This window comes from Saimiri boliviensis, chromosome 10 (assembly GCF_048565385.1).
Source record: "Saimiri boliviensis isolate mSaiBol1 chromosome 10, mSaiBol1.pri, whole genome shotgun sequence".
Taxonomy (NCBI): domain Eukaryota; kingdom Metazoa; phylum Chordata; class Mammalia; order Primates; family Cebidae; genus Saimiri; species Saimiri boliviensis.
Window position 1 is genome coordinate 48820653 of NC_133458.1, and position 215688 is coordinate 49036340.

Genomic DNA, 215688 nt, shown 5'->3' on the forward strand with positions numbered 1-215688 from the left:
CATCCTGGGCTAGATTTCTGTTCACACACACCCCTCTCCACCTTCCTCCTCAAACCCGCAGTAGGCATATGACTCGCCCTTTGGCTCCTTGCATTCTACTAATAAGCCACATTTTTTTTTTTTTTTAAGCAGGTCTCACTCTCATTGCCCAGGCTTAAGTACAGTAGTGTGATCACCGCTCGCTGCAGCCTCAACTTCCCAGGCTCAGGTGATTCTCCCACCTCAATCTCCTGAGCTGGTAGCTAGGACTACAGGAGTGTATCACCATTCCTGGCTAATTTTTTGTACTTTTGGTAAAGACTGGGTTTTATCATGTTGCCCAGGCTGGTCTAAAAGTCCTGGACTCAAGCTATCTGCCTGCCTCAGCCTCCCAAAGGAATTCACTTTCAGAGTACATTTTGAGTCACTTGAGTCTCTGCAGGTATTCCATAGTGAATTTTTCATAAAATGGATTAAGGTAGTTGTTATGAAATATGAGTCTTTAATGAGCTCTGAGAGTAAGTATTAAATTTCACTTTGCATTTTACAGAATTCTGTCACAGACACACTAGTACTGGTCTACATAGTAGTAATCCTGATATCGCTATTATTATTATCATTACTTCTAATAATAAAGCATGAAACTGCGGCTTTAATATGATTGAATTGCTGGTCAAAGCTTACAAGTGATTAAGATAGAACTCATATTCAGAATTTCTGATCCCAAGTCCCTCACTCTTTTTATAAAATGACTCTCTGCCTCTAACCATTTTTACGAGATTTGAACCAACACAATTATACTGTTGATCTGTTCAATCAATTGAAAAAAATCTCAATGCCTCTGAAACCCATAGCTGCCTTTTCACTTCCTGTCTCTCTCAAACTGAGACCGAGATAAGAGGAACTGAAGAACTGGAGTGTATCTCTTAAGGCTACTTTCTGCCAGCTTATGAAAGATTTCCTCTTCATGGTCTTTGTTCTCACAGAATTTAAACCCCTTCAGGTAGAAATGGTACTTGAGAGAAAATAAGTTGGAAATACTCTTTACTTGATCTCATTCAATATATTTCATTTAATATTTCCAGTTAAGAAGAAATTAAGAAACAAACGAAACAAGAAATTCAATGACCCAAACACTCAGGACCTGGGAATAAATTCACATTGATGTGGAAAAGTTATTGCCATATCCAAGGATTAATAGAGCATGAAATAATGTAGGAGAAAATTGTTGTGGGGTGTTAGAAAATCTATTGGGCAGAGAGGAACCGAACTTTGCTCTTCACATAACAGGGTATAAAAAGAGACATATGGGCAGGTTTAAGAATGAACTAGATGTGGCCAAGCGTTGCGGTTCATGCCTATAATTCCAGGACTTTGGGAGGCCGAGGTGGGTGGATCATGAGGTCAGGAGTTCAAGACCATCCTGGCCAACATGATGAAACCCTGTCTCTACTCAAAACGCAGAAATTAGCCGGGCATGGTGCTGTGCACCTGTAATCCCAGCTGCTCGAGAGGCTGAGACAGGAGAATTGTTTGAACCCAGGAGGCAGAGGTTGCAGTGAGCTGAGATGGTGCCACTGTACTTTTCGGCCTGGGTGACAGAGCAAGACTCTGTCTCAAAAAAAAAAAAAAAAAAGAACTACATTATATATGAAGATTGGATGCAAGAGCTATAACTACTGTGGAAATGTAGTTATCCCTACCAATACTATTACAGGTGGGTTCTGTGATGTGCTATTACAAAGAGCATAGTTATTATCTGCCACAGATTGGATATTTCTTTGATTCTTGCCCCTAAACCAATAAAGTATTTCTTATTTATTTACTTGAGTCAAGAAGAGAGATGCTCAAAGACGTAATCTCTACATTACTCATTTCTGTATCTCTTAGAGAATTGCACATTTTCCCTTTGCCAACAATGATACACTTTATTATGATTTTTCTGACAAAATGACCTTTACCATGTTAAGTGAAAACATGTTCCCATCTCATTTTCTTCTGGAGGCATATAAAGTCAATTCTTTAAAGTTCATCTTTTAAGTTAATCTTCCCAAGAAGATAAAATTCTATCCCATGGTAGCAATTAATCAACAAATCAGCATGTAGTACCCACAATATGTACAGCACTACACATGCTGCTGTGAAGAATAGAAAAACTCATTGTTCTCTTTTTATTTATTTATTTATTTATTTATTTATTTATTTATTTTCTGAGACAAGAGTCCCGCTCTGTCACCCAGGCTGGAGTCCAGTGGTGCAATCTTGGCTCACTGCATCCTCTGCCTCCTGAGCTCAAGTGATTCTCCTGCCTCAGCCTCCCAAGTAGCTGAGACTACAGGCAGGAACATACCACCATGCCCAGCTAATTTTTGTATTTTGAGTAGAGACAGGGTTTCACCATTTTGACCAGGCTGGTCTTGAACTCCTGACCTCAAGTATTCTGCCTGCCTTGGCCTCCCAAAGAACTGGTATTACAGGCGTGAGCCACCACAACTGACTGTTTTTTTGTTTGTTTGTTTGTTTAGATTTTATGAAAAATTTCAAACATACACAAAACAGACAAAATAGCATAACCAACCTTCATAAATCCATCACTCAGTTTCGACAATGATCATATCATGGCCAGTATCACTTTACTGCTCACTTCCTTTCCATTTTATTTTGAGACAAATCCCAATAGTCATATAATTTTACCTATAAGTAGTTCAATGTGTATCTCTAAAGGCTAGGGACTTTTTTGGATATAAGGATTTTTTTAAAAAAACATAAAATTTCCTAACATTATCAAATGTCCAGTCACTGTTCAAATTTCCATTAAGACTTGTAATTCTTAAGAATAACATGGACAGAGTTCTGTATATACATCAGGCACTGTGCTGAATAATTTGTAAACACTATGCAATTTAATCTTGCGATAACACTGTGAAGAAGTTAACATTATTGTCCTTCATTTTATAGCTGAAGGAACATCTCTGAGCTCAGAGATGTTAAGAAATTTTGTCTGGTCAATGCCCTCAGAAGGTGAAGAAAACCTGCAGAAACAAACCAGGGTCACTTACAGTGGATTGCTGACTTAGAATAATAGGGTTATGTTTAAAGGAAATCTATCTGTCTGTAGTTGAAAACAACAACAAAAATAAAAAACACTCTGGTAGACGTAGGTCTGATAATCCATAATGAACAACTATTACAATTTTTCTCTGCTCTGTAGTAAAAAAGAATTCTAAAGGAAAGTCATATCAAGTTGCAGTTAAGGAAGTATATGCTAGAAATATCAGGGGCTCTCAAACGACCAGCTTCATTTTTTTGTTGTTGTTATGAGGCTGTAATATGTGATACAACCAATAGATGGCGGCAGCATGGCAGCAATATTAAACGTCTCTGATCCTATCTTGCTCTAGCCAGTAACAACCTGCTCTACTCTTGATTGCTCCAACATATTTCGGCAGATGTCTCAGTACTCTAAGTACTCTAAAGGTAATTTTGGGAACACATTAAAAATAAAAGTACATCTGTAGGTTACTGTTGCTCAAAGTATGTCTCATAAACCCTCCACCCCCACACCCATTATCATCAGTTGGAAGCCTTGTTAAAATGATGGGTTTTGATGACTTGGTATAAGAAATGATATAAAACATCTTAATAATCATTTATGTTGATTACATGCTGAAAGAATAATATTTTGGATATATTAGGTTAAATAGAATGTATCATTATATTTAATTTCACCTTTAAAAAAAAAAAAAAAAACCTTTTAAAGTGTGGCTGCCAGAAAATGTAAGATTACATATGTGGCTTATACCTGTGCCTTACATTTATGTTATTTATGGCCCCCCATTATACTTCTTTTGGACATATCTATGCTATAGAGATAGAGAATGTGACTCAAGCCTGGCCAATCAGAGCAACACATTCCCCTGGCCACAGGAATTGATTTAGGGACTTAGGACAGAATAAGAAGGAATGAAACACACCCTTGTTCCCTTGAGATGTCCGTATGAGTGGATATAGAAACTGAAGCCATTGCAACTGTCTCGAGCTGTGCATAGTCCTATGATGAAGCAAACTCAACGGAATTAGAGGTAATCAAGGAGAGAAATGGTATCACAGTGATATTGAGTCCTGGATGGAGCCGTGCCTGTCCTTAGTTCTATTTCTGGACTCCCCAGTTACGTGAGCTGATACATTCTCCTTTTTGCTTAATCTAGTTTTGGTTAGAATTTCTATTGCTTGTAACAGAAAGATGCCTCAATTAGTACACTTTGGCATTAGTGAGTGAGTTTTGTGAACAAATTTCACTTAAAAAGAAGTGCAAGCCATAATTTAAGGGATTGAAAACTGAGCAATAAGAAAATACAGGCAGAAAAAGGTAAATATAATGTTTGGTGGTAAAAGGAAAGATAAGTCAGGGGCTGCTGAAAGGAAGACTGGTTCGAGGGAAGCAGGTTTTCTGTTTGTTGGTTTGGGGAGATCTGGAATATCCTCATTGTCTAGTTTTTCCTGGTTTGGGGTCAAAGAGAACAGGAATGTCTTCTCATCACCCTCTCTGAAGTGTAGCATTAAAGTCCAGGCTTTTCTTATCTTAGAAGAGACTTCTTGAAATAACCCAAGAAACAAGTGATAAATGCCTGAACTATGTTAATAGAAGTGTAGGGAAGAAAAGAAATTGAAGAGGCAATAAAGAATGCACAATTGAAGGGCTAGTGGTTTACTAGATGTAGGGCATAAAAAAGAGAAAGATGGCTGGGCGCAGTGGCTCATGCCTGTAATCTCAGCACTCTCGGAGGCCAAGGCAGGAGGATCACTTGAACCCAAGTGCTCAAGACCAGTCTGGGCAACACAGGGAGACCCACCCCTTCCCACATCCACATCTACAAAATAATTTTTTTTTAAATTAGCTGGGTGTGGTGATGCATCCCTGTGATCCCAGCTACTCAGAAGGCTGAAATGGGGGGATTGATGGAGCCCAGGAGGCCAAGGCTGCAGTGAGCTATGATCACACCACTACACTCCAGCCTAGGTAGCATAACAAGAACCTGTCTCAAAAAAGAAGAGAGAGAGAGAGAGAGAGAGAGAGAGAGAGAGAGAGAGAGAAAGAGACAGAGAGAGAGAGAAAGAGGGAAAGACAAGAATGATGCTCATTTTCCTGACTTAGGATACTTGGCTTCCGGTGCTGCCTTTTACCTACAATGGAGTACAGGAGAGGGAGCAGGTATGATGGAGGTGCGGGGTGTGTACATTGCATCTTATCTCTGTGCTCTCCTCGGGTCACTGAATCTGGCCTGAGGATGCCCCCAACCTTTTCTTCCCTTTTTCTGTACTCAAAGGGCTACTCCAAGAAGCCCTCACCATCTAGAGATCTCCCGACAAGAACTAGACAGTAGTCTCCATGGATATAGAAAATTCCTCAACCTAGGACACACTCATCAAGGTCTCCTAAATATGCTCAGCTAACTTTCCACTCACAGCTACACGTTTGGCTGCCCAGCTAGTATCCAGCCTAGGATCAAGAAACCAGTTTCTCCTTCTTGTAGGATCTCCAGTCTTTGTGAATGATTCCCTCAGAGACCCACAGCACACTGTATGGGTGGGGTGGGGAAGACACTTCCTGGTGGATGAAAGCGCCAGAACTCTCGACTCCTACTCCACCACAAATCACATCCCCTTCCCCAGGCTTCTCCTTATTTAGAGTGTAGGTGGTGTGGGGAGGTAGTAGATGGTAGTAGAGCTGTTTATGGCTACTTCTAAGCATGACCTGGGGGAAGAATCTTACCGTATTTTTTAGTGGTTTTCTTCAGAATGCTGGGAATCAGAGCTTTTTGGTTTTTTGCTTGGGTTCCAATCATCAGAGTGCTAGGAGAAATGAATGAGGCAAACCTGATGGAGCTGGAGAAAGAGGATTCCAGGCAGAAGGACAAACAATGAAAAGACCCCAAGGTAGAAAAAGTCTCAGCATGTCTGAAGATCAGAAGAAGGCACAAATCCCAAGATCCTTAGTACACCTATAAAGATCCTGAGGAAATCGCATACTTCTCTTTGCCCTTGTCCATCAATGCATTTCCCACCGTCTCTTCTGAGTACCAGTTTTCTATTACTACATGGCAGGCTGCACCAAAACACACTGGCTTGCAACGACAATAATTCTCTCTCATGATTCTGGGGTTGATTGGACTCAGCTAGGTGGTTCATGCATGCCATGTGGTTGTTCACATAAGTGTGCAGTCATGCATACAGCTGCATTCATCTGGGAACTTAGCTGAGGCTGAAGGGTCTAAGATGGCTTTATTCACATGCCTGGGGCTTGGTTGTTGACAGCTCTGTTGTCTTGGTGCTTCTGCACATGGCCTTTCTCTCCACAGCCTTTCCTTGGTCAATAATCTGGCCCAAGTTCTTTACATGGCAACTGGCTTCTACAAAGATGATAATTAAATTTGCTAGCCTTGGAAATGTCACAAGATCACTTCCATTGCATTCTACTAATAAGCCAAGTCACATAACCAGCCCAGAGTCAACATCCCAAGTATGGATGGGAAGAATGAGAAAGAATTGTGGCCATACTTTAAACTGCCATACTCTGGTAAAATCAATTTACATTTTTGCTTTTTGAACACCGTGTTGCTTCATTACACGTATCTTTGGACATAGGAGTACTTTTATCTGGACTGGCCTTTTCCTTTCCCCTTCTATTATCTTTATTAGTTACCTCATTAAATTACTTTGCAAGTTTTTTTATGCCTCCACAGTGATCAGTTAGTGGATACTGGCAATGATCTTGGGCATGCCAGCTCTCTTTAGTCTAGGGCAATTTCTGGAGACGGCTAGCAGCCCTGGCAGCTGGAGGAATTAGCATGTTAATTTCGAAGGGGCATCTGGATGATATAGCACAGTGTCCATTATATTTTACTGTCCTTCCCGCATTTTCTCTGTGTTGATAGTCTGTTTTTTGTTTTGTTTTTTTGAGACAGGGAATTACTCTGTCACCCAGGCTGGAGTGCAGTGGTGCAATCATAGCTCACTGCAGCCTTGAACTCTTAGTCTCACGTGATCCTCCCACCTCAGCTTCCTGAGCAGCTGGGACCACAGGTATGTGCCACCACACCTGTTGTTTTGTAGAGATAATTGTTGTGTTTTTGTAGAGACGGGGGCCTCCCTATGTTGCCTAGGCTGATCCAAACTCATGAGCTCAAGTGATCCACCCACCTCGGTCTCCCAAAGTGCTGGGATTACAGGTTTGAGCCACCACGCCCAGCTGATAATCTGTTCTTGACAAGTGTTATTGGGGGCACTGTGCTTCTGAACTCCAACAGGCAGCTGGAACGACCACTCCTGTTTCCATTCGTCCCTGTGTTTACAAGTATTTACTGAACCTTAACTCACTGCTTTAATTTGTCACATATAGTCTCTCCTCCATCCAGTTATCATTTGTTGTGTCTTCTCAAAACTTAACTGGTTCTCAGTGACCCATCACTTGTCAACAGCCCCCAAATCTTGAGCTCTGGCTCTCTGTGAATGCCAGCTTTTGTTCTCCGGCTTTACCCTTCTAGTTTCTCTCCAGTTTAGTGGGCTTGTCTAATTTAATGGCCGTCCCAGTTTGAGTCAGTGAACCTACATATGAAGAGATATTTTTGTTTACTAATAATCACAAAAATGTAAATAAAACAATTATGAGATTTTTTTAATGTGTACGATTATCCAAAATTTAAAAGGCTGACAAAATCTCTGAAAAAATGGCACTACTCCATTTTCTTACCTTGTTGGTGTGGTTAAATTGACATGACCTTTCTGGAGAAGAGTTTTTCAACATGTTTATCATTATGTAAATTACTCAGCAATTGAATTTCCAGTTATTTATACTGACAAGGTATTCTCACAGGTGTGAAAAGATTTATAAATAAGGATATTCATTGCAATATAATAGGAAAATTGGGAAGATAAACTACGTGTCTATCAATTAATAAGTAAAATATGGTATAAGGATACAATTATATGAGACCATTAAGATGAGGAATAGATTTATATTTATCTACATGAAAACATGTTTATGATATTGCTAAATGAAAAAATCAAGTTATAGAAAATCATGCATTCTATGATCCCATTTGTATTAGATTATAAACATACGTTTATAAGTATATATTTATGCACCAAAAGATATTTGAAAGGTTATTTACCAAAGAGCTCTTATAAAAAAAATACCATTTAGGGCCTGACACAATGGCTCACACATACAATCTTTGCACTGTGGGAGGCCAGTGTGGACAGATTACTTGAGGCCAAGAGTCAGAGACCACCTGGGCAACATAGCGTGATCTAATCTCTACAAAAACTTTAAAAAAATTAGCCAAGCATGATTTCAGCATGACAATATTCCTAGATTCTTGGAGGCTGAAGTGGAAGGATCACTTGAGCCCAGGAATTTGAGGCTGCAGTGAGCTTCGATCACATCATTGCACTCTAGTCTGGGTGACAGAGCAACACCCTGTCTCAGAAAAAAAAAAAAAAAAAAAAAAACCCACTATTTGAAGCAAAGATTTAGATAAAATAATGTAGAAAGTATTAGAAAAATGTAGGTGTACATATGTTAAGGTATTTTTATGCCTTGTAAGACTAAACAACTAAAATCATACAGGAGTAGATTGAATACATAAACCTTTGCAATTTCTGTATGGGATAAATGTCATGAACAACACTGAAAAGCAAATGTAAAACTAGGATTTTTTTTTTTTTTTCTTTTTTGAGACAGGATCTCACTCTATCACCCAGGCTACAGTTCAGTGGTGCAATCACAGCTCACTGCAGCCTTGACCTCCCTGACCCAAGCGGTCCTCCCACCTCAGCCTCCTGAGTAGCTGGGACTACATGTGGGCATCACCATGCCAGGCTCTTGCTTATTTGTTTTTACTTCTCTTTTACTTTATCGCCACTAGAATGGAAGCTTTAAGAAAGCAGGAACCTGGTCTTTTTTGCTTTCAGAGCCTAGAATGGTACCTGTCATAGAGTAGATACTTGATAAATATTTACTGAATAAAAAGACAGTGTGAGATAAGAACTAAATATCTTGCATTTCTGGTTTTTTCCCAAAATATCTCTTGAGCTTTTATAGGTTGCTGACTCTTCCCTAATTTCACGGCTTCCTTCCACTTTTCTCCCTTTTCCATTTCTTCCTCTTCTACTTTCATGGAAAAAAAAATTAAATTCAATTAATTTGGAATGGTTCCAGCCAGAATGCAGAAGGAAATGCATGCAGGTAACATCCAGGATGACTTGTACCCCTTTACATCTACGTTTGCCTTTTACTTAGGAAAAAAATTCAAATTCTGCAGAAAGAACAAAAGTTGAGAGTCAGGAAAAGGCCAAAGATTGAAAATTACATAAGGTATAGTATAATGCACATTTATATTTTTTGAAGAGTTCATTTTCTTGAAATAGGATTGATAAACATTCACTCAAAAAGGTAATTCACTTATTACACACTTAAATACACAAACACTTATTATAGAAATGTAATTGTGTTTTCAAAAGAAGCAAGAGTTCTGAATTTATGTACTTCTTCTGAGTCTATCTTGGCAAAGAGTATTCAAAACAAATGAGAAATCTCTGTTCTTCGTCCAGCAAAAGCTCGGGAATGGGCTTGGTTTAGAATACAGGTGAGCAAACAGGTATTCTTTGGGTCAGCCCCCCAGCCCATACAGTTGTTTTGCCAAAAACTCAAACTGGAAATTGTTTTGAAAAATTATTTTCAATCTACATTTCCAACAGCACCAACCAGTTGGAGCTCAGTAAGTACTGACAGTCGCTGATCTTTTACATCTGATGCAATCTCAATAATCTGTATTGTCCTGACCCCCAGCTTCCTTTCCTTGTTTATAGCACTTGCTTGGTCTCTGTAAATTTTCAAGTTGGAAATAGCTATCTTAAAATAGAAATCAAAAAGTATTAATTTAATACCATACTGCAGTCAGGCTGCTTTTTGGCCCATACACAGTGGTGTAGCCACATCTCTTGCTTAAGCTCAATGATAATTCTGATGGGTCAGCACCATATTGTACTGATTGTTAAATATTATGAATATAATTTTTAAGGCTTTTTTTTAAGGATTTTTAAGTTTGTAGCAAAATTAAGGTGAAGGTAAAGAGATTTTCCATATGCTCCCCGCCCCCATGCACACACGGCCTCTCCCATTATCAACATCCCCCACCAGAGTGGTATATGTTTTACAACTGGTGAATCTACGTTGACATTATTATCACTCTAAGTTTACATTAGGCTTCTGGGAGTTGTACATTCTTTGGGCTTGGTGGCTCATGCCTGCAATCCCAGCAATTTGGGAGGCCGAGGCAGGTGGATCACCTAAGGTCAGGAGTTCGAAACCAGCCTGGCCAACATGGTGAAATCCAGTCTCTACTAAAAATACAAAAAATTAGCTGGGCATGGTGGCGTATACTTGTAATCCCAGCTACTCAGGAACCTGAGGCAGGAAAATCACTTGAACCTGGGAGGTGGAGGTTGCAGTGAGCCAAGATCACACCACTGTATTCCAGCCTGGAGCCTGGGCAACAAGAGCAAAAGTTTGTCTCAAAAAAAAAAAAAAAAAAAAAAAAAAAAAAAAAAAAAAAGAGTACAAAAATTAGCTGGATGTGGTGGCACATGTCTGTTGTCCCAGCTATTCAGGAGGCTCAGGTGGGAGGATTGTTTGAGCCCTGGAGGTTGAGGCTGCAGTGAGCCAATATCATGCCATTGCACTCTAATCTGGGTGAGAAAGTGAGACCTGTCTTAAAAAAAAAATGTATAATGACATGTATCCATCATGGTAGTATCATACAAATTATTTTCATTGCCCTACAAATGCTCTGTGCTTTGCCTATTCATCTCACTGCTTCTTCTAGCCCATGAATATAATTCTTGCCTAAAATTCTTCTAGTCATATTCTTAAGTTGACAATTGTTTGAGTTTGTATTATGGATATTCAAATAAATAAAAAAACTTTATTATATAATGAAGGTGAAGAAGCTAGACCAATAAGTAAATAATTTAAACCCTGTTAGATTTAGCCTAAAACAAAGTAAGCTGTAGATGAGTAGAAATGTTTATCAAATGGAAGAAAATCTCCTACAGCATTCTTTAGTAATTCTTTAGGTTAATCCTGTTTACAAGGTACTAAAAGTATTATGGTTTAGGGTATAACTCAGTCTTGAAATTATATATTTAACTACCTATTTAACAACTCCAATGAAATATGCCCAAAACATCTCGATATGACCACAAAATATTTACAGTGGTACAGAGTAGATTCACCTACTTGGCTGGGTTTCATGACTGTGGCAAAACTCTTTCATAATTAATACATGCACGCCTTTGTCCCATGTCTTTACTAAATGAGTTGATGAATGAGTTATAGCCCATGTCTTTGCTGAATTAGTTCATTCTGAAGACACAGGTACTCTCAGCACTGTGAGTGGGATTCACTATGATCACAGAAAAGCCTTAGAGCAAATCCCATAAAACATATTTCAAGTAAAATCACACAAAAGCACATTAAGCACTCCTCTTCCATTTAGTCTTACTTTTGGGAACCACAGCTGGGTAATCTGCTTTTTTACAAAATGGGACTGGTGCTGAGTGACCCCAAAAGTGGTCTTTGTGGTCCCTGGAGTTTAGACCACTGCCTGTTTACTGCCTGGTCCTCAATGGAAATCTGAACTGTCTTTTTACTGTTGCTCTGTCTCATAAAAGGATGTAAACAATGATTCAGCATGAGTGTTTGGAGCCCGTGGTAAATGGGTGGAATAATTGAATCATGGAATATTATAGGTGGTAAGAGTCTTTATAGGTTGTTTAATTTGCTCTATTTCTTTTACAATTGAGGAAATCGAGGCTCAGACACATAAGTGACTTGCTTATGAGATCTTATAGCCAGTGTATTACAGAGTCAGTTAAAGAACTTACCCCAGTTTGGGCGCAGTGGTTCATGCCTTTAGTAATCCCAGCACTTTGGGAGGCTCTGGCAGGCAGATCACTTGAAGTCAAGAATTTGAGACCAGCCTGGCCAACATGGTGAAACCCCGTCTCTACTACAAACACAAAAGAAATTAGCCAGGCATGGTGGTGCATGCCTGTAATACTAACTACTAGGAAGGCTGAGGTGGGAGAATTGCTCGAGCCTGGGAGGTGGAGGTTGCAGCGAGCCGAGATTGCATCACTGCACACTCTGGCCTGGATGACAAAGTGAGGCTCTGTCTCAAAAAAAAAAAAAAAAAAAAAAAGGACTTGCCCTACCATTTCAGATGAGCATATTGGTAGCATTGCTACCTTGAACTGGCGAATCAGCATAGGGAAACTTTACAATGGCAAATATACCGTATCTCCGGAAAGCTCTGTATTTCACCCAAAACTCCATGTGTCACCATCCTGCGAAGTGACTTGAAGGCATTTTCTAAATGACAGGATTCTCTTTAATACCATATTTGACTTTAACATCAAGAGTTGAGACTTTTGGAGAGATTTAGAAGACATGCCAACATGGGCTTCTCACTGTGATGCTGGGAGGAAAAGAGGAGGCTGGTAGTTGGTCGTGGTTGGCATGAGCTAAGCAGGGGTATAGTCAACCAAGGAAACTCACCATGCCCTTCTGTTGAATTCATCATCATGTGCCTGGCATCATGTGTCGCTCTGACCTCTCTCCCAAGCTCCCAGCTCAGATCCTTCATCGCCTGTTGGATGTTTCTATATAGACACATTAAAAAAAACAAAGGCTGAGCAATTCTCTAAGTGTATCTACCACGATTCCTTCAAAATATATTTAACTACAAAATATATTTAACTTCAAACTATATGTACTTAGCAACTCCAACAAAGTGTCCCCAAAATGTCTCAAATATAACTTACACACCCTCATCTTTACCTTGGTCCTCTGTCTCCTCCTGCATATCTTAATCATCTCAGAAAATGGCAATACCCTCCAAGATTGCTTGAACCCAACACCCAGAAGACATTCTCGATCCCTCATTTCCCCTCTACTTTCAGTCCTTCAGAAAGCACTGGTAAATCTAGCTCCAACTGTATTTCAAATCCACCCACTTCTCCCCTTTGCCAGCCCCACCTCAAGCCATACAACCTCACCTCTTACCAGTTGTACTGTAAAAGCTTCCTAAATGCTCTCTCTGCTTTTGTTCCATTCTATGCCCCCCTTCAGTTCATTCACAAACCAGCACCAAGCCTGACTTTCTTCAAACACAAATTACAGCAGGTTATTTCTCTGCATCAAAATCTTTCCCCGGCTTCTCACTATGCTTAGAATAAAGTCAATGTCGGCCGGGCACGGTGGCTCAAGCCTGTAATCCCAGCACTTTGGGAGGCCGAGGCGGGTGGATTACGAGGTCGAGAGATCGAGACCATCCTGGTCAACAAGGTGAAACCCCGTCTCTACTAAAAATACAAAAAACTAGCTGGGCGTGGTGGCGCGTGCCTGTAATCCCAGCTACTTAGGAGGCTGAGGCAGGAGAATTGCCTGAGCTCAGGAGGCGGAGGTTGCGGTGAGCCGAGATTGTGCCATTGCACTCTAGCCTGGGTAAAACAAGAGCAAAACTCCGTCTCAAAAAAAAAAAAAAAAAAAAGAATAAAGTCAATGTCAAACTGTTTACTATAATCCTGAATTCTGTTACCACCAACTCTCCAAACTTAATTCAAGCCTGTCTGTTATTCACTTCCCAACTCTTCACTTTCTCAGCATGCCAAGCTCATTCCAGTCCAGGACATTTGCACAGGCTGAGGCCTCTGCTTGGAACTATTTTTCCCTGCCAGTCTTCCAATGGCCGGCTCCTTCTCATCTGCAGTGTTGACTTAAATGGCACTTTCTCTGGGAGACTTTCCTGACTACCCTTTCTAAAGTATAATGACCCATTACATCCTATCTCAGCACCTTGCTTCCTTTGCAATGTCTGTGACCATTTGTAATTATTTTATTTATAGGTTTCTTATTTTCTCTTTGTCTTGCTCACTAAATTATAAGCCCAAGAAGTTGAGGACCTTGACTTTTTCATCTTTTTATCTTTAACTCCTAGCATGCGGCCTGGCATTTAGAAAGCACTCACTAAATAGGTGCTGCATAGATGAATGAAGGAATACCTGCTTACTCTCTGCACCCCACCCCCGACCCCCACCCCCACCCCCACCCCAGGAGACTGCAAAGTCTGTGTGGGTGGCAGATCTATCTTGCAATCAATACTTCTAACCCCAGAACCTAGAGCTGTCCCTGGCACACAGCGAATATTCCACAGATATTGCTGAATTGAAATAAAATATAGGAGACCAATTATGAGACTATGGCAAAAATCTAGACTGAAGGTAATGGAGACTGAATTAGAAAGATGGAGGGGTGGGCAGTGAGGGAAGGGCAGGAAGAGGAGAGCACCGCCACCGCCAGTTCCTGCTGGGAAGACGCTGCGTTGGTTTTCTCTATCCTAGACACTATTTGGTTATAAGGGCTACATTATAAGCACTCTGGGAAGACACCTGCTAATCTCACCAAAGCATGCTACTAAATGAAAACAGCAAGGCGAAGAAGTGTAGATTTTGCTCCTATTCCTATACCTTAAAAGTTGTATTTATATGTATGTATAGAAAATTTCGGTATAGTCGTGACCTAGTCATGATTGTTTCTCAGAAAAGAAGATGGAGAGTGGAAGGGAAATCTACATTTGAATAAATATTCTCTCATGTTATTTAACTTTCTTTGCCATCAGCTATGTATGAGCTCTTTTTTTAAAAAAACCTGTTGATTGATTAAATTAATAAATGGCTCTTAATGTATCCCCTTATGGATATAGAATTCAATTCTTAGGAAGTTAGAGTAATTAACACAAGTGCTATTCCCTCATGATGAGTTAAAACAATAATTACCATTAATGTAGTACCTTTTCGCTTCCAAAGCACTTCTACATACGTTATCTCATTACAACCTAGTGATGAATATATTAGTAGTAGTAATAATAACCACATTTTATTTTATTTTATTTATTCATTTTTATTTTTATTTTTATTTTTTGAGGCAGAGTTTCCCTCTTGTTGCCCAGGCTGGAGTGCAATGGTGTGATCTCAACTCACTGCAACCTCCCCCTCCCAGGTTGAAGTGATTCTCTTTAGTATGAACTAAGTACATATGTGTTGAAGTTGAATATATTTTGCAGTTATATATATTTTGAAAGGATGATGGTAGATACACTTGGAGAATTCCTCAGCCTTTGTTTTTTTAATGTGTTTATTCACCATGTTGGTCAGGCTGGTCTCGAACTCAGATGATCCACCCGTCTCAGCCTTTCAAAGTGCTGGCATTACAGGCATGAGACACTGTGCCTGGCTGAGTAACCACACTTTATAAAGGTAGAAACACCTTCAAGGTAAACTGTAAATTATGGATTTAGGGCTTAAGTGAGGTCTATGAACATCAAATTCTGGCCTTTCCTCTAAACCCAACTGCTCTTCTGTTCACCAAATCATTTCCAAAATGACCAATTTCTACCTCAACTTCAGATTGTATGCATATGTTGTGTATATTATATAGACTATTGGAGTATATGGTAATTATTGCATACGTGTTATTGGAGTGTTGGTTATCCCTTTAAAACTCTATTATTAAATTTCAGGTTTCTTGCATCCATTGAACATCTTGAATAAAGATTATTCTATTTTTGATTTATGCTAGTCTCAGTTTTACTAGAGAAAATATGAGTAATTTAAGATGTTTTCCCTCTCTAGTATGTATCGATCTGTTTTCAACTTTTGATCTTGTTGGCAGGAACTTTCTGTGAGCTGAGGTGCATGATCCTGATACTGATCCCAGACAATTGCTACTTCTTTTGAGTTTTACCACAGCCCTGCTAGTATCAGAGCAACAAGAATGAACACTGGACAGATTGAATTTCAATCCTAATGATGTAAAATGGAGGTAAGGGGTTCCAGGGTTTTCCTTTCTCATGTTAGTCTAAGTAACCCAATGGAGTTTTTGATTAACAGGATAGACACACCCCTGCCACAACAAATAAGAAAGAGCCATCTTCCTTCCCTCCTCACCAAGGGTTCTCAATCCTGTATGCACATTAAAATCACCTAGAGAGGTTTCTAAAAAAAAAATATTCATGCCTGGGACCAACCCACAGAGATTTTTGAGTCAAATTGTCTGAGCTGGTACCTGGATATTGATATTTTTTCAGACTCTGCAACATTAGCAAGTTCAAACTGTCTGGGGCTGCATAAGGCAACCAACTTCCTTTGGGTCTATGGGATGCAGTTTTTCCCTGAAGCAAATATTACCTCCCACCTTATCAAAGTACCTTCCTGGCCCTCAGTGGTCTTGGCCAGCACCATCTCTCCCACGCTCAGTGATGCTGAACTCAGGGCCTCCAGCTGAGAACTTGCTCAGACATTTGAGCCAGTTCCAGAGATCTTCTTTATAAAACACAACCCCCGCCTCAGGCTTCCTGTTGTGCCCTCTGCATGACGTGAGAAGACTCCAGATCTAGGCAAGAATTCAGGTCTCTATTTTTCACAACAAGGTAAAAACTTTACCTACTGGCATGCCTGGAATTTAAACCAGATGAGTCTATTTTCAATTAATAACAGAATTTCTACATTTCAGGGCCTGCTAAGGAATGCAGCCGGGAACTGTCTGCTCCTCAGTGCCAGATAAAGTGTAATTGAAATCGTAATCAAATTTCAAGGTCCATGAGAATCATCCTCTTGGCTCGATTCCATACGCTTCATCCCTCTGCATGGAGCCAGCCTGATAGTGCCACACCTGTGCTAGTACTTCAGATTTCTGTTTTTATGTCACCACAATGGCAACCTTTAGTATTACGGCTTTGGAATTTTTACAGTGAGTTAGTAAAAGGAGTAGTCACAGAAATACCAGCCCTCCAATGTTAAGTAAAACTATATTTGAAATCACCAGCTTGTATTTTGCTCAATGGACAGTATCAACCATTTCACTCATTTTATTCAATCAGCAATCATTTACTAAACATCTCCTTTGGACAGATAGGTACTGGCCATACATAGATAAATCAGATACATATCTATGTTTCCAAGAATTCACAGACTACAGTAGAAAACTGATAGAAACAAATAGTCACAACACAATGAGCCAGGTGCAATAAAAGGGCTTAGCACAAAGTGCACAGATCAGTGCCAGCTTGGGGCAGGCAGTTGGAGAATGCGGCTGGAAAAAGTAAAAGGGGTTAGACAGGAGGACATGCCTTCTCTATGCAGAAGGTTCACATTGACATTTTAGAAAGGTAATTCTGGAAGCGGCAAAACGGTAGATTTATTGAACAAACGCATGGATAGCACTCACCGTGCCCCAAGCTCTGTTCTAAGTGCTTACACAGAGTAAATCATTTGATCCCAAACAACTCTTTCAGGTAGGAACTATTATCATCCCCAATTTACACATGAGGAAATAGGAACACTGAGATTGTGCAACTTGATTGAGGTTATACAGTAGTTAAGGAGTAAAGCCAAGATTTAGACGCAGGTGGTTTGACTCCAGGGTTCATACACTTTGTCATTGTTATACTGCCTCAGGGAGAGCGGCAGAGTCAAAGAGGAGAGGCAGGTGGATCAGCTGTAAAACTTACGTAATAGTCCAGGAGAGATGGATATGCTATATTTAGAAAATGAAAACAATGAGAAAATTGACTGACATTCACTTCTGACTTGTAGCTTGGAGAGGAAGGTAAATTACTAAGCTTTTAACTGAGTTTACGTGTGCTTAGAGATAGATGTTTCAGGCATATAGACCAAAAGGAAAAGAGAAATAACATTTATAAAGCAACATTTATGTTCTAGGCCTTCTACATAGTTATTTTGCTAAATTCTTACAACTCTAAGAGGTAGATATTGCATATGAGGAAACTGAGGTTCGGCGGTTATGTAAGGTCACACAATACATTGGACATTTGCTGGTTTGGGCTGCCCGGCATCCTAAGCACACCCTGCCTTTCTTTGGGGGAATCCCATCCCTCCCACACAGTCTTGGTGGGAGCGTATTTCCAGGTACCTGCTGCCAACAAGCATTGAGGAGCTGTGCCATTCCTCTTTATGGCTTTTATTATAGTCACGGGGTGGCAAGTCTGGCCAGAACTGCTTTGGGCTACTTGCAACTAAGAAATCGTAACTGAAGCACACAAGCAGCAAAGCCAAAACTCAAACCCCAGCCCATCGAAAGCCCAGCTCCTACTCTTCTGTTCCACCATGCTGCTCCCGGGGTTTCTGCATTCAGAATATGTGTACGTGGAGATTATTCACAAAGGGCCAATATGAGAGCCTTTCTGCAAACCACTTGATGCTTATTCCAGGGTAAGTGAAAAACCTGTTAGTCAATCAAATAAAATGTAGTTTGTGGAGGTCTAACTTGCATGCACACAATTTATCCTCTCTAGCCAACCCATTCTATGATTTTTAACATGAAACTGCCATCAAAAACAAAACATAGAAGGGTTCCTTCATCCAAAAAAGTTCCCTTGTGTCCCTTCATAGTCAGCCCCTAATATCCCAAGCCCCAATTTCTGGTAACTACTGATCTATTGTTTATCCGGATGGTTTTGTCTTTTCCAGAATGCAATGTAGGTGGAATCTGATACTATGTAGTTAAGAGTCATGCATGTGGTTCCCTGATGATTAGTTTATTTATCAGGTAAATTTTACTGAATGTTAAATTTATTGTCAGACAGTCAATAAATATGTATTAGGCTAGGTATTGCTCCAGGTATGGGGGTGGGGACAGGAGTGGGAACAGCAGGGACTGCAAGGAACTGAGTCCTTGTCTTCAATGAGCTCATGTTCTCGTACTGGGCTGGGTTGTGGGTGGAGAGCAAATAAGTAAAAAACACATAAACAGGGCTTTTAAAATAATTTAATTTCTAGCCCTGCTAAGTGCCAGAAGCACTTCTAATAGGATAATGAGAGAGTGGTAGAGGCGGGCAGAGAGTGCTGATTTATCTAGAGCGGTTTGTTGAGAACTCTCTAAAGAGGAGATGTGATTGAGACTCAGATAATGAGAGGGGGCAGCCGTGCAAAGATCCAGGCAAGGGGCAAGCGGCAAAAGGAAGAGCACATGCAAAGGCCCAGAGCAGGGCTGAGCGTGGCGCGCTTGTTCAAGAGACGGAGCCAAAGGGACTGGAGTGCCGAGGACCAGGGGGCAAGCTGTGGGTCACTTGGGAGAGCCAGGTAGGAGGCTGACTGGGGGGGTTGGTAGGCCAAGGCTGGAGGGTAAGTTTTGTTCTAGTTTTAAGAGGAAGCCTGGGAGAGTTGAAAAGCAGAGAGTGTTATAACCTGACTTATACTTGGTAAAGACACCTCTGCCTGCCGCATGGTGGGTGGACTGTGCTTGGCAGAAAGGAGGGTAGGATAAGACTGGAGGCACGAAGATGGCCTGGAGGCTTCGTCACCATTGCAGGGGGAGCTGACGTGACTGGAACCAGGACTGTGGCACTGCAAATGATGAGCTCTGTTGGAACTTACTACTTCCTCGGTATGGTTGAAAAAGAAAGAGAAAAAGAATCCCCAAACCAGTTACATTTTAGTATTTATTTTAAAAGCTGACTTTAAAAATCTCATGAATGCAAATCTGGAGAAATACACAAAAGTTTAAAACTCTCTGTCATACAAAGTAAGTTGGTGACTGATTTGCACAATGCAGGTAAGCTAATCTTGATACTCGAGGTCAAAAATCCTAAACTTGGGGGATTCATTTAGTGTTGCTGCATACACTGATGGAAATAAGCCAGTAGCCCCGCCAGCCTCCATTCCGCTTTGTGTTATGAGAACAGCAGGCAGTGAGCACACATGCACTGACTCACATGACACCCACCTTCAGAGCTTTAATGTGCTGGTTGGATTCCAAAGTAAAAAAATAGACACTCACTCATTGCCATGGTTGTACCTGGTCAAGGTCACACCCCAGCCACACTTCTGAGCCTTTTGGCTTAGAAATAGGAAACATCATAAAGTTGAGTCAGGAATATGACAAACCTCCAACCAGAGTAAACTATAAAAAATTCACATTTTCCTGTGAATCTGGGGAGGATTCAGAGGCCATGAGTCAGTCAACACGTGCCAATGACTCTCCACCAGGTGAAGCAGGGAGGAAAGGATCTAGCGGAGAGGGAACATGACCTGAGGGTCCTGGGGGTGAGACACAGCATAATTCATTTGCAGGATGAGGACAATAATTCACTTTGACTAGAGCATGGAGTATGGGAGAGAGATAATCAAAGAGGAAGCTGGAAAGGTAGAGAGTGTAGACCAAAAGAGAGCCTCAGGTTGTTCTGGACATCCTCTGATCTGTCAAGACATTAAGTCCCAAGGCCCATGCAAAAGACGCTTGGTGCTATGTTCTGAGATTATCATTTTGATCTACCTCTGACTACCATTTTCCCAGCCAAGACCAGCCTCCGTTGCAAATAAAGATCTGTTCAGAGGATATGAAAGAATACATATTCAAGGAGTGCTCTATTCCTTCAGCTGTTCAAAGGATTTGAGGGCCTTGTTTGTTTGGAAACAATAACTGGCCTTCTCTAACCTCAACCTCACAGGACAGCCAGCAGGAAGTTAGAAACGAAGAATAGCCGATGACCTGGGTGCAGTCTCTGGGTGCTGGGTGCAACCTGCTGTTGTCTTATCCCCACCCTTGTCCTGTTTTTCATTTGTCTTGGTGGTGGTGTTTTTTTTTTTTTTTTAGAGATGTTTTGCTCTTGCTGTGTAGGGGTGCAATGGCACAGTCTCGGCTCACCACAACCTCGACCTCGCAGTTCAAGTGATTCTCCTCCCTCAGCCCCCCAAGTAGCTGGGATGGCAGGTACTCGCCACCACATCCAGCTGATTTTTTATAGTTTTAGTAGAGATGGGGTTTCTCCATGTTGGTCAGGCTGGTCTCAAACACCTGACCTAAGGTGATCCGCCCACCTGGGCCTCCCAAAGTGCTGGGATTACAGGCTTGAGACACCATGCCCAGCCTTGTTGTTTTTCAGATAAATTTTTGTCTGCTCTGAGGATCTTCTGCTCACCTCAGTTTTTCTTTCAGGTAATACACATAACAGGTGCTGGACAGAGTTGAAGCAGATTAAGGGTTTGCAGCCATTCACAGATGGCATGCCAATCTGTGTTCACTGAGGCAGGAGGCAGAAACATGCAGGGTGGCAATGGAGAATAAACAGGAGTGGCCATGAACTCCGAATCTCTTCTCTCCATGAGCTCTTCTCGCCATGAGCCTGCTCCGGGGAAGGTGGTTGGCCAAGGCCTGAGGAGCATCTCTGTGAGGCCTAGGAAGACTCCAGAAGAGGACTTTGTTGAGAATAGAGCAGACGAGAAGTCAGGAGCGGGGTGAGAGCAGCTTCTCCCTCTCCTTCACGCTTGTACATAGGCATTCTCCCTCTCTCCCCAGCTCCTGTGCCCAAGCCGTATAAACAAGTAGGGCATACAGTAAAGACTTCATTCCTTCTGAAAACTTTTCACACTGTAAGAAGCTTCTTTTGAAAGACAAGCACAGTCACTAGCAACTAACACTGTAGCCACTGCTATTCATCTTTCTAGGTATTAAATAACATCTAGTTGAGGGCAAGAGTGGAACACAAGAGACATGTCTAGAAGAAGAAAAGAGAATGAAAAGGGAATTAATTGGTGAAGTGGGATGTACCAAATTTTCTTTAGGGTTGTCTGACCCATGGTATTCCAAAATATCCTGTGAGCAACTTTCAGTGTACATTTATTTGTTTATCAAATAAGCATTTTTTTTGTCCCTGACAAATAAGATAAAGTAGCCCTTGGCACATAATAGGTGCTCCATAAAATTTATTGTTATTACTGGTATTGATACTGTTGCTGAAATACTGCATGCCATGTTAACGTACTGGTCTGGGTTATAGGGATAGAGAGGGGCAAAACCTAGTCTGTTTCCTCAAGAACTTACAGTCTAGAAGGGGGACAGGTGAGTTAGTGGCAGGTCCTGACAAAGTGTTAATAAATGCTGTGATTAATGTCAGCATTAATAATGTGACTAATGCTATTAATGTCAGCATAAATGCTGAGCCAGAGTAGACCAGAGTTTTATGGGAGTCTAGAGAGAAACTCTAGCTAGGAGTGGGGCAGGGATGAACACTGTTTCCTGAGAAAATGATCACTGGGAGGCGTCTCAAAATACAAATAGAAACTGGTGGCCAGGTATATTAGAGCCTTTTTTTTTTTTTTTTTTTTTTTTTTTTTTAGATACAGGGTCTTGTACTGCGGCCTTAGGCTCCTGGGCTCAAGTGATCCTCCTGCCTCAGCCTCCCTAGTAGCTGGGACTGCAGGCATACACCACCATGCCCAGCTGTTTTTTTGGTAGAGACGGGATCTGCTATGCTGCCCGGGCTGATCTGGATTTCCTGGTCTCAAGTGATCCTCCCACTTTAGCCTTCCAAGGTTCTGGGATTACAGGCATGAGCCACTGTGCCCAGCCAGTCAGAGCCTTCATTGCATGTGACAGAAACAGACTGGGCATTTTAAGCAAAAAATGTATAGAAAGGCTATCAGATGATCACACAATTTCCAGAAAAGTTGGAGAACAAGATTTGGGGGAGTGGTGCCAGTGAGGTGAGGATGCTGTCGGTGATGTGGCATCACAGACTGGCTGCTGGAACCACATGCTGCTGCCTGTGACTCCCATGAACCACCACGGCCAAAGGGAGTCTTCCTTGCCCTGCTTGTTTGTGTCATTACTTCCAGATTCAATATTGCTAACATGTGCAGCTGCTGGGCCAAGCCAAGGCTACCTGCCCACATCTCAGCTGCCAAGACAGCTGGCAGATTGAGGACTGCGCCTTTTCAACTTCTGTAAAGAAAGACAAGCACTATCTCCCAACAAGGCTCACAAGTGAGGAATGTCCTCACACATCCGGGGAGGATTCGGAGGCCATGAGTCAGTCAACACGTGCCAATGACTCTCCACGAGGTGAAGCAGGGAGGAAAGGATCTAGCGGAGAGGGAATATGACCCAGGAGTCCTGGGGGTGAGACACAGCATAATTCATTTGCAGGATGAGGACAATAACTCACTTTGACTAGAGCATGGAGTATGGGAGAGAGATAACCAAAGAGGAGGCTGGCAAGGTAGAGAGTCTAGACCAAAGGAAAGCCTTGTATATTCTGTGCTTCACCAGGAGTTTGGTCTTTATTTTGTGAATGAAGATATAATAAGATTTTACATTTAGGGGTTTGGAGGGGAATGAGGTGGGATAGGGTTTGTCAAGGAAGATTAGAGTTTTAAAATTTGAGATGTGCTCTCACAAGTCTTCTCAGAGAATCTCTTCTCTGCAGTGCTAGGTCAAGGACATTCATTTAGCTTTTGTCATCATGATGCCAAGCATGGCTTTCCATTCTGCCTTTTTGTGTCATAAGTTAGTTTCACCTTCCTCAGATTGCATCTATCACACAGGCTGTACATTGTTCTTATATTTGAGGGATATGTAGACACAGGTGAAAACTGGCCAGGATCGCAAGTACTGTATTTGTTTAGAGCCAACACAGTTAAACGCTCAGCTACAGCTCTATTTTCACAATGGTATGAACACTGCACTAAGCCACAGAGACAAATTGTGAAAAACAGATCTCCCTCTGTGATTCTAATCCATAGGGGAAAAGTACAATATAGAGATGTCCGCAGGTGTCACAGAGTAAAGTGGAGGCATAACAACAAACCGGTTAGTTGGAGGCTGTGGTTCTGATCGAATCTGTAGGCTAGCATGGGAATTTAGTAGAAAACTAGTTTCCCAGCACCTGGAGAGTCAAAGGTGTCTGGCTTTCAGGCCAGGAGAAAACACGAGGATGAGTAACATCTGGGGAAGCAATGCTCTTGGTGAGGCACTGGGAGGTGGTGTAATCACAGGCATTGCTGTCTGCAGCACTTGTGTGACAAGGCAAAGAGGAAACCCATTTGTCTTCATAGGGAGAAAACGAAAGAAACGAATTCAGACTCAGTTCGACATGTCCTTCCAATTCACCATCTCTCTCCTACCTGCCCCATCACACCTGCCCACAGAAGGAACCGTTACAGCAATCTCTGTAAAATCATCCCCAGCCCTCTGGTTCAGGGAGAGGTGCTGTCTGGGGGTACATGGTTGATGAGTACAAGGCTGGGAGCGCCCCTACAACCCTATGATATCGTTTCAGCGAGCCCCACTCCAGGTGCCTCTACTTCCAAGTTCCTTCATTGCATTTGTTAATTTCTGGAATTCCTTGGTAGGAACAGGCAGCATCACAGTAAGTGAGAGTGATTCTTTGCACGGCAAAGGATGCCAGACATTTAGTGATTTGGAGTCTAGAAAACTCTATAATTTGTTTGTGAGGTCTCACAAAAGTTTACAGTGAAAACGCTTTGGGTAGCTATATCTGTACATGTTTCTATGCAGATTTAGAACTTACGAATTTTAAAGGATTTTTAAAAAATTTAAACTAGGATTTAAAAATAGTGAGTAGAATTTTGCCTGCATTAATAGCTTCAGCTCTGACAGAATTACCTTGTCAGCCAATGAATCTAGCAGAGATTTCAAAAAGTATTTTTAGGCTGGGCGCAGTGGTTCATGGCTGTAATCTCAGCACTTTGGGAGGCTGAGGCGGGTGGATGACTTGAGCTCAGGAGTTTGAGACCAGCCTGAGCAACAGGGAGAAACTCTGTCTATGCAAAAAATACAAAAACTATCCGGGCGTGATGCTGTGCATCTGTAGTCCCAGCTACTCGGGAGGCTAAGATGGAAGGATTGCTTGAGTCTGGGAGCGGGACGTTGCAGTGAGCCGGGACTCACCACTATACCCCAGCCTAGGTAATAGAGTGAGACGCTGTCTCAAAAAAACAAAAGGTATATTGGGGGATCCTGGGAGTCAATCAGTTGGTTTCTTACGTAGACCACATTATTCATTAGATACATATCAGATGTGGACTTACATGTACTTCTTGAGGAGCGCCTTGGAAAACCACCTACGTGAATGGTGAAATGGGCATCTCTGCTCCTCATTATCTTGGAGGTGTGGTAGAGTGGGGCTTATGAAAATTTCAGCCTCACTGTCAAAACACAGCACAATGACCTTGGGGAAAACATGGTCAATGGCATATTTACTCATCTCAGTCACAGTTTTGTAGACACAGCACAGTCACATGAATAGAACTTTTTTGTTGTTGCTGTTCCCTTAGAGTACGAGCCATCCTCTTACCCTCTTACTATGGCTGGAATATTCTGGCTGAACTTGAGTGATATGCTCTGGGTCAGTTTAGAGACCAAGACATTCCTAGCACTTCTCCACATTAGACAATTTCTTAAATGTTTATTTTTAAATTATGTGCTTTACATAGAACATTTCAAGAAAGAAAATGATTACTGCAATCTCTAGACTTAATGAATATTTCTTATAATTATACCCAGTCAATATATAGAAATGTATAAAGATACTAAGTCAGCGAACAAAAATAAGTCAAATAACTGTGTAAACTATAAATCTTAGTGATGGGGAGCATACACTCAAATCACTTATTTATTTTGGTAGAGGCAGGGTCTCAATATGTGTCCAGACTGGTCCTGACCTCAAGCAATCTTTCTGCCTCGACCTCCCAAAGTGCTGGGATTATAGGTGTGAGCCACCATTCCTGGCCCCAATTTGTTTTTTTAAAACATGAGTCACGTGTATTTCAATTCCATATACAACCATTGCAAGAGTTAAACGAGACTACTGATTCTAATGATGTAAACCTGAGTCTCAACACTAATGTGCATAGCAGCATTATTCACAAAACCAAAATGTAGGAACAACCCAGATGTCCATTAATGGATAAATGAAATGTGGAATAAACATACAATGGAATATTACTCAGCCTTGAAAAGGAATCCAGTTCTGACACATGCTACAACATGATTGAACCTTGAAAACATTATGCTGAATAAAATGAGCAAGACACAAAAAGACAAATTTGTGTGATTCCGTCTACCTTGCATAGTCAAATTCACAGAGACAGAAAGTAGAAGAGTGGTTGCCAGGAGCTGGGGAGAGGGAAGACTGTGGAGTTACCATTTAATGGGTGGTTTTTGTTTAGAATAATGAAAAATTTCTGGAGACAGATAGTGGTTCACAATGATGTGAATGTATTTAATGCCACTGAAAGTGTATAATTAATATATACTTAAAAATTATTAAAATGGTAAATATTTTTGTTGCTGTTGTTGTTTTGTTTTGTTTGAGACAGTCTTGCTCTGTCACCCAGGCTGGAGTGCAGTGACATGATCTGGGCTCACTGTAACCTTCGCCACCCAGGCTCAAGCAATTCTTTTGCCTCAGCCTTCCGAGTAGCTGAGATTACAGGCACCCTCCACCACATCTGGCTAATTTTTTGTTTTCTGGTATTTTTAGTAGAGATTGGGTTTCACCATGTTAGCCAGGCTGGTCTCAAACTTCCGATCTTAGGTGGTCTGCCCGCCTCAGCCACCCAAAGTGCTGGGATTACAGGCATGAGCCACCGCACCCACCCTACATCGGTAAATCTTATGTATATTTTACCACAATTTAAAAACAAAACAAAACAAAACAAAACAGAGTCTCAGGTGTAAAGGTTTCCAGTCCACTGGCCCTTTCCTATTGCTGAAGATAACCTAGCTTTCTCTTAGTCCAGGGCCTTTGCTTCCTCTTCTCTCTTTCTGAAATACTCTTTACCAGCACTTTACATAATTGGCTCCTTCTTAACAGGCAGATGTCAGCTTGAGTTTCTTTTTCCAGTCTGAATCACTTTATTCTGTTCATAACACATTTATGCCTCATTGGCTCCCCTCACTAGAACATAAACTTGCAAGGAAGTTTCATCTGTTTCATTTCCTAGTGTGTACAACAGCCTGACCCTAAGTCAGTGTCCAATAAATGGTTGTTGAATGACTGAGATGACTGAGTGACTGGCACCTAAAGCATCAGCACGTGTTTTCTTTTTTTTTTTTTTTTTTTTTTTTTTTGAGACGGAGTTTCGCTCTTGTTACCCAGGCTGGAGTGCAATGGCGCGATCTCGGCTCATCGCAACCTCCGCCTCCTGGGTTCAGGCAATTCTCCTGCCTCAGCCTCCTGAGTAGCTGGGATTACAGGCACGTGCCACCACGCCCAGCTAATTTTTTGTATTTTTAGTAGAGACGGGGTTTCACCATGTTGACCGGGATGGTCTCGATCTCTCGACCTCGTGATCCACCCGCCTCGGCCTCCCAAAGTGCTGGGATTACAGGCTTGAGCCCCCGCGCCCGGCCCAGCACGTGTTTTCTATAAACTGACCTAACTGACGTCCAGTGCAAAAACTCAGGACTGTGCCTCTGTCTTCTTGAGTATAAAGATGCATCCTTATACTGTCTCTCCCTCATCCTCCCCTCTCAATTTTCCCAGCCCTAATCCCAGTTTAACATCATTTAAGTGTGCAATAATAAGCATGTGAGCGCAGACCTCACCCATGTTAAAGTTCATTTTGTCCACACCCGCTATACTGCCCTACCCATACTGGAGAGGTTGGAGTTTTAGAGGGAGGATGTGATTTGAAAGGTGGCAAAGTCAAACTTCCCAGTCCATGGGGCTTCATGGAAAGATTCCAGAGTGGAATGATGAAATGGCAAGTTTTCCTGCATAATTACATTTTATTACAGTCATCAGCTGGAGTAAGGCTCACTTCTAGATGTGATAGGCCCAGGAAGGGAAAACACAAGTAGGAAAAACCAGGAGCCATCTCAGCTGGTCTCCATTCCAGCTTCTGCTCTCACAGCAATGATGCTTTTCCAGGCATCCCCAAACTTTTTACACAGGGGGCCAGTTCACTGTCCCTTGGACCGTTGGAGGGCCGCCACATACTGTGCTCCTCTCACTGACCACCAATGAAAGAGGTGCCCCTTCCTGAAGTGTGGCGGGGGGGGGGCGGATAAATGGCCTCAGGGGGCCGCAGTTTGGGGACGCCTGCCTTTGACGCTGACATGCTCACATCCCCCAGAGCAGTACATTTCCAAGCACGGGCTCCACTGCCCACAGATATACCCAAGATCTGGGGGCTGGCTGTGGAAGACCTGGGTGGTCCAAAAACTGGAAATGTGTTACTGGGAAATGTTTGCGTCAAGTGAGCTATGTCTGGCCCTTCAGATGTTAATGGAAGAAAGTTGCATTTAACTACTGGCAGCAGCTATTAATCCAACAACCACAATCCCCAAGCACCCTATGTAAGGCCAAAGACAGATCTGATCTGCCCTGGGTGATAAATGGTGGGCAAAAGGAGTGCAAAATAACCTGTATTTATTACAGTATACCTTTTTCTGACATGGGGGCTTTACTTGACCTCATTTAATTTACCTGTAATCTTCACGCCATTCTTTAGCTGCAGACTACAAATCCCCTTTGGCCAGCCATGATACAAATACAGGTTGTTTGGCACATGGAGTATTGGGAAAGATACAAATGCATCACTCTTGGAAAAACTATTCAAGGTGCAGATTAGAGAAAGGAGTTGACAATAACACCTTTATTTATTTATTTTGCATAGTAAAGAATGGGTACACAAGGAAAAGAATATACATTTTGGATGATTTTGTCCTAAGAAGTGGGATTCTCAATGCTTTTATTCACATGTGCCCCTTCCCATAACCACCACTTCATTTCCCTTAATCTTTTTTTTCCCCCGTGAATCAGGTTGCTGTGACTATCAAAAGAAATGGGAACTTCTTTGAAGTTTTGATAAAGTAGCTGAAGAGAGAAAAACAGTCTAATATTCAAAAATAAAAGTAGGCCAGGTACGGTGGCTTTCACCTGTGATCCTAGCACTTTCGGAGGCTGAGGTGAGCAGATCCCTTGAGTCTAGTAGTTCAAGGCCAGCCTACGCAACGTGGTGAAACCCCGGTCTCTACAGAAAATTAAAAAATTAGCTGGGCATAGTGATGTGTGGCTGTAGTCTCAACTACTCTGGAGGCTGAGGGGGAAGGATGGCTTGAGCCCAGGAAGTCAAGGCTGTTGTGAGCTGAGATTACACCACTGCACTCCAGCCTGGATGACAGAACGAGACCCTGTCTCAAAAAATAATAAAATTAAATTAAGTTAAATTAAAAAGTGTTGTTTATGCCTCCTCGACAGCTCCAACTGAGCCTTCTCCAGTTCTATCAGCTGGAGGATCATGCTCTCCAGGTACAATTGACCAGGACTCCTCAAGTTCAACTGTGGGAACAGCTCACTCTTATCACAGTTTTGAAAATTAGCACTAGTATGTGCACAGTGAACGATGTGTGCAGAAATTGTATATGTAAGATAGGGTCTCACTCTGATTGCCCAGGCTGAAGTGTAGTGGCATGATCTCAGCTCACTGCAGCCTTGACCTCCCAGGTTCAAGCCATCCTCCCACCTCAGACCCCGCCCCCATCCCCAAGCAGCTGGAACTACAGGTGCACACCACCATGCCTGGCTAAATTTTGTGATCTTGGTAGAGATGTGGTCTCGCCGTGTTGCCCAGGCTGGTCTTGAACTCCAAGACAATAAATTTTTGAGCTTAGTATAGTTTGATTTGAGTAGTCAGTTTGTCTTCCAAGCATAATTTGAAGAGGCTATATAAGTGTTTCAGTGATTGGGTTATTTAAATGGGAAACATAATAAAATCATGCTTAATTGAAATTTCTCTAATAAGAGTTGTTGAGTTTAAAAATGTCAGTTATTTATGGACACTTGGGTATCATTCTCACTTTTGGATTAATACATAGGTATAGATAATGTATCTCTGTGTGTGTGTGTGTGTGTGTGTGCATATATATATATATATATATATATATATATATATATATATGGCCATACGTTGCAAAGAGACTTTCAGATGTGATTATGGTTAAGGACCTTGAGATGAGGAGATAATCTTGGATTACCTAGGCTAGCCCAATTTAATCATATGAGTTCTTAAAAGTAGAAAACAGAAAGAAGTAGGTCAGAGAGAGGCAATGTGACAAGGACCTGATCTGCCATGGTTGGCTTTGAAGATGAAGGAAAAGACCACGAATCAAGAAACGTGAGCAGCTTCTAGATGCTGGAGAGGGCAAGGAAACAGACCATTCCCTAAAGCCTTCAGAGAGGAACACAGCCCAGTCAGCAACCTTGATTTTAGGCTAGTGAGAACTATGTCAAACTTCTGATATGCAAAACTGTAAGATAATAAATCTGGGTTGTTTTAAACCACTAAGTTTGTGTAATTCATACTTCAGAAAGAAATTTGTATTAATTTTCTTTAGCAATTTCAGTAATGACATTCTAAATATCTTCAGCTGTCAAATTGGAGGAACAAGTGGATAATATAAAAGATTTTAATGATCCGAAAGAAGAAATCCTCTGCATCCTTGTCCTCTAAATCAGCCACTTTCGTATTCCCTTCTCCCTATAGCTATGGATTTTTGGAAAAGGCAAAAACTCAAAGGACAGAAAAAAGATCTGTGGTTGCCACAAGCTAGGGGTGAAGGAGAGAGTTTGTAACTACGAAATGGAATTTATCCAGGTGATAGAACCATTCTGTATCTTGATTACGGTGGTAACTACACCACTGTGTATGATTGTCAAAACTCATAGAATTACTTGGGGGTGCCATATCTACAAAAGGAAAAAAGTCCTCATCATAACAGCTCTTGCTTTTACCATGCACTGTACTAAGCACTACAAATCTTGTCACATTTAATCTTCACATTAACTTCCATGAAGAAACTGAGCCTTTAAAAGTAAAGAAAATTACCCAACATGACTAGTAGACACGGGCAGAACCAAGATTGGGATCCAAGTCCCTGTGACTCCAAAGCCTGTGCAGTTAACAATGACCGTAACATTGGTTCATCCAGTTTACCCCAGAGCTTTGTGGATTTCCTCTAGCCCTACCATTGCCATAAAGGTAACAGGACAAGTGGCTCTAGACCTGTTCTGTGGAACAAGCATACACCTTAGATTTTCCAGAATTGTTTTGCTAATTTAAAATAGTCTCTTTGTTTTCAAAAAGTCACCAAAATGTCCCAGAAATTCACATGTTTCCTCAACATGGTAAGTGAATAAACATTGTAATAAAATATACAGAGTCCCTCAAAATCACTTGTCAAATCATATTTCTATAATTGTGATTCAGATAATATGACCCAGATACCACTATATCACTTAGTCCCTTAGACATATCATAGCGATTTGATGTCTATTGTATTCATTAAATTCCACCTTGCCTAGGGAGACTAGTTTGTGTAGCATAAAGTGAAGTGTAGGTTGGGTCATAATCCAGTTCGTGTAATCAGTAGGTCACCTCAAACTTGATGGCAACTTCAGATACACGGTTTAGGAGCTAGTTCCCCAGCACAGGAGATTTCAGTGCACAGGCATTCACGATGTATATTTAAAGCCACACGACTGTCACCCTAGAGGCTCCCAAACAGCATAGCTGAGTCCTCAAGCTGCCAAGATCTGCTCTCCAATTACAGGTATTTATGCAAGGCCCGGGCCACCAAACTCCAGTCTCCTGGGCTGTGCTACTCATCTGTCTTAGTCTGACCCTGAACCCTGTGGCTGAGCAACCTGAGGTACCACCTGCCATGCTTACACCTCACACCTATGGCAAACCAGGCCAGGATGTGGGGATGGCTTGAGGCGGAGGCAGGGGACCTTTGGCTGGTACCATCTGCTTTCCGTTTGAGATCCTGTTTTAATTTCTTCTACTGTTATTCACACCATATGTTGCATTCTCTACCCATCTCCAGAGAGCATAGAATCCAATCCAGAGTGAATGGTGCATTGGATTCTATGCTGTCTGGAGATGGGTACAGAATGTAACATATTGTGTGAATAACAGTAGAAGAAATTAAAACGAGATCACAAACTGAAAGCAGATGGTATGAGCCAAAGCTCCCCTGCTTCTGACAATTCAGAAGTGAATGTTCCAGGCCAGGGGCAGTGGTTCACACCTGTAATCCCAGCACTTTGGGAAGCAGAAGTGGGCAGATCACTTGAGGTCAGGAGTTCCAGACGAGCCTGGCCAACATGGTAAAACCTCGTCTCTACTACGAATACAAAAATTAGCCCAGGGTGGTGGCACATGCCTGTAATCCCAGCTACTTGGGAGGCTGAGGTAGGAGAATCGCTTGAATGAGAGAGGCAGAGGTTGCAGTGAGCCGAGATTGCAGCACTGCACTCCAGCCTGGGCAACAGAGCGAGACTCCATCTCAAAAAAAAGAAAAGAGAGAGAGAAGTGAATGTTGCAAATTTAATAAATGAGAGGTACAGGAGGCCAGGTGCCATGGCTCAAGCCTGTAATCCAGCACTTTGTGAGGTCGAAGCAGGTGGATCACAAGGTCAAGAGTTCAAGACCAGCCTGCTCAAGATGGTGAAATCCTGTCTCTACTAAAAATACAAAAATTAGGCAAGCATGGTGGCGGGCACCTGTAAGCCCAACTACTTGGAAGACTGAGGCAGGGAATTGCTTGAACCTAAGAGGCACCGGTTGGGAGGCACAGGTTGCAGTGAGCCAAGAAGGAGGCACTGCACTCCAGCCTGGGTGACAAAGCAAGACTCCATCTCAAAAAAAAAAAAAAAAAAAAAAAAAAAAGATATGGGAAAGAAAGGAAATCTTAATTACCTATAAAACAAGCCAAACAAAAAATAATTGTGCTAACTGGATTTGTTCCAGTGCTAATTGAACTTTATACATTAATGGTGGGAGTGCAAACTGATACAGCCATTTTGGAAAACAGCTGGGCACGTTTTTATAAAGTTAAATATATGTTACCATATGACCCAGCAATCCACTCCTAAATATTTGGCCTAGGAAAACAAAAATGTATGCACACATACAATGGAAATACCGATAGTGACCTTATTCATCATTGCCGAAAACCAAAACCTCATGCCCTTCACCTGGAGACTGACACAAACTATGGTACATCCACACACTGAAATATTATTCAGCAAATAAAAAGGAGCAAACTACCGCACACACAAAGGTATGGATAAATCTCTAAGTGAAAGCAGTTAGACTCAAGCATTCTGTAATCTATGATTTCTTTTTTTGGTTTTTTGAGATGGAGTCTCGCTCTATCGCCAGGCTGGAGTGCAGTGGCGCAATCCGCTCACTACAACTTTCGGTTTCAAGCGATTCTCCTGCCTCAGCCTCCCGAGTAGCTGGGTCTACAGGCACACACCACCACACCCGGATAATTTTTTTGTATTTTTAGTAAAGATGGGGTTTCACCATGTTGAGCAGGATGGTCTCTATCTCTTGACCCCCTGATCAGGATTACAGGCGTGAGCCACCGCGCCCCGCCTATGATTTCATTTATGTGAGATTCTTGGAAAAGGCAAAAGCTCTAGGGATAGAAAATCAATGATTGCCAGAAGTTGGGGGCAGAGGACAGAGTTCGCTACCACAAAATGGAATTTTTCTGGATGATGCCAACACTCTGTATCTTGATTGTGGTGGTAACTACGCCACCGTGTATGACTGTCAAAACTCATAGAACTGTGCGATAAAATACGTGAATTTTATTGTGTGTAACTTACATCCCCCAGTAATCCGCGATCATAAGTATCTTAGGATCTTCATAAGATAAAGACAGACCCCATTGTCAGCTCCTGTAAAATCATTTTGGATACGTGTGATCCACATGACTAAAGGAACATTGTGGCTTTTGGTATTTTCGTGCGACAGTGGATTGCGGTCAGTGACGTCATTCCGCGCTCTTCTCGCCGGACTCTGCTGAGGCGGCCTCGCTCAGCCACCGCTGTGCTTCCCACCTCCCATCTGCGCATGCGCTCCCCGCCGGGGTCGGCTGCTGTTTCTGGCTCCTGGGTGGTGTCGTTGCTGCTGTGGGTCTCTGCTGAAATCACCTTCTGAAAGAGGTGCTACCTCATTTTCCCAAGCTAGATTGCGTGCCCACTGTTATTCTATATCACCATGCCCCGTTTGTGTGCTTCCCTGAACATGGTGTTCAGCTTTTCCTTGTGTGTTCATTGATAGACTTGTTGATTGCCTGTATTTTCCTGGAGACGGAAGCACGTAAAAGCAAGCACCATTTTTGCCTTGTCTGTGGTTGTATTCCTAACACTTAGCACAGAGTAAGTGTTTCTAGACAGAGTAAGTATTCAGTAATGTTTGTTAAACCAAGGAGACTGGAGGCCTCATTTTAGAGCAAGCAGACCGAATCTAGAAAAGCCAAAGTTGCCCAAGCTTGAGGTTATCTTTAAAACCTGCAGTCGCTATCCCCCACTCATAGAGGCACAGTGGTGTCTGCACCCTGTTGAGCCGCACTGAAACCCAAGATGTATAAAACGATATTGACAAGTACATTTCTTCTCCAAGTTGGAAGACTTCTGGGGTGAGTTCCAGGGGGTTTGGATGCAACCAAATCATGTTCATCATGCAGTGAGACATAATCGTGATCTGTGTATGTTCACAATGCCTTTGCCCAATGTAATACTGCAGGATGAATGCAAACACCTCTAAAATACGAAATAATTGGTTTGATCAATACATTACGCAACACCTTCTCAGTCAGTAAATTATTAATTAATAAGTTAAAGCTTTTCCTAATGAAAATGTGATTTAAAAAGATAATTTCCTATTTACATCATAGTCCAAGACTCAAATATTGATTTCTTCTCTGGTAATTATAGGCCAAATGTTTAAATTGTAGTCTTATCTGTTAACTGAGTATTTTTTTTCACTCTCTTCATCAAAAACTACATCCATAGAAACCACCAAACTGAATATTTCTTACCCAGGATTCTCTTAAACATATGTCATTAATTTTTTTTGGAGTGAAATCTTTGTATCTCCTGTACTCTCTGCCTGGAACACTCTTCCCCTCTCTCCTCGAGGCTGACTCCTTCACTTCTCACCAGACTTGGCTCAAAGGTCACCATATTAAAGACCCATCACTGATGACCCAATATAAAATCACATCCATCATCCTCCCTTCCCCATACTCTGCATTCCTCTTTGCTGCTTCACTTGTATCCATAGCTCTTATCTCCATCAGCCATTTATAAATGTAGCTTACTTGTTTTGTTTATTGCATGTCTTCTTTCACTGGACTATAAACTCAAGGAAATCAGAGATTTTTTTTTAAACTCTTTTATTTACTATTATATCTCCAGGACTTAGAACAGTGCCTGGCACACAGTAGGAGATCACTAAATATGTGCTGGATGAATATGTAACAGATTGATGCAATTTACTATATCAATCACTTAATACACAATTAATGACAATCATAATATACTGTCTCCGATCCTGCCTGGACGGTATTCATTTGTTTCTCAGTTAGCTGTTGTTGGCAGGTGACCATTCAGAGGTCAGGAGCTGCAAGGGTTTCAGGAGGAACTAACATTTTTGGGGTGCTCTCAAGCTATGGACAATCACTAGATATTTCTCTGAAATTCTCAGCACAAACCAAGCAAGTATCAGGTGGAGGCAACATAGTGGAAACACCACTGTCCTGGGCTTCAGGACTCTATATCTCTGTAGTGTCGGGCCAGTCACTTAAATCTCTGAGCCTCAATTGCCTCAACTGTAAAATGGGGCAGTACTTTTCCTGCCTCCCTTATCAGGCTGAAGTGTGGGTGAAATGGGGAGTCTCTTCCCACTTCCCTATTTCACATTGCTTACCCTACCCTCTGGGTCCTACTCTATTGCAGAAGTCTGATCAACTCACCAGAGCTAATGGTTATTAATGGGTTAATGTACATGGGTTTTTAAAAAAATTAATGGAGATTTTAGGTAGCTCTTGGACTTATGCTGAAAGAACAGTTTCATAAACAATGAAGATAAGAATTTCAGCCAGGGGTATGAGGGTGGTAGTTCTTTGTTTAGAGGGTGATGTTCATTTTGGCATAAACTAAATAGAACTTCAGAATGATCCAGGGAAAAACAGGTACAGGCTCTGGAGAATTATTGATTGGATTTTGCAATTCAGGAAATGTCCTGAGCACCTGCTATGTGCCTGGTACTTGGTGAACTGGTGGCTCCAGCCAGTTACCTCATGTCAGCTTTTTGTGCATGTTTTCTGATGGGCCACTTCCAAGGATTTCCAATCCATCATTGTCTTGCTACAAAGTAGCAAAACACAAAGCACCTGGGAGAGGGACCCTTTACCCCTCCTCCACAATCTCTCAGTGTTGTCTCTAGGTCAGGGGTGTCCAGTCTTTTGGCTTCCCTGGGCCACATTAGAAGAATGGTCTTAGGCCACACATAAAATATGCTAACACTAATGATAGCCAATGAGCTAAAAAACAATGGCAAAACAAAATTTCATAATGTTTTAAGAAAGTTTAAGAATTCGTTCTGGGCTGCATTCAAAGCCATCATGGATTGTATATAGCCCACACAAGCTTGTTCTAGATTGATAGACATCCTGTCTCCCACTCCAAGGAATACTGCTATTGTCCTTACCTATCTGAAGATATTTTGATTAAAATTTACCTACTGGCTTCTATGTTTCTGTCCTCTGTGTCATATCAAATTGCCCTTTCTTTTTGGTTATTTTTCTCCTTTCCTTATGTTTATGTCTAAGTTGGCATTTGATTTATACTGGGAGGAGTATCGTGTGGTGGTAAGGGGCGCAGTTAAACTCGTTATACATTATCAAACTGCATGTCTGTTAAAATCTCCTAGAATCACTTAGGCACAGTGGCACATACCTATAGTCCCAGTTACTTGGGAGGCTGAAGCAGGAGGATCATTTGAGCCCAGGAGTTCAAGGCTGGAGTGTGCTGTGATGGAGCCTGTGAATAGCCACTGCACTCTAGCCTGGGCAACATAGCAAGACCCTGCCTCTTAAAAAAAACACTCATAGACTGTGTGTGGTGTTTGGGTTTGGGGCTGGGCTTATTGCATTCTTGGCCAGTTCAGTTTGTGCTTCATAAGGAACATATCTGATGCAGGTCTGTGATATACATCTTTGTCCTTTATTAATCTTTCACAGAATAGTTAGGGCCAAAGTCTTCTAAGACTTCCCCTGAGAGAAAGGTTTAGGAGGAAACAGGTATTATCTCCTCTCTGGGCCTCTAAGACTTTGCTTATGGGAGAAAAAAAATTTTTTTTTTTTTTTTTTAATTTCGAACCTTATCCTCCACCCAGACTGTCTGACTGGTATCAACAAAAAGTGTAATCTTCTTTTTATTTATTTTTTTTTTTTGAGACGGAGTTTCGCTCTTGTTACCCAGGCTGGAGTGCAATGGCGCGATCTCGGCTCACCGCAACCTCCACCTCCTGGGTTCAGGCAATTCTCCTGCCTCAGCCTCCTGAGTAGCTGGGATTACAGGCACGTGCCACCATGCCCAGCTAATTTTTTGTATTTTTAGTAGAGACGGGGTTTCACCATGTTGACCAGGATGGTCTCAATCGCTTGACCTCGTGATCCACCCACCTTGACCTCCCAAAGTGCTGGGATTACAGGCTTGAGCCACCGCGCCCGGCCAGCCAAGTGTAATCTTGATACATAGTCTCGAAACCCAAGTTCTTTCATTCTTTCAGTGAAAATTAATGGAAGTCTTCCTGTGTGCCTGCAGATAAAAGAGTGGCTAAGACAGACATGGTACCTGCCCTCTGGGAACTTTCACGCAGGAGTCTGGCAATAAATAAAGAAAACAAACAAACCTAAATTATGTTCAGTGCTGAGAAGGGGGAAAGCATGGGCAGTGACAAACAAATGCAGGAGAAGCTCATTTAAAGTTGGAGAGGGGAGATGAGAGAAGGACTCAGGGGAAGAGTAGGTGGAGCCAGCCAGGTGACAGGAATTGGTGCTGAACTTCAGACTTAGAGTCTTGTTATAAAGGCTCTAGGATGGGAGTGGAGGCCAGTGAGACTGAAGCCCCAGGCATGGGGCAAAGGGGTATAGTCCCGGCTGGATGGCAGAGGTGGGACCAGGCAAGGATGTAAGCAGGCTCCCCAAAGTTCTGCTCACGCCGACTGACTTCCCCCCAGCACCTTTAGGGGATGAGGAGTATGGCGGGACACTGAGCTGTGCCCTACCCTGTTTCTTCGGGGCAACGTCAATCTTTTCCTGCAAATGAAGTTCTCATGTTGATTTATGAATTTGTTGAGGACAAAGGAGTACAGAATGACGGGAAATGTGCGAGAAGCATTTTTGATGTATGAAGTCGAAGTGTCATTTCAATTCCAGTTAAAACCAATTTAAACCTGTTTAGACAAAACAAGCAAACAAACAAAAAACCCTACTGGCTCTAGGGAACTAGTGGCCTGCCCTGTTGCCACCACCTATCACTTGAACTTCTCCCTTTCTGCACCCCCAAGCTCCTTCCACACTCCCAACAAATACCTTTTTCTTCCTCCCACCTCCCCCCACCACCCCAACTATACCTTATCTCTGAATCCCATGTCATGTGAAAGTTGGTGTGCCCTGCTGAGGTCAAGCCCTAAATACATGAAAATCCTTATTCCCCTTCTAGGTGCCCTTGCTGAAGGGTATCACCAGGTGAGAAGCAGGAACCAAATTTAAGAAAGAGGAGACGCTTCCCTAGCTAAATCTTTCACAGACCATCTGGGCGGCAGAAATGTAGGAGCGACCACATAACAGCTCCACTGTCATCCACACCCTAGTTGGAGCTTGGCAAGGATTAACAACCCTTCTCCCTGAAGCTTCTCTCCAGAAAATGTTTGTCAGGTTGCCTCACATCTCTTAGGCTGCTCAGGCTTCCACATAGTTTGTGGAAGAAGCAGATAATTAATAATAAAATTTATCAGTAGTGCCAAGCCAATGGACATGTGACTTTGATGGCAGTTCATGAAAGTTAACCTAGCACACAGCAAACACTTAAAAAGATAGCCACATCCTGATAACGTCAACATGATTAACACATTGCCACGTTTATGACTAACTCGATATCTCCCGCACATTGGGAAAGAGTTCATCTGTTGCCAAGGGGAAAAAGATTTTCTCTACCGTCCGCCTGGTATTTGGGCTTCCCCCTGAGCTATTCAAAAGAGTAGCAATCATTTTTTGACTGCTTATCATGAGGCAGAGCCCCAGCTAACCCTTTATTGAGTTGACTCATCTCTGTAGTCTCCACAGCAGGTGATGAGTGGGGTACTAGACATGGGGAAAATCTGTGTCTTAGAGATGGGGAAAAATAGGCAAGAAGAAGGGATGAAATTTGGACAATTTATACCCCTAATAAGTTGCAGAGGTGGAAATCCAGCTCAGGTAGTTTGACTCCAGATACCCCTTCAAACTATTTAGTGTTGTCTGTATATGCTGGCGGCACAGGGCATCTGTCAGGTACCATGGTTTCTTACAGTCCCATAAACAGGGCAAAACTATAGCTAAACTGGAGAAATAAGTTCTAGTGTTCTTTGGCACTGTAGAGTGACTATCATTAATAATTTATTCTATATTTTCAAATAGACAGGAGAGACAATTTTGTATGTTCCCAGTACAAAGAAATGATAAAGGTGAGAGGTGATGGATATGCTGATTACCCTGATTTGATCATTACATGTTATATACATATGTGGAACTATTGCACTGTACCCCATAAGTATGTATAGTTATTATGTGTCAATCACATTTTTTTTTTGGAAAAGAAAGTAAAGGGAAGCCACTGGAGACTAGATGTGATCTGGAGGCCGGGGAAAAGCAGAGAGTGGTCTCTGTGCTCCCCTCATTGTGGGAGCAAAATCGCCATGCACAGTTCTCCATACTCACTCATGGATGTGTCTCTTCAGGATTTATTATACCTGCCCAGGTTTTGGATGGAAAGATTGTGCTAAATATAGAAACAATGACTTAAAAAATTATACAGCTTGGTTTCACATAGCTAATGAATTGTGTGAAAAGGAAGTATGTGTGTGTGTATGTGTGTGCACGTGCACATGGTGTAAGGGTATATACTTCCATTAGTAAGAAAAGGGTCACAAATATTTGCTTCACCCTTTTACTCCACATTCTGCTCTCAAATCACACATAAAGGGGTAAACATTTCAGTGATTTTCCAGTTAGTGAGTTTTACCAGTGTTGATTTTAATTCTTGTCTTCTTAGATTTCTCATCTGGGTTATTGTTTTATTCAACATTCCATGCAAATGTTTTTTCACTGTCCAAAAAGTCTTGAGCTTTTGAAGCTGCTGCAAAGTTAACTATGAACTTACCAGACCATTTGTAGTTACTCTTCAGATGCTTTGGAAAAAAAGCAACCTATTACATAACCCTACTCCCGCTTGTGCAGTGTTTGGCCCAGAGCTAAATGAGACCAGGACATAAATGGGGGTCCGAATAGCCAGGCCCAAGTGGGCTCAGATGTGCCTGATGAGGAAAGAAGAGTTAAAGAACAGTCATTCTTCTCCCATCAGCTCCATCTGGGGCATGTGAGAAATCGAGAAAAGGGAAGAGGATTTACAGTTTATGGGCACCTTCCATAAACCAGGCACTGTGCTAGGAGCTTTCACAAATATTTTGCAATCTAGTTGTTACAATTGTATAGTTGATAATTAACATTATCAAGCACAATATGATATGTGATTTGCAATTACTAATTCATTTAAGAGTCACAACTGCATGAAGCAGATTCTATTTATTATCCCCTCTTTAATACATGAAGAAACTGAGTCATAGAGAGTTTAAGAATAACTTGCCCAAGATCAAACAGCTGGTATGTGGCAGAATCAGGATTTAAACCCAGCTCCAGAAACACTGACTTTCACCACTACACCATAGTACCTCTCAGGAGGAGGGAAATGAAACTCAGAGAGGATATCTGGTCCAAGGTCACACAGCTAGAGTGGGCAGAGCCAGGGCTCAGAGCCTTACTTTGTCTGGCATGAGCCTTGCTCTGTCTGACATCAAAATTCTTGCTTTCAACCAGGTGCAGTAGCTCACACCTATAATCTCAGCATTTTGAGAGACCAAGGGAAGATGATTACTTGAGCCCAGGAGTTTGAGACCAGCCTGGGCAACACAGGGAGATACTATCTCTACCAAAAAAAAAATTGTTTTTAATTAGCTAGGAGTTGTAGTGTGCACCTGTGGTCCCATCTACTCAGGAGGCTGAGGCGGAAGGATTGCTTGAGCTGGGGAGGTCAAGACTACAGTGAGCTGTGATTGTGCCACTGCACTCCAACCTGGGCAACAGGGGTAGATCCTATCTAAGAAAATGTCTTGCTTCCTACTGCATTTCACTACTGCCTGCCTCTTTCAGTGGCCAAACTATTTCATCCTACCCTTTAGGAACAAATTCAGATTTTCCTTTTCTGATTCTGTTTTCTCCTCTCTCCTTAATTCTCCCCTTCATTCTTTCCTGTCTCCATTTCTCTTCCTTTTCTCCTATCTTCTTTTTCCTTTCCTTGTTTAACTTCCTTATTTTTCCCTCCTTTGCTCATGTCTCAAGTGTGCAGTGACACCCAGAATGGGCAATGAGGGCTGAAAAGGTTAATGAGTTCTGGCACTCACTAATTTAAGCAGACTCATGTAGCTTCAGAGTAATTGCCAATCTTACTGGAAGTCTGTTAAAAACTGAAACAGTGAATGCTTATCTTAACAAACACTGACATGATGAATTGGTCCAATAGTTGTGACAAAGGAGCATTTCGATTTTCATTATGGTCAGCCTATTGACCAACTAGATCAGATTATTAAGTGCTCACCGGGTTAATTGTTTAATAATTTGATCAAGGGTTTGGTTGTTGACATGAGTGTTCATCAAATTACAACCTTATCCTTAGCTGGATGTTAGAGAGGCCAGCAGGCACAAAAGTATAGGCTGCCAACAAACTTCCCAGTTTATTGGCCTGGGGACAATATGGGTTTATAAGAGACCCCAAATTTTTTTCAAATAAAGAGATTAAAAGTCATTGGGCATGGTGGCTCATGCCTGAAATTCCAGTGCTTTGGGAGGTCCAGATGAGAGGATTGCTTGAGGCCATGAGTTTGAGACCAGCCTTGGCAAAACAGCGAGAACCCATCTCTACAAAATACAAAATAAAAAACTTTTAAATTAGCTGGGTATGGTGGCGCACGCCTGCGGTCCCAGGTACTCTGGAGACCAAGGTGGGAAGATCACTTGAGCCCAGGAGTTTGAGGCTGCAGTGAGCCATGGTTACACCACTTCACTCCAGCCTGGGTGACAGACCAAGACCATGTCTCCAAAAACAACAACAACAACAAAAAGTCATCAATGCCTCAACAGCTCTTGAACGTTCATTCACGTGTACAATTCTTTCGGTACATTAAACTGTCTGCACATTTTCTATTCAAGTTCTAGGCCTGTCCCGGGCTCCAACCCACATCTTTTTCTTTTATGTATCTGCCTACTCATTCCCTTTTATGCCTTCAAGTCTCATCTCTTGCTGATGACTAGACTCTCAACTGATGAGAGAGTCTAACATCTTTCTGAAGCCTCCACTTGGCTTCCTCAGCCATCTTAAATTCAACCAGAATTCCTCAACCTTTCCCCATACAATTCTGTTAATGGTATTTCTAAGCCCCACAAGCTAAAATCTGATTTGTCCTGGTTCTCCCTCTCTTACACCCTATATTCAGTAGGTCTCCAAGTCCTGTTAGTTTATACCACGGAGATGACTTCCTAATACCTTCATTTCCCTATCCCTGCTATGACTGCCTTAGTCCCTCATCTCTCTTTTTTTTTGAGACGGAGTTTCGCTCTTGTTACCCAGGCTGGAGTGCAATGGTGCGATCTCAGCTCACCGCAACCTCCGCCTCCTGGGCTCAGGCAATTCTCCTGCCTCAGCCTCCTGAGTAGCTGGGATTACAGGCACGCACCACCATGCCCAGCTAATGTTTTGTATTTTTAGTAGAGACGGGGTTTCACCATGTTGACCAGGATGGTCTCGATCTCTCGACTTCGTGATCCACCCGCCTCGGCCTCCCAAAGTGCTGGGATTACAGGCTTGAGCCACCGCGCCCGGCAGTCCCTCATCTCTTAAAAGATTGTTGCTGCAGCCTTATGACAAGTATCTGGGATAGAGTATGTATTTGTTTCCTTGTTTGTTTTCCTTCACAGTCTCTAAGCTACTTAAAGGCAAGAATTATGTCTTCTTCATCTTTAGATCCAATTCCTAGCAGAACTGAGATGCGCTCACCTCACTTTAGTCCACTATTTATATCGCTGCAGAGCTTCACTTTCCGCAAATCACTCATCTCTTTATTTCTATCAGTTTCCTAGTACTCAGAATAAAGGTTAAGTACATTGTCATGGCAATGTGAAGAAGGTCAATGGTAGCTTCATGAGGATAGCATTGAATCTATAAATTACATTGGGCAGTATGGCCATTTTCATGATATTGATTATTTCTAACCATGAACATGGAATGTTTTTCCATCTGTTTTTGTCCTCTCTTATTTCCTTGAGCAGTGGCATGTAGTTCTCCTTGAAGAGGTTCTTCTCATCCCTTGTTAGTTGTATTCCTAGGTATTTTATTCTCTTTGTAGCAATTGTGAATGGGAATTCACTCATGAAGACACATGCACACATATGTTCACTGCAGCACTGTTTACAATAGCAAAGACTTGGAACCAACCCAAATGCCCATCAATGATAGACTGGATAAAGAAAATGTGGCACATATACACCATGGAATACTATGTGATCATAAAAGAGGATGAGTTCACGTCCTTTGCAGGGACTTGGATGAAGCTGGAAACCATCATTCTCAACAAACAGACACAAGAACAGAAAACCAAACACTGTGTGTTCTCACTCATAATTGGGTGTCGAACAATGAGAACACACGGACACAGGGAGGGGAACATCACACACCAGGACTTGTTGGGGGGTTGGGGCACTAGGGGAGGGATAGCAGGAGGTGGGGGGATTGGGGACGGATAACATTAGTAAAAATAACTAATATAGGTGACTGGCGGGATGGATGCAGCAAACCACCATGGCATGTGTATACCTATGTAACAATCCTGCATGATCTGCACATGTACCCCAGAACTTAAAGTATAATAAAAAACAAAACAAAACAAAATGGAAAATAACAAGTACTGATGAGGATATGGAGAAATTAGAATTTTTGTGCATTGTAAAATCGTCCAGCTACTATACAATGTAAAATGGTCCAGTTATTATACAAAATAGTTTGACAGTTCTGAAAAAGTTAAACATAGAATTACCATATAACCCAGTATGTCCACTCCTAGGTATAAACCCCAAAGAACTGAAAACAGATGTTCAAATACTGGTGCAGAAATATTTATAGCAGCTCTATTTACAGTAGCTAAAAGGTGGAAACACCCAAATGTCCATCAATAGAAAAATGGATAAATCTTGAAAACATTATTCTAACTGAAAAAAGCCAGACAAAAAAAAGTAAGATATTGTATGATTCCAATTCTATGAAATATCCAGAATAAGTAAATCCAGAAACAAAAAGCACATTCTGAAATCTTATTTTGCATAGTTTATGAAACCTGGAAGGACCGGTAGGAAGTGAAACGCTGATAAAGTGGTTTAACAAGTCATTGTGTAACATTTTCTCACAACACAAACTTAGTTCAACTTAATCCCAAGCATAGACTACATTGCTAATTCAAGAACAATACGTATAGAATCATCAGCAAGTATTTTCACATCGCAAGTGTTATACCCAGTGTATGTGTAACTCAGATTGATAGACATGTGATAAAATATACGTGTTAATGATATAATAAATAACATATATGGAACACTGACCAAGAACCAAGAACTCTGCTAAGTAGCCTATATACATTTATATTATCCTCACCAGAAATCTATAAGATGGATACTTTTTTGTTTTCTTTGTGTTATATGCGAAGAAGCCAGGGGCACACAACTAATAGTTAACAAAACCAGAACTCTAAGCTAGCTTGTTCATGTCACAGGAGAACTGTATGAAATGTATAAATGTGCCCTCTTCCTCGTATGTTTTCATGTTGTATACTTTTCTGTCGCATGTATACAACCTTCTCCCAACCACACCTGGGGCATGCTGAGGGACTTAGATGAGCTGGGAGGCAGGTGAGGGTGTGAGTTTAGGATTGCTACAGTGGAAAAGAAAACAAGAAAGAAAAAGTGAGAGAGAGAGTTAATATTCAGCTTTTGACATCCAAACTGAGATTTTTAATGCCTTAGCAAGACAATAGGCTTGAAAACCAGGCTTTGTCAATAAAGAAAAGGATTTTTCTCAGTTTTCTTATCTCCTCCTCTACCATATCAAAAAGCATATATGGAAGACTTGATTAGAGACTTTCACAGAGGAGAGGTCTAGATAACACGATAAAAGCCCCCTCTCTCCCCTCTCAATGGTCTGTGACCAGAAGAGCAGAGTTAGATTGGCAGGGTGAGACGTGTCCCAATCTTCCCTCTCTGTGCCAATACCCCTGAGAGAAGAGGAGTTAAGGTGAGAGGAAGTCTAAGTTAAAGGGGTTTCCATTCCCCTTTCTGCTGAGGACCCTGGGAAGGAATCACCCTCATGAACTGTCTTGTGCCAACATGGAGGCAGCCACGTTGAAATAAATTCAGAATGCAGCATGATTAGGCAGCGGAGGGACCTCACTTTAGTTACACTAAGGGATATCAATTTCCACATGGGATATTTGAGGTTGGGGGAGTGTGACATGGATGTGAGTACAGACTCTGGCTGGAAAACATGCCAAAAGTATTCATGTCCAAGGTGTCCTCAGGCCCAGTGAAGGCCAAGGCAGGGTTAAGGTGTTAGGGAAGAGAAGGGCAATCTAACCAAGCCATTCACCTTCCTCAGGTGCAGACACCAGCAAAATACCTGGGGACTGGTTCAGACACCTTTAGCAGTCACCATCCCAGGATGTCACTCTTAGGACTTCACCATCCTCCACTACAGATGTTCTCATCACTCCCCTCCCCACCTGTCCCCCAAAACACTTAGCACCATCAGGATGTGTGGGGCCAGAAATCTGACACGGTGAGCACTGCCTCCAAAGACACAGGAAATTTCAGTCTAAGAGACAACTTAAATCAGACTATTAAATTAAATTAAAATCCAATTTTTTCCTCACTAACAAATACCATGGAAGATTATAAAGGATATTATGCAGGTTATAGAACCACTTCATTTTCTCAGTGAAAATCTTCAACCAGAATCTGAGCAGTGTCAGTAAATTTGTCTGAACCCAGAGCCTGTGCTCTAACCATTGCATTCTACTACTAGTACATGCTAATGGTAGGGATGCAGCCAGAACCATGGGGAGGTTAAACATTTTGGTGTTCCTCAAGCAGATTTTCAAAGTGGTGGCAGAAGGTATATCACATGCCACAGTAAATAATAATAATACTTTTCTCACTGGGTGGTTGTGAAAATTGAGTGCTTAGAACAGAGCCTCACAATAAGTGCTATGTGCCTGCTGTCATCATTATTACTATTTTCCTAACTGTAATGAACATGGCTGACTCCCTGGCATTCATATAATTCTTCTTCTATCGGGTAGCAGCTACACATTGTAAGTGGGACTGAGCTACGTCCAGCTCCGCGTGTGATTACTCATCTGAGTAATCCAGCCCCTTGTCACAGTGATTGGTACAAAGAGTGGGCACAGATCCTAAACTGGTTCAACCAGTGTGAAAGCTGTTACTTCTATTTGATATTTTGGGAGAAAGTTCTCTCCTTTATAGGATTTGGTGATTGCGTTTGTTATCTAAAATTACCGTAGCCAATTTTGCCACTACATTGTTTGGGGAGTGTTAGCAGTTCTCAAATTTTCTGGTCTGAGAATCATTTTATACCCTTAAAAATTATTGGGGACCAAAGCCGGGTACAGTGGCTTATGCCTGTAATCCCAGCACTTTGGGAGGTCAAGGCGGGTGGATCACTTGAGGTCAGCAGTTCAAGCCTGGCCACCATGGCGAGACCACGCCTCTACTAAAAATAGCAAAACTTAGGCAGGCCTGGTCTTTCATGCCTGCAGTCCCAGTTTCTGGGGAGGCTAAGTTGGGAGAACTACTTGAACCTGGGAAGCAGAGGTTGCAGTGAGCCAAGATTGTGCCACTGTATTCCAGCCAAGGCAACAGAATGAGATTCTGTCTCAAAAAGAAAAAAATTATTGAGAACCACAAATAACTTTTATTTGTGTATGTCATAGTTATAAATATCTACTGTATTTAAATTAACACTGAGAACTTTACAACTATTACTTCAGTTAATACAATATTAGGCCAAGCGTGGTGGCTTCTGCCTGTAATTCCAGCACTTTTGGGAGGACAAGGTGGGAGGATCCCATGAGGCCAGGAGTCTGAGACCAGCCTGGACAGCATAGCGAGATCCCATCTCTACAAAAAAATATGCATATATTAGTTGGACATGGTGGTACATGCCTGTAGTCCTAGACACCTGGGAGGCTAAGGCAGGAGGATCACTTGAGTACAGGAGTTTGAGGCTGCTGCTGTGATTACACCACTACATTCCAGCATAGGCAACAGAGACTCTGTTTTTAAAAAAATAAATAACAATAATAAACTTCTTACAGGTTAATATAAACCACATAGTTTTAAATGAAAAAAATAACATAAAATTCCCAGTCCCCCCAAAATGTTTTATCCTGCACTGAGGACTGCTAAGGGCCACTGGACCAGTCCCCAGGTATTTTGCTGGTGTCTGCAGCTGAATGGCCTTCTCTCCCCGACACATTAGTGAGAAGAGTGGCCTTCTTTCCTATTTTTGCAAATCTCTTAAATATCTAGTGTTATAGAAAACAGCTAGATTCTAATATCTGATGCACTCATTGTGCTGTTAGAATACATCATGTAGCCCGTGGAATATTCCCCTTTATGCTTGGGAGAAAATAAGAGAGAAAAAGACAAATAGCATTCAAATATCTGCATTTGTTTCCTATTGTTGCTATATGGTAGCTTAAAACAATACAAATTTATTATCTTATGCTTCTGAGGTCAGAAGTCCAAAATCAGTCTCACTGAGCTAACATCAAGGTTCAGCATGAAGGGTTCCTTCAGGGGTATCTAGGGGCGAATTCATTCCCTTGTCTTTGCCAGCTTCTAGAAGCTGCCCACAGTCTTTAACTTGTGGCCTCATCCTCCATGTTCAAAGTCAGCAAGGTGATGTCATCACAGCTTCTTCTTTGACTCTGTGCTCCTGCATCTCTCTTACAAAGACCCTGTGATTACACCAGGCCCACCCAGATAATCCAAGGATATCTCCTCACCTCAAGATCTTTAACTTAAAAACATTTGCAAAGTCCCTTTTGACATATAAGGTAACATATCCATTCCCTGGTTCCCTGAATTAGAACATGGACATCTTTGCAGGGGAGCATTATTCAGCCTATCACAGTATTATTGTAAAAATAGTATTGACTTCAGGGAACACTAAAGGAGGCTTAGAGACCCCAAGGGTCCAGGTTGGCTACTCTGCAGAGACCCAAAATAATTATGATTTAAACAAAATAAGTATTTCTTTCACACATTACAGTTAAGTCATAAATTGTAAAATGGCTGTCATGGCAGTTCTACAGTGTCAGGGACCCAGGATCCTTTCCTCTTGCTCTGCCTTAATCTGTAGCATTTGGAAGGCTTTGGCCTTCAAAGATGTCATCTTCATCTGTATGATTCAAGGTGACACATCACCCATATTAAATTCTATCCAATTAGAAGGAAGAAAATGGTGGAAAGAGGGCACTTTCTTTATCTTTAAGGAAAGACTCAGGAACTACATCCTTGATTTCTGCACATATTCTGAAGCCAGACCTGGGCATGTGTTCATACCCAACTGCAGCGGTCCTTGGAAAGGTAGCCTTTAACTGAGCAATCACGGATTTAGTTAAAAATTCTATTGGGGGCCGGGTGCGGTGGCTCATGCCTGTAATCCCAGCACTTTGGGAGGCCGAGGCAGGTGGATCATGAGGTCAAGAGATCGAGACCATCCTGGTCAACATGGTGAAACCCCGTCTCTACTAAAAAACAAACAAACAAAAAAAAATTAGCTGGGCATGGTGGTGCATGCCTGTAATCCCAGCTACTCGGGAGACTGAGGCAGGAGAATTGCCTGAACCCAGGAGGCGGAGGTTGTGGTAAGCCGAGATTGTGCCATTGCACTCCAGCCTGGGTAACACGAGCGAAACTCCGTCTCAAAAAAAAAAAAAAAAAAAAAAAATTCTATTGGAAGCAATAGAAGTCCCTACCTTCGTTCTCATGAGGAAAATCTAACCTGGTGAAATGTCTCAAATAAATGAAGCCAAACCTTCCCGGAAGCCTACCTCTGAACTTTTCAGTTGTCTGACACATAACACTTTCTTTATTTTAAAATCTATTTGATTTGCAGTTTGAGTTATTTGTAACTGAAGCTATCTGCTTCAGTAACTGTATAGTATTTTTCCAATCAAAAACATCTTACAGGGTTTTACAAGTTGATATGCAGTACAGGGACAATAGCATAAATTATTTAAAGTTGAAACCATCTAGAACATTTGGGGGAACAAATGGTCACTATGTATTTTTAATGTTAATTCACACTCCTTATTAGCTAAAAATTCAACCATGATTTTTTTGAGAAGTCTTGAACACCATGGATTAATGAATCTAACTTCTTTATTGTACAAGTTGTAAGACTACAATAGAAGGTAGTGCCATTCAACACAAAACTATGAATATCTTATTGGGGCTAATATGGGGTCTTCATGATTCATGGACTCTTGCTTCTTCCATCTTGTTCTATAGCCCCTTAGATTGGTTACGTGTGTGTATGTGATCTAAAATCGCTCACCACCATATCTGAGGTCTTGTCAGCAGGAAAAGAGAAAGGAAGGTCATTGCAAGGCCCTTTGAGGGGTATGTACACATTTTCATTGAGAGAAATAATCTATCAATAATCCTTTAGATTTTACTAAAAAAGAACATAAATAAGGGTTATCATTTACATAATTTTATTTTGAATTTTAAAACAATGTTTTATTCCCAAAGCTATAAAATAAAACAAACACCAAACTATCATAGGATTTAAGAAAATGTTGAGGTAAAGGCACACTTTAGATCATCAATCCATGTTGAATGAATAGATGATAAAAGACCAATCCTAGCAAACTGGCTAAGAAAATTACATCAAAAAAGATGCTTATTTCTGTTATGTAAACCAGAGATTCTGAGTTGGTACCCCCAAACTCACAGTAGATATGAGAATGTTCAATTCAGATTTTCTGCAGTCAAAAATTTTCCTCTTGCAGACTCAGAGAAAAAGTGTCTAAAAACAAATGTAAGGAAATGGGTTTTTTCAAACAAACAGGAAAGGCGAAAAGCAACATTTGCCATCAGGAAAGGGTTATCACTGTGGTCTTAGCCTTCACTGCCTTCACTTAACATCTTAATAGTATGCTCTGGAAGACGCACTATATAGTCAGATCTTTGCATGTGGCAACGTAGTGTTGGAAAATGAAAGGACAAGCCAATGCGACTGAACCCATTTTGAAGACTTTTAAGGGCTCTATAAATATGCAAAGAGGTGGAACATGAAATTTGGAGTTAGTAACTAATTCAAGTTAAATGTATAAAAGAACGAATTTTTGAGCTTACAGTTCTGTGTCTAGAAAACAGTATAGAATTCACAATGGCCTGTTCTCGGATTTTGGCTGCCTTTCCTTGCTGGATTAGATTGGATCAGCAGCGTGTCAAAGTGAAACATTTGTAATGTTATGGGACAAAAGAGAAGAGCCATTGAGAATGCTTTCTGTTTTTTAAAACAGGAAAATGTAGTACTGACTGCAAGTACATAAAAGTCAATTATTAATTAGTATTAATTAATATGGTCAATAAAAACTCCTCTCCTTTCAATAAAAGGAGTCATTTTTCCTTTCTTCATACCCTATTGCCCATAATGTATGTGTTCCTCCCTCTCTGTTTTTTTTTTTTTTTTTCAGATGGAGTCTTGCTCTGTCGCCCAGGCCGGAGTGCAGTGGTGTGACCTTGACTCACTGTAGCCTCTGCCTCCAGGGTTCAAACAATTCTCCTACCTCAGCCTCCTGAGTAGCTAGGACTACAGGTGAGTGCCACCAGGCTCAGCTACTTTTTTATTTTTAGTGGAGATGGGGTTTCACCATATTGGCCAGGCTGGTCTGGAGCTCCTGACCTCGTGATCCACCTGCCTCGGCCTCCCAAAGTGCTAGGATTACAGCATGAGCCACCGTGCCCAACCTCTGTTTTTAAAATTTTGATTACATGATAAAGAATATATTAAAGTTGGCAATATTTGCATACTCAATCTCTTCATAATGAATGCAACAGACATTCAATGATTATAAATAGTAATTATAGGACAAGAAGTCCTTAAACTTACAATGGGTTGCATTAGTCAAAGAGGTATAATAAATTAAAAGATTGTGATCTTCTCATAGGAACAATGTTGCAATAACAGGGTTATGTTTGTAACCAAATGTCTGATGCCATACATTTTTTTAATGACCACAGTATCACATTTAATCAGTTCTGAATTATATGCTCCACAGTAATACACTTTTTAATGTGTATATAAATCAACGACCAATTCAGTTCCATAACCAAGTGTAAGAATTGTATTTATTTAAGGGAGCCTATGGAGAATTTTGGTAGCAGCAGCAGTGCTGATCTGAAAGAACAGTTGATCATCCCAAGAAATAATGTGTATGGGCCTCAGGAGGCGGAGCAGTTACTAGGAAATGGTCTATGTACTGAAGAAAGAGGGGCCCTGAAGTTTCAGAGTCAGAGGAGGCAAGGTAAGCCCCAGTTCATTCTTACTTCAATTGGGGGAACCCGAGGGTGGTCCGTGAGCAGAGAGTAGGTGGTCATGAGGACTTAAATATTTAATACCTGGCAGGGCCAGGGAGTATCTCCTTTTACACAAACTTTGGTTGGCTCTGGGACTCTCCTATACGAAGCATTTTGCTCATCTTACATCTGAGACAGATTTGTCTCCCATACAAATCTGTTTTGCTCATTTTAGATGTATTTTGTTTCTAGCTCCTCTGTTCAGCAATAGGAATAGTAGTATTAACTCTGTCCTATGAGCACATCCAGAGAATGGCATTTTTGCCTCACATTTACCAAAACCCTTAAAAAAAATCAGTGCTATTGAAACACTATTAAAATTTTTAAAAAGAAAAAAAATTTCATTCAAGAATTTGCATTGCAGCAATATTTTGCAGTTGTAAGCAGTAACAGTGGCAAAAACACCATAAACGATTCTACTAAATACAGCCAAAACACTTACCAGTACAGAATTGGTTAAGTATAAATCAGTACAGAATTGGTTAAGTAAAAGTGAGTACAGTGAAAAACTATACAGCCTTTAAAAAGAATGGGCATATCTGGAAAGCTCTGGCTTAAAAATATACTATTAATGGTAATGAAACAAGGTTGGTAGTATATCCAAAAGGCGAACTATTACAGTTTCTCCTCTCATCTAAGCCTACTAACACTACCAACATTTCTGTCTTAAATAACCCTTGGTTAGCTTTTTTGTTAACAAGTAAAATTGGCATGATAGAAGGAAACTTTCCATTTTACCCTGAAGAAAACACATTTTTTTTTTTACAATGACCATATGCCATTTTTGCACCAAAAGAAGTTTTCTATTTTGAAAATGAACATGGGAAAGACTATAGAGAAATGGAGTGACTTGAATCAAATTAAGGAAAAGTGGAAAAGAAAAGAAAATAGGTCCGGTAAAGCTGATTGATGCAAGATCTCGGGTATTGAGTAGAGCCATTGAGGCCACTCCTGCTAACTGGTTACGTTCTACTCCAATCAGAGCAAGGAGAGTTTACAAAAGAGTTTCAAGGATGGGAGTGAAAGGGTTTGACCATGGAGCAACTTGTCCCAGGGGTAGCCCCTAACTCTGCTAGTCCAGATCCATGTAAAAGCAACAGCAATTTCTTCCTTCAGAAGAAATTCTCCAAGAGCCTCGCCAGCTCACCAGCTGCCATGATGCCAGTCTTGTAAATCTGTGATTCCAGAGTAGGGTCATAGCACAAAAGGGAGTTAACAAGGGAATTCAAAGATGAAAACAGTATTTCAGAGAATTAACTTGATCGCAGCAGCTAGCATGAATTAGAGGATATAGGAGCAATAGGAAAAAGCCCTAGAGAGAAAGTAGAAAATAGTGTTTATTGAGCATACTCTATGCCAGAAATTCGATTTTCTTACATAATGTAATCCTAAAATAACCTCTCTTCACTATGTAGAAGTTACTATTCCCATTTTATATATGAGCAAATTAAAGGGTGATTAAGTGGCTTACCCATGCTCTCACTGCAAACAAGTTCAGAATCAGGGCAGAGGTAGTCTTAATGGAGATGGAAGACTGAAGCCAAGAGACACTGTGGAGGAGGAAAGGGATTTGGTGACTTCACAAGAAAGTCAAAAATGAAAGAGGAATCAAGGCTGATTTCAAACTCCTAGGCCATGGTGTTAGAATAGTAATGCAAATGAAATTGGGGAAACCAGGAGGTAAATTTGTAGGCAAGAAAGAGGTGGTTTTCTAAAATGTTAACAATAAAACTGGAAGTATTTTTTAAAATTCAGCAATACATTATGATATACATTGAAAAGTAAAAATCTTCTTCCTTTTCCCATTCCCACTCTCAAATCTTTGTGGCTATTAACTGCTTCTTGTGTATTCTTTCTTAAAATTTTCTTTTACACATATAGTGATCATACACTACCAACTCTTATTTACATTGCCATTAATAGTATATTTTAAAGCCAGAGCTTCCCAGATATGCCTCATTCCTTTTAAAGGCTGCATAGTTTTTCACTGTACTCAGTTTTACTTAACCAATTCTGTACTCATTTATACTTAACCAACTCCATGTTGATAAATATTTTGGCTCTATTTAGTAGGATTGTTTACAGTGTTGTTTGCCACTATTATTGCTTACAACTACGAAATATTGCTGCAATGGAAATCCTTGAATGAAAATTTTTTTTCTTTTTTTAATTTTAATTTTTGAGATGGCCTCTCCTTATGTTGCCAGGTTGGAGTGCAGTGACTATTCAGGCATAATTATAGTGCACCACAGTCTCAAACTCCTGGGTTCAAGCAATCCTCCCTTCTCAGCTTCCCGAGTAGCTGGGACTACATGTGTGTGCTGCTGTGCCCAGGTTCATTTTTAACGAACATATAACAATTTGACATATTGATGAGTTACATAATAATAATGGAAAGTGATCAGATCAGGGTAATTAACATATCTATCACCTCGAACACATTATTTCTTTGCTTTGGGAACATTCAATATCCTCCTTCTAGTTGTTTGAAATTACATATTGTTAACAACAGTCATTCTACAGTGACATAGAACACGATAATTTATTTGTTCTATCTAGCTGTAATTTTGTATCCTTTAGCAAATCTCTCCCTACACTCCTCTTCCTTCTACCTTTCACATTCTCTAGTATCTCCTGTTCTACTTTTTACTTCTATGAGATCAACTTATTTTAATTTCCACATATGAGTGAGAATGTACAGTATTTACCTTTCTGTTCCTGCCTTATTTCACTTAACATAATGACCTTCAGTTTTATCCATGTTGCTGCAAACGACAGGATTTCTTTTTATGGCTGAATAATATTCAGCTGGGTATGTAAACACTTTCTTTATGGCTCTTTATGGTTCATTCATCTGTTTTGGGTTACCTATGTTGATTTCATATCTTGGCTGTTGTGAATAGTGCAGCAATAAACTTGGGGGTGCAGATGGCTCTTTGATATACTGGGTTCCTTTCCTTTAAATAAATGCCCAGTAGTGGGATTGCTGGATCGTTAGGTAGCTCTCTCTGCAGTTTTGTTTTTCAGAACTTCCACACTGTTCTCCATAGCGGCTGTACTAATGTACATTCCCACCAACAGTGTATGTGTTCTCGTTTCTCTGCAACCTCACCAGGATTTATTTTTTGTCTTTTTGATAATGGCCAACTTAAATGGAAAGAGATGATACCTCACCGTAGTTTTGATTTGCATTTCCCTGATGATTAGTGATGTTAAGCATTTTTACATATATTTGTTGGACATTTATATGTCTTTTGAGAAATGTGCATTCCCATTATTTGACCATTTTAAAGTCAGATTGGTCGGGTTTTTTGCTATTGAGATGTTTGAGCCCCTTAAATACACAGGATACTAATCCCATGTTTGATGACTAGTTTGTAAATACTTTGTCTCCTTATGTAGGATGTTTTTTTACTCAATTGTTTCCTTTGCTGTGCAGAAGCTTTTTAGTTTTATATAATCCCATTTATTTATTTCTGCATTTGTTGCCTATGCTTTGAGGTCTTATTCATAAAATTGTTTCCCAAAGCAATATCCTCAAGCATCTCCCCTGTATTTTCTCATAGTATTTTTATGGCTTCGGGTTTTACATTTAGGTATTTGATTCATTTTTAATTGATTTTTATATATGATGAGAGATGAGGGCCTAGTTTCATTCTTCTGAATGTGAATATCCAATTTTCCCAGCACCATTTATTGAAGAGACTGTCCCTTCCTCCAAGGAGTGTTCTTGGTGTCTTTGTCAATAATTAGTTGGCTATATGGATTAACATATAGGTTCTCTATGCTCTTCCATTGGACTATGTGTCTGTTTTTATGCCAACACCATGCTGTGTTGGTTACTACAAGTTTCTAGTATATTTTGAAGTCTAGTAGTGTGATGCCTTCAGCTTTGTTCTTTTTTTGATCAAGATTTCTTTGGGATCTTTTGAGGTTTCATACAAATTTTAAGACTTTTTTTCTATTTCTGTGAAGAATGTCATCGGTATTTTGATCGAGATTACACTGAATCCATGAATTTATTTGGGTAGTATTGTATGCAATTTTAAAACATATTTATAAACATATATTTCTAAAATAAATTATTCAAAATGGAAGAGCTAGATCAAATAACTTCTTTAAAATTTTAACAAATGTCTTTTAAATGTTGATAAATATTACCAAATAAACATACTAATAAACAGTCTTATACACATAACACAGGAGGCCTGATTCTCCACACCTTAAATAATTTTTTTTTTTTTTTTTTTTTTTTGAGATGGAGTCTCACTCTGTCATCCAAGCTGGAGTGCAGTGTTGCAATCTTGGCTCACTGCAACCTCTGCCTTTTGGGTTCAAGTGATTCTACTGTCTCAGCCTCCTGAGTAGCTGGGATTACAGGCACCCACCACCACGCTCAGCTAATTGTTGTGTTTTTAGTAGGGACAGGGTTTCGCCATGTTGGCCAGGCTGATCTTGAACTCCTGACCTCAGATGATCTGCCTGCCTGGGACTCTCAAAGTGCTGGGATTATAGGTGTGAGCCACCGTGTCTGGCCAGATGTGTATTTCAAACTAATTCACCTTGCTAAACTGACACATGAAAAATGTTACTATATGGTTTTAAGTTGCTGCCTGAAATGTTTTCCGCATTTGAGGAGCTGCAAAGTCACTAACAAAGAGCATTCTTGTAGGTAGCTAGAAGTATAGGATCTACATTTGAATGAACAAGGAGTAGTATAGATGTTGATTTTGGAATCATGCCCATGAAAAACTAAAGTTTTCTAAAAGAGTAAGTGTACAGTTAGAAGAGCAGAGGAACAAAATTAAGGGGATAAAAGTGATGACAGAAAGAGGAAGATGAATCAGCTACAAGCTACAAGGAAGCTAATAAGAACTAGAAAAATTTGGGGAACTTTAAGATTACAGAAGGCAAAAGAGGAGAGTCCCAGGAGTGAAAAGTGTTAAATGTTGCCTCAAGAACTAGGAAAATTGCTGAAAAAGAAGTTATTTGCTTTGTCAGATAAATGAAAACAGATTTATTCAGTTGTATTATCCATATGTTGGAACTCATGTGGACCACATCAATGATGGAAACTTTTACTATTTATTAGAAAATTCCACCATAACATGATTGATGAGAAACCCAGCCAGCTCTTTAAATTTTTCCATAGATGAGGTTGGCCCATTTCCAGAATGTTAAATAATGCTGGCAATAATGCTGGAGGGTAGTTTTGAAATGACCATTCTCACCATCCCATCCCAATGTACCCTCCACACCCACTGTTTTACTAGCAGTCGTACCTCTAAATGAAGACTCTAGCAATGGGAGGGAGGCCTGAAATGTTGAGGATAAAAGGTTATCATGTTATATTTAAACATATAAAATTTAACCTTCATTCCAATATTGCCCCACGAAGTCTACTCATACTGCTACACATAATAAAATGAACTGAAATAAGAAGCCATAAAGAAATCATGACTTATTCTTGGAATGATAATCATGAACCCTAGGTGACTAGGGTCAAGACTGCAAAGTGTACTTTCTGCCAATGTCTCAGCATCGCCTCCCACTCACTTCCTCAACCATCTGCACTCTCCATATATATCTGAAGATGACTTCAACTCCACTATGTCACTCTAATCCAAGTTCTTCCAGTGGAAGAAGAATGCTTTGTAACTGCATTCTACAGGATTATCTCTTGTCTTCCTTGTGTACCCTCAAGTTTGACCAAGATAAAAGACAGCAGAAAATACAATTTGTTTCTGACTGGTGATTGCTTGCTGATTTTACTTCTCGCTCTCTATTCTGAATATGAGTTTTCATCTGATGCCTCTGGACTCATCTTTGTGGTGGTGGTGTTGCTGCTGCTGCTGTTTTAGATTTTTAAGAGATAGGTTCTCATTATGATGCTCAGGCTGGAGTGTAGTGGCTATTCAAAGGTGCAATTACAGCATACTACATCCTCAAACTCTCTGTGCTCTAGTCATCCTCCCACCTCAGATTTCCAAATAGTTGGGGCTACAGGCGCACACCACAGTGGCTGGCTCTGGACTCATCTTCACACTTAGAGAGATTAGTAGAAATTCATATTAAACTTAGGAATTATTTATTTGCTGGGTTAGACTCCTTTTGTGGTCAATCTTTATGAAGTACATAAGAATAACTGTCTCATCTCTAAACTTCTCAAGGAAACAGAAAGAGATGCTCTGGATGGAAATACTGGCCCCTTGAAAATGCAGCCTGGAGTCTATTTTAAAAATCAGTATGATTTGAAGCCAAGGCATAATAGTAGGTCTAGGGGAGGTGAAATTTTGTTCCCTCCACGACCAAGAGATTTGCCTCCCAGTGTAATTTCTGCTCATTTTGTCAATGATGTTTGGGGATGCACCTGCAGACAAACACTGACTGGTCAACTTAGGAGAAGAAAAATCGGGTTTGTTATTTAAATGAGTCCACTAATTGTTATATACAAATTGCCATAATTGACCAATCTAGCCACAATATTAAATCTCTTAACTTTGCTCTTTAACTTTTCCTATTTCTTCACATATGCAAATCTGATGGAAACTATGGAAATTTTCCCCTGAAAATTCCACATTTGCATACTCATCCCAGCCTCCAACACACAAACATATACACGCATGTCTTTTGCAGAGCTGTAATAGATTCCCTGAATTCTAACCACACTCTCTGGGAGTTCCCAGATAGGCACTTCTGTTACCTTTAAATGAGTTTGGGTCAGGAAAATTTTATCCAGAGATTCTTCTAGTAGAATTCAGCACAGCCAAGAGGCCATGCCTCTCAAGCTATAGAGTAGGGTGATAACACACTACTGAACATAAAAATATCCCTCTCAAAAGTGATATGAGTAGTGTGCTATCACATCTGGAACAACCCTGTGCATAGAAAACTTGATGGCTTTGGAGAACATGGATGGACCTCCAAAATCCCCTTTTTTAAAGAAATGCTAATTTTATTCTTAAATTAAGTACACATCCAGGCCAGGCACAGTAGTTCATGCCTGTAATCCTAGCACTTTGGGAGGCCCAGATGGGCAGATAACTTGAGGTCAGGAGTTCAATACCAGCCTGGTCAACATGGCAATGTGCCCTCTCTACTAAAAATACACAAATTAGGCCAGGAGCAGTGGCTCATACCTGTAACCCCAGTACTTTGGGAGGCCAAGGCAGGAGGATCATCTGAAGTCAGGAGTTTGAAACCAGCCTGGCCAACATGGCGAAACCCTATCTCTACTGAAAATACAAAAAATTAGCAAGGCATGGTGGCACATGCCTGTAATACCAGCTACTTGGGAGGCTGAGGCAGGAGAATTACTTGAACCTGGGAGGTGGAGGCTGCAGTGAGCCAAGATCACGCCACTGCACTCCAGCCTGAGTGATGGAGCAAGACTCAGTCTAAAAAAAAAGAAAAAAAAAAGAGTAATTTCCTTCCACCATAAATGAAGCACAGAATAAAACAGGACTTTTTAAAATCTAAATACAAATTTGTAAATGGGGTCACATTAAGATTTCAGTATAAATTTAAAATTGTGTTTTTTCTTTTAAAAGGAAGATTGGTAATTCTAGTCTATTATATTTATGCTTTAAATTAATATGCTTGCTTATTTGTCTATTGACTCAACAACCTTACTGAGTACTGGTTATGTGTCCAGCACTGTGCTAGGCAATTGGGAAAGAAAGATAAATAAACACAGTCCATCTTCAGGAAGTGAGAGAATGGTGAGAAACCAAGAGCAGTTTCAATGCAAAGCATAATGTCAATTACAGGGGTAAAATGTGACAAACTAGAAAAAGAACTGTTTTCTAGAACATACCGGTAAGTCAATAAATTTGTTGTGTTAAGCCTTAAATATTAAATTATTAAGCGTGCTTCTAAGTCATAATTATACAATGGCTTTAAATAGTTTGGTAACATATACTACCAAAGCTTTAACTCTATGAAACTTGGGCTAAACTTTTCAAGGATATTCCTTATTTTGCTGTTTGAGGAAAAGTTTTTTGCCTTTTTTTTTTAAAGAAATAAAATGAACACTCATCATAATGGCTAAAACTGAAAAGACTGATAGCACTAAATGGTGGCAAGGATAGGAGCAACTGGAAATCTCTTATGTTGAGTGTAGAAATTTAAATCAGTAAAACACTTCTTAAAAATTATTTGGCAGTTTTATATAAAGTTAAACATATTTCTATTCCATGACTCAGCAATCCTCCCAGGACCCAAGAGAATAAAAATATGTTCACAGAAGACTTTCATAAGAAAGTTTATAATAGCCCCAAATTGAAAACAATCCAAACGTTCATTAACTAGAAATCGTATAAACAGAGTTTTTCATACTCATATGAATGGAATACTATTCAACAATAAAAAGAATGGGCAACTAATACACATAACAATATAGATGAACTCCCAAAATACTGTGCTGTGGAATAGCAGTCATGCACAAAAGAGAACGTACTGTATGTTTCATTTGTACGAAGTTCTAGAATAGGCCAAATTAATAAAAGATGATAGAAATCAAAACAGAAGTTGCCTTTGGGAGTTGGCTGTGATAAACTGAAAAGAAGCATGAAGGAATTTTCAGAGACGGGAACATTCTCCACTTTTGAGGTGCGTGTTAAATGATGTGGTAGGCAGAATAATGGGCCCCACAGATGACCACACCCTAATACTCCAAACCTGGAAATACGCTACCTTATATGGCAAAAAGGACTTTGCAGACATGATAAAATTAAGGACTTGGAGATGGGGAGATTATCTGGGTGGGTCCAATCCAACCATATGAGCCCTTAAAAGTAGAGACCTTGTCCCTGGCTGTGGGCAGAAAGAGAAAATGGTATCAGAAAACAAGGGCAGAAAGATATATTGCTAGTGTTGAAGATGAAGGAAGGTGTCATGAGCCAAGGAATGTGGGTGGTCTCTAGAAATTAGAAAAGACAAGGAAATAGATTCTCCTTCAGACCCCCGAGAAAGGAACACAGCCCTGTCAACACCTTGATTTTAGTCCAGTGAGATCCATGTTAAGCTTCTGACCTACAGAAGTGTAAGATAATAAATCTGTTTTGTTTTAAGTTATTGCATTTGTGATAATTTGTTACAGAATCAATAGAGAACTAACACACACAGGTATATGCATTTGTCAAAACTCATCAAAAGGTACATTCAAGATCTAACATCACTGCTTGTAAATTATACCTTGTTATAGATTGAATTGTGTTCCCCCCAAAAATATGATGAAGTCCTAATCCCCAGTACCTCAGAAAGCCTTTTTGGAAATACTGCCATTGCAGATATAATTAGTAAAGATGAGGTTATACTAGAGAGTGGGATGGGCCCTTAACCCAAGTGGATCTCATGGAGAAAGTAGAATGATGGCTACCCAGAGGCTGAGAAAAGTAGCAGGGATGGGGGATGGAGAGCTGTTGGTTAATGGGTACGAACATACAGTTAGATAGAAGGAATAAGTTCTGGTATTAGATAACATGGTAGGGTGGCTGTAGTTAACAGTAAATTATTGTATAGTTCAGAATGGCTAAAAGAGAAGATTTGGAATGTTCCCAACACAGAAAAATGATAAATGTTTGAGGTAATAGATATCATTATTATCCTGATTTGATCATTACACATTGTATGCATATACCAAAATATTATATATATCCCACAAATATGTACAACTATTATGGATCAATTTTAAAAATTGTCTTGAATTTTCTTGGCCCTTTGTGTTCCCATGAAAGTTTTAGGACAAGTTTGTCCAGTTCTATGGAAAAAAAAAAGAAAAATTTTTAGATTTTAATTGCAATGGCATCAACTAATAGATTAATTTGAAGAAAATATATATATGTCATTGAACTTTTCCATTTATGAAGATTTATGTCTTTATATTTTTCTTAGGTTTTATTTTTGTCCTTTAATAATGTTTTGTAATTCTATCTATAAAGTTCATCATTAAGTATCTTTAGATAAGCTTTATTCCAGCCAGGCACAGTGGCTTATGCCTGTAATACCAACACTTTGGGAAGTCAAGGCAGATGGATCACAAGGTCAGGAGTTTGAGTCCAGCCTGAACCAACATGGTGAAACCCTGTCTCTACTGAAAATACAAAAATTAGCCGGGCGTGGTGGTGCACACCTGTAATCTCAGCTACTCAGGAGGCCGAGGCAGGAGAATCGCATGAACCCAGGAGGCAGAGGTTGCAGTGAGGCAAGATCATGCCACTGCATTCCAGCCTAAGTGAAAGAGTGAAACTCTGTTTCAAAACAAATAAATTAATTAAAATAAAAATTAACCAGGTGTGGTGGCACATGCCTGTAAAATAAATAAATGTAAATAAAATAAATATAAATATAAATATAAATAAATCTGTCTCTAAATAAATTAATTAAAATAAAAATTAACCAGGTGTGGTGGCACAGCCTCCCAAACTACTTGGGAGGCTGAGACAAGAGGATCACTTGAGCCCATGAGTTCAAGGCTTCAGGAAGTTATGATTGCACCATTATGCTCCAGCCTCAGTGACAGAGCAAGACCTTGTCTTTTAAAAATTAAAGAAAAAGGGATTTATTTCTACTAATCTTTGTAGCTTTTGTTGCTATTATCGATGGTATCTTTCTTTTTATTACATTTACCACATGGTTATTATTAGCATACAGGAAGGGTATACACTATGTAATATATACAGTGTAATATTTTGCCTTTGTTCAGCTTGTATCCATTAATCTTGCAAAGCTCTCTTATTTCTCCTAAAATAAATCATTTTTATGCGGATCAATAATTCTGAGCCTCTACTTTTAAGTGCAATATTTTCCAGTTCTTTTATCAAGCAAATCTAAATACAAAATTTAATCAACGCATAGTGGTTCTGAGTAAATGTGCTGTACATATGTTAAAATAATAAAAAGCAGTGATATATAATAGTTAAAGACATGACAAAGTTAGGCTTTCTGGATTCTAACTGGCTTCAATAAAAACCAATAAAAATTAAAAGTTGAGATTTTACCACAAATGAAATCTCAGTATATTCATTTGTAAAATAGGAATAAAAATACTAAGCTATATATGGTTGTTATAAGGATTAAATGGGATAAACTCAATAAAATATATTGCCAAGTTCCTAGTTCATAGAAAACACTAATTAAAGTTAGAAAATATTGATAAAAGCATGATAAGCGACATCCCAGCTCATTCAATTACACAGCAAACGCAGGTGTGAGCCAGATTTAAAAACACAGGTTCAATTAATTCCTCACAAGCACCAGTGACCTGTCCACGTTCTTTTGGAACTGTCTTATATCAAACATAATTCACTGATTGAACTGCCATCGAACCACTATTTATTGAGTCATTGTTCTGTGGTAGATTCATTCTAGGTATTGGGCATACAGTAGTGAATCCACCAAGTCCCTGCCTGCATGGGGATTTCATTCTAATGAGGGAGCCAAACATTAGCTAAGTAAATAATTGTGTATTTTAAAATTATGATGCTGCATTTTTAAAAGTACATGCAAATTAACCAAGAAACTGAAAAAAATACCACGAGAAAATGCCACAAGAGCAGTTAATTGAGATTGGAGAGCCAAAGGGGTTCTCTCTGAGAAAGTGGTGTTGAAGCTAAGTAACAGCCAAACGGAGAGGCAGGGAGAAGTGCATTTAAGCAGAAGAAATGATGTCTGCGAAGAGCTGGCAAATTCAGGGACTACAAGAAGCCACTATGGAAGGAGTGGAGAAAACAAAAGTAAGAGCGGGGCCAGATGAAGTTGGAGAGTTGCGCAGGGGGAGATCATGCAAAGGTTTTGGAGATCTGTGATCCTCCGTGTAATCATCAGCCCCACAAACAGGACTAGCGTGAAAAGATCATTCTGATTAATGAGTGGTAAAGAGACTGGGAAGGCTGCGAGAGGAAACAAGAAGTGCAGCAAGATACGAGTGAAGATGAAGAAAAGCGATGGCTTTGGGATGTATTTCGGAAGCATGCTCAATAGGACTTAGGGATGGATTGGCTGCGGGTGGGGAAAGGTTTGCAAGAGGAAGTGTCAAAGGTGGGTCCCAGCTCTCTGATGTGAGTAAAGAGGAATATTCTTTACTGAAATGGGGAAGACCAGAGGTGGAGCAGATTTAGGAGGAAAGACCAAGACGTTTTAATCTCAGGATGTGTTGTGTTTGAGATGCCTACGAGGCATCCAAGCAAAGATGTGGAGTAGACAATTAAATATGTGGACCCTAGAGGGCTGGGTTTAGAAATCTGAATATTGCTGGGAGCCATGGAATTCTTATATAGGGTGAGAGGGTAGCAAGAGAGAAGCAAGTTCATAAGAGAATTTTAGAAAATGCCAAAGAGTTAGAGGAGAAATTGGCAAAAGGATGAGGTGAAAAACAAGTGTGTTAAAAAATTGTTTCAGCATTTTAAGAAAAGAAGATTTTAGCCTGGCATGATGGCTGAGGCCTGTGATCCCGGCTATTCTGGAGGTTAAAGCAGGAGAATCACTTCAGGCCAGGAGTTTGAGAGGAGCCTGGGACCACAGCAATACCTCATCTCTAAAATTAATTAATTATTTAATTAATTTTTAAAATAAGAAGAGGAGTTCATGAAAGAGTAGTCAGCAGGACCAAATGCTTTTAAGTAAGATGACAGTTGAAAGTATTCATTGTGTTTAGCAACATAAGGTTTATTGCTCTTAGGAAGAGCTGTGGTGGGGGCAGCATTGGAATGCATATAAGGCCTGTGGTCAGGAGTTGGGTGACTGTCCTTATAAAGGTCTTTACCATACCAGGAGTTAACCTATACACCACTCTTTTGCAGCCCATGAGACATTCCATGGAGTCATCCAGCTAAAAACAACACCACTTAACTCTCATCTAAACTGGTTGGTAAAATGTCAGGGAGATAACCCTTGAGAAGATTTTTAAGTCCACGTGCACATCTTCTGCGCAAATCTCTGCAAACCAATGAAATTCAGATACGCACAAGTGCAGTGGGTGGGTTAATCTCACAAGGAACTTGAGGAAGCAATTTTCATCATCACTTCTGCTGATCAAAGTCTCAAAGGTCAAGATCACATTGCAATCTTTTCATTGTTGTAAAAGTTAATGAAAGTTAATTATTAAAGCTGACAGAAAGGTAATTTGCCCACTGTCACATATTCTATATATAGACATCCGTATGCATATGGATGCATGTGGAGCCTGTAGACCTGAGGGGATGGACGCTGCCTCTTAGAACCAGAACTTAGAGCTTTGTCTTGAAAATGTACCACTGTTGCTGAAGCTTCTCACTGAGTATGTGTCAGGTAGGAACCAAATTTATTATTGTTATATTCAAACTGGTTTTCTGTTCCTTGAAAATGGTATTTTTTTCTAATCCAAGCCAATTTAGAAGTTATTATTATGTTCTTGAGTTTTTTCCATGAGTGTGAATATTTTGAATGAATTCACTAATAAGCTATGCACGTATGTCTGGAGCATCACAAGTTAATGGTTGTAGGCATCATTAAGTCTTAGACAGCCTTTTCAAAGATGTTAGTGTTCTTGCTTTAATTATTCAGATAATTCTTTTAATTTTTCACCCAAATCTGACTTAATAGATAGATCACCTGCTCTGAGGGCTGGCAAAAAAAAAAAAAAAAAAAGGAAGCTTTAAGTAAAGGGTCTCTCCAGGAGACAGAATCACCTAGTAGAACAGATTCAGAAAGGCCATCTAGTCCTAGCCAGGCATAGGGGCGTGTACCTATAGTCTTAGCTACTCAAGAGGCTAAGGTGGGAAGATAGCTTAGGCCAAGAGTTTGAGGTCAGCCTAGGCAACATGGCAAGACCTTGTCTTCTAAAGAAAAAGACGGTGGGGGGCATCTAGTCTAGAAGTGAGAGATTTATCTGCCAGGACAGATTTATCCGTCCAGGACTTTCTAGGACTTGGACTTGGACTAAGGCAAAGGGAAGAGGAGAAAAGGCAATGGGAGTAAGAAGGATAGAGAATGGCAAGAAAAGAGATGAGGAAAAAATGGTCACCGGAAAGAAGCAGAGTGCCCTATGCCACAGGTAGGAAAATATAATAAACATAATATAATACACTTAGTAATGTATGGGTACTTAGTCCATACATTACTAACTCTACCAAGATAAAATCTGTTCTATTCTGTAAAATGTCAGGAAAAGATTATACAACTTTCTTTATATATGTAAGTGAGGAACAATTTATTAAATCATTGGACTAAATAATTCTCTTTTCTGAAGTAAGCTGGTCATTTTGAAAAACAGTGTCATGAAATTGGCTGCATAAAGGTCATTCTTTTTTTCTGAGGTGGATTCTCGCTCTGTCACCCAGGCCGGAGCTCAGTGGCAGGTTCTCCGCTCACTGTAACCTCTGCCTCCCAGGTTCAAGCGATTCTCCTGCCTTAGCCTCCCAAGTAGCTGATACTACAGGCACGCTCCACTGTGCCTGGCTAATTTTGTTTGTATTTGTGTTTGTTTGCTTGTTTGTTTTGTTTTTTAGACGGAGTTTCTCTCTGTCAACCAGGCTGGAGTGCAATGGCACAATCTCAGCTCACTGCAACCTCTGCCTCTCAGGTTCAAGCAATTCTCTTGCCTCAGCCTCCCAAGTAGCTGGGATTACAGGTGCCCGCCACTATGCCCAGCTTATTTTTGTATTTTTATTAGACACGAGGTGTCACCATGTTGGTCAGGCTGGTCTTGCACTCCCAACCTCAGGTGATCCACCCGCCTCGGCCTCTCAAAGTGCTGGGATTACAGGCATAAGCCACTGCACCTGGTCTGTTAGTATTTTTAGTAGAGATGTGGTTTCACCATGTTGGCTAGGCTGGTCTCAAACTCCCAACCTTCAATATGTAGCAGAGAACATGTAGTGGAGAGAGTCTGTTATTCACAAGATGTAGTTTCTTATCCTGGCTCTGAAAAGTTGGGAAAATCATTTATCTTCTCTCATCTCCATTTCTTCATCTGTAAAATGGCGATAACACAGCCTATCTCCTCTGCCTCCATCACACAGTAACACTCAAGGAAGAAAAGTAGAAGTGCTCGGAAAATCTCACAGCCATTTAGAAATGGCTACGGATTCTCTTTCACCTTCTGCGAGCCTACTGGGTGCGAAACCCCTTGCTATGGTGCATCTCAGCATTTCTCTAATGGTTTAGCCTATGAGCCAACAAAACCTTCTCCCTCAGTATCTTCTGACATGATTTGCTTATTTCCCACTTTGTCATCAGCCCTGCCAAACCTATTCTTTTAAAGTCTAACCCAAGACTTACATTTCCTTCACAAAACCTTCCTAACTTTAACCCACATTCACATCCATTCTTCCAATGATTATCTGCACCAATTATTTTTGGACACTTCTCCTGTGTATGTAAACTTTAGAGTTAGGTCTATGTCATTTACGTATCTTTTGCTCATAGTTCAGTTTATTTCAACAAACTTTCTTTTATATTTACAATGTCATAGGACTTATGCAAAAGGGGAAAAAATGGTTAAGATTTAGGCCTTGCCCTTGGGAAACTCAGTCTTAAAGGGGAGAGAAACATAAATAATGACCATACTGTATGACATGGAATATATATATATATATATATATATATATATATATATATATACACACACACACAAGGTACTTAAAAGAAGGAAATGCTCACCTCTATCTAGGAATACCATGAAGCCTTACCATCATTTTCTTGTCTTCTACAACTGTGTTAGACACTGAATTCATTACAAACAATAGGTTGATACATGTTTGTTGAAGGAATGAAGAAACGAATTAATGGTCAGCTGAGTTGTTTTTTAGAGACAGGGTCTCTTTATGTTGGCCAGGCTGGTCTTGAACTCCTGGTCTCAAACAATCCTCCCATCTCAGCCTCCCAACGTGCCAGGATTACAGGCATGAGCCACTGCGCCCAGCTGTGATGAGTATTTTTAAGAATGAATTGAAATCTACCAGGTGTTGGAGGAGAAGAACACAGACAAAGGAAATCATGTGTACAAAGACACAGAGCTGTTAAATATCACAGTGTGTTAGGAACCTGCTGCAATTGTGAAGGAGAAATGAAGAATCTTGCAAGATAGACCAGAGCCAAAACAAGAAGGGCCTTGTATGCCATTCTAGGAAGCTCAGATAGATAATTTTAAAACTAGGTTAAAATAAACTGGGATAAGAATGGAAAACTGCTACTTCTAAAGATAAGCTCAGGGTAAACATAAAGTCATAGAAAAGTTGGCAGCACTAACATTTTCCAACGGGTTCCAGCTGACTTTTGTCATGTGGACCGGTTGTAGATTCAGTCTAGTCAATATTAAGCTCACTCCTGAGACTGTTACCTATGAACTTAAGGCTAAGAAGTCTCCCTTCGTATACTCTACTTTCAGTTTTGAGATCAGCCCTAGAAGGAAAATAATGGCCTCCTCCTTTTGCCATTAGAAAATTGAAGGCTTGGGCTGGATGCGGTGGCTTACGCCTGTAATCCCAGCATTTTGAGAGGCCAAGGCAGGTGGATCACTTGAGGCCAGGAGTTGGAGACCAGCCTGGCCAACATGGGAAAACCATGTCTCTACCAAAAATACAAAAAATTAGCCAGGCGTGATGATGGGTGGCTGTAGTCCCAGCTACTAGGAGGCTAACGCAGGAGAATCACTTGAACCTGGGAGGTGGAGGGTGCTGTGAGCCAAGATTGCACCACTGCACTGCAGCATCCAGCCTGGGTGACAGAGCAAGATTTCATCTCAAAAAAAAAAAAAAAAAAGGGAAGATTGAAGGCTTGCATCACTGGCTTATAGCAAACATAGTTAAAATATGGTGAGGCAAGGATTTGAAACATAATCTGCTTAGTTGCCAAAGTCTCACTCTTTTCTTTCTTTCTTTTTAAATCTTTTTTTTTTTTTTTTTTTTTTGATCGAGATAGTCTCACTCTGTCACTCAGGCTGGAGTGCAATGGTGTGATCTCGGTTCACTGCAACCTCCACCTCACGAGTTTAAGTGATTCTCCTGCCTTAGCCTCCTGAGTAGCTGGGATTACAGGTGGCTAATTTTTATATTTTTAGTAGAGAAAGAGTTTCACCATGTTGGTCAGGCTGGTCTTGAACTCCTGACCTCATGATCTGCCAGAGTGCTGGGATTACAGGCATGAGCTACTGCGCCTGGCCAAGTCTCACTCTTTTCTGATGTACCTCCCAATTAAACTGGATTTGACTTCCTTTTTCAGCGTCCTGGACAATGTGGTAATAGAAGTGATGGAAAATATAGTAACAATTATTTCCCACCCCAGCCTCCAACCCCTTCTGAGCTCTCTTTACCAACCTCAGTGCTGAGACCCCTCTCCTCCAAACACCACTCTGGCCCCCTCTCATTCTGATGCCATCATTTCCCTGCTTCCATCCAGCCTCGCACTAACCAGAATGTGAAGCTTGTTGTGTGCTTGATTTCTGATTCCTCTCTGGCTGCTGATGAAGATCCCTCTCAAAGTGCTCACTGGAGCAATTATTTTGTTTGTTCTTCCGTCTCTCAGCCATTTCCCCAGATACAGTTATCAGGACACTGCTGTATTTCCCATTGTCCAAGGACTAATTCATGAAATAGGCCTGGTTTACCTGTGGTTTTCCACTGACTGGCTCAGGAATATTTTGAGATTCCTGAGGTGAGTCGTGTTTTCAGCAGATTTCAGGCACAGTATGGCATTTTCAGTGATGTCTCTATGAAAGCCTTCCTCAGCTTGAACAGCTATGGAGGGATGATGCTACTGAGAGCTGCCTTGTCCAGGAGTGGAGGCATCTAATGTGATTGCAGAGAGGCTGGGAAGTGTTCTGCACCCTTGCTCATCTGCTGGCTTCAAATGACCACTAACTGAAGACAAATCCTAGCATTGCTTATCAGCATCTCGGTTCAAATTAGTTGTTTCCCAGCCAAAAGGGCAGACCTCTGAAAGACTAAAACACAGAATAGATAAACACTGAGTGCAAAGGTCAGGGTCACAGGACACTTGTCAGAAGAGTGGGGCAGGCAGAGTGGAGGTTCCCATAACTGGAGGCCAGGCTGCAGGTTGAAAATGGGTAGAATTTGGAGGGGTGGGGAGGTACGTACATGACAATCCCTAGAAATGTCAAAAAGTTGTTAATAAAAGGGAATCGTTAAATTGAGAAATTGAACTTCAGAAATTAATCCCAGGATTAACTTTCTGCTCAAAAAATAAAAAGCAGAGAACAACAATATGTATGACTAAGTCACAGCACTAAGGTATGTAGGTAAATGAATGTCTATGTGTGTGTCTGTGTATGTAATATACATATATATATAATGATATATATATGATATATGTATATATGATATATATATATCATAAAGGTCAAAAAAATCATAAAAAGCACATTAAAGGGAAGCAAATAAAAGTGGAAATATAAACAAATAAGGCTTGAAGTTCTAAGAGAAAGGGACCCTGAGAATGAATTTCAATCCCCCCAAATCCACTGACACCCTAAGAAACCCAGAGATCCATGAAAAATAGAATATGAAAAGACTTACATCAATATAGGTGTAATATTTGAAATGAGAATTGTAATTCCAGGAACCAGAAAAAAGTGTTTTCCAAAAATTTCTGGTGCAAATGTAACTTGTTCTGGTGAAAAAAAAAGTTAAGAAAATCTCTTTTGAATTCCTAATTAAAGTAGGTTATGCTCAAGAATCTCAGAAATGATGACATGGAGAATGACATTAATTTATGACTATCTGGGACATCTCTTCAGCAGAGGCTCCATTGGGGTAGTTGGTTCAGAGGTCAACATTGTATGTTACATGTCGTATAGTTTTTGGAAGTGGGGATAGGTACAAGGGGAAAAAAGAAAGGCTGGAATGTGGCCCTCAAGTCTGGAAATATTTCTCTTTTTTCTTGTTTTTTCTTTTTTTGAGATGGAATCTTGCTCTGTCGCCTAGGCTGGAGTGTGTGGCGCAATCTCAGCTCACTGCAACCTCCGCCTCCCAGGTTCAAGTAATTCTCCTGTCTCAGCCTCCTGAGTAGCTGGGAATACAGGTGCCCGCTACCACGCCTGGCTAATTTTTTTTATTTTTCGTAGAGATGGGGTTTCACTATGTTGGTCAGGCTGGTCTCAAACTCCTGACCTCAAGTGATCCACCCACCTTGGCCTCCCAAAGTGCTGGGATTACAGGCTTGAGCCACCACACCCATCCAGAAAGATTTCTTAAGCTTCCCTGATTCCTTCCCTGAGCAGTCGCCTTGCAGGCAGTGCTGGAGTGTGAGGAGGAGGCTTTTAATGGCAGGGCAGCCAGAGTTCAGGCTCCTGATCCAGCTGGAGGTATAAGAAAGCCCATTAAAGAGCCAGCCATAGCCATCCTCAGAGAAGAAGCTGATCAGAAATGAAGTTATATTTCTCCCATCACTTTGATCAGCAAACAAACAAAAAAAAACCTGTAACTTAGCAGAGAGAAAACATACAACAGCCAGAAGAATATAAGTACCTTCGAGATCTTTTTTAGTGAAGATGACTAACAACTTTCCGTGAACTCCTTGAGGAAAGCATGAGTAAAGCAAGCAAAGAGTAGAATCTTTCTTTCTTTCCACCTTTCATAGCACCATCTGACAGAAGTACAAAAACACAGTGCTGAAGTCTTCTTCATCCTAAGGTTGGCTAGGTTGGATCCTTGACAGGGTTAAAGCCACTCTTGTAAGATACTGCAGATACCTTTGTGAGAAATCCAAGATGTCATAAGTGATACACCATAGATTAGATCTTAATTATTAATGCTCCAACCATGTTGCTGGTAATCAGCAAAAAAAGACAAAAATCTATACTATGTACCACAATGCACGAGTCACCTCCACTTTGTGAGCAAGTTCTTCTGACAATGGGAAGTTCTATTTAGTTCGTGGGATTTGACCTCTGAAGTGTGGGTGGAGAGATGGAAGAGGGGATAGAAACTAAAGAGAAAACAAGCACTTGGGAGTGACAGGGGAGGAGAGGCCCAGAAAGCATAGCGAAGGAGGATCTAAATGTCATAACCGAAGCCCTGGTGGTGCACCAATCAGCTACTTGGGAGGCTGAGGCAGAAGAATTGCTTAAGCCCAGGAGTTTGAGGCCAGCCTGGGCAACATATGGAGGATACCCATCTCTACTAAAATATTTTAAAAATTAGCCAGGCATGGTGGACCACGCCTGTAGTCCCAGCTACTCAGAAGACAGGAGGACTGCTTGAGCCTAGGAGTTAAGAGGCCACAGTGAGCTATGATTGCACCATTACACTCTACCCCAAGCGACAGTGAAATCCTGTTTCTAATAATAATAATAATAATAATAAAGGAGTCATAACTGAGCTCAAAGAAACTCAAATTCTGAAGGTCAAGCCAGAGATTTGGGGTGCAGTACATTGTGGTCAGAAGTCAGCACAGAGGACTTTAGAGGAGGCTAGGAAATAGGGTGGGAAAGAAAAATCAGTGATGAAAGAGAAGTCAAGTGGGGCCAGCAGTAGAGGCCAGCATCTGATTCCTGGTTATACCTTGAGCAGTGCAAACATGCCTAAAATCCCATAAGGTATATATGGCCGTGGTCTAACAAGATACAATTTAGTGTGAGATAATTCTATTAATCACTGTGATTGAAGTTGAGGAACTACCAAGACCAGCTCAGTTGTGGAGACCCCCACGCAGGCAGCGCTGAAGGAATTAAGAAACAGAGAACAGCAAAGTGAAACATCAGGGGGCTAACAGCCTTCAGAGCTGAGCATCTCAAGCGGACTCTGACCCATGTATTTATTCTCTCTGAACAGGTGATTATTATTAACAACCATATTCTGGGTTTTGTCATAAAAATAAACTAGGCAAACACCTGGTACCTGCTTACCACTGATCAAAGACGAACTAGAAAGCATTCTCCACTAGGGAGCCACTGGGGGCAGGGTCACATATCCTGTGCTTAAAGAACTAGTTTAACTGGTGTGTGATATACAAACACTGTTTACTACTTTAGAACACCCTGAGCAGTTTTCCACTTGGGGGGCTGGCTCGGTTTTCCTTGCTGTCACTCTCAGCAAGCAATATAGTCAATCATACACTCAGCAAGGAACAAAACTTGGGCATTATGAGTAGTAATACAGAACCAAGATTAGAGGGAAAAATGCTAGAAGTTACTTGGGATATTCTTCAATAATGTTTATATTGAATAATAGAGAAGCTACATGACATAGAAAACATAGCAAAGAAGTCTGAAAATGCAGGTACCATTTTTACTATTTTACAAGCTGTATGTCCCAAGAAAAAGTATTTCTATTTTAGTGTGGGTTCAGGGTGTGTGTGATTATCTTCTCAGTTGTAAGAAGAAAATAATAATACTAAAATAATAAGAGTAACTGCCTTAAAAATTGTGAAGACTAACTTGGTAATGTGCATTTTAAAATTTTGTAAAATTGATTTTTAAGTATAATAGAAACAGGATTGAGATAAAAATAAAAAACTTAAACATCTTGTGTAGAAAATGCTAATAATTAAAATAATATCTACCCTTTAGTGAATGCCTATAGTGTGTTAGATGTATGCTAGATGCTTTGGAAACCTTATTTAATCTTCATAGTCACCAGAAACTTAAATATCTTTATCCCCATTATGCAGGCAAGGCTCAGTGAGGTTAAGTAACTTGCCCAGGATCATTCCTTTAAAAAGACCTTCTCGCTCATGAATGAAGTAACCAAATAATATTTAGTTTGTTCCATAGTTTCCTTAACTATAAATTGTAAAACTCTAACTCCCAGAAACAATAAGGAAATAACTTGAAATAGATAATACCTTTGAATTTCACAAATTTTCAATTTTACAAGGTAAAAAAATCAAATTTAAAAATTCTGATGGGTAAATTGGAACAGCCTGAACTAGAGTTAGGGGTAATAAATATATTTTAAATCTAATCTGTCTGAACACTCCAATACCTTAACTTTGGAAACATTTCTGGGAAAAAGAGATGAGAGGATCTCGCTTTGCAAGTAAAAAAATTGACTCAGTGATTCATAAATTCAGTCAATTTTGTTACTTTTTGGCAGATTGAAAAATAAAATAAAAGCTCTTGTTTACCTACGTTAAAAAGCCATGTCCAGTTCACTGGAATAAAATATCGCTGTCACAAAACACAATCTAGGTCCCTTAATCCTGCCTTTTTTGATCTTAAAAGGTGGTAACATTTAGTTCAGAGCTCACTCATCTGTAAATTGCATCACATTATCTCTGAGTTATTTAAGAAGCAAGCTCTGTTTGGTTTCAGGCATTTTAAACTGCTAAAGGCAAGAAGAAGTGTTCACTACATATTTCCAAAGGTCTTCAACTTGCCACAGCCAACAGAAAAATCAAAATGATTGAACCCTTTGGGAATCAGTATATTGTGGCCAGACCAGTGTATTCTACAAATGCTTTTGAGGAAGAACATAAAAAGAGAGACAGACATCATAAGACATTTCTGGATCACCTCAAAGTGTGTTGTAGGTAAGCTATTTTTTTAAGATATTGGCATTAGGGATGTATTTTTGAAGTACTTTCACCTAAATTTTCTAACTTTCCAACTCTCCTTTCTGGCTCTAGTCCACAGCCTACAGTCCTTTCGTCTTTGATTTCCAAACCTCCTACTCCCTCCCAGAGTTGGAAGGGTAGTGTTTAAAATGAACCCCACCTCAGCTTATCAACAGTCTTTCTGATTAGACAACTAACAGATGGGGACAGAGGCAAATTCTCATTTGAAATATTGCATGATTCAAGCTGAGGATGACAAATAAGCTCTATTATGATTAAAGAAAAGCAGGCATTTAAAAAAATCCTTTGTTGGTGACCAGAGGGCAGCTGACTATGGGTAAAGAATATTACTGGGAGTGAAATGAGTAGTTTAATCTTTAGCATATTACTGTCTTTACCAATTTCCCACCTACAGTTAGGTACTAAATTTAAAATTTGATATTAATTGACTGACCCGTGGCTTTCCATGTTTTCAGCTGTTCTACACGAAAGGCCAAGAGAATTGTCCTCTCTTTGCTCCCCATAGCATCTTGGTTGCCAGCATACCGGTTTAAGGAATGGTTACTCAGTGACATCGTTTCTGGTATCAGCACAGGGATAGTGTCCGTACTACAAGGTAACTCTTGTTTTCAATATAATTCATATCCCATAAAATTTATCCTTTGAACGTGTACAACTCAGGGACTTTCCTTATATTCACTAGGTTGTGCATCTGTCACCACTAATTCCAGAACATTTTCACCACCATCACCCCCTAAAACCCCCTTACCCATTAACTTCACATCCCCTTCTCTACCCTTTCTCATGAATTTGCCTATTCTGGATATTTCATATGAATGAAACCATGCAATACATGGCACTTTGTATCTGGTTCCTTTCACTCACTGTAATGTTTTCAAGGTTGATCCATATTGTAGCATGTATTGGTACTTCATTCCATTTTATGGACAAATAAGTATTCTGTTGTATTGACATGTCATACATAATCCACTCATCAGCTGATGAACATTTGAGTTGTTTCCACTTGGGGGTTATTACGAGTTATGAGTAATGCTAGCTTGGACATTTGTGTACAAATTTTTGTGTGAACATGATTCAGTTTTCTTGGGTATATCACTAGGAATGTAATTGCTGGATCATATGGTAACTATATTTAATCATTTGTGGAACTGCTAACTTATTTTCTAAAGTGGCTACACCATTTTACATTTCCACTAGCAGTCTATGAGGGTTCAAATTTCTCCATATCATCAGCACTTGTTATTGTCCATCTTTTTTCTTTTAGCTATCCCAGTGAGTGTGAAGTAGTATCTCATTGTGGTTTTCATTTGTATTTCTCTAATGACTGACAATACTGAGTATTTTTTTCATGTGCTTATTGGATTTGTGTATCTTTTGAAAAATGTTTATTCAAATTTTTTTACTCATTTTTAAATTGGGTTATTTGTCTTTTTGTTGTGGACTTGCAAGGGTTGTTTATATATTCTGGATGCCAGACCCTTGTCTGGTATATACGATTTGCAAATAACTTTTTCATTCTTTGAATTATTGGTTAACTTTCTTGATAGTATCCTTTGAAGTACACATTTTTTAATTGTAAAAGTCCAATGTATCTGTTTTTTCATTGGTTGCTTATGCCAGGGGTCTCCGGTCCCCAGGCCATGGACCAGTACAGGTCCGTGGCCTGTTAGGAACTGGGCCATACAGCAGGTGGTGAGTGGCGGGTGAGCAAGTGAAGCTTCATCTGTATTTACAGTCACTCCCCATTGCTCTCATTACCACCTGAGCTCCACCTCCTGTCAGATCAGGGGCAACATTCGATTCTCATAGGAGTGCAAACCCTGTCGTGAACTGTGCATGCAAGGGATCTAGGCTGCGCGCTCCTTATGAGAATCTAATGCCTGATGATGTGACACTGTCTCCCATCACCTCCAGTTGGGACCATCTAGTTGCAGGAAAACATGCTCAGGGCTCCCACTGATTCTACATTATGGTGAGTTGTATAATTATTTCATTATATATTCCAATGTAATAATAATAGAAATAAAGTACACAAAAAATGTAATACACTTGAATCGTTCCCAAAACATCTCCCCTTCCCTGGTGAGTGGAAAAATTATCTTCCACAAAACCAGCCTTGGTGACAAAAAGGTTAGGGACCACTGGTTTATGCCACAGGTGTCATTTCTAAGAAACCATTGACAAATCCAAGGTCACGAAGATTTATACCTATGCTTTCTTCTAAGAGTTTTATAGTTTTAGTTCTTATGTTTACATCTTTAATACATTTTGAATTAATGAGGAAACTTATTTTTAGGGTCCAATCCTAAATACCTTAGGAATGAAATGAGAATGTCTTTGATTCCTCTTGCACAAAATAAGGACCCTGCTGCTTGTGTATTTACAGGTTTAGCATTTGCTCTGCTGGTCACCATCCCCCCAGGCTATGGGTTGTATGCAGCCTTTTTCCCACCCATAATCTACCTTTTCTTTGGCACTTCCAAACACATATCTGCGGGTAAGTCAGTTACTGAGCTCATTAATGCTCACATTGTTTTTCTTTATGAATTTTATTGGCCATACATTGTGTCAATTCCAAATTGCACATAATCCAGGAGAAGAGTCATGGTCTCCTGTGAGAATTAGGACCAGGTTTGAGAAGGAAGGCAGGGTCACAGATGGCAGTCACTTTACACGCTCTAATTCTGTGGTTGAAAGACAATATGCTTTAGGGAGGTGTATACTGACCATGATTCACCCACTTTTCATTAGGTCCATTTCCAATTCTGAGTATGATGGTGGGAGTAGCAGTTTCAAGAATGGTCCCAGATACCAGTATAACTACTCCGGAATCGTTTAACAGCTCAGTGAGTAATGAGCTCAATGGTTCATCACTGAATGACAGAAAGGTGGTGGTGGCGGCAACAGTCTCACTGTTTTCTGGAATCATCCAGGTGAGCACCTTCTCAAGTAACTTGCCCACCTCAATCTGTTTGCCTCGACTGGTACACATCTCTCTGTTTTTTCTCCCCCCTGCCACCGTTCCCTGTCTTCCCTTTGGTTTGTGTTCCTCCCTCATGGCCCAGAGGAAATAATGTAAGAAGGGTCACTCGCCACAGCCAGAGGGAGAGGAGTGGGTCAATGGTACAAAAATGAATGAATGGGGGTCTAGACAGAAGGAGGAAGGGGAATGGAGAGGCACAAGCAGTGACAAGTGCAATGCTTCAACGTGTATCTGGGAATTCATGGAGTCAAGGAGCATAACAGTATGCAAGACATCGTCATACTGGTGGCTTTGGAATTTTTTCTTTAACTCTTCAGCAACTATAATCTAGTTGGAAGGGACAGGGGCCTGGAACTGTTCATGTCAATTCTGGGGAAAACTGAAGAGGATTATGATGGGGCCTAACGCCTCACTCCCAAGCCGCATGCTGACACCCCTGCTGAATAAGGAAAATGTCATGGACTTTTTGAGATGTTGCCTAAGTTTATGGTTAATGATATTACTGATTAAGGCCATTTCTTAAGGAAAGAAAAAGCCAGTTTCTGCAAGGACATAAGCATGTGTCTTATTGACAATTTGATTAGGTTTTTCTAATACATTTCTGAATCTAGCATAGAAATGGAACCCACTAGGCTTTGTGCAGCCACAGCTCTGGCTGCATTCTGGAAATATGAGCAGAAAGACACGTCAAGTATCCAAGGGAAGGAGAATCCACCCAATTCATTTTATTACAAAACAATGATGCTGGCCCGGTGCGGTGGCTCAAGCCTGTAATCCCAGCACTTTGGGAGGCCGAGGCCGGTGGATCACGAGGTCAAGAGATCAAGACCATCTTGGTCAACATGGTGAAACCCCATCTCTACTAAAAACACAAAAAATTAGCTGGGCATGGTGGCGCGTGCCTGTGATCCCAGCTACTCAGGAGGCTGAGGCAGGAGAATTGCCTGAACCCAGGAGGCAGAGGTTGCGGGTGAGCCGAGATCGCGCCATTGCACTCCAGCCTGGGTAACAAAAGCGAAACTCCGTCTCAAAAAAAACAAAACAAAAAAAAACAATGATGCTTTAAGGGGGAATTAACCATCCTTTTCCCCAGCTAGAATGAAGCACATCTGATGTCCAATATGCAATTATGTATTTCTTAAGCAAGTTGAGCAACGTTAAGGAAATATGAATAGACACTCACTCATGCATGCTCCAGCAGCTAGAAAGTATAACTTAAAATTACATCAGCAAATTTATGAGGGCTGATGCTAGGTCAGATTCTGCTAGAAAAGGCCTATCAAAGACACCACACTTAAAGATAAGGGTGGGTGAATAAGCGTGTTACTTCTTCAGGGCAAACTAGACTTATATCCTATGTGAATACCATGTAATGTCCTGCCTGGTAGATGGAGTGGAAGGGAAGGAGGAGGAGCCCTGGATGGGTAGTATCCCAGGAGGCAGGGACATTTACTTCTGCAAGGCATATACATACAAGTTCAGCCTTTACATTTTGTATAATATTATTTCAGTTGCAGATCTTTGCGTTTGCTGAGGCGTACTCCTAATCTATGCTGACAAAGGCTTTTGTTCTCCTTCCAGCTGGCCCTGGGGATTCTGCGGATCGGATTTGTAGTGATATACTTATCTGAGTCCCTCATCAGTGGCTTCACTACTGCTGCCGCTGTTCATGTTTTGGTTTCCCAGCTCAAATTCATCCTTCAGCTGCAAGTCCCATCACACACTGATCCATTTTCAATTTTCAAAGTAAGTATTTCTTACACTTAAAAAATACCGAAATATGCGAAACTCACTACTGTGTTCTTGGAGAGTTTTCCTTTAATGCCTCTGCAATGGGGTTCACTAAAGGTTGTAAAATTTATTTGTATTTTAAAAAGTAAAGCCAGGCATAATGGCTCATACCTGTAATGCCAGCACTTTGGGAGCCTGAGGCAGGAGGATCGCTTGAGCCCAGGAGCTCAAGACCACCCTGTGTAATAAAGTGAAACCTCGCCTTTACAAAAAATAAAATAATTAGCCAGGCATGGTGGTGCATGTCTGTAGTCCCAGCTTCTTGGGAGGCTGAGGCAGAGGATCGCTTGAGCCGAGAGTTAGAGGCACAGTGAGCTCTGATTGTGCCAGTGTACTCCAGCCTGGGCAAGAGAGCGAGACTCAGTCTCACAAAAATAGAAAAGAAAAAGCAAGAGAACAATACTGAAAACCAACCACGTCTACCATCTAGCTAATGTTAACAACAAATTAAGTAATACTTTCCTTAGATTTGACTGAGTATTTTCCGCCCCCACAAAAAAAAAATCTATGTTTTAAAAGCTTTATCATTTTTGTCCCAAGTTTAAAAATGTTTCCTAAAATCTTATTTTGAAAAGAACTTTGCTAATTGAGTTATGATGTTTTCCTATTTCTGAGCAAACAGGTCTCATTCTTTATAATTGAAGTTCTTGGGTCTTTTTTGCATCCTGTTTAGAAAACAAAAGAAAATTTACTGATATGTAGATAGGACAGCAGTTCTCCTCTCCTCCAGAGGATGCAAAGAACAGATAGTGTTCTTAGTTTTAAAATTTGGGACAAAATGGTAAAGCTTTTCATAACAGATTTTTGCGGGGGGGAAATACTTGAGTCAAATATAAGAGAAGTGTTACTTAATTTTTGTTGTTGACATTAGCTGGATGGTAGATGTGTTTGATTTTTAACAACTCCCAACAGTCTTTGAGAGTTGAGGCAGAGCTTGCTCCGCATTGGAACCAACACTCTTTGACCTCCATCCAGAGGTATTCCAGAAGTGGAGTGTTCTAGAAGCAATTTGGGATCCAGTTTTGGCCTGCTTGAGCTTTTCTGGGTACATGAATATGGAACCCAACTAGCTTCAAGGAATAAGACCATGCATAGTGCACAGTTAGCCAGAAAACTATTTCCCAAAAGTGACATAGAGAGTCAGCTAAGAAATGTGAGGGGGGTCTAAACCCAAAAGTAAAAGGCCAGGAATTGAGCATGCAAAGCAAAACTATCAAAGATCAGAAGTTACTCCCTGGACAGAGTACTGATGGCTGTGAAATAAAAAATGATGACCAGAGAGACCTAAGGGCAGGAGACCAGTTGTAAAAATGTGAAAAATATCCAACAAAATTTGACGCTAACCAAAGACAGTCTCAGTAAAAAATGGCAAAAGCATCCTTAAACTAGTGTGCAGCCTACACTATGCTATCTTACTCTTCTCGTATCTCCATTGCTACTTTCTACAATTTCACATTCACAGTTAAACATGGGCAGAACAGGAAATCGCTATCAGTCTCTGTCAGTCCTTTTGCTCCCATGTTTATTTTTATTTGCTTGGAGATGTGTTGTGTCCAAATTATGCATTAATACAGGGCTTTGATGGTTTTTGTTTTTATAATTGTAGGTGCTAGAGTCCATATTCACACAAATAGAGAAGACTAATATTGCAGACCTGGTGACAGCTCTGATTATCCTCTTGATTGTATTCATTGTTAAAGAACTAAATCAGCACTTCAAAGACAAACTTCCAGTGCCTATTCCAATCGAATTCATTATGGTAATGGATCATTTTCAGACTCTGTCATAGTTACTCTACTGTTTTTATGTTGCAAGTCCCTCACCATCTGTAGCTCAGGAGGCTTTAGTGGGACAGAGGGCATCTCTGCAGTTTCTGGGCATGATATTTAGCATGACTTTCTTTTCATTCAGAATTTAATAACTTCCTCTTATGATTTTGAGTTATTTTTTTCCACGTGAGAAGGTGAGTGACAAGACAAGAGAGCAAGACCTCTGACAAAATATGGTGGTAGAGCCATCTGAATTAAAGCTGTGGTTCTCAATCCTGGAGGCATGTTAGATAGAACTGCCTCCAAATTTCTTAAAAAGTAACAAAGCCTGGGCTGGAGTTCTTACTTAACAGATGCAAGCCGGGCGCGGTGGCTCAAGCCTGTAATCCCAGCACTTTGGGAGGCCGAGGTGGGTGGATCACGAGGTCGAGAGATCGAGACCATCCTGGTCAACATGGTGAAACCCCGTCTCTACTAAAAATACAAAAAAGTAGCTGGGCATGGTGGTACATGCCTGTAATCCCAGCTACTCAGGAGGCTGAGGCAGGAGAATTACCTGAACCCAGGAGGCAGAGGTTGCGGTGAGCCAAGATCATGCCATTGCTCTCCAGCCTGGGTAACAAGAGTGAAACTCCGTCTCAAAAAAAAAAAAAAAAAAAAAAAAAAAAAAAAAAAACAGATGCAGAAGTGGGTTTGGGCAATATATTTTTTTTCAAAGCAAGACTGTTAACTTGCATCTCACATTTCTAACTTGGGCCATTTGCAACTTTGCAGACTGTGATCGCGACAGGTGTATCCTATGGCTTTGACTTTCAAACCAGGTTTAACGTGTCTGTGGTTGGGACCATGGAACCTGGGTAAGTATGTCTTCGATGATGGCATCACCATGCACTAAGCAGAGAGTTAGCAGTAGTGACTGGAGAGGTACAATGCAAACTGCAGGTCACCCTGCCGTAACCCTCATCAGAATCCTCCCTGCCCACTACATCCCTGAGGAAGGCTCAATGCTTTCCTTCTAGGAAGAAGCTACAAAGAAAGGCAAGGTCTGCAGTTCTTTTTTCTTTTTTTTTTTTTCTTTTTTTCAGTTTCCCTGTAATGAATGCAGTTCTTAATATCAGAAAGTTTCTCCTTGAAGAAGAACTCACAAACCAGACAAGCAGGGACTCAGACCAGGAGAAACTGACATGAAAGTAAAAGTTAGCAAAGTAGTGAAAGTATAAAAATAGGCAAAGTAAGCCCAGGTGTAGTGGCCTATGCCTGAAATCTCAGCACTTTGGGAGGCTGAGGTGGGAGGATTGCTTGAGCCCAGGAGTTCAAGACCAGTCTGGGCAACACAGCAAGACCCCCATCGCTTGTTTTTTTTTTTCAAAAAATATAAATAATAAAATAAAGAAAAATAGGCAAAGTAAACCGCTTCTCACAAAGAAACACGAAGCGAAACCAGATTTCCTTGTCCATAAATTACTATAAACAATATGTAATGCTTTGTTTGAAGTTCCTGGAGGCAAGTTCTGAAAGTTCAAAAGAGACACTGAAGGAACACAGGCATGCCACATGAGCGGCCCTGATAGCACACTCTGTCCTTTCTCACAATCAGATTCAAAACAAGGGCAGAGAGCAAGTTTTCCCACCACAAAAGGATGAGAAGTCTGGTTTGTACAAGAACTTTAAAATGTATTCCATTACACTCAGTGGATTGAGAAGGAAGATCATTTTGTGCTGTTTCTTCTAACTACAGTCTCAGTTTCTTCCAACTTACCAAGGAAAGATTGTTTTCCTGTTTTGTTTTGTTTTGTTTAAAAAAAAAAAAAAGACTTCTCTCCCTCTCCATGCTTAACAAGTATTTGAGAATTCCAGAAATCAACATTCATATGTATGTTTTTTTTTTTTACTTTAAAGCAGCCAAATTCTTTTAAAGACAAATATATGTATTTTTTATTTCTTTAAAGAAAAAAAATATTTTTATCACCAGATCTTCGTGTGTTACACTTAATGAATTTCAAGCATCGCTTTTAATATTAAAAGTTTTAAAGTGAAAATTAGGCTGAAACTGAAAGACTATTTAGAGACTATTTCTAGGGTTTCCTACCAGTCTGCCACTTTCAAGCAATTTCACTTTACTTGAATCTCTTGGGAGACATAAACCAAATAGAAAAATAAATAAATAAACACATGCAAAATCCAACAAGATCTTGTCAGGAGGGTTTGGAAAGTAAAAGATGAACTTAAGATCACTGAGTCACATTAAACACCAATCTTACTTAGTAAGTATATTTTCAATGTCAGTGCACCTCTCTCCACAAAGTGTGTGGGGTGTGGTAGCAGGTAGTCACATTTTTAACTATTACTTTCAGCAGTGAGGCAGGATAACCTAGTAGGTAAGCTCAAGTTTACTAGAGACAGAGTGCCTGAGATTTAATTCTGATTCACATTTTGAGCTTGAGCACATTACCAAAAGCTCTGTGCCTCAATGTCCTTGGCTGTAAAAATGAGGCTAAAAATAATAGCTATCTAGGAGGCTTCCTTTAAGGGTTAAGTGAGTTAATACATGTAACATGCTTAGGTGCCTGACTTATAATAAATGTTCAAATTATACTACTATTGTTACTAGTTTAACACCTAAATTAGGTAGCAAGCACTTGAGCTTTTTACACTCCGTATTTTTTTCTGGGTGATGATTGAGCAGGCACTTTGAGGTTCTGTTGATTGCAAATAGACTATAACTAGAAGGTATTGATTATTAATTATTGCTAACCTGCTGTTCATGAGCATGCCACCTTAGAAGTTATTTTGCAAAGTCTCATACACTAAATACAAATAATTTGGCTGAAGAAAAGTGCTCACTGAGACAGTAAAGGAAACACAAGGGGTATATTCAGATTTCAGAGGGATCCTATAATAATAGCTAGTAGGCACTTTGCATTTTGCAATATGTGAATAGTATTTGCATTTATTATTTGACCTCCCACAAAACTGTGAAGAAAAGAGAGTAAGGCCAGGTGCCATGGCTCACACCTGTAATCCCAACATTTGGGAGGCCAAGGTGGGTGGATCACTTGAGGTCAGGAGTTACCAGCCTGGCCAACATGGTGCAACCCTGTCTCTACTAAAAATACAAAAATTAGCCGGGTGTGATGGCAAGTACCTGTAGTCCCAGTTACTGGGGAGGCTGAGGTTGGGGGATCTCTTGAGCCTGGAACCCAGAGCTTGCAGTGAGCTATGCACTCCAGCCTGGGAAAGAGAAAGAGACCCCATTTAAAACAAAAACAAAAACAAAAACAGAGAACAAGTGTTATTATCCTCACTTTACAAATGAGGAAATGGTGGCTGGGAAAGGGGAAGGGGCAGAGCCAGGAAATGAACCCAAATCTTCACACTGTAAATTTTCATCACACCGTTCTGTCTATGGTGTCCAGAGACCAGAACAAAAGAATAATAAGGTCCTGTTTATTAAAAAAACAAAGCAACATTCTAAGCTAACTTTTGGATTTATAATGGCATCAGAATATGGCATAATAGTACTTCTTCAAAATTAGAGTTAAAATGTATTACCATAGATATTCACAAAATGTGGACCAGCAATTCAGAAAGAGTTGACTGGATCTAATTAACCTTCTAATAGGTTTGATGTCAGAAATACATGCTTATAGGAGTGGAACATTTTAGTAGATTGATGCTCAGTTTGCGATAAATGCACCTTACAATTGGTAAATATAATTGAACTGGTCTACATTCATGAGGCATAAGCACAGAAGTATCCCCTGTGGGTTGAAGGTTTCTCTGGCACTAGATCACTTTAAAATGAAACCCACTCACCATTAGGGTCATGACTGGTTCTAGCATTTCTGTGAAGTGCACGCAGAGTCCAAGGCCCATTTGTTTGCCGGGAGTTTTCCATGAAAGGTTATTATTATCAATGGAAAGAAGACTTTTTTTTTTTTTTTTTTTTTTGCATTCCTTGTCTCACAATTGTGTTTTCTCAAAGAGCCTTCATCTGTGGATAACTGTTGGGAGCATTTTGGGTGATGCTTTGCAACCCAGTGTAACAATACGAGTGGAATAGAAGACATTTTGCAGGAAGCTTACGGGAATACATATGCACATTATAATGTGGTTTTACTGGCAAAACCATATCTGAATTACCACTGTCCTTGGATTGAATTGGCAATCTTTTACCAAATTCGGTCAGTGTTGCTTTTCAGCATAAAGAAAGCAGATTGCAAAGTTGTCAGTGGAGCTAAATTCTCATTAATCATACTCCACAGTGAGACACAACTCAGCCTAGATTGCATTCATTCATTGATTTGCCCAATGATTATATCCGTTTATCAGTTGGTTGCTGACATTCAGACTTGCTTAATTTCCATTTTAGATTTATGCCACCCGTTACACCTGACGTGGGGATTATCCAAGACGTCATAGGAGATTGCTTCGGCATCGCCATCGTTGCATTTGCAGTGGCCTTTTCAGTTGCCAGTGTCTATTCCCTCAAACACGATTACCCACTTGATGGCAATCAGGTAAGTATACAACCTACACTGGGTCTCCCTGAGCAACTTTAAATAATATTTTGCACACATAATATCAATGGTGCCACTTCTGAAAACGGTTCCTCCTTGTTTTCCTGTCAGGAGTTAATAGCCTTGGGATTGGGTAACATAGTCTCTGGAGCATTCAGAGGATTTGCTGGGAGTACTGCCCTCTCCAGATCAGGAGTTCAGGAGAGCACGGGAGGCAAAACACAGGTATGTTGAGAGCTTTGCTGAAAGCACCATCCTAGCATCAGTCACTAGAAAATCTAAGCCAGGGAAAAAGTTGAGTTGGTGATGCTATTTTTTTTATCCTCACAGATTGCTGGGCTGATTTCTGCCATCATCGTGCTGATCGTCATTGTAGCCATTGGATTTCTCCTGGAACCTCTACAAAAGGTAACACTGTCTTTGGACAGCATCTCTTCCTTTTGGTGGTAAATCAAGGACCCTGGTTCTCAAATTCTGAAAGCACAAACTAAACTAGGGAAAACGAGGTAATGACAAACTCTCAAGTACTCTTCTTATCCAATACTCTGCGTGAGCCAAAAATATTTATTTTCCCCTGGCAACGTGTTCTGAATGCTGGGAATACAGATGCCCAACCTGCTTTATCTCCTCTACACTTCGCATGTGCGTAGCTTCAAACAGAATTAATCTTGAAATAGGAGGGCACCCTGGCACCACACCTTCTGCACGCATGGACTGAGTAGAGGTTTTCTTAAAGGTTACTGTAATCAGACCCTCTATCTAATTCAGAGAATGGCGCTACCAGCCACACAACTCATTCTTAGGAACACACCCTGAAGCTCCTAGAACTTTGGTTTAACTCCAAGACCAACAACTGTCGGATTGTGAGATGGGAGTGAACAGCCAACACAGACCTCACAGCCTCACATGAGAGTACTCATGCTCCTCCATCTATAAGTTTGAGGGTTTAGTTTAATGCACTGTAAATTTCTGCGGCACTCAGATGTAAAACATACCATTGAACCCTGGAAAGCAAAGGCCGTCTAGGAAACAAGGTGATGGTAAATACATTGTTCCTTGTGGTTTTAAGATAATTTTGAGATGGTACATGGAGCCCTGTTAACCTCCTTCTAATCCTGGCTCTGCCATTTATTATCTGTGTGATTATGGGCAAATTACTTAACCTTCCTGAACCTCAAGCGCCACATGTGTAAAAGAGAAAGGGAAATAATAGCCACTACCCAGAGTGACTATAAAAATAAATAAGATCAGCTGGGCATGGTGGCTCACGCCTGTAATCTCAGCACTCTGGGAGGCTGAGGTGGGCAGATCACCTGAGGTCAGGAGTTTGAGACCAGCCTGACCAACATGGAGAAATCCCACCTCTTCTAAAAATACAAAATTAGGTAGGCATGGTGGCGCATGTAATCCCAGCTACTCGGGAGACTGAAGCAGGAGAATCGCTTGAACCCGGGAGCTGTAGGTTGTGGTGAGCCAAGATCACACCATTGCACTCCAGCCTGGACAACAAGAGCAAAATTCCATCTCAAAAAAATAAATAAATAAGATCATGTATGTGAACTACTTAACCCAGGGTTTGGCATATGATAAATACTTGATAAATGATAGTCATTATTGTTAATAATAGTATTATTATTCTACACTGTATTACACTTCTTGCTACAAAGGACATAGAGATATGATACAGCCCACTAATATCTATTGGCTGTTATCTAAACCTGTTTCCCTTGTTGGTTGGTAGCCAAATGGTACTTTGGTCCCAGGTTTCTGGACTCCCAGTGTGGTCATCCCAGAGAGCTCACTGGCCAAATCCATCTTCAAGCAGGGCAGAGAACAATGTACCAAAAATATGCATTCTCCACATGCAGTACTTCTGATTTAAAAATAAGAAGAATGTGTATCTCAATAAAAATAAACGCACATAGAGAACTCCACTCGCCAGGAGTTAACTTGGATTCTACCTAGTCCACATCAATTTGAAGACACTAAAGAAATAACTGCCATCTAAAATCCCGTCTGTCTCCTGAATAAACTAGTCAAGGACATTGTCCAAGATGTTAATCAAAGACCCTTTTATAAAGGATCCTGTGATACGTTCTTTTTAGACCATTGTGGTCAGGAACATCTTTGTTTCACCTGAATAGCTATCTTGCTTCTTTTTATCATATGAAAGCAACATAACTTATTAAGAAAGCTCATAATAAATATTTGTTGAGTGCTCTGCAGAGCTCTAAGCATTTTATCCATATTTATGTATTTAATCCTTTATGTCAAAAGCAGTAGGGATGCCAGCTTCCTGCAGAAATTATCCCCCTTTCTTTTATATGTAATCTTTACTTTTAAAGTACTCTATTGTATATGTATGTCATTGTAAATTATTTTAAATTGTTTTCCTGTGGAATACTGACTAGGTGGGAAATAATGCCCAATGGAAAAAAGTCTGCCTCTTCTCACAGGTGTCTCTTGATATATTTTATACTTACAGAATTAAAAGTCCTGCAAAATGGAGAGGCCTGATGTACAGTCCTCTGAATTCTTCACCTAGCTACCACAGTGGTGATCTCCTACATAGCTGTAGTACAATATCATACTGTACATTAGTATAGTATGTTAAGTAGATGATAGACTTTATTCAATTTTCACCATTTAACTGGCATTTACTTGTGTGCCACTTTTTAAAAAGTGACACTTGTGTGTCACTTAAGGCTGTATTTCTTCTAAATTATGACCTCTGTTCTCACAGTTAGCAAAATTAATTGCTTAGCTATGACATTATGAGGGTTACCTGTGAAAATTAGAAATAGGCAGATCAGTCCAACTGTTCTCAAAATATAAAAATAAAAACTGTGTTTGGCTTTTCTTTGTACACTGTGTTTTCATGGTGTAGCAGTGTACAAATTCCATGTTCCATTCAGAATCAAACAGCTGAAATTGGCAGTGGGGACAGACGAGTGAGGGGCGTGTTCCTACAATTACGTTAAAATCCAAAGAACAAAGCTCATGAACTTAGCTATTCAGCATTTTTCAGCATAACTATCACAATTCCAGCAAGACAAAAGATCACCTTCTGGCAGTGGAAGAATTGGAAGCCTGAAGTGCGGCCGTAGCATGTTAGTACTGGCCTGGGAAATACTCATTCATTGGCTCAACCACTCATTCACTAATTTTAAAACTCTTCCTATATGTATTTACTATAGTAGGTTTTGGGGATGTTGTAGGAACTAGATAGATATGTTTCATGCTGTCCCAGAAAGCCCACCTCGAGTCGTCTCATTCCAGGACCTCAAGCTCCCCAAGCTGTTTGTTTTTTTTAATTTAAACAAAGAGCTACCCCCATCTCCTCAGCTTCAATAAACAAACACACATTAGACTGTCTCTGCTTGGGAGAAATTTATTCCAAGTGTTTATCTGTCATAGGTCTAAGGTCTGCCTTTCTCTGTCCCAAAGTGCAGGCTACTAAATGCCATCAGATCATCTATCTCATAATCACAAGAGCAGTCTAGCCCTTGTCACTGTGGTGGGGACAAAGTCACTCATGGGGACAGGTCAGAGGTCCGGTTCTGCTGTGTCTTGTATAGCATCACACACTGGAAAAGGGTGTATGCTTTGATATGCTTTGAGGCCCTTTAAAGCACTCACTTATCTATAGCCTTCACCTTTGGTTTATTTTATGAACTTAAAGTACGTCCGGTGTTTACGTTTCTTACAGTCCGTCCTGGCAGCTTTAGCACTGGGAAACTTAAAGGGAATGCTGATGCAGTTTGCTGAAATAGGCAGATTGTGGCGAAAGGATAAATATGATTGTGTAAGTAGAATATTTGAAAGAGAGATAAATCACAATCGCATTTTAATGCTAATATGAAATGCATGTTTATACTGTAAACTGAGTGAAATTTTATTTCTATATATCCATTCAAAATAATCTTAGTTTGTTTTATTTGCTATTATTAAATTTCATACTCTAATGATCATTTTCTGGGACTTTAATTTCTTAAACTGGGCTACTTTTAATTTAAAAGAATGGGCTCCATGAAACACTAGTGTCGGACTTCCTTAGGCCTGTTCTAAAAGTTCTTGCAGTAATCCCAACTACCACGGAAACTCTCTGAATTTTAGGGTATGCATGGCTTCTGTTCATTACATAATGTGTTTGTTTTCATGAATCTGTGAATAATTTAATTTCTGAGCATTCCTTTTGGAAATACTCCCGTTTGGAAAGGCTCCCTCTTGCTCTCACATGCTTTGCTATTTTAACAGTCAAAGTCTGTTGTGTAAAAATGCTTGTTAACATACCCATAGGTATTTAAAGATCATAACTAGTAATTTACACTTGGTTTACTTTTGTGGGGCATTTGAACACCCTTTTGGTATGCTAAAATTCTTATAAAGATAGCAACCATTAATTACATCTGCAGACCAAGAATAAGACATTCTTTCCTTTTTTTTTTTTGAGACAGTCTTGCCCTGTCACCTAGCCTGGAGTGCAATGGTGTGATCTCAGGTCACTGCAACCTCTGCCTTCTAGGTTCAAGCAATTCGCCTGCTTCAGCCTCCCGAGTAGCTGGGATTACAGGCGCATGCCACCACACCCAGCTAATTTTTTGTATCTTTTGTAGAGATGGGGTTTCACCATGTTGGCCAGCCTGGTCTTGAACTACTGACCTTGTGATCTGCCTGCCTCAGCCTCCCAAAGTGATGGGATTACAGGAATGAGCCACCGCGCCCAGCCTTTTTTTTTTTTTTTTTTAAGAGATAGGATCTCTGTCTGTCACCCAGGCTGGAGTGCAGTGGTACCATCCTAGCTCACTATAAGCTCAAACTCCTGGGCTCAAGTGATCCCCCTACCCGAACCTCCTGAGTAGCTATGACTACACCCACACTCTACCATCCTCAGCTAATTTTTTTTAGTTTTGCAGAAACAGATTCTTACTACGTTGCCCAGGCTGGTCTTGAACTCCTGGCCTTGTGTGATCCTCCCACCTTAGCTTCCCAAAGTACTGGCATTACAGGTGTGAGCCTTCATGCTTAGCCTAATTTGCTGATTTTAATGTACAGCAGCTGGTTCTATTGTTAGTGCAAAAGTAATTGCGGTTTTTGCAGTTAAAATTATCACTGTGACAGACAATCCCATTTCCTAAATGGGTTGGAGATGGTATTAGAAATGAATATACTTTCTTTGAATCCTCTTATTTTGCTTTTCTTTTTGTGGCCCAGAACCTGAGCCAGCAGAAATGACCTCTTGACACAAGTGTCTTCTGTGTACTTTGCTCCTTAGCCCAAAATGGCAACTTCCAATTTCCAACATGCCTAGCAAATTTTTTAACTTTTTATTTTTTTAATTTAATTTTTGTAGTGAAAAAGTCTTTCTGTCTCTACAAAAAAAAAAAAAAGAAAAAAAAAGTTTTTTTAAAGATCCATCTCAACATTGTACTTGAATCAAAGTCAATCATAAGTGTGTGTGTTGCTTTCTTTTCACAGGTAATTTGGATCATGACCTTCATCTTCACCATTGTCCTGGGACTCGGGTTAGGCCTGGCAGCTAGTGTGGCATTTCAACTGCTAACCATCGTGTTCAGGACCCAATTGTGAGTGTTCAACTTGCCTTGCATCCTGGCAGGCTTGGACCTGCCCAAATCAGAAGAGAGAAAAAAAAAAGTCACTGGCTAAGAGAACAGTAGTTGGTTGATAGGTGTGCATTTCCATCAAGTTTGGGTAGTTTATCGTCCCTCCGACTGCTCACCAAGGCCTGCAGGGCAATAGCATGGCCCAGGTTTAGAGCATCAGCCCAGGGAGGAGACCTGCTGTTGGTCTGCTCCTGGCTTTGACTCCAGTTCAAATAGATCATATAAATCTCTGAGTCTGTTTGCCCAGCTATAAACCAGAAGCGATTCTATTACAAGCAAGTTTAATGCCTTTGCCTTGAACTTGTTAAACATGGAAATGTGTTACTGAGATTGTGAGAGTCTTCACAGCTAGTGGGTGGATTTCCTCTTCATAGGTTGTTAGATTGCACTTGTACCTTTAAAATATGGAGCTAGATTAGAGAAATTCTCAAAGGCCTCTCTTGCCTTAAAATTCCACAAAATACATTTGGAATTCTTGATTTTTAATAATCATTCAGTCCAAGCATCTTTTTAATCTTAATTTTATAATAATTATTATTATTTGAGACAGAGTTTTCACTCTTGTTGCCCAGGCTGGAGTACAATGGTGCAATCTCAGCCCACTGCAACCTCTGCCTCCTGGGCTCAAGTGATTCTCCTGCCTCAGCCTCCCAAGTAGCTGGGACTACAAGTGCCCACCACCACACGTGGCTAATTTTTGTATTTTTAGCAGATACGGGGTTTCACCATGTTGGCCGGGCTGGTTCTTGAACTTCTGACCTCAGGTAATTTGCCTGCCTCAGTCTGCCAAAGTGCTAGGATTACAGTCATGAGCCATGGTGTCCAGCCTTGATTTTTTAAAATCTCTGCCATGTAACATCACTACCATGTGGTTGCTCAGCCTATTTTGAATTACATAGTGTGACAGAAAAAGAAGCCTCCTTGAGAACTCAGGAGGCTCAGAGAACAGAAATTGTTATCAAAAAGTCAATCTCTGACTGAAGAAATACACCAATATTGAAATACTCCTGTACTCTTTCATTTATTTATATTTCATTTCATTCTTTACTGGGAACCCATCAAACATAGAGACAAACTGAATGATCATAAGCAAGTCATTTTACTTTTCCTTGTCATCATCCATACAACTGGGTAATCATATCTGCCTTACCTTATGGAATAACTGTGATACTCAGAATCAAAATGGCAAAAGCATATGGAGTGCTTTGTAAACTGTAACATGACAAGTGGGAGGCACTTTTTAGGTGCTGTGAGAGGACACAAAGATAAGTAAAACGGGGTGTTCCCTTCCATGGTCTCTGATGGCATGATGATTCCCCAACCTTTTACATTCTGAAAAGTGAGCCTGTTTTGGTATGCTGGAAAAAAATCAGTGTTAGCCTTGTAGGCCTAACAAATGTGCATGGGTGATTTACTTGGTGTTTTTCTCCGTACAGCCCAAAATGCAGCACGCTGGCTAATATTGGAAGAAGCAACATCTATAAGAATAAAAAAGATTATTTGGATGTAAGGGAGATTCATTTTTTTTTCTTTAACTTGCTAAATGATATTAAGTATGGATCTAATGGGCACCATCTAATAATACTTCTCTGCCTTACAGATGTATGAGCCAGAAGGAGTGAAAATTTTCAGATGTCCATCTCCTATCTACTTTGCAAACATTCGTTTCTTTAGACAGAAACTTATCGATGCTGTAAGGTTTGGGGTTAATTTTTTTTTCTTATAATCTTACTGAATATCTGGGAATGTGTTTGTTCTGTAAGGTCATTGTTGAGGCTGGGTTGTGTCACATATGTTGAGGTGGGGTTGCGTCAGTGTTTTGTGTCCCATGTCCCAGAGCAGGTGCAACTACCTTATGGGACTTTGTTAATATGTTGAGAAATAAGCCTCTTCAGATGACATCTAATATAGAAAAATCCTTTTCTCAAACTCTGCTGTAGAGTTAAAAAAAAACTTTCCATGTTTTGGGCTGCTGGCTTTTAGGTGTCATCCTACAGATTTTCTTTGGGCATCAACTTTAGAAACAACGAGGGAGCATTTAATATTTGATCACATCATCAAAGAGATTCAGTATAACCGCTGTAAATGAATCGTTAATACTAAATAACAATAAATATTGAGTGTCCCTGGCAAACTGGAGAGATGATGACAAGGAAACAGTCTTGACAGTTAAGACAAAAATCTCAGTCCTCACTCTTGAAACAGGCCTTTTGGTCTACTCTGTAGCTTGCATAGCGCTTCTGCCTTCAACCTTAATTATCATTATTAGTTTGATATGCATTGGATATTTTTCTACCCAGTTTTGTTGTTGCTGTTTGCAAACTGAGATTATATTGTATGTTTGGTTTTCTATACTGTCCTTTTGAATTACTCTAGTAAACTTCCATCTAATTATATTTTTTATCAAGGATAAAAAAAAATTTTGGGACAAGGTCTCACTCTGTCACCTAGGCTGGCATGATCACAGCTCACTGCAACCTCAAACTCCTGGGTTCCAGTGATCCCCCTGCCTCAGTCCCCCAGGTATACGGAACTACAGGCATGTGCCATGACACCAAACTAAATTTTTAAATTTTTGTAAAGACAAGGTCCTGCTTTGTTGCCCAGGCTGGCCTTGAACTCCTGGCCTCACGCAATCCTCCCACCTTGGCCTCCTACAGTGCTAGAATTAGAGGCGTTAGCCACCACACCTGGCCGAGGATTTTTTTATTACATAATTTGATCCTCCTCTCTTATTTACCTGGAACTAAATATTACAGCAGTAAGAACTCATTAGGTTGAAAAGGGGAAATAAAGATTTGCCTCAAACATAATACTAAAATTATAAAATAAAAACATACAATTACATAAATTTTAATAAAATAAAAAATTATATAGAAGCAGAATACTTACTTAGATGCCACCCATACTCAATAAATAGAAAATAAATAAAATAAAATCCCCTAAGAATTGCGTAGGCTCCAAACACAAACAGATTCAAATAGAGTTTATGTTCACTCATGGATAATTTATGAATGAATCCTGGACTGTGTTATACAAAAGCTTTTGACTGTTGGTAACTGGATATAGGTGGAGCAGACATAATAGGTCCGACACAATGTTGTTGCTGATGTTGTTTAAACCATTTTTTAATTTTGTCACAAATATTTTTATTATCTGTCCCAATCCCTCAAATCACTCCAGTTAAAGTTGTCAGAATTATGCTATACCAATAACAGAATATTCAGTACTCTTGTAACACAGCAATGGGTTTCTCAGGTTGGGTTTAATCCACTTCGAATTCTACGCAAGCGCAACAAAATTTTGAGGAAAATCCGAAAACTGCAGAAGCAAGGCCTGCTACACGTGACACCAGTAAGTTTCTTGACCACATTTCTATGAATTATAGCTAAAAGCTCAGTAAAGGATGATTCAAGGTGTTAGTTCCATTCCTTTAAATGAAATGCCAGATAAACAAGGGATTTCATGTGTCAATGAATGTTCTATTTTAAAATGACATGTTTCTGAGGGTCTCCCTAAAATTTTGACTCTCCTAGGAAAAGTACCAAACACAAGTGTCTACAATCTTGTTGTTGTTGTTTTGAGACATTGTCTCACTCTGTGGCCTAGGCTGGAGTGCAGTGGTGCAATCACAGCTCATTGCAGCCTTGACCTCCCAGACTCAAGGGACCCTCTCACCTCAGCCTCCTAAGTAGCTGAAACTGCAAGCACATATGCCACCACACCTGGCTAATTTTTTTTTATTTTTTGCAAAGATAGGGTCTCGCCATGTTGCCCTGGCTGTTCTCAAACTCCTGGGCTCAAGTGATCCTCCCACCTCAGTTTCCTAAAGTTCTGGGATTACAGGCATGAGCCACCACACCCAGTCCAATCCCATTGTTTGGCTCAACTCTGAATCAGTACTTCCGAAACTCACTGGCGATCCCTGACATACACAATGCTTTTCTTGGTCACAGTTATCATGCTTGTTATCCTCTCCTGCAGAAAGGATTTATATGCACTGTTGACACCATAAAAGATTCTGACGAAGAGCTGGACAACAATCAGATAGAAGTACTGGACCAGCCGATCAATACCACAGACCTGCCCTTCCAGATTGACTGGAACGATCTTCCTCTCAACATTGAGGTCCCCAAAATCAGCCTCCACAGCCTCATTCTCGACTTTTCAGCAGTGTCCTTTCTTGATGTTTCTTCAATGAGAGGCCTTAAATCGGTAATTTCTTTGTTCTTAATGGAAACAACCAATCAATGGCTAAAAGTTAAAAAATTCCATTTGTGGGTCGGGGGCAGTGGCTCACACCTGTAATTCCAGCATTTTGGAAGGCCAAGGTGGGTGGATCACCTGAGGTCAGGAGTTCAAGACCAGCCTGGCCAACATGACGAAACCCCATCTCTACTAAAAATACAAACATCAGCTGGGCATGGTGGCACACACCTGTAATCCCAGCTGCTTGGGAGGCTGAGGCAGGAGAACTGCAGTGGAAGGTGGAGGTTTTAGTGAGCCAAAATCACTCCACTGCACTCCAGCCTGGGGGACAGAGTGAGACTCCATCTCAAAAAAAAAAAAAAAAAAAAAAAACAACAACCATAAATTCTATTTGTGGAAGGATGCTCCTTTATGTAACATACATTTAATTAGAAGCAAATTATAATCTTAGAGTTCCATGGAGGGAAAGGTGGTGTTCAGTGGACTCTTGAAAAGGGCATTTTCCATGAGACTGAGTACTAGATCGAAGGGAATCAAATCTACAATTCTAATGTATGCTGAATCCTTTGGTGCTCAGCTGTGCTCACTTTCCTTTTAAATTTCAATTCTGTGGTGTTTTCAAATATTTGTGGGCACTGTATCTAAATTATTCTGAAATCATAGAAGATCTGGAAAGGTCCTGGGAAAAAATGTCAGAATGGATCCTTTTTTTTTTTATCCTCATCTGTTATAGGCTGATGAAATTTCACTTGGCTATTTTTAAAAATGTCTCCCAAAAAACCCCAAATAGATATATGAAAAAATAAATGTCACATGTGATTTCAAAACATGACTAAAACAATCAGATTGCAGTCTGTTTTCTTTCCACAGATTCAGTGCACTTCTAAAATAAATTAGTTTCTAACAGAAATGCAGAAACATATAAAAAGAAAATTTAAGAAACTCTACATCTTTCTCTCTTTTTCTTGGGTTTTCACAAAAATCTGCCTAAGTGAGAGCTAACCTAAGATAAGACCTATTAAGCATGGGTGAACTGGATACAAAATTAGAAAATGGAAGAATTTTTTTTTTAATGTCAGCATCATATAACTCTTAAGTCTGCTTGCATTTTCTTTTTTTGCTTTTGGGTTTTGTTTATTTCAGGTTTTGTTTACTTTAGCTTATGTTACTGCATTTTAACACACACAGAGACACACACACACACACACACACACACACACACACACACACCCCACACACACACACATTTATTTTTTGGTCCTAGCAATATAACACAAAGAACAGGGCCTCTAATCCTTGGCTAAGTGCCTAGAAGAGGTTCTGAAAGTATTTATCAATGACAGTAATGATATTAGTGATCATCTAATCTTATCAACTATAATATAAGCTACTTTTCTTACTTTCCATGATCTTACTTATATCACTGCTGGTATTTGTTCTTAGCCTAGAGACCAGAAAAATGGATAAAGATTCATTGGTGCTAGATAAATCCATTCATCCATAATTCTTGTGGACAAGAATAATTAGCAACTTATGGTCCATAGGTTCTTTTTTAAAACTTTTATGTAGCAAGAAAGCTCTAGCTGAGGTCATCCCAAAGAAGACACTGTTTTAAAATTAAATCAGAGTTGTTCTTATGAGTTTGAGACAGAATGTTTTCCCATAATACTTCCCTCAAGAATGATCATTTTTAACTTCTTACTGAGGAGAAGGGCTCCTTTATTTGGGTTTATTTCTGTCATACAGGCTTCTTTTTAACTTTGGTATCTCTTTGCATATTATCTCTTTTCAAAATGTTAAAGGTTCTAAAAGCAATTTATCACCCGTAAGATATAATTCTGATTGTTTTCTTTACATTTCTGACAAGTGAAACTGTTTCCTAAGGAAGATATACTTTCTTTTTAACAGATTTTGCAAGAATTTATCAGGATCAAGGTAGACGTGTATATTGTTGGAACTGATGGTAAGTTGCTTTATTTTTGTTTTATGTTCTGATAATCACTTCACTGCCAACTGTCAATCTAGACAGCCTCTCCAAAGAATGAGTATTTTATATGATCAAGATGAAAATCTGATTTGCAGCCAACCCAATAAAAATCCCTATGGAAACGGCATCTTTATATTTTAGTTATGTTGATATGTAATTAAATGAATTTTACAGTTTGGATACCTATTTCATAGGCAACAAAGGAGGAATATGTTAACCATTTTTTACTCTAAACTTCCTGAAAAAGTAGCCTTGTTTTCTGTCTCTCTTCTTCCCTTCTCTTGCACGCTCCAGCCCATAACAGCCTGGGTTAGCTTCACCTGCTGATGCGACCATCCTTGCCAAGGTTATCAGTGACTGTCAGGATTAACTGCCTTTGTCTGGGATCCCTCTGCAGCAGCTTATTTAAGCATCTGCCTCTCTCCCTAGCATTTTCTTTGAAGCTCTCTCCCTCCCTGACCCTGGCAGGACAGTTCTGATTCACCTTCTACCTCTCAAACGGCTCCTCAGGGTCTGACATTGGTTCTTTTCCCACTCTTAAAGTCTTCCCCAGGTTTCAGCCTTAAACGCTATTCCATAGTTCTAATTCCACAGACTCTTTCTAGTCAATTTCCTATATGTTTATGATTTCGTGTATATCTGCTTGTTAATGAATCCCCAAACTATACCTCCAGCCCAGACCTTTCTTCTGAGCTGCAGGCCGATGGATTCGACTGTCTGGATGTCCCCCACGCACTTCAGATACATGTTTTAAAAGCTACATATAGGATTCCCCCTCCCAAAAATATTTCTTTCCTATCACAATCACTGCAACACTGCTTACCTAGTTTTCCAGATAGAAACCCTGAAACCATCAACAATTTCTCCTCTCCTTCCCTCTAGTGAGTGAGTCACTGGCCTCAAAGGTCCTTTATAGGACCTTTAGGTCTTATAAATATTTCCTCTAAAATCAGTTTGTTCATCTCCATTTCCAGAGCCTTAATCTAGATCCTTATCAATTCTCAACTAGGCCTTCTAGAAGGACTTTCTAACTAGTATCCTGTCCATCCCTATTATCCTCTCCCATCTAATTTTCGGAAAGAAGGCTTCTTCAGGAATTTTTCCAACAATAACTGAAAACATTCTTGCTTCCCCAGGCAGAGCACTGGGTCTTCAGACTGTTTGCATCTACAGAATACACACATGTAACATAATTTTGCAGTTCTGTTTGTGTCCCGACTAGACTGTATCTCTTCCAGGGTAGGTATTGTTCTTGCTTACCTTCTTATTCCCTGTCTCTTCCCTAGATCCTAGGACATAAAGGGCATTCAGTAAAGACTTACTGAATACCTACCATTTATCAGGCACTGTTCGGGTGCTGGGAATATAGCAGTGAATCTGACAAGCCCCTGTCCTCATGAAGCTTATAGGCTCATAGGAAAGCCATATAATAAACAAATAAAAGCATATTTCAGGCAGTGATAAGTGCTAAGAGAAAAGCAGGGTTAAGAAACAGAGCTGGGAGCCGTGGCTCATGCCTGTAATGCTAGCACTCCCGAAAGGTGAGGCAGGCAGATCACTTAAGCCCTGGAGTTTGAGACTAGCCTGGGCAACGTGGTGAAACGCCATCTCTAAAAAATAAACAAATACTAATAATAAATACAAAAATTAGCTGGGTGTAGTGGCATGTGCCTGTAGTCCCAGCTACTCAGGAGGTTGAGGTGGAAGGATCACTTGAGCCCAGGAGGTCAAGGCTGTGGTGAGCTGTGATCACGCCACTGCACTCCAGCCTGGGCGACAGAGCAAGACCCTGTCTCAATAAATAAATAAATGAGAGAGAGGAAGAGAGAGACAGAGAGAAAGAAAGAAAGAAAAGGAAGAAAGGAAGAAAGGAAAAAAGAAAGAAGGAAAGGAAGGAAGAAAGAAAGAGAGAAAGAAAGAAAAAGAAAAGAAAAGAAAGACTGGTGATCAGGGATGTCCAACAATATGACATTTTGAGTAGAGACTAGAATGAAATGAGGGAGTCAATCTTGACAGTACTTAGGGGGAGCTTTTTAGGGAGAGGAGACAAGTGGTACACGGGTCCTTAGAAAGGTATGAAATTGGCATCCTTCATCTCTCCCTTTCTGCTGGACCCTGTCCCTAAAATACACAGACATATTCTAGTTTCAAGTCTTTTTTTTTTTTTTTTTAACTTTTAAGTTCAGGGATGTTACGTAGGTAAACTCATGTCATGGGGTTTATTATACAGATTATTTCATCACCAGGTATTGTGATGAAATACAATACCTCGTGATGAAATAATCTGTATAATAAACCCCATGACATGAGTTTACCTACGTAACATCCCTGAACTTACGTAACATCCCTGTTTACCTACATAACAAACCTGTATTCATCATGCAGGTTTGTTATCTAGGTAAACTCATGTCATGGGGGTTTATTACACAGATTATTTCATCACCAGGTATTAGCCCTAGCATCCGTGAGCTATTTTTCCTGATCCTCTCACTCCTCCCACCCTCCACCCTCTGAAAGGCCCCAGTGTGGGTTATTCCCCTCTATGTCCATGTGTTCTCATCATTTAGCTCCCACTTATAAGTGAGAATATGCGGTATTTGGTTTTCTGTTCCTGCATTAGTTTACTAAGGATAATGGTCTCCAATTCCATGTACCTGCAAAGGATATAATATTGTTCTTTTTATGGCTATATAGTATTCCACTGTATATATGCACCAGGTTTTCTTTATCCAGTCTACCATGGATGGGCATTTAAGCTGATTCCATGTCTTTGCTATTGTGAATAGTGCAGCAATGAACATACACATACGTGCGTCTCTATAACAGAATGATTTATATTCCTTTGAGTGTATACCCAGTAATGGAATTGCTGGGTCAACTGGTTTTGACCCAGCAATTTGTCTTAGCTTCTGAGGAATCATTACACTGTTGGTGAGAGTGAAAATTAGTTCAACCCTTGTCAAACTTCCTTATAATTAAAAATATCCCCTTGATACCAGGAACCTTTAATTTACTAAACAATTTTACCCTTTTCCCATCATCCCAGCTATTTTTGGAAAGTATCTGTTCCTGCTGTCTCTGCTGCCTAGCATTCTTTTCAGTCTTTGTCAAAGATTATCACCTTCCTTCCCATTGCATGCCACCTACTCCATCCCAGGTCCTGGTGGCCACAATGCCCTCCATGCTCCCTCTCCCCCTGTCATTGAAAGCTTGCCTGTGAACAGAAGAATCCATCTCCATGATTGTGTACCTTCTCTTCCTCCACTTTTCTCCAAATCCTAGGCACTTTTAGATGGTATCTGTTCAAGTTTTCCCAGATACCAAGAAGAAACTTTCTCAGAATTTTTATAGTACATGATCTATATGTCTCTTGTATATTCAACAAAAAATATGAAGACATACTGTGTGCTGGAAATTATTTTAAAACTAAGAATACAATAAAGGAGAAAAACTAGATTGCTCCTTGCCCTCATTATTATACAACACTTTTCCTGTCAGTACTACAGGAATATATACACGTTCCATCTTCCTTGAGGGCAAGATTTAGGTCTTAATTTATCTTTTGATCCTTCTTATTACTCAGCCAGAGTTTTGCACATGGTAGACATAAGGTAATAGTTGGTTGAGTAATCTATGCAAACGAATGCTGTTTAGTGCCTACAAAAATGGGATTTCTCAAAGAAGATTAGAGAGGTAAGTAGTAAGGACGATGTTTTGTCATATAACCCATCAGCTTTGGGAAAATGGGCTACAATCAAGAACCACAGCATATCACCAGTCCATAAACATGTTCTATTTTGGCAGAATCCCAAACTTTAAATCCCATAAATTCAATAATGACCCACACTTGATACTCGAATCATTAAGCAGGGAGATCAACTCACTAGTCTCCTGCCTAAATGAATTAATTTTCTTCTAGGAGCTACTTTTTTTCATTTGCTCCTTTGCCTTCCTCCTTTTTACATTGGGGCATTAAATTTTTTTTTGTATTAGAAAGGTATTTGTTAGTTCCAAAAGACATTGTACTAATGATAGACTGCTATTGTACCACTGCAATGCACAAACAGTTAACGAAATGTCAAGGAAACGCACATTTGCAAATGAAAGGTGAAATTACTAACCTCAAGGTGAAACCTGTGGCCAAACAGTTGTTTCTTCCTAAGAGTTGTTTCTTTCTCTCCAGATGACTTCATTGAGAAGCTTACCAGATGTGAATTTTTTGATGATGAAGTCAAAAGCTCAATATTTTTCTTAACAATCCATGATGCCGTTTTGCATATTTTGATGAAGAAAGATTATAGTACTTCAAAGTTTAATTCCAGTCAGGTACCAGCTCTTTAATGACTTTCATAATTGCATAAGTAACCATCTGCTCTCCTTAAATGTCTCTTAATTTTTCAACATTAAAAACAAATCAGCCCCCTAGTTCATATGTCCATTCTCTTTTTCTCAGGAAAAAGACGGAAAAATGGATTTTACCATAAATACAAATGGAGGATTACGTAATCGGGAATATCAGGTAAGATTCTTCAACAGGTTTATCTTCATCTAGACATCACAGCAAAAAAAACCTTCAAAGTGGTGAGACCACTTGCTGCATTTGGCAGAAAGTCCAGCACTTGCTTGAGCCTCTGTGCCTCATCCCTAGAATACTGAAGCAATGCTAACCAATCTCACCGGGTGTTTTCAGGAAAAGAAACTCAGACCCGTATAAAAAAAGGATGAAAAAATAGTGATAATAGATCTCCGTTAATGCAATATTGAGCATTTTTTTTTTCAAAGCACTTACAACAATGCTCTTACTCTGGCCCTGTAATAATCCACGTGGCAGGGAAGATATTGCTATTCCCATTTACAGGTGAATTAGCAATGAAGCTGATAAGCTAACACACACCTCCCAATAGCCAGGTGCATGAGAAGTCCCTAGCATAGTGCCCAAACAATGAAACTTAAGTTTCCATCCTTCCTTCCTTACTAGAGTGAGTTGCCAATTCAGGGTTTAACTGGAGAGTCCCATTTTATTTTAGGTGTTCATTTCTGGAACAGTCAGTCCTTTAAAGCAATGTTTCTAGTTTGGGGAAAGTAGAATCACAAATTAAAATGAGTTTCCGCTGCAGGCCAGGTAGGTGGCAGGTGTATTACATTCATTATCTCAATCCTTATAACCATATACAAAGAAGATATCTTCATTTTCCAAACAAGAAAATAAGAAGCCCAGACAGCTTAATTGATTTGCTTGAGGTCACACACCAAGTGACTCCAGCAAGATCTTTCTGATGACAAGACCTGTCTTCTGTTCACTATAGTACACCATCTCTATCCTCTGGTGAAAGACTGGCGGATCCGGGGACCAAAGAAAGAATTTAATGATTGTCTTCAAGCATGGCAGTTGGCTGGTGGTATTTCTCTTAGTTGAAAGGTATCAAAAAAGAAATTTCTGTTCAAAATGAAAAAGAAATGTATAGCTTAAGATAAACCTTGGACTTATTAAGAGTGGTATCGGAGAGAGATCCAAGATGGCTGATCACTAGCAGCAGGGGATTGTAGCTCCCAGTGAAAGCTCAGAGAATGAGAGGACGCCACACTTTCAGACAAATTTTTGTTGCTCACGGACCAGGAGATTCCCAGCGGAGGAGCCCCAAGGGTCACCAGCGTGACTCTTGTGGCCGGTGCGGCGGTTCTTGGTGCAGAGTAAATGGGACTGGCTCCCCTTTTGGCCGACGTTTGGAGCTCCGGGAAGGCAGAGTCGTCTATTCAGCTGATTGAAGCATGGACTCAAGAAGGAAGCCAGACCGGAGATTCCTGGGCAGAAAAGCACCATCAATTTTAATGCGGCTGTTTTAGCCAGTGCAGTGGGTTGCTCAGATTCAGGAGCTGGGAATCAACAAGTTGGATGTCCACTCAGAAACCTAATTAGAAAGTCAGTAATTATAAAGACCACAGATGGATAAATATATAATGAAGGGAAGAAACCAGCCTAAAAAGGCTGAGAATACCCAAAATCAGAAGCCTCTCCCTCTACAGGGGATCACAGTTCCTCATCAGCAATGAAACAAGGCCTGATGGAGAATGAGTGTGTTCTGGAGAACGAGTGTGTTCCATTAACAGAAGTAGGCTTCAGAAGGTGGATGATAAGAAACTTCTGTGAGTTGAAAGAACTTGTTCTAACCCAATGCAAAGAAACTAAGAACTTTGAAAAAAGGTCTGACAAAATGCTAACGAGAATAGACAATTTAGAGAGGAATATAAATGAATTAATGGAGCTGAAAAACAACACGAGAACTTCATGAACTATGCAAAAGTTTTAACAGCCAAAATGATCAAGCAAAAGAAAGGATATCAGAGGTTGAAGACCAATTTAATGAAATAAAATGAGAAGACAAGATTAGAGAAAAAAGGATAAAAAGGAATGAGCAAAGTCTCCAAGAAATATGGGACTATGTGAAAAGATCTAATCTACATTTGATAGGTGTACTTGAATGTGACAAAGAGAATGAATCCAGGCTGGAAAATATTCTTCAGGATATCATTCAGGAAAAATTTCCCAACCTAGCGAGGCAGGATAATATTCAACTCCAGGTAATACAGAGAACACCACAAAGATATTCCTCAAGAAGACCAACCTCAAGGCACATAATTGTCAGATTCACCAGGGTTGAAATGAAGGAGAAAATACTAAGGGCAGACAGAGAGAAAGGTCAGGTCACCCACAAAGGGAAGCCTATCAGACTCATAGCAGATCTCTCAGCAGAAACCCTACAAGCCAGAAGAGAGTGGGGCCAATATTCAACATCCTTAAAGAAAAGAACTTTCAACCCAGAATTTCATATCCAGCCAAACTAAGCTTCACAAGTGAAGGAAAAATAAAATCTTTTGTGAACAAGCAAGTACTCAGAGATTTCATTACCACCACGCCTGCTTCACAAGAGCTTCTGAAAGAAGCACTACACATAGAAAGAAACAACCAGTATCAGCCTTCCCAAAAATATAACAAAAAGTAAAGAGCATCAACGTAATGAAGAATTTACATCAACTAATGGGCAAAACAGCCAGCTAACATTAAATGGCATATTAAACTCACATATATTATTATTAATCCTAAATTTAAATTGACTAAATCCCCCAATCAAATGACACAGCCAAAACCCATCGGTATGCTGCATCCAGACCCATCTCACATGTAAGGAAACACAAAGACTCAAAACAAAGAGATGGAGAAAGATTTACCAACCAAATGGAGAGCAAAAATAAATAAATAAATAAAAAGCAGGAGTTGCAATTCTCACCTCTGATAATATAGACTTTAAAGCAACAAAGATCAAAAGAGGCAAAGAAGGACATCACATAATGGTAAAAGGATCAATGCAAGAAGAGCTAACGATCCTAAATATATATGCACCCAATACAGGAACACCCAGATACATAAGACTTATAAAGAGACTTAGACTCCCATGCAATAATAGTGGGAGACTTCAACATCAATATTAGACAGATCAACGAGACAGAAAATTAACAAGGATATCCAGAACTTGAACTCAGATCCAGAACAAGTAAACTTACTAAACATTTATAGAAGTCTCCATTTTAAATACACAAAATATACACTCTTATCAGTACCACATCACACCTACTCACAGGTTTAAATGAAATATTGGTTGGCTTGTTTGTTATTTTGTTCCCTCATTTTTTTTTTCTTAAAAAAAAAAGCAGCATCATAACGTTCATAAAAATACATCTCTAACAAGGCTTCCAATCCCTCCTCTACCTCACCAGAATTGCTAACTTATTTACTGATTTATTTAAAAGAAAAACATATGTTTACTCAAAAGGGTAACAGAGCACAAGCTACTATGAAGAACTGAATGACTACTAAGGGCCAGAGCTATAGAAACAGATGTAAAAACCTTATGAAAAGAATAGACCTTAAGGAGATATATGCTCTTAACCCCGAACAGTGTCAAGTTCTCTGCAGCAATCATGACATTCAGTAAGAATTGAGGAGAAACAATTAGCTCCTTTACTCATGCAAAGAATCCAACATATCTAGATCAGTGGTTCTCAACCTTGGCTGCACTTTAGAGTCCCCAAGAGAGATTTTTAAAATTACTTATACCCAGGTCTTATCTCAGAACAATTAAATTAGAATTTCTAGGGCTGGGGGCCCAGAAAAAAAAAAAAAGAGTGAAAGGTCAGATGTAAAGCCATTCCAGAAAATTGGATAGACCTGAGGTAAGAGGTGAGCATAGATAAGCACCATGATTCTGTCTCCTGGGACTAGATTCCAGAGAAACCGAATAAAACCAGCCCTTTGCCTGAGTTCCTTAGAAGAAAAGCCTCGCACCAGAAACCCTCTCCTCAGTGATTGGATTTAGAATTGTCACCAAGTATTGGAGGCTAAAGTGTAGGAACAGCATTTAAACCTCATGTCAGACCCAAATGCTAGAGCCCATTGTCTAACAGAATAGCTAGCACAACGGTGCACCTTGGCTTCCCCACGTTAAAAAAAGAAACATTTAACACCATCTCTCTGTCTGGCTTCAAGGATGGTAAATCACCAGCTGTGGATACACCACCAGTGGTGACTGGGGTAAAAGCCCTTTGGATCAAACGTGAAGAAGGATATTGCTGCAACACATTGTACCATCGCTTTAAGTTAAATTAGGCCTTTGAATTACAATGTGGTGTCACATGGATCTATGCTAAATAAGTAGTGATGGAAGGTAATTGATCATTAAAATTCAAAACAAAACAAAACAAAAACCCTGATGTAACTCTGATAAATTCTAGCTCCTAAGATGTGATTATCGTTAACAGAACTTCACAAATATTTTAAAATGAGAATTTTCTGTCTTATTCCAGGTGCCAGTTGAAACAAGATTCTAATCAACATGTAATTCAGAGGGATCTTCATCGGACTGACATAAAAAGCAACTTTATACCCAGAAAGTTATTGATAAGTTCATACATTGTATGAGCATTTTTGACAATTCATGTTTCAAACTTTGGAACGAGATTGTTCTAGTACAGCATATTTTTCACATATCTAGTATGAAATTCTATATTCTTAATTTTATATCTTGTAGATTTATCAAAGGACAAAAATTATTTTGTTTATATGTATTTTTGTAGTACTGACAGATTTCCATCCTAGTCACTACCTTCATTCATCTGTTTAGCAGTATATTGACACCACTGTTTTGAATCTCATAATTTATACAGGTCATACTATTTCCATTAAAAAAAAATCAGTTGTACAGTGGATGTGTCTTGTTTTGTTAAATTTGTCAACCTTCTGAAACATGCTTGTTGTGGGTCCCATTATATAGTGGTCTGGCTGGAAACCTGCTTCATGAGAATCTTCTAACAGAACCCCTGTACTGAGGCTTCTTTGCTCAGATTTTCTTATTACTACTCCAGTTTCTTAAAGCATACCACGTCCTATCCAAATTTTAAACACAATCCTTCTAATGTGATATCTGTAACTATAGAGATGTAGTATGAAAACTATACAAGCTTAAAAAATGAGAATGCAAAGAAGGCGAAAAGAAAAGATTGGCAGCCAGTTCTTCCTGGTCTCAGTGGGAAGAAGTAAAAGAGACGGTAGGAAGAAGTATGAGCCTTTTCTTTTTTCACCTCTTGTTATTATTTGTAACAGATAGAGCAGAATAACAGCTGTAGAGCTCAGTTTATCTGGAGGAGGAGACTCAGCCCTTGCTTCTCATTTTCCACTGGCATGGCTCTTGGTGCAAATTCGTATTTTATTTATGTAACAGGTAGAAATTAAACATCAGCACCAACAGAACAATATTCAATGCCCTCTGTTAAAACATCAAACCACCTTGTCAATGGGCAAAGCTGTCCCGATTGTTTTAGCTCTTACCTCTGAACATTGTTGTCAAAGTACCTTTCCATTGTTAAGTGTCGTAGAGAGGGCTTGTCTATTGGACTTAAAACTACATACACAGAGGTAAAATAAACGTTATTTACACAGCCAATCTTAAAAGCAGGATATCAGCACTCTTTCATTTTCCAATTTTTTGCAAAGACAGGATCTATGTTGCCCAAGCTGTCTCGAACACCTGGCCTCAAGCAATCCTCCTGCCTCAGACTCCCAACATGTTGGCATTACAGGTGTGGGCCACTGTACCCGGCCACAGCACTCTTTATAACTGTGTTTCTTAAACGTTTTGAGTCATGGAGAACTAATAGAGTTTCATACACCCTATGGACTTTGGGGAAATAAATACACATACACACACACACAAACACAATTTACATATAAAATGCCTGCAGATCGTGGGTTAAGAACTTTTCCTCTAAAGAGGGCAGGAAGTAGAAATTGTAAACAGGAGCCTATTTACCTGTTCATTTGCTTTGAAGGTGAGGCAAATGCTTCATATAGGATTGTCACTGAGGTCTCCATCTTCCCAAAGGTGCCCTTTGCACTCTTCTTGCCAGGCACACACACACACACACACACACACACACACACACAAACCCCTCAAGAAACAAACACAAACACTTCAATTATTGTGCCCACATCACAGTACATTCAACCTTAACACCTTAGAGGTTCACTTATCCTTAACCTTAAATGTTTTTTTCTTGTAGGCCACTAAGGTTGGGTATACTTTGAGTAATGGGAATACATGGGGCTGAGCTACTTGCCTGCCTCGGAGCAAGTAATAGAAATTGACTAGTACCAAAATCTGCTCCCTAATTTAGGAAGAGGTCAAGAGACCATGTTACAAGATAAAAATAAACTTATAAAAACCAGAGCAAGAGTGAAGGAGAAGATGCAACTGGGAGACAGAACAACTTGGGAAGAGACAAATATATTTCGGAAATTAAGAAAGGGTGAAAGTAATACATGTCGAGCAGTTTATCTTTAAAATCATTTTATACATTATTTAAGCATTTGATACACAATTTTGTCTAAACACAGGAACTTACTACTTAGAAATGTAAATGAAATATTTTAAATGGCTGACCCTACACTGCATGAACCAACTGGATTTCAGTGTGTCAAGGCTGATCTACTAATCTTCTCCCCCTAATCTGCTCTACCAGCATCTTTTTTTATCTCAATTAATGACAACTCCATTTTTCTTAAGCTGATCAAGCCAAAAAATCCACCATGAAATCCTATTGACTCTCCTTTTAAAATATAAAGTCACTTAACTCTCAAAACAGCCCAATAATGTAGGTATTATGATTAGCCTTACTTTTTAAAAAAGCAAAGTAAATGAAGACTCAAAGAGAGCAAGGAACTAGTCTACCACATAGTTACGGGTGGTAAAGCCAGAAATGTGTCTGGATAGTTTAACCCTATACAACCCAGGCTTTTAATTATTAGAAAACATCACCTCCCAAAAGGAATTAAGAACTAAAAAAACTGATCTCACTAAAAACTGATCTATTACAAGGTAGGACTAAACTCAGGAATAATTATAGTTGCATTCCACAGATTTGTTCCAGTCACTAATTTAGCATTGTACAATTATATCCAGAAAAGCTGCTAGGAATTATTAATGTTCAGAATTAAATACATTTCTCTCTCATGGTTTTGTATGTATTTTGTATTTTTAAACATTATGATTTATTTCCTGGCCACTATACTTTGAATATAAGGACGTTTGAAGAAAATTTAAAGACTGTCAAGAACAATTCCTAGGTAAGTTAGAATGTAAACTTCTCAAGGGCAGAGACCATATCTACTTTGTTCATTATCATATAACCACATCTAACATATTTAATAGGTGTTTAATTTTATAAATCAATATTTCATATATATGTATATCCTTCCACAAGTCACTCACTTCCCACTTCTTGATACCTGGTAATGTTACCACCACCATCTTGTGTGTAAATTATTAAAACACCCTTCTGACTACTCCCTCTGCTTCCTCATAGCCTCCTTGGTCTTTTCTTATCCTACAGCCAGAATAATCCTTTTACCAAAAAAAAAAAAGTTTTAACATTTTTTGGTGAATAGATTTTTTTAAAAGAGGTCCTACCCAACTGTGAGAACTAAACTCATGACTTCTTGTTTCAATCCCATGATTCTACAGTGCCAAATATTTCAAAATTTTTAAAGATGGGGATGTGGGAAAATTAAGCACTAAAGTGTTCAGAATTCTGCCTTAAAACTCTTTCCCTCAATGATGGAAAACTGAAGGGGCATGAATCGAAACAAGCATCACTACCAAGTCTTTTACCTACTTCCCGTTAAGCCTATTATATCTGATATCGCTTTATTAGATTTGCATATACTGTATTAAGTAAACTGATTGGTTTCTAGGCCATAATTTAGCAAATTACAAATCAATGAAGGAGAGTAAGACCACTTCAATCAGAATATAGTATGTCTATATTAGTATGTTTAACATCAACATACTAATTTGACAGCGAATCTAATGAAGAAGTATCTTTGAGTACTCATGCACTTTTTTCACATACTCATATGGGGCATTTTCAAAAAATTTATGAAAGATGGAACTGTAGAGTTTTCCCAAAAAGATTACAAACGATTCTCTTCCAATATATTAGTCAGAAGAAAGCCTTACGGCAGTTCTGTATACTTACTTCATGAAGCCAATAGCTTCTTGTGAGTTTAAAAGATATGTTCAAATAGCTCTTCTATTTACATTTCAGTGGTATCACATTAGTATTTACACAATGATTTTGAGCAAGGAGTTTTTACAGGGCAAAATGAATATAGTTTCTCATAGTCTTTGCAACAGATCTTTCCCCAAATACTACATTACACTCTGAATAAACATGCCACTGAAGAAATATAACATTCAACCTGCTGGTTTTAATCTTTTAGAAGTGAATGTAATTTTACTGTAGAAAGTTGTTTCAACATAAACATGGAAAATTCTGCATTCTCCCAAATGTGCCAATATATAAAAATTCATCTAGGCAAAATAGTATTTATGCTTCCATTTTATTGTTTTTAAGAATTAAACTGCCACCTCAGTAGTCTTAAGAGCAATATAATGAAAGAAACATACATACATTTAATTTAGACTTATGTACGTCATAGCTTCAAAGGCTTCCCTGAAATAAGGCTGGGATTCACATCTTTTTCCTTAAGAAACACTAACAGTAATTTTGTTATTACTACCCACCCACCCTCATTCAAAATTCAAGTCTAACACGATTTAAAACTTCTGCTACAAGACATTCATCTGATATTCCTCCCTGCATAACATAGATTTCTTAAACCTAATTGAAAATAAATCACTTTTTTAAAACCCTACAAGAATTCCTAATTTGAAATTTTATGATACTGATTTTCTCGTCCAATACATAGGCTAAGTGGCTTCTTACCACATTCAACTCTAGTGAATTTCAATAAAAGCAGGAGATCTCTTTATAAATAGTTGAGAAGCTCTAAAGTGAATTTGGTTATTTTCTTATTACATGGAACAAAAATGGTTTAAATTTTTAAGTTACATTTTAATATCTCCTAAACGGGGGCATGAAAAGGAATCAAGTTTGCACCAGTCCAAGTACCTACAGTAATATGAAAGAAGCACTCACCACCAACATTTCATACTATTTCACTCCCATGCTTTTAATAACAAGCATTTCTCACTAGAAATATTGCAATAACACTGGACTTTCAAACTGCTAAGTGTAGAAAATCACTTAAGCTTGACTTTAAAAAGCCTATTAGTTATTTTTAACCAGTCAAGATTGAAACAGTGATTTTATTATTTCTAACTTCTGCTCTAGGGTTCAGAAATAATTTTGCATCTGATCATTCAAGATGAGAATTTGTTTCACCTGTACCTGACAGAATAAAATGGTAAATTAGCACTCAGTTCACCCTTTGTCAAAAGAAATATGCTCTAAATGTATACACTACAAACTATCTAATAAATGATATCTGCATACTACACATTTCATGTCGTCTTATGCACCATTTTAGTGGGGAGGAAAAATTTCACAGGGATTCATCCAAAGGATACAAATAATATCCTAAGAATGTTGGTTTATACATATGAGTTCTGTATAAACTGTTAAGTGGTCATCTTAGCTGAACAAGCCCCTATAATGTAAAAGCTGACCCTAAAGGCACCATATAAAGCACTGAAATCCACAATTTAGCTGTTACTTTCCTCTTCTCCAACACAAAATTATCTGGTAGTCTTCACTGTTGACTCCATGCTAAAATGTTACAAATTCAGACTGCTTTATCAACAAAAGGAATAGGAAATAAAAGTTTTTAAATTTCAAGTTAGAGGAAAAATCCTATCACACAGCAATGAAAACCTGAGCAAATGCAAATTTGTGATTACAAGAATATGTCCCTCATTCATACATTATTCAAACTCCTCCATGGCATTCAAACTGTAGTTGAAAATCCTATAAACCCACTTAACACAGGATCAAACTCTAACATGAAATGAGGAATTACATAAGCCTATTCAGTTTAAGACAATGAACAAAACAGAACACATTTCATCTAAATAACACCATTTAAACAGTTTTATAAAATAATGTTACTTAAGATCAATATGTGTGGTGTATATGTGATTCTAACCATTCAGTAAAAAAGCATTAGTAAGTAACAGTATTCCCCCAACTTGAAGCCTGTAGAGCTGATTACTTTGGCCTTATCTTTCCAAATAATTAGTAATGCCTTTTAACATTACAAATATGTCCTAGTAGTAGAATTCCAATATATTTTGGTGCTCCTGAGGCTGCCTAAAAATGAAAAGGCATCCAAATGAAGTGCATTGTACACTTACTATACCTCAAAACCTCAAAATTTCAGTGCCTAAAATGTGAAATAATTCTCTATCATTTAACAGTCTGCCTTATGCAAATTCTAGTAGAGTTTTACTTTTAGGGTTTTATTGTAACTTTGGGAAATTAGTGGTAAAACATACGATTTAAAAAACAGTACGTGGCTGCACTTAAATTCACATAAAAATAGCATTTTTACAACCATATTGAAATTTAATCCTTTTACACAGGTTAACAAAATGTATCACAAGAAAAATTAAACATTGGGTTTAACAAAACAATACTTGTGAAGTAAAACAACAAAAAATTTTTTCAAATTTTTTACAAATGGTCACCTCTAGGTCAATTTACTAAACTAGGGGAACAAAGATGTTAAAATATAGCTGTGCTCAACTGAGCCACTTATCTGTACTACAGTATGGTACTTGAAATCAATCCTAAGGTCAAGATTCAAAACCATTTTAAGAAACAAGACCCTATGTGTTTTATACCACCTCCGTAAGAGGTACTTTTCCTTCCCCAAACAGTCAAAGCTTAATTAAGATTGACTATACATTAAGTTGTTTTTCCTCCTCATATCTTCAGTTCAAAATACTATCATCATTGGTAATACGGTCTATATCTCGTCTGATCTGGATGATGTGGTCCAGGAAGTGGGGTTTGAGAAGGCGGGCCCTGCAATCGTGGAGGAGGAGGTGGCCCTCTTGGTGCAGGCCATATACCAGGACTCATTCCCCCTGGTTGTGTAAATGGAGGGCTCAGAGTTCCTTGATCTTCAGTGAACTGGGGTAATGAGTTAGGATTATAATGGTGAGGAGGGGGTGCAGTTACAGGTGGACCACCATGTTGAGGTGGGGGAGGTCCTGGAGGAGGATGATTCATATAAGGTGGCATCTGGGCAATAATATGTCCAGGGGGAGGGGTTATTGGTGGTGGAGCAGAGGTCATTGGTGGAGGTGGAGCTTGGCTATATACCAAGTGAGGAGTACCTGCAGCCTGGGGAGGATGTGGCATTGGATGGCTTATTGGTGGTGGAGGAGGTGGGGGTGGTGCATAATGTTGCTGTGGAGGCATAATATGATGAGGGTGAGATACCACTGGTTGACCCTGATATTCAGGATGATGGTGAGCAGGTGCTGGGGCAGGAGGTGGTGGTTCTCTAGCACCTGAATTTGAGTCATCCTGAATAGGGACGGTTATTAAATTGCTGTGTTTTCTTGTTGAAATACGAAAGGTTTCCTGACTGACCGATCGAGGTGGAGGTGGAGCCATGGACAATTCTGCTGGAGGAGCACGAATATCCTCATGTGGCTGATTATAGTGCTCATGTGGCACATGTTGCAAAGGAGGTGGTGGCATCATGATGTGCTGCTTTGGCGGAATATGGCTCATATGGTGCTTGTCTGGTGGCATTATAAAACGATCGGGGATTTCAGTTGGTGGTGGGGCAATAGGAGGATGAACATTTTCAAGTGAAGCACGGGTAACGGGTTTTCCAGCTCTCATATGGCGATGGTTGATATGAGCCTGCAAGTCTCTCTGAGACAAATATGTTCTCTTGCACCCTTGAACAATGCTACACATGAAGAGAGAACCTCGTGTACACTGCTCAATTCGCTGCACAGGATCACTACAGCTAAATTAGAAGGGAAAAAATGTGATTTACTAAAAGAGAATATAAAAATTACATAATTTTCAAAAATACACCTGTTTTCAAAATTTGACTGTTACACAAAACATAGCAAAAGTCCACAATTACAGTTAATCTACATGAACCTTTAATCTTCCCTACTTTATTGTCTATTAGCCATTAAGCATAGATAGGCATTGCTGTCAACTTCAGAAACTCCTAATTTTAAACAGTATGTTTCAAGAAGAGACCTCACTCTTCCCAAGGCCTAGAATTTATCCAATTTTCTCAAACAATTTTATGTTTTGCATTCATTTGCAAAAATCCCCGGAAGAAAAAAAAAAAACCAAAGGATTGATTACTTACAATCGTGAAATTCAAACTTGTATAGTATTATTGAGTGTGACAAGTGTTTGTTGGCAAATAACACTAAGTGGAAAACAGTAAGTAGAAGATACTGCAAAGGACTATGAGTAACTTCAGCCTCATCATTAGGGTTCTTAACATTAAACATAAACAATTTCAATCCAAGCCTTGACTATTAAAAGAACCTTAAAGAAAGGGTTTTGCTGACTTGTCAAATTTACACTTTCTTACCTTTCTGATTTGTGAGCACTAAATTTAACGTTTTCTTAAAAACTCAGGGTCAAAATTATAACTCTTTTTCATTTATCATATTTAATCCACACTTGCTGTTACAGCTTTCTTGACACAGTGGGGAAAGAGGACTGAAATAGGAATCTGAAGATCTCTCTCAGTAATTTGAGGTTACCGAACCATTTTTGAGTTTGTTTCACATGTACAATGAGGTTAAAATATCCACTCTACTTCACAGTGTTTTTATATCTATTTCATATTACTTAAAAGAATATTCTTAATATCAAATTAAAGTGACAGTATTTAATCCCCAGTTAAGCACTATAAGCAACTATCATTGAATATATGTGTCAGGTCATTTGACACTATACTAAATGGCTCTATACTCTTGATTTTGAGTTGTGTCTACTTTTTCCATCCTTACTATAAGGCTGGCACTCCTTATTGATGTTGTTATGCTTCCCTTTAGTGGCCACCTGGCACACTTGTTTTGTGCTTCTAGTTCAGTGTAAACTCAGAACTATCTCCACCTTAACAAGAGGTGAGGCACTTTCTCTTGGGTGGTGTTTAAAAACAGTAATAGATACCGTTGAACTCTGATTGCCATTTCTTTCTTTCTTTTTTTTTTAAAGACAGGGTTTCACCATGTTGGTCAGGCTGTTCTTGAACTCCTGACCTCAGGTGATCCACCTGCCTTGGCCTCCAAAGTGCTTGGATTACAGGTGTGAGCCACCAAGCCCAGCCTTCTGATTGCCATTTCTTCACTTCCTGATCTGGGTCTGTTAATCCAGATAGGCTTCTGTCCTAAGGACCTCCTACTAAGGACCTTCTGTCCTAATAAGGACCACATATGTGAGGTATGACACTTAGTACCTTGTTACATTTAGTCCATTAGTAAGGTTAGTATATTAGTATATTCAGTACATTAGTTACATTTAGTACCTTGAGAACTCATTTCCTTTTAAACAATAGGTATCTTTTAATTTTCTTATAATACTTATACAAAAGAGGAAAACTTTAAAAGTCCTCTATATAATGTTTTACCATATCTGGAATCCTTTACCCAATGAAACAATCGAATTTACTATGTAACTTAAAATGAAAGTATACCATGTTGAAAACTAGGCATTAGAGAAAACACCCAAAAAATAAGTGATATATACTTCTAATGTCTTAACGCTTCTGAATTATAATTCTATAAACAAAATTTTAAAAAAACTCATAGTACAAATTTTATAATCTGTTACTGTAAAAAGCTAGAAACACACCAAGAGAATTAGTTGTTACTGAGCTGTCTAAATCACCCCTTTCTTTCCTGATGTCCATTTTTCTATACCATAAAAGGGAATCATTGCTGACAAGTGTCCACAGGTTTGTTATCAATCAATACCACAAATCTTGGGGTAGCTTTAAGGACAGGTTACAAGGAATCTAGGGAATTTGTGGCTATTCCAAGAAAGTATCACTCATTCTTTTCGTTTTTTCTTTTTGTTTGTTTGTTTTTCTCTATTTCTCATTCTTTCTTAAGCCTTCCTTATTAAGGGTTCTGAATTGATCTAAAAATTCTTACTCTGGTTTCTTCAAGACCATCCCAAAGTGGATCTAGCTTTTCATAACTTGAGACTATGTAACGATGGTGTTCTAAACTCAAGATATAATAATCAGATTTGAAAGTAATAAGAGCTTATATAGTGCTTACTGTATGCCAGCTTCTCTCTCTCTCATATATATATATATGTATGTGTGTGTACATATGGTATATACATATATAAAACCTCATTTAATCCTAAAAATACCTCGAGGAGGCAGGTATTATCAGTCTCATTTTATCGATAAAGAACAGCCTATGACAGCAACACAGCTAATAAATAGCAGAACAGGGATTCAAACCCAGGAATTCTAATTCTGCAGTCTGCTCTCAATATACCTTACTTCTTTAATGTCTCATCGAAAAAAGTAACTTTTTGGTTTGTAATAATACTTCTATAATGGCAAACAGATTTCATTTTGACCAACTTGAGTTGACTGACAGTGGCTACCTTGCCCTATATTAAAGAGAAAACTGAAGCAAACGGCTCACAGAAAAAGACTAGCCATGTCTATATGTCTAATCTCTTGCCTGATTTCTATCACCCTCAAACCTCTAATTTGTAATACAACTTACAAATCATTGTACTAAAACTTTATTCTTTAAAAAAGGTAATGATAATCTTATCTTACCCTGGACACATCTTATCTCCCTTTTTTTCATGTAAAATAGCACAGTCATAGCAAAAAACATGCTTGCATGGAATCTGTAAACAAAGACATATTACAGTTAAGCATATTAGAACTTAAAATATTTATTTTTTAAAAAAAGTATAGTGCCCTATACATTAGAAGACACTTGAGAATATCTGTTAAAATAAACATTTATTAAGTACTAATTTTAATAACCTTTTTCAATCACAAAGCCTTTGAGAATGTGACAGAAACTATGGCCCTTTTCCCAATAAATGTACACATACCCATTTGCTTACACTTTCTGGAGGTGTAAACCCTATAAATTTCACCCATGGTCTCCATATACTTTTTTCGTTCTTTTTATTTTAAATTATTTTAAGAGACAAATCTTGCTCTGTTGCCAAGGCTGGAGGGCAGTGGTGTGATCATAGCTCACTGTAACCTCAAACTCCTGGACAATGTTCCCACCTCGGCCTCCAGAATAGCTAGGAATACAGGTGTGTGCCACCACACCAAAGCTATTTTATTTTATTGCAGAGATGGGGGTCTCACTAAGTTGTCCAGGCTGGTCCCAAACTCCTAGACTCAAGCAATCCGCCCACCTCAGCCTCCCAAAGCACTGGGACTATACGTGTGAGCCACCACACCAAGGCCCCTGCAGGTCAAAAGCTCCTGAAGAACGCTTTAATTATTATTATTATTTATTTATTTTTTAAGACGGGGTTTCACCATGTTGGTCAGGCTGGTCTTGAACTCCCAACCTCAGGTGATCCGCCCGCCTTGGCCTCCAAAGTGCTTGGATTACAGGTGTGAGCCACCACGCCCAGCCTTATTATTTTTTTTAAATCTTGTGTCTCCTGAAATGATTCCAATGAAGTAAAATAACAAGTATGTCCTATATTTAATATAAGCAGCATTTTCCTCTGGTAATTTTACGTTAATAAAAATCTAAACATCAATCAGAAGGATACAGTAAAATGATGTTAGAACCTTACTTTTAAATTCATAGTCCATTACTATTTCTTTACTATGATGTGCAGCAAAGTAACAGTGCATAATCCATGCCCTCTACCATCACAGGCATGTTACTGAATTCAATTTTTTTCCAAATGCAAACACAAAACTATCTTTTTTTGAGGGAAGAAATGTGAAAATTACTATAAAATTAGTAAGAATTATAAAATCTTTTTAATGATTAGAATTCAATTTCTGGAAATTATTATTATTATTATTATTATTATTAGGCCTCTCTGAGACTCAGGAAGAAAAGAGAAATTAAATTAACGCAGTTTTATGTAAAAAAATTGTGGCCTTCAAAAGTAAGTAGTTTTGCTCTATTTATTAAGAAAAAAAATTTCCTTAATAAACTAAAGTTAACTGTAAACTAACTGGTATCAAACTGTTCAAAGAAATTAGTTTTCAGAAGTTATTCTAATTTTCAGTTTATTTAGTAAAGTAATATTTTACAAGAATTCAACAATTTGTCAAGATAATCATATTAAATTCACAGTATTCCAATACTTCCCTTAGTTATTTCATACTTATTTAAAATTTCAGTCATTAAACAATGATAACCCTATCTAAATTTCAGAACCCCACCTCTATGCAAATGATTACTTATAAAAACAATATTTTAATTATACTTACCATTCGCCCATAGATTTTAATAGGCAATCCACATTTGTCACAGAAATGAACTGGTGTATCATCCTTTTCACCTAAGATGTTTATCTGTTGAAATGATGTAATTAAAATTAGCCTTCTTACACAATTCTAAAGATTGTATCTACACAATGAATTGGTTAGTGTTTTACAAAAGTTGTTAAAACAATTAGAAATATAGGCTTCCTGATGTAATCTCCACATGTTCTCCACCATTAGCTGTGTTTTCATTCGTTTTTCTTCTGAGTGTTAATGGCTGATTTTACTAAAATTATTTCAAATTATTCTTGAAAATAGAGTATTAATAAATGATTTGTATGTACTGAAAATCATAGTTATAGCAAGTTCATGACAGATATTCTTTTATGTATTGTGCATTACACCAATAAAACATTTTTAAGTACTTAATACCTAAAATATTTTATTGTTCTAATAAAATTTTTCATTATTAATTATACCTGAAAGTCCCAAAAAAGGTGTCCAGGAAATCTCCGCTGATTTCCAAACAGCTCGCCCCCTTTACAGTCATACCGTTCTTCCTCATTATAATCAAATCCTTCTGAGGGGGGAAAAAAAAAAAACTGTTGTTGATTAACTTGCCAAATCTCGAATTTCATTTTGGAAGTACATATACATATACATATACATATACGTATACATATATTCATGGCAAAATAAACCTATTCACTAAAAATCCCATCTGATGTCTTTCAAAGCTTTTCTAAAAATAAGACAATCAAGTTTAGTTTAAAACATCAGCTAGAGTAATCTTGGTGACCTAGTCCAACTCTTTTACTACATTACTAAGAATATTACTATATGAAGACTCATAATAATCAACATATAGAAGATAAGTGGCAAAGCCAGGAACAGACCTCAGATCTCTTAACTCCATTCAAATGCTCTTATCAATTCATGAGACAATTTCTAATATAAAACTTTACTGATTATCATGCTTGTTGCACAAAAAATTTTTAAGATACTGATTACCATTTTTCTAGTCTAGCTACAAAAATGGTATGCTTCGAGACTGATTTTATTGCCTAGAGTATAATAAAAACATAAAGCATTTTATAGATTTTATTAGCAAATGAGTTATCCCTTTCTTTAGCCATAAAATGAGATGTAGACACTTCAACATAATTCATATTTCATCCTGTCAATTAAAACCACTCCCTGATTACCCAAACAAGAGCCGTATCGTATCTTATACCTCCTCTCCTACAATCCATTTATCAGTATCAATAAACTTAAGATATGTGAAGATCAAATGGGCTCAATTGTTCTTGCCTAATTAAAAATTTGATGGCAATCTTCTCATCTCCTATAAAGGAACAGAAAACCAATGAACAGTCTGATGAGAATTCCAGGTAGAATCCAATTACCTAAAGTAAAGCTGAGAAGACAAATATATCCCTCCAAGGTGCCAGGCTTCTCACGACTCTTTTGGCCCTAGAACTGGTAAACAGAGTAGCCAAGCGCACAAGTTTTAACTTTACCCACATGACTAAATGACAGCACCTATACACAGACACAGACCCACACACACACAGATACATTCACACACACATAGTGATGTACGAATTTTTTGAAGCTGACAGACACTTCATTGTACTGCTATTTAATTACTGCTAATACAAATCTATACTCCAAAGTCAGGGTGCCCTTATAAGTTACACCTGAGTGTTCCTAGGCTCCTGTATCACCCATTTATACCTTAAAAAAAGCTGGTGTGATCTGAAATTCAAAATAAGAAAACTCAGTTTTTCAAACCCAGAAAATTATTGAGGTAACAGCCAAGGAAATTAGGAGCACATTATCATTTTTCAGAGTAGTTCCACCTGTACTCCCATCATTAAACTATATATATTTGTGTAGATAGCATCCTGGCACCCAAACCTCCACATTTTGATTGATGCTTAGGAAAAAAAAAAAAAAATCAAAAAAAATTTTTTTTACTCCAAAATCCAAGAGGGAAAATGGTGAAGATTTCGGCTTTTTTGCATTGTTTGAACTATTACAAGAATGTATTTGTACATTACCATGTTGTTTTAAAAAGTCATTTTTTTAAAAAAAAGCCAAAGCAGGAGTGACCCTAAATTAGAGACAGTGCAGCAGCAGCCCTAGGTTATTACTAACACGATTTATAACATTTTGACTTCAAATAGACTTGTTTAGATGGGAGAGAAATCCTACCATAAAGGAAATCATAAGTTGTAACTGAAGCAGTTTGATTCTACAAAAGAAATACAGACAAATTGCTAGAATAGAATACAAAGTCTAGAAATACAAACAAATACTTTTAGACCCTTAATACAGGGGTGCCCAACTCCCAGGCCTCGGACCAGTACCCTGGCCTGTTAGGAACTCTGCCACACAGCAGGTGAGTGGAGGGCTAGTGAGCATTACCACTTGACCTCTGCCTCCACCTCCTGTCAGATCAGCAACAGCATTAGATTCCCATAGGAATGCAAACCCTATTGTGAACTGTGCAAGAGAGGGATTTAGGCTGGTGCTCCTTACGAGAAGCTAATTAATGCAACTGTTGCATCCAGAAACCACTCCCCACACATTGCCATCACCTTCCATCTGTGGAAAAACTGTCTTCCACGAAACCAGTCCCGGTGCCAAAAAGATTGGGGACCACTGATTTAACTTATCTATGATAGTAAAATTCCTATTCAGCAAGGAAAAGAGTTGGGACAGTACTTTGGAAAAAAAAAAAAAAAAAGAGCCCGACCCACCTACTTTCCCCTTAATAACCAAAAACACATCCATAAATGTTCCAAAGCAGTGTCAGTAAACTTTTTCTGTGAAAGACTGAATAGTAAATATTTAGCTTTGTGGACCCTATGGTCTCAATCATAATTACTCAACTCTACCATTACAGTGTGAAAGCCCCCATAGAGAACACTTAAATGGCTGTGTGTCAATAAAATTATTTGTAAAAACAGGACTATATTTGGCCCACAGACATAGTTTGCTAACCTGCAATGAAGGGTAAGATGGAAAAACTGTTTTATACTGGTGAAATAGGGAAAGGCCTTTCAAAGAATGTCATAAAACCTAGCAGTCATAAAAGCAAAGAGTGGATATCTGACTACATAGAATCTTCAAGATTCTCTGCAATAAATATTTTGTATACAAAATTCAAAAGACAAATGGAGAATATATACAATATAGGCCAGGCACAGTGGCTCACGCCTGTAATCCCAGCATGCTGGGAGGCGAACGGGAGAGGACTGTTGAACCCAGGAGTTCAAAACAGCCCAGCCAACAAAGCAAGACCCCATCACTACAAAAAATAAACATAACAACTTAGCCAGGCAGATGGGACGCACCTGTAGTCCCAGCTACTCAAGAGACTGAGGTGGAAAGATCACTTGAGCCTGGAATATTGAGCCATGATCCCACCACTGAACTCCAGCCCAGGAAACAGAGTAAGACCCAGTCTCAATTAAAAAAAAAAAAAGAAGAAGAAAATAATATATACACCATGTAACAAAAATCCTATTAATTTACAAAGAACTTAGAAGAAAGGATCTAAACAGGAGTGACCAATACTATGAAAAAATATACACTGTTTCATAATTAAAAGAAATTTACATCAATTCAAAAATTTTAAAAGGTTTCAGCCAGGCGCAGTGGCTCACGCCTGTAATCCCAGCACTTTGGGAGGCCAAGGTGGGTGGATCACGAGGTCAAGAGATCGAGACCATCCTGGTCAACATGGTGAAACCCCGTCTCTACTAAAAATACAAAAAATTAGCTGGGCATGGTGGCGCGTGCCTATAATCCCAGCTACTCAGGAGGCTGAGGCAGGGGAATTGCTTGAACCCAGGAGGTGGAGGCTGCAGTGAGCCGAGACCGCGCCATTGCACTCCAGCCTGGGTAACAAGAGCAAAACTCCATCTCAAAAAAAAAAAGGTTTCTACTGCTCAGTATTGGTGTGTAGGAGTATAAACATACCTTCTTTGAAGAGCAGTTTGACAGTACTTGTCAAACGCTAAAATGCACAGTATCTATCAAGTTTTAATATCCAAATTTGTAGTTTTTAAAGTCTTTGGAGAAAAAAAAAAAGGCCAAATCCATGCAAAGTACAAATTCTACAAAGTATACATTCTAAACTACATGTCCAAGAGTATCTGGTGCAACATTTTTGGTAACAGCAAAAAAATGGAAAAACTGTTAAATAAATTATGGTATGTCTATAAATACTCAAATCTATTTTTTTAATAAGGTAGATCTGTATGTACTAATAAGAAAAAAATCTCAAATGCATAATACATGAAAAAATGGCAACTACACATAAAAAAATTAATACTTTTGTATAAAAAAGTCAACAGGGACTATCTTTGGATAGAAGGATTTTACTTTTAATGTTGTTTTCTGCAATACTGTTTAGATTACTGAACAATGAGCTGTATTGCCTTCAACAACAAAAGGAACCGAATCAAAAATATTTATGAAGGGAAATTAAAATACAATGTGCTAAAACAAGAAGTCAAACAAGAAGGTTGAAGAATGAATAGAATATGTAAGATAAAAAAGAGGTAGCCAATAAGTAAGATCACACAGACTATCTGGAGCAATCAGATAAAACAGAAAGAGTGTTGGACCTATTAGTTAACAACATTACCTTCATCACCAGGTGGAGCCTTTGCAGGCATCCTGTTTATAGTCCTTTGAGTTCGAGGTGCAGGTTTTGCTTTGTTTGCTTGCTTGGAGATGAGCTTTATAGGAATTCGTCTGCGAACATCAAGACCACCCAAGGATCCAGAACTATTAGTGCCTTGTAACTCATTGTCTATGTTAGGGAAAAAAAAGTTGTAATTTCTTTCAGTTTTTCTTTTTGAAAATTATTCTGCCATAGGTATTAAAACAACATACCTAACGTTATCAAGGTTAGAGATCTGGGTTCTTTCAAAATTACATTAAGTTTAACTATTAATTTTGTGTTGGATTACCACTTAAGACAATGCTTTTTAACTCTTTTTGAGGTATGGAATCCTTTAAGAAATTGATAAAAGTCATACAACCTCTCCCTAGAGAAGTGAATACAATTTTTCATATAATTCGAGAGTTTACAGAAACATGAAACCATTCATGAACCTAAGAATCATTGTCTTGAACTATAAGAGATGTTTTTTAAAAGAAAAGCAGTAAGGAGAAAATGGAAACCATTCCTATTTCCATGTTTGATCATCAAGCTTGCAAAGCAGACAATAAATTTAGTAAACTGAACTTTCTAAAACTGATGAAGGCAAAATTAAATAATCCATTTGAAAGTGAAGTTTTAAGAAATGTGATTATTCTTTAAGTGTAAAATAGTTATTCTAAAAATCATTCAGAAATATAGTAAAAATCATTATAGCATTTAGTAGTAAAAACATGCAACAATGTATTTGTGCTTTAACATGTGACTTAAGTTCTTAGTCGACACTGTAATGGAAAATTATAATTTAAGGGGATGCAAAGTTCCTGTAATACAACTAGGTCAAAACAACTGTCACTTTCTGGTCCCTGGAGTCTTTGCTTGTTATTGTCTATAGAATAAATTAATTCTTGTTCCATGAGTAACAGGAGTATTATTTCATAGAACTGACTCCATCTACAGCTTAAGAGTTATCTTTGTTCAAGTAGATGAAAAGATAAATATTTAACTTGACCTACTGAAGTCAAAAAGGAAAATGCTTAAAACAGGAAATACAAATAACATTTTTTAATTTGTAGTGTTTTAAACATGACAAGTTATTGAACAAGGTTGTGTAACTGCCCCTGCAGGAAATATTACAGTCAAGATTGAGGGCCAAACCATCCACATTAAATTCAGCAAAGCCAAATTTGCAAGTAGTAAGCTAGTATTAATGGCCACCAAGGCTACTATGATTACAGACACACACTAAGTTCACATTCATTTGCACTTTTTCTGAACAATATCTCAAACAAAATGAAAAATGGGTCCTTAATGATTATTTTAATTATCTTTCAGTATACTTACTACTCTTACAACAGCTAATCTTAAAAAAAAAAAAAAGTGGGGAAGGGGAATTACATGGTTAGCTACAATCCTGAGTTAGAATAAACCCAACTTAATCAGCTTTCAACACTTCACTAAATATACTCGCAAGGTGATTAAGGCATTTCATCTGCTTTCATTGTAGTTGCTTATGTACGTAAAAGTACTCACAAGCAATGTATTGGCCAAAAGAAATATGAATGGCTTTTCTTGCCCAAAAAGTGTTCCTGACATTACAATGAACGAAAAAGCAAGTAGTTGTAGACATACAATCAGTTCGATGCTGTCCCTCAAGTATTAACTATTCAAGTATCAAAATGGTTTAATGGTTTTACCTTTGTGAATGAAAATACCAACACTTCATTATTACATGTTCTTTTCACACCATCCTGAACACTTGAGGTCTTTACTGTTGCTTGCATAGCCTACAACTTTCAAGAGCTGGCTGGCCTTTCCCACTTTGCTTCACAGATACAAGTTCATGAGGTACAGCATCTAATAGTGATAACACTCTGGGTTTCTTTGGGGGCTGTTTTGCTTTCTGTTGTTTTTAAATTAAGAATCAGAACATAAAGCACAATTTCCTTTTGAATACAGTAACAAATTATAAAGTCCTTAACAATAAAAATTTCTTAGATATTACACAGAACGTAACTAAGGACTACTATCATTTAACTTATATTCAATTTTATTCACTTTAAAAAGGCACACTTCCATATTATAGTTTAAAAAAGATTTAAGATTTTCATCTTGAATAAAAGGAATCAACAAATACTTTACAAAATCTGGGATACAGTTCATTTCATACTGAAACATTCAAAATGTTTCAGTATGATCATAAAATGGGTCATTATTGCATAATGTTCAAGGGTTTCATCAATTTCCCCAAGAACCTCTTAATCCTTTAATATTAAAATTATTCTTTTGAGAAGCCTATCCTGTCATGATTCTTCAATTATCTAGCTAACTGGCATTTCCTCATTTGCCAAAGGCTTTGTGATTTAAACAGTTATCAAATTCATGCTTATGAATTTCATGAGAACCAGAATGTTCTGTAAGGTTTATAATTTTATTTCACAATCAATGCACAGTATTTGATACTGTCTTCGGATACTAAACATGAAAGAGACTGAGTCATTAAGAAAAACATGTAAGAAGCTAGTGTTAAGCAGAAGGGGCATTTGAGTGGGAACTAATTTTTTAAGTGGTTAGCTCATTGGTGAATATTTCCATGTTAGGATGAGTTTTACTTCCTTAGGCAATCTTTTAACTTCAAGAATTAAGATAATACTCTTTACACCCACCCCTATTATGATTTCCTAACATAATAGACTCTCAATCATGGCAGGAACTTGACTCACAATTCCAGTAATGGGCTCAAATAAGAATTATTTTCCTAAAGTTGAATGTTTGCTATTCTAACATCAAAATTCCAGAGTTTCAACTCTATATAAATTCCCAAACACCGGAATTCTTTACAGCCTGGTTCTAGGCCGGCTTCTCCTCTGAGTACACCCTTCTTACATGGTCTCATCTGTCCTCATGCTTTAAAATACCAGCTATAAATAAAGGTACTAACTTCTAAATACGTATTTTCAGTGCAGTTCTTACCCCTCATCTCCACTTGACATCTCCTCTCCTGTGTCTCTACAGCTGTCTCACACTAAGTAGTCCAAGACTAAACACCTATTCCCAAATTTTCCTCTCACTTCTACAAAAATAGGACTGTTTTCTGCCCCAAGTTATCCTCAACTCAATAATGGACACTACCTAGCTGCTCAAACCAAAAACATAGGCATTTCTCCTTTCTCTCACATTCCAACAAACACTACCCAAGTATTTACTGAAGCTGCCCATTCTCCTTCATTTCCACCAAACCAACCTTCCCTTCCGGTCTACTGCAATCACCTATTTTCCAACATTCTTACCTCCCTCTCTTAACACCATTCTCCATAGAACAGCCTATTACATTGTTTAAAGAGGCTGTGTTCTTCCTCTACTTCTGTTCAATGCCTTGATATTCACTTAAAATAAAATTCAAACGTTTACCATGGCTTTCAATGACCTGAATGTGACGGCTGCCCTCCTTTCCAATCTCACCTCAGGACTCTTAACTCTGGCTATTACTAGGCTGCAGCTAACTTCGCTACATCTTCCTACTCAGCATCTATGCACTTGCTGGAAATGCTCTTTCTCCTGCTTTTTTCCCAGGACTGGATTCTTCTCATCCATCGGATCTTAGCTATGTTACCCTTCCACAAAGACCTTTCCTAACAACCCTCTCGGAAATTTCCTCCTATGAATCTCTCCACAACACCTGTTTACTGTCTTCAAAACACTTATAATCTGCAAACAAACAATAAAAAAGAACTTATTGTCTGTGTTCTTCCATAAAATAGAAGGTCTATCAGGGACTTAGTCCTTCTTGTTTACCATTCCATACTCCATCTCCCGACCTACAGATATCTGTATGTATCTGGCATAAATAAACAAACATACGCACCTAATTATATAATAGACATATGATGAGTGAGGACAACTCAATACTTACGAAAAATACTTTTTCTCTATTTGTGATATGGTCGCTATAACTGTATGGGGCACTTGTTAATTCCAAGAGCACACATTCACCATCCAAGAACCAGAAAGAAGCAAAAGCCAGAAAACACTTAAGAAAGGGTGGAGCTACTCTTACTTGGAGAAAAGGATGAGAATGTCTTGATTTTAAGCTCCTCTCTGTAAACACCCTCAAATGATGAGTAAAGACTACAGCCGAAGCGCGGGGCATGCTTTTGGTTTAGGCAGAAAAGCTCCTCCAAGTATGATTCCAAAAACTATAGCCGACTCCCTTCTTTCACCTCTCTAGTCCATGAAGGACAGGAGAGACGACAGGAGGTTACAACTGCAGCACCCGCCCAAAGCTGACTGAGACAGCAGGAAGTCTCCAACCTACTCCTGTCCATCCACTCCCAGCGGATTCCCCGACTCCGAGACCGCAGTCTACCCGCGAGTCCCCACAATGCAGAGCAGAGCAGCTGGGCTGAATAAAACAGAGCCGGCGCTCTCCCTTCCTAAAGGCCTACGCTGCCCACCGGTCCGGGCTCGGAGCTCAGCAGAAACAGATAAAGAGCGGCTATTGCCGGCACCAAGGATGTAGGTACCGCACCAGAGAGTAGGCCAGGAAGCAGCAGGCCCCTCCCGGGCACGGGAAGGCAACTGTGAGATTTCTTCTCACTGCCACACTCTAGTGTTGTGGGGAGAGCGTAATCCCTTTTGCCTGCTGGGCCACCAGTCCCAGGCCGGCCAAGGGGGCATGGAACCGGGACCCCCAATGCCTCCGCCTCCTTACCAGTGTGATCCATGATTCGGCTCGCAGAGCACAGTGGGAGCGGAAGTCAACCGCGCCGGAGTCGCAGCGCGCGCGTGCGCACTGCCTTCCGGAGGCCGGGAGGCGGAAGTCCGAGCGGATCGTCCCCGCTTTGGTCTACAAAGACTTCCTTTTCTCGCCTCCACTACCCAACTCCTGTGAGGGCATCAGGCATAGTTGGTGCAGAGGCAGAGAAAGCGAGCGCGTGAAGAAGTTCGGTAGCGAGGTTGCCAAGGCTTCTCCTCATGTGCTTCAAGGGAAAGTAGCCTTTAACTGGGGAAAGGACACCAGCGGGGACCGGGGAGGGGGAGAGCAGTGGTAGGAATGAGCCCCAGGCAGGTAGGGCGGCTGCCCGCCCCCGCGGAGAGCTGCCTTCTGGGACTTGTAGTGCGCCGGGGCCGCGAAGCCGGCCTGGCCGGCTGCGCAGGCTCGGCCGTTGTGCTGGCCCCACCCCGGCGGGCGGAGTAACGGTTTGGAATACCCCGTGGTCCGGGAGCGCTTGTTTCCTCCACTGGGTGTAGGAAAAGTGTAAACACGCGCGCTCCGGAAGGCGTCCTCCAGTGGGCGGTTGCTCGGGGATGGCTGAGCTGTGAAGCTCGCAGCTAGAAGGAAAGTCGCAACGCTTATTGTCTTAAGTTTTGCTTTGTCGTGACGAGCTACCTCGGCCCACGCAGAGCCGTGGCACATGCCCCTGTTCCCATCTCAGAAGTCTCTTTACAGCTGAAACACATTGATCATGCTTGACTGCCACTCCCTTTCTAGGGAGAGCGCTTGTGGCGCTGCTAACCCCGCGAACACCTGAGGAGTGGGCGCCCGTGCCGGATGGGGGGTGCAGAGCCAGTGCGGCACAGCTGTCTCCTCTCAAGGGGACACCTGGCAGGAATGTGCAGCGTGGAGCTAAGGAGAGCGGATGGAAACCGAGGGAAGGGAAGAGAGCCCCAAGGCTTGGCCGGAAGGAGAGGTTAAAAAGGAACGGCCTAAAATGAGGAGGAGAGTTACCACAACAGGCAGTACCTAGTTCCAGTTCTTGGTCCCAGGGGTTTGTGGTTGCTGCTGCTTTCATCTTCCTCGGCCAAAACAGGGAAAGTGCCAGAGGGCGATTCCGAGGACCTTCAGTGCAGTCTCCACCTCGCGGACTTGGCTTATTTGTATTCAGTCCTTTCTCTAACCTTTTACACTTGATGCTCGTGGATGAATAGAAAGGAGCGCAATTAATGGAAAACACAAGCTTGGGAGTCAAGGGATTTGGGTTCTATTCTTGTCATCCCTTGGTGACGACATCATCACCTTGAGTTATTCACGCTTTCAGTGCCAGAGTTCCTAGATTAATAAAATATTATTACATTGACCTCTTAGAGAAATGTTTTCATGGTACTGAGTATGAGTAGCCATGTGTTATATCTTTGTATTTGCACGGTATCAGCTGTGAGTCATACTGTTATAATCAGTGCGATATAAGTGCACCATATTATTTAGTGGTTATTTTCCTGAGAGCTTGTAAAAAGACTTTTCCACGGCATATAGGCAGCTTTATAAACAAGTTTCTAGGTACATTCACAACAAAGGACATTTGTGAATCAAAATTATCCCTGCTTTTGTTAAAATGTAGAGTTCTATATTGCTAAGTGGTTTTCAAGATGCTTTCAGTTTCTGAAATTATTGTTTTGGGCATTAGGGTTTGCCTAACCTTTTTCCTATACCTCCCTAATTTCTAAATACAGTGCTGATATAGTCAGGCATTTTTTGCCAATTTGGGATTTTAAAAAAGTTTTCCTCTAGAAATTTGGATATTAAGAAAATTTTTTTAGAGATGAGGCGGCAGAAACGAGTACAGTGGCACAGTCATAGTTCACTGCATCCTTCAACTCCTGGGCTCAAGGGATCCTTATGCCTCAGCCTCTGGAGTAGCTGGGACTACAGATGCTCATCACCACCACTGGCTTTGATTTTTTTTGTTGTTGTTGTTCTGTCGTACTTAGCCTTTCAGCTAAACTTCTGATTCATGCAAATCCATGTTCAGAATAATATTAGTGTCTGCTGATGCTAATATTTAAATAATTTGAATTAAGAGCTTTCAAAATGTATTTTATATAATTTTTAAGTTAGAAGTTTTGTGGGCATTTTGTGATGCATCAGGTTATGAAAATTTACTGAAAGAAGATTTACTTATTTTAGATCTGATAAAATGTTAAACATTTGTTTGATTTGATTTGACATCTCTTAGTTTCATGCATGGCTTTAGCATCTGTGGTCTGTATTCATTTCCCCCTTAATTGTGGTTGCCTTTAATTACCAATGCAGTAGCAGTGTGATAAATGAATCTCTTTACTTACATTTTATTAGTAGTTTCAGCGACCAGTGTGCTGTAACTAGTCACAACTTCTTTATGAAGAGTCATCATTAATATTTATATAGTATGGTACTGACCTAAAGTTTATCAAAGTGAAAACTTACTGTAATGAATAGTCTGAAGCACTGAGGTGCACCTTTTTAGCTACTACCTATGAGTTATAAGGTAGTGGGTTCCAAGATGTTTTGATAGGCTTCCATTTACATAGTTACTGTATATGCTATGAGAAAAGTAAGAGGGATATCAGAGAGCTTATTTTCCCCAATACCCTGTTACAGACTCCTCAGACTCCTCAGTCCTCAGTAAGGACAAAAACACCTGGTCTATTTGGTTTGTAAATAGACCCTGTTGCCGTTAAATAAATGTTTCTCACTGTTAGACATACATTTTACATCACAGCCCAATACATAAACTCACAACACCTAAGCATATATTTAAGTGTCATGAAACTATACTTACCCTTTTTATATGCAATGCTCTCTGCTGTTTTTATTCTGTTCCTTTAAAAAAAATATATTGGTTATAATACACTAGAATAATGTCGAAGTACACTCATGGGTTGTAATTTAAGTGTGAAAACCACTGCTTTATATTTCCCATGGTGTTTTGAAGAGCTTCTTGTGTTAGGGTTTATAGAGGGAAAGAACTAATAGAAGGGATAGATAGATAGATAAAGGGGAGTTTAAATATTAACTCACAGCTGGTCACGGTGGCTCACACCTGTAATCCCAGCACTTTGGGAGGCCGAGGTAGGCAGATCACAAGATAAGGAGTTTGAGACCAGCCAGGCCAATATGGTCAAACCCCGTCTCTACTAAAAATACAAAAATTAGCTGGGCATGCTGGTGGGCACCTATAATCCCAGCTACTTGGGAGGCTGAGGCAGGAGAATTGTTTGAACCTAGGAGATGGAGGTTACAGTGAGCCAAGATTGCACCATTGCACTCCAGCCTGGGCAACAGGGTGAGACTCCATCTCAAAAAAAAGTTAACTCACACAATCGCAAGGCCCCACAATAGGCCATCTGCAAGCTGAGAAGGAAGGAGAACCAGTCCAAGTCCCAAAACTGAAGAACTTGGGAGTCCGATGTTTAAGGGCAGGAAGCATCCAGTATGGAGAAAGATGTAGGCCGGGAGGCTAGGCCAGTCTTTTCACATTTTTCTGCCTGCTTGTACTTTAGCTGCGCTGGCAGCTGATCAGGTGGTGCCCACCCAGATTAAGGGGGTGGGTCTGCCTTTCCCAGCTCACTGACTCAAATGTTAATCTCCTTTGGCAACACTCTTACAGACACACCAGGATCAATACTTTGCATCCTTCAGTCCAATCAATACCCTCACAGACACACCCAGGATTAATATTTTGCATCCTTCAAGTTGACCCTCAATATTAACCATCACAAGCACACAGAGAAAAGATGGTCATTTTTCAAACGTGAAGGAACTCAAGCAACACAACATGCCTGAGTTTTTCTTGGGATGGGGTGGGAGGAGAAACATCTGTGTAAATCTTTATGTTTATTTATGTACTTACATGCAATAATCAAATCCAATTAGAGAAAATTTTAAACTCAGGAAGTAAAAATTTGGGAAAATAATTTATTGAACAACAAGTGTTTATTAATGCCTACCGTGTGCCAGACGTTCTTCTGCGTGCTTCAGATACTTCAGTGAACGAAGCAAATTAACTCATCCTTCCTGCATGAAACTTACATTTTAGTAAAGAATAGCTGGTTTAAATATGTAACTTTACAAATACTAAACAACTTGGGAAATTATGATTACAGAATAAAAGGGAAATGTTACAAACCTGGATGAAATAGATACCATATAACTGAAAAATTGTTGAGAAGAGAGAGGAGACAAAGCTGGTAGGTACTAATTTTTCAAAAAGTGTCTACTTTTACTGTTTAAAATGCAAAAGCAGTTTAAAATGCAGTCTTACACTATAATGGTGTTTTGGTCAATTGCATATGCAAAGATAGCCCCGTAAGATTATAATGTAGTTGAAAAAGTCTTAGCACCTAGTGACATCACAGCCATCCTAACATTGTAGTGCAATGCATTACTCACATGTTTGTGGTGATGCTGGCATAAACAAACTGGCACTACCAGTCATATAAAAGTATAGCACATAAAATTATATGCAATACATAATCCTTGATGATGATTATACTAGTTTACGTATTACTAGTTTTTATCATTACTTTAGAGTATACTACTACTTCTTTTTTGCCCACCTCAGCCTCCCAAAGTCCTGGGATTACAGGCATGAGCCGCCATGCCCAGCCTGAATTTTTTTTTTTTTTTTTTTAACTTCATGTCCTTTTGTTGTATCAAATTTAAATAAAATTAATTAAAATTAGAACATTTAAATTAAAGAGCAGCTCTTATAGAGAAGTCAGGGTCTAACTAGAAACTGCTTCAAGTGTTTTAAATGAGGGAATTTAATACATGGAATTAGTTATTCAGGTAATGGAAGAGCTAAATCAAACATGATAGCAGCAGGTGTGGTAGCACTCGCCTGTAATCCCTGCTACCTGGGAGGTTGAGATAGAAGGATCACTTGTGCCCAGGAGTTTGAGACTAGCCTGGGCAACACAGCAAGAGCCTGTCGAAAAACAAACAAGAAAACGCAAAACGTGTTAGGAAGTTAACATGGTGATTAGTAATAGCCAGAAGCCACTCTGTTTTTAGACTGAAGGGACAAAGTGAGAAAGCAGTGTTCACCTGAACCACAGGGGCCGAAGGAAGCACAGCTCATGTGAAGACTATACCCCAGGCTTCTCCCTTTTCTCACACCCTCCAGTTTCCATGAGCCTCTCATTGACTGATTCCAGACAGATGTCAGCTGACACAGGAGCCTGGGAAACGCAGCCTGCAGTGATGAAACCCCTGCCATACTGGGAGAGTAGAGCCAGAGCAAGAAATGGACACATAGGCCTCGCGTTGAATATACAATACCATATAGTACTTTAGAAGTTTGGTTACCTGTCTACACATATAGATATACAGAGAGATAGCTGGGTGTGCTTTTCACCTGTCAATGATCATGATCGTTGTCTTAGTCCATTCAGGCTGCTATAACAAAATATCATAGACTGGGTGGCTTATAACAACAAAAATGCCTTTCCCGCAATTCTCAAGGCTGAGCAGTCTAAGATCAACATGTTGCAAGATTCAGTTCCTGGTGAGGGCCCTTTTTGTGGCTCATAGATGGTCTTCTAGTTGTGTATTTACATAGTGGAAGGAGGAAGGCAGCTCTCTGGAGCCTCTTTTTAAGGTCACTAGTCCCATTGATGAGGGCGCTGACCTCCAGACCTGGTCATCTTTCCTTTTTCCTTTTTTTTTTTTTTTTTTGCCCTACGATCTAGCATGTGACCTAGTCACCTCTCAACAGTGTCACCTCCTAAGACCATCACATTGGAGGTCAGGTTTCAACTTAGGAATTCTAGGGAGATGCAAGCATTTGGACCATAACAAAGGTTATTTCTGAGTAGAATGACTTAGAATGAGTCTGAGAATTTTATTCTTGTATTATTTAAGGATTTTTTTTGTTGTTGGATTTTAAAATTTTTTCACCCACATATTTTGATGAGCTAAACCACTAATGAACTTAAGTTTAAAACTATGCTAAATTTAGGTAGAGTTCTAGAATCATAAACATACAGTGTTTTCCACTGTTATCGCCATGTAAAAGTCAATCCGGTATGTTTACTTGTACAATTGATAAGCTTTCTGATTCCACTTAGGTAGGAAGTTTAAATTCAATCTGAGGCAAATTAATTATGCACTGTATTTTTGTAACAGCTTTTTCCCCATTTCATAGGTAAATATTTCAGTATGAATCTCTAAAATATAACACAGTGAAAAATGCCATTAACACAACTTAGTCTCTTCAAAAAGTCAACGTCATCACAGGAGGAAAGGATGGAAGGACTGTTTTAGATTCATAAAACTAGAGATTTAGTCATTATCATTATTTTAAAGTATACTACCACTTGCTTTTTAGAAAATATTAGCTGTAAGAGAGCCTCAGGCAGGTCCTTCTGGAGGTATTCCAGAAAAAGGCATTGTTATCATAGAAGATGACAGCACTTTTTCAAATGCAGTGAAATTGATTGGATCCAAATTTGGGGGAAAACAGCTATAAGAAAATTGGAGAAATTTCAATATAGATGGGCTGGAAGATAATATAAGAGAATTATTTTCTTGAGTGTAATAATGGTATTTTGTTTAGGAGTTGAATGCTGACTCGATAAGAGGTAGACTATCATGATGTGCAAGTTACTTTCAAAATATATATAGGTAGATTTATTTGCCATATAGATAAGGCAAGGATGGCAAAGTGTTAACAGCTGGTGAATCTTGGCAGAGGGTGTACTATTGCATCCTTTCAACATTTCTGGTGTTTAAAATACTGTAAAATTAAAAGTTGGGGGGAAAACTCTAGACAGATTCATTAGTAACAAAAATAAATGTAAACAAAAGAAATTAAAATAAAGGATATCTGGTGCTGTAAACTGAATATTTGAATCCTCCCCAAATCCACACCTTTACGCCCTAACCCCGAGTGTTTATGGTGTTTGGAGATGGAGCTTTGGAAGATAATTAGGATTCGATGGTCATGAGTGTGGGGCTTCACGGTGGGTTCGGTGCCCTTATCAAAAAGAGACCCTGAAGAGCTCTCCTCTCTCTCTGTCTGTCCACACATATGTGCTTAGGAAAGACCATGTGAACACACAGTGAGAAGAAGGTCGTTGTCTGCAAGATAGCAAGAGAAGTCTCACCAGAACCCAGCCATGCTGGCACCCTCATCTCAGACTTCCGGCCTTCAGAACTGTGAGAAAATAAGTTTCTTTGTTTACATCACCCAGTCTATGGTGTTTTGTTATGGCAGCGACTAATACGGATTTTGGTACTGAGAAATGGGTGCTGTGTAACAAATATCTAAATATGTGGAAGCAGATTTGAAACTGGATAATGAGGAGAGACTGGAAGAGGTTTGAGATGCATACTAGAATATGAACATGAAGGGCAATTCTGGTGAGGTCTCAGACAAAGATGAGGACCATGTCATTGGAAGAATATATTAATTGGTGGAAAGGTGATCCTTGTTACAAAGTAGCAAAGAATTTAGCTGGACTGTGTCCTAGTATTTTTGTGGAAGGTAGAACTTGTGAGGCTGAGTTGGATATTTAACTAAGCCAAGTGTCAGAGGAGCGGCTTGGTTCCTCCTGACTGCTTATAGTAAAATGTGAAATGAAAGAAGTGAATTGAAGAAGGAATTAAGCAAAAGGGAACTCGAGCTTGAAGATTTGGGAAAATTATTAGCCTATCTGTGTTGCAAAAAATGAGAAAGCTTGTCCTGAAAGTAATACCAATGGTGTAGCTGAACATCATTTGATTAAAAGATCATGAGTGCAGTTTCTGGACACCATCAGCCATTTCAACAGAAAGTAGGCATGGCGATGGGTTTATATCGGCAGAAACACCACCTGTTTGAACTAAAGAAGACAGAGGAAGAGGGGGCCTGGTGTGGCGGCTCACACCTGTAATCCTAGCACTTTACGGGTGTAAAAGGATGAGGCAGGTGGATCACTTGAGCTCAGGGCTTAGAGACCAGCATGGGCAACATGGTGAAACCCCGTCTCTACAAAAAATAATAATAATAAAGATTGCCAGGCATGTTGGCATGCACCTGTAGTCCCAGCTACTTGGGGGAGCTGAGGCAGGAAGATTGCTTGAGCCCAGGAGGTTGAGTCTGCAGTAAGCCATGATCGTGCCACTGCACTGCAGCCTAGGCAACAGAGCCAGATCCTGTCAAGAATAAAAGGGAATGAGAGGGGAGGGTAAAGGAGAGGAGGAGAGGGGGAGGGAGGTGAGGGAAGGGGATTTTATATTTCGTAGATTTTATAGGGCAGGACCATAGAGCTATTCAGCTGTGAAAGTGAGCTACTCTTCAAGGAAAGGAAAAAAGATCGCAAAGGCAATTGAGAGATCATCAGGACTGCCGCTCCGACCACAGTCTAAGAGTGCACGGGCCCCAGAGGAAGGCGTAGGGCAAGACTGCCTCCACCTTGCTCTCAAATGTCTCTACCCAGCAAAGCTGCATGTTTGTGGCCGAACGTTAGTAGTGGCGGTGATGCTACTACCTCAGTGAGTCTGCAGGGCCGAGCACTGAGCCAAAGAGGAATTTCCTTGAGGAAATGCCTTCAAGTCTAATGGAATTTGGCTTGCTAAGTTTGGGCTTGCTTGGGACCCATCACTCCTTCCTTCTTTGCTATTTCTCCATTTTCAAATGGGAATGTCTATTCTATGCCCCTCTCACCATTTTATTTTGGAAGCCCGTAACTTGTCTGGTTTCACAAGTTTGTAGCTGGAGAGGTATTTTGCCTTAGGACGAATCATACCTTGAATCTTGTCTGTACCTGGTTTAGGTATTTAAATGAGACTTTTGTCTTAGATTTCATAGTTGATCCTGGAATGAGTTATGACTTTTGGGGATTGTTGGGATGAAATAAATGTATTTTGCCTGCACCAAGGACATGAATTTTGGGAGATCAGGGGGCAGAATATTATGGAGTGGATGTTTATATCCTTCCCCAAATTCATATGGATGGTCTAACCCTCAGTGTGATGGTATTTGGATATGGGACTTTTGGGAGATAATTAGCATTAGATGAGGCCCATGAAGGTTGGGCCTTCATGATGGGAGTAGCTTCCTTATAGGAAGAAACACCAGAGAGCTTGCACGGGCATGCCTGGGGGAAAAGACCTTGTGAGCCACAATTTAAGAAGGCTGCTGTCTGCAAGCCATGGAGGGAGCTCTCACCAAAACCCAGTCATGCCAGCACCCTGATCTGACTTCCACTGTCCAGAACGATAAGAAAAGAAATTTCTGTTGTTTACACCACCTAGTCTATGGCATTTTGTTATGGCAGCCCAAGCTGACTAATATATCTGGGAATGACTTAGTTTCCCTGAGTTGCACAGAAAATCCTTTATAGTACCATGAAGGTAAAATATACTAGAAAGAGAAAATACTGATACTCAATTGCAGTGAACTTCTCATTGATAGGCTAGAGAATGATACACTCTTTGTCAGGAATAAACACTCCAGATTGTTGGAATAGAGTGTGTGCTTTCTAATTTGCTATAGGGGGAGGAGAGTGTCTGTCTTCACCTAACTTGACTGTTTGCTTATCTCCTGCAATAAGAGGCAACACAGATAACAGACAGTTCTCCTTAACCTTTACCGAGGGCACCAGAGGAATTCACAGTGAAGCTTGTCTGCCCAGTGTGCAGTTCAGGACATTTCTTTGGCCCTTTCTTAATGCCCCAGGAAAAAACCTAGCTCAGGCACCCCCAGACTTTTTACACAGAGGGCCAGTTCACTGTCCCTCAGACCGTTGGAGGGCTGCCACATACTGTGCTCCTCTCACTGACCACCAATGAAAGAGGTGCCCCTTCCTGAAGTGTGGCGGGGGGGCCGGATAAATGGCCTCGGGGGCTGCATGCGGCCCTCGGGCCGTAGTTTGGGGACGCCTGAGTCCTAGCTGCTTCCTCGGAACCTAGGAACCTGTTAGCATTTAAATCTTTTTCAGCTATCTCCAGGGTGTTAAACCACACCATCAACATTCGCTTACCAAAAGAAACTGTACTGATTTCTTTCATTGTAGAATTGACTCAGTGTTTTAGTAGTTCAAGGTGTTGGCTCTGGAATTTTAGCTCAGCTATTTACTTCCTGGATGGCCTTCCTTTCGCAATTCGCTTAACCTTTCTTGGTCTCAATTTCCATTATCTGTGAAATGGGGATACTTGTTCCCACCTGTAGTGTTTTTTTTAAAAATTAAATTAGCCAATGAGGCCAGATGTGGTGGCTCACACCTGTAATCTCAGCGCTTTGTGATGCTGTGGTGGGGCGTTTGCTGGAGCTCAGGAGTTTGAGGCTGCAGTGAACTGTGATTGACCACTGCACTCTTGCCTGGGCTGCAGAGCAAAATCCTGTCTCTAAAAAATAGTAAGTACGTAAATAAAAAATAAATTAGCCAATGAATGTAAATAACTAGCATCACAACTTACACAATGTCTAACAAATAACAAGCACTTTATGACTGTAGCCGTCTTCATCTTTGTCTTCATCATCCTTGTATTTTGCCAGGTAGATAAAAGTCCGCAACAGAAACCGTTTTAGGAGATGCTGTCCACTAGGTGGCACCAGCTACAGGTAAATAAAATCTCCCACGTGAGGATTTTGCTCTGCAGCCCAGGCAAGAGTGCAGTGGTCAATCACAGTTGACTGCAGCCTACTAAAAAGAGAAACTAGCCTTAACTATTTAAGCAGGCAACTTTGGCCTCCATATCATTTCTCCCCTGGGTGTGAGTTTTTATCCCAGGCCTCCTTACACCATGCGGCTGACTCTGTCTCTGGTTAGGCCAGCCACTTATTATGCAGAAGAAGGGCTAGGGAAAAAAGGAGCAGAGAATCACTCCCATACTCTCAAATCCTTTAATTCTTTGGGAGAAGGTGGCAGTAAGCATACAGTGCTCATTTGCCACAGCCTGTATTTTGTTGTAAACATTTGATAACTGGTTTAAGCAGAAATATTGAGCAATCACTCCTTGCTTTGTTTTAGGGACCAAAATTTTCTTTATTACAAGCAAGAAAAACTAGAAGAAACAGTGACTCCCACATAAAAACAGTAACATGTCTATAAGGAAATGGCAACTCCACAATCTCAAATCAATATCTACTTCTACCTTATATGTTTTTAAATAGCACATATTTCTTTTTCTACTCATAAAAGCAGTGCTTCATATAATTACAAATAATAGAATACCAAAATTATCTTTAAAGAATAAATTATGAAAATAAAAATCACATCCATGAAACAAGGCTTTTATTTCTAAATCACAAAAGCTAGTATGTCTGCTTTCATCTCTTACTGTCTCTGGAAACTAAAAAACAAAAGCCTCGTTCATCCCCACTTTAATTTCACCTTCTGAATTTATTTCTAGATACCCAGATCACCTGAATGGATTAGCAAGGTAATGTAACCTAGCCATTTGTCTTTATCTCTTACCACACTGGAGGATAAAACCCAAGCTCCTTATGAAGTGTGTAGGACTTCTCATTACCTGGCCCCAGGCCACCTTCCAGCCTCATTTCTTATCACTTTCTTTCCTTACCTACTTAACTGGGAACTTACTGGAGAAAGATCATGGGCTCATGTGTGTGTTCTAAAGGTCTAGACCTCTCTTACTCAATCAAATACTCCTGGGTCAGGGAATAGGAAGATGTCCAGACCTCCTTCTTTTGTATATGCCGTAGGCTTGAGGGAATGGATAGGTGACCCTGCTGTGCTCGTTCACTGCACACTCATAAGCTAGGAAGTGAATTCAGCTGGACAGAGTAGGCCTGACTACTTTGGTCAACATGTGGGAATAAGAACCGTCCTCAAGTGTTGGGCAGTGCCACTAGTTTACAAATACTTTGACGAGAACATACCTGGTCTTCCTTCTGAAGAGTCTCTCCCAACTCGCAACACTGGCTGGTCAAGGACTTGTAAAATTCTTTCACATCTAAAAGGTACATGCTCCCTAGTACTGCCTAGAGCTCCTCCATGACTGAGGTGGCTGTGGGGAAAAATGGAATTGCAGAGGAAGATTATGTCCTCATTGGAGGCTCACCAGAAGTCATTGCGAATGAATTCTACAACAGAATATTCAGTGTTCAACTTACCCTGACTACAGGAAGTCTAATATCAGAGCTACTCCTCCAATTCAGAATGTCCTTGTTCACCCATAAGACTGGGAATGGTGTCAGGAGGAGGGGTATATCTGCACTTGGAGTACATTTTTAAAAGGGTCCCCAGAAAGAGTCTTGTGCTGATGGTATAGTTAAGCTTCTTGATTGTGGTGGTGTTTACACAAAGCTATACGTGGAATAAAATTGCATAGAGCCCCCCAACACACACACACACACACGCACACACACACACATGAGCGCACACGTGTGTCCATGTATAACTGGTGAAATGTGAATAAGGTCTATGGTTCATACCAATGCCAATTTCCTGTTGGTTTTTTTAAATTGCTCTGTAGCTATGCAAGATGTTAACATTGTGGGAGGCTGGAAGAGGGGTGCATGGGAATCTTGCCATATATTTCTTAGCAAATTCCTGTGAATCTATAATTCAAAATAAAAAGTTTTAAAGGAGGTGGGAGGGGACTTGGAGTATTAGAGGACTTGATCTAAAACAAGGCTTTGGGAATGGCCTTGAACTGGAAGACCTTATGCAGAAACAGTACCTCAATGTTCAGGCCCAAAAATGTTCCTGAAGAAAAGGATGAAGTGGGATGACTAGGTGGGCATATTCAAAATGGGTAGAGATGATGTTAAGAGGGCCTTTGACGCCCTGATGCTCTGTTAACATACAAGTGAATTCCCAGCTCCTTTTCTGGAGACTAGTAAGTAAGGCAGACAGGCACGCAGGTGAGCTGTCACAGTCAGTCTTTGGAATAGGCCTGAAAGCTCGAGAAACTGACTGTCTTATGGACTTAATGACTGCCATTCTCAAATTATGTTAACCTTACTCAGCATCACTGACGTAGGTGAATGCATTCATCCAACAATATTTATTGCACCCCTGCTGCGTGTCTGGCAATCTTTACTCTTCTGAATACTTGGGATATGTCCAGGAACAAAACAGAGAACCCTGCCTTGGTGGAGCTTATGTTCTAGTATAAGGGAAGAGGCAGGATGAGAAATGTAATAAGTGAATTACGGAGCACACTAAAAGCTGATATTAATAAAAAGAGTTGGGTGAGGGGGATAAAGAATTCAGGAGATGGTGTGGCATGTGGGGAGAGGGTGTGTTGCTCAATTCTCTGAGTTCTTAGAGAATGATTATACTGAAATCAATCCTATATTTGCATTTTCTTTTCCCACTACGAAATTCTCTACCCCACCATTCCTTTCTACTTCTTCTTGGTCTCTCTCTTCCCTTCACCTTTTATTTTACCCTTCTCTTCATCCTTCTTCCTTTAATTTTCCCTTTCTTATTTCTCTTCCTTCCCTGGCATTCTTTTTCTCTGTGGTTCTCTTACCTTTATTTCCCTGTTACTTCCCCTGCTAACCTTCCTTTCCTTCTCCCCTCATTATTTCTATTTTTTCTCTCTCCCATTCTTTTCCTAGCTGTTTGTCATTACGTGGCTTTATTACCGAACTCAACTTCATGTGGTTTAATTAAAGTTCCTGTGGCTTTTGTTACCCTGTTAAATTGTTTGCATGATAAATGCTATTCTAACTGAAACCAAACTATCTTTAAACTTTCTCATCTAACCTGATGCAAATGGAAAATAACTCTAATTTCACTAATTGTCACTTCATAGATCTAAGCCCCAGATAGAGGAACCCCCACCCCCAAACATTTCTGGAACATGCAAGGATGCCTCACAAGAATGTTAATAGCAGCCCTATTCATGAAAGCCAAAAACTGGAAACAGCACAAATATCCAGGAACAGTAGGATGAATAAATAAGTGCTGGTAAATTCTACAATGGAATGAAGACTACACAGCAGGGAGAATGAATGAATGATTGCTGTATGCAATAACATGGATGAATCTCGTGATTTTAATGTTGAGTGAAAGAGGACAGACACAAAAGAAAAGGGAAAAAAGAAATCATCTTTGATTCTATATCTATGCAGTTCAAAAAAACAGATTTTAGAAGTCAGGACAGTAATTGCCCTTTGGGGGCAGCCAGCTAAGAGGGAGCATGAGAGAGCTTATGTGGTTCCGGTTGCATTCTGCTTGTTGATCTGGGCACAGGCCACCCTGGCATGCTTATTTTGTGAAATTTCTTCAAGCAGTACACTGTGATTTGTATCCTTTTTTTTTTTTTAACGTATGCTGTGCGAGAATGAAAAGTTTGCTTAAAATAATAAAAAACCATTTCACAAAATAAACTGGAAATATTTGGATAAGAATGACAAAGTTTAACTGTGATATTTGTAATATTGTTTATTGCACTGATACAGCTACAAAAAGAAATTAGAGATAAACAGAATTGGAGCTGTAAAGAATATCTTATAATGATGACTAATAAGAGCAATGACAAACTTAGAATGAAGTCTTTTTATTTATTTATTTATTTTTAGAGACAGGGTCTTGCTGTGTTGCCCAGGCTGAGCCTCTAACTCCTGGGCTCAGGGGATCCTTCCGCTCAGCCTTCCAAGTAGCTGAGACTACAAGCGCGAGCACCACTGCTCCTGGCACATTCCCTATTATATTTAACAGTTTTGTTCAGAAAGGACACATCTGGGTAGTTTAAAAGACAACTTTATGTTTATTTTCAAATGTGTGCAAATATTTTCAAATGTACATTATTTTATTTTTTAACTAGTTAAAACTCATATATGATACTTCAGTCATATCCTTTAAGTTAAAAATATGACGAAAGACAGCTTTAATTTCAAGTGAAATTGCCATTGACAATACAAAGCTAAAAGAATGCTTACTATTTACAAAATACATAGAAGAGAAAGTATTCCTACAATGTGCTTGGAAAACAAGTCACACTGTGGTCGTATATCATCACCAATTAGCCCAGAATTTACAAACTCTAACTCTGTTGTAAAACATAACTTCGGTATTTCCTTCAAAAAAGTGAGCAGTGCATATTTCCTTTATTGAACAAAGGTATTCATTCATTTTCTGCAAGACTATTACGTTCATTCTTTAGAGAGATGATTTGTTGCCATTTTAAGCAGGTAGTGCCAAGAAAACGAGACAACATTATAATCCTAGTTATGCTGTAACCAGATGTATAACCAGAACTCAGTATCAACCAATTTGTATGATCATTAATCATATTCTTTCTGAAATAAACACATTGTTTCTGGTTGTATTTCAGAAGGAAAACAGAGAAGCCATGCTACCTTTGGGCAGGGGTGACTATGGGACTTGAGTGTGTACAAATTTTGGTAAATGCAGTGGTCCTGGAACCCATCCCTGGAGTATACCAAAGGATGATGTAATCTTCAGTTAAGCAAGACATTCTCAATTGGGAACCTGGGTATTATTTTTCTTTAGAAATAAAATACAACTTCATTCACTCCAGTGTGAAATATATGGGCGAAGTCCCCAAAACCAAAGCCTGTGCTATATATAATACTAAGAAAACTTGTTGCCACTCAGAAAAAAAATAAATAAAAATAAAAGATATAAAAAATTGGACTTAAAATATGGGTTTTTTAAAAAAAAAACTATATATTTTCAGTATGTACATTCCAAATGAATGTTTTTATATTGAGTTCATTTAGAAGCTTTGTCTTTAAAAATTCATTTTAACATAGACTACTATAGGCAGTTCAATGATTAATTTTTTTAAGGGGTCAGAGTTTAAAGATTACTTACTTTACCTACTGCTAAAATTTTTGAGAAAAAATATAAATTCATTTTATTCACCATGGTTACATAAGCACATCAAAAAATTTTTAAATTCAAAATAGCACTGTTTTTATGTCAGATTTTAAATAGACCATACCTATAAATGCCTCTATGCAATGGTCATTTCTATAGACTAAGATAATTAAAACTGCATTTTTAAACAAAATAATCTGTCATTTTTTATCTCAGTTGTGATCCATGATTATTATTATATCAAAAACAATGATTTTTGTAAACCATGAACATTTCTTTACTATTTCATTCATTTGTATCAATGTTTCTAAAATGTATTGGCCTGGTTCTGTAGCTTTTAAGTAAACCATTTCCAGGATCAAAGAGATCCTCAATTCTGGTTATATGTAATAACACTTCATTATTAGGTACCAAGTAAATTTGCATTTTTAAAACTCTGACTTACTCTTCCAAGTAATTTTCAAAGACTTTTATTGATAAATACATTAATAATTTTATTTCAGCATTTACTAAATGTGAACTTACATGGTGATCAGTGCAACTCATGGATATCCAAGTCAGTCAAAAATTGATTTTTCTTTATGATTAATTATTCCTGACTCACCTGACCACAGAGGCTGTTGGGTCAGCACTCACTCTAACTGAACAGAGATATGCCAGTACCCAAGTGAACATTATTAGCAATACTGTGATGCTGATCAGCAGCATATTATAACACCAGGTTATCCTGAATGCTGCCAAATCATCTGGGGAATTCTCACCATTTTGTACATGTTAGGGGTAAGGTGTTTATTTTACAAATAGAGCTTAGAAACAGTCTTAGTGCTTCTCTTTCAATGGTTAAGGGGTTAAAGCAAATCAAAGATTTATAAAAATGTAATAGAAAAAAGAATGAGTGTTTCAAGTCTGAAGAAATAGTCAATGCAGAAAATGTTTGCATAGAAGGACATTAGTGGGTACGTTTTGTCTTGCAGTCCTTGCTCATAGAGACCTCCTGAGCCTGCTTTCAGGTTGCAAGTGTACGCATAGCCTGTGGAAGCAAGGGGAAATCAAAGTGTTGATACCACCAAATTCTCCTTAAGTCTGCATTGTCTTTTTTACAAATGCTTTTATAGCATTGGTTGCTTACTGTTATTCATCTTAGGTGTATGTCATCACAATAGAAATAGGGTAAAAACTTATTTTTTTTTAAATTTGAGATGGAATCTCACTCACTGTTGCCCAGGCTAGAGTGCTGTGGCACCATCTCGGCTCATTGCAACCTACACCTCTCGGGTTCAAGCAGTTCTCCTGCCTCAGTCTCCTCAGTAGCTGGGATTGCAAGTACCTGCCACCATGCCCAGCTAATTTTTTTTTTTTTTTTGTATTTTTAGTGCAGATGGGGTTTTACCATGTTGGTCAGGCCCGTCTCAAACTCCTGACCTCAAGCGATCCACCCCGTTGGCCTCCCAAAGTGCTGGGATTACAGGCTTGCACCACCGAGCCTGGCCTGTATTCATCATACTTTAATTGGATTTATTTAAGAACAATGATTACTATTTATTAAGCACTTACTATCAACAAGGCACTGCTCTTGTTACTTTACATGCATCCTTTAATTTTCACAACTCTGTGGTATTACTACCACTTTACATAAAGATGCGAAAATGAAGACAGGATAAGTAATTTGCCCTGGGCTGCACAACCAGTAAGTAGCAGAATTAGGACTAGCACCAGGTCTGTCTGGCTCTAAAGTCCATGCCCTTGGGACCAGTGTCCTATATTGTTTCACTATTTATAGAAACCCTCACCGAATGATTCTTTTATGTGGCAATCAATAAATATCCCATAATATAGCAGTCTCAAGTTCTAATTTTGACATATGAGTTTTTACTTAAACTAAGGCTGCTCTATATCCATAGAGTCTTAGAGCTAAAAGGACTTCTCAGGTCAATGACGACTTTCCTGTGCTCACTAAGCTGGTGGGCCAAGATGCAGGTACTGTGAGTTTCACTCAAGCAATTTTCCTCCACAAAAATCTCTGCCTGTCATCATTACTGCCTGATTTCACTACGGGGGGTTGAATGTTTTTCTATGCAACATTTTTTCAAGACCTAGAAAAAGGCAGAGAAGGCAGGCTGATCAGATTTGATTATGACACCAAGTTGGGGTTAGGAGGGTAGACAATATCCTGAATGATAGATTCAACACAAAAACTGGCAAGTGCAGTGGCTCACACTTGTAATCCTAGCACTCTGGGAGGCAGAGGAGGTAGATTACTTGAGGTCAGGAGTTTGAGATCAGCCTGGCCAGCATGGCAAAACCTCATCTCTACTAAAAATACAAAAAAAAAAAAAAAAAGAAAGAAAGAAAAAGAAAAATTAGCTGGGCGTGGTAGTGAGCGCCTGTAATCCCAGCTACTTGGGAAACTGAGGCACGGGTGAGAATCTCTTGAACCCAGGAGGCAGAGGTTGCAGTGAGCTGAGATTGTGCCACTGAACTCCAGTCCAGGTGACAGAATAAGACTCCGTCTCAAAAAAATAGCAATAATAATACAAAACTATGTCAGTAAACAAGAAACAAGAAGATGCAATCTAACAGAAATAGGTGCAGTTCTACGTTAGCGTCAGAACCCAATTAAACAAATACAAGTAGGGAACTCTTCTAGGCCATAGTTTGTATGAAAATGCCTGAGTCTGTAGTTGGCCCCTTCTCAATAAAAGCCAAACTTCTGATATTGCCATTATGAAAGGAAACACTTTTTTTTTTTTTTTTTGAGATGAAGTTTCGCTCTTGTTACCCAGGCTGGAGTGCAATGGCACGATCTCAGCTCACTGCAACCTCTGACTCCTGGGTTCAAGCAATTCTCCTGCCTCAGCCTCCTGAGTAGCTGGGATTACAGGCACGCGCCACCATGCCCAGCTAATTTTTTGTATTTTTAGTAGAGACGGGGTTTCACCATGTTGACCAGGATGGTCTTGATCTCTTGACCTCATGATCCACCCACCTTGGCCTCCCAAAGTGCTGGGATTACAGGCGTGAGCCACTGCACCTGGCTGGCAGGAACACATTTTTAAGTTACAGTAATAGGAATATCTCGATGAGATCAAGGTAGGTCACCGTTGAATAATCTCCGTGCTGCCCTGACCACACTTAGGGTTTTGTCTCCCCATCATGATCAGAGGAGCATTGGCTGGATGTTTGTGAGGAACAGAAGGAATTAGGGTAGTCTCAACTGGAAGAAAGTCTGCTGGAGACATGAGAACTATTCTTACATATTTGAAGGGCTGTCCAGTGGGAAGGTTTGCGTTGCTAAGGAAAACAGATCTCAATTCACTGGGTGGTTACTACAGAAGGGCCAAATTCAGTTTTGTAAGCACAACTAACATTTAGAGATTTCCAACCAGGCAACAAACTCCCTTGAGAAGCCGCTAGTGACCAGTGTCTGGAAATATTCATATAAAAGCTGAATGAACATTCACCAACGATGGTGTAGGAAGGATTTCTGCATGGGCTAGAACATTAGACTGCTTGATTCTAAGAAATCTTTCAACTTTTTACAATTTTAGGATCTTCCTTCAGTGTTCACCTCTTACCCAGTGGTGAAGCTGCAAAATGGACTCAGATGCTACAAGTTCAGGCAAGTTTCCTAGGAACAGTCTGATGCCACGAGAGCATCTGAAATACACAGAATCAGTCTAGGGTAGGGGAGTGTGTTTTTAAAGCCGATATCAGTCATATGAAGGAAGGTCATAGGGGTTTCTGTTTCTCACATACTATTCCTGAGGCTTATGAAGTTCCTGGCTCAGATATTTCCTCTATTCGTCTTTTCCCCACCCCATGGCCGTAGTCTCTGGAAGGGCAGTATACAGAGGTGCAGGTATCAAATCAGGAGCAGCACGTTGGCTCTTGCCAGTCACTGATCAGCCCCAAATGCCTGGGACAAAAGGTCCCTAAGTACTTAACGTCTTCAAGGGAGAACTCTTATTTTCTACTTTTCCCTTCTACGAAGCCACCTTTTTTGCATTTGGAGGAATTATTTTCCCTGACAGTTCTTAATCAGATATCGTCACTATTTGTATCACGCTAATTATTCAAAATGTAATCAAAATTATTTTCTTCAGAAGAAAATGATCATACCTCATCCTGGACATCAAGTTCTTCTTCAGTCAGCTCTGCTTCTATTAATTCAAGGGGATCTTTACGGTCTTGAATAAGAGTGATCTTGAAAAAGAGAACACAGGGTGGAAACACAATAGCATCGACCCACCTGATGCTCCACTGAAAATGATTTGAAGCTTTCCTGGTGCTTCTCATCTATGTTTTGTACCCTTCAGAATCCTCTTCAGCTATCTTGTTCTTTTATATTTCCTAACTAAACCTTTCCATATTATCTTTTTTTTTTTTACACATTCAGAGGTGAACTTTTACAGTTCTCCATTGTTTAAACTCCTTTTCAGCTGTCTTCCCAGCCTCTTGCGTGTATGCCTCTTAACAAGTCACCCCCTCTGCCTAAATAATTCAGCAGTCAATAGCGCATGTCTCAATGGCTAAGAGCACTTGGCACAGCGTTGAGTGTGCAGTGAATGCACAGTGAAGAGCTTGTGACTGATGACAATAAACAGTCCCAAATCGAATGGGATGAAAATTAATTATATTGGAGATGGAAACTAATGTCGACGGACCAAGTTGGTCATTCAGAAAAGTTCTACCTTTTAGAGGTAGTACGTAATTTAACCTTCTACACAGAGGAAAGCAACAACAATTTTGGCTTTGTGTTTTGCATGGGAAAGGACAGTTTCAAAGCAACTCCCAATACACATCCAGGCTACAATGACATTTCGAAATACTACTTAGTTACTTTTCAACTCACACATAGTCCTATTCTCTTTGCTAGTATAAAAATGAATTAGAGGGTTAAGTCCCTGGCAAATGGTATGACATCATGGGAAAGGTAGAGGCTAAGTCTAACCATAAGTTGGGCATGTCCTGAGATAGTCCTGTGATGGTTAAATAAAGGGACAGGAAGAGGGTTGTGCCCTTGCAGTCACAGTATCTGTGATACAGAGGGGCTCTTCTTGAAGGGAAGTGCCGCAGGTGACGTTTATCATCACTCACCTGCCTACCAAGTATAGAGCGTTGTACTAGACCCTGAGAAAACACAGACATATAAGCCTCTTGATCTCACAGGCCACCAGGAATGTCCAACCCACTTTTGAGTGAACCAGTGAGTATATAATACAAGCATGCTGTAATGCTCAGTCTGTTTGTTCAGGGTCAAAAAAATAAAAAAAAAATCTGTCCCAGCTACTCACAATGCCTCCCTGATTGCAAACAAGATTGACACTAACCTAGTAGGTGCACTTTTCGTTAGTGGTTTTTATAACATTCATGGCCTAAGATCTTAGATAAGAATGGGTATAAACAAATAAAGTAACTGTTTTTATGTTGAGAAAGAACTTGATATCTTCGTTCCATTTTACTTTTAATGTGGGTCTCTTAAAGATACTTCATATGATCCTGCTTTCTTGTCACCTATAGGTTAGAGAATTTTAAGTTGGATAAAAAAGGCTTATGAATTTTCAACAATAAGCAGTTTTTTTCTTTAGATTTGTAGCTTTACTCCTTTTTTTCCTTTTTAGTTTTAAAGCGCCACAGCTTGGTAGTTAGGACTAGTATTTTGCCAAGGAACATTAAATCGAATAATCTCTCCACTACCAGTGGCTAAAAATAATAATATCATTTCCTAAGTTATTCTTCAGTCAACTGCCAATCTACAATAATGATCTACTTATTCTATTTTTAGAAAATGGGAAGCAATTGAAGATATCCACTATGTCACTGGAATTATTATTGTTATTATATCTTCAGAGGTATTAGCTTTAGTTTCCTAAATTCGCCGTGAGAAATGAGGTTCTTGTACCACCAGATGCACCATTAGGCCAAGCCCAATGAACCAGACCAGAATACTCACTTCTTCTGGGTATTTGACAGTTAAATTAACAAAATAACACCCATAGGAAATCAAGGCCTATTCTGGAGTCAGACATGCTACTGTTGAGCCATAAGGCCTCCCATCAGGGCCTATTCTATTTTGTAGAGAAAAATTAACCCCAGGCTTATTCGTGGCTTGATTTTTAAATTTCTTTTTCAAAGATCACTTATGTCCTGATGGATCCTGTTTAAAAACATTTATAATTTGAGGTTTTCCAGATTGCTGGGTATTTAAGTGGCGTTTATGTACACAAATCACAGATCACAGAAGATCCAAGATTCAGTATTCTAAAAAGGCATTATAGTGAATGCCCACTTTTATTAATAAACCTATACATTGTAGAACTATTAAGTACTGGGTACTAACAGGTTATTTCCTGTAAACTATCTTATTTAGTCTTTGTATCTACCCAGCAAGGATAATGATTTTACTTCCGTTTTACTGATGAAAATACTAAGGCTCCAAGAAATTATATTGATAGCTTAAAATCCAACAGCTACACTAGATTTGTGTACTGTCTGCCATTTATAGAAATTGTGATCGTTTAGGAAAGATACATCTGTAGAAAAGTTAAATATTTACCGCTTCTAAAATGGAATCTTGACCCCCTTGAGATTTCACCTGGTTCTGCAGATAGAGTATAGCATCGTGGACTGTCAAAAAGAATGTGTCCTTTCTAATGTTGTCATCGAAGAACCCGCATTGCTCCAACTTTTCTATCACATGATCTTGAAAAGAAAGACACAATGCTTCGTTAATTTCTAGGAAAAGAAATTTTTTGTTTGTTTTTGAGACAGAGTCTCACTCTATTGCCTAGGCTGGAGTGCAGTGGCACAGACATTGCTCACTGCAACTTCCACCTCCCATGCTCAAGAGATCCCCCCCACCTCACCCTCCCAAGTAGCTAGGACTACAGACACACCCCACCGTGCCCAGCTAAGAAAATAGATGTTTAAGCATCAACCTATAGTGAGTTTTTGTAGCTCCTCCTTTTATTTTATTTGTTTCTCATATCCAAAATGTTACCCAGCTCTGAATTGACTGAGTTTTTTTTTTTTTTTTTCCAGTAGCATATTGAATGGTTATCCCATAACTGGTCGTAGTCAGTCTTGGTGCACAGTCATGTCCCTTTGGCCAAGCTAGTGTATCCATCCTCCTGCTGCTGTGGGCCGGGCTGCTAATGTTTCACAGCTGGGCCCTTTTCTGGAGACTTTCCCTTGCCCAATGGGGGCTGTGTCATCTAAAGAGGACTGGGCCTATAATTCCAGCACTTTGAGAGGCTGAGGAGGGCAGATCACTTTGAACCCAGGAGTTCAAGACCAGCCTGGGCAATATGGTGAAACCCCATCTCTACAAAAAACTACAAAGATTAGCCAGGTGTGGTTGTGTGCACCTGTAGTCTCAGGTACTCAGGAGGCTGAGGTCGGAGGATCACTTGAGCCCCAGGAGTTCAAGGTTGCAGTGAGCCACGATTGTGCCACTGTACTCCAGACTGGGTGACAGTACAAGTTCCTGTCTCAAATAAATAAAGAGAACTGGGAGGTTCCATCCCCACACATGGCTAGCCTGCAGCCACTGACTGACTGATATGGGGGGAAAAGGCAGGCCCCCTTGCCTCAAGGTAGTAGTGCTTCTCCCATGGTGGTGCTCCCTGTAAAATCGGGGATCTACGCTGGACTTCAAAAACCATGTCTTTGACTGGCTTCTTCCCCTTCCTCATCCTGCTCTTCTCACTGCTTCATAAATTTCCTCGGGTGTACTCTCAATAAATCACTTGTACAAGAAGCCTTATCTTGGGCTCTGCTGCTAGAGAACTCAGCCTAAGCATTAGCATTTTCCTACACACATACATTCACATGCAGACACAGAGACTCACACTCTTGAGAATCCTCTTGTTCTAAGGAATCTAAGTCATCTTCAGCTCTGCTCAGGATCCTCATAACAATATCCCCCCATTGTCAGTATCCCCCCCACCACTGTCAAGACACACATTTCCATACATTACCAGCTCTGTGGCACAAATTGGAAGTAATATCTTTCTGGATTCCAAAATGTTCTCAGAGTTTTTACACTTTTTCATTTAAAAAAATATTTATGAATAAAGGCAGGATCTCGCCATGTTGCTCAGGTTGGTCTCCAACTCCTGACCTCAAGTCATCCTCTGACCTCTGCCTCCCAAAGTGCTGGGATTACAGATGTGAACCACCATGCCCAGCCTATTTATTTATTTAAATCTTAACTCTAGCTTGGCAATTGGAGGTTATGCAAAGGCTGTTTCTAAATGTGGACTTAGGAAGAAAATCAAAACAAGGCAGAAAGGAACAAGTAGGTAGGAAAGATGTGGGGGAAATTTTCAAGTACGAAGAAAAAAGAAAATTGAAAAGAGAGTAATTTTTTCTTTTGTATAGGACAGAACTTTATATGGTCAAATGATAAGGAGAAAAAAAAAGTAAATCTTTGTCCTAAGGTATAATGCCAATTTTAAAAAAGGAAACATCAGACAAAATGAAGGTTTAAGCAAATTGTAGAAAGTTTGTAGAAGATAAACATCATGAAAAAATTATGGATCAAGTTAGCTAAAATTAGAAGGGAATTATTTGTAAGTTTTTCTAAAAATTGAGCATTAGTATTAAAGCAAAAATATTAAACTGATGCAAGGCTAAAGTTTGGGCCCATGAGTTGAAACAATAGAGTTTTCTCAGAGCATTGGTTTTCTCTTAATAGAAAATTGTGAGATGTTTTTCTTTATCTTCTAGATAACTGGCCTAGAAAACAGAGATTTCATGTTTCATCAAGGTAACTTTTGTTGTGCTTTGAGCCTTTGAACTCTTTTGTCACTTTGATCCTATTTTTTGACCTGTGATCCTATTTTGATCAAATGTTTTAAACCTTTGGGATTTGAGAAACTTCTCAAAAATCAAAATTAAGTCTTTTTGACCTTGAACTAACTGTGGGATGTTCCAGAGGACCCTGGAATTTATCAAAGAATCTGTGAAAGAGAGATAGATGTTAACCCAACTGGCCTTATCTGATATGTTAAATCATATGGGAAGCATTGTTAAATTAAGAAATGATGTTTAACATTCTTTGAGCTGTATTTATATAGGTACATTATTAATATGTTCCAAAATTATATAACATTCCTAGAAATGTGATATATCTTGATATAGATGCTACAGTCATAATTTTGGTTATTTTATTTTATTTTTATTTACTTATTATTATTATTTTTTAAGATGGGGCTTCACCATGTTGGTCAGGCTGGTCTTGAACTCCTGACCTCAGGTGATCTGCCCACCTTAGCCTCCAAAGTGCTTGGAGTACAGGCGTGAGCCACTATGCCCGGCCATTCTGGTTATTTTAAGTTGTTGTGTGCCACAGAAATAACCAAATATCCTGGTCAATTGGGTAACTCTCATCAGATCTTTAAAGTATACCTACTGTAAGTCCTGATGTCCACAGTTAGTTGTTTTGTTCTGGTACTTTTTCTGAAAGCTCTGTGTAAGCCATTATAATTCTAAAGTGCTGTGACTTCAAAGAGTTATATGGGAAGAATGAAAAGAACTCTGACAAATACAGATTTCTAATAACTTTGAATTTATACCATTGGATGAACTTAATCTGCCAGCCAAGATCAAACAGAGCAAGAATTAATTACATGTACTGATGAAGAAGAATTATGGGTTTTATGGCTTTTTTATTTGAAACATTGCTGGTTCTTTTAACGTTTGTTTTCCAGATTTACAGAAAAGAAGTTTTTTAAAGCTATCTGTAGTTTACAGCCATTTGATTAAGCATACTTTTTCTTTCTTTCTTTCTTTTTTTTTTTTTTTTTTGAGACAGGGTCTCTGTCATCCAGGTTGGAGTGCAGTGGCGCCATCTGGGCTCACTGCAACCTCCACTTACCTGGCTCAGGTGATTTTCTAGCTTCGGCCTCCAAGCCCAGTTAATTTCTTGTATTTTTTGTAGTGGGTTTCGCCATGTTGCCAGGCTGGTCTCGAACTCTGAGCTCAAAGCAATCTACCTGCCTTGGCCTCCCAAAATGCTGGGATTACAGACGTGAGCAAGCACACCCACCCTGGTTAAGCAAACTTTCATAAACAAAAATAGAAACATTTGCTTTTCCTCTCCACCTGATCCTTCCAGAATCTGGAAACTCTTCATGAGTATTCTTGTTTTTACAGCAATATGATTATTTACATAAAAGTTCAATAAGAATCTATTCCTTTTAATAGAATAAAATTGGAAAACACTGGTTATGTTATCAAGGCTTTGACTAGAATATCATATTTGAAAATGTACACAGAATTCCTGGCTTTAAGGACTCCTAACCATATAGTGAGTAAATAAAAAGTTGTCCCTTACTGGGAGGCCCAGTAACTTCAAGATATTAGATACATCAGGCAAAGTCTAATGTCTGCCCTGGTTTGACTTCATAGCATCAAGAAGTTTTAAGAAGTCCAATCTGAGATGCCTTGTCAAAATTTCTAGCAAAGCAATTATGTTTTAGAGACACGGTCTCACTGTGCTGCCCAGGCTACAGTGCAGTGGCCACTCACAGGCACAGTCATAGTGCACTGTAGCCTTGAATTCCCGGGCTTAAGCCATCCTCCCACCTTGTCCTCCCAAGTAGCTGGGAATACAGGCATGCGTCACCTCACCTGGCTTGGCAAAGCAAATTTAAAAGGAGTCACCCATGTAGTTATTCTTGCTATACTGTGTAAATAATCAATTGGGCCAAGTTTGAGAATAAACTTACTTTGTAAACAAATTGGTCTAACTATGATTGTCTTTGATAGAAATAGAGGTGACTACTGAAAAAAAATATGGTTCAAAAGAAAAGCATAGTGCAACTGTTCTTAAATTGTAGCGCTGTTCAATGTTTACGAGTTTGTACTGTCTACCTGTAGAATGAACTGGCTTCTTAATTCTTTTAGCTTTCACTACTATCTGGCTACAACACTCCAATGAAGACCAAGAACTACTCAGTTCCTGAAGCTCTATAAGCTGAAGCTGAACAACTCAGCACACATTTCAAGAGATGAATCTCATGCTTAAAGTGTGGGCCACACAGAGGGTTCATCAGAACGCTGGATGCCATAACTAGAGACAATAAAACTGCAAACCAAAACAAGAAGTTGCCAACTTCATGCTGTAGCAGCTCCAAGACTGTCAGAGCAAGACTCCCTATCATAAGATTCTTATTCCTTTTAATTTTCCCTTACTTGTGCCTACCTCTTTCACTTGGCAGGATACTGCTGTAGTTAAAATTTCACAGCCAGTAACTTCTTTGGGTAACTTACACTTTCTGCTTTAATTTAAACCAGTCATGGAATGCTAGGTTACCTGCTAACTTAACAAGGAAGATTCTGTGCTGTTGGTTACATTTCTTGTTGCACATATGTACATATATCAGGTTCTATAAAGACTTGTTGGTTAAAACAGGTAGACTCCTTGTCTGGCTATGCAGTTTTATTTGGTTTGGTTCATGGGAACCCTAGCTAAGGAGCATACTAGAAACCCTTGGTGTTATCTTCCTGATAGTCATAATAGCAGTCTTCCTGTACATTATACCCTCGCAAAGTTTTAGATGTTTCCATTATAGCCATCTGTCAGGCATCAAATGGTCTCTCTCTGAAACAACAAAAACTCAGAGAAATGCATGATAATGAGGAGGGCACCGTAACTATACATGACTTCCTGAGACCAGAAACCCAAAATGATGGTAGCAGAGTAGCGCCGATCTCCTGCATTTTGTTCACTCTCACCTAGGTGACAGCCTGATCAAAAGGGGTGACATCATCCATTAAAAATGGGAATGGCCATTGTTATTGTTTTACTCCCCTTGAGCTTTGCCCCACCCAGAGCTTTGTGGCTCCTAGCAGCCGGAACAAAGAAGTAAAGCAACCTTCAGTGGCTTGGGGACCAAGCAGCTGTGCCCATCCTGGGGTCATGCAAAGCACAGGCACATAGTAAAATAAAAAATAAAAATAAAAATAAAAGGCCATTGTTTTAGACTCAGCTCCTGCACTAGGCCCCAACTGGCAAGACTAAAAATCAAAATGGAGTCATTCGTGCTAAAGTTTCAAGTCATCAAACCTAAACTAAGTTGTTATCTGAACTTTGAAGAAATCAGGAAAGAGAGGTAACAGCAAATTCCCCAAAACAGGCTAGTTTAAATTTCCAGTTGGCATAATAATGAAGTGTCCTCTGCAGTAATCCTTACATTAAAAAGTATCCTGACATGACCTCATGTTAACTAATCCATTATTCTCCTATTGTTCTGTCTCGCTGTGCCTTACTTACAAGAAAAGTAACTTTGAAAGGACTAATATACCCCTTGTTGTTTGCTTTTGCTTCCTTTAACCTTTACTGTCTATAAAACCGACCTCTTCCACTTAGTACATTAAAACACTTATTCTATTTTATCGAATGAAGCATTGCTAGATTTTAGAATTGCAAATAATGACAACGGAGATCTTTAAAAGAAAAACTAAAGGCCTTCAGACATAATGTGGCCACAGTTCCAGGTAGGAGAAAGAGGTTAGGGGAAAGTCTTACAGGTAGATATATGTATAGATATATGTATTTACCTTGAAGCGATGCAAAGTACACATTCACATCAATTCTTTGGAATTCTTTGACAATCTAAAAATAAAAAAGCAGAGTTTGTAACAATGAATAACTCTATCTACCCATAATTCAGTAGCATTCCATTACTTGCTTAGGAGAAACATAATTACTTTCATGGTTAATCAGGACTTTAAGGAAAGGTTATTATTTCAAAACCATGGAGGTTTTCAACCTACAGTAATGGTACAAATAGGATTATAGCTCAAGAGATGGCAACATCCAGCACTCAATAGCACAGCATTTGATAGCATGGAAGTGCTAAATGAACATTTGTAGAAAGAAGAGAGTTCAAGAGGCTTCTTAATATAGCCCCTGTTAGGCCAGGTGTGGTGGCTCATGCCTGTAATCCCAGTACTTGGGAGTCCGAGGCAGGCGGATCACCTGCAGTCAGGAATTTGAGATCAGCCTGACCAACATGGAGAAACCTCGTCTCTACTAAAAATACAAAATTAGCCGGGTGTGTGGTGCATGCCTGTAGTCCCAGCTACTAGGGAGGCTGAGGCAGGAGAATTGCTTGAACCCAGGAGGCGGAGGCTGTGGTGAGCCAAGATCGCGCCATTGCACTCCAGCCTGGGTAACAAGAGCGAAACTCCGTCTCAAAAAAAAAAAAAAAAAAAAAAAAAAAAAAAAAAAAAAAAAAAAAAAAGTCAAGACATGGTCAATAATAAAAGAGAATTTGAAAATTGTGGTGGAAAACAAATCAAGACCTCTGTTCAAGTATATAGTTTGAATTCTTCTTTAGTTTTCTTAACTGTCATTGTAATATTTGAAAGTAAATATTTGTTGTTTGGGAAATATTCTGGCATTAAATATGTTAAGACTCTCCCTAGAAGTAATTCAGTAAACCCTCTGGCCAATACAATCTACAATGGATCTCAGCCAGTGCTTAGAGTGAAATGTACAACAAAGAACAAGAGTGTTTTCAAATGAGCCAATAACAAAATCTGCTAAGAGAATCAGAACAGAACCTGTCAGCATATTCTCATACTCTTTTGCCAAGCATAATCACTTCTCTACCTTACCTGCCTAGTACCCACATCCTGGAATCATTTCCTGTGCTTACGGAGGTAGTGAAGAAGCCCTAGCTAAGCTGAGCCTCAGTTAGGAGTCAGGTTTATAGTATTACATCTGATTGTTGGTGGTTTGAACCTGCTTACTTTTCTGCCTGACCCTCTTGATAGCTACCTGAAACTTCACCTAAACTTGGTGCTTCAGGTGATGTCCTATTCATCTTCTTTGTAGTATTTATTACAGTTTTTATTTGTAAGATGACTTAATATTTGCCTTCTCCTCCAGACCGCTAAGTCCATATAGGTAGAAACTGTGTTCACTTCATCACTAATCTCTTTTGCCTGGCAGAGTGCTTAGCACTTATTAGGCATTTCACATCTATTTGCTGAAAGAATTAATGAACTTCAGCTTGCATAACTGGTTTCTGATATCACTAACGTTTCTATCCTGCATAATTCTCAACTCTTGCTTTGACCTTCCAGATGCCTGACCTGCTTCCTACTCTAACCTCTTAATAATGCCTGGCTTTTCCAGTCCTACCATGTACCTGGTATTCCTTATCCTGTTGCTATTAACATAGCAAATAGAAATGTAATACTTAACAAACGTTTGCCCATTTTCTTTCTTTTTATATTCCCTGTACTCCGAAAGATAAAACATAATAAATGTGAATTTGCTGAGGAGTATCTATGAACCAGATACTCTCCTTCTATTGATTGACTGATTGAGTGAGACAGAGTCTTGCTCTGTTGCCCAGGCTGGAGTACAGTGGTGCAATCTCAGCTGACTGCAACCTCCACCTCCCAGGTTCACATAATTCTTCTGCCTCCCAATCAGCTGGGACTACAGGCATGCACCACCACGCCCAGCTAATTTTGTATTTTTAGTAGAGACAGGTTTCACCATATCGGCAAAGCTGATCTTGAACTCCTGACCTCATGATCCACCCACCTCAGCCTCCCAAAGTGCTGAGATTACAGGAGTGAGCCACCATGCCCAGCCTGAACCAGATACTCTTCTAAAGGCCTTTTATCTATTAGTTTATTTAATCCTTGTAACAACCTATGAAGGTAGATACCACCATTACCTCCATATTACAGTTGAAGAAACTAAGATATAGACAGATTAAGCAACTTGCCCAGGGTCATACTCCTAGTAAGTGGTGAAGCTAGTGTGGTGGCCAGACTACCATATTACACTTTTTTTTTTTTTTTTTTTTACAAAGGCATTCACCTAGAAAAATTACAAAGCGCATGCATTTGTCCTGTTGCAAAACTGGACAACCCATATCATTTTACTATAGCCAAAGCTCCAAATATATAATTCAGAAAACCAGAACCTTACCACGCGCAGTGACTTCACTCCAACAATATCCAGGAAAGAGATAGCTCCACAATCAAGCACGAGGCTATGGATTGGCACTTTGGGAACATTCACTTTGACTGGAAGCTCAGAGTTCCAATCCACTTGAATCTCTATTTCCTTGGTTGGGATATCGAGTTCCTCCGGATCTTCAATATCTTCATCAGGCTCAAAAGCATTATTTGTTGAACCAGCATCACTTACAATGCCATTCTAAACAATGAAAACACTGTTAACTTCACTGTCAAAGATTTGAACTATCTTTCAGCCATGCATATTGAATTATTCAAAAGTCCTACACACTGTTCCTTGGTAAGCAAAACATCAAGTAGATGAATTCTTTTTTTTTATTTATTTATTTTTATTTTTTATTATTTATTTATTTATTTTAAGACGGGGTTTCACCATGTTGGTCAGGCTGGTCTTGAACTCCTGACCTCAGGTGATCCACCCGCCTTGGCCTCCAAAGTGCTTGGATTACAGGCGTGAGCCACTGCGCCCAGCCAGATGAATTCTTTTTTGTGTGTGATGGAGTTTCGCTCTTGTTACCCAGGCTGGAGTGCAATGGCACAATTTCGGCTCACCGCAACCTCCGCCTCCTGGGTTCAGGCAATTCTCCTGCCTCAGCCTCCTGAGTAGCTGGGATTACAGGCACACAACACCATGCCCAGCTAATGATTTGTATTTTTAGTAGAGACGGGGTTTCACCATGTTGACCAGGATGGTCTCGATCTTTTGACCTTGTGATCCACCCGCCTCAGCCTCCCAAAGTGCTGGGATTATAGGTGTGAGCCACCGCGCCCGGCCCAGATGACTTCTTAAGGATGAGTTTCACCTCAGCCCAAACTTTGACATTGTCTAGGAAGAAAAGTGGGAGAACAGAGGAGCCAGGAAACTTTTGATTTCTGGAAGATTACGAAACTTTGCCATTGGCCAGAGAGTCTGAGTACAAGTTAATAGCTCCAAAACTTTATGGACTTACTGCCTTCTATGGCAAGTAGTTTTCTGGCATTGAATTTGCACTCACTTTGTTGCTTTCAGTAAGAATAAAGTATAAAAATAATTCAGATGCTGTCCATGGTGGGGAAAAAAATCGCATCCCATGTTTCCAGGCAGTGCTGCTGATTTTATTCATTCCCTTCCATTCCCTCTTGCCTACAAGAATAGCTCCGTTTTTCTTTGATACATACATATCATTTGTTCATACACATCCAGGTACTAAAGGGGATACATTTAATTTTAGACCTGCTCTCATCAGGGAAAGAAAAGAATTTAAGGGGGAAAAGAAAGATGGTGTCTCACCTTTGTTGCTCTTAATTGTCCATTTTTTATGAGTTTCTGTATTTTCCTCAGTGCTTTCAGCCTCTTATTATATACTCTAATGGCATCAAATCCAACCTTTGGAAATAAATGTCAAGTTACTTAAAATGCCTGGCATCTAAGGTTCACTAATGGCAACTGTTACCTGGAAAGGCTATTTCTCAAAGGGTATAATTCCTTGAGGTAGCCTGCCAAAAAAGAAATCATAAGGCCCAATGGAGTAGATCTCCCTCTACTGCCAGGCTACCCTAGTCCTACCCAGAAGCTCAGGGAAGACAGTAAAAAACAAAACAGAAAAAAACAAAAAACAAAAAACCTCTTTCATTTTAAGTCTGTGTTTTCCAAATTCCCTTGGTATCACAGAGCCCTTTTGTTATATATACTGTGAACATTCCTCTGTGAACATTCCTCTGAATCAGTTTGCCCTGCAACTCACTTAGAAAAACACTTAGAAAACTTAGAAACTCACTTAGAAAAACACTGATTTAGAGGCAAACTCCAAGTTCAAAGCATAGCATGACATTCAGTACCAGAATTTTCTACTTATTTATTTCACTAGTATTTTTTACCCTTTGCTGCAACTGGGCAACCCTATCTCCAATACATATTTCCACCGTCTCTCAGCTCATACAGTTTTCAAGCACTTGACATGATTTCTTTCCCTCCGCTAACTGCCACACAAAGCCCGTTAGTCCAACTAACCTGGGTCTCTTCCTTCTATGAACTCTCAACTGTCTATACTCCTTACTTGGAACTTACTGAAATTCTGCCTAGAAACATCTCTAATTTTTTGTCTGGCATAGTTATTGCTACCTGAATTTTAACATATGTGTTTTTTAAAATCCCCAAATAGATTGTAAATTATTTGAAGGCAAGGATGTTATATTTTAATTCTCATTGCCCTACACAAAGGGAAGAAGGTCTAGGGCCTATTCCTGGTTGGAGCCCAATAAATCCCTGTAGAATGAATGAAGTCTCAAAAGAGGTTAGAAAACAAATTTCTAGGGATAAAATACTTACTGTGGACTTGATACATTTTTTAAAACCATCGACATTGCCATAGAAAATAGGACTAGAAAATCTAAGAATCTTCACTCCTTGAGGTTCTTCAATCTGGCATTAAAAGAAATTGTCTGAGGTTAAATAATTTCAGGCCTCAGGTATTTAATTATATTTCTAGCTATTGAGCAAGAAGCCAGGTTACAGTTGCTCAGAGGAGCTGGGTTGCAGCACCCAACCTACCTACCTACCTACCTACCTACCTTTCTTTCTTTCTTTCTCTTTCTTTCTTTTCTTCCTTTTCCTTTCTTTCTCTCTTTCCTTCCTTCCTTTCCTTCTTTTTTTTTTTTTTTTTTTTTTTCTGATGGAGTTTTGTTCTGTTGCCCAGGCTGGAGTACAGTGCCATAATCCTGGCTCACTGCAACCTCCAGCTCCTGGGTTCAAGCTATTCTCCTGCCTCAGCCTCCCAAGTAGCTGGGATTACAGGTGCTGCCACCACGCCTGGCTAATTTTTGCGTTTTTAGTAGAGATGGTTACACCACATTGGCCAGGCTGGTCTTGAACTTCTGACCTCAAGTGATTCACCTTCCTCAGCCTCCAAAGTGCTGGGATTACAAGGCGTGAGCCACTGTGCCCAGCCTCTTCAAATTTTCTTGAATAGGGGCTTCATCCCAGCTAGGAGGTAATAGGTTACAAAAACTCTTCAACCTCTATAGTCTCACAGAAGGTCAAAGTTAGAAAGGGCCTTAGAAAGCAATTTATTCAATTCTCTGATTTTCAGATAAAGAAACTGAGGCTTAGAACAGTGCCATGATTTGCCTGAAGTTCATACCACTGACGCCCCTGATTTTGCTAAGATTCTTTAAAAGTAGAAAAAAACAAACAAACAAAAAAAAAAACCACAGTGAAACCAAGGGGATTTGCAGAACTGAGGCCTATGACATCATCTGCTGTCCTCACCCTGATATACCATGGCCACATCCAAAATAGAACCCATGAATCATAGAATCATAGCCTTTTCTAGCCTTCAGGAAATAGCAATTTTAGTCGAGATCCTTCAGATGAGAAAACTGAGGTCCAGAGAGGCTGAATGACTTGGGCAAAGTCTCGCAAAGATGGAGCCTAGAAGTCAGAATTCCCTAACTCAGCTTAGAGTTCCCTGCCCCAAAGCCAAAGAAATCTCAATCATCTTAGCTCTTATTGGCACTTGGCTCAACATAACAGAAAGATCACAGAAATAAATTAAGTAGCAGCTACTGAAATCCCAGGTTCAGTGTCCAACATTTTTTTAACGTTAAGGTAAAATTAGACTACAGCTTCCTAGGGTTCACATTATTATTATTATTATTATTATTATTGCTATCTTTGTATTTCCTTCATTTACTTTCTCTGCTTTTTTATCTTTGTTTCCCCTGGTTATCACTAAGCAATTTTATTTGCAGGTGACACAAACCCATCAATGGGATGTTTAATTTCCTTTTTTTTCATTTCCTGTGTCATATATTATTTCTCCTAATTCCAAGGATAAAGCAAAGTGTCAAATAGTAAGGTCTTGGTCATAGAGAACTTGATCATCTCGTTAGAACTCAGTAAAAAAAATCTTACGGAAGATAAGAATTATATAGCAGATAAATAAAATTTTGGTTGGACATCTAGAAATAACCTAATTGCCTATTATTTTTAAATTCCTCTTACAATGGTTTTTTTTTTTTTTTTTTTTTTTTGAGACGAAGTTTCGCTCTTGTTACCCAGGCTGGAGTGCAATGGCGGGATCTCGGCTCACCGCAACCTCCGCCTCCTGGGTTCAGGCAATTCTCCTGCCTCAGCCTCCTGAGTAGCTGGGATTATAGGCACGCCCCACCATGCCCAGCTTATTTTTTGTATTTTTAGTAGAGACGGGGTTTCACCATGTTGACCAGGATGGTCTCGATCTCTAGACCTCGTGATCCACCCGCCTCGGCCTCCCAACGTGCTGGGATTACAGGCTTGAGCCACCGCGCCTGGCCTTACAATGGTTTTATATCAAAATGACATTCAGCTGGCCAGGTGCGGTGGCTCACGCCTGTAATCCCAACACTTTGGGAGGCCAATATGGGCAAATCACTTGGGCTCAGGAGTTTCAGACCAGCTTGTGCAACATGGTGAAACCCCACCTTTACTAAAAATACAAAAGTGAGCCAGGGCTGGTAGCACCTGCCTGTAATCCCAGCTACTCAGGAGGCTGAGGCAAGAAAGTCACTTGAACCCAGGAGGCGGAGGTTGCAGTGAGCTGAGATCGTGCCACTGCACTCCAGCTTGGCTGACAGAGTGAGACTCCACCTAAAAAAAAAGACAAAAAAGCTAGCGTGGACAAAATTCATATAAACCATGGATGTCAGAAGGCACTTTGGATCAAACGTTTTTGTGACACTCCCTGGGGGCTAACAGACTTTCCCAACAGGCACTTCTCCCCTTGGCTACCCTGTACCTAACGTGGAGCTGCTGAAACTTCAGGCTAGTGAACCCAAGTGGAGCAAATGTCTCACAAAGGCACTTACGTTTTTGTAATTCTTGGTACTTTTGTAGATATCTGTGCTAGGGATGCTTCCAAGGCCATTCCAAGAAGGACTAGAAGAAAAAAAATCAAGGTCAAGATTTTTTGGAACAGCCACATTTTGGAATAAAAAGTTAAAAACAACAGCCACTAAAGAGCGCATCATTCTGGTGTTTTGGACTCTGTCTTTCTTGCCGATGACATTTTCCTGTAGCTAACTCTGAAATGAACAGCTGGTGTTTGTGTGGAATCGGCAGGGGAGGGGAGACACTGTGCCTCTCTTCTGATGGCTGAGAGAAATAATGAGCCTCATGCTTGCACGTGCACCACACGTTATAGGATAAGCAAAGAGCTTTCACGCATGTGAAATCTTATTTAAGCCCTGCCATAACCCTGAAAGGTCATCAGTATTATGCTGATTTGTATTGTTAAGTAAACGGGGGTTAAGAGAAATAAGAAAAGGCCTGGAGGTAAAGGGCAGCACAGCCTCTGTCTTAACCCCTGGGTCTTCCAGTGCCTGGCTCTTCTTTGTGACTTCGTCCCTTTTTATAGAAATAAGAGACTGGGAGGACCAGAAATAAGTCTTTCCTATCAACCACACTGTGATTTCCTGTTCCTGATGCAATCAGATAAATTCCGTGATTCTTCATGTGTGACTAGAGACATGCTAAATACAATTCCTGAAGAAAGAGTATCTGTTTAGTTTACTTTCAACATTGTGCTCTCTGGATCAGCATGGTAATTTCTGGAAATTAAGTACTGTGGAGGATACTGCTTTTCGTTGGCTAAAAGCCTAGATATCAAACTAGCAGCTAAAATGTGCCACTAGTTTTTCCCTGGCTTGCTGGGTTGTGCTGATTTTTAACTTAAAAGTTCATAAGCGAATCCGTCTCTGTAAAACCCTTCTTTCCCAACCGCACCCACACAAGAAAAAATAGACACGGAGGCAGAGGCATATACATAAGAGACAGCATCTTCTAAGGGGGCTTTCGGAGATGTTTCCTAGCAGTCAATTGGGTACTTTGGGAGCTTGCAAACCTTCTCAGGCCCTTGGCCAATCATTTTGAGGGTACTGAGGTAGAAAACACAAGCCATTTGGGCAGGCACCAATAAGCCGAAGTAGGGAAGGAGGGCAAGAAGAACTGGCTGGTGGAACAGGAGACCTGAGCTGCTGCTAAGCTGACGACGTGCATCCTGATGTTTTTCCAGGTGTCTTCTTCCTTCATGGCCCAAGCACAGGCAGAGCAGGGGCCAGAAGTCTGGAAAGACCATGGACACTGAGGAGGGAGAGATTGTTCCCCTCCAGGCTTAGGAGGGCACTTAACTAATGCCTCTCTAGAGTCAAAACAAAACCAACCCAAAACCACCTTCAGGCCACTCACCTTCTCTCACAGGCTGTTTTCTATTATTTAAATCATGTCTTTGCTGCCTTCACTCTGCATATGAGCTCATTGTTTCCTTCACATAATTGTGTTATACGCCTTATTGGTTATATGACAGATTTGAATGAATTTTGGCTGTCATCAGCTATTTTAAAGTCCTCCTTTCTGGGTTATGTAACTTTTGGTTACTAGCATTAAAAAAAGAAAATGAACTATAATATATAGCAGCTGTCTTGCTCCAAGCCTGGGGCCCAGCGCCTCACATTCTTCATCTCATTTAAAGAGGAAACTACAAAACCACCTCAGCCTTTGGCTAAACTGTGTACCTTTCAGTCTTACCATGACTGAAAGGAGAGCACAGCAGTGGAGCACGTGACTAGGTGCATAGGTTCGAATCTTAGCTCTGCCATGTACTAGCTATGGGATCTTAGAGATGCTTCTTACCCTTTCTGAATTTCTCTTTTCTCACCTGTAGAATGAGACTAATAAAACTGATTCATAGGCTTTTTTTGAACATTAAGTATGTCTGTAAAACACTGCATGCTTAATTCATAGAAGCACTCAATATACAGTAACTATAATGAAAGAAAGTGATTTCACTATATTAATCAAAATGGCATAAGAAAGATCAGGGTTGTTCTTTTTATAGGAAATCTGGGTTTTACGTTACTCACAACTGAACTCTCAGGACGACAGTCAATAGTCCAAATATAAGGCCAGCTAGTAAACCAAGATCCAGCCCCAGAATGATGGACACTATACATGTAAATACCCAGATAACCTAGAGAAAAAATAGAAATGAAAAGGATTATATTAATGTATCAGGTACCATAATGTGATAACTACCTGTACAAATAAGATCAATTATCCACAAACAAATTACACCTTTTTTTTTCTTTTGAGACAGGGTCACATTCTCAGTTGCCCAGGCTGGAATGCAGTGGCACCATCATAGCTCACTGCAGCCTCCACCTTCTGGGCTCAAGTGATCCTCCTGCCACAGTCTCCCGAGTTGCTGGGATTACCCACAGGTACATACCACACCTGGCTAATTTTTTATTTTTTATTTGTAGTAGAGACAAGGTCTCATTGTGTTACCCAGGCTGGTCTCAAATTCCTTTACTCAAGTGATCCTCCTGCCTCGCAAAGTGCTGGGATTACAGGCCTGAGCCACTGTGCCTGGCCAAATCACAGCTTTTAAAAAATATTGTTACTTCATTCATTTCATATTTATGTGACTGTAGAAACTGGACTTCCCAATTAAGACCAACTGTCCCATTTTATTTATTTCTAAATTTTTGAACAGCTAATATATTTGCATGGTTCAGAAGGGAATTATCATTAAAAAGGGACAAACTCTTGTTCACAACCCTCCCCTTCTCCACCCATTCCCAACCTCCCTCCCTCCGTGTATCCGCTTTTATTTCTGCCTGTGTCTGTGCTTTTCCCCAGCATTTCTATTCTGGTCTCTTTTTCACTTAACGATTTGTCTTGGAAAATTTTCCATATCAATATGTAGGAAGTCTTCTCATTCTTTTTATGGTTTAAATTAGAGTGGAACTCTGAAGGATTTAGCTTCTGATTTTTAGTTTCTCAGAATAGCTGTGAAGGTTATGTTAGTCAGAGTTAAAGTCAGCATGGGCTTTTACATTTTGTATTTTATTTTTGCATTATTTTTTTATGTTGTTTGTCCTTCTAAACTAGGGTGTTAAAATTTTTTTTTTTTTTGCATTTAGAAGGCCAAAGGTGTATGAATGAGCCTCATATGGGATTCTTGCTGGAAACTGACCTTCCCAGAGATAACAGGAACAAAATGCAGTTCGCATGGAAGACTTCATGGCTTTGATTTATCCACACAATTCTAATTTCTCCTCTGGGGTTCCCAAAGTGCAAGTAAGACTTAGGGGATGGGAGAATATAGGGATGTGGCAGGAAGCATTTAAGAACCAAATCTTATTTCAGATAAAAATGGCTGGTAGGCAACTTACAGCATCAGTCTTATTCTGCCTCCACAGACGAGGAACGTCACACACCTGCATAAACATCCCTTTCAGGTTGGCGATTACAACAGCTGCCAAGACCGACTGCCAAGAGAGACAGAGAAGGCTGTGTTATTCAGGGAATGGTTTTCCATGTGATGATTTTTAAATCTGTTATTTTCTCTGGTAGCAGAGTAGTGAAGGGAAATTATGCAATTGGTATGCAGAGGAGCAGGGTTATACCTTCTGCAAGGGTTCCAGAAGCTTCCCCAGGGCAACAATGGCGATCATCACAATCCCAGCAGAGATGATGCCAGCAACCTGGAAAACACACACCTCCCATGAAAAGAATTCCTCCTTCTCCCTAGTGTCTTCCAGCTCACTGGATGTGTGTATGAGACAGCCTGTTCACAGACACACTTCATACTTCCCTGCCCCACCTCTGTGCAATACTGTTGAGAAAAATGAGAATCATTTGCTCAAACTACAAAGCTGAACAAAAACGGCATCTAAATATGCTATGGCAGAGAAGCTAAAGAAAATATGGAGACTGATCCATGAAAGTAAAGCCAGTTTGACACGGATTTTGTTTGGAGATACTACACAGCTGCAGTTTCAGTGTCCACTCAGGAGGCCAACCTTATAGTTATTTGCCATGGCAGGAAACATGGTCTACCCACCATTTTCCCAACAACAGAGATCATTGTCATATTCTTGGGAAATATATTTTTATGGCACATAGCTGATTCTTCTGCATTATTGAAGGTGCAGCTATAATAGCCATTCCGATAACACTTCGTACTTGTAGCACATGGTCGCATTAAAGTCTCAGATAAAATAAATTTACTCATCCTATTGCAAATTCAGAATGCCACATCGACACATTGAGAGGTGGGATTGTGTCTCCTGCTTCCTCGACAGTTCCACAGAGGCAGGCTCAGAGCTTTGCCCCAAGGCAGCCTGAAACAGTGGCTACAAAGTGATGGGGCAATAGCAGGGGTAAAAGGAAGCTTCCGAAACTTTACCTTCAGTGGCAAAAATAGCTCTCCTATGATCCGTAAATAGGAAAGAGGCTGAGGGGGTGGGGACTATTCTCTGGTTTGATTAGATGACCAATGAATTCTGTGTTGAGACGGCTGGGGCAGAGCCGAGGTGAAGATTAGAAGGTCTGAAACAAAGAAGAAAAGGAGACAGGCAACTAAAAGCAAAGCAATCAGAGAGGAAGCGACAGGGAAGACTTGTGAGTACGAGTACTGCCTAGTGCAAGAAGTCCGAGTTAAGGGAGACAGACAGACACAGAAAATAGAAACAGAAAATTAGAAAACGTAATTAGAAAGCATTGGCTCCACCTGGCAAATTGATCGTTTATATTTAGATGATAGCTGGGCAGCCTGAGGCAATATGATGTGTAGGAGGTACTAAGAGATGGGCTTTGTATGTCTGGCTCCCTTTTCTATGCTCTATTCCCACCCTGGATTCCCAGTACTGTGGCGCTCTTTCCCCTCTCCTGACTAAGTGGAGAAGCTGATGTCCTTCTTCCCTCCCTTCTCTTCGCTTTTCCTTCATATCCCTTCCCTTCCTCTCCCTTCTCCTTCCTTCCATTTTTTGATTTCCATCCTTCCTTCCTTGCATGCAATTATATAACCAGTATTTACGGAGCCGCTTGCATCTATCTCACTGTGGATACAGAGCTCTGTAAACCGGAGAAAGAAACGGAGATTTGGGAACAAGGACCACAGTCAGCTGCCAACCTCATGCCAGGAGAAGGGCCACCTACTTGCCAAGTAGATGTCATAATTAGCTTCCAATTATGGGGGGGCCGAGGCTAATTTTGACCACTATATTAAAATCGGTGAGTGATCAATTATTTGTACTTACTTGATAAGGCTTGTTTGTGAGAAATTCTGTAGACTTTGTATCTACAAGCAGATTTAGTTACTAAAAAGCTGTTCTGTCAAGAGAGGGGCAATCAGAGCTAAAGAGTCATTTGTAATCAGAATTACTTATCCATGAGTCAGTAGGAGTCAGATGGGGGTGAGAGAAAGAAAAGGTTGCAATGTTTAATTCTTCTACAATCTGTAGACTTGCTAAAAAAAAAAAAAAAAAAAAAAAAAAAAAAAAAAAAAGTTCATGTCCACCAATACTCATTCTTCCATTCACTCATTTGCCAGATATATGCCAGGTGCTTCTTATGTGCCAGGCACAATATACGTATCATAGATGCTATTCTTACCTAGAGGAGTGAAACAGTGAGCATCTACAAGTATGTGCTAAGACTTTACATTTTCTTCTGTAGTCCTCACACTATCCCTATGAGATGGATGCAGTCATCATTCCCATTGTATAGTTACTGAAACTGAAGTTCCAACATAAGAGAAAACAGGAGAAGCCACACAAGAGAAGACCTGCCAGTTTATTTCTCCATGAGTCCCTGGATTGCAGTTCAGGCACTTAGACTTTTAACCCCAGAATTTAGTATAGATTTCAGCAATTAAATATCAAGCCATTTCTTCACTTGTTTCATTCTTTAATCCTGAAATACTGGCATCCTTCCTTCCTAAATATAATACAAGCCAGTGTGTGGCAGGGGATATTAGGTTACCAGAACATTATTATCCCCCAAACCCTCTGCCAAGGAGGTCACTTTACATGGGCATTCTTACTGGAACAGCCACCCTATGCCTCATTTGAGCCTGGAGGTAACATCCGGAGAATGGACATCAGCAGTCTGAGATTTGCCTGCACCAGGTGAAGACCATGTGCTCTGGAGAGCCTGTCAATGCTCCATCTCAAATGAAAGTGGCAGAAACTCCTGCTGCTGACAGCTACAGCCTGAAATGCACCCAGCTTTGGAAATTGGCTCTGACCTCTTCCCCTTGACCACAGGTCTCTGGCTATGCCCCTGAATATGAGCCGCATAATTTTACCTGCTCCATCAGAGCTGGAAACATTTGCAAAAAAAAAAATTAAGAAAAATTCTGAAAATAAATTTTTTTGTTGAAAAGCAGCCAGAAAACTGGAAGAGGCCAATTTTTCCAAGCCTGTCACAAGATCCATTATAAATAGGCAAGGCGCATCACATGCATATTGGGACAACTAAAGCTCTCCCTGGGCAAGTCACTGTTGGAGTCATTAGTTTTCTCAGTTATTCTCTTGTGTGTGTGTGTGTGTGTGTGTGTGTGTGTGTTGTGTGTTTCTTCTTTTCTTGAGACAGAGTCTTGCTCTTGTCACCCAGGCTGGAGTGCAATGGCACAATCTTGGCTCACTGCAACCTCTACCTCCTAGGTTCAAGCAATTCTCCTGCCTCAGCCTCCCAAGTAGCTGGGATTACAGGCATCCTGGCTACCACCATGCCTGGCTAATTTTTATATTTTTAGTAGAGAAGGGGTTTCACCATGTTGGCCAGGTTAGTCTCGAACTCCTGACCTCAAGTGATTTGCCCACCTCAGCCTCCCAAAGTGCTGGGATTACAAGCGTGAGCCACTGTGCCCAACTTATATTTATTTTTTAAGTGTCTCTGCCTTAATAAAATCCATTTGAAGACTGTGTGTGTGTGTGTGTGTGTGTGTGTGAGAGAGAGAGAGAGAGAGAGAGAGAGAGAGAGAGAGTGTGTGTGTGTGTGTGTGTGTGTGTATTGCACTGTGTAGTTTGGGTTTGTTGTTCTTTGTCGTCTCAATGCACCTCTTACTCCTAAATAATATTTTTTTTCTGAGTCTGGGGAAGATAAGACCCTCAAGGTGTAAGAGACAGAAGCACAATTTCTGAGTCAGTCCTTTGTGCCCATCTGCTTGGTGTGGCCTCTCTGACAGTATCCTGCTGGAAAGAGTTGCCTTTGAGTATGGCCCCTGAGCTTTCTGAACGCTCAAGGAGGGATTATCCAGAGATTAACTGGGATGCTGGCTATTTGGTCACCTTGTAAAGGCAACAACTACAAACCACATTTAAAAGATAAGGTTAAACCCACATTTAGAACTTGAAGAACTTAAATCTTAGGAAGAAATGCCAAAAATCTTACAACAAAAATATTTCTGGCCAGCAAACTGTTGTTCTATGGGACCAAAAGCCCCTGGAGGCAGTTCCTGGTCCTTGTAAAGGAAATGTCAATAAAGATTTTTACTTTCCTGAAAACAGAACAGGCCCCAAAGCCATGAAGCACTTTTACTAGGCCCTCTCCCCCGGGGAACAAATTAACAAAAATCAGCATCCTTCATTACTGTTTCCTGACAGTTGTTATTGACCATAGAGAAGCAGGTAAGTGTAGCTACATTCCAGGTGAGCACTGACACAAAGAGATTTGAGAATCGCTGTATCAAAATACCATAAATGTTATTTTTAAAGAGATTTTAGGTGAGGGAGTGGAATGAGAGGAACTGGCCTGAGATGAATCAGATTAGGAAGCACAAGTCCCCAAGGCGAATTGTCCTGCTCAGTTCTGTGTTAGCCTTCCCGGGGTGCCATTCCTCAGGCTTGTTCTCTGAGATGGATATCACAAGGCTGTGGTTCCTACCTGTGTCTTTCCTCCAGTGCTCTCCTGGACTGCCGTGCGAGACAGAGCAGTGGTGGCCACAAAACAGGAGAAGAATCCGGAGAAGATGTTGCTGATCCCAAAGGCGATGAATTCCTAAGGGAGAGACTGGATGACAGTGATGCTACAAATCGAATCTTCGCAAGACCTTTGCTGAGTATTTCAGGAAGTGTACATTAAGAATGAAAACTACCGCGCCCACCCTGCCTGGTGGTCCAGTTTAATTTTCACCATGACAGGTACTTGGGGGTCCTTGTACGACATCAGGAGTTTGGATTCCATACCACCCAAGAGAGGTCTTATTGCTCTCAATTATTTTTAAAGTTGATGAGAAATAGCACCTCATCCTTTGCTAAGTTTTTTCACTGCCTCGTGAATGAAATGTCTACAGCTCTCACATAAAGTGTTTTTCTGTAGTTGAATACTTGTTACAAAGCATATCATGACTAGCAATGCTGCTACTCTGCTTGACTACTAACCATTTAACTGGTGTCATCACTAGACTGTATTTTCAGAAACGTATAGGTACAGAACCTGCAAATTTGCAAGCAGTGTGAAATCAGCTTACCTGGCAATGTATCACATACCTATAAAAACTGCCTGTATATATTAATTGCACGGTGAACCACCTCAACTTAAAGTGGTCACAACTATTATTAATAATGTTTGTTGCACTGTTTGGTCATATTATAACTGCCATTAAAAATAATTACCAAGAGGTACTGGGTTACATGAAGAATTCTGTTTCTGACCTAATATGTTCACTTTGAATGTTATTTATGGCCTGATTGAATTAGCTCTTCTAAAATTAGTGTTATTTCAACTGATTTCTTAAAGAAGCCAAGTGATCCAGCATGCCTACTCCAAAATAATTTCTAATTAACAAGCACAGAGGAAAACCAACCCAATAAGATCTGGTGAAAGAATCTAACCTCTTCTTTAGCTGACACCAAAATCTTTTCCATTTATGTTTTTTTCTTGTTTTCAGCTCTATAAAACTAATTCACAAAAGGGCACCCATACCTGGTTCCCGTCGATGGTGTAATCATACTTGGTGGCATATACTTTTCCTACTGACACTGCAATGGCATAAGCCACCACAGCAATGGAAAACGATGCAGCCAGCATCTCCGAGAACAAGCCCACAGGTGGAAGTGCAGGTGGCAAAAACCTAGTGAGTTTTTAAATGAAAAATACTGTAAAGATTTGACGACCATTCTTTTTCCCCATCTCATCCAATGCTATATCCACTAAGTCACATATTAGACATGAAAGTACTTGTGCCACGAGAACAAATAGCACATGAAATACATACATGGTGGTAGCAGCTTTTAAACTGTTTAATCAGAAGTTGGTGTTATCTCACTGGCTTTCTTTGTCCTCTATTTTAGAGCCTACCAATGCTGCCTCTTCTATATATCTCACAGGAATAAATCTGCTGTTACTGATTCTTTAATATAGCCCCGTCCATGCCATTTCACATGTTAGTGTTTCTCTTTCCACAATTCCATCTTAAAGGTCTTTGAATTTAAAAGAGATTCTAGCCATGATATGAGATTTACTCTAGATGAAGAGATATCGGGTCTGTTAGAGAGACAAAGAATGTATGATGCTAACAGAGCTTTCCTTAAGGAAAATCCTTTTCTTAAGGGCCATGACATTTAAAATCATCTTAAAGCAAAAAAGATTAAATTAATATAATTATCATAATGCTCCATAGTGACTAAAATATCTCAACGATTGTGGGGTCCAATGACTATTGTTTGACAAAATCAGAGCTACCCTACAAACCATATAAGAAAATTAACCTACGCATTTACATCGTGAGGTTGACCCAAATATGAAAATTTGGGAGATGGCCTTCATGTACCTATATCTTGATGATTATCCATATGGTGTAATTCCAGAGGCCCCCAGCCATGAAGTGTCTGCCCTACCTATCTCATTTACGCCTAAAGTTTGTTTAATAAGGAAACTACATTTTCCCCTATAATTAGAGAACAGTGGTAAAAATAAAATAGAAATAAGGTTTTTAGAGAAAACCATAGAGAAAGTTAAACCTAGCGAGCATCCTAGGTATTGCTGAATCCACCTCTCTCGTTTTGTTGATAAAGGAACTTGGACCTGAAATGTGAAGTGATTTGCCTGAGGTCAGTTACTTTGCTTGGGTCCAGGTTGAAATGTTAAATATCAAACGATTTCTTACCTAAAAAGATCTGTTTGGTTCTCTGCCCTTGTAGCCTTACTCCCTACAAATGAGGTTAATTTTCAGACCCCTTTTCTCCTTATATCCCATCCTACCCCACAAGGAGACCCTGGAATGAACCCCATCTGTAGACAGACAGGATATTGGAAACCCTGAACCAATAGGTGGGCAACTCAACATCATATCACCTGCTGCTTTGGATGTGACTTGGGACCACACTTCTCAAAGCAGGCTCCTGACTTCCTCCTGAGACCCAGTCAACCCTCCTTCAGGCCACTGGGGCTTGACAGGGTGACTTTCCAGTTCCACATACAGTTTAGTTTTGATAGCAGCCTAATGCACATTGCCTGCCTGCATGCCTAGTTCTCCAAATAGGACCTGATCCTTCATTATCCACAGTTGCGAAGGGTAAAGTGCAAAGACATAAGTCAAAAGACCAGAATCTCTCTCAAATGACTTTGGGCATGTTATTAAAACCTACCACGTCCCAGTTTTCTCAGCTGTCAAATGGGGACTATACACTCTTCTCACAGGATTCAAGAAGGAATCACTTGTATAAGTACTTAGTGTCTACACACATCGTAGGTTCTTGGTATATATTGGGGGAACCTAAGTCTGCCAAATTCCTGCCACTCATGTCTTCTGTTTTGCTGAACCTTAAGTGTGCCAATTATCTGCCCTAAACCAACTGAAGTCCTGCTGGATATCTTCTAGTGACATGTAAGTCAGTCTTTTTTCTTGCCCTGCCCTCCTTCTGTGGACATAACTCTCCAAATGTTTTGCTCATTGGGCCTCTTTGGCCCCAGCCAACCGTATCAGGCCTGATCACGAGACAACACTACCAAGAGCCCCAGGGGAGTGAGCGTGTGAACACACACTTATCTAAAAAGATGAGGACACGGAGAGATGGACCCTGAAGGGCCCCAAATTCCACAAATGACAGTGTGATAAACAGATGCCAAGGGCATATTTTTACTTCAGATGGGGTCTGAACACTTGGCAACCGCACCACCACTCCAGCTAGAGAAGAGCAGCCCTCAGAAGGCAGCCGGGAAAAAACCTCTGTGGTTTTGTTGCCTTTGCCCCTGCGCCAGACTTACAAGAACAACTGCAAAGCACATACTTTACAAGCAACAGTAGGCCTGAGTTCCCAAACCAACTAAGGGAACCCAGATTAATGGGACAGGGCATGTTCTGTGGACCACCTATAACTTGATACATCCTAAGAAGCCTGACAAAAGGGCTCTATAACAGTGCCTCTAATCCCAGCACTTTGAGAAGCTGAGGCAGGAGGATCACCTGAGGTCAGGAGTTTGAGACCAGCCTGCCCAACATGGTGAAACCCCATCTCTACTAAAAACAAAAATTAGCTGGGCGTGGTGGCAGGCGCCTGTAATCCCGGCTACTCAGGAGGCTGAGGCAGAAGAATCCCTTGAACCCGGGAGGTGGAGGTTGCAGTGAGCTGAGATTGCACCACTGCACTCCAGCCTGGGTGACAGAGTGAGACTCTGTTTCAGAAAAGAAAGAAAGAAAAAATAATAATAACAGTAAGAAACATGACAACAAGAGGACCTCTGGAAATGGAGAGGACAGGAGGTAAGAGAGTGAATAGAGATTACAATTTAGAGGGCAAGCCATCAGTCTTGTTATGAGTTTAAACACACACACACACACACACACACACACACACACACACACACACAGACACACCACTATAACAGAAGAAGTAAAAGAGAAGCCTGGGACAGGATGAGTGCGGATAAGGACCAGTTGCATGAGAAGAAAGGCGCATGACTGCCCCTCATAGTGTCTGCTGGTTAAGAAAATGCCCAGAAGCTCGGGATTGTAGCTCCCAGTGAAAGTGCAAAGAACGAGAGGACGCCACACCTTCACATGAATTCTTGTTGCCAACGCACCAGGAGATTCCCAGTGGAGGAGCCCCACGGGTCGCCAGCGCGACTCTTGTGACCAGCGAGGCAGTTTTGCCGGCGCCTCGGAGCGTCAGTTCTTGGTGCAGAGTCAGAAAAGCACCATCAATCTTAACGCCGCTGATTTGGTTGGCGCAGTGGGTTGCTCAGATTTCGGCGCTGAGAATCAGTAAGTTGGATGTCCACTCAGAAACCCAGTTACAAAGACGGTAATTGTAAAGATCACAGATGGATAAATCTACAACAAAGGGAAGAAAATAGCCAAAAAAGGCTGAGAATACCCAAGATCAGAACACCTGTCCCTCAGCAGGGGATCACAGTTCCTCATGAGCAACGAAACAAGGCTTGATGGAGAACGAGCGTGTTCCAATTACAGAAGCAGGCTTCAAAATGTGGATAATGAGAAAGTTCTGTGAATTAAAAGAACTTGTTTTAACCCAATCCAAAGAAACTAAGAACTTTGAAAAAAGGTTTGACGAAATGTTAACAAGAATACACAGTTTAGAGAGGAATATAAGTGAATTGATGGAGCTGAAAAACACAATACAAGAACTACGTGAAGTATGCACAAGTTTTAACAGCCGAATTGATCAAGCAGAAGAAAGGATATCAGAGGTCAAAGACCAGCTCAATGAAATAAAACAAGAAGACAAGATTAGAGAAAAAAGGATAAAAAGGAATGAGCAAAGTCTCCAAGAAATATGGGACTATGTGAAAAGACCTAATCTACGCTTGATAGGTGTACCTGAATGTGACGAAGAGAATGAATCCAAGCTGGAAAATACGCTTCAGGATGTTATTCAGGAAAATTTTCCCAACCTAGTAAGGCAGGATAATATTCAACTCCAGGTAATACAGAGAACACCACAAAGATATTCCTCAAAAAGAGCAACTTCAAGGCACATAATCGTCAGATTCACCAGGGTTGAAATGAAGGAGAAAATATTAAGGGCAGCCAGAGAGAAAGGTCAGGTTACTCACAAAGGGAAGCCTATCAGACTTACAGCAGATCTCTCAGCAGAAACCCTACAAGCCAGAAGAGAGTGGGGACCAATATTCAACATCCTTAAAGAAAAGAATTTTCAACCAAGAATTTCACATCCAGCCAAACTAAGCTTCATAAGTGAAGGAAAAATAAAGTTTTTTGTGAACAAGCAAGCACTCAGAGATTTCATTACCACCACGCCTGCTTTACAAGAGCGTCTGAAAGAACCACTACATAGAGAAAGGAACAAACAGTATCAGCCTTTCTAAAAAATACCTAAAAGTAAAGAGCATCAATATAATGAAGAATTTACATCAACTAATGGGCAAAATAGCCAGCTAATATTAAATGGTAGTATTAAACTCACATATATCATTATTAATTCTAAATTTAAATTGACTAAATTCCCCAATCCAAAAACAGAGAGGAAATTTGGATAAGAAACTAAAACCCATCGGTATGCTGCATCCAGACCCATCTCACATTCAAGGATACACAAAGACTCAAAACAAGGGATGGAGAAAGATTTACCAACCAAACAGAGAGCAAAAATAAATAAATAAAAAGCAGAAGTTACAATTTTTGCCTCTGATAAAATAGTCGTTAAAGCAACAAAGATCAAAAGAAGTAAAGAAGGACATTATATAATGATAAAAGGATCAATGCAACAACAAGAAGAGCTAAAGATCCTAAATATATACGCACCCAATACACGAATACCCAGATATATAAGTCTTATAAAGAGACTTAGACTCCCACATAATACTAGTGGGAGACTTCAACATTAATATTAGATCAATGAGACAGAAAATTAACAACGATATCCAGGACTTGAACTCAGATCTGGAACAAGTAAATGTAATTAACATTTATAGAACTCCCCACTTTAAATACACAAAATATACACTCTTATCAGTACCACATCATATCAACTTAGAAGTTTAAACGAAATGTTGGTTGGCTCCTTGTTTGTTATTCTCTTCCCTCATTTTCTTTCATGTCTCCATTATTAAGGACAATTACAGGCATACCCATATTTAGACTGCATTCTAGCCCGGGCAATAAAGCAATACCCCCATTCTCTCTCCCTCTTCCTCTTTCTCTTTCTTCCTCTTCTTTATTCTTTTTCTTATTATTCTTTTTTTCTTTAAAAAAAAAAAAAAAAGAAGAAAGAAAATACCCAGGGCGAGAGAATGAGTAAATCCTAGTGGGATGCTCAGATGCTGACCGGACAAGGAAATGTCTTATGTGTCTACCAGGAAAGGGGATGGAGGGAAGGGCATGGAGCCACTGTTTTTGACTATCCAATGTGGCGTTGTTATTGGGGACTGAGTGATTCCAACATATGGTCCTGAGCCTCAGTAGAATAAAGGGGAACTACCAACAGTAGCCTTAATGGAAGATCGCAGCAGGGAGGAGATCAAAAGGGGGCATATCACAATCTCTCTGCCCCTCTTCCTTTCACTGTGCTCACCTCAGCCATTTTAATACTCTACTTGCTCCTTTCCAATCTCTCCACTCCATCCTTTCTTCTTCAGGTTTGTTAATATCGTCAGAATTGTTTCTGTGCTGCTAAGTGAGATTGGATAACCAAGGCCTTTGCTGTGGCTTGTTTATAATGACATAGGCTTCGGTACTTTATCCCTTCCATAAGGATTTTCTGAGAGCCTACAGTGAGATGAGCTCTGTGCTTGGGGACAGAGCTGAACAACACAAATGAGGTCACTGCCTTCGTGGAGGAGTTTAAAGTCCCTGGGGCCAGGCAGGTTAAATTAGCTGACCAAGCTACCAGGTGGTCTGTCAAAGGATTCAGCTTCATTAAACTCAAGGGCGAGAGGCTAGAGATCCATTCTCAGGAGAAGAGCACAGGAAAGCTCTGCAGAGGACGTGGAAGGATAATTTAGGGCAGAAAAAATTAGTTCCCAAGCCAACTAATGGAACACAGATGGATGGGATAGGGCCTGCTCTGTGGACCACCTATAACTTAATACATCCTAGGAAGCCTGAAAAAGGGCTCTGTAAAGTATCTTTTTCTTTAATTGTTTCTAACTCCTGAAATCATCTAATTGTTCAATTAGATTTGTTGATCCTCTCTTAAAGAGTTTCTCCAATTTCCCTGAGGGCAAGATCACCTGAGGCACTTTTGAAAAATATGAATTCCTGAGCCCCTCCTCTGGAAAGCCTGATTCAATAGGTTTGGGGTGGGAACCAGGAATCTGTGTGAAAAAGAATCCCATGTGATTCTTACCACTATAATGGATAGCATGTAAATTAAGTTTCATGTAGCCAGTTGTCCTTTTTCAAATATTTTGAAACAGGTATTAGAAGAATCAAATGGGAATACAACAGTTCCCTGTGGAATAAGCTCTGGGAATAAGCTTGCCTGAGGAAGTTTCTATGAAGAGCATGGAAAACAAACACTGGTACCAAGTCCCTCTGCTAATCCTAAGGGAGGGAAAACTGGTACTTCTTGATTAACAGCAAGTCCAGTCTTAAATGTTATAAGTGATTGTTACAAATATAATAAACATCTGGGCTTACTTTGTAAACCCATATAAGAAAATTATAGCACAGGGTATTTTGTCTGTTCTTTGTTTCATAAGAGATCTCACTGCTGTTTCACAACAAGCTTGAGTTGAGGCTTCAGCTGTTTTCATTATCCTTGTCTTATATAGGAGGATCTCCTTAGGTCACAAAACTGGATGGTGACAGAGATGAATGAAGGATCTTGGTCTTTCACTCTGCTAATTCACCAAACTACCAAACATTTCTAAAACTTCCCTTGAAGATAATGCATTTTATTTATAGATACGAAGGATATAATTATTGCCTAAGGTTGATTAAACTAGATGGTAGAGAATTTAGGCCAGATATCCCTGATTCCTAAAGCAGATTGTTCACAGTGCAATAGCTGTTACTAAGAAATGATTCTATTTATATTGTATTATAATTTTATGTATAAGTTGAAATCAGGAGTCTGGTGTTAACTGTACATGTTCTGCCACATTTTAAGAAAATGAAGATAAAACAGCATTGAGGGGCTGCTTTAAACAAATGGCTTGACATTTATCTACACACATACTGTTTGTCTTATGGTTGTTTCTTCAAGACCACACACGAATAGGAGCGTCAGTGAAATGAAGCTTGTAATAAATGTTTCATTAAGTAAAAAGGACTGTATTAGTACTGTCTAAGAGCAACACCATACTCACCCCTTTGGGATGGATTTAACAATGCCAGCATTGTAATTTTTTTCCAGGTTGGCTGCATATGAAATGGCAGTAGCAATTATCGTCTGAAATAAAACAAAAGATGTTTAAAAAAAAAAAACTCCATTGGTTTTAATAATTCCTTGCTTGTCAACCAAATAATGCTGAATTTTCTAACCACATATTCTACTTACCACAATGACTTCTATAGGAATTGGGACTGGTATTTTGTGTCTAAATCGATCATTTAATTCCTTAACTGCCATGCAGATGACAATGGTGAGTGATCCAGCAATGAAATCAGCAAGATTGGTATCACCAATATTTTGAAAAATCTCAACCAGCGTCTATAAAAAGAAAATAATTTTATATACTTCCTGCTGCTACACGCACATGCACACACACACACATACACAATTAATTCTCATACAAATCTTCCCACACAAAGAACCTTGATATCAGCATCAAGCAACACTTGAAAGTTTCAGGAAAGTGATAAAAACATGTTGGTTGATACAGAGACCATTAGATACATACAATTGCTGCAGTATATATACCAAGTTTTTTATGATCATTTACTTGGAAAGGAAAAACTGGGTGATTTCTACATTCTGATTTTTGCTTCTGTATTTTTTCTAATATGTCTTAAAAGAAAAAAATGTCATTATAAACATACTGCTTTTTACTTGAAGAAAAGCTTTACAAGTTTGTATCTTAAAATGGGTTTATAGGTATTATTAAGTAGCCTAATTTTTACTATGGTGATATTATTGAGACTAAAGGCTGCTAAATCTGAAACTTTCAGTTGATCAGTGGTGTGTGTGTGTGTGTGTGCGTGTGTGTGTGTGTTTTCTCTTTTTTTTTTTTTTTTTTTTTTGTCACAATTAGCCAGTATTTTAGGTAAAGCTCTTTCCTAAACCTGAATGATACAGATAACAATAACAAAAAAAAATCCTAAAATACTCCATATGTGGATATAGGTAGACTGATTCATTCTTTATGGCACAGAAAAGCTACTGAATTGACATATAGGCCAAGCATAAATTTTTGGAAATAAATTTGGTACTTAATTTTATTTATCAAACTTGAACTAAGATAACATTTAAAAAAAAAAACAAAAAAACAACTTTTTTTTTTTTTTTGAGACAAGATCTTGCTCTGTTGCCCATGCTGGGTGCAGTGGCCTCAAACTCCTCAGCTCAAGCAATCCTTCCACCTCACCCTCCAGAGTAGCTGGGACTACAGGCAGGCATCTGTATTTATTTTATTTGTTGTAGAGACTACAATAAATAGGCTGTTTTATTTTTTGTAGATTTGTGGGGAGGGTCTCATTTTGTTGCCCAGACTGGTCTTGAACTGTTGACCTCAAGAAATCCTCCTGCCCAGCCTCCCAAAGTGTTGGGGATACAGGCATGAGTCACCACACTTGGCCAAAAAAAATCTTTAAGTAGACAGATGAATCAATTCAAGAAAAACTAGTTTTGTTTTGTAAATAGGAGATTTCTGGGAATCAAGGGTGTTTTCAAGGAAATTAGCAAAGAAGAATCCCAGGGAAGAACATTGTCTTTGTTATATTACCCTCAGTCCTGTAGAAGGCATGATTTAAGAAAGTATCTTTGAGACAGTTCTTTGAGACAATTTCTCAGTAAAGATAACTTTTCTTTAAATGAGACTTTTATAGACATATTTTCATAGGAAGATAAAAGAATGGAGGATCTTATAGTTTATAACATGTATTTTACCCATTTTTACAGATAAATAATTATAGTGGTAATCTGGTGACAATTAATGTATGAACTAAATGAACTTTAAGTACTTAATGAACCTTAAGTAATCTAGGAGTCGATTTGCCAGCAACCTCAACTCTCTGGAACACTTTCAAGAGTGAGGGAATGAGGGGGGAAGTTATTATGCAAGCAAAATACCTCCCACCGAGCACTTGGACTAGAGTTCAGGCATTTAACTTGTAGGAAAACTCTTGAACTTTCACTCGGTGGGTACTTTTGCTCTTACTTTAAACCCAGTACCAACTATTTCACTTTGTCTGCTTTTCAGAGTCACTGAAAATTGCTAATGGCAGATACATTGACAGAAACAAGATGAAGCCAGGGGGGGATAGCAGAGTGAAAAAGAAAATGGGATAACTACCACCAGAAGACACAATAACAAGAACTTAGGGCATTTAACACAGGAGCAAACAGCCCTACCTACCCTAGAGGCTTGAAGGTTACTATTAGACACAATAACAAGAATTCAGGGCATTTCACACAGGAGCAAACAGTCCTACCTACCCCAGAGGCTTGAAGTTATCGTTGCTGTTTGGTCCTTTACATAATTAATTTTCTGATGGATGACCCTGATTAATTTATGAGCTAGGCATAATATTTTGATGAATTGTCTATTCATTAAAGGTTTGCTTTTCAACTCAAGATGCGAAAATTGAAACTTGAAAAATAAAACATTTGGAATAATTATCCCTATTGCAAAAACATTTTCACCTCACAAAAATAATCACTACAGGATTTCAGTTTAATCGATGAGAATCACTTAGACCTTTGAATAAAAAGTATGTCTTGTGGATTAAAAATGTAATATGAGGTTCAAAAACCAAAATCAGTTTGTATTACACAATTGCATCATGCAAGGCACCTGGGTATATAAATGAGTTGCCTACATCCTGAATAATCCTTCAGAATCTTTTAAGAAGAGCTGTATGATAGAAAGTTTAATTTGTGTAGAAATAAAACTCAGCATGTAAACTGAAATAGTCAGATTATATTTAAAGACATAGAAATTAGACTCTACAAAAGCACTGAACAGTGCTTGTAATTTAGTGTTAAAATACTACAAAATGTTTATAATATGGACACATGATTCTGTATTTCAGCTTAGTATTCTAAATAATTCAAATCATGATAATGAAATTTTTGGTAATAGATAATGTTTTACTATAATTCCTGCTGTGTTTGGACAATTTTAGGACAATTTCATTTAGATAATGTCTTTGTTCTTGCCCAGGATTACCTGGGTTGAAAAAGCCATAAGAAAAAAATTATACCCAATAATGTGTATGAGAAAATTTATGAGTTTACTCTTGGAGCTGAATTTTTTTTAGTTTATTTTATCTCTACAAATATCACAAACCCTTCTCAACCACCTTTTGCTATCAGGCATTTCCTGCTACCATATCTTTTGTGTATACCAGTATAGATCAATCCTTAAAGTGTTACTTTAGTATAACGGCATAAGTTTTACACACTGAAATAGGTACAAAGCAACAAATCTAATAAAGCTTAGTGGTGACTTTCAGAGCTCTCACCCTCGTCTACTGAGACAAACCACTCAAATCGAATGGTGGGAAATCAATCCTAAGTGGACTGTGGGACTTACTTAGCTAACAGTAGCTACATGGTAGCATCAAGGGTATTAACTAATTCTAAATTGCTGCCAGTACCCTGTCCTTCTATCTTCTGCTTTCTACATCTAGTATTTCCAGCATTTGTGAATTAACTGATTTCTTTTTCTCCTTATATTTTCTCCTGTATTTCTTTGCATTCATTATTTCCAGTTGTCAGTACCTCTTTGGGGGAGAGGGCAAGACAAACCAAAGTACAACCTTAGAACAAAGATAAGTTAACATCCCAGGAAAAGTATTTTACAACAATCTTGCACTTTTTCCTAGGAGAATCCTCTACTACTCTGCATGTACTGAAAGATTCTTTCATGTATAATTAAAATGGCAATGTCATAAGCAAAATTCCCTGTTCAACGACTAAGTGGCTCATTCAACCCTATGCAATCATTTTCAGACCTGCAGATTCTTTTTTTTTTTTTTTTTTTTTTTCAGAAGAGCAAACATATATTCATCCCCACATAAAGAAGATTGAAATACCTTCTCCAACTTGGCTGGCCTGTGAAGAATTTCTTGCAAAATTCTATGCTATATGCTAAACTGAGACATCAAGAAAAATATTCAACAGGAAATAAGTTACATCATGACTGCATTTGGTTTAAAAACTATTTTTGACCTTGGTCTAGTGTTTCCTGATCACTTTTGCCGCTGTCAAAGTAAAATCATTTGCAGAAAGTTTCTTCTTAAACATAAAGGTAGGAGACCAGAAGAACTATCTCCCCTGTTCTGTGGGGGTCCTGTAATGGCCAGGGACCCAGGTCAACAGTTAATTTGGGCCTCCTGTGATCTGTGTAGATGAAGGCCGAGCCATGTTTGCACAATGAGGTGAGTATACTCAGTAAGGGATGTCTTGATAGGTTAAGGATTCAGTGGACTTGTATAGGGAGTGAACAGTGCCTGGTACATGGTAGATATTCAATATATGTTTACTGAATAGATAAACTGAATGAATGAGAATGAAGGAATAAATGAGTGATCATTCGATGAAGAAAATGTGAATGTAAGTAAAAGCAACATGTGCCAGGGACTGCAAAAGTTACAGAGCCTGTCAAAATAAGGCAGTCAGAGATCTCAAAAAGATCTAAGAACTGGCCAGGTGCAGTGGCTCACTGCTATAATCCCAACACAGTAGGAGGCTGCAGTAAGAGGATTGCTTGAGGTTAGGAGTTCGAGACCAGCCTAGGCAACACAGCAAAACCCCTGTCTCTACCCCCCAAAAAAAAAAATCTTAAAATTTTTTATTTTAGTGTTTAAATATGGGCTTGGCATGGTGGCTCACTCCTGTAATCCCAGCACTTTGAGAAGCCAAGGTGAGAGAATCACTTGAGCTCAGGAGTTCAAGACCAACCTGGGCAACATAGTGAGACATCACCCCTACTAAGATTCAACAAAGGAAAAGAAAATTAGCCAGGTGTGGTGGTACACACCTGTAGTCCCAGCTACTCAGCAGGCTGGGGCGGAAGCATCACTTAACACAGGGAGATGGAGATTGCAGTGAGCTATGACTGAGCTATTGCAGTTCAGCCTGGGCAATGGGGCAAGCTCCTGTCAAAAAAAAAAAAAACAAACAAACAAACAAAGAAAGAAATTGATGGAAAACTGAGTACTTTACAGGAAAAATATATCAAGAATTACCAATATAATGCTGAATCAAAAAGTTTTGCTTCTAATAGACTGGATCCTGAGGAAGTGAATGGTGAGCTTCATAAGGTCTATTCATATGTGATAATAATAATAAAAAACTTAGTTCTTACTACGTGCCAGATATTAAGCTAAGTGTCTTACACATATTTTCTTTTTAAATCCTCCCAGCTCTAAGAGGTAGCTACTATCACTACTCCCATTTTACAGTTGCAGACACTAAGACTTAGGGAAGTTGAGTATAAACATCATGGGTAGTGGCTGGTAGAACTAAGACTCCAACTCAAGTCTGTTGAAGTTCAAAGTCGATTATTGTTTGTGTTTGTTTTTGTTGTTGCTGCTGTTATTGTTGGAGATGGGGTCTCACTCCCATCGCCCAGGCTGGAATGCAGTGCCATGATCTTGGCTAACTGCAGCCCCAACTTCCTGAGCTCAGGTGATCCTCTCACCTCAGTGTCCCAAGTCGATGGGACGACAAGTCGTGTCACCATGCATGGGTAATTTTTTGTATTTTTAGTAGAGACAAGGTTTTGTCATGTTGTCCAAGCTGGTCTCAAACTCATGGGCTCAAGTGATCCACCCATGTCAGCCTCCCAAACTGCTGGGATTATAGGCATGAGCTACCACACCTGGCCTCATGATCTTAATCACTATGTTTTTCTGCCTCCTCTATCTATTCTCACGGCTTAGTGTAGTGCCCGGCCTGTAGTAAGCACTTGGCAATATTTGGTGAATGAATGGAGTATAATAGTATGGGATTATGGCACTGTTACAAAATTGAGCAATTCCTGACAACCTCACCAATTCTCAGATATGTGTACATGGACTTATATTGTTTTAGAAGCTTACAGGTGCATCTTTAAAGACTCAAACTCCATTCTTAATGTGGTACATTATTTTTGTATGGCATCATTCCCTCCAAGCTAGGATGACATCATGTTACTATTATCACCATTTTTCAAGCATCAATAACATGCTTTATATAGAACACATTTTTAGATCCAAGACCTTTTTCAAATCTAATTAGTGTGATCTACATCCTGCTTTTGCATTTCTTTTGCATGGTGAATCATCTCTGAATCTAATGTTCCTTTTCATCTATAATTGTTGAGACATTTACATTATGCATTTTACAGACTCTCACGGTTAGAAAAAGCTTTTAGAGATACATCTCCAATCATTTCATTTCACCAATAAGAAAAGATGCTTCGAAATAAGAATTTCAAAATAACTCCTTTTTTAGAGTACTTGTTATGTATCAGCCCCTGGGCCAAGTGCTTATCTATTCTTATTTAACAACCCAATGTGGCATATGCTATCACTAACACAATTTTGCAGAGAAGGAAACTGAGGCATGGTGATTTGCTCACATGGCTAGTAGACAGTAGAGCCAGAAGTTGAACTCAGGCCCACCCAGTTCTAAACCTGAGCTTTCAGTTGGTATCCTACATGATGTATTCAGGGTCACTTACCTGTTAGAGGCAAAGTTGAAGCTAGAAATCAAGTCTGTTACATTCCAGAGCAGCCTTTACTGCGTTATACCACTTTGTCTTCATTCATGTCTTTAAGTACAATAGTATTTGTGAGAGAAGCAACCAGATCTTTTCAATGGCTCCCAAAGTATGCATAGAGAAATGTGGGTTCTCCAGACTCAAGTTTTTTGTTTTAGTTTTGTTTTTGTTTGAGACAGGGTCTTGCTCTATCACCCAGGATGGAGTGCAATGGGGTGATCACAGCTCACTGCAGCCTCAACCTCCAGGGCTCAGGAGATTTTCCTACCTCAGCCTCCTGAGTAGCTGAGACTACAAGTGTGCACCATCACACCTGGCGAATTTTTGGATTTTTTGATTTTTTTCCTTTTATATATGAGATTTTACCATATTGCCCAGGCTGGTCTCAAACTCCTGGGCTCAAGCAATCCGCCCACCATGGCCTTCCAAAGTGCTGGGATTACAGATGTGAGCCACCGTGCCCAGCAAGACTCAAAGAGAGAATGAATACAATTGTTTCTGGAATGAACAGTGACCCATCCCTAGAGTTAAAAGCAACACTTACATAGATAATAGAGAGAATTCCATTATAGTTTTTGGTTGAAACATTGAGGACAATCTTTAGCTGTGAGACCAGCACTTGGAAGGCAGCAGCTGTTGTGAAGCCCCCAACCAAAGGATCTGCCAAGTACCTCACTATGAATCCAATCTGCAAACCTCCAAATATCAACTAGGATTTAAAAAAAGGAAACAAAAATTAAGTGTTTGTCTGAGACAGGAACCGACTCTCTGGAAATAATACCAATTAAAACACTGGTAGCCTACCTATAGCACAAAAATATTTGTAGGAAAAAAAATACGAATTTCTTAATGCCCTAATCGCTCCCCTCCCTCCTCCACTCTAAAATTTGAAAACCGTGAATAATAAAAACTTTGAAATATTTTTATACATGTACTCAGAAAAGCAAAAATCTGTAGCTTGTTCCTGTGGCTTTCAGTCCCGTGTCTCCGCTCACCAGAACACTTTTTCTCCTTTACGGATTCCCGTATACTTCCCTTCTCTCTTCCTCAATTGAGTCACACATGTTCTTCTGTGCTTTTTTTCTGTCTCTGACTCTGATGATAAGTGAGCCTTAATAAGTGGGGTCTTGCTGACTATTTTAGCATCTGATCTAAAACAACGTAATTTAGAAAATAATTTTGGGTTTCAGGAAATTATTTTGTTTTTAGAAGAATCTTTAAGTGTATATGCTTTAAAGTTAATCTCAAATAAAAATTATACCAATTTATATTTTATCTGTAAGTTCATTACCTGTATGATTCCAACCAGCAGAGTCAGGGTGCTGGCAATCAGCACTCTTGCTGTATCTCTAGCTGCAATGTCTATCACGGTAGTATTTAATGCAGTTCCATTGCTGCTGGATACGAGAAAGTGTTCGTCTGGGGCCATGCTCAGAACAACAGATCCCACCATTAAACTCACCACTGGAAAAGGTCCTGGGGGAAGAAAAGTCTCTAACAATTAATCAGTTATTAATCACAAGTGTTCAATGTGTCTACATAGGATTTAAAAGATGTGTAAAAGAGTTAGCTGTGACTAGGAAAATCTTGTTTGTTCACAAAGGAAGCTAAGCCAGATACAATGGCTTATGTCTGTAATCCCAGCACTTTGGGAGGCTGAGGTAGGAAGACCGCTTGAGCCCAGGAGTTTTAGAACAGCCTGAGCAACGTAGTGAAACCCCATCTTTTCCAAAATAAGACAAAAATTAGCTGGGTGTGGTAGTGCATGCCTATGATCCTAGCTACTTGGGAGGCTGAGGTGGGAGGATTGCTCGAGTAGGGGAGGTGGAGGCCGCAGTGAGCTGAGATGATGCCATCACACTCCAGCCTAAGTGACAGAGCTAGATGCTGTGTCAACAACAACAACAACAACAACAACAACAACAACAACAAAAAGCAGCTTAAAAAGCAGATGTCTCAAGGCATTCATGACCCAGAAACTGGCGAGAGAGACACGTAGGTAATTATTACAATACAACATTCAGGATGCTTTGTGAGTATATCAGAAGGCGTCTAGCCTGTCTATGTGTGATCCTCATGCGTATGGGTGGTGGGGACAAGGATGAGAGATGTCAGGAAAGGTTTCCTGGCAAAGGTAGCACATACATTGAGTTTTTACTTATTCCACTCAATTTTCATTTCATATAATCTCATTAATTTCCTAAAGTGTCCAATGTCCTGATCTCTGTGGATCTGAGAACCTTGATCAATATCACGGGGTCCAAGTTAGGATAAAAAAACAGCAAAGGGAGTATGAAGTTTCTTTCTCCTTCTGTATGACACAACATTTTTTCATATCAAATGTCAATCTGTAAGATTTTATGTTTTAAAAAATATTATTTTTTTCCAGCAATTGCTTCATTCACTACTGTTATTTTTATCCATGATGATGACAATGATTTCTACCCTTTGATAATGGAAGCCTTTATGGTTCTGAGGTCTCAAAACCCAACCCCAGTCACCTGGAATGTCTCAATGTACAGAATACTCAAGAGAAAATCAGCTTCCATGTTTCTCCTCTAGTCAAGCATTCAATACTAATTGATTCTCTAAGGTGAGGATGCTCTTTCAGTCAATAACTACTTTCTGCTCTCCTCCTAAGGAAATACAACTAAGGACAAAAACATGGGTTGAGGATAAAATAGATGGTTGCATTTATTTCAAGAGGATCATTGAGGTAGACATGTCTAGCCAGCAGATGGATGTAGGAGCAAAATTTTCTCTAGTATAAATGTCAAAGTCACAAAATAGCATTAAAACACTCATTTACTAGGACATTCTAACAAAATAGAATTCAAATTTTAGGAAAAGCCGGAAAATTCATTATAAGCCATAGCAAGAAAAAATGCCAAGCTTAGCTTCTAAATTGTTTTGGTAAGATCTTATCAATCTTCTAATATTAGTGATTTTAAACAAGTATGCTCTTTAATCAAATCATAAACATGTATTTGATGAACATACTTAGTCATTTATAAGCTAATCTGGTAAAATGGTAGGTTCAAAGACTTTGTGTCAATTTTTTCCTGCCATTTCACATTTTGGAAGAGAATACTTTCTAAATTTGGAGTCAAATTTATCATGTTTTTAAAAACCAAAACATGCTACATGCTAAAATGTTAAGGCAGGCTGGAATTTCGTTTTTCAATATTTCTTCTTCATTATAAAAAGTTACCTAACATCATTGAACAGAAAAAGTAGACAAAACACTGAAACTCTATTTCCCTGAAAAGATTACCAAATTAGGTTGGTGCAAAAGTAATTGCGGTTTTCACAATTAAAAGTTTAACTGCAAAAACTGCAATTATTTTTGCACAAATATAATAGAGGTATAATGCACTTAATATAGTCAAAACACTTTAAACATGAGCAAATATAATTGTAAAATATAATTACCAACTGAGATATGCCTTGATGTTCCAAAGATAAAGTATGTCAGGATAGGGAAAAAAGCTGAGTAGAGACCATATCCAACAGGAACTGCAGCTAGTAGGGCATATGCCATCCCTGAAAGCACATCCAAAGTGATTAAATTCACAAACGAAAGTTACGGTATGCAGAAAGTCCTCAACTTAAAATGGTTCTACTTATGACTTTGACTTTATGATGGCGCAAAAGCAATACGCATTCAGTAGAAACCATACTTTAACCATACATCCATTCTGTTTTTCACTTTCAGTACATTATTCAATAAATACATAATATATTCAATACTTGATTATAAAATAAACTTGTGTTAGATTATTTGCCCAACTGTGGGCTATTGTAACTGTTCTGAGCACATTTCAGGTAGGATAGGCTAAGATATGATGTTCCATAGGTTAGGTGTATTAAGCGCATTTTTGACTTAAAATATTTTCAACCTGGAATGGGTTTCTTGGGACGTAATCTCATGGTAAGTAGAGGAGCATCTGTCTTTCTACTGTACAGAGAAGGGCCTTTACACAGATACTCTCAATTTACGGTTTGACAGATCAGCCTGTCCTGAGTTGATCTCCTTAGGATGCAGAACGGGATCCAAATCAGCTGAAACAATGATTGCATCTACAAACATCACCTGCTCTAATGAATTGACTCAATTTGTCAGCAATTCAGTCAACCCCTGACCAGATCAGTGGGAAAAAACAATCAAATCAACTGTCGATCAAAAGCTTAGTCAGGCCGGGTGTGGTGGCCCACACCTATAATCCCAGTGCTTTGGTAGGCCACAGGCAGGAGTATCAGTTCAGCCCAGGAAGTTGAGACCAGCCCAGAAAAAATAGCAAGGTTCCATCTCTACAGTAAAATGAATGAGCTCAGCATATTGGTTCAGGCTTATAGTCCTAGCTATTAAGGAGGCTGAGGCAGGAGGATTGCTTGAGCCCAGGAATTTGAAGTTACAGCGAGTTATAATCATGCCACTGCACTTCAGCCTGGGCAACAGAGCAAGATCTTGTGTCTAAAAAAGAAAAAAAAAAAAAAAAAGACTTGGTCAATTCAGTCCAAAGGCTCGGACCAGTTTTGCACGGAGGCAGTTGTATCTGAGCCAGGCGACCCCAAACTTTTTACACAGGGGGCCAGTTCACTGTCCCTCAGACCATTGGAGGGCCACCACATACTGTGCTCCTCTCACTGACCACCAATGAAAGAGGTGCCACTTCCTGAAGTGCGGCGGGGGGCCGGATAAATGGCCTCGGGGGCCACATGCGGCCCGCGGGCCGTAGTTTGGGGACGCCTGATCTGAGCTCAGTGTTTCTCTGTGTTCTGAGGTACACAGTCATTGCTGCACTGCCCTTTTTCCTTTCTTGGTGGGGAAGTAAAGTTAGATCCAAAGAAAAACTATGGCAATTACACAAAGCAGCAAACAAGACAACTCTACCCTGTTGAAGTTGACCAACTCCTCCACTCCACAATGCCAGCAGCCCCCAGGCCTGTGAATATCTGGCTATAGAGAAATAAGCATTCTAGTTTACACAAGGGCTAGAAGAAGATAATGACATTCTTTTCCCTGGTTAAACACTTAGGTGGTCAGCATATCTTACTTCATTTTCCTCCTCACTCTTCACTCACAATGAGAGAAAATCAAGCCTTTTGATCCTTGAGTCATTAATAAGGAATTACATTTATAGTAGTTAATAAAAATAGCAACGACCTGAATATGCTGGCCCCCCTGCACTCAATATTATTTCTCAGATGAATGTCCCCAAGTGGGGAAGTGGTTAACTAAGTTATGCTTCATACTTCGCAATTCTATGAAATGAAATTGATGTGATGCACAGAAGTACATTTACTGACGTGGAGAGATGTGAAGTAAAAGGAAATAAAGTGAGTAAAATCAAGATTCAGAACTGATAAGTATGTATGCTTCTACTTTTGTAAAAGTACACATGTATGTTGTATGCATTAAAAAATCTGGTGGTATTTTGAATATAATATGAAGTAATTCAGATATACAAGAAAAACAATGAATAATATAAAAAACTTTCATATGTCCATCATCTAACTTAAGAAATAAATAATTGCCATTGCAGTGGAAACTCAGTGTACTCTTCCTCAATCACATCCTCTTTCCTCCCTCCAACCTCAGAAGCAACAACTACCCTTAATTTGGTGCTTATTATTACCAGACATTTCATTATACTTTTATATAGATATGTATTTATGTGTCTGGTAAGATATTTACTAAAATATTAACAGGTTATCTGTATGGTAGGATCAGAGGAGACTTCCAGTTTGTGGTGGAGGTATTTTGCATCTTCCTTATGTGTATTTTTTAGTTTTCTACAATAAGCGTTCATTCATTCAACAAGCATTGACTATGCACCTACCATGTGTCAGGCACTGTTAAAGTCTCTGTTCTGGTGGACTTTGTATTCTAGCAAAATACACCTATTAAGTGCAACTGTTTTAATATATAAATTACAAAGGAATTGCAATAGTCAGTACTTCCAAGAGCATGGAATAGAATAGGAAGCTGACTCCGCAGAAGGAAGATAAGAAAAGAAGGAGCAGGAAATGACAACACAGCTTGTCTATTTCATATGGACATTTTTTAAGTCCTTGCCAAACTTCTTTGCCCTAAATGGGACTCTGCAGTTCCTTTTTTTTTTTTTTTTGATAGAGTTTCACTCTTATCACCCAGGCTGGAGTACAATGGCACGATCTCAGCTCATCGCAACCTCTGCCTCCTGGATTCAAGTGGGGTTTCTCCATGTTGAGCACGCTGGTCTCAAACTGCCAACCTCAGGTGATCCCCCCACCTCAGCCTCCCAAAGTGCTGGGATTACAGGTGTGGGCCACCACACCCAGCCTGTAGTTCTTAATATGCCTGGAAAAGGGGAACTTTTCAGTTTTCATGTAGAATGTCCCATTTAGGGACCACTACTATTCAAATATACTGTAATCATCTTTATTATAAAGAAAACTTGGTACAACAGCTTTAAAATTATACAATTTGTGAAAAAATCTGGGGCCAGGCATGATGGCTCATGCCTGTAAACCTAGCATTTTGGGAGGCCGAGGTGGGTGGATCAGTTGAGGCCAGGAGTTTGAGACCACCCCCGCCAACATGGTAAAATGCCATCCCTACTAAAAATACAAAAATTAGCCGGGGGTGGTGGTACACGTCTATAATTTCAGCTATGCAGGAGGTTGAGGCGCGAGGATCGCTTGTACCTGGGAGGTGGTGGTTGCAGTGAGCCAAGATCACACTACTATACTCCAGCCTGTGTGACAGAGTGACACTCTGTCACCAAAAAAAAAAAAAAAATTAGTTAAAAGAAATCTGAGCCATTGATTTAAATGATGGAAACTCTGTGCTGGTAGTTATGATGTATAGGATGGTGACATGTACCAATAAAGCAGGTGCTAATAAACAGTTGAAATTTATATTAAATTTAAATTTCATCTAAAGGTAAAGCCTTCCACCATGTGAGATGCTGCAAGGAGATGGGCCCTCACCAGAAACAGAATCTATAGGCACCTTAATGTTGCAGAAATAAATTCCTGTTGTTTAAAAAAACAAATAAAAGTCCAAAGTAGAAAGCAGACAGCAGACGCTGTAAAGCTGTGAATAAAGATAGTACTACAAAGGTTGCATTGATCTGCTGTCTGATGGGAATTTTTTTAATAACAAAAATCAGAAAGATCCCATCATCTGTAGCAATTTCCTGGCTCCCCAGTAACCTGAGCTGGTCTTCTCTGATGAGATTTTCTACTACTCTTCAGCTACTCAGCCACTGGTTACATCATGGACATTGTCATCAGTGGAAACTGCAACACCACCTCTGAAATCTGAATTTTGAGCCTCTCTCCAGCTACAGCCTCCAAGCCTTTCAGCTCGCCTACCCCAGAATCCTTATTGCTTCATTTCTTTGTCCTCATGAGGCTTCTAATCAATTAACAAATTCACTTTCTCCCTAGTCTCCGCACCTTCCTGTCTTCACTTCCACACTTGCCCAGCACAGATTCCATGGAATTTTTCAAATATTCGTTAACTCCCTTGTTTTATTCTCTCCCTCCTTCCTTTTCTTGTCTGGCAAAACCCCAATTTGGCTGACTTCAAACATTCACCTTTTCCGTGACAGCCTTCGAGCAGCAAGAGAAACTGGACTGAAGGCATCTACAACTGGGCTAACCAATTTCATGAAACTGTGTGATCACAAGTCCCAGATGTACACTCAACACTGCCTGGGGACCCAGTGACATTTCCTCAGGGGCAGTGCTTTTCCTCTCCCTGAGACAACTATTCAAACCTCCCCTACTTACCTCAATCTGCCCAAACCCTTCTCCACCGGACTCAAAGTTAAGAGACATATTCTGCATTGAATCAAAAACACAGAATCCATGAGATACTCCCAAGTTCCTTTTCATCAAAATTTCAAACCTGTCTGCATCTGCACCATTTGGGCTATCTTCCTTTGAAAATGGAAGAAATATCCCTTCTGCCTTTAAGGAGTATTTCTCCCAATTCTGTTCTCAAACCCATCCACACTTGCCCCTTTTTACTACTTTGCTTCTAGTTATTTCTCCTGGGCTTCTTGCACCACAGATCTCTTTCTTTCCACTAGGTTATTCCTATCAGTTCACAAATATGTTCTAGTGTCTCACATATTAAGAAAAACAAATTCTCCCTTCACTCCACCTTTGTTTCATCTCCCTTCAATTCATGGCAAAACTTTTCTTAAAAGCAGTCTGTAATCCTTCATCATACCCCACCGCTCAGGCATATTCAACACTGTCGGCCCCTCTATGCTTTGCTTTTTTGTTTTTAAACCTTCTCTCTTGGCTTCTGATCCCACATTCCTTTGGTTGTTCTTTGTCTTCAACTTCCTGGGTCCAGCTTTCTCAGGTTCTTGGCTGGCTTCCTCTTCACCTTCCTAAAACCTCTAAGTACTCTGGCTCTCTTCTCTTCCACACCTGCCCTTTCTTCCTAGGTAATCACAGGCATTCCCACTCTTGTAAATATCACCTCTTCAGCGATACTTTCCTGATTTTTACGTCTAGCCTAGACCTCCCCTCTGACCTTCACACTTGCAGTAGCTCCCACTTGTCTATTTGGCATCTCCACGTAGATGTCTCACCTGCATCCCAAACTTAGCAGATCCAAAAGGAAACTTGATTTCCTATCTGAAACCTGCTCCTCAGCCTGTCTTTGCCATTTAGATAAGAGATGTAACATCCACCTGGTTGCTCAAGCCAACAACCCTAGAGGCATCTGTGATTTTCATCGACACTTATCAGTATGCGTCAGTGATTCTTGCTGCACAATATAGTCCAGATCTTGCAGCTCTCTTCATAGCCTGCCTCTTCTGGTTTAAGCTGACACATCTGTTCTTCCTTCAATTCATAGCAATATGCCCACAGGGCTAGGAATAGGGTGAGGCAAGTGAGGTGCCTACAGCACAGTAAAGAGGCATCCTGAGAGTCAGTGTCTCACTTACCTCACCCTAATCCCAGTCCTGGCTCAATTTATTTCATGGTTTACCCACCCTCCCCCACTGCTCTAACCCATACTACAATTCTTCCTTTTCCTCCCTGGAAAATACTAAGTTTTCTGGTATCAGGGCCTTTGCACCTTTACCTGGTACACTCTTTTTTCTGCGTATCACATGGCTGTCTCCTTCTCATCCTCTGGTCTTTGACTAAGTTTCACCTTCTCAGTAAGGTCTTTCTTGACCACTGTATTTAAAATAGATCTCCCTTCCTGGCTGGGTGCGGTGGCTCACACTTGTAATCCCAGAACTTTGGGAGGCAGAACAGGCAAGTCACTTGAGCCTAGGAGTTCCAGACCAGCCTGGACAACATGGTGAAACCCTGTCCCTATAAAAATACAAAAATTAGCCAAGCATGGTGGCACATGCCTGTAGTTCCAGCTACTGAGGAGGCTGGGATGGGAGGTTCACCTGGGCCCAGGAGGCCAAGAATGCAGTGAGCCGTGATCTCACCACTGCACTCCAACCTGGGCAACAGAGTGAGACCCAGTCTCAAAAAAATACAAAAATAAAAGTAGGAGAGATTCAAGATGGCTGATCACTAGCAGCTCGGGATTATAGCTCCCAGTGAAAGCGCAAAGAAGGAGAAGACGCCACACCTTCACATGAATTCTTGTTGCTCACGCACCAGGAGATTCCCAGCGGAGGAGCCCCACGGGTCGCCAGAGCGACTCTAGTGACCGGCGAGGCGGTTTTGTCGGCTCCTCGGAGCGTCGGTTCTTGGTGCAGAGTCAGAAAAGCACCATCAATCTTAATGCCGCTGATTTGGTTGGCGCAGTGGGTTGCTCAGATTTCAGCGCTGAGAATCAATAAGTTGGACGTCCACTCAGAAACCCAATTACAAAGATGGTAATTATAAAGACCACAGATGGATAAATCTACAATGAAGGGAAGAAAACACCCAAAAAAGGCTGAGAATACCCAAGATCAGAACGCCTCTCCCTCAGCAGGGGATCTCAGTTCCTCATCAGCAACGAAACAAGGCTTGATGGAGAACGAGTGTGTTCCAATTACAGAAGCAGGCTTCAAAATGTGGATAATAAGAAACTTCTGTGAATTAAAAGAACTTGTTCTAACCCAATCCAAAGAAACTAAGAACTTTGAAAAAAGGTTTGACGAAATGTTAACAAGATACACAATTTAGAGAGGAAAATAAGTAAATTGATGGAGCTGAAAAACACAATACAAGAACTACGTGAAGTATGCACAAGTTTTAACAGCCGAATTGATCAAGCAGAAGAAAGGATATCAGAGGCCGAAGACCAACCCAATGAAATAAAACAAGAAGACAAGATTAGAGAAAAAAGGATAAAAAGGAATGAGCAAAGTCTCCAAGAAATATGGGACTATGTGAAAAGACCTAATCTACGCTTGATAGGTGTACCTGAATGTGACGAAGAGAATGAATCCAAGCTGGAAAATACGCTTCAGGATATTATTCAGGAAAACTTTCCCAACCTAGTAAGGCAGGATAATATTCAATTCCAGGTAATACAGAGAACGCCACAAAGATATTCCTCAAGAAGAGCAACTCCAAGGCACATAATCGTCAGATTCACCAGGGTTGAAATGAAGGAGAAAATACTAAGGGCAGCCAGAGAGCAAGGTCAGGTTACCCACAAAGGGAAGCCTATCTGACTTACAGCAGATCTCTCAGCAGAAACCCTACAAGCCAGAAGAAAGTGGGGACCAATATTCAACATCCTTAAAGAAAAGAACTTTCAACCAAGAATTTCACATGCAGCCAAACTAAGCTTCATAAGTGAAGGAAAAATAAAGTTTTTTTGTGAACAAGCAAGCACTCAGAGATTTCATCACCACCAGGCCTGCTTTACAAGAGCTTCTGAAAGAACCACTACCATAGAAAGGAACAAACAGTATCAGCCTTTCTAAAAAAAATACCAAAAAGTAAAGAGTATCAATGTAATGAAGAATTTACATCAACTAATGGGCAAAATAGCCAGCTAATATTAAATGGTAGTATTAAACTCACATATATCATTATTAATTCTAAATTTAAATTGACAAAATCCCCCAATCCAAAGACAGACAGGCTATTTGGATAAGAAACTAAAACCCATCGGTATGCTGCATCCAGACCCATCTCACATTCAAGTATACACAAAGACTCAAAACAAGGGATAGAGAAAGATTTGCCAACCAAACAGAGAGCAAAAATAAATAAATAAAAAGCAGAAGTTACAATTTTTGCCTCTGATAAAATAGTCGTTAAAGCAACAAAGATCAAAAGAAGCAAAGAAGGACATCATATAATGATAAAAGGATCAATGCAACAACAAGAAGAGCTAAAGATCCTAAATATATACACACCCAATACAGGAATACCCAGACATACAAGACTAATAAAGAGACTTAGACTCCCACACGATAATAGTGGGAGACTTCAACATTAATATTAGACAGATCAATGAGACAGAAAATTAACAGCAATATCCAGGACTTGAACTCAGATCTGGAACAAGTAAATGTAATTAACATTTATAGAACTCTCCACTTTAAATACACAAAATATACACTCTTATCAGTACCACATCATATCAACTTAGAAGTTTAAACGAAATATTGGTTGGCTCCTCGTTTGTTATTCTCTTCCCTCATTTTCTTTCATGTCTCCATTATTAAGGACAATTATAGGCATACTCATATTTAGACTGCATTCTAGCCCGGGCAATAAAGCAATACCCGCATTCTCTCTCCCTCTTCCTCTTTCTCTTTCTTCCTCTTCTTTATTCTTTTTCTTCTTATTATTTTTTTCCTTCTCAGAAAAAAAAAGAAAGAAATCACATTTGTACCTTTTCAAGAGCTCTAAAAAAAAAAAAAAGACCTGCCTTTCAAATTAATCTGCATTACGGCATATTTAATCCACCACAATAAATATTGCAATCTATAATTATTTTTCTATTTATCTTCTTATTTAATTCGCATCCCTACCCTTTAAAAATTTTTAGAAGCTCCACGAAATCAGCACCTGTGCCTGTTAATGAGCCACTGAATCCACATGGCTGGATACCTGACCTACAGATTTAGTTTGTAAATATGTATTAAGTGAATGAATGATAAATAAATGTATAAGTGAGCCAGATTAACCTCCCAGAAATTCACCTTACACAGATAACTTTATAGAGATAATGTTTCTAGAAACGCATATTACCCATAAAGTAAGGAACTACACCATAGACACTGGATTAAAATCACAACCGTACCACTTACCAGCTACATGACCTTGGGCAAGATTTAATAGATTTCTCCCCTATTGAAAATGAAATAATAATAGACTTAGCTAGCAGGATTGTTATGAGGATTAAATGAGATAACTGGCAACATCCTTACTTAGCACAATGTCTGATGATACTTACAAGCAAAATGAATTCTTATAAGATACTTGTCTATGAAAACTGGGGATACATGGAGCCATTTTTATACATAAAGAGGATTAATTATCAGGAATGCAATTCAATCATTTTCACTAAATACACCATCTATTATGTACCAGTCTCTATGCTAGCCACCTGCTGAACAAACATGAATCAGGCATGGTTCCTGTCCCCCAGAAGTCACAGGGTCTTGCCATGTCACATCCCTTAGAGCACAGTGTGAATACTTGGCACTGTTAACTTATGAACCTCACAGCCCATCCTACTCTCTCTCGTCCACCTTTGTTACTAAGAATGTGCTTGATCAGGCTGAGACTCCACCCTAGGTTCACAGGACATCCTCCCTCTCTGTGGTCATCTACCTGGCTTGATCTGAGCAATCTTGAGAGCTCCACAGTCAAATTTTAGCTCACAATATTGCTCTACGTTCATTACTAGCTTCTGAAATAGTCTATTTTCAAGCCATCCCCACCTCACCCTACTTCCCATCACTTGACAAACTCAGACTTAGCCATCAGGGAAACTCAGCTTTGACATTCAACTTCCAAGAAGCCATTCCTGATCCACTAAGACTGGTTTGAGTGCACCTCATTTGCATTCCCTTAGCAAGCAACATTGCCCCTGCCACAGCCCTTATAACATTGAATTGTTATCTCTTTTTCCATTGGACTATGAGTTCCTTGGAAGCAGATGATGCATCTTATTTTATGTCAGCATACCTAGTGCCTAGAACACAGTAGGTGTTTTACGAAATTATAATAAATAAGAAGATTTCTGTTTTCATGGTTCAGAGTCTTTGAGAAATTGGTCAGGGTGTTGGGAGTGGGGCAGAAATGACAAGGTGGGGATGGGGCACAGAGGAGAATGCCATAATGCTATGCACCAACTATACAACAGATTTCTAAGATGTTTATGGGAATATTATAGTATGAACTCAGTTTATAAAACAATAAATAACCACCTATGTTGGTACATTTTCCCAGAAGATTAAAATAAGAGAGTTTTTTTTTTTTTTTTTTAAAGGGACGAGGGGCAGACAAAACACTCATGTGGAGTCCAGGCTAGGAAGCTTCCTTCACTTTTCTGTAAACCAGTTTCAAACTGCACCTCAAGATCCATGTGAGGGAGGCTGAGTGTGGTGGCTCATGCCTGTAATCCCAGTACTTTGGGATGCCAAGGCAGGTGGCTCACTTGAGGTTAGGAGTTCCAGATCACCCTGGCCAACATGAAAAAACCCCATCACTACTAAAAATACGAAAATCAGCTTGATATGGTGGAACATGCCTGTAGTCCTAGCCATTCAGAAGGCTGAGGCACAAGAATCTCTTGAACCCAAGAGGCAGAGGTTGCAACAAGGCAAGATTGCACCACTGCACGCCAGCCTGGGTAACAGAGCAAGACTCTGTATCTAAAAAGAAAAACAGCCGGGCGCGGTGGCTCACGCCTGTAATCCCAGCACTTTGGGAGGCCGAAGCGGGTGGATCACGAGGTCAAGAGATCGAGACCATCCTGGTCAACATGGTGAAACCCCGTCTCTACTAAAAACACAAAAATTAGCTGGGCATGGTGACGCACACCTGTAGTCCCAGCTACTCGGGAGGCAGAGGCAGGAGAATTGCCTGAACCCAGGAGGCAGAGGTTGCGGCGAGCCGAGATCGCGCCATTGCACTCCAGCCTGGGTAACAAGAGCGAAACTCCGTCTCAAAAAAAAAAAAGAAAGAAAGAAAGAAAGAAAAACAAAACAAACAAAAAAGATCCATGTGTGGATATAAAATAATTTAATGTGCTGCAATCATCATTTTAAAAACCTAAGTATAATAGAATAGAACAAAGTGAAAAATTAGCATATTGCAATGATAAATATTTCACAGGAAATTTAGATACATATGCACAGATCATGATGTAACACACATTTCTTTAAAAAAAAAAAATTGAGAAGCCACTATTGAGTATATGCCTCTGAATTGGAGTCCCGCAGCTAGTGGGGCAGCAATTTCCCAGGAAGAGAATTCTAAGGAAGAGGAGAAAAGAGGTGACTCTCTCTCCACTTAGGGGATCTGCAGGAAAGATAAAGGCCTTGAAGGGTAAGTAAACATCTGTCACAGACCTATGGTAGCTGGGGAGAAGTGTTAAACTCCTGCTGGAGACCAGAACTCTCAATCACTTAAGAGCCAATCCACCAACATCTTACCTTGCAGCGTGCCCACTAGCCCAGTACTAACTCCCGAAATGATGTCACTTAGCAGCCATTCCTTGACTCGGTATTTGGGGAGCCACTCCAAGATGGGCACAAGAGTCTTTAGCACACCAAAGGCTCTCTTTCTTGAACAACTGTCAAAAAGTAAGAAAACTGGGTTTTCAATCCAATCTCAGTCACAACCAATTTGTAAATCACAAAGTTATGAACCGAATTCTGCTGTTTATAACTATTAAGAAAACAATGAGAATTTCATGGAAAATAATAACCCTGAAGTGCTTACCATGCTTTTGCCAAGAACTGTATCTATCCTTTTAAATGCACTGTTCTAGAAAACACAGGATTAAGTGTCCCACCCCTCGCTCACCTTTTTAATCCTCTGAGAAAATATTCCTACACAAAAACCTATTTTCTGGTCAGAGACTGATGGATGTGGAGTCTCTAAAAGGAGATTAATTTTCAGACTCCTAACCCAGGCGCCTTATTATTATTATTTTCTTTAAAGAAAATAAACACACTGAGTATATTTTGGCAATAGAAGTCTGGAGGTAGTTTTTATGAAAATCTTAGCATGATGAACGAATAGCTTGTATCTTGCTACATAGTAGTTTTTAAATTCGATAACCTATAGATTAAAGAAAAATATCAAAAGGAGGTGACTGTTATACAACTACTGATCTGAATAAATTTTTTAAATTATGGCATTTACGGGACGATTGAACATTTTAACAATTACTCAATTTTTAATATTGAGTTATTTTAGATATCAAGGTGTGATAATGAAATTTGGTTCTATTTTTAAGAGTCTTTAGAGATACACAATAAATGAGATTTGCTTAAAAATAATACTGAAGGGGGCAAGTAAGTACGTGTCCATATAAGAAACAAGATAAACTTTGAGCTGATCACTGTTGAGGCTGACGGATGGGTAAAAACGGAGGAGGGAGTCCATTACTTGTCTGCTTGGCCATGTATTTGAATGTTCTGCAATGAAAGGTTTTAGAAACCAATTTATTTATGTTTGTGATATCTAGTTACGGCACATTTGGGTTTAGAGACTGAGGGTGGCTCTCCCTGGAAGTCCCAGTGCCAGCTGGTGAAATACTCTGCACACCCCGCTCTCCGCTGGCCTCTAACTGAATAGTAGCCCACCTACTTAGCTTGAGGGTTTCAAGGACTCCTCCTGGTCAAGAGCTGGGTTCCCCTATTCATTTCATTTAAACGATCTCCTTTCATTCCCTTTTCCTCAGGCTGGCCCTTACATGAAGTCAGCAAGGACCCACTGTACCCCGAGGGGCGCTCCAGGTTTCCTTCAGAGAGGAAAAGGAGAGATGGGGCCCCCAGATGCCACAGTCGCCAAAGACGAGTTTCCCAAATAAGTTCATTTTGGGCCCGAGACTGATGGAGCCACTCTCCGACCAGAAGGGCTGCGTGGAGGACCAGAGACCCAAAGTCGGGCCTCTAGGAGAAGCGGCTGGTGCCCAGGGGCTCCGCAGCCCGCAGCCCGCAGCCCACGCTCGCCGGCAGGGCACGCCCTCCCCGCCCCGAGCCGCGGACGCGCAGCTCAGCTTCTCCCCACGCGGGCCCGCGCGGCCGCTACCTGCAGCACTTGGCCAGGCTCTCCCGCAGCGTCTTGCGCTCCTGCAGGCGCCGCTCGTGCTGTTGCTGGAAAGCGAGCTCGCTGTAGACTGGCCGCGACACCACGTAGCTGCAGCGATACTCGGGGAGCTGCGGAGGCTCCGACCTGCCGCCCGGCGCTGCCATGACCTGAGAGCCGGAGGACGACGAGGAGGGAGGAGATGCGGTGAGGGAGGACCATCAGAGGTGAAGGGCGAGGAACAGAAAGAAGGGGTCACCTGGTAGCTGCCGCCCCTTCCCCCGCCAGCTGCAGTTCAACACCCTGAGTCTGGTCCGCGCCCTGCAGCCCTCGGCGCCCGCGACAAGCGCCCCACGGCGCGCACTGCCAGCTTGCAGGGGGGCACATGAGGACCTTCGGGTCCCGCGGCCTGCACCCGCTGCGCGGGGCTCCCCAAATTTGAAGACAGTGAGCCCTGCTTTGGGGGCTTCCCGAGCTCCACCCAGTCCCCTCTGGCCTGCAGCCCCGGCGCTGTCCGCGTCCTGAAATCTCCCCCAAACCAAGGGGCTGGGGCAGGGCCCAAGGGCGCGTGCAAGGCTGGAAGGGAACACCGAGCGTCCCTCCCTCCCCGCACCTGAGCCGGGACGCAGCTCCAGGTGCGCACCGGGAGAGAGCAGCAGGCCCCCGGGCCAGGCGTGGAACCCTCAGGGCGCGCTCCCCGGGTCCCCAGGCCGCGGGCGCTGCAGGTACATTCAAGCTGCGGTCGCAGCCCTCCCGGGGGCAGAACTTTCAGCGTGTTGAGCGAGTCTCTCGCCACGTCCTGTTTTCCGATCCGCCTCCTCGCTCTCGGCGTCTCAGAAAGAAGGCTGTACTGCCCCCTGCCCGCCTGCTTCGAGTCCCCTCACAAGTCCCATCCGCAACCCTCGAAGCCTTCCCAGGAGTGGAGCCCGGGCCGGGTGTGGGCATCTTCAGGGTGAGCTCACCTGTCTCTGCTCGCGCCCCTCCCAGAATGACCCGGGGACGCCCGTTCCGCTGCCTTTATAGCGCTCTCAGACGGCAGCGAGACGTTTTATTTATGGAGCAACAGAGACACCTTGGTCGAAGGGAAAGACACACAGGCTGCTGTCTTTCTCAACTGATCCTATCAGGAAAGAACTCCTACCCCTCCTGCATTCCTTCCCTTTCCCGAACCAGGAAGGCTGAGACTCTTACTGGCTGCCACGTAGGGGCCACCCGGATCCTCATTCATCCCCGGTTACTAACCTCGCGGGCTGCGAGGTCACGGTCGGGCCAGGCCCTGTGGGACTCCTTAAGGGAGAGCAGAGCCCGACGTAGAGGAAGAGGCCCGCGGTCTCTGGGCGTGCTGACCTGGACTCCTAGGTTGTGTGATTCAGGGAACTCCACAGCCTGCCGCAGGTGCTCTCATCCAGATGGGGAGGAGAAGAGGAACAGTGTCGAGGTTTCTATATCAATAAACCCTTGAATTTCTAGAAAGTTTTTTAGGAGTATTTAATAGGTGGAGTATTTAATTAGGAGTATTTAATCGGCGGAGTATGTAATTAGGAGTATTTAATAGGTGATGGATATACAGAGTTCACGATTTACTCAGATTTTAGCTCCATATTCTATGGGTGCATGTGTGTGTGTTTTATTTCACAATCCAAATCCAGCGTCCGGGTGACCCTTTCTTACCCGCTAGACTGTTTTTTTCTTTTGCCTCATTCTCCTGGACAATCAGGAGTCTAGGACTACATGGAAATAAAGACCAGAAGAGAGGGAGGAGGAGCCGGAGATAGCCTACCTCATCAGTGTTTTGTCTTCTGTCGGAATAAATTTTGCTAAAACTAATGCCAAAAACCTTCTTCAGCAAAAAGGAAGGGTTTGATAAATCAGAACATTCTCACCTGATTATCAGTGTTCTGACGTAAATCCAGAAGAGGCTCCGAATACAGACCTATGTACGTCAACCTTCTGTTACCTTGAATATACAGACCATGACAATTCTATGAGCTCCTGGAAACAGAACTGGTCACCAGAGAACCCTGATGCAAATCCCCTAGTATTGTAGAAACATGTGCATTTCCTGGAAGTGAATGAGTCAACAGCTTTCAACAGATCTTCAAAGGCTTACTTGACCCAATGAAGTTAAGAACCACTGAAGAAGAAACCTAAAAGGAAAATCCAGGTCATGAACTTTGTAATTTTTATTCACATATAGAGAAGAGGGGAGGAATCTCTTGTGTATGTTTTACTTATGCATACCAGTGGTTCTTAATAAAGGGCTTTCTTGCCCCCAGAGGTCGATGCCTGGAAGTGTTTTTGCTTGTCACACCTAGGAGTAGGCTACTGGAATCTAGAGGCCAGGGATGCTGCTAAACATCCCACAATGAAGTTTGCTATCACTCTAAGGTTTTGCAAGCAATTTAAACTCTACATTTATTAATAAATTGCTGCATGTACTAAAATACATATCTCTCCATATATGTATATATATGTGTGTGTGTTTTTTTTCATTATTGTTGGATGTGTAGCTCAACTCCACTAAACAGAGAAAAGTATTTGTTTTAAAGTAGATTCTGAATATACTCATTCTATATATCCTCATCCACACCTTCAATATCTGGTGAAAACACTGTCTTCCATGAACATTCTTCGATGCTCTAGGTCAGAATTAATCCAGTCCCTTTTCTGAATTCTCTTAATACCTTATCTGATCCTCTCTTAAGTTACCTCTCACTAGCTACCTTAGTATCCCAATTTTGTTTACATACAAGTCCTGTCTCTGTCACCAGACAATCACTGCTTGAGGGCAAGCACTGTCTCCTTTCAACCATGATTATCTTCTGTTTTTTGAACAGATTTATCTACAGCCCAAACATACCCTAAAAAAAAACTAAAAATTACATATTTGATCTACAACTTTTTTTCTCAATTAAGACCATGCTATGGATATTTTTGCAAATGAGCACATAAGAATTTTTTCTGAAGTTTGGAGATGGCTATCTAGGATTCCAGAATATCAACTTGTATTCATAGCTCCATGGTAACTCACCTACATAACTCACAACTCTTGGCTGAATTAAGTCAGAAGGCATTCTGTACAAATATAAATATATTCCATACCCCACTCTAGCATGGATTTCTGCTCCCTGTTACTTGCTGTTTGAACACCTTCAGTCTGGTCCAGTCAGGCCTGTGAGCCACTTTGCATCAGAAACTTGGCTTTGCTGGTTCAGAGAGTGGGGGTAAGGCTGGTGAAGGACAGAGGAGAAAAGACTTGAATAGCAACAGGAGGCAAAAGAGTAACTTCCCTTGGCTAATAGAATTCTTGTTTGAAATGCATCTCTCTGTATAAGAGTTTGGTTCAATAATCACACTATAATAACTCCTGCATGTGTCTGGATGAAGATAATTGCTTTTTTCTGTTGAATCCTTATCCTATAGCAGAAATACCTGGGGTAGAACAGAGCAGTATCTCTGTTAAGGATTCTATAAGGGTATAGAACTGCTTTTCTCATAGGTAAAGGCAGAGTGTTTGAAGTTGGCTGTTTTAAAAACAGAAGAATAGGAGGAAATAACAGCTTGTTCTCCCCACCCAATTTAATTGCGATTTTAAACACCTCAGATTACTCATTTGGGCTTTACAAGTCAACCTTCACCTGCTTCACACAGAGGTGGGTGGTTCTTAACAGATTTTAAACATATTCAGGACTTCTTTCCAAAGACATAGATGCATCACTTAAAAATAAATGTCAGACAATATTATTGTTACTTTACAGTACTTATTTAGCAGTTAATCCTTATTTAAAAGGCATTTCTTATTTATCATTTAGGCATTTGCAGTGTAAGACAAATCTCTTATTTGATTATGCATTCACCTGTTCGTTTATTTATTTATTTATTCATTCATTCATTCAGTCAAGGATTTATTAGAAAATTATTTGTACTGGCCATGGGTACAATGATAAACAAAAGCTTGTATCCTAGCCTCATATTTGTGGGTGCAGTAGACATTCATCAAATGGTCACAAAATGCAGATCTTATTTCACTGATTATAAAATACAGATTTTTCACATTTTATCAGGATTCATGTTACAATTGATCTATTATATATTACAGTTTAATTGGTAGCATATTTTGTGATTCATAAAATAATTATGTTTTACATTCTAGAATTAATAAAATATAGATATTTACATAAATTCATAGTGTATCTATACCTTTTTTGTCTTTTTTAGAGACAGAGCTTGCTATTTTGCCCAGACTGGACTTGAACCCCCAGCCTCCAGAATAGCTGGGACTACAGGTGCACACCACCACACCGGGCAGAGTATCTATGCTTTTGAGTGACTACATGTGCTACAAGAATGATTTAATTGAGTCCTTCCTTTATTTAACTTAAGAGCAGTCAATCTTGCTACATTATTTTTGTCTGAGAACAATATTGTGATATAAATTTTCTTTCTTTTTTTTTTTTATAATATAAAATGTTCTCTAATCAGAAGAATTGCAGAAGATGTTACCATGTTGGCTGGACACTGTGGCTCACAGTGTGATCCCAATACTTTGGGAAACTGAGGCAGAAGGCTCACTTGAGCCAGGCCTAGTCCTAAGCTTTTATTTCCATTATGCATGTTAACTTTCTCAAGATAGCAGATACTAAATTTCTGCCATATTTATACAAAAAGAGAACTGAAGTGAACTTTCTTTCAGTATTTCTGATCTCCCTTCTCTGAACGACTTACTGGATTTATTCTCAGTAATTGTACAATTTTGCACTCAATTATTTTCTATTTGTTTACTGTATGCTACTTTATTTTCTTCTCCAGTTATAAGATATGCTCCTTAAGGACATAAATATATTTTTTATGTATTACAAAAATAAAATGTGCCTATAGTAAGTAATCTGGAAACTGCATTAATGTACAAAATAGTAATCACATTATCTCATTATCCAGATAATCACTAAGTGTTTTGCTTATTTTTTAATTTATTCTTTCTATGCAGACATAGGTATACATTTTTATTACGTAAGATTATAATGCTAGTCTCTTTTTATTTCTCTACACAATACCTTGGCAAATTATGACAATATAATAGTTTTTATTTATCCAGGCCAACTGCACTTGGCCTGGATGTTTTCTTTCTTTCTTTCTTTCTTTCTTTTTTAGAGATGGTCTCACCTCAGCCCCCAAAGTAGCTGGGATTACAGGCCTGTGCCACTATGTCGAGCCAATAATGGCATACCAGACTTATTAATTATTGATCAATTGATTGTGTAATAATGGAATTTTGAGAAATCATTGAGTAGAAATAAAACTAGTTTTAAAAGAAGAGAATCCAACCCTTAAAAGATAAAAAAAAATGAATTATTTGTAAACATTATGTGGCAATTCATTTGATTTTAAACAGGTTACAGTGTCAATAAAAATATAACTCAATAAATTTTTCAGGCAGTAGAGGCAATCTGCCTCTTCTTTAATATTAATACAAAGTTGATATGTGGTTTAGTAAATTGTTAGCATGCAATAATGGCACAATTTTGGATTTGGGGGGATTTTCTATTTTTGTTTGTTTAGTTTGTTTTTGAGATAGGGTCTGGCTCTGTCGCCCAGGCTGAAGTGTAGTGACACTATCTCAGCTCACCACAACCTTTATCTCCAAAGCTCAAGCCATTCTCCACCTCAGCCTCCCAAGTAGTTGGGACTACAGGCATGTTCCACCACTCCTGGTTAATTTTTGTATTTTTTGTAGAGACAGGGTTTTGCCATCTTGCTCAGGCTGGTCTTGAATTCTGTGCTCAAGTGATCTGCTCAGTTGGGCCTCACAGGGTGCTGGGATTACATGTGTGAGCCACCACACATAGTCAGATTTGTTTTAATGTTTGTTTTAATGACGATTTTTTTTTTTTTCCAAGAGATTGGGTCTGGCTTTGTTGTTCAGGCTGGCCACAAACTCCTGTCTCAAACAATCCTACCACCTCGGCCTTCCAAAATGATGATTATGAAAGGAGATTACAGGCATGAGCCAACTGCACTTGGCCTGCATGTTTTCTTTCTTTCTTTCTTTCTTTTTTTTTTTTTTTTTTTTTTAAGAGATAAGGGTCTTACCTCAGCCCCTGAAGTAGCTGGGATTACAGGCCTGTGCCACTGTCGAGCCACTAATGGCATAGTTTTCTAAGCAAAGAATAATTCGAGGATTCTTCCAAATTTCTTATTATTTAAGCGTATTGTACTTTTAAAGTTATCCTTGCATATCTTATCTCACAAACTCTGTGGTTTGTTAATGGAGGGAGAAAAGGGAAGCTCTTGAAGATTATCACAAGTATAAACGCTGATGCGCTGTGTTACTAGGAGGTGGATGTTTAAGTATTCCATTGATTTGTTTAAGTATTCATTCATCAATGCATACCTTTACATACTTACTCCATGAGTATTTAGTGAGCCCTCAACTTCTATCAAACACTCTTTAAGTGTTGGGAACTAGCAGTGAACAAGTTTGTGAAGGTTCCTGCCTTCAAAGTACTTATATTCTAATGGGGGACAGTGACTATCAGCAAAAAGCTAAATCGGATAACATTCTGTCGTGATAAAAAGCTGTGGGAGAAAGAAACAGAAAGATGTCTGTGGAATTATTGATGGAGTAACACGCAGCATAGGGACGGGGAGGACTGCTTTAGAGTGAGTGTTCAGGGAGGGCCTTTCTCTTTCAGAGGAAATGACATTTGAAGAGAGACTGAAAGATGAGAAAGAGACAGCCTTCCCGGAAGAGGAAACAGCAAATGCAAAAACTTTGAGTTAAGAAATAACTTAATGCACTTGAGAAACAAAAAGAAGGCCAGCATGACTGAAATCCGTGTAAGTCAGTGCTGGGGACAGCAAACTGGAAGCTCTCAGTAAGTATGTGGCAATTGAAACCAGGCATTTAGAATGGGGAGAGAGGCAGATGAAAGGCCAGCACACAGCCTTCAGACAGTCCAGCAGTTAGAGGTCCTTCATAGGTGGAGATGAGGGGCCTCTTCGGTAACATGCTGAGAATCCTTGAACTCAGGTGGTGAGAAAAAAAAAACACCTCTAAAATATTTTGAACTTCTTGGAGATATTTCTTTCAACAAAATTTCTTTGGGTATGTTTAAAACCTTTATCTTTTAATGACATTTGTGAAGAAAAAAAAAAATGTGAACATTTGAAACTTGTCCCTCCTTTTTTTTTTTTTTTTTTTTCTGAGACAAAGTGGCACAGCTGGAGTGCAGTGGTACAATCTCGGCTCACTGCAATGTTGGCCTCCTGGATTCAAGTGATTCTCCTGCCTCAGCCTCCCGAGTAGTTGGGATTACAGGCGTCAGCCACCATGCCTGGCTAATTTTTATATTTTTAGAAGAGAGGAGGTTTCTCCATGTTGGTCAGACTGGTCTCGAACTACTGGCCTCCAGTGATCTACCTGCCTTGTCTTCCCAAAGTGCTGGATGAGCCACCGTGCCTGGCCATGTCCCTCATTATTGCATGTGTAATTAATCACTTTTCTTTTTTGGTAATGGTGGCACCTTATACTCAGTAAGTCTTCCTCGGTCGTCAAGGACTCCTTGACTACTGGAGCAGAAGCTGATCTAGGCAATCAGACTAATGACTTTTGGTAGACAACAACAGCGAATCATCCAAGGCAGTTCATCTTTCCTTTGGGGTGGGGGAGGTTGGAGTGTAGCTGACAGCTATTTTGCTTTATAAAGAATGTTTTTTAAATGTATTCATACCCCTTGTATTAAACTATACATTAGTAACAACACAATCCTAGAATTTACTGTTTTGTTTTTTGTTGTTGTTGAGACAGGGTCTCCCTTCGTTACCCAGGATGGCGTGTGGTGGTGGGATCATAGTTAATTGCAGCCTCAGTCTCCCAGGCTCAAGTCATCCTCCCACCTCAGCCTCCTAAACAGCTGAGACTTCCAGCTCATATCACCATAACTGACTATTTTTTAAAAGCATTTTTGTAGAGACAAGGTCCCACTATGTTGCTCCGGCTGATCTCAAACCCCTGAGCTCAAGTGATCCTCCTGCCCCGGCTTCCCAAAATGCCAAAATTACACATGTGAGCCACTGCACCAAGCCAGAATTGACCGTCTAATTCTTCATTTAAAGTGAGTCTTAAATATCAACAGAGAGAAAGCCTGTAAAGTGACAGAGGTGCAATGAGCAGCAGCAGAATGAGGGAAGGACAAAGTTGAGGAAGGCTGAAGAGAAAGAACCAGAGACCAGGAGGGAGGCTAGTGGCAGTATTTGCTCCGTGTGGCCTGATGCAGTCTAACTTGAAAGTTGACCTGAAAACTAAACTGCTTTTGAGCATAAGTATTACCTTGAGGTGGGTACTGTTATCCCCATTTTACAAATGAGGAATTGTACACAGTAAAGCTAAATTATTTGTCCAAGGTCATACAGCTTAGCTAAGCTGAAATGTGAACTCAAGCAGCTTAAGGCCAAAGCTTACTCTCTTAACTACTGCAAAGCTACACAGGGTTCCATTATATCATAGAACCTCCAGCCCTTTCATATTATCCCATCCCAGTCTTCATGGTCCCTTGGCTACATTTTAGCTTTTAAATCTCATCTTTAGATATAACATTAAAAGTATGGCATACAGTCAGGTGTGGTGGCTCACGTCTGTAATCCCAGCACTTTGGGAGGCCGAGGTGGGCAGATCACCTGAGGTCAGGAGTTTGAGACCATCCTGGCCAACATAGTAAAACCCTATCTCTATTAAAAATGCAAAAATTAACTGGGTATGGTGGCATATGCCTGTAGTCCCAGCTACTCAGGAGGCTGAGGCAGCAGAATCGCTTGAACTGGAGAGGTGGAGCTTGCAGTGAGCTGAAATCACGCCATTCTGCTCCAGTCTGTGTGACAGAGTGCTACTTCATCTCAAAAAAAAAAAAAAAAAAAAAAAAAAGCATTGCCTACACGGACAATGGGGTACTATGGGATATTCATAAGGTAGATCAATATATATGGGCATGGAAAGAAACCCAACTGTATTGAGATAGAAAAAGGCAAGGTGCAAAAAGTGTGTATAGTATGTTTATTTTTCAGTAAATGAAAGGAATATGTATTTTGGCTAGATGCAGTGGCTGACACCTGTAACCCCAGGACTTTGGAGGCTGAAGTGGGTGGGTTCCTTGAGCTCAGGAATTCAGGACCAGCCTGGGCAACATGGTGAAATCCTATCTCTATAAAATATCAAAAATTAGCCAGGCATGGTGACACACTCCTGTAGTCCCAGCTACTTGGGAGGCTGAGATGGGAGGATCGCTTGTGCCTGGAAGGCTGAGGCTTCAGTGAGCCGTGATCACACCACTGTGCTTCAGCCTGGGTGACAGAGTGAGACTCTGCCTCAAACATTATTTATATATTTGCTCACTCTGAGTCATCTAATATAAAAATAAATATGTAGATAGATATGTTTGTATATTAGATGACTCAGAGTCTGAGCAAGAAAAAGATGGCATGCTCAGATGGAGTTAATAAAGGAACCGCCTACAAATGTGTGGGCAGGGTCAAGGAAAACCAAAAAGGCATGTTGGGGAGCTTCGGGGCTAGCTGAAGGGAGCTGTCATCAGAGAAAGAAGTTGTCAGCAATTCTAGCCAGAGGGGACAGAAGGAAGGAGCTGTTGCCAAAACACAGGGTGTTGTTGGAGAGGGCTGCCCAGCAGGAGCTGTGAACTCCATTGGAGGAATAGAACCACTGAAAATTCCACACTCAACAAGTAAGATGCTGGGGAAAAAATTTCCCAACTTCTTCCCTCCGTATGGCTGATTTGAGGCTTGCGTTTCCCCATCCCTCCATTTCTTTATTGCCCAAATCCTACTGGAAGAAGTGAGAGAGCTAAGGAGGCTGTTGACATTGACCATAAGGTCAGCCTCCTGGGCACAGAGCAGAGAAAAGTGGAGAGAGGACAGGGAGAGGTGAATAAAGAATATCCCTCATAAGCATGAGGTATTTCTGGGAAGATTCACAAGAAGCTAGTTTCTGATGGAAATAAGACTTACAAATATATATTCTTTATTTTTTTATTTTTATTTTTATTTTTATTTTTATTTTGAGACGGAGTTTCGCTCTTGCTACCCAGGCTGGAGTGCAATGGCGCGATCTCGGCTCACTGCAACCTCTACCTCCTGGGTTCAGGCAATTCTCCTGCCTCAGCCTCCTGAGTAGCTGGGATTACAGGCATGCACCACCATGCCCAGCTAATTTTTTGTATTTTTAGTAGAGACGGGGTTTCACCGTGTTGACCAGGATGATCTCGATCTCCTGACCTCGTGATCCACCTGCCTCAGCCTCCCAAAGTGCTGGGATTACAGGCTTGAGCCACCGCACCCGGCTTATATTCTTTATTTTTTGGAATAGTTTTAGATTTATGGAAAACTTCGGAAGATAGTACAGAGAGTTCTCATACACTCCATGCATAGTTTACCCTATTAAAATCTTTTATTGTTTTTGTTTTTTGTTTTTTTGTTTTGAGACAGTCTTACTCTGTGACACGAGCTGGAGTGCAGCTGCGCGATCTCGGCTCACTGCAACCTCTACCTCCGGGGTTCAAGCAACTCCTGTGCCTCATCCTCCTGAGTAGCTGGAACTACAAAGGTGCACCACCACACCCAGCTAATTTTTGTATTTTTAGTCGAGACAGGGTTTCACTGTATTGGCAAGGCTGGTCTCAAACTCCTGGCCTCAAGCAATCCACCCGCCTTGGCCTCCCAAAGTAATGGGACTACAAGCATGAGCCACCACACCCAGCCACCCTTACTATTAACATCTTAAATTTATATGATACGTTTGTCACAATTTAAAAACCAGCACTTTGGGAGGCTGAGGCGGGTGGATCACAGGGTCAAGAGATTGAGATCATCCCGGTCAACATGGTGAAACCCTGTCTATGCTGAAGGTGCAAAAAATTAGCTGGGCACAATGGTGCGTGCCTGTAATCCCAGCTACTCAGGAGGCTGAGGCAGGAGAATTGCCTGAACCCAGAAGGCGGAGGTTGCGGTGAGCCGAGATCGCGCCATTGCACTCCAGCCTGGGTAACAAGAGAGAAACTCCGTCTCAAAAAAAAAAAAAACAGCATTACTGCATTATTATTAAAGTCCATTGTTCGTTCAGATTCCCGAAGATTTCACCAAATGTCATATTTTTGTTCCAAGATCTCATCCAGGTTGTAACCACATGATATCTGGTTATCCCATTTCCTTAGGCTCCACTTGGCTGTGACAGTTTCTCAGGCTTCTCTTGTTTTTCATTAACTTGACGTTTTGAGAAGCACTGGCCAAGTATTTTATAGGATGTTCCTCTTTTGGAATTTGCCTGATATTTCTCATTATTAGACTAGCGTTGTGGTTTTACGCGAGAAAAAGCAAAGTGCCATTTTCATCACATAGTATCAAGGATACACAGTCATCATGACTTATTGTTGATATTAACCTTGATCACCTGAAAGGTAGTGTTTATTAGGTTTCTCCACTGTAATGTGTAAACCTAGTGTTTATTAGGTTTCTCCATGACTTATTGTTGATATTAACTTTGATCACCTGAAAGTTAGTGTTTATTAGGTTTCTCCCCTTTTCCATTCTATAATCTCTCTTATTCTTTTTCGTTCTTTCTTTTTTCTTTTTTTTTTTTGAGACATGATCAGGGCCGGGCGCGGTGGCTCAAGCCTGTAATCCCAGCACTTTGGGAGGCCGAGGCGGGTGGATCACGAGGTCAAGAGATCAAGACCATCCTGGTCAACATGGTGAAACCCCGTCTCTACTAAAAATACAAAAATTATCTGGGCATGGTGGTGCACACCTGTAGTCCCAGCTACTCGGGAGGCTGAGGCAGGAGAATTGCCTGAATCCAGGAGGCGGTGGTTGCGGTGAGCCGAGATCGCACCATTGCACTCCAGCCTGGGTAACAAGAGCAAAACTCTGTCTCAAAAAAAAAAAAAAGAGAGAGAGAGAGACATGATCTCATTCTGTTGCCCAGGGTGAGTGCAGTGGTACTGTCATGGCTCATTTCAGCCTCCATCTCCCAGGTTCAAGTGATCCTCCCACCTCAGCCTCCTGAGTAGCTGGGATTACAGATGCACACCACCAATCCCAGGTGATTTTTAAATTTTTTTTAGAGACGGAGTCTCACTATGTTTCCCAGGCCGGTCTCAAACTCCTGGGCTCAAGCAATCCTCCCGCCTCAGCCTCCCAAAGTGCTGGGACTACAGGCAGGAGCCACCTTGCCCAGCCCATTCTGCAATCTTCGGAAAGAAGTCACTATATGCAGCCAACACTTGAGGAGTAGGGAATTGAATTCCACATCCTTGAGGGTGGAATACCTAAATAAATTATTTGGAATTTTTCTGCAAGAGAGATTTGTCTCTTCTTCTCATTTATTCATTTATTCAATCATTTCTTTATGTCATCATAAAATCATGAATATTTATTTGATATGTTGCATCGTAAACCAACCGTACTTTTTAAAAAATCAAATTGTTCCAGGCTTGGCCATTAGGAGCTCTTGCAGTTGGCTCCTGTGCCCTTTGACATAGCCCCGCCAATGTAGGTTGGTTTTGTTTTTTGGTTTTGGAGCAACTTTCGTACTTCCTGGCACCATAAGATGCTACAGGCTGATCTTGTATATTTCCTGTCCTAAAATCAGTCATTTCTTAAAGGAATGCTGGTTCCTTTTATTGGTGAATGATATCAGCAACCAAGATCTGGGTGACAGAGTGCTCCTTGCCGCAGGGGTAATGTTGCTCTAGGCCCTTTCAGCTGACAGAGCAAAGAAATATGTATGTATATTAACCAAGGCATACACACATATCTATAATATTTCTATATCTAAGCATCATTATCTCTATTAAATTAAACATTCATTCAAACTAATTAAGAGATATTTTTATTTGATAGTACTTTGTACTATTTGAGTTTATTTTTTAATAGGTCAATTTGTTAGTTTGTCATTTTAAAAGAAATTATATTTTGTTTGAAATGCCCTAGTGATAAGATATGCGTATGTATGTCTTGATAGCTGTGGATTACTAGACGCCTCCCAAAAAATGGTCTATTGATTTTGTTTGTTTGTTTGTTTGTTTGTTTGTTTTAGAGACAGGGTCACACTCTGTCACCCAGATTGAAGTGCAGTGGTGTGATAATAACTCACTGAAGACTTGATCTCCTGGGCTCAAGAGATCCTTCCACCTCAGCCTCCCCAGTAGCTGGGATTACAGGCGTGTACTACCATACCTGGCTAGTTTTTTAATTTATGTTTCGTAGGCTGGTCTTGAATTTCTGGTCTCAAGTGATCCGCCTATTTTGGCCTCCCAAAGTGCTGGGGTTTACAGGCGTGAGCTACCATTCCTGGCCCCTGTATAAAAATTTTGTGACTCAGACTGTTTTAAGTATGTTAAGAGAATTAGATGATGAAGATAACTCACACAAGTTATCCTTTTATTAAATAAATGAGGCCAGGCCCAGTGACTCGTGCCTATAATCCCAGCATTTGGGGAGGCTCAAACAGGAGGATTACTTGAGCCCAGGAGTTCAAGACCAGCCTGGGCAACATAGTGAGACCTCATCTCCAATTAAATAAATAAGCCAGACGTGGTGCTGTGCATCTGTAGTCCCAGCTACTTGAGAAGCTAAGGTGGGAGGATCACTTGAGCTTCGGAGTTCAAGTCTACAGTGAGCTGTGAT

General features: G+C 40.0%; 3 protein-coding genes across 7 annotated transcripts; 1 reads left to right on the forward strand and 2 right to left on the reverse strand.

Moving 5' to 3' along the window:
• The first annotated feature begins 64921 nt into the window (after nt 1-64921).
• Nucleotides 64922-106416, forward strand: SLC26A3 (solute carrier family 26 member 3). 2 transcript variants are annotated; one of them, XM_003921095.4, is made up of 21 exons: nt 64922-65047; nt 74010-74227; nt 74728-74867; nt 76659-76769; nt 77024-77205; nt 78837-79001; nt 80653-80805; nt 81590-81672; nt 85188-85335; nt 85447-85560; nt 85666-85743; nt 89045-89140; nt 90814-90920; nt 92396-92465; nt 92560-92652; nt 94218-94313; nt 94944-95174; nt 97077-97131; nt 101339-101481; nt 101609-101674; nt 106015-106416. In XM_003921095.4, exons 2-21 carry the CDS (start codon nt 74097-74099, stop codon nt 106036-106038), a joined length of 2286 nt encoding a protein of 761 aa, XP_003921144.2. In that variant the 5' UTR covers nt 64922-65047; nt 74010-74096; the 3' UTR covers nt 106039-106416. The 2 variants fall into 2 exon arrangements, with proteins under 2 accessions (XP_003921144.2, XP_074235341.1); XM_074379240.1 differs by having other exon boundaries at nt 64937-65036.
• Nucleotides 106417-110085: 3669 nt separating this feature from the next.
• Nucleotides 110086-127754, reverse strand: CBLL1 (Cbl proto-oncogene like 1). The gene is made up of 6 exons (XM_003921096.4): nt 127396-127754; nt 122667-122834; nt 118486-118586; nt 118013-118096; nt 116363-116436; nt 110086-113551 (listed from the first exon to the last, which is right to left on the reverse strand). Exons 1-6 carry the CDS (start codon nt 127406-127408, stop codon nt 112516-112518), a joined length of 1476 nt encoding a protein of 491 aa, XP_003921145.1. The 5' UTR covers nt 127409-127754; the 3' UTR covers nt 110086-112515.
• A 14038-nt stretch (nt 127755-141792) lies between these two features.
• Nucleotides 141793-203041, reverse strand: SLC26A4 (solute carrier family 26 member 4). Of its 4 annotated transcripts, none has more exons than XM_010344231.3 (21): nt 202959-203041; nt 202000-202166; nt 200394-200533; nt 189232-189342; nt 187091-187275; nt 186344-186508; nt 179430-179582; nt 179239-179321; nt 171931-172078; nt 170890-171003; nt 166626-166703; nt 166392-166487; nt 165078-165184; nt 163026-163095; nt 160510-160602; nt 159472-159567; nt 158152-158382; nt 155757-155811; nt 149746-149891; nt 147309-147392; nt 141793-144219 (listed from the first exon to the last, which is right to left on the reverse strand). In XM_010344231.3, the coding sequence occupies exons 2-21, from the start codon at nt 202161-202163 to the stop codon at nt 144196-144198; spliced, it is 2343 nt and encodes a 780-aa protein (XP_010342533.1). In that variant the 5' UTR covers nt 202164-202166; nt 202959-203041; the 3' UTR covers nt 141793-144195. The 4 variants fall into 4 exon arrangements, with proteins under 4 accessions (XP_010342533.1, XP_074235342.1, XP_074235343.1 ...); XM_074379241.1 differs by lacking the exon at nt 202959-203041 and adding an exon at nt 202610-202667; XM_074379242.1 differs by lacking the exon at nt 202959-203041 and having other exon boundaries at nt 149785-149891; nt 202000-202888.
• Between the last annotated feature and the right edge of the window lie 12647 nt (nt 203042-215688).

Excerpts from the sequence above, each read along its gene's own strand:
- CBLL1 (XM_003921096.4), bottom strand. Across the intron at positions 118,097-118,485 it reads ACCTTTTTTGGGACTTTCAG|ATAAACATCTTAGGTGAAAA; the intron begins GTATAATTAATA and ends TCATTTCAACAG. Across the intron at positions 116,437-118,012 it reads TTAAAATCTATGGGCGAATG|ATTCCATGCAAGCATGTTTT; the intron begins GTAAGTATAATT and ends CTTTGTTTACAG.
- SLC26A3 (XM_003921095.4), top strand. The coding sequence starts at position 74,097 with ATGATTGAACCCTTTGGGAATCAGTATATTGTGGCCAGACCAGTGTAT. Across the intron at positions 92,653-94,217 it reads GACAGAAACTTATCGATGCT|GTTGGGTTTAATCCACTTCG; the intron begins GTAAGGTTTGGG and ends TGGGTTTCTCAG. Across the intron at positions 101,482-101,608 it reads CAAAGTTTAATTCCAGTCAG|GAAAAAGACGGAAAAATGGA; the intron begins GTACCAGCTCTT and ends TCTTTTTCTCAG.
- SLC26A4 (XM_010344231.3), bottom strand. The coding sequence starts at position 202,163 with ATGGCAGCGCCGGGCGGCAGGTCGGAGCCTCCGCAGCTCCCCGAGTAT. Across the intron at positions 163,096-165,077 it reads GTCGTCCTGAGAGTTCAGTT|TCCTTCTTGGAATGGCCTTG; the intron begins GTGAGTAACGTA and ends TTTTTCTTCTAG. Across the intron at positions 159,568-160,509 it reads AAAAATGTATCAAGTCCACA|GTTGGATTTGATGCCATTAG; the intron begins GTAAGTATTTTA and ends TTATTTCCAAAG.